The 243793-nt window shown below is 41.2% G+C and overlaps 2 protein-coding genes across 13 annotated transcripts; one reads left to right on the forward strand and one right to left on the reverse strand.

Annotated features, from left to right (window-relative positions):
- The first annotated feature begins 5219 nt into the window (after window positions 1-5219).
- GALNT11 (polypeptide N-acetylgalactosaminyltransferase 11) lies at window positions 5220-47066 on the forward strand. Its single transcript, XM_085227003.1, has 12 exons — window positions 5220-5344; window positions 20016-20348; window positions 23586-23709; window positions 25076-25242; window positions 27601-27726; window positions 29944-30193; window positions 31877-31994; window positions 33503-33655; window positions 35466-35684; window positions 37533-37637; window positions 42120-42257; window positions 43723-47066. Exons 2-12 carry the CDS (start codon window positions 20054-20056, stop codon window positions 43852-43854), a joined length of 1827 nt encoding a protein of 608 aa, XP_085083129.1. The 5' UTR covers window positions 5220-5344; window positions 20016-20053; the 3' UTR covers window positions 43855-47066.
- Window positions 46217-234317, reverse strand: KMT2C (lysine methyltransferase 2C). 12 transcript variants are annotated; one of them, XM_085226991.1, is made up of 61 exons: window positions 234187-234317; window positions 233908-234081; window positions 187243-187331; window positions 173877-174015; window positions 159742-159948; window positions 156640-156776; window positions 154767-154876; window positions 134954-135116; window positions 133275-133446; window positions 132150-132264; window positions 131282-131454; window positions 130386-130546; window positions 127823-127936; window positions 125366-126093; window positions 119094-119213; window positions 116546-116662; window positions 113914-114015; window positions 113113-113217; window positions 111901-112082; window positions 110947-111111; window positions 110225-110334; window positions 103768-103833; window positions 102121-102333; window positions 98418-98546; window positions 96557-96676; window positions 93993-94123; window positions 91468-91654; window positions 86689-86793; window positions 86241-86288; window positions 84903-85040; window positions 84717-84749; window positions 84514-84633; window positions 82054-82192; window positions 81604-81818; window positions 81412-81485; window positions 78658-78840; window positions 76133-78013; window positions 74878-75203; window positions 72260-74079; window positions 71091-71202; window positions 70598-70676; window positions 70418-70481; window positions 67381-67613; window positions 62791-64503; window positions 61601-61813; window positions 60916-61080; window positions 59545-59686; window positions 58914-59061; window positions 57965-58143; window positions 57714-57868; window positions 57269-57521; window positions 56579-56718; window positions 55428-55532; window positions 53080-54199; window positions 51998-52134; window positions 51528-51670; window positions 51095-51263; window positions 49748-49864; window positions 49009-49082; window positions 48496-48604; window positions 46217-48255 (listed from the first exon to the last, which is right to left on the reverse strand). In XM_085226991.1, exons 2-61 carry the CDS (start codon window positions 234078-234080, stop codon window positions 48163-48165), a joined length of 14973 nt encoding a protein of 4990 aa, XP_085083117.1. In that variant the 5' UTR covers window position 234081; window positions 234187-234317; the 3' UTR covers window positions 46217-48162. The 12 variants fall into 12 exon arrangements, with proteins under 12 accessions (XP_085083117.1, XP_085083124.1, XP_085083119.1 ...); XM_085226998.1 differs by having other exon boundaries at window positions 82054-82120; window positions 233908-234225; XM_085226993.1 differs by having other exon boundaries at window positions 60916-61077; window positions 233908-234225.
- Window positions 234318-243793: the final 9476 nt, after the last annotated feature.

Genomic DNA, 243793 nt, shown 5'->3' on the forward strand with positions numbered 1-243793 from the left:
AGACATAGATGGTTTGTTAACAGCAGTGATGCTGAGAGGGAGTCTTGGTTATTCATTGTACTATAAAGACATCCTCTCAATAAACATCAAATGGGAACACTGCTGTAGTTGCACAGTTACCGATTTGGTTTTAAAAGCATAAATGCTCCATCATAGCTAGTTTAAAGAAATTCCAAAAAGTTTGAGTATGTTGACTTACTTGTTTCATTAAAATTTTCATGAAGAGGAGCCCTGGGCAGCTTGATCTAGTGCTTGGCAACCAGCAGGGGGTTGGAGCTTGATGATCTTTAAGGTCCCTTCCAGCCTCAGCCATTCTATGATTCTATGGCAACATAGGAGTGCTACAAGTTTTGCCTTTCCAACTAGAAAACACGAATAATTTTAAGTGCAAGAGACTGGGAAGGAAATTGATTCCAAAAGTCATCTAATTATCATTTGGCTTTTCTTCTTACTGTTCTTTCTACTTTTAAGCTTGAACGTTAGCCGAAATTCTCTTTAGGCAAGTTCTTTAACAAGATCCAACTGGTCTGATTCATAGAAGGGTGTGAAGCTGTCATCAACCAAATTCATTTTGATTTACCTTTGTGAAAAAAATTGCTTGCAGTTACAAGATCTAATGGCTTAAGAATTTGTTGTTCCAGTGGCTTCATCAGCAGCATCTGTGGCTGCCCCAGAACTCTCAGCCATCAGGCATCTTTTAGGCTTAGGGATTTATGAAGCTGCATTCAGTGTCACTATACATCGAGGCATCATTCTACAATGCACTGTGAATCTCAGCTTTCATGCAAACCTTATTATCAATCACATCTGAATGTTGTAAGAAGGTTTTTCGTATGCAATATTCTGTTTTCATCCCCTAAATCAACACCAGCTAAATCATCTCAGGTGTCTGACTAGCTAAGGAAACTTAAGGAAACAGCATAATGAAAACTAAGCAATTTTACCTTCTGGTACAGTCTGGCAAAAGCTGTACATTCTGACATCTAGCCTGAAGTGTCCCCAAGTAGATGTTTCCATGTTAGTCTACGTTTCTCCTGCAGTCAATAGAGAACTACTTGCTACAGCTAATGAAGTCAAGAGCCATTCAGCTGTCCAAAAACAGGCTGATATATCCACCTTACAGTGATCTGAATAGCTTGCTGAATCAACTATGAGCCTAGTGACAGCTACAATGGTCTGAGATATCAGGATCCCACATGAGACTGACAGATATGACAGTTCTGTGGGTTTTTGTAGGGGACTTGAATGTTCTTGGAACAGGAGCTGGAGGCCAGGTAGGAGACTCCACAATGCCTTAAATGGCATTAGATGCCTGCATTTATGTAATTAAATCCCACATTAGTTCTCTACTGAGCATAAAAGGATCTTAAACATCTTGCTCACACAGAGACACCTACACAGTTAAACCCAAGTTTAGGTGCCTTAATCTGCTAGCTGAATCCACCCCTTTACCTGGAGATTTCCTGAGCTGGCAGCTGCATTAGCATTACACTAAACATGCCTCAATGGACATTTTTTCCATTTCCACATCTAACCCACTCAGGAGCACATTCATATTTTTGACCTCCCCAAAATACTTCTAGCAATTTGCAATTATAACTCAAGAGAAAACACACTTCTCTTTCTTTCTTTTAAATTTATTGCCTGAAAATTTCACTCTAGACTCCTAAATCTTGTCTTTCGTTCCTACCCTAATATTCCCAATAAGCCTTTTGCCTTTTCACCTACCATGAATCACAGAACTGATGTTTTCAATAGACTAGCCACAACAGCTCCACAGTCTTTCCAGTGTGCTCCTAATGAACTTAGGGGTATGTGGGATAAACGTGTTCTACAGGCTTTTCCTCAGTAGTAGGAAAGCAATCTCTCTCCTATCCTGACATCTATTTTTGCAAAGCTACTCAGAATATAATCTCTTTGAGATCTCCACCCATTGTGAAATTTGTTGAAAACGGCCCAACAGTTTAAAAGCATTTGAGAAGAGAACAGATCAGATAACCCACATACATATTCCAAATAGTCATTTGACCTTTTCTTTTTTGGAAAGAGCAGGCAAAAGAAACCCTATGTGATATGCAGTAAAAATAAGTGGTAGAAAATTCTGAATAGAATGCCCAGTGCTTACAAGGGCTTGTTTACCCCATTCAAAACTGTAATCACATAGAAATTCTAACAGAGAATGTGCAGACTCTGCCTTTAGTCATGGACAGCCCCTACCCAAACTTACACAAGGAAATCACTGAAATAAATGCATTTTTTTCCTGGTTATTAAAAGAATGGTTGGAGTTTCCACCATCTCCTCTATCACAGCTGGCCAACAGCTCTACATATCAGCTGGAGAAATTTGTTCTGTATGATCTGCATTTTGAAGAATAATATCTGTTAGTTCTGTTGAGGGATATTCCTCTTCTTTTTATTGAAGAGTCAGTGTAAGAAAAAGATACAGAATTTATCTTTTGTAGCTTATTGTCTCTTTCTCTCCTGTCCTTTCTGTGAATAACATGTCAATAAATATAATTTCAGTGCTTGAATACACATGGATTCCAAATTCTGAACATAACTCATATTGGCAGAGCATTAACTTGGGTTAATATTTCTAGCCAGCACTTATATACGAATTCTTGTCCCTTGCTATGAACATATAGGAAGAGAAGCAATCAGTTAACATTAATGACTTATTATAGAGCATATTAAACAATTGGGCTGGGCAGATTATTAGGGATTTTAAGAAATGACAGATGTCTCAAAGACCATACAGTAAATGAAACTAAAAAGTAGCAGTTTATTAATTGTTAATAAAATGGTAATCCAGGCAGAAGGAAACTTTCTGCAGTAAGAACTAAAATAACTGCTTGGGTAGATTAAGTAATTGGAATTTGGCAAGAACTGGCCAAATTCGGATTACAACAATAATAAATCTGCACGAAGCAGATAGCATATGTGCTGAGGCTGCTTTTACCTAAACTGCTTCACACATACCTAAAATCCTCAAGCTAAATTATTATGAATGAGAGATCAAAGCTTCATATTAGCCATTATGAAATAGAAATTATGAAAAGCTGGCTGATTGGGGATGCTAACTACAAGGCTATCTCATTGCACACATTACTTTCATCTTGATCCCTGCTGCCTCCTTGTCATCTGCCAGCTAACCCTTCCATTCTGTCACTCTTCTCTTACTGAGGCTGCTGAGTACATGCTGCCTTTTTTGCTCTAGTATTTTAATGCTGTAATTAACGCCTTTCGACAAATTCTGCATTTTGCTCTATTTGTGTTTATTATAAAGCACCTTGTTGTAAAGTTTGGGGCAGTAATGTACCAAAGAAGGGACTCAGTGTGTCAAGCCTGTTGAATTTCCACTGAAACAAAAAGGTTTTATTTACTAAAATAAAATCCACCATCCTCAAAATGTCACTCAGCAGCTAGCTATCAGATGGTGCAGGCAGCTCAAGTTCTGTATCTGGGTATGCTCAGAAAAGCTTCCAGTCTTGACTACGCTGTGCAAGTCATCACTTAGTTTATTTCTAAACCTCACCAGGATTTACAAACCCAAAATGTCTTTCAGTTTCACACCCCAATGACATGTCAAGTTCTGCACAAATATGGATGAGTGGTGAAGCTACTCCACCACCCTTTCATCGTTGGTTAGATCATTTACTCTGGATCTGAAAGATCTGAGCATTCAGCATGCCACTCCATCTGAAAGGAGATGAACTCTTGCACATTAACTGCCAAGCTGACATTATTTCAGCATAGCTATGGCTAATTTCTCTCAGCTCTCTCTCCATTCTGCAAGTGATAATCACTGGGTCAAAAGAACAAGTGTGATAATGAACAGTTAGGGCCTGATTTCAGGTTTTTTCCCTTCTAAGGAACTAACCCACAACCCCTACAAACTTATTACATCCCGTTGCTTAATTAGTATTTAATTACACATGCAGAGCAGAACAGCTCCCAGAGGAGGTACTGAACACACTCTGCTGGGGCACATACTAAGTGTCAGGCTGGTATTTTTATTCCCCAAGGCAGGGAAAGAAGTTAGTTTTATACATGCTTGACAGCTTCACAGCAAAGCAAATAAAGATATTTAGCCCAGACGTTTCCAGTCAGCCTAACCTGCACTTGCTTCTTTTCTCCCATTCAGAGATCAATGATAAATACTTCCAAATGTCATTCAAGGACACGAAGCCCAAAGCAGGACCTCCTGAGGAGACTGGAAATGGCTTTAGTCTTCAGAGAAAACTGCAACAGAACTCCTGCGGGCCTTACTACATCCAGGTCTGGGGCTCCCAATAGAGGAAAGATGTGGAGCCGGAGGACACAGTCCAGAGGAGGGCCATGAAAATGATCAGAGGGCTGAAGCACCTCTCCTGTGAAGGCAGGCTGAGGGAGCTGGGCTTGTTTAGTCTGGAGAATAGAAGACTGCGAAAAGATCTCATTGCAGCCTTCCAGTATTTTAAAAGGGGATTGTAAAAAGAAGGGAAATGAACTTTTTACTCGGGTAGATAGTGATAGGAGAAGGGAAAATGGTTTTAAGCTCGAGGAGGGAAGGTTTAGATTGGATATCAGGAGGAAGTTCTTCACAGAGAGTGTGGTGAGGTGCTGGAACAGGCTGCCCAGAGAGGTTGTGGATGCTCCATTCCTGGAGGTGCTCAGGAAAAGGTTTTTGGGGGCCCTGGGCAGCCTGCTCTAGTATTAAATCTGGAGGTTGGTGGACCTGCCTGTGGCAGGGGGTCAGAACTTGATGACCCTTGAGGTCCCTTCCAACCCAAGCCATTCTGTTATTCTATGATTCCCAGTCTCTGACCAGATGTGCAGAGCTTTGGGCTGCACAGACTGAAGGCTGCACCTCCACCCCCAAAACCCCTCTGTGCTTCACTGCTCAGCGACAGAATCACAGAATGTCTCGAGTTGGATGGGACCCAAAGGGGCTGAGTCCAACTCCCGGTTCCGCACAGGACCAACTAAACCTGTCTCAGAGCGGTGTCCCAACGCACCGTGAGCTGCGGCACTCGGGGCTGTGCCCGCTGCCCTGAGCAGCCTGTTCCATGCCCACCGTCCTCTGGGTCACAACCTTTCCCTCACCCCCAGCTGCTCCTCCCCTCATAACTCTAGCCCAGACTGGAACAACAGTACAACCCCACATTCCGCCAGACGACCGCCCGCCATCTTCTCGGCCCCCTAGCCCCGCCCGTCATGGCGGCCGCGCCCCAGCGTGTCACATGGCAAGGGCGGCCGGGGAGGGAGAAGGAGGAGAAAAAGGAGGAGCAGAAGGAGGGGTTACGTGGAGCCGGCGCTGCCGAGGGCGCGGGGTGGTGTGAGGGGCCATGCTGCCGCCGCCGCGGTGAGTGCGGGGGAGGTGGCGGTTCTGAACCGCGTGGGACGGGGGCGGCGGGGTGAGCCGGGCAGGGCGCTTAACCCGACCGGCGGGGACGGGGCTGGGGGCTGCGCTGCGCCGGATGGATGGCGGTGTAGTTTTGTTGTTGTTCCTGTGCTTTTCGGTGCATACGTTGTACTATCGAGGCTCCCTTTCCCCCCGCGCAAATGCGAGCTGTGTTACGTGGCTTGACTCCAGCCCTTCTAGTGAGGTCTCGTGGCATTCTCCTTCCTTTTTGCGTATTGAGCTTAGAAAGGAGGCTGCGGTTGGAGGGAGTGACAGCAAACGACCCGCTTTGGGAGGCAGAAGAAGCCGCTGTCCCTTGGTTGTGCGAGGATGGGGCTCAGCAGCTCGGGCTGCGCTGGATCCTGGCCCTGCCGCGCCGTCAGAAGCCCGGGCTGCTGCCTCCGCCTGTACAGGTGTGCTGAGCCCGGCTGCGGGAGGCCCGGCAACACCCCTGCTGTAACCAGGTATAAAGCAGCCCCTGCTCTTGGGGAGAGAAAAGAAAAGATCTCGTGACCTGGCTTTGATACTGCCCTGTCGATAATCTGTGCTTTATCCCTGTTTGGAGAGTTGCTTTCTGCTTGAAGGCTTGGTAAAATCTCCTAATTCCAGTACAGCAATTATAGCAGGATCATCAGCACTGCACTAATAAGCTTGTTCTCTCTAGAACATGCATTTTAGCTAAGGTCAAATCCGTCTTCTCCTTGCTTAGAATCTGCAGCCTGTAAGAAACATGAGATATTTTGAGTACTTTCTGACCTAGCATCTGTGGTTTCTTTTTCTTTTATGGATCTCATCTGAATAGAGATGCTCCCAAGTATCTCTGGGTAGATTAAGCCAATCTGTGTGCTCAGGGAAGGACGGTAGCAATCCACCCAGCAGTGTCTCTGCTACCTGCAGCTGTGAGGAAATCCAGCTGGGATCCCTAGACCTGGTTTTAGAGTAGCGCAAAGGACCAGGTGTTTCCAGATAAGAGGCTTTTGATTAGCACGTGATTGGCCTCCCCTGGTAAAACTGTCTCTGCGGCACTGCATGCCTTCTGCATAAGCTTTGACTCATCCCTGGGTAAGATAAGCTCCTGTGGAGTTTTAGGAGCTCTTCTGCAGCAGGGAGGGAAAGTAATAGCTCTGCAGCTCTAGTGAGCCCTCATCTCTCAGCCTCGCAAGGGGAAGCCAGCAGGCTGCCTGGCCTGTTGTCAGTTAAGAGATTCTCGGGGCATATCCCAGTGCTTCTACTTTCTAAACACTTTGCTTTGGAGGACTCAAATTGATACTCTGTTATGCAAGGAAAGGAGTTCCTGATAAGTTACTGTGTGTCAGAACACAGAATGAGTGGATGTCATCATCCTCCTAGTGATGTAAAATAATAGAAAGTATGATGTGTGTTTCAAGACTTCTGGAAGGATGGAAGCCCCCAAACAGCATGGCAAGGGAAATAAAGGTGAATGATGAGTATGTAGAAAGCAATTGCTAGTGAAATAACAGTTTTAATGGCAGACAGAGAGTGTGTGTAGAGCAGGGCAAGCTGTGCATCAAATGGATGGGAAGACGAGGAGTATATGAGCAGATGTTTAAAATAAGGAATTTGGATCTTCGAGCAAGAGAATAGCTTACAGCAGGGGCAAAAAGAATAAAGGAAGGATTGGTCTTACTGAAGTTACCTTAAGATTGTGTGAAGGATTGCAGCTGTCAGGGTGTTTGGCAGCTGTGTGTTGATTACAGAAGCAGGAAAGTAAGGGGGAGACTTCCAACTGAAGAGACAAGGTCAAATTTGGGGGTTGGACCGAGTGACCTTCTGAGTTCTTTCCAACCTCGACTGTTCTGTGACTGTAGAATTTTGAAGAGTAGGAAAAGGTCATAATTCTATTCTGTGGCAGTTCAGCTTATGGACTTCCTAAGCTGATCCATCTCTCTGGCTAGGCAGCACCGGTATCACTAAATTTAAGTAATGATTTATTTTGGAGAGATTGCTGCTTTATGTTTCTGTCTGTTAAAGAGCAAAAATATGGTCATACTCTTCAAGTACAAAAGTTGCTGGGTTTTTTTTTCTCTCAAAAAAGCATTACAAAGATAAAGTCTGTTTCAATCCTTGTTAAAACAAGAAATGCAAATACTCTTTCTTATATATTCTTATATAAGGCTCCAAAACATATGGTGGCTTATGGAGATAAAATGCATCTGCTGTTGCAGCTACTATGTTAATGTATGCTATCAGTACAAAGTCTTTGGCTGTTAAAGTGGTGCTTAGCAGCATGAGAAAATGCATTTGTTTGGCTCGTTTTGTGTAAAAGTTAATAGTGTCTTCCATGTCTTTCAGCTGTGCTCCAGCATGCTTCTGGAGTGAGTTAGTATTGTCTAATAATTAGTGTAAATACTTTGAACACTGTGAACGCTGTAACAAAGTGGGGAAATTAGGAAGCTGCTGATACTCAGCCCTTTCTTTTGCAGTCTAGGGATTTTCTGCAATCAGATAGTTTGCATGTTTGAAGCTGGAATACAGTGCTCGGGGGTGAAGCAACTTTTCTGTTGTTTATACAAGCCTGGATTAGAGATTTCTAGCAAGTTCAAATTTTGTACTGAAAGCTATGTGCGTGAGCAAGGAATAGCTGTGCAGGCTCTAGGTGTTGCTTGCAGGTAGGTACTTGGATGCCTCTACCCAGCATAGGGCAGGTGAGCTGCTGTGGTTTTATTTCTTTATAGCTGTACACAATCCTGTATTTCTGATTTGCCGTGATTCATGAGCAATACCTTATTGGCTCTGCTGCAGTGGCATGCGTGCTCTGATCCCTCTGCCATAGAGCAAGCCACTGAACAGAAAGGACTTCTCTTACTGTGTGAGAGGGAAGGAGTACACAGAGAAATGTTGCAGAGCTGCTAATGTGAGGTAGCTTACCTGCAGTAAATTCCAATGTCATTCCTGTGACTTTCACTGAGACACAGCACCATTTAAGATGTCTAATTTTAAAAGGACAGACTTGCAGAGGCATGCAAGAAATAAGATACCTAGTAAGTGATGGCTACGTGCCATGCTGATTTAAACATAATGAATGTTAAGAGTGTATTCAGAGGTGGTCTATTAGTTTATATAAAGTTGTTAAAGAATTATCTGGCTAAATGGCTTAGATTTTCTTGTGCAGACAAGGATTAAATTAGATGTTGTAAACCTCAGAGGTAGCCTGAACTAAGAGAGATACTTTTCCAGGAAGAATAGAATTTTATCCCATTTTGATACACAACCCCTTATGAATAATTCTTTGTAGGTATTTTGACTATTTTGCTAGTTCCTTTAGTATAGCACTGAGAGCAGACAACTTTACGGGCTCTGCTGATACCTCTTGTGTATGTGTTAGGCAGTTTGCTTTCTAGAAGTGCATTCCTTACTTTCCTGTTTCTTGGAATACCTAGACTTTGTCAGTTGGCATCTTATCTCTTGCATCAGGAGACACTGAGACTCATCGCTTGTGAAGCCAGGAGTCTGAGTTCTGGGTTATGTGCTGAATGTTTGTGCTATCAGTGTACTGGAAGTTGGCTCCTAGTGAAGTGGGAAAATGTGCTGTTGATCCTGTTGCAACATCCATGGTTTCAACATCATAATCGTGAGAATGTTTTCACATTAAAAACATTGGCAATAGTTAAGTAGAATGAAAGTGGCTAATGGGGGATGGAGAAGTGCTCCACACTTCTCTCAAAGGAGGTTCTTTGGAAGAGTAGTAAGTGTATCTGTAACATCATGTAGAAGAAATAAAGGACGATCTATTTTTTTAGTTTAACTTGTAGAAGTTTCCTTTCCATACAGCATGAAATCTCTTTGCAAATGATTTATCACTTTAACAGTTAAAGTCCACTTTTGTTTCAGAATCATGCCAATACAAGGTCTGTTTGCTGATGTATTTGAAAAAACCCTACTCTCTTGTCAAATTCAATATTTAGCAGTGTAAGTTTTAGTTTAGATGCGTGTTTTCATTGACTCCATCCATAGATACAGTTGTAGCAGCAATGGTAGGTGACTCTTAACTGTATTTTGTTAAGAAGAGGAAAAACAGCGCCTGTGCAAGAGTTCAGTATAATTCATAAATTGGCTTGGAAGAGCTCTTGCTCTTCCACTCAAAGTTTCACTTGTTACTTGTATTATTTCTGCCTGTTGTGGCCTTGAAACCTTTGATGTATTTGCTTTAATGTGGCATTCAGGTTTAAAAAGTGACTATTGAGACAATAAATTTCTGAGGATTTCATCAAAATCCATAGCAGAGAACATCAGCCAGAACATCCCTTGGCTTTGTATACCTTAATGTGTGGTTTCCTGGCTCGCTCCATGAGCTGATGAGTTGGTTTGTATCCTTGGGCTTCCTCTCCTATGTTGATGACTGGAGACATCAGTGAGAAAATGGGAGAAGTAGAGAGAAACTGGTATGTGGAAGTTACTGTAAAACGTCTGTTGTGAAAATAGATCCAAAACAAAAACGATGATGTGTTTTGTTTTTTTTTTGTCTTCTTGGGAAAGAGTTCCCTACCAGAAAACATGAAAGTCCCTTGTTATGCTGTTCCAGATGGCACAAATACTGTGGATTCTGTGCTAAAGCTTGAAATCAAAACTTAAGTGACCTTTGTTTCTGGACATGAGGAATGCAAATAGACACTGAGTTCAGTTAAACTGTACTTTTAATATTTCTTTCAGTTCTGTGATTTACCAATGGCCAACTGTGCAGAACTCACAATGTAATACGTTAAAGATCTTTCCAAGATCGTGCCATCCCTTAACAGCATGGAGAGCCCTAACAGGAATTAGGAAATCCTAGCAGTTGAGAATTAGTTAAATATTTTCCTATCTACCAGCTTTTGTGAGTTTAAACCATAGCTTGTTTTAACCTTGCTCATGTAACTACTAGATTTTGTTACAAATAATGTGTATGTGTTGTGGTATCAGGTATTTCAGCTCCATAAAGACGTTTGGTGCAGGGCTGGATTAGCTGCCATGCAAGGGCAGAATCACAGAATCACTCAGGTTGGAAAAGACCTCTAAGATCACGTTAGTCCTACTGTCAACCCATCCCCACCATGCCTGGTGACACAGTTCTGGAACATCTCCAGGGACGGTGATCCCAGCACCTCCCTGGGCAGATCCCAGAGCTGCAGCAGTAGGCATAGCCTCGAGTTGTTGTTTCATGGCAGCTTCTGGCATATAATTGTAAGTGAATATAGCGTGTGGGGTGCAAACATAGCACTTCTGTCATGTTTTTATGTAAGTTTCTGCGTATTCAAAAGGAAACATCTAGGAAAAGAGAACTGAATCAGCCTTGTGTGGTTTGTGGGGAAACAGACTTGGAGGTCTGTGAATGAGTCCTTGTAATCTAATGCTGGAGGGCAAGATGAAACCTAACCAGTCTCATTAAGTCAGCTTCACAGAGTTTCCAGTTCTGTAATATTAGGAAATAACTTAATTGCATCAGGTTTGCATTTTGTACAAGTTCAGGTATAGTATTTTGCAGAAATTCTGGTCTCAGATTGTAGATGTTTAAAATATTTTTTTTTGTATGCAGCTGTTGATTTCAGTACAGAATTCCCCACAAGGGGATGACTGCGTAGAGTGAACTGCACCGCTGGGATTTAAGGAAAGTCTTGTGCAGAATGCAGTGTCAGTGGTTACAGGCTTAAAACTGAGCCCATCAACCCCAGTTTTCACTGTCCCACTCCAAAGTACTTCCATGAGGTCTGTTCTATTGCCAGAAATCCTGCCAGCAATTCTGGTGGGAGAACTGTACAGTTTGCGTTTATTTTTTTTTTAGACTTGGAAAACTTTGTAAAAGGCTGGCAAAAAAAAAAAGGCACTTTTGATTAAAAAAAAAAAAAGACTCATTTGAACAGAAATCATACCTGCTAAAGTTTATTAAGAATGTGGAAATCTTATACAGATACTAGTGGTTTGAATAATGAGCTGTAAAGGAGCTTTTAGAATTGAGATTTGCATGCAAGCTTAATGATGGCTTTCTCTAACATGATGAGATGCAGTCTATTGGTGTTGTAATGGAAGATTCCTTAGAAAGACGTTGATTATGCTTCTTAGCGGCAGTAAGGTGATTGCTGCCAAACATATGCATTGTGCATCACGTTTTAAGAACAAAACTAACAGTTCTTTGGAGGCTGTATGTGCAGTCAGATGAGGTGTATAGCCTCCCGGAGTTCGTGTCCTAAAGCCCATCCACGTTAGCCTGTTGTCATAGTGAAGCCTGTGTTTGTTGCCCTGCTCACAGCAATGACTTGGAAGCAGTTCTCAGCAATCAAGTGTTAAGTTTCAGGCTCAGCATTTTATTGTGTACAGGGAATGAAGACACCAACTGGGTTTGACTGTTACTGCAGTTGGTGTGTTTTCACTGTGTAACCTTGCACTGCGTCTTTAGTGCTGACTCTTCTGGAAGAGGTGGGTGCTTTTCTATTCAGCTGTTTTTGCAGAAGTATTTCTCTAATTGTTTTTCATGCATTTGTATTTTTATTCCTGTTCTTGTGAGCTCTGTGGGCATAATATGCAAGGGGCAGGTAGATAGATTTGAGATGCTGAGAAAAGGCACTAAGCAGCTTACTTAGGCATAGCTGACCTTGTAAGCTCTACTGCTGTTTGTATACAGCACTGAGGATCTTTCAGCTAATATTTAGATCTTTAATGGGAGAGAGGTGCATTAAAGAAATTGTCAGTATTGTTTTTAACCCTGCTTTTTTTTTTTAAGTTGTATATAAGAAGGAAGAACTGCATTGCAAAATGCAGGCACCTTTCCTTGGAGGCAGTACATAAATGTCTGGGATTCCTTAAAAGCTGGATTTGCAGATGAAAAGCAAATCTCACTGTTTCAGTTTGAAGAAAGCACCTATTAGCAAATAAAAGGGAGAAGGTATTTTTAGGGCTCCATGAATGGCATGGTATATGTTTATATGCCAGGTGGCTGGGAGTAACATCCAGCAGAGCAGCCCTGTAGTGCAGCACACTTGCTAGAGATCCCTCTAATTCCATGCAATTGTCCTTTGGGCAACAAGGAGCTTTAATGGGAGAGGGGAGGCAAAGGGCATTGTAGCAGAACAAAACTGACTGTTGTATGGCACTTAGTTACTCAGTACTGGGCACTGGGATTTTCTTCAGTTCATGTTTCTAAGTCCAAATGTACTTGCTGACTGTAATCACTAACTGGGCTGCTATGTTAATTATTTTGATGCACTGTTGTGCCACTGGTTGCAACCAAACCCGGTAGATTGTTAATGAGAGAGCCAGAATTTTATGAAACTTCATTCCAAACTTTGAACTGCTTTTTGCTTGAAAATTGTGTCCTCAAATGTCTATTTTGAAGCATTCCCTTTCCTTGGAGGGGGAGAAATATGTAGGGAGAAATGTATTCCTTGTCAATAAGGGGGGGGGGGAAAGTCTAGCTGAAGTGAAAGGTATTAAATTTTAAAGCATCTTCCTCAGAAAGGAAACATCTGAAATGGAGGTGGCTAAAGACAGAACTTGCAGTTGAGAAGTTCCAAAAAGCTTGATAACCAAAGCTACATCCCTAGAGGAGGTATTCAATATTTAGCCTACAGATTTAAAGACAGTAGCATGCGACATTTAGGCATCTGTGGTTAACATCCAAAACCTGAAATACAAATCAGTGCTTGTATATTGCAGGCAAACCATTTGACAGTGGTAAGATAGTGAAGAGTGGGAACACGCAGCCGTAAAGATAAACTGCAAATATTTTTATAAAACAGTGTTCTTCCAACTCGCAAACTCACAGCACAGTTGTTTAGGTTTTCAGCAGCTCATGCAGCTATTCTCTCTATGCATCTTTCTTTCATTATAAAGGATAATGAATGTTATTGGTATTTTAAGACTTTCTTTTTCTGTTAAGTGTTGATCAAAACTTGTATTCATTCCAGCAGGATTTATTTTAGATGGTGTGACGTGGATCTCTATAGCTGTGCTGAAATGACTAAACTTGGATCCTAAAGCTTCTAAAGTTGCATTTAGAAGTGATTTACAGTGGATCGTTAAAAATAGATCTCTGTATGTCATCTCTTAAAATGAGTGGGAGTAATGATGTTATACAGGAGGACAGCTTGTGGCCCATAGTGTATTTCTCTGACAGTTGCTGGAGCTAGATTAGTCTGGCTTTAGCTCTTCTGCTCTCCCACGTGCTGTAACAAAGAGCACAGCCCTCTTTGGGTGGTCCCTGAACCTGCAGATAGGAGCAGGCTGCTGTCAAGACCATCCTGGGTCCTTTCCAGCTGCCCCCAGCCAGGGAGCTCCTCAGAATCACCAGGGTTGGAAGGGACCTCAAGGATCGTGAATCTCCAACCCCCTGCCACAGGCACGTCCACCAACCTCCCTATTTAATGCTAGACCAGGCTGCCCAGGGCCCCATCCAACCTGGCCTTGAACACCTCTAGGGATGGGCATCCACAACCTCTCTGGGCAGCTGTTCCAGCACCTCATCACACTCTCTGTAAAAAACTTAACTTCTGTCCTGATGTGAAGCTATTCATGCTAATACTTCTTAGGAAGCGCAATATTGGTAGCCATTGCACTGGAACCAAGAAATATATGAAGAGTTAAGGCTATTAAAAGAGGAAAAACTGCTTTTGTCAGTAGTGTTACTTCTTGGCTTTTCCTTCCCAAAATAAAGTTTAAAAGGAAGGAATTGCGAAAGCCCACACAGGTATTTATCCAACTACTCTGTAGAAAGATAAAAATAACCTCAATTATGTTTTACTAGAATGGTCCTTAAAACTAGAATACTCCTCTAAAATATGAAGATTATCATAGAATTGCAGGGGTTGAAAGGGACCTTGAGATCATCATATCAATCTCCCTTGCAGAAGCAGGTACCCTACAACAGATTACACAGGTAGGCATGCAGATGGGTCTTGAGTATCTCTATGGGAGGCTCCGCAAACTCTCTGGGCAACCTGTTCCAGTGCTCTATCACCCTCACTGTAAAAAAATTCTTCCTCATGTTGCTGTAGAACTTCCTATGTCAAGCTTTATGCCTTCCTAGCCTTCAGATGTGTCAGCCAATCCTTACAGCTTTGTATCATCAGCAAACATGCTGATGATGGACTCTATCCCTTCATCCAGGTTGTTGATAAAGATATTGAACAAGACTGGACCCAGAACTGACCCCTGGGGTACACCACTAGTTAGAGGCCTCCAACTAGACTCTATGCCACTGACGACAACCCTCTGAGCTCTGCCAGTCATCAAGTTCTCAACCCACCTCACTGTCCACTCATCTATCCCACATTTTCTAAGTTTCATAACAAGGATGTTGTGGGAGATGGTGTCTGACACCTCACTGAAGTCGAAGTGCACGACACCTTCTGCTCTCCCCCATCTGCCCAGCCAGCAGTGATATCACAGGAGGCTATCAGTTGATCAAGAATGATTTCTCCTTGGTGAATCCATGTTGACTACTCCTGATAACCTTCTCTTCCAATTGCTTGGAGATGGTATCCAAGTTGTTGCACCACCTTTTCAGGGATGGGGAGTGAGGCTGACTGGCCTGTAATGTATCTTTTATACATATCATCTACATTATATATGTATAATTATATGTATCCACACAGACTTGCAGAAGGAAATCTGGGTAGTATGAATGTCCCTTTTCTTTTTTTTTTTTTTTAAAGTAAGGCTGTTCTTGGAAAAACTTCAAGCAGAGTTGAAGGATTTCTCAAATAATTCTGACTGCTGTTTCAAAAATCTTGAGGTTAATCTGATCCTCTGTTTGACCTCTGACAAACATGAGTTTTGGCATGGCTGTGAAACATCTAGTCATACGGTGTGTTTACTAAGTTGCTGAGGTTAATCCAAGCAGATGTGGTGTTTAAGCTGTGGCTGCTAGAGATCCTGTAGCTACTTTTTCTCTATTAGCCAAAATATTGTGAAATATGGTTGGCATTTTCTTCATTAGAAATGTAGAAGGCTCACACATTGGGCCACTGTTAGAGCTGCACAGGTTCCTAACAGCAAATTCTTCCAGGCTGCCTGGGGAAACAGAGTGCATCAGTGTTGGACAAATTGTTAAACAAATGTAAATGTTTGGAGTTGCGTGTGTGAAGTGAGTTTTGTGATGGTGCTGTCAGGAACCTACATGAAGTCAGAGCAACGTGGAAAACAGTGCTGTGCAGTGATCAGTGCAGCTGGAGTCTGGCAGGTAGGCTCCTGGAGCTTTTGGTCTCTGCTATTGGTTGACTTTCAGAGAGTTTTACTAAGTTACTTATAACTTTTATACTTGGAGAAAAAAATTAATAGTTGACTACATCTGCAAGGAAGTGAGATATCTTCAGTGGAATTTGTCAGGATTAGAGAGGAATACTTTGCTCTTGGTGTTTCTGGCATTATGTCGTGCAAACTCAGATCTTCCTGAGGCTTTGTCAAAGTGAGAAAACCATCAGGCAATAAATACGGCAGTCAGAATAGAGAGGGAGAAGGGAGAGTCTGAAAGTCAGGATATCTGGTTAGAAATATACGGAATGCTGTGGATTGCTATATAGATATATTTTGAGGAGATACTGGGGGCAGCTTCTAAAAAAAGTGCATTTTTCTCCTTCTCAATCACTCCATTTGCCTCCAGAACGGACCATAACTTCCTGATATAGGAGATGCTGCCACTTCCAACGATTTGTGTTTGTCTGGGTTATGGATTCTGTTAATCTGTTCTCACTGCTTTCTGAAGTATCCCAATGCAAGCAGCTGTAAACCCCATGTATTGCTAGGATGCTGTGTGTGTTAACAAGGGCTTGTAAAATATTTCAGGATGTGATCATAGGTCTATTTATTATTTGTTGTGAAAGCTCCTGTGTTACTGAGAGGAATTGTCTTCTGGTCATTTTGTAGCTTGACTCGCTACATTTGTTTTTTGGAGAAGAGAATTGTTTGAGGTATTTTGGAAACTCTCTTTTGACAGCTGTGTTGCTTTTCAGAGATGGAGGGGTGAAATGCTCTAAACCCCTCAAGTGTAGTCTGAGTTATCTGTGAGGTGCTGTATTATCATGAAAGCATAGAACCACCAAAGTTGGAAAAGACCTCCAAATCATCCAGTCCAAACATCCACCTTCCACCAATATTTCCTCACTAACCCATGTCCCTTAGTACAGCATCAGAATATTTTTTTGAACACCTCCAGGGATGGTGACTCCACCACCTCCCTGGACAGCCCATTCCACCACCTGCCCACTCTTCCAGAGAAGAAATTTTTCCTAATATCCATCCTGAATCTCCCCTGGCACAACTTGAGGCCATTCCTCTAGTCCTATTGCTAGTTATGTGGTAGAGAAAGAGAGAGACTGATTCATAATACGTATGATGAAGTGTTGCTCGTTATGTTTAAACTGTAGTTTTGGGGGTAACAACTTTTGCTTGCTTTTGATTTAATAGAAAGCACAGAATTGTAGGGATTGCAAGGACCTCTGCAGAGCATCTGGTCCAGCCCTCTGCCTAAGCAGATTCCCTACAGTAACTAAGTTGCAGAAGTAGTTTATATCTTTACTATTCAAATTGCAATTTAATGGTGGCTGAATTGAATGTTACTGTATTATTACATAAATAAAATGAGAAAAGTATTCTGGTGAGCATGTAGACAAGGAGAAGGCCAAGGGAAAGATGGAGGCCTGTGTGACAGTTATCCCTGTGACTACTTTTTCTCTTCTCTCTGGAGCACCTCAGAGCAGTTATTTTGGCCATGGTATTTTGAAACAAGTGAAGCTTGGCTTGTTGAGGAAGGCAGGGATGTATTGATGCAATTGTATGCATATGAGCGTAGGGCTGGAGAGGGTCTCCTGGCTCCTCAGGGCAGGACCCATGCAGAACCTGGTGTATAGTGCTTGAAAAGTTAGTAGAATTGGTTGAAATCCACAGGAAGCCAGTTGTGTAAATGCTCATGTGTTGGTAAATAAGGTAAACTACTCAACCCTGATTTTTCTTTTGCAGACAGTGTTTGTTTTTTTCCAATCTGCCTGCAAAGCTGAGTCTCTAACAGAACACTTGGAACTTAGAGGAAATAAATAATGGCTTTGTATTTTCCTGCCAAATGTATTACCAAATGTCTTGGTTGAATAGCAAGCTACTGAAAGGGCCTCATTTCTGCATTGTGGAGGTTCTGTCACTTATTTTAAATGCAATTTTTCAACCTTTGTGTCCTTTCACAAAGCTGCAAAACAGCAGAGAGGGGGAAATGAAAGTGAAGCAGTTCTGCCCTGGGAAGGAACATGTGGAATAATATCACGCTTAGGTTTGTGCTGCTTATAGTTGTAAGAGCAATCTGGCAGGTCTCCAAGTGTGACTTTCAGACTGGTCAGAGGGCTTTCTGGAGATGGAAGGGATGGACGGTGGTCTCTTCACTCTGATCATTCATTTATCCCTTTCTTTTTCATTTGAATGTCTGATCTTGGGCACAGCGAACTTTGTCTGGATTTGGTTCAGTAGCAGCACAGACTCTGAGCTGCAAAATGGATCAGAGAAGGTGAGGAGAAGCTTGTTCCATCATGAATTCTGCTGTGTCCTGTATTCCTACTGTTATCTGGGGTAGCAAGGGTGAGATCCAGTTATCCTGTCCAAACCTCAGTGTGGATATACCCTTACATAGCTCTGAAATGAAAAGGTTGTTTCTGCTGCAGGAATTGCTATCTTATTCAAACAGCTCTGTTCCACAGCATAAGTACATGTGTCAGAATGTGGGATTGTACATCTGTGTTACCATAGCAAATGGAAAAACAACTCCTGCAGGTTTTGTGGAGCAGAATTAGGCTTGGACAAGTCTTGCAGCAGATGACCTTCTTGTGGCTGTGCTAGAAAAAGCTGGCAAGTACCCAGATCTTCGAGGATAAGCATTAGTTGTCTGCAGACTGTCTGGCAAGAAGAGTAACTGTGATGCAAGGATACAGCTGTGTATGTAATCTTGCTTCTTTGCAACTCCAGTGCTTTTTCAGAGCCTGAATTTGCTTTATTGTATGGTAACTGACCACTGTGAGTGCAGGCAATAAGATACTGGAGTCTGGTGATCTGCATCTCTCTAGCTGCTAAACCCATCCTGTTAGCTAGAATGAGGTTTTTTTTGGAATCATTTATGCCCCAGAGCATTTGTTGCCTGACTAATTTCATGGCCTTCTGGTTAAGCAGTGAGATTTGTGTGTGGCAGTGTTAGAGCCTGTTTCACAGAGCATGCAATTTGTCTGCATGCACGGAATCAGTATGAGATTTAAACCCTGTTTAAGACCTTTTTAAGCTCCTTGGGTTTAACTGTTGCATAGATTTTTTTGCCTTATAGAAGTGAGGGAGTTTGACTTGGTAAGAATAACAGGTAAATTGTTTTTGAGGAGGCTTTCTGCTTTATTCTGCATTGTGGAAATGTTTTCTTTAGAATAGAGAGAATGACTTGCTGCAGTCTGTAAAAGTGGAGTTTGAATTTTTGGATGTAAGTCACTTTAGGACTCAGAATTACACTGCCAAAGTGAGTGGGATCTTTATAGATTTCTTTGGGATCATAATGCATTCTACCTCTGTTTAGCAGTTTTCCATAATAAGAAGGGAATATTCTGTTTGTGCTCGTAACTGTTGTTGAGGTTTGTTCTTTGCCAGCCTCATGTGAGGGCTTCCCTTAGTTTCCAACTTTTTGAGAAGCCTGAGAAATACATTAGCATAAACTCCTGACCCCATCCCCAGAACTTTGTTTTCTTAATACGAATGTTTTACTAATTAAATAGGTGGCTAAATGTTTTCTTGACTTATTGCTACTATGCTAATAATTCACTGTGTTTAGATAATGATGAGAGAATTCTCTTTGAGGGTTTTCGGTTTCTGAAGTTTGGGAACCAAGCCTTGTTTAGACAGGAGAGACTCCAAACAGTTTACCTGATTCTCCAGGGCTGTAAGTAAAACTTACTTTATCACCAGTTTCACATGCTTCATTCCAGGGGTTTGCTTACTTGAGTAATTGCCAATAGACTTTGGGCAAGTGGTGTTAGTGGTGGGATGCCTGCAGGCTGGTTTGCTTCCTTTCAGTTTCAGGTGGGCATCTCCAGGGAGGATGGAATCTATTCCAGAGCCTGCAGATGCCTTTAGGGAGCCAGTGGATTTCCTTGGAGGTTTTTATTCTTTTGCTATTCTCTCTCTTGTTTCTGGAGAGAGTCTGTAAATGTCATTATGTCACTGTCTTGGTACTATGTCTTAGCTACGTAGCACTCTGATTTCTGAGATGCTCATGATGGTTGGTGTTCTTAAATTTGGAATGAAATTCAATTTGGAACTGAAAGCAAGAACAAATTTTTTGTATCTGGTATGTACTTAAATACTGATTTGGTTAAATAAATGTAGGCAGATGAAGAACGTACTGTGGTGGAAAAAAAAGATAATTACGTAACTGCTCTGGGTAATTGCTTTTCCTTATGTGCTATGTGTCACTTGGCTGCTAGTGATTGTTTGCTTCATGTTTTAAAGCAGTAGTGGCCACACATGTTGATCAACTGTAGTTGTGAAGAGGCATTTCATTCTTAAAGTCTGCTGATAGTGTTACAAAAATATTTAATGGAAGAGTAATGGCTAGAATGAACTTCATTAATGTATAAACCTAAGGAGTTCGCAGGCAGTACTCTCAAAATACGTTTTTATTCTCTTTCAGGTAATTGAGAATGGGTCCTCAACGATGCTGAGTGTACAATGGGAAGTGTCACGCTTCGCTATTTCTGTTATGGGTGCCTTTTCACATCGGTGACCTGGACACTTCTGCTCTTTGTTTATTTCAACCTCAGTGAAGAGAACCAATCCTTCAAGAATGTGCCCGTCAAAGGGCTAGAACCTCAGAAGCCATTTCCAAAAAAATTCTACCCCCGTTTCACTCGGGGGCCAGTTAATATACCTGAATTGCAACAGAAAGAGAGTAAGTTTAGAAATCCTGTTGGAAATCATGTCCAGGACCCAGTAAAGGGAGAGGGAGACTTCTCTCCTGAAATGGGTGAGTGTTTCTTAGTATGGGTGACAAAAGAATAGAAATAGAAAATGAAAACTGTCTGTTTATTCACAGGATTTCAGGGTAAAACTGTGTAATAAGGTAGTTTTGGTGTTAAATGTAGGTGGTACAAGTGGCTCTCTTAATTAGGAATTATTTGAAATTTACTCTGTATAATCCAAAATATACTATTTCTAACAGTTATAATTCTGCTGTGTAAGTGTTAACAGGGAGGGGATTACAACAAGATGTCTACCCTTGATGTGGTTCTTTATTTTTTTTTTAGAAGATTCAGTGTATATGTCTTTCATGTCTTGCTTCTGTATTGATTAGGCTCAAATACATGAACTTTTATTAACCACATTACGCAGCAGTTAAAAGTAGCTTGATAGCAATAGATAATGAAGAAGAGCATTGATATGGAAAATATTTTTGGAGTGTGAAATAGCCTAAAAAATATGTGGGATGGACAAAATTACAGTGTAAGATTGAGATGATGGTCAAATCCTGCTTATTTTGTACCAACAAAAATCTGTATGTTTCAGTGGAACATATTTCATCAATGAGATTAGGTTTGTGTACACTAAAGTGCTTTGTGTACTGAACTGCTTACAGCTTAGTGTTTTCTGCTGTATTTAAATATGCATTGGCTATTAGCCAACTTGCTTTAAGTCTAGAGGTACTTACTGAGTGTTATAATATCTACTGCTTTTTGGGAATTGTGTCATAGTACCTTCCATAGTCTGGAGCTTAATACTTATATCCAACCAAACTCTTTTATTATTACTGTTTCATTAGCTGTAAAAGTCTGTAGGCCTTTAACAAACTTGCATGATAGACTTGTGCACGTATGTAGAAAAACACCTTCCAAAACAGAAATGCCAATTTGCATTGCCTTGTGGCATTACAAATATTTATCAATTCATTGCAAAAGCCAGGAGAGCCAAGTGAGGTGAAAGCCAGTCCAGAGGTGGCCATTTCTTTCCAACTATTCAGTGCTGGCCAGGAAAGAAATTGGAGCTTTTCAACTGAGAAGTCCCTTGATCTTCAAACAGAGTGACTAGTTTGGTTGGTGAAAGCCAAGGGGATTTAATTTACGGTGCCAGGATAAGCTCTACATGAATAATGAGGAGACAGCTGGCTCTCTGTTTGAATTAGATCAGGTGCTGCAGGAAGGGGCTTCGTGCCTCTCTGGGGTAGGGCAATGATAAATATGCAAAGCAAAAAAAAATAAAAAAAGAAACCAACAACGAAAGGATTGGCATGGGTGCCTTTTCATGCCAAAAGGCAAAAACACTGATCTGGTAATCTGTTTTTTCTTTGCAAACTTATGAATTCCACATAACACTGCTGAAGTCAATCCTGAGCTGATGTTTCCATTGCGAATCTTCTTTTCCAAGGACTTGTATCTGCTGTTTGGACTGAAACGTTTCAGGTCTTTTGCAGATGTTTTGGATGTTGTTCTTCATGAGGATGTTTTAAAAATTATTAGCATTTCTTCTAAGAAGATCAGAATCAAGTAGCTGGTGGTTGTGTATTGGTGGGCTGTAGAACAAAATATTAGCGTGTGTTTCTTAAGCTCATGCGTCGTATAAAGGGAATGTTTTAAGTTGACCCAGTGACACTGTGTTACTGTGGTGTATGCAGAAATGATTGAGCTGCCTACCTAAGCTCACAAGCTGGAAACATTTCTCTGAAACTGCATGTAATTCAAAGAAAGGCCAACTTACACTTTTAGGCCACTGGTGCTAGAAGAGAGGCACTGCTACTCTGACCAGACCTCATTCCTGCTCTCTGTACAATTGTCAGAGCATCAACACATCATAGAATTTCTTGAGTTGGAAGGGATTCCTAAAGGTCATCTTGTCGTTTCTCCAGCCCCTGCAATCAACAGGGAGACCTACAGCTAGATCAGGTTGCTCAGAGCCCCATCGAGGCTGACTTTCAGTGTCTCCAGGGACGGTGCACCCACCACCTCTCTGGGCCACCTAATCCAGTGCTTTACTATCCTTACTGTTTAAGGAATTGTCTTTGCTGTAGTCAGGACTAAAGGCGCCAGAGTGAGAATTGTAAGAGATGGGAATCTGGATGTCTGGATGCAGATTTTCCTCTAGAAGGTGGTCTTGCTATACCAATAGATAGACTTTGTGCTGAAAGAGCTGTGATGCAGCTGTGCTCTGAAGGCCATCCTTGTTCTTAAGCTTGAAACTTTATTTCTTTGCATTCCTTATGCTCTTTATTCTGTTTTCTAATCCACTGCATTTTCCCTGCATTTGAGTTCAGTTGGCTTTTCCACAGCTGTCAAAAACTCAATGTGAGGAATGAGAAGAGTCTGGGAGGTTTGATTTTTTTATTCTGCTTTAGAGAGAAGGCAAATGAGTGAGAGAGTGAGAGATTGCTGTCAAAAACAACTGTAAGGAAGATGATGGTGTTGTGCTCTTACCACTTTCTTCTACTTTTATTTTTTGTGTAGAAGATTCATTGAAACACCATAATAGTTTGCTTTTCTTCACCCTGGTGAGCATTTGGCTCAGTGAGAGAGGAACCCTGGCACTGAATCAAGGCAGGCATGATGGCATTTGGGATTTCACCTTGGCCTTTGGCAGTGTACTTATTTATACTAACAATTGCTGCCTCTGCTGTGCACAGCAACAGCTGATGCTTCTGCTAAAATAATCAGCAAAGGAACAGCTAGCTTTATTGCTGTTTTACTTGTTGTCAGTGTCTCAAGTGAGAAATAAGAAGTTGCCGATTCTATCATAGCTATTTTTGTTACTGCAGGCACAAGAGGACCATGTGGAATTGGAGCTGTTTTTGTGAGGACTTTTTTCCCACTGTAACTATTTTTTTTCCTTTCAAAAATCCCCCTTCTAGACCTGGACAGGTGCTGATTCATTGTGTGAGCAGTCTTTCCTGTCTTTGATGTTTGTTTGGCAGTGCTGGGATTAAGAGGCCATTTCAGAAAAGGGAATGTGTCTGTTAAGGCAATAAATACAACAAAGCCATCAGTTTGGAGGAAGATTTTGTGTTGTTGTAGCTACACAGACTGCTCAAAAGCACTACTTATCTGAGGGGTAACAAAAACAGTTGAGCAAAAATACATTCCACAAAACCAGAGAGTAAAGGAATTTCTGAAGAGCATGGTTGGTTTTGAGGAAAGTTAAAGTACACTTCTCAATCCTTGATCATTTCCAGTGGATACTTTTAATTCTTTTAACTGATGTTGGTGTGTTCCTTCTGCAGGAATGATTTTTAATGAAGAAGATCAGGAAGTCCGAGACTTGGGCTATCAGAAGCATGCTTTCAATATGCTCATCAGTAACCGGCTGGGATATCACAGGGAGGTACCTGATACAAGAGATGCAAAGTATGTATGGTTATTCAAACATGTATCATACTTATTTAATTTCTGTGAGCTGTTTTCCTAGCTGTGCTCTCAGTTACTTCAAGTATGGTACAATACTTTTTTTTTTTAGCTTTATTTTTGATGCTACAAGTACTGTAATGGTCAGAAGAGATGCTACAATTGTCTTTGGTACCTTTGAAAACTTGGATATTAAATGTTCAGGTGCCCAAGTGGATGAGTGTTCTGTGGAGAAGATGCTTTCAACTTATGTAGTGCTCAATGTTTGTTGCAAGCCCGTAGAGGATAAGTTAGATGAGAAGAGCTTTCTACTTCTGAATTTGTTTGGTATCTGCATGGTACTGCTGGATACTGCGCTTTACTATAAAGCAGAATGTTTCTTTAATCCATACAGTGCATATGGAAAAAATCATCACAGTAACAACATGATAAGAAAAAACCCACTGAATTGAAAAAATAAATAAACCTGCTTCTGTTTTTCTAGTGGTTGCTGTGGTGTGGGTCAAGGTAATGAATCGTACTTGCTGAAATCCCTCCCGAGAGCTGAATTCATTCCAAGTCAGTGAAGGCTGCTTTTGTATACCACTGTTTCCATTTATGGTTTTCCTTATTTTTATTGGATTCTCTCATGCTTGGCATCTTCAAATGGCATTAATCTGTGATACTGTAGCCTACTGGAGGTTTATAGATAAAATTTGAAAATAAGTAGAATGAACTTCTGCTTTGAGTGAGATTCAGTGAGGAACTTAAGATGCCTAATCTAGTTATCTGCATGTTAGTCAGTTGTCTCTACTGTTATTACATTTAGCAGAGATCCAGTCAATGTAGTTAATGGAGCATACAGAGCTCTTCAGCTAACAAAATGCACTTCTCTGCCTCAGGGTGAGCTGAATGCTGTCTTGACTTCACTGACAGTATTGACCAGATTTGAGTGTCTTCATCTGCAGGCTGAATTCCAGTGTTTGGTTGTCTAAACAAGTATTTAGCACTATTGGAGATACTCTGCAATATCCAACCAACTCTCCAGTGGCTGGGCAATAGATGTATTTGTCATATTTGCCATTCTTGTACATACCTGAGCCAGCTTAGAGTGCTAGGCAGCATTTTGATAGCTGCAATAAGCCTTTAGTATTTACTCTTATGTCTTAAGGATCTGTAATTCTCCTTCCTTCTACAATCCATCATATTTTGTCTTCTATCAAGTAGCAGTGCTAATTGTAAGTTTGCATTTATGTGGAGAGTAACTTACTGTGCTTAATCCTGTAGATGTTAAATAACATGGATATAAGTAGTCTACGACATTCAAAGAATGACAACAGCCCTTTGGAGATCCCAGATAACAAAATAAGTACTATATTTCTGTTTGCAGGTGTAGAGAGAAATCCTACCCTTCCGATCTGCCATTTGCCAGTGTTATCATCTGTTTCTACAACGAAGCACTTTCTGCCCTGCTTCGCACGGTGCACAGTGTCCTGGATCGCACCCCTGCACACCTTCTTCATGAAATTATTTTGGTGGATGACAACAGTGAACTGGGTGAGAACCTTTTGGAAATATTTCAGTCAGAGCTTGCACTTCTCAGCTTTCCTGTATCTTCCTGTGCTTCACTGACTATCAGACTGAATGTAGAATCTGTATGTGAAACTAGTTGTTACTGCTGTCTATACCTGAAAAGTCCTAGCCCCTACAGATGCAAGATATTCCATTATGTCCAGAATGATATCCACTTTGACATTTTCCTGATGTGCCATTTTCCTGATGATCTTTGCATTATATGGATTTCAACATTCAGAAACTGATTTTGAAGCTAATAATGAGGGGTGTCCAGGCTACTCAAGTGTTCAGAGCAGATCACACTCTCAGCAAATTTCTTGGGCCGATCCTGCCTGTGAATGCTTCTGAAAGGCATTGAATGCACAAAGTCCCTGCTGAGGTCTCACAAATAAGTGGATATGGCACTATGGAAACAACGCGTTGTTTTTTTTAATACTTGCTTGGTATTTCAGGATGATGGAGTGCTGGGATCAGAGCTCAGCCTTTGCTGGAAGGGTTCTGCATGGCTCTTGCACAGCCTCTTGTGGCCACCCTAGGGGTAGCTGTTGCTGGCTCTTTGTGGAGCAGCCATTTCCACCAGTGCTGTTCCATGCCACAGAGGGGAAGACCTTGCAGAACTGCATTACACTTGAAAGATTGGTGTCCCAGCGTTTTTCTCTTACACAAAGCAAAAAGCAAAGACAGATGTAATCCAGTGGTTTGGTATCTCAAATGTTGTATGCCAGTTGAGGAATGTGTTGATCCAGCAGGACTTGTGAGTAGGATTGTGCAAGTTGCCTGCCTCTGTATAAGTCCAAAATTTCATGCATTTTTAAAGTGATTTTTAGGCTCTTCTTTAGTACATGGAAACCAAAATATGAGGTAAAGAAAGGTCCTAAATTAAGGTCTCACTTGCTCTGTGAGACTGAGATGCATCTCTTTTAGAATTAAGTTCTCTTGTTGTGCAGCTATTTTCTGTCTGTGAGGTCAGATCAAATGTTAATACATGGACAAAAGAGATCAAACATGCTTATCCTTGCTGATAAATATGCATAATGTTTAAAAACTCTTGTCCTTTTGTTCTTTGGAAGCAGTAAGCACTCTTTGCTACAAGTCTCTTGTGCAAATTGTTGTTTTCAAGTTTAATAGCCTTCATATTCAAATCTATGCTTACATCAAAACCCTTTCTTTGGAATATGGTAATGCATTTGGTTAATGCCTGTGTTTAGGCAGTAATGCTATCACTCTTCTGGCCCGTTACCTAATTCAAAGACCAAATTAGTTTCTAAGCATTGAAGTGTTATTCTTGCCTTTCTGGCTGTAAATGAGTATGTTTTGCAGCTAAAGATGGGAGAAGATGCTATTTTTAGAGAACTACTTTTCTTATCGATGAAACAACCAATATAACACCAATGCATGCAGTATGAGGAGCAAGCAAGTCCCTGAACTACTACAACAATGGGATATGTGAATCCTGTGTCTGATGTGCCATGATGGAGTGTTCTAGGCCATTCAGAAGGGACAGGCAAAGCAGGGTGTTTATATACTTCAGTGAACTTTGCTCTCTTTTAAAAGCATGTGCTTGTCAACGATGCTCTTGATCATAAAATTATCTGAGTTGGAAGGGACCCCACGATGACATTCAGGGGTCCCTGCAATGAACAGGGACACCGACAGCTCAATCAGGTGCTCAAAAGCTGATGCAGCCTGACACTGAATGTCACCAGGGATGAGGAATCTGCTACCTCTCTGGACAACCAATTCTAGTGCTTCACAACCCTTACTGTAAAAAAAACAAACAGCTTTCCCTATATCCAATCTAAATCTCAGCTCTTTTAATTTGAAATGTTTCCCCTTCTATCACTAAGTGAAGTAGTCACTTTGAATGATTATTTTGAATTTCAGAAAAGTAACTACCTGTGAGGGGTGACTGTAATTCTGTTTACCTGCTGTTGAGTCAGAAGGTACAAATGATGAAAGGTGTTATTGTGCTTTTCAAGTGTCAGTATTTGTTTTAGTATGTGGAACATAATTTAAATCACTTTGCGTGAGTGAAAGGGCTTTCATTACTCTTACTGTTTTTGACAGTCTGCATTAAGAATTTAGGAAGAGAAATGTTATCTCCTCATACAATGATCTTAAACTTATTTTTTAGCAGTGGTAATTCCTTTTAGCATTGAATCTGTTCTTTCCCATTAACTTGAATGATACTGTAGTAAAGGCTTTGCAAAACGATAGCAATCCAATCTTTATTCAAGAAACTGCAGCTTAATGTTTAGCCCCGATTTGAACATCCTGGGGCTTGAAGCAAAACTCTCCCAAAGCATCCATCCCGTTGTTGATCTTGTATTCTCCTTCCAGCTGACTTGAAGAAAGACTTGGTTGAATATGTTAAAACTCAGCTTCCTAAAACAACAAAATTAGTAAGGAATGAGAAGCGGGAAGGCTTGATTCGAGGAAGGATGATTGGAGCCTCTCATGCTACAGGTATGCTTTCTTGCTTCTCCTTTCTTTGCATACTCCGACCTTATTTTGGTTGAGTCTTTTCTTTCTGTGATGTAGCTTTTTCAGATGCTGAGTGTTGGACATGCAGTTGCTTTACCCCACTGCAAAGGTGTCTATTATGCCAATTTCTAAGCTGCACAACTTAAGCTGGGGGGAGGGAAAGATTTGGTTGACATTATTTCAGGAGTAAAGTGTTATTAAAAATAGTTTCAGCATGTCAGTGACTCTGTTAAACTACATTACAACAGCTATATGAAGTCTGTTGGTTGATACCTGTATGATGGTGATTGGAGACCTTAACTAATGTTACCTTAACTAATATTAAATGTTTGCATGATGATATTGACAGTGTTCTACAGAAAGTCTTCTGTATTTCCTCCTACTTTTGCTGAATTACTCCTCACCTGAGGTTTTTATTACTCTCCTAATGACTTAATTAGAAGGAAACAAGAAAGATTCGTTTCTTGTTTCAATGAAAGTGTTAAAAGTAGATGTAATAAAGCCACTGTTTTTATGATTTGTAATTAACTTCAGGAAATTTCTGCTGTGTAAGAGGGGAGTAGACTTTTTTCCAAATCACTCAAACAATGACTTGGCAAATCTGGAAGCAGATTTTAATCTTTTTACTCTTGTCTAAGTATTGATTTGTTTTCTTTCTTCCTTCCTGTATAAATTCATTTTTAATAAGTGAGTAATAAAAATGAGTTGATTATTTAGAATGGATCAGTGAAATAGTAAGGTAAAAAGAATGCTTGACTTGATTTAGTAAGGCAGTGAATAACTTACCTTATTCTTGATTGAAAGGTCTGTGTTTGAGGAATGCCTCCCTCTGCCCTGGATATTGAGTTCTCAAAGTATTCTCAGCATGTTTTGTGGGGAATTATTGCCCCAAAATGACAATCTGCTTTCTTACCACAAACTGAGAGGTGCCTTCTGATTCACCATTTAACTGTAATGATTCTCACAGAAGCATTTCTGTTGTTGTAGTGAGTGTTAGTTGGGATAAACTGTATCTGGTATGTATATTTATGTATACTGTGCCATTTACCTTAATATACTTCCTTGTTAAACCTTTGTTGCATGAGGAAGAATAGGTGACTTACTCAAATAATTTTGATTGGTGGGTAAAATATTTTAATTGTTGTCTACTCATTAGCATAGTAATGGCATAATCCAGAGAGAAAATTGTGCTTACGTCTTGTAAACTGTGCTTGGACCCACTTGTGTTAGTATAATTTTAAGTCATTTTACTGCTCTTCTGAGTTTCTGGAGTCTGCTTTTCCCCTCAGTCAAAAATTGCCTGTTGTTAATAGAGACACACAGACATAACTTGTCTAAGTGGTTTTTTAAAGCTCTTTTCCATTTTTTCCACATTATGTAAATTTAATGTTATTTTAACGTTATGCAGTTGAAGTTCAGATGATTTCTTAGACTAGCTGAACCTTTCAGGAGCCAAATGATCCTCTCTGACCACAGCAGGTAATCTGATAGACCTGACAGGACTGAAGTGTTGGTTGGTCCCATACTGCTGGGTCTGGCTGTGCCACATCAGGGCATTTGCTCTCCTTTTCAAATGGTCTGGATCCACAATAACTAAAGCTAGTGAAATGTAGAGATTTTCTGCATTACTTTATATTCAGGAATTGAAGTGCTGTGATCTGTGTCTTGAATAAACGCAGATTAATTTGTCAGAATGGCTCTGCTTAAAACTCACAGATCTTAGCTACAGCAGTCAGTGCTGAAGTGTGACATGAAGGAAGCTTAAGGTGATTACAGTCAATGGACAAAAGCAGCTTTGTCACAAGGATAGTTCATCCAACCCAGTAGCTGTCATCTTTGTCTCTGTAGTCTTGTTCGTGCGTGGAAGGTGCTCCTCTTCAGAACAAGTCTATCTCCAGTCTCTGAGAGTTCTGATGTTTCTTTTACAGTACAGCAGTTCTGCTTCGTCTGAGTGTGATATCTGATGCCCATTTTAAGCAGTTCATAATGTGTGAGTAGCCAGGATCTACCTTCTGCCTTAGTGACTGAGTTAGTCCCAGTGCTGTCTAGTTTGTCCGCCCTTCTGACTGCAGATGGCATTTCCCTTCTGTTACACGGAGTTGTGAGGATACTGCTGATACTCTGCAGCTACAGTTGCACCTGTTTGTGTATTTCATGTTACCTCAAGTCTTTATATTTTGTATTTTTTGGCCTTTGTAGGAAAAGTGCTGGTATTCCTGGACAGTCACTGTGAGGTGAACGAGATGTGGCTGCAACCTCTGCTGACTCCAATCAAAGAAGACCGCAGGACTGTGGTGTGCCCTGTGATTGACATCATCAGTGCTGACACACTTACCTACAGCTCTTCCCCAGTTGTGCGTGGAGGGTTTAACTGGGGCCTGCACTTTAAGTGGGATCTTGTTCCTTTGTCAGAGCTTGAAGGACCTGAGGGAGCCACTGCTCCAATCAAGTAAGGCTCCTCTTGCATGGTGTGCAGCAGTCAGCTCAGCTCTGTGTAATGTATGGGTGATCAGGAGCACTTGTTAGGTGCTATGAAATGTATCTGGGCATGCAGCTTTAGAAGCAGATGCCCGACCTATCAACTATTTCTCTTTATTATGTTGCCCAGAAGTAGTTTTATTTTCTATTACCTATTTCACTTATGTTTCTAGTACTTAATCATGTATTAGTTGATCAAGAAGTTATCCTTCTAAGGGAGAAAAGCAGCAGCATATTTGCTAAAGACACAAGTCTTAAAGAGCTTGTGCTCTCTATTAATGTGAAATTATCTGATAGATTTAAACTACCTGTCAATGTTTATTTCCAGTTTGATGTTTTTGGCTTAATGATATGAACTTGATGTCATCTTGTCTCTAGTAGCTGCCTGGCTATTCTACTAGAGCTCATAGGCTCTGAACTTTCTGTGGTGAAATGCCAAAGAATTGCTAGTCTGGGAAAATGCTTTTTTGTGGTAATGTGAAGGTGATTTCATAACTGATGGGAGAGGATGCAGTATTTGCTTATCTTCTATGTCAATGTTTTTTTTCTACTTGGATTTTGTTTTCTCATTTGGGCAGGGAGGAAAAAGGTTTAATGCTTTGAGCATTCATTTTGTCATAAAGCTTTGTAATTGAATGCACATGGGCATGAAGGCCATCTTCAAAGCACTTCTGTCTCTTTGCACGATGTGGCAAATGTCTCAGATAGCTTTTTGGAAGTCTGTCCTTATTTCTGTGGTCTGAATTGCATGAGCATCATTCTGAAACAAAAGTCTTAGTAAGATTTAACATGGGGATGTGAGAACATCCTCCTTAGCCTTTTAACCATTTGTGGCTGTCTGACCTGTACAGAACTGGCAATATCTAGTTCTTACTGGACCTGTAACTCTTATAAATGATGTCAGGGCTGGAAAAAGTAAGGTTTCTATGAAATAGTTGACCATTCTAATAGTGCACAGGCAAGGCAGAAAACTGGGAAACTCCAAGAACATCTATGCAAGTACAGAAACTCAAATATGACTTTACCAACTGACCACAGCATTGATGATGAAACAGTGCAGCTCCTGGTACTTGAATTGTCGGAGGTAGAGTACCATGTATTCTAGCAGACTGCTTGGCTTGTATGACTTAAGTTTTGATCTTCTTTTGCTTAACTAGGATATTATTTCTTGATCTCATTTAATATGCCCTCTGGATTCTGCTCTTTTTCTGCTGTTCAGTCAAGCCCAGTCAGTATAAATCCCTCCTGTAAGAGGGAGGTGAACACACATCATTGTAACTATATGCATTTGTGATTGTAGGAAAAAGATCTATCTTTACCAGCAGCTAATTAAACATAGCTCCTAATTTTCAATTTAGAAGTCTAAATGGACTTCAGACCTGCCAGTGTTTGCTATTTTTGAATGGAGAGATGGCAGTTTGTTTCTCTTTCTCTGTCCCATACTTCTTCCTTGATTTCACTATATGAAGAAATATGTTTTATGAGTACATCAGTAGTGAAAGATCACAGGGAGAGACTATAGAACTGAAATCCTGCAGAAGCTGGAAATGATCAGTTAAAAATCATAGGTCTAAATACGAGCTTTTTTAACCAGTTCAGCTGAAATCCCTCTTCTTGTTCAAAATATTGACTAGCTTTCACTGTTCCATTTTAGATCACCCACTATGGCTGGAGGCCTGTTTGCCATGGACCGTGAGTACTTTAATGAGCTTGGACAGTATGACAGTGGCATGGACATCTGGGGAGGAGAAAATCTGGAAATATCTTTTCGGGTACTTTCATTTTGTGTGTATTGGAGTATGAATCTCAGTGTCTGGCTTCTATTTCCTCCATACGGTGTATGTAGCACTGCAGTAGCTGTTTACACACACAAACCAGTGCTTTTGTTCCTGAGGGAACAAAAGGGGGGGAGAGGAGAGATGCCTCTAGCACACTAACCTTTATAATAACTTTCAGGTCAAGTCTTAATAGGAAGATTAAAAAGAATTTTGAGCTCATACTTGAATTTTTTTCTTTGTTTGGCTAAATTTTTCACAATACTGGAAATAAATCACTAGAAATAATACTAGACATGCACAGGAAAGAGTAATCATGCATTTATGGAAATGGTTTATACAAACAATGAATTCTGCAGTTAGGTTGAAGGTATATATGGCTAACTGCAGTGTAGGCAGTATGTGAAGTTATATTTCCTTAGCTTGTGATGCTTTTCAAATTCCATTTTGAGGGCATGGGAATGTAAAATTTCTACTTTACTCTTAACTCTCAAAAAAAGCATCACCTTGGTTTGGAAAAAAAATATGAAGAAAATCATTAACAAGAGATTTGAAAGTGGTGCTTCATTGGGATTGCTTTATTTTCTCCTCTTCACTGTCACTCCCCTGATAGAAAACAGCTTTTTGTGCTCAATGCCATGTTTTTATTCTTTGCTTCTGTGGCATGGATTCATTAGCACATGTGATGAGGATCTGCTCAGAAATGAGATGCAACCGTGGGAAATACAGAAAGGGGATCAGAGGAAAGTGAAAACAAACAAAAATACCAACTCCAAAGCAAAAGCAAACAAAAAAACCACTAACCACATACTCAGAAACTTCAGAGAAATCTGATAAATCGAGTAATTAGAGAAACTGAGATCGGAATTAAAAAATAAGAACAAGCAGTTCCTAAATCTGAGTTATTTTACAGAGTTGCATGTGGAATATTTTCCATGTTTTCAGTACAGAATAGAGTATGGAGTAAGAGCAAATTAACTGAGGAGTATATGCAGTTCCAAGGCCTGGAAGCTCTGTCTCCCTTGGGAAGAGTTGGGAATAGTAAAAATTAGTCTTTATCTTATCCAGGCAGAGTTTAAGTGATTTGATTACAAACTGCTCTCTTGATGACATTGACTGACCTATTTGTATGTCATTTGTTGTGGAGGCATGGAGATGCAATTCTCATCAGTTATCTTAATCTACAAGGTAAATCCCAGACCAAATGTTTCAGAATTTTCTAATAGGTCATTAGAACATAAAATTTTGGAATAGCATACTACCTGTTCTGTGAAGACCGTGATGTTGTGAGTGGAAGAAGTGATGGCATGATTAAAATGTTTCTTTCTCTAACCCAAAGATCTAATAATTAACTTGTCAAGAAAGCCTGGCATGTAGAAAACACTGCTGACACTTAATTAAGTTATACTGCACATAAACCTACTGAAAAATCTCTTGAAGGTGAGGAAGAAGTGAGCCTGGTCAGTATGCCTATGGTAAGCTGTGCTCTGCTTTTCTGTGGACAGATTTGGATGTGTGGGGGTCGACTTCTGATCATTCCCTGCTCCAGAGTGGGACACATTTTCCGTAAAAGACGTCCCTATGGCTCTCCAGGGGGACAGGACACTATGGCTCATAATTCATTGAGGCTGGCACATGTGTGGATGGATGAATACAAGGTAAAAGACTGTTTCTAGGACATGAAATAGTTATTAGCTGGCTTACGTGTCTAAAGGCTGTGTCACAATGAAGACTCTTGGCCTTTCTAATGGGATCTTTCTTCTGTATTCTGATTTCCTAATGTTTATTTTGGTCTGAATTCCCAAACTCTGTAAGCTTGTGGTTTTGCTTTTGAGTGTTGAAATTTCACCCCTGTTGCTGCTACTGCTTGAGGGAGATTCAATATTATGTCTTTTTAATGAAGTAAAAGATGATGTGTAGGTTTCTTGTAAGCTCAGCATTGTTTTGTGTCCAAATCACTTGCATGTGGGAGCAGGATGCCTTTAGGTGGTTTCCATGTTGGTGAGATGGCAGTTTTATTGGTTATTTATTTGCTTTTTGTTACAATTAGCAGTCTGATCCTTAATCTGTCTAGCCCTGTAAGGCCAATCGGGATTGACTTTTGGATTCAAGGGCGAGAGTGTTTCTTCCCTGTATTCAGACCTGGCACTGATGCTTTTAATAGTAGATCGGGTCTATTGTGTGAAGCCCTCATCTCTGTTGTACTTGAGGGCATTTTGTCTTGTGAGGGCATAGGATTTGCTTTATTGCCAGCTCCAGTGCTCCCTATAGCTTCTGTAGAAGACATATTTTCTTAACTTTATATTCCTTGAAGTTTTATGTTTCAAAGCCCATCCTTTATCTTGATACTCTGTCACTTTGAGGAATCTATTAGGAGTCATTAATTTTTATCTTCGTTCCCCATTTTTATAATGCATTGGTAGACTTGATCTATCACTTTCACTCTTATTGGTGTCTGGGTGCAGTAGTTTGTGATTAATGATGGTTTTCTCTGCAGCTTAGAATTGATTCTTTATTTCCATCTAATAGTGCTTTGTCTAAAGAGAACATATACTGCTGATTGTAGCAGTCTCTTATGACACAGTTCTGTTCTAACCTTTTCCAGCTATGTGTAATCTAATTCCATAGTAGTTGCCAGAGTCTGTCATTATGACAGATTTATGGATGGAATGCAAGCTTGGAGATATTTTGTCTGTTGCAGTGATTGTGGAATGAATAGAACAAAGATAAGACAGAGGGCTGTTTTGCAGATATGAGCAAATGCCAACATGTAATAAATAAAACTACGTAATGGAAGGGAAACAACAATGTAAATTTTGGTTTTGATGGTTGTTAAAAAATCTGAGTGTGTATATGATGGAAATAAAAATACAGAAGAGGTAGGATGTTAAAACTTCAACCACAAAAGAGGTAGTCAGAGTAGCAGAGCTACTTTTTTTATAAGCAGACCAATTCCTGATGACAAGGTCTGGCCTATCTCCAAACTTCCTTGGTGACCAGTATTCCCTTGTTTTTAATGTTTTCTTTTTCTCTACTTTTAAAAGAGCAGTGTTGCATCCACATGCTCAAAGGTGTTGATAAGGACAGATGTGCCATCTGTTTTGAGATGAGTCTGCTGTCTCTATGCCAGAGATGGAACTAAGTAATTCAAAATGTGTTGGCAAAGTCCAGGTGTCTGAGAGTAATCCAACAGAATATTGCAGCTCAGTGCCCTGATAACTGATTTTTAAGACCTATCTAGTGAACTAGTTGATGTGCAAATATCATATCTCTTCTGTGAGCTCTGTAGATCTAGCTGAAACTAAAGACTTTGAAGGAACTTTTCTTCTCATTTTTGTAATGATATTGGTAAATGTAATTGTCTGAAATGAAACTTTGAGAGCTCTGCGAGCAGGGAGAAGTTTAAAAATCACTAATCTGTAATTGTCCTCTCTTCCCCTTCCCTCAACCTTTTCCTCCTACCTACAGGAGCAGTATTTTGCTTTGAGACCTGAGCTAAGGACAAGGAACTATGGAAATATAACTGAACGTGTAGAACTGCGAAAAAGATTGAACTGCAAGTCATTCAAGTGGTATTTAGATAACATCTATCCTGAGATGCAAGTATCCGGGCCCAATGCCAAAGCTCCGCAGCCAGTTTTTATTAATAGAGCACAAAAACGACCAAAAATAATCCAGCGTGGAAGGGTAAGAAACTTTCTTAAAAATACAGAGGTCTGTCTTGAGAGAGATTTTTTTTTTCTGAAAGATTTTCTCAAATCTGTTCACGTTGAATGTAGGTCTTGTTCTGCAACAAACTGCCTTGGAAATAATCTTTGCTGAACTATTTAGTCTGCACGTAGGTTATGGCTAGCAGATTCCTGCCTATCTCACTAATTGGAAGTATCAGGTGGAGAAGGAGCGTGCTCCATGTAGTAGTGCAGCCTGCAGTAAGTAGATATGAACAGTTGCTAGTGCTGCAAGTGAATGCAGGCTGGAGGACCAGAGCTCATGGACAGCCTATTGACATCATTGCCTTTTGGTTGGAAGCAGCTGCCTAGGAAGCCACAGCTTGTGCAGTATTCTTAGAATTGAATTCCAGTCAAGTTGTAAAGTTAATTATTAGGGTATGCATGAATGTTTTCCCCAACTGCAACTGAAAAATGCAGTTCCTCAGCTTGATGCTTTAGAGTTCCAGGGTTATACCCAGCACTGCGTGTGCGAGAGCTCTGGCTCTGATGTCTCTATGGACTGGTTCCACGTGCCTACATGGGACAGAGCTATCAGCCAATGTCACCACTGTGTGCCATGCTCTTCAGGATTCAGGGTAGAACACTCGAAATCTCAATTTATTCTCAAAAGCTAGTAGGTCCAGAGATAAATGCTGGTTTGACAGCTGGGAAGAACTGTAATGATTACAGATCCTGATGGTTCTTTACAGTGTTATTAAATACTGATCATCATGGCCAATAAAAACAAGGGGGGAAAATTATAAAAAGATCTTAAAGCTGTAATGATTTGAAAGCCTACTTGTGAGTGAGGAATGATGGAAATTAAACCACTCCTAGAAGTCTCTGGAGTGTGAGAAAATGTAACTTAGAAGCTTTTGTGTAATTTGTTTCAGATGTGTACAGGGAACAGGAGAAGCATGGTGTGCTTGGGGAGGCAGTTGATGTGTCTTGGGACAGCTATTTCCAGAAACTCTTTAGGGAAGAACATTACTCGGTCTTTGTGCTCTCTAATTATGATAGTGTGGTGGAGCAGTTTGTTCTTTTTATTACTGGAAGTGTCTTGGTTTATAAGAATCTGTGGAATCAATACAAATGCCAAAGCATCTACATCTTCATAATAAAACACAACTAGCTAATTAGCCAGCCTGGCCTCCAGTTCAGGACAGCAAATTTTTTTTACTCTATATCCAGCTCTATGATTATTTTAGTGTGCGTGGCAGGAGGTGGTAGGGTAACAGATCTACACATGCAGAGTGGGACAAAATCAGGTAGACAGTGTGTTTGAAGTGGAATGGGCATTTAAGGAGTGTTTAAACCTTTTCCTTCTTACCTCATCTGTTTTTAAAAATAGCAACTAAGACTTTTTAGTTGTGTAAATGCTCTTGAGGATCAATTTGCAAGCAGATGATGTCAGACGCATCTGTTTAAGACCTTTTCTCAATAGCTTTGTCTTGTTTCATGAAGAGGTGCTGTGGGAGGGGACTTCTTTGAAGCTAAACTGCAGTAGAATGCAGTATAGATTTGTTCAGTTGATGGGACTGTAGGCTTCTGTGGAGAGTGAGAAAGGGAAAGAAACTTGTGCTGAGCCAAGTTGTGTGTATTGCACTTCTACCACACCAAGAGAAGAATTGGAAAGCAAAATGGAACTAGAGAATGCTGGCTCTTTCTCCAGATTAATCTGAGAAACAAAATGGTATTTTAAAAGGGAGGAAGGGCTTTCTATTGCTTTTCTTTGTGAGCACATTGCTTCCAAAGCATTACCATGTGTTCTCTTTAGTATGTGGTGTTCGTTTATCCTCTTCATCAAACTGTTTTCCTTTTGTAGCTGTATCACCTTCAAACCAACAAATGCCTGGTTGCTCAGGGCCACCCAAGTCAGAAAGGAGGCCTGGTAGTGGCTCGGGAGTGCGACTACAATGATCAAAACCAGGTATGATATTTTGACTAGTGAACCATATCGATATGTCTTCCTGCTGGCAAAACGCCCTGCTAAAACATCTCGTAAGCAAGCAGACTGATTCCAGAGTATTGTTCAAAAAAAGGCTGGCAGAGAGACTGCGCAGCTCAATGTTCTACCTACTGAGTGTTGAATGTTATAATCTCCTGTCTTTGTGGTCTCTATCTCCATATGTGGCTGGAAACTGTCCTCAAGTGGCTCCTGAGGGATTCATAATCTACTGACTGACACTTCAGAACTTGTAGAAGCTCTTCCAGTCAGTTCCTCATTCTGAGATTCAAGGCAACCTTTCCCTGGCCCACTGTTCTTTATACATTCTACTACCGTAGTGTTCTGCTACTGTAGTTTGGAATGAATTAATGATTTGTTGCTTTTTCTAAATTTCCTGGAGTTCCTTCTATTTAGCAAGTTCTTTGGCTGCACATTGCGGTTCTGGAGCTTAATTGGGAATGGATGTGAACATCCAATGATAGAGGCTTCTTGTAATGATATAAAAACTGCTGTTCCACTTCTTTGACAACAGAAATTCAGGACTCAAGGTGAGGGGAAAATCTCCAGGATAGAGAGGTCCTCACCTAATGCCTTAAAGACTGTTATCTAGTTAAGAACTATATTGAGAACACTACAGTTTAGAAGCATATGGCACGCAGGTCTGAAAACTAAATCTCATCTGAAGAGAAAAGTAGTCAAAGACACAAAATAAATGGGATCATAGAATCACCAAGCTTTGAAAAGACCTCCAAGATATCTAGTCCAACTGTCTACCTACCATCAGTATTTCCCCACTGAACCATGTCCCTCAATACGTTATATGGATGGTATCCATCATAAGAACAGATAGGTTTCCATTCTGTTTCCCTTCATTCCTGTGGTATTTCCAATAGTGTACTGCCAAATAGTTGGAGAGAGCCCATTTTTTTTCTCCTTATCAAAGCCTTCTGATTTTTCTCCTGGAGACAGAAAACTTTGGTTAGCCTTTAGATTTTTCAGAGATGAACAATCTGAGCACTAAATTTATCTGGTTTTAATCTTGTTTACTAGAGATAAATTAAGCAACTAGTTCTCACAGAAGAAAACTGGCTGTGCTGTTGTCTTTTGCAATGATTTTGTTCTCCAAATATGTTAACCAACACTATGATTTTCTACTAGTATACTTGTTTTGCTCTACTAACAATTTGTCAGCTTTCTTTCATATCATCTGAATGCTCTTGCTCTAGATGCATGAGAACAACATAAAGAAAGGGCATGTAACAAGTTAAGCATATAAAACAAGAAACTTGCTCAGTATTGGAACGTTTTGGCCTTTTCCACTGGTATTGCCAAAAAATGGCAAGGACTATATTGTTCTAGAAGAATCTATCCCATCTGTTCCATCTATACCTTTAGCCTTGATAAGAAGGCCTGTGTTGGATCTGGTGAAAGTGGTCTGGGATAAGTTAACTCTGTTTCTCTTTCCAGGCTACTTTTTACAATGTGAATAGATAGCAGTCTCAGTAAGCCAAAGGAACAAAGTGAACTCTACGTGGGAAAACATGTGAAGGTCTTTCTTGAGACTCACCAAGCACAGTACTTTGGACTAGAAAATGGTCTTTTGTTTGATTTTGTAGTTAGAAATAGCACAAGTAGAAATAGTGGAAGGGTCTGTTAGAAACAAGATCAGAGGTGAGAAGCCTGAAGTAACAGAAGCTGAGAAGCAGAAATACTGGGTGTGAACTTCGCATGCAGAAGGCAAACGTGGAATTAACATTGTGTATTTGAAGAGTGGTTGTGTGGAGATGCCAAGACAGCTGAAGTGAACTCTTCTGCTCAGTCAGCAGTGTGATCTCTTTCCATAAGCAAAACTGGGAATGCACAAGGTAGTGCACAGCATGGAACTTGGGTGGTGAAGGAGGCCAGAAAGTATTTAAGGGCTTCAAAAGGTCAGACATCTCGATCTCTGTCTTTCACAATGAAATACAGAAGTAAACAAACAAAAACAAGCACCCTAAGTGTTGTGGATTCTACAAAAAATGTTGTCTAAGGTTAATCAGATGGTGATTAGACAGCAAGGGTGCTGAAATTCTTCATGATAGATGCTCCAAAGGAAAAGTAGTAGTTACTGATGAACTTGTAAGAGGAGCTTCAAAGACCCCTAATGAAGATTTTTGGAATGAAGCATAAAGGCCAGCAGAAGACATAACTAGTGGGAATCGTTGTGATCTAGATTGGCTCTCATGTATCTAATGCCTGCTTGTCTTCTACCTGACCTAAATGCTTCAAGTCAAGCTCCTTTAAAAAAAAAAAAAAAAACAAAAAAAAACTCCTAGTCTGCTGAGTAGTGTTTTTTCTATTCTTTGGTTTCACCTCTTCTCTGTTCATTTGTTTCACTTCAGTAATTTAAACTTTCTTTAACTTAGCAATATATCAGGCTTTACAGTTGTGAATGCTGCCCTTGAGGCTGGGCTTGGCTGGTGGGTGTCTGTGCTCAGCTGCATGGGGCGTGGGAAGTCACGAGCTGTTAACCTCTTGTAGCACTCCATCAGTGTAAGCATGTGTACTCCTGACTCTTGTAGGAGGATGTACTTTAAGTGCTACGGCTCTTCTGTAGGATTCTCCTCCCTAAACTTATGCCCATGATGCAGAGATTTGTTTTCCTGGTACGTTTACCTGGCGTGAGTGTGAAGAAGTGTGAGCTCTCTCTACTGCTGCATTTTCATCAGCCCATTGAAGGGCACAATCCCACAGTCCCTCTTCAAATCCTCAGCCACACACTGAGATATGAAATAGGATCACATGGACATCAGCAACGTCTTTAGGAAGACGTTGGGTCTCCTGGATAGCAATAGCTTAAAGTAATGATTGCAGATCCCGTGCTTTGCTGTTCCTGGTGACTTTCACAAGTTACTTGGTGCTGTGATGTCACTGCCACTAGAAACATGAACTGAGGGGCTACACATAGCTGTAACAATGCTGTCACTGGGCACAGCTTGTCCTCATGCTGAGGTGGCTTCTTGGTGCTCTTCAGCTCCATTTTTGTCTCTTAAAAACTGATGGAATAGTGCACCAGTGCCAATGGAAGCAATAGATGGCAGCTGCTTGGAGTGCTGGAATGCCTGTCTTGGCAGCGGAGCTCACAGCCATGATTCTGTCACACAGAGCTGGTTCTGTAATAGTTGCTGGCTTGCATTTACCGGAGTGAAGTTTTTCATTGCATTCCTCTACTCCTAATGCAGTTTACAGATGAAATGAGTGTACATCCACAGAGCTTTGCCAACTGCCCCCTGTGCCTTTTGCTACACAGCATTGCACTCTGAAAGCCAGAGTCCTTCACTTACTATAGCTTCCTTGGTTGGTTTGATTTTTCCCAGCTTGGATGTTGGGTTTTGTTTTAGTACAGCTGTCTGTATTGACCTGGACTCAAAGTCTGACATAGTCAACTCCTCTTATCCTGAGGAAGTGGCAGTGTGGGCCCTCTTTGCCTTGGGTACTGTTCCACCCCTATCCTCACTTGGATATCCCCAGAAGAAGTTCAGCTGCCTTTTATTCATTTGCACTAATCACACTGTGGGGATAATTTGATCTTTTCATCTTTTGATAGAATAAAATAAGTCAATAACACAGCTCTATGTATCTTCATTATGGCAAAATAAAAAATGAAAATGCCAAAGAAGAATCTCTGGATTTCTGCATGGTCAGCCTGTGCCAATGAGGATGATGGATGATGTTCATCATCCATCCATGTGGCAGCAGGGAAATGTTTAATAAATATCAGAGTGCCTGAAGGTTTTCAGTTATATGATAAGGGGTGGCTTTGCTTTCCTTGGGCTGGAATCTGTTAACAGTCTGCATGTTTACCGCAATACTCAAATTTGAGTTTGGAACCACAGCATCTTCAGACTTCAGGCCTCGTTTTTGTCTTTCCCTTGTTTTCTACCCCAAACACGTAATTAGTTTGAAATTAATTTGGGTTGCCTCGTGTCAGCCTTTCTGGAGAAGAATCATGGCTTCCTCTGCTGTTATGTGTTTTTCGTGCCCATAGCACAAAGTGAGGTGAACTCCTTTGTGTTTCTGGCCGAGTGCAGCTGTTTCCAGGAAGACTTGAGGTACTTCTTGGTTTTGTGTCCTGCCTGGCTGATGGCACTTGGCCCAGCTGAGGAGATCCTCAATTATGGGCTTAATGCTGGTGTGATGGTGAGCTTGGGAGAGGGGCTGCATGTTGCTGTCATCCCAACAGGACAGGAGGAGTGTGGGTGTGCTTTATTTTTTACATAGGGTCACATGTGGTCCTCTGAGCACCTTTGCATAGGATAATGCTGTTTGGTGTTGGGAAGGTGGTGGAGCACTGCAGCTGCTTTTCAGGCTCTGCTGGGGGGAAAAAAAAAACCAAAACAAAACAGCAATGCAGAAGTAGGTGTGGCAAGGCATATCTGTGCCTTGTAACTCTGCAATTGACATCTTTTCTGTCTCATCTTTCAGGTGTGGGTTTACAATGAAGATCACGAGCTGATTTTGAATAACCTCCTGTGCTTGGATGTGTCAGAAACTCGCTCGTCCGACCCTCCTCGCCTCATGAAGTGCCACGGCTCTGGCGGATCACAGCAATGGACCTTTGGGGTAAGTGTACATAGCCTGGCACACAGCATAGGGCTTGTGATCAGTGCTACCATAAGTGATGGTGGCACCTGTGGGACATAGGGTTGAGTGTAATTACGGCCAAACTTATCAAGCCCACAGCCAGCACAGCCTGTGCAAAGCTACACAGCGTTGGTGGCTGCACCTCAGCCTGAGCAGGACTTCCCTGAGCTCCAGGACCTGCAGGCCTTTTCCTTTGCAATGTTGGGAAGTTTTTGCAGTCCTATTTAGATTTTTTTTCTGCTTATCACAGCCACACACAGAACTGTGTCCTGTGGGGTGTGCCAGGTGGAAGAAACCCACCCCACAGCTCTCTGCTGGCTTTACAGCACTAGGAGACGCGAGCAGTCCTTGTCGTGGCTTCTGCTGAGTGTGGGGGGCGGAACTCAGGATCCAGAGGAGCAGTTTTGCAGCTTCTGTCCTGTAAATAGCATCTCGTTAGTTTAATGTCTTATTGCTTTAGTTCTGTGACTCTACTGTGGCCACGTGAAATCTGGCTCCTTGGTGTTAGCTCAGGGGCTGTCACCTCACACGCAGCGGTGTAGCAGTGAGCCCATAACATAAACATTGAGCAAACAGGAGTACACTGCCAGGACTGCATGCTGCACGTCCAGGTCCGTGCATGATCCTTCTCGGGTTTGTGTGTGCCACTCACTGGCAGCATTTGTTCCTAAGAGGAGTCAAATAAGGGAAGCTGCTGCAGCCCTGCCAGCAGTCATGGGATCAGAGAACCACAGAGGATGGAAGGGACCTCTGGAGATCATTGAGTTGCCCACCCTGCTGAAGCTGTTCCCTACAGCAGCTTACCTAGGAGTTACTGGGGGAGAGAAAGGCCAGCAATACTCTGTTGGTTACAAGACTTTGGACTGTCCTTTGAAGACAGCAGAGGACAAGTTCAAACTGTGGAAGCTGATGGTGTAGTGGGGGCCACAGGGTGCCTTACTGCAGGGGCCAGCAGTCGAAAAGCTTATGTAAGATCAAGGGAAATTACCATGTACTGGAGGGACAACAAGTTCCAGTTTAATTATACCCTGACTGCAACGAGCTTCAGGAATTCTGCAATAAAATGCAGCTGGAAGGGGTGAGTGATCTGGAAAAGCACTGGATGTTCTTGCTGTGTTTCTCCTCCCTCCCTCCCTCCCTGGCCATGCTAGGGAATGGCTTTTATCATTCCTCCATCTGATTAAGAGACTGGTATAGGCAGAATCCAAACTAGGTCCCTGTAAAAGCCCGTGAGCCTTTTTTCCAAGGTCTGAACGTGGTTACAGGGTGTGCTGTTGTGGCTGTGGGCCTGCTGTGTCAGGGCTGGGAACAGCTGCCCAAATGCTCATTTCTCAGCAAGGAGCAGCCCCTTCCCCAGCACTCCCCATGCGTCGGTTTCAGCTCTAGTTTGTCAGTGAAGCAGAAGAGAAATTGCAGTAAAGATCTGTTTGTCTGTCTTTCTTAGAAAAACAACCGCCTCTACCAGGTGTCGGTGGGGCAGTGCATGAAGGTGGCAGACCCGCTCAGCCACAAAGGCTACGTGGCCATGGCCATCTGCGATGGCTCCCTTCCTCAGCAGTGGCGTTTCGAGAGCTGAGGCAGTGAGCCAAGAGGAGCAAAGCCGGACCTGGCTTTCCCTGCAGCCACCGTCAGTCACTGCAGAGCGCCTTGCTGGGAGCCCTTGGCTGCTGCAGCCAGCAGGAGCACAGGGAGGACCCTTCGGATGCACTGCGGTGAGGAGCTCGGGGAGCCCGTGGGCTGCGCCGGATGCAGCACTAATGGCAGCAGATCCCTGAGTTAGCCTGGATTATTGGACTGGTTTTCAGTAAGAGAAACTATTAGAGCAATGTAATTTAAATGGTGAGATTTTAGCTTTGTGGGTCTTTCAAATGACAGAAAGGCGTTCATCTTTGAGTATTCCACGTGCAGTATCTCGGTAATTCATGTTTTTAGTATGGTTTTACTGGATGAATTATTTTACTTTACCTGGAAAGTATTTTTAATTCCCTTTTATCTTCTGGAAGTTGTCATTTGTAATATTTGTTTTAATTTACGATTCTAGAACGTTTCACATAGCTGAAATCCTTAGGTGTCATTGTCACCTCCTATTTAAAACAAAGTAACTATTACAAAGTCTATTTTGATGACTCATGACCTAGCTGCATATAAAAAATAAAGTATCTGTTTTTTATGACTCCCTCTGGCTGTACTCCTTGCAGCTGTCAGCAGGGCTGGCACTGATGTGGACCTACACCCTCACAGCATGGCTCTTCCATCCTTCCCACTCCTTTTTTTCACAGCTGCGTTCTTCCTTTCATCTCCTGCAGGGTTTGGGGGTAAGTTTTGTGTTGGGATTTTGTTTTCCTGATTCTGCTTCCCCTCCCAGGTGGTGGATTGGGTTCACTGCTTGCCGTGCTTTCAACCCCTGCTTCAGCCCCCAGGGACCTCTTCAGCACATGGAAACTGTTCTAACCTGTGTGCTTCCCCCTTTGCTGTGTTCATCAAACCAAGGCAGCTCTGCCCTTCCAATGAGGCAGAGAAACACTTTCCAGCAGCACATGTATCCCAGCACTGGGTTATTGCAAGGTGGCAGAATGAGGTGGGAACCACTACCACTGGAGTGATGACAGTCCTCAGTCTTCCACCTGTGACAGCCTGATGGGTTCTTCAGCCACAGAGGGAGAAGTGCAATAGGAGCAGCAGCTGTGAGCGGTGCCCTCAGCAGGAGCTGTGTCACAGGGCAGGGTGCAGGTAAGCAGGGGTTGATCACAAACCCCAGCAATGGGCTGCAGTGGATTGCCGTCCAGACAAAACATCACCAGCCAAGTTCCTTCCTTCTAAGACAGTCCCTGCAGCCAACCACAGCCATGGTGACAGCTGGGCCAGGCACTGGGTTTGGCTGTAGGCAGGGAGATTCATTTGGCTGTCAGACTGGCTCCTGGCTCTGTGCTCTTATTGCTCCTTTTTTTTTTTTTTTTTCCCCCCCTGTGGCACTGTCAGAAGCCAAAGCCTCCAAAGCAGGCAGAGCACAGTGCCACAGCATCCCCCACCCTTCTGCTGCACTGAGAAAAGCTGAGGCTGCACGCTGTGGGTGAGCTTCAGGCCTGCAGGAATGGAATACAGCAGTTGATGGAGCTGCAGCTGGTTGGCTCTTTGTACCATGAATACCCCCTCACATTCTACAGTTATATACTGGTGGAGCCTCTGGAGGTCCTTAGTGTACTGATGGACAGTTGGCTGAATATGAGCCAGCAGTGTGCCCAGGTGGCCAAGAAGGGCAACGACATCCTGGCTTGGATCACGAATGTTGTGGTCAGCAGGACTAAGGAGGTAATCCTGCCCTGTACTCAGCACTGGTGAGATCCCACCTTCAGTACGGTGCTCAGTTGTGGGCACCTCAGTACAGAAAGAACATTTGAGGTGCTGGAGCAGGTCCAAAGAAGGGCAAGAAGGTGAAGGGCTTGGAGAATATGGCCTAGGAGGAGAGACTGAAGGAACTGGGGCTGTTTAGCCTGGGAAAAAGGAGGCTGAGGGGAGACCTTATTGCTCTCTTCCAATACCTGAAAGGTGCTTACAGCGAGAGCGGGGTTGGTCTCTTCTCACTGGTGACAGGACGAGGGGAAATGGCCTCAAGTTGCACCAGGGGAGGTTTAGGTTGGATATCAGGAAACACTACTTTACAGAAAGGGCTGTTAAGCACTGGAATTGGCTCCCCAGGGAGGTGGTTGAGTCACCATCCCTGGATGTGTTTAAAAACCATTTGGATGTGGTGCTCAGGGACATGATTTAGCAGAGGGTTGTCAGAGTTGGGGTAGTATGGTTGGGTTGCAGATGGACTTTAAGGTCTTTTGAAACCTGAGTAATTCTATGATTCTGTGAGGTGCAGAGTGCACTGCAGTGCTGGAGATGTGTGTGGGGCCAGAAATGCAGAAACACCCCCAAAAGACAGGAGGGGACCATTATAGATGTAAAATATTTTTATTTGTAAATGCTGATCTTCTAAATCTGTTTCCACAAATTCCAAAACCCATAACACTCTGTATACTTCAAAAAATTCTTTTTTTTTTTTTGTGATGTTTTTCTTTTTTTGCCAACATTAGATACTATTATACAGAACAGAAAAAAACTGTAGGACAAATACTGGTAGGATGTCGGAATATTGTACAAGAGAAGAAAAATATTCAAGAAACAATTTCATACAGCTATTTATCAAGAGAAAAATATATACAATTGATTTATTCTGTAAGATAAAAATACATCATGCCATATACATTACAAGTTCAGAACTGTAGCACTGAATATACCAACAGTTTACAGTCCACTTTCATTGTGCACACAAAAAAAACTTCATTTTTTTTATATTTAGTCTGTGAAGTGTCAGTACCAGAATTTTAAGTACAAAATAAAAAGCTAACCTGCTTCCAAATGCTGATTAAATCTCTACAAGCAAACACAAAACAGTGTTTTATTTTTTTTTTTATTTTAAAGAAATGTAAACAAAAACAATCCATACAAACACATCTTTAAATTACATTTCCCATAACCCAATTGCCAGCGTCCTGCAGCTGCACGCGCTCCATCTCAGCTCTGTTCTCCTTTTCCTGGGTGAAGGCAGTGGACCGGAGCTCCCCCTGCGCGGTCCTACGCTGTTCTCATGTTCAGCTCCCCCTCCTCGGGCCCACTTTTGCTGAAGGAAAACCCAGTGCTCAGCGCCTCTCTCTTGATTTTGGGTGGTTTGAGCAGTTATTCACAGTTATCACCAATTTTAAGCACAAAAACAAACAAACAAACAAAAAAAAAAAACAAAAACACAACCTGACTGAAGAAATAGGGATGCGACAATATAATACAAATTGAATGAATCTACGTGACCCCCAACGTCTCCAAAAGTCAGAATTGGAACACACGGCGCAGGCTGAAGGTGTAATTAAAACATCTGCAGAGACCACAGTTGAGAGTGCTTAAAAAAAAAAAAAGAAAACCAACAAAAACCTCTCTTTAAATGGAGATTTTGGTTATTCCGTCATTGTAACCACGTCTGGTAGCACTGAGATCATATTGTAACATCCCTACTATTGACATTTGATAATGAGCACCCGAACTGCTGCGGAGTCTGATAGCATTTGGTCAATAACTATTTTTATACTGTATTTTTTTTTTTTCCTCAAAATATTTACACTTTTGTACAAAGTAACAGAGTTTGTTAGTTCTGCAGGTAACAGCAGCAGCTTGGCTTTCTTCTAACTTTCTTTTTAAAAATAGCTTCATTCACTTATTCAATAATAAATACAAAAAGGTTCTCTTATTTTACAGAAATCAAAAAACTACAATAAACTGACTCATGGAATCAAGTATTTAAACGTATTTTAGTGCAAGTTATTTTTCCCTTAGCTCTATCCCTAAGGAAGTCGTTTCAGTACATTCCTTGTTCAGTGGTGTCTACTTTTATTTAAAATTTTTTCTTTAATTAGAGGGCCTGCCCCTTTATCAAATAAGGCTGTGGCCAGCACTTTGGACTTCTCCCTTTCGCTGGTGATTTCAGTCTTACATTCATAAATGCCCACCTGCACGCCGCAGGTCAGCGCCCGGTTCTTTGCCCAAGTTAAACAGTTTCTCCTTAGTGAGCTCAAAAACAAAAGTGCTGGACCATTCTGTTAACTCAGTTTAACCTCCGTGTGGCTGGAAAGTCAGCTTCAGATTTTGCCGGCTTGCTCCTGGTGCTTGTTTTGTGGGGTTTGTTTCTTTTCTTTCGAGATCCTGGAGTAGAAATCTGGTCTTCCAGAAGTGATTTATTTATTATTTTTTTTCCCTTCAAAAAGGCAACGATTCTCTGTCGACAAAATCAAAACGTGAATCACTTCTTCTTAGGGACAAGCAACCCTCAAAAGACAGCAAGGAATGCATTCTAGTTCATCCATTTTCGGCAGTTTACAGCTCCACAGTGACATGGAATCTTGTGCTGGTCATCTTCAAAATCAAACTTATAGTCATAGCAAAGCTGGAAGAAGATTCAGGAGAACGGTTATAAGACAAGGGGATTTTACCACATCTTTCCTTGTACCTACAGTTTAGATGGTAAAATAAACCAGAATTCCTCGTAGGAACCGGCAAGTTTTAAAAAGAAAAGGGGAAGGGCAATGGCACCTCCCACCACAACACAGCCACCCTGCACTGTGGCAGTATCTAGAAATGAACAGAGGTGGCAACAGTGGGGGAAAGCCAGATGGGACGGCCGTACCTCCTCCCCTTTCTGGATTCTCCTGCTGGAGCTAATGATAATTTTGTGTCCTCTCTCGAAAGTGACCACCTCAGCCACGCAGTTGGGGGCACACGAGTGGTTGATGTACCTGCAAACACAGAACATTTGAAAAAGGTGACCTTACGGAAAATGCAATGCTGGGGCTGATCTGCACCAAACCTCGGGATGACCTCAGCTTCAGGGCTGCAATTCCAGATACAATTACATTGTTCTGCACTTGTTTCTTTACCTACAGAACGCCAACAGAATAAAATGTTTAAAAAAACAAAATTCACCTTCTCCCCAGCTGCCATGAAACACAGTGATGGATGAGTAAAGCTAATGAAAAAGACGAGACCCTTTCAGTGGGACAGGCTGCAATGCTCGGCCCACAGAACTCTGTTCCAAAAGTCACCAAGAAAGCAGAAATGCACATCCCCAACACAAAGCCCCAGCGAGGGGATGGGGAGAGCTTCTGAGGATGGGGACAGGGCTGTCCCCAGAGCCACCCACCTTGCGGGACCTCCCGTCAGAGTAGCATCGATGACGTGGTCGTTGTCAATGCGGAACATGTACACCCCGCGGTTCTGAAACAAGAATTGGAAGACAGACCTGTGTAGGTTTTCAATAGTCATCAATGTTGAAACAAAGCAGCACCGTGGGTTACCTCCAGGGTTTTTTTTCCCTTCATACCTACTGGCTCGCTAGGGAAAGGGACTCACACACGTCATCTAATGGTGGAACGCTGCCACCAGCCACTCTCTTTTATGAGTGGGTTGAGTGGGTCGGCAGTGTCTGCCTGTCCAAGTGATATTTCTCTCCCATCCAGTACTAATAGCTTGGATTTCTGTACTGCCTCGTATCAGGGATCTTTAAGTGCATTAACCATTACAAGACTGTTGAGTTACAGAAAAAAAACTGCTTTAAATTTCAAGAAGTTGCTCTTGTTAAAAAGTGCAGGTGCTGACATCCCCATGAAAGTTCTCTCTTTCTCCTCCAGGTAACAGAATACAGATTACCTGGCTCTGATGCTGTGAGATGTGCTGAACATCTAAGCACAAATAACAAGAGCCTACTGCTCTTACAGCACAGCAGCACACAGAACACAGAAGACCTGACTCCCACACTTGCTGCAGTCATGCAGAGCACTGACTGTCTTTTCATGATCCCTGAAACCAGGCAGCATTTGTCCCATTTTACAAGCATTTGAAAGGGCAAGGAGAGACTCAACAGTGAATGAACACCCCCATACCTGAGATTCATAAAGCTTCTCCTTCCTGTTTGCTACCTCATTCCGGATAATAGTTCCGATGTACTCAATGACCATAGTGTGCTTTTCAATGTCTCTAGCAGCATATAAGCCCAGGCCCTACAAAAAAATATGCTGTGAGTTAGAAATTCGTAACAAATTTACACTGACACTGCATTTCTCACCATGCCCCAAAAACAATCCTGCAGAAAATCACGAGAGAACTCAACAACCCAGAAAGAAAAAAGCATAGGAAAGTAGCTCATGTGGTAACAGCACAGAGAAGGATCCAGGTTTGCAGTAAATACTTCAAATGCAGTAAAACATACTTGGCTGCTGCCTAGGTAAGAAAGCAGGTTTCTCTTACACCTCTTACACCTTATAACTGACTGTGTGAAGATTACAGATTCACTGACATTAAAGTAGGCCTTCCTAGGGTGAAGAAACATAGTAAGAACACAACAGCACAGATAAATCCAATCTAAAGTAAATAACAGCAATGCTCGTATGCAAAAATCACAGAATCACACACGAAGTCACAGAATGGCCAGGGTTGGAAGGGACCTCAAGGATCATGAATTTCCAACCCCCTGCCACATGCAGGGCCACCAACCTCCACATTTAATACCAGACCAGGCTGCCCAGGGCCCCATCCAACTTGGCCTTGAACACCTCCAGGGATGGGGCATCCACAACCTCTCTGGGCAGCTGTTCCAGCACCTCACCACTCACTCTGTAAAGAATTTCCCCCAGATATCCATCCTAAATCTTTCCTCCCTCAACTTAAAACCATTTCCCCTTGTCCTGCTGTTGTCTTCCCCTGTAAAGAGTTGACTCCCCCTCCTGTTTGTAGGCTCCCTCTAGTACTGAAAGGCTGCAATGAGATCACCCCACAGCCTTCTTGCAACACAGTCTGGAACAAACCCGCAGTGACAACAATCCTAAGAACACACTGCTTTCTGAAAGCAATGAAGTGCTGAACCCCTCCTGAAGGCCTCATTCCACATTGCTCAGCTTGATTTGAACATCTCATACTTCCCCTGTACATTCATCTAATTATTAGTTTTCATTAACCTTTTGAGAAATACGGTAAAAGCACCTTGAAATAACGTAACTCGTTTTATCTCTAGATGACTGCAACTAATTATTTTTTAAGATATTTACAATAATTAATAAGATGTCTTGCTTGGCACTCTATGCCACGATTTCCCACACCCAAATTACCAAATTTTGGAAGAGATTTGAAGGAATTTTGCAATTGCTTCATTTCATTTCTTAACATAGAACAAATACATCAAATAGAAGTATACATTAAAATTAGCATGGGAAGTTCCTGGAATGAGGACTGACCTGAATGCGAGAGCGAGCCAGGTACACATTGGACTTCCACTCTGTTTTCATTTTCCGGTACTGGGAGGACTTGGAATGGACGAACTGCTTACTGTAAGGCGCGTTCAGCTCCCCTGTGACTGTGCTCTGAAATGACTTCGATGTGCTGGTGCTATTCAAGGTGTGAGGCCTGTAGGAGTTGGGCATGTAACAAGAAAAAATACAAGAAAAACTGAAGATTTCTCTGAAGACAGCCACAACAGCAGTGCAAAATTCTTTGAGACGTACACACACTTAAAGCCAGCTAGCAGAGACAACACAGCAAATCCTTTGATTTGGGCATGCACATACACAGCCAAGGACGACAGGGTTTGTAAGCAGCAGACGAAAGCACAAATAACCCTAAGCAGCCTATAAACCCTGGGCTGTACTATGTGAAATTAAAACAAAATACCTTAACACAAACCTCTTGACATGGGTACTCATTTTAGGCTCGGCACGGGCACAGCCCGTGGGGTTGATGGCAAGAGGAAGTTCCATTAAGGGGTTTCGGCCATAGCGGAAAGTATAGTTCTCACAGGCCTCAACCCCTGGGAGCTGCAAGAAAACACACACAAAAAAAGAAAATCCGAGTAATTATGTGTTAATGACATGTAACCAAATATTCTCTTCTCACTTTTTCATTCAGAGGGTGGTGAGGCACTGGAACAGGTTGCCCAAGGAGGCTGTGGATGCCCCATCCCTGGAGGCATTCAAGGCCAGGCTGGACGTGGCTCAGGGCAGCCTGGTCTGCTGGTTGGCGACCCTGCACATAGCAGGGGGTTGAAACTAGATGGTCATCATGGTCCTTTTCAATGTGTCTGTGTTTGTGTGTGTGTGTGACAGCCAACACATCAGAGTGCCCAGTGCCCAGGGAGGACTCACCGACTCCGCGATCCTCGCCACCGCAGACACCGTCAAACCAAAGAGGTCCTCGCCCTTCAGATAGCTGGGGAACAGCTGCAGCATTTCTGACTCCTTCCTAACTGAAGCAACGGGCTCCAGGATTTTATCCCACACACCTACACAACCACATGGGAAAGAATTACAAAGATCACAAAGAAACCTATCGTACTGGTTTTAAAACTAATGCTCAAAGATAGCTGGAACCAGAAATTGATACTGAAAAGACCTTTTGCCATTGGTTGTATAAAAGAGCAGGTCAGTGCTTCCAAAGCAAAATGGAGAATTGTTTGAGATGTGCTGTTTTGGCTTGAAAAAATTCCAATCGCAATGTTTGTGCTGCACCCTTCTTGGGAACAGAGCTGGGAAACCTTCAGTTCCATGCCAGTATTACTATACTTTTCTCTTCAGGGAACTGTGGGCTCTCTGAAGTGACAGAAGAGATTCTCCTTAGAAAACCTGCACAAGGTAGAATTTTCTAAAAGTTAACTATTACAGTCAGTACTTCACTTTATGTTGGCAATTCTGTAGGCTGTGGTTTAACTGGTTAAAACCCAAAGCAACACATGCCACATCCATACACCACGTCTCCGAGACTTGCCCCTTATGCTTATCCTCTCACATACTGTACTGTTCCTCACACCAGCAGAAGCAATGCTCCCTCTGTGAGAGGGACTTGGTCAACTCACGGTCCCCTTAGTGCCTATGACCTTCAGCACAACTGATCTGAAGAGAACTGTGTAGCAGCATCGTATCTAAGCAGTCACTCTTCATGAAGGAAAACTCGCACTAACATCCTTACAACTTACCATCAACCCTAAGAGTCCAGTGAACCTGTAACAAATGTTTTATGTGTAGCTTACATGGTTCCTTGAAAGGTGCTCTTAGTCTCTGTGAACTGTTTTTGTTAAATTAAAAAAGGACCCTGAAAGCTCACTACAACCACTGCACTGCAATTTCTGAAGCAGTGTCTGCCTATTTTGTCTGAAACATTTATCAGGCGTGTGTATCAGTACAAACAAACAGCAAACCAAAAAGTCATCACTTGAGCAGATAAAATTTACCTTTTGGCGTTGTGTCAGTAAGAACTAGATCTTCATGGCCTTGCTCCACAACCTTGATGACAAACAACGGGAGCCCATCCTTCTCCTCAATGGAACAGAGATAGCGACAGCGCCTGTTGGCGTACCTCATGCTCCAGTACAGCCTGCTGGCCTCATAACCCACAGGGAAGAGCGCTTTGGAGGAGTGAAATGCCTGCATCTGCTGTGGGAGCAGCTGACCCACAGCGTGGAAAATCAGGCTCCCCACCCGGAAAGTGTGGTCGCGTTCTCCCCGCTGTACTATGCTAGCGATCTGCCGCACCTCGTCGCGCTGCACGTAGACCCTCCTGAAGACTGCAAAGTAACTGAGTTCTTGCTCGTGAGTTCCCTTTGGTTTGTGCATGGGGCAAAGCATGGTCTTGTCTTTAAAAAACATGCATTGTGCTTTAATGGCACAGGTAAAGTGATAAATATTGGTGCACCTTAACCTGTGACAACCGCTGGTGGCACCCATTTTGTGACAGAACATGCATTTCATTTGCAAGCCTCTTCGCAGGGCTAGTTCCACATTTATTAAGGCACCAGCTTGTGTCTCGTAGACTTCTGTAGACCAAAGAGCACAGTTCAAATGGACCCAAAGGTCTAAATCCAGGTTAAGAAGCCTTGCTGGTCCGTCAGTTAACCCATCGCCTTCCTCGTGACAGAAGCAACATTTTCTGTAGTCTTTAGGCACTGGGTCTGGTTTAAGGGTCGTGCCCAATTTCTTAAGAAATTCATCTATTTCTTCTTCACAAGGAGGTTTGAATGATCCTTTAGGAATCACAATCTGAATGCTCCACTTCTTCCACTTCATTCCCTTCCATTTCTTACTCGGAGGCCGACAGTCATCAAGACTACTGTGTATTGCTTTTAATTTAGGTTTGAGTTTCACCGTTACCTTAAGCTCATCCGGTTTCGCCTCTACTTTGGCTGCTTCAAATGCAGGGGGGAAAATGATTGGGGGTGAAGATGACGGAGACACTTTTTCCTGCAACTGAGGCAGACAGTGGACATCCAAAGTGGAGATGTTGTTGCTGTACTGATGGAATGCTTTAGGCGGCCTCTCCTTCATTGGTGACTGTGGCAAAGATGGAACCGACTCCTGGAAAACCAATAAAAAAACTCTCAAGACAAGAATCCCAAGGCATTAAATTGCTCTTGAAAACTTTCACATCAGAACTGAACTGAAAGAGCTACTCAGAATGCCTAAAACTGCAATTCAGCAACAGAGAAAGAAATCCCCTTTACCTGTTTTTATCACAACTTGTGTTGGGATACAGAGCACTAAAGTCCTTCCAGTCAACCCAGAGCACAGCACCCTTCAATTCTTAACACGAAATACAAATAATCCTGCATATAGGTTTTAATTGAAAAACTAACCAAATGCCCTAAGCAATGGAATTGAGAGATTTAAGGTTTTCAGCTGTTTTCTGGAAGTGTAGTTATGACTACTAAACACACTAAACAACTAAAAATATGAGTCACAGAATTAATTTAAAGAATAAGAAACGTGTTATTTGTTAGAAGGGAAAGCTGAGAATTAATTCCATGTATTTTCCTGAAAACAAGACAAGGAAATTCCTGCAGGGCTCTGGATTAGTCATATACCTCCAGGTCTTAACAATTCAGTTATAGCAAACAAGAATTAAACCTGCAGAGATTTGTTAATTAAAATAAATAAATAAAGAAAGAAAGAACAAGGAGAACAACAGCAGTTTAGATTAGAAGTGCTCAATATGGTCTTGTGTAATTAATCTTGAAAGAATAAATGAAAGGATTAAGAGGCTGTACATGACATTTAATTAACTTAATTATGTATGTGGTGATGCACTTGTGCAAGCATGTGGACGTGAACATATTTATTTTCTCATCCAGTGCTTTTTTTTTTTGCTTCTTCTGAAAAAGTAGGAAAGATGCATTTGAAGGAAGGCTGCACATCCTACAGCGAACACGTGGCTACGTGGGAAGTCATTAACTAGGTAATGCTTGAAGCACGTTGCCAACGCTGTCCACCAGTTTAGGAAAAATGTAGACTTGAACTACGAAAAGTCGAAACCAAGTTAGTTAAAAGAAGAAGCACTCTTAACACATCTATTTTGAGCATCTACTTGAAAGTCTAACTAAGCTTATAGTGGCACCTCACCTAGAGATGTTCTGTCACTCATCTCTGTTAGACAGAAGTTTCTGTAAATACAAATCCTACCTCATTCTGCTCGTTCAAAATTTCAATGTCAGAATAGAGAACAATTAATTTATAAAATCTTCAGAACAAAGTAAAGCATCCCCCTCCCCATTTCTGCTCCTAGGGCCTACCAGCATTTGATACTTACTTTGTTCTCTGAGCTTTTTGCTTGCACAGCTGCTGAATAGAGAACAAAGCAGTTGTTGCTACAGAATACGATGTCCTTCATTTTATCAGACCCGTCTTGGGAATCCTGGGGATGAAACGTGGAAGATTATCAGAAGTGCATTTTAATACCACTCTTCACATACTAATTGTAATGAAGTAAGTCTCCCAATCTGGCTTAAAAACTGCCCACCTTTTAATTTGTAGAACATTTGTGAAATAATGAGTGCTACTGCCATATAAATACTCATTTGACAGATCAAACATTAACACCACCTACAACCTTTTACTTCAGTACTTCATCACAGACATTTACTTCTCTGCCTTCGACAGAAGTTTAACAATCAAAACAAAGCTCTCTAATATCATGCACCCATCTGCTCCACGGGCACAGCTGCAAAATAAAAACCCATTTTCTTTTCTCTTTAAGATGAGAAAAGAACGCCTCGTTTCATGCTAGTCAAAGATTGTTTGTCAAGTTTTATCTATTGACTCAACTGCAAAGCATTACTGGGAATTCCATATTCTGACTACATGAGCCCATAGATTTTATATATAAATTCTGACTTATACCTTTGTTGCATTATCACCTCAATCTTACTTAAAAAAGAGCACTGGTACTCTTTAATGAATGACAGTTCTGTGCACAAACACTCTACATCTGACTGAGACCCCAAGGAGCAGCTTGGGATTCTGTTCATACAACAAACGATATAAAACACAAGGCATCAAGACTGAAATCTGCTTCTTGTTCAGAGACAGTGAAAGCATTCCAGCTCTTCTAGTAATTTCTGAAGTGGTAAAGTGGTGCTGCCGTCCACAAAGGCTCTTCTTGAATTCTTAAGGTCCCTGAAGTGGTCACAGAAAGAGAGTAACAGAGTAACTCAGGAGGTCACTATTTATGGGTCCTCTTCTATGAAGTATAGTGAAATACATTTAATGTAAATAACTACTTTGACACTTCATTTGCACTACTAGTTCACTTGAATGTCTCATCCTCAGTTAGGACTCAGAAAAGAGAGAATACAAAGAAATTAGGAGCTGGCATCAGTTGGCCTGGGAAGCAGTAGTGTTTGTTGCCCTGGTTTGGTTACTGACCATTATACACAAGAAACTCTACTTCCACTGCAGTACCTGTTTCAAGAAAGGCAGGTCTTTGAAGGACTTCCGCACACCACTGCCAAGGACAACTACTTTGCAATGTGAGCACCAGCGAGGCCTCAGTGCTGAGCTTTCTGCAATGTTCTGACTGTGATCCTTGTAGCCAGCTATACCTGCAAAATAAGTCAGTCTATTAGATAACAGAACGGATTAAAGCAAACCTATGAGAAATCACAGTACTCTTCAGTGGCTCAGAGGAGAAGAATCCTCCTGGATGGGGAGGGGAGCAAACTTTAAATTTGATCCTGATGGGGAGGTTGTTTAAATCAGGTCAAATCACCTGTGCGATTTGTGACCTGTGTGAACAACGAGGAAATAATAAATTCTTTTTATATGAAATGATTAACTATAACAGTGTAGGAATACGTGCTTAAAAACTTGTGTCATAGTAACAACCTTCCAGAACAACGTATTTAAAAACAGACTGGACAAAAATTAATAACACTGTGTAATACTGGAAGAAGTGTCTAACTGACAGTGACATGAAATCAGAGATGGACCTATGATGCTATTGTTAACATCAGGAGCAGGACTGCATGTACTGCTCACACAAGAAAACAACTGTTCAGAATGAGACTCAGCTATTTAACTTGCAACCATGAATGTATAAGGTTGGATTAATACTGACTCAATTAAAATTTAGAAGGATTAATGCCTACTTACCATTGCTGTTTGCAGCAAATGGCATATTGGGCTGCTTCAGTCCATAAGACCCTGCAATCCTGGCAGGACCCATGGATGCTGCCTGAGGCCCCTGGAGCAGTAAGTGCTGCCGGTACTCTGCAGGTGGGTTCACCCTGTGACTGCTGACTGCTGCCATGGAGGATGGGACATCTGGAGCATTGCTGACCTCGTAGCTGTTGGGAATTCGGACGTGCAGCAAATTGGAGAATGCTGCTACAACGCTGCTAATATTCTAAAAACAATAATAAAAACACACCTTCGTTTTTGTCAGGCAGGCAGGAAGGCAGAAATAACATGAATCATCAGAAGGCTACAATAGCTGTTTTTATTTTACTGTGCTATAACTTCCTTCACATCCACTAACAGAATATACTAACTTTTTTGTATTTATTTTAGGTATGAAACACAGGCTTATTTCTCTTACCTCAGCAGCTGTGGGATGTAAGGTAATTGCTACAGAAATAAGGCCAGATTTAGGACCGTTCTGGGGTGGTCCAAGCTGAGAGGCAAAGAAGGCAGAACCAGGTAACGCTCCTGAACCAGGCTCTGCCTTTATGTAATTCCTTTTGGCTTCTGAACCTGAAATTAAAATGTAATACACGAGGTTAATCCTAAAGGTAGGAGGAAAAAAAAAAAAAAGTCTGTTCCTAATTGTTCATTTTGCTGCAGTCTCACCTTTTCCAGTACTGCTAGGTAGGATGGGAATGATGGGAGATGGAACAGGTTCTGGGTTCTCCTCCTTTACAACTGACAAGTCTGGATACCTACTTATTTCCATTCCCACCACACTTTCAGGAGAGGAAGATGGAACAAAGCTGTCAGGAGTGTCCCTGTCCTCACAGTGATCTTGAGCCCTGGAACAAAACCCAAAAAAGTTGCTTTGGAAATGGCCAAAAAAACCTTTGTAAATCAGTAACATAAATAATGACAGGGAGCTATCATGCTTCTTGTTACTAGCCATGGAATGTAATTAGGTGGTAGGCTGCTAAAGCTGGCTAATTCTCCACTGCACAAGATGGGTTCCAGGGAAAGACATGTAAAGGAGAAGAGAGGCAGTAGCAACGCCCAGCTCCTTCACAGCCTCTGTTCCCCACTGCTCCATGTACCTGAGTAAAAATTAGTATTTAATACTTCAAATTCTCTGGTTTAACTGAATTCATTTGTCCATTCCTCCCTGACGCACCCAAATTTAGCTACGCTAAAGGTGAAAGGGAGGAAAAAGGCAAGATCTCTGTAGGGAGACTCTCAAAATCTAGAAAGAATTTCTCATGGCAACAGAAACTGTTAGTATGAGTATGGGAGTTTTCAGGGCTGTCTGATACTAGGACCATACTGCTGTCATCTCTGTGTTCCTTCAGGAAAAATATACTTTTCTTTCACTTTTAACAGAGATAGGTAAAAGATTCTTGGTAACTTAACAGGATACTGGGTTTAACAACAGCATTAAGTCCCCTTTTTCACTATGCTCTCTCTCACATGCTAAGAGTTCTCTGCACTGTGTGGCCATGCAGAACTGATTTTGTTTCTTCACACCTTCACGGTGTCATCTTCAGTCTCATCTCCTACTGAAAGATGGCAGAATCTGTTCCACATATGTTACTTAAAGATGTCAGGGAAAACCTACCTTAACTCCTCCTGATTGTTGTGAGGTGGTGTTGGAAGGGAAGCAGGAACATCCACAGTTTTAGGGCCCTGAGCCATTGCTCTTGCTAATAAATCATCTTGTGGTCTGAAAGGTAACTGGAACTGCTTTGGTCCCAGAGCTTTGGTAACTAAAATCAGAGAAACACAGCACAATGAAACATCTGTACAGCTCTTCTTACTGATTTTCATTCTGGGAGCCATACTAGTGGCTCCAGATACAACCAAGGCATTAACAGCAGGTGTTAACACTGCTTTTAATGCTCTTGTAGTTCAGAAATGTTTGCCTGTCATGATTTATCTCCACACTTTAAAAAGAAAAAAGCAAGAAATTTGTAGTGGACATAACAAAGTTGATTTTGAACTTTTTCATTTGTTAAGAGTGCTTCTATCGCCCAACATGTTTCCAAAAGGGAAAGGAAAAGGTTCATCATTTGACATTACACTGATATAAAACAAAACTGGGTAATATTGATGACAAGCTCAAAAAGAGGCTGGGCATACTGCCTTTATAACAGTAAACTACAGGATCTGAGAAACATCCCAGTCATCTATTCCGTAGTTTGCTACAAAGTTGACTCAGCTATAAGGCAAACAATATGCATTAGCCTTACCATCATGGCCTCCCAACATACCAGCCTTGCCAGCAAGTTCTTCAGTGGTTGCAAAGCCATTTACCAACTTCTGGCATGCCACAGGAGGTGGTGTGGGTGGAAGAGATGCTGGGGGCGTTGGAGGATTGCTCAGATTATTCTGCTGCAGGAGAGTAAAGAACTGTAAGTTAGCCATGAAGCATAGTGTGAAAACTTGCCGTGTTCTACTACTAGATATTGTGACCCACTCCCTTATTTTTACATCCAGAGGTACCACCAATAAACAGTCACAGTTAATTCTCAAATATGTGACTAAGTACATGGAATAACTTCCTGTTATAAGAGATACAATATTTTCTTTCTATCAGTGATACTATTGGAGAAATAAAGTTTACATGACAAGTATGTTTTCCTGACAGAAGGTACAGCTGAATTATTTACACAAAAGCATAAGGACCATTTTTATGAACTCTTCAGGAGCCTTGGTAAGTTCCTACAATTTAAGCAAAGATCTGATCTAAACATTGAAAGAGCAATTTCACAGTGACTCTCCATCACAACAAAGCAGTTATCCATTTTTCACTAAAAAGGAAGTTGCCTCACATTTGGACAGGACAAGCTTTTGCTGAAGTAGTTACCATGGAGAACCTCAATCTGCTAGTTCACACTCCACGCTATTTCTCACTAGCTTACTTATTTGTCCATACTTCAAACCAAAATTAAGTACAAATTTAAGTATCTACTCTTGCTGCAGTCATGCATAAAAACTAGAAAGCATTATCACTTTTAACCACAGCTACCATATCTGCCAGGCCCCATCCTCAGCCTAGGGTAACAATTCTCAAGCTGGAGTAAACACCAAGTATCACATTTTATTCTCTGTTTGCTCTCTTGCTGCTATCCCAATATTCCCATTCTGATCTCAGAGACTGAGTTTTAAATTCTGTGGATTATTTGCCCATCAACAAACATCTTTTTTTTTCCCTCCGAGTTTTTTAGTTAGAGCTTAGCGGACAAATGAGAAAAGTTTATTTCCCATTTAATTCACATTAAGAAATGCTTTAGTGCTTTCAATGACTTCGCAAAATACTGGGAATTCAGCCTTTTCTGCTCCATAAATCTGTAATTACAATTTTCACTATTTAGCATCCATTCGTAATTGGAATAGTTGCACATTTTAACCTGTTTACAACAGTTTCTAGAACTGATTTCAACTTTCAGAACAGCAAAACAATGCCTGTTTCAACACTGCTCAGTCTATCTAGTCTAACGACAGAAGATGATTCTCTTCTGGTTGCACGAAGGGTACAAAATCTAAACCAACTGGCAGCAATAACGTAATGAACTTTTCTCTCAGGGAGCCCACAATGGAAATCCAGGTTGAAGCTGTACCTTGTATATGAGCTGGGAGTAGTAATCTGAAGCCCCATCAAGGGTAGCGCTACCAAAACTTCCTACAAGTCGATTTCCAGCATTTAGCTGGCCACTGCCATAGGGAAGAAAGTGTGCAAAGCTCACTCCAATTATGGGTTCCATCAGAGGTAGGAGAGAAAGCTGCTACATTGAAAGTAAAGAAAAAAGGAGAAATTAGTCTAACTATAAAATAGAATCATCACAGACTTCCAGTTGTTAGTAGTTTCTATCGTCTTTTTTTTAAAGGGAATTTACCCACTATCAGACTATCACAAACTCAGGCCCCTCTCCTTTTTCAGCAATCAAAGTATCATAGATCACTTCAGCTTGGAAGTGACTCTAAGGACCGTTCAGTTCTAACCCCCCTGTCAGATGGCCCCCAGCCCAGGGGAGCCACCGCTCCCAGCTCTGTGGCAGCTCAGCAAGGGCAGCAGCCAAAGCAGGCAGGAATTCCATGGCTTTGAGACTGCTGAACGCATGCCATGTCAGTAAATCATCCAAACTGAAATTAAACCAAGCCTTTAAACTTTCTGCTTTTGTAGAAGTTACAATTATCTCCACCCTGTACTCAGAATTCAACACCATTATCCATTTGGTTTTCATGATAAGAAACCCACATTTTTAAGTGTCCCCTTGATGAGCTATCCAGTGTCTGCATACATACTTGTTTGAGATGGATGAATGTATCAGCATTGGGGTACACAGCCTGTTTTTCTTCCTCCTCTTTTTTCCTTTTCTTGGACCGAGGAGCTGCCTTTTCTCCTGTCCTCTGAGTTCGCTTATTTCTCTGTTTCTTGGTTTCATGTCCCACATCTGCTCTCTGAAGCTGGCTGTTACTACACCCAAATGCACCTTGCATCTGGTTTCCTGCAGTTTGCTGGCCGTAAAAGAAGGAAGTATAGCAGAATTTTTGACATTATAATAGAAAGTCCATTCAAATTTATTGCACAATAGTCTGAAAGAATACGCACAGTGTAATATATACCTCACTGATAACAAATACAGTTTGTTTACTTCACTGTATCACTGGCAACTATAACTATTGCGATGTCCCTGCACACAGAATTATGACTTACCATCAACACCACTGACATCTGAAATTATCATTAAAGCTCACAGAGCAGAAATATTTTCTTTAGAACACCCGCTAAAATAAAGTTACACAGGCATGTAGCCTTGGAGATTTTCCTGAGAGCATAATGAAAGGAAAACTTGGTTAGAGAAAAAAGGCATAAGTTAATATTATTAGTACAAACGTAGCTGGAGTTTAGAAACAGAAACAGCATTGTGAAACAGTTCTGGGCTGTATTAAATCACTGCTAGTACAAATTTGCAAAGCCCTTCTTCACATAAAAGGACAGTTGTGTAAAAACAATCAGAATGGGACTTGGCAATGCAGCAGGTGGTCTCAGCCAAAAGAAGGTCTGATTTCTTTTTCCCAATTATTATTCTAAATGGCTCTGCACAAGCCCTGACACAAGGACTCTCACAACTATTCCTGTCATACATTTACCCAAGTTACCTGCTGCTCACAATTATGTTTATCAGTTTTTGTTCATTTGAATGTATTTACACCTTATTTCAAAGATGTGTTTAGAGTTGGGAGACTAATAAAACAACAGTGTAGGCACTAAAGCCTACAATAAAATATTAAAGTATACGAAGTCTCAAGCGTACCCTACCTCCACAGAAAGCAATTTCTCTAGTTGTTTTAAAAAGTCTTGTAAATTATTAAACCATATAATGCCATTAACACAAAGAATTAATGCCTCCCTCAATTAAAAATAAGCAGAGACAAAAACCAGCCTTGGAGAGCTGGTAACCATTGCACAACAAAAGCAGGAAGAAGCTCACCATTCCTTCAGCTGGATTCTGCTTGTCCATCAACTTCTTATCTCCAGCAGCCTCCTCTTCTGTTCGACAGCTACTCTCTGATTTCTGGCTCAGAAGAGATGAGGATTTTTTGTTTTTAAGCAGGTGCTTGAGCAACTCGTTCCCTGACTCCCCTTTGGCTGCTGGAACGCCAGCTGGCTGTGCTGGACTCTGAGCTGAAGAGGGAGGCTGCGATGAGACCTTATCTTCTTCCACTTTAACAGTGCTTTGATTTTCTGTTTTTGGCTCAGTTTGATCTGAGCACTGATCGGTTTCTGCCTTTTCTAGTTTAACTTCTTGAATGCCAGTAGGTGTGTCTGGTTTAGCCTTGTCAGTCTCTGTACTCACATTTGGCTGTTTTGGTGGCAAGCTGCTGCTGGGGAGCTGACACTCCAGCTCTGGAGAGGCCTGGCTCTCTGCTGCATTAGATATTGATGGACCTGTTACCTCCACTGACTCTTGCTCATCTTGATGACGAGGCAGTTCACTGGGGGTGTTAACTGTGGGGGTAGAGGTAGAATCAGACACTGTTGGAGTTGATGGTGCAGTTATATCCGAATGTGGAGTCGATGGGGCTTTTATTGACTCAGCATCATCATCCTTCTTCTTTTTTCGTGTCCTTTTCTTTTTTCCTTTCTCTTCTGGAATTATGTCAGAATACAGCTGTATGAGGGACTGGCTCGACCCAGGGAAGTTTGCTCCCTGGGGCACACTTGTGTCCGAACCACACGGGGCACCACTGCTCAGGGCTGCAGATGAAGGAACTGTAGATGAAGGTACAGCAGGAGCAAACGGAGGCCTGACCTGGTTCTGTGTAAAGGTGGCCCCAGGAAGATTCCCATGGGTTTGTTTTACATTATGGAAATTAGAGGATCCACCTGGAACAGCAGATGCATCAGGTCCAAAAGTTGTAGGTCCTACTGGTCTCCGCTCATTGCTTGGCATGAAATTTGTGGCAGGAGGTGAGTTCACAGGACCTTGTTGCAGCAACTGTCCCATCTGCTGCTGTTGATGCTGTGGAGACTGCTGAAGAGGACGTGGAGTTTGTATGAAATCACAAGGTAGATCGGAGTTAAAGAAGGGTATCTGAGACAAGGATGCTCTGTTATTTAATTCAGACCCTATCATACCATGCTGTTCCAGTTCCATTCTCTGCTGTAAAGCCCTCTGTCGGTCCACCTCCTGCATAAGCTGAATGCGTTGCCGTTCCTGCTGTTCCCGTAAACGTTCCTTTCTTTCCCTCTCTTGGAAACTTTCACTAAAAGGGTTATTGTCATCAAACTCAACCCTTGGTGGTGGTCCTGACTGCGCAGTCGCATTTGGACCAGGCACAGGAGCTGCTGTACCAGGAGCGATTGGCAGCGGTGTCATTGGAGGCTGCATCCTTGCTGGGTTCATGGAAATGTGACCTGCAGGGGGATTTGTAGACTGCCATCCAGAAATACTGGGCATTCTGGTAGGGTTGGACTGCCCTGGGATCACCACGGGATGCTGCTGATGCTGGAGCTGTTGTGCCACCATGGGGAAGTTTTGCTGATTCATTGCTGGTGATGTTCCTGCTGGAACCATTGGTGGTTGAGCCTGGACTCCTGGCATTATAGCATGGGGTGCCATTCCACACTGCTGCTGCTGCTGCTGCTGCTTGATCCGATATTCCTCAATTAGTTCTGCGTGTTCTTTCTGTTGCTTTCGAATCTGTAAATTAAAAAAGTCATTACTTGTCTTTGACATGCACTGACAGTAAAGTATCATAAAACATGCATCTCACCAGCAGAAAATGAAGCTTATGTGAAAACACCATTTCTGTATTGTCTTATTTTCTCTCCCTTTCAAAGGTTATATGCACCAAGACTGCACTGTGCTAGACAACATACAAACCTAAAATCAAAGTGATCCTTGTAGAGATCCAATCATCTATTTAACAATAGCTGGGGACAGGTAAAACGAAGCTGTGAGATAGATGATATTCACACATCAATATACTTTTTTTTTTTTTCTCAAGATATAGCTGAAAAGAAAAAGTTTGCAGGAAAATGGTGAGGCAAAATCCCATTTACTCATAGGCAAACCACACAGCAGAGGAAAAAGCCAACTGCTGCTTGAAAAAAACTTGTTTTAGGATGAAGATAAACTGGACTTGGATGCAGGAAGTTAAGTCCAGTGACTTATTTTTAAGGCAAATCAGAGAAGCCAATGAAAGGATATGATAGAGTCAGCATGATAACAGAGAGTATTTTGGAAACACAACAGATACCCAACTATGCTGCTCTCTAAGAAGTTGAAAGGGCTTGTAATCCACTGGTTAGTAATGCATGGGCTGCGGAATCTCCCTCTTTTTTCCTTTCTCTTTGTTAGATTGTGACTTCTGCAGTTTCATTTGCTGTTTGTACTGATGTGAAAGTCCATAACAACATTAAGAATGTTTGAAAGCACTCTCCTGTATCTGGGGCACTACAAAGCTCAGGCCAGGAGAGATATTATAGGACACAATATAGAATGCAGGACAGATGAAGCCCAAAAGGCTACTTAATAGTAATCTCAGGTCCAAGATGACTTATGAGTTCTAATTTGGCACTGATACTGCCAGATAGACTGAGCCACTGCACAAAGCCACCAAGTGGATCTATCTGCACAGTCCAGTGCCCCAGGACTTTTCAGTTGGTACACTGCCATAACTGTGTCAGCTCTGCTTGATTAAACAAGGAGGCATCCAAACCACTATGCTTGGATATGCAGTGGTGACGAGCCCTGTGACTGTACTTGGAGGTAGATGAGACCTCACAGGACCAGTAGCTGTGCAGACCAACCTAGTGATTCTCCCTGAGCAGTGGAGAATGATAAATAGCTTATTAACACAGGCACTGTGCCACACTAAAGCAGTTAAGCTGCCCTCGCTATAGAAACAACACGGTTGTGTCTGCATGGCACTGTGCCTGAGCTAATAACCCTGTCAGACATAAGCTCACACTGCACTCAGTCAGCTCCAGTTTCTCTGTGCCTGCGACCAGCCTCAAAAATTCACAGGGATTTGGGAGTTTTCTCTACAGATGCAGTCTATCCTTTTCAAAAAAACAAACAACAGAAGCTTGATTCCACAAAAAGGGTTTTGATCTGATTTTGAAGAGTGATGAATTGTTTTAAATAGAAAGTCCTTGAAAATATACTTTAGTGAAAACTTACTAAATGATTTCTATCCTGGTGTATATAAAAGTGCTGCTTATGATCTGGATGATTGCTCTAAGTCAGTTATTCAGCCTGATTTACAAACAGCCTTAATGACAAGGCACTAAAGGGACCTGCCAGCAATACCATTATCAGCCATTACTCTGACATAACCCCACTATAAGAGTAGACTGAAGCACAGATGATGGAGATGGCTAAAGTCAGTATTTTTGCAGTTATTCCGCTTGTTATTCATTGCAGAAGAAAAAGATCATCCTTCTCCTGCATAGTGAAAAGACAAGCCAACACGTACTCCATCCAATGCATGCTCTGCCTTGAGGCAATACAGGGGCAAGAAATTGGGAGTCAGGCATCACCCAGGACTTCACTCCAAGCAGCCTGCTGCCAATTTTTAACCTCATATTAATAAAAGGTAAGCCTAAAGTGTTTTAGTATTTGGCAGGACTACTTGTTCCTGACTGACAATGAAAAGATTCCCCATCTGCACAGTAAGGAAACACCACACCAGATAATTTCTAAATGATGACTTGAAGTACTGTTGGCCAAACCACTGATACATCAAAGTAATTGCAGGCTTAACTTTAGTCTAATTTACTATAATTACAGTTACAAGATGCAGCAAGTGAAATTCCAACTGAATGTAAAGAAAAAAAAAACAACACAGTGAAAGTGGTTACACATTGGAACAGATGAGGCTGGGAAACCTCTGCCTTTGAAGAATTATCAAAGCTTGACTGACGTGGTCCTGAGCCATCTGATCTAACCATGAAGCTAGTTCTCCATCGATCAGGAGACTTAGCTAGATTATCTCTAGATATCCCTTTCACCTCTGCTATGCTAGGATATGGTAGCAGACCATACACTAATGGTTAGTACCTAAAAATGAGACAGATGAAAAAACCACGCTATCATTAGAAATGTAATGAAGAGAGATTTTCAAAGAGTAACATTTATCTGGCATATTTCCAAGAGGTGCTGATTACATAAAGACATCTGAAAAAGTCAGAGCTAAGAAAGTCGTTCCATCTTGAAAAAGAGCCTTACGTGCTTAGGCTTTCCTCCTTTGCAGTCTAAATCTTACACTTCTGTTTTTCACGGCTCTAGGAACTCTGTTGTAAATCATTTTGCTGAAGAAATTCTCCTCTTCCCAAACTACGACAACAGTTTTTTGTCACAGTTTTTGCTGTAGTACATTCCTACAACTCCACTGCCATTGGTGATCCACAGTAATGCAGCTACACATGACATACATGACGTATGACACAGAGCAGCTCCTTTCACATAACCTCCACTGTATTTTAATCCATGTTTTAGTAGATCTAAAGAAAAGAGTCATACCAATACAACAGCTCAGTATCAAGGAGATCAGTTTGGTTTCCCGGTGATTACCTGTTCAAGCTGTTTTTGGACCATACTTTGCTGCTCTGTAACGTGCTTAAGCTGCTCTGCATCCTCTTCTGGGAACTCACGGCCAGCTTTTTTGGCCGTACGCTGTTTTGCTGAGAGTGCTTTTTTGGATTTCCTGTGTGCTCCAATTTGCTCCTCGAGGTACTTCTGTTGCATTTGAAGAAGCTGTTGTGTTTCTTGCAGCCATTCCTCATACTGCTTTCTTTGTGAATCATCTAGGAGACAAGGGAAATAACATACGATATGATCTCGTTTTTAGAGATGAAGTTTAAAACTCACTTTCCCCTCTTATTTTATCAAACTGCTGGTCGTGTTCAGCCAAATTCGACAGAAGAGTGGAGATCTCAAGAGATATTAAGCCTTGGAGTGATCTCTGTAAAGGAGACTGCCTTTATTGAGTAAGTAGTTTTAACTTAGTCCCTGCATTTTGAGAGACGTGGCCTGCTATGTACATGTGCACATGCTGGCCAGCGAGCAAAAGCAGCTTTGAAAGCAGCTGTAGAGCCCAGTGGAACCCTGCCTGCCACTGAAAAGGGCACGAGGAAGGATTTGGGTAGAGGGAAAGAGATTAAGGAATAAGGACATAAATATCAATGAAATATGTCTAATTATTTCTGATGCTTGCAGAGGAGTTTGGTACACTTAGAAATAACAACAAAAATAGATTTAGGAAAAAAATGAACATCAAAAACATTCATCATAAATTCAAGAAATGTAAGAAAGATGGTATATGGGACTGGAAGCGTGCCAAGACCTGCTTTATACTTCAAAATTAAATCCTAATCAACCACTGATTGAAGAGGGCAAGGCAATTTGAACTAAATTGGAATAGCTAAGCACTAAGGGAGGGTTACAAGTTATTTAACCTATACCAAAAAGTGCAACAAAACCCTCCACCACAACATCCTCATCACATCATGTTCTCCTCTTCAGTTACAGCCATGTGAGCAAGTGCAGAAAGGCATTCTCCACTAGCAGAGAAAGGCACACTCCACTACAAACATAAAATAGAAAGTGGATGAAACACTACTTCCTTCCAGCTGAGACCATCTCCCAGCCACTACTGATCACAGAAACTAGAGTATGATTCCAAAGGAAATGCACAAATTTATATTCTGAAGTGTAACAGATAACTTATTTCTAATCACAGATGGCATCAGCTTCACTTCTTTTCACAGAAATTTTGAAGGATCATTAGGAATGGAAAAAGTATTGGGGTAGGCTGATTTGTTTTTAGAAATGTCTGAAAATCTGGATTACGTGACATGTATCTGACTACTCATTTATTACAAATTATAATAGAAGAAACAAAAATACATCTACCCTACAATGTAAGTTACTGCAAGAAAATGAACCAAAAAAATGTAAGGTTTTTACATCTTCTTTCCATTGTAAAAATAACTTCTTTTGACCATCAGCACAGTGCCTTCAGCATCAGTGCCTTTTCCTCCCCACAAACAACTGCGCTCTCATTTAGACTGTAACTGTGACATTACTCATTTTCCAAATGAGAAATACTGATCTGCTAGGAGCAATCCATTGCACTCATATATTTTTCTGGAGGCAAAACAATCATGTCCAATAACACACTTCATTGGCACTGAGCCCAGAAAGCGAGACGCAAGGTTTGGTGACAGTACCATTTGTCTTGGGATCACACTGTGGCAATGAACTGGATAATCAGGAACAAGGCATGGAATTTTCCTTGTGTGGAACGTTTGTTTATCTCGTATAAGGAATAAAGATATCCATACAACGGTGTGATTTCAATACAACCACCTTTTCCTTGTGCTCTAATCCCTACCACATTCCTCTTTCACAGTCGTTGCAGTAGAAGCAGTCATTGAACCTAACAGTTCAACTGAATCGATTCACAGAGCTATCTACAGCCTCAAGGGGCACTAATTCTTTCAGTGATATATTCTGTGAAACTAATCATGTAACCCGGAGGGACGGCTGAGTGGAAATGATGGAGAGTAACTGCAGATGGGAAGTACTGAAATATTAACAAGGTCCAGGTAAGAATAACTACTGCTGAAATGAAGGAGAGATTTTCTCAACTGCTCAGAACCACCACCCCCAACCTGAGCCAGGCTACTGCCGAGTGCCATTTACAATCTCACCAGAAATTAACACAGAAAAGATTACTAAAGCTTCTCGTTGCACATTTAATATTGCAGCTTCTGTTTCTGGAAAAGGTGAAGGTGTTTGCTTCTGTTTCTTATTCATAAATATCAAGTAAAGCTTTTGTAGTAACACTTCTTTGTATGCAGTCCTCCTCTCCCAGCACACGCTGTGTTTTAATTCCTGCTAATGTTTCTCCTTCTCATTACAGAGACTAAGACTTACAACTGATCTAGGGCAAGCAGAGTAAGGAAAGCAACATACTAGAGCTATATATGTCTACTTTTGGCAACTATGATTCCCAGCCAATCTCGCTTAATTAATACTTGGAAAGTTTTCATTGGTATTTTCAAAATGACAATGATGCTGCAAAAAACTTTTTTTTTTAAATAAAAAATAACCCATCGATACAGATTCTCATTCTCACTGAGCTCTGAATACTAAACCTCAATAGAAGACCAGTTGCCCCTGGAGACGCCCAAGGTCAGGCTGGATGGGGCTCTCAGCACCTGATGGAGCTGTCGGTGTCCCTGTGAACTACAGGGGAGTTGGATCAGATGGCCTTTAAGGGTCCCTTCCAACTCCAAAGATTCTATGATTCTATGACCTGATTTTTGAGGTAGCAGCCTGTCAGCAAAACACAATTATTACTCTCACACAAACACAAATAATACTAATTAACTGTTCCTCCTGGTTCCCCTTTTCATCATGGTGCTTCTCTGAGGACAGTTTTCTAGAAAAAGAATATAATTTATCATGCATTCTTTCACAAACTGATACTGTAATGATGAAATGACACAATTTTACAAGGATTAATTTTTTGAGAGAAATCAGTTTATGGATATTTTATTTAGAATAATATCATAAAACATTGAATTGGCTGATGTGTACTTACTGACAAAACCAGGACCAAAATTAGGAGGATTAGGTCTAGAAATCTGAGGTGTCAAACTTCCATCCTAGAAATTTCAGCAAAATATACAGATAAGGAAATCAAATAATGATTCAATTAAAACAAAATCTAGTTATCATTATTTAAGACTTGTGTAGTAAACTCAGTATCAAGTTGTACTACCTGTGTAATGGCCTGCTGCATGTGATTTTGGCCTTCGCTGGCCTGAGCCCCAGGCACCGGCTGACCCATGAAAGGAAACCTATTGATACACAGACACAAAATGAAACTGTAACTTTTAAAACTGGTGGGTATCTTAAGAAAGAGTCATTCTGCTCTCAGCTGGGAAACATTTTATTTTGAAAGGTGATAGAGCATGGATTTAGAGCAAAAAAAAAAAAACCCTATTTTCATTACATTGAGAAAGAGCAAGATAAACCAGTGAACATAAGCTACCCAACTAGTATCTGCACAGGTGGAAAACTCTGTTACTACAGTCACCCAGGTTAGGTTACAATAAAATTATGGAAGCTCTAATAAACAACTCAGGGTAGAGAATTATCTCACTGTGTTCAAACAGAGCTTACAAACACCTTTACTACGCCATGTTTTCTACACCTCTATGACTTCCCTTCACATTTAGCAGCCCTGAAGGTGGTATTCAAGCACTGCCTACCTGTTCATAACCATTGGTGGCATCCCCATGTTGCTCTGAGCCATGACTTTATTGATCCCCTTGAGGGCTACCATTTTTGCTTTCATTATAGGATCAGTAATTGCATCAAAGTCTAGAAAAGAAAGACAGTACAAATGAATTACATAATCAAACATTGCAAGTTATTAATTGGAACAGACTCATTTATATCTCGTTCATACATAAATCACCAGCAAAACAACTCAGCTGCATTACTATTTCAAATTACTTGTCCTCTTCATTTTGAATTTCATGGCTAATATGTTGTTTCATATACACCCCTAAGGAAAGCTAATCCAGCTGTAACTGCTCTTGTTTTCAGCCATAACAGACAAAGAAAAGCAGACTGGGTTGAGAAGGGCTCTAGAATAAATTTGGCCTATGAGCCAAGAGATTAATAAATTCTATTTATAGTTTAAAGAATCATGAAGAGCAGTTGTTCCTCAGTTCAATGGGCAAAACTGACACACACCACAATCTAACAAACCACTGTTATTATTGGTAGGACTACAGGGAGAAAAGCACGTGGCATATGCTACATTCAGCATCTGAAAAGATCCATAAGCATGTAAACCATGCTCTCTCCTGCCAACTCTCCTGTTAGTTGGCCCAGGAGAGCTGGACAAACAGGACTGACTGACAGTCCTCACAAGGGAATACAGAACTCTTGAGGTTGGAAGGGACCTTTGGAAGCCATCTAGGGTGGCTTGACTACATTCAGTGATCTCTTTGAGACAACCTGAATACTGAAAAAAAAAAAAAAAAAAAAGCAGTAAAAAAACCACGAGCAGAAAATTGGGATACTGGATATCAAAAGGTCAGCTATTGCATTTCACCATCTAATTGTTTACAAAGGGCACACTTACTCCATATCACACAGGAAGTTATAAGAGCTGGTGATGGATAAATTAGCATTAGCACGGTGTTACCCTGATCCTGGTAAACTCAATATGAGCTCCGCAAAGGTTCAGCACTTCACCTACATTTTCATTTTCCAGACTTCCATTATACCTCCCACTCGGGTTGTTTTTCTGTTATGCCATCTTCACACTCCAAATATCCACCCGCTTCATTCAGCACTATAAAATGTTTAACTATTTAATTCTGACTTTTTACATAACTGAGCAGAACACAGACAGATCACCACATACCAATATTAGGGAAAAATGGCTCTGAACGTTGGCGAATCATGGCTTGCATCTGCCGCTGCTGCTGCTGCTCCTGCCTTTCCTGATCCAACAGATCCTGCAGAAGAAGTGGCTGTTCCTCTAGCAGTAATGGTCTCTCTCGATTTTGTTGCTGAGCTAATGGCTGAGGGAGCATTATCTGTTGGGGACCGGATATGCCACTCGGGCCAGGACGGCTTGTTACAGCCACAGTTTGATTAGATGCCTGTCCTGTCCCAAAGTTATGATTAGCCGACTGACCCTGAATAAATCCTGGGTTTGGTGACCCTTGAGAAAAATTATGGTTTATTCGTGGAACCATGGTCAAATTGGAATTTAAAGTGTTTTCCAGGATCTGCCCACCAGGTGTCAGCAGTGTTTGAGGAATACCCGATGCATGGTTCAGTTGAGACGTTGGCAAAGACTGTGAGGGAGATGCTAGCGTCCTCGCCTCGGCGTTATCTGAGCTTTCATTAGCTAGCAAACTTGAGAGGACTGGTGTGGACCCAGAAATACTGCAGGAACTTACTGCTCCTTGAACAGGCACTGGAGCAGATCCCTGAGTGTCTGGACTAGGCACAGTTGTTTCTTGACTGGAAACAGCAGTAGTTTTGTCAGGGAATTCTAGGTTAGCGGGCTGCACAGGAGCCTTTTCTCCATCTTTTAACTCTGTTTCAGTAGCCTGTTGAGTACTTGTTGATTCTGCATTTCCATCATTTCTTTCATTTTTGTTCTTCTTTTCCTCATGAGTGTTTGGGGAAAGTATTTCTGTTTTAATTTCATTTTCTGTAGTAGATTTCTTTGGCGAAGACAGGGTCTCAGGATGAGCAACAGTTCTATCCCCTTGCTCCTCTTTTGTTTCTTCTGTCTTGCCCTGGATATCCAGCTTGACATCAATGGGGACACTAAGATCTAGTTCTTCATTAAACATTCCTTTCTTATCCCCCACATCAAGGTCTGGGTCTGTGTATGCAATTATATCAAATTCCCCAGATCTCAGAAGATCATCAAGGTGAGGATCATTCGTTTCCAAGTTATCTAAAGTATCCAGCTCATCTCCTTTTCCATCCTCTGTGTCTAGATTCAAATTTTCGAGATCTTCATCATCCAAATCTTTGACTTCAACCCCATCAAGGTCTTTCACATCCAAATCCTTCACAGCTGGATCATCAGGATCAAGCTTTTCTTCCAGACCATCACTTGACTGGTTGGGAATCTGCATATTTGCTGATTCATCACTCGGTGCAGATGTAGGCAAAGATGGTCCTGGGAAAGCATCAGCTACTGCTGGATTGTTTAGAGAACGTATTACAAGTGCGGATGGGTTGTCAGGGTTGATTTGATCCTGCTGGGGTTGTGACATATGCTCCAATCCTGCAGACATCTGCAACTGGTTAGGCATACCTTGAGAATTATGTCTCAGTGGTTCTGCCTGTCTTGGGCCTGGAAATTCCTGCCTGGGTATAAACCCTGCGTGTCGCTGATGCTGCACTGCTGGATCCATTATGTTTGGTGCAGAAGGATTAAAAGGCAGCCTTGGCCTCCCATCAGGAGCCCTGTGACGCAACTCGATAAATGCCTGACCCAAAATATTGTGCTGCTGAACCTGAATTCCCTGTGGAAGACAATGCTGAGAGATCCCCGATGCACTGTTTATTTGTGGATTGCTCACTGGCCGAGGCATATCAATAGACAGAGATCTTCTCAATTGTGGTGGAACTCCAGCACGTTGCATTGCCTGCTGAGGACTGAGAAAACGTTCCTGGCCTGATGGTGGACCATGGCCACCTCCTGGAAACCCAAATCTAAAATAAAGTATAAAAGATAAATTACCTCTTTTTTCAGGACAGCATAACCTGTCATACTTGACTGCAGAACTATTCACCAAAATGCTTTACACGATACATTCATTAAAATATTTAAATAAATATTTTGCTGATTATGCTTATATTTAAATGAGCTTTATGACTACAATAAAATAATTGCTTTAATTATGTTTAATAAACAACCTATTTTAAATTCCAGTCGTAATGGATAGAAAACTCTGTGATATTAAGATCTGAGCAAATGAACTACATATTAATTCAATGCAGTATGCTTAAAAAATAATGTGCAGATATACTGAAATAAATTCAAAATATTGAAAATATTTATTCCCAAGACTATAATATATGTCAATATTAGTATTCATTGTAAGAACGGCACAGACAAAAGTCAATATTGAATTATATATTCATTAGAAAGGCAAGCAGAAATATTACATTTATCTATTACTGAGAAAGCAGACCCTTCTTTTTTGAAAAGTTGCCCTACAACAATGGGTGACAGTATCATTCATTGTGATTTCCACAAGCACTGCAGTTTCTCCTTTTTTAATTTATGATAAATTCCCCATAAAATACAGTGCAGAGTAGTGCAAATGCACATCCTAATGTTACAGATACTTAAAGCTTATTATACATAACCTCAGTAAAATCACCAGCTACTGCAGACCATTCAGACGATTTTTCATCTCCAAAAAACCCAAGCCCTGTATCCAATGATTTCTGTAGATTTAGAACTACCACTTTAATAGCTTGGTTGTACAAGTCTGAAGACCTTACCTAAGACCATGAGGCCTCATCCCCATGGCGCTCATATCTCCTGGAAATTGGGGTCTACTGAACTGTCCATCACCAGGAAATGGCCCACGTTGATCCTTTGAGTACACCGTGAACCTTGGCCCACCTGGAGGCACAACAGAGGATCTAATATTCCCAGGATACGGAGGAGGAGGCCGGTTAAAAATCTGATTTAAGTTGTCTTGCTGCCAGTGCTGGAGAGGAGTTGCATGGGGAGGAGCTGCTGGATCCTGTAAGGTTTTTTCCTGACGAACTGCATTCTTCTTCTGCTGCTGTTGTTGTAGAATAATTTCACGTAATTTCTGTCGCTGATCAAAAAAAAAAAAAAACAAAAATCATTGTGCTGGACTTTGCAGATGACGTACTTTGAAGTGTTATAGTCTGCTGCTTTAAGCTTTTTGGATGAAAGAAATTCTTCAGTCATTACAGGGAAACATAATACTGCCATAATCATAGCAGAATTTAGGACTGGGATTGCACAGCGCGAGACGATGGTAACACAATTTTTATCTCCATATCTCTTGTAATTAGTGTGAAGCTACTTTGCCAACTAACAGAGAAGCAACAAATTCTTTATATTACTTTATTTACTATAGAATTTACTCTAACTTTGTGTGAGAAATATTGGCAATTTTTTCTGCTATATCTATTTCCTGTTGCCCCTTCCAAACAGAAGACCAAGCAGCCTCCCACAAGTTGAATGTAATTCTATGTCTCAGTAAGAGCTGCTTGCCAAACATTCATTGATAAAAGCCTGGAGCAACAGTTCCTGCAGAAGAGCAGTGACCAACAGCAGAAATAACCTCAGCATGTTTGCTAGCCATCTGAGAAGTTTGATGTCTAATCTAAGATGACTGCCCACACCCTCCTCAATCTGTGAACAAGTCACTGACGATCAGTTCTACAACTCCTCTATTATAGGATTAATTGCCTATATAGAATTAATTGTCCTTTCAAGGTGTTGCATTCTCATATTGTAGATAAAATCTTCAATGGCTTCGGCAATGGCTTCGCTTCTTTTTTGGATTTGTCCAAACTTCTTAAAAATTACCAGTGTTTTTATATTTCACATATGCATTATCCAGAGAACCGAATGAACATAAAAAGTGAACAGAGAATTCTACATTACACACCTGTGTTTAATGTCAAAAAAGCCAACCCTTCAAATATTTAACAAAAATGGGGGAAATACTACTTCTGAAAGTTGGAAGCTGTTAATATTAAGTATTAGTCTCACCTGTCGTAATTTCTCAGTGTCTGCCTGAGACATATTCATGGTATTCTGTGTATCCGTTACTCCTGTAGTGGGTGCTGGGCCAGGACCTTGTGAAACTTTGGGGAACTGCTGTCCTTGAGAACTCATTGGAGAATTTGCAGATACACTGAAGTTGCCCTCAGCTCCAGGCCGTGACTGTTCAGCAGCATCGTGGGCTAGTTGACCAGTTCCAAAAGATTCTGGCTGAGGTCTTGGAGTCATCGGTGCTTGATCATAAAGATCACGAGCTGGAGCAGAAGGACCATGGTTAAATGAATCTGTTATTGCAGGTCCTGCTGATCTGGGAGTTTGAGAACACGGGTCTGACGGCCTGACAAAAGTGCCCTGCAACCTGTTCTGTGATGTCTGGAGGAAAGGATCTCTATTTGGTATTAGACCTGGTCTTGTCATCGCAGATCTGTTAAAACTCTCCGGTATTCCTGGTCTTGGAGTTGCTGGTTGCTGAGAATAAGGATCGTTCAGAACTGGCCTTGGTGTTCCAGGAGGTTGAGCGTATGGATCAGAATGTCTCTGATTTGTTGGGGACTGAACAAACAAATCTGCTGGCTGTGCAGGTCTTGGTGTGGGCGGTTGCTGCATATACGGATCAACTGTGGCAGGCCGAGGAGTTCCTGGAGGTTGGGCATAAGGATCAGCAACTGGCCGAGGAGTACCTGGAGGCTGGGAATAAGGGTCCTGAGAAGCTGGCCTTGAAATGGGTCCAGACTGAGGGAAAGACTCACTCTGTTGCCGCACGATCCGGGGTGGATGGGCAAAAGATTCCTTTATTGCTGGATGGGGAGTAAGAGGAGGCTGGCTGTACGGATCGTTAGACTGATTATGGGAAAAGTTATCCACTGGCCTTGGTGTCAGTGCAGGCCTTTCATATGGATCAACAGCAACGCGCCTTGGTGTAGCTGGCATTGATGCATAGGGATCCTGTGGGGACTGAGGTGGGCGCATGGGAGTTTTAAAGTGACCAGGGCTCCCATCAACAGGGGTAGGAGTAGGAGTCAATGGTGGCCGCGCATATGCATCGGCAGAAGTTACTCTCTGTCTCTGAAATGTATCAGTTCTAGGAGCTGGCTTAGTGAACGGATCACTGCTTCCAGCTGCTAAAGGAACTTTCCCTGACTGATCCATAACCATAGGTGATCTTGGGACCCCCAATGGTTTGGAGAACTGATCTGAGGTCATAACAGGCCTGGGTGTGTCTGGTGGCTTTGCATAGGGATCGCTGCTACTTGGAGATGAAGAACATGAATCCCTGACTGGTGAAGGCCTGCTTCCTGATGGTTCAGTTACCTGAACAGGCCTGGATATAGATGACTGTGGTGCACAGGTATCCAACGGTGCAATACTACCTCTTCTAACAAAGTTCTGATTACTAGGTGCTGGTCTAGGTGTTCCTACCATTTTAGCATATGGATCCATTGGGGAAGGTGGTCTTGTGTTTGTGGAACCTGGAGAAAACATCTGTTGTGATGATGTTTGAGGAGTCTGAGACTGAGACAGTGAATCATGTACCGGGATTCGGGTTGGAGTAGGGGGTGGTGCTTGTGGTTTGAGGAACACATCATCTGATGATGCTGAAGTAGGTGTAGCAGGTAGCTGCTGCTTTGCAAATAGATCCTTATGGAATGTTTGCTGTGCAGGAGACATGCTGCCACTGCCAGCCTGAGGTGTTAGGGGGCTCTGGATCCCACTGCTGGGTGTGTCTGAGCCAGACTGGCTCAGAAGCTGTTGTGAACCAAACTGCTGCTGTTGCTGCTGCTGCTGCTGTTGCTGCTGCTCATTTTTCACTTGTTCAAGCTTCTGTGTGGCTTCTATTTTGGCTTGCTGCTTACTTTTTTGACGCATTTGCTGTTTAAAAATCATAAGGAAAAGGGTTATACTTTTACATAAATATATATATATATAAACGAAATCTTTGATGAGTAAAATGAATCAGGAATTAAAACTTCTGAATACACTAAAGATCAATTATGAATAACCGTAAATTGTAAATGCAAGAGAGCAGAGAGCATAGCTATTTGTTAAGTTCAAATATCTTGACAAGTACCTTGATTGCCTGGGAAGAAAATTTCCCAGATTGCCTAAAGAGCAGCACGGCTTTCCAACCTTATACTACGAAGATGAGTACCAACAGATGCAGCACTGATGGAGGTAAATGGGTTCCAGGAGACAAGCAGCCTAACTAGAAGCAGCAAGCTGCACAAGGTTACTGCTATACAGGGTATATAAAAACAAACCACTGCACCAGCTAGCCATACGAAGGAAGAATAACCTATTTCCACAGTAGGTTAAGATTTAAGAGTCAAAGCTTTCCAACAAAATTTTCCAGCATTTACAAGCAGCTTCCCTTCTGATAACACCAATTTTCTTCCACAACACCTGAATTTATACTTTCTACAAAGAAAGATTGAAATTGATTTTATTAAAACAAGATTCCAACAATGCAATAAAAGCAGGAAGAAAAATGACAAAAAGCCCTAAATGCAACACACCTGTCTAAATTTCCACTCCTGTTCATGTTCTGATTCCCTCTGTTTTAATGGATCTTTAAAGAGGTCGGAGTCAATACGTGAGCTGGGATCAATGCTATCCTGTTGCTGTTGCCTTTTCATGGAGTCATTTGACATCTGTACTTTATTGATGCGCAAAGCAGCTCTATTATCTCTGGCTTTTTGCTGAAAAAAGAGAAAAAGGACATGTGGTTAGTCTCATTTTCTTTTGCTAGGTGTGAAAACAGCATCTGTTATGCCTACAAAACCTAAAATGAAATTAGTTGTACAACTTTTTTTTGTTTGTTTTTTAAATACACACATGCTTGTGAAAACTACATTATTGTTATTATTATTACATTATTATTATTACAACAAACTCCAAACTGAAAATACTTCATTATCTTTAGAAATCTTACATTTAAACTAACACACAAAGAGAGAACTAAGGAGTTATCAGCAGTAGACGTTTTCTATGAGTCTCTGTTCAGGTACTGCGCTGTGCCAAAAAAGCATGAATCTCACCAATACACTTTTCAAATTGCACACTGTGGTGGTCTGAAACCCGAAGATGTGAGTACAGCAGATGATGTTTGGATCAATAAAGACCAATAACGTGAAGAACTTCAATGACAAGAAAAATACAGTCTACTCCATTAAACAGACTCTATAGATCTCAATCTCTGTTAAGTCAGTAGTATAAACATAGGATATGGGCTTGTGCATCAGGAAAAATTGGATGAAAGAACAGCAATTCCTCTTCAATGAGGCATTTCACAGCTATCCTGACACTTTAAAACATCTAATGGAAATTTCAAAGGGTCTGTTTTACCGCCAATCTAGGATGTGACTCCTTTGCTGAATCAAATCCTCTTATCTTTTCTACCTTTTTACCTTTTTTTTTTTTTTTTTTGCAGTTTTCGAGTGGTGACTGTCTGGTAGAAAAAGCTTAAACTCTTCCCTCCAACAAGAAACGAGATGCAGTAACACAGATGAGAGCAACAGTGCAGCAGTAATATTCGTGTCATTTCCTCTCTAAGTGTTAAGATTATGCAAGTAAGGAAAGTAAAAAGCCTACAGTGAAAATGTAACCACACATTTCTTAGTTTTATTTCTAAGGTAGCTTTCACTCCTTCTCAGCTGAAAGTTCCTCAGTTCAAGGCACTCAAGCAGCTTCTTGTGTGCACAATGCTACGTACACCAGAAACAGCTGCAATGTAAGAGTGCATGAACTGTAACATCTGTGAGAAAACAACTACTTTCTACTACGCAAACACTCATGCACATGTCTGTGCAACTGAGTGTTCCCATTCTGCAGATAGAGAGGAAATAATTTTTGCATCTATTTCTTGGGTATCCACTAGGAGAATAGGACTGTATTTTTCCAGAGCAATGAAGAAGGAGCATTCAGTAATAGCAATAATAGTAAATTGATAAATGCCTGGATAAAAGCCTACCCTTTTATGTCAATAGCTTCTTGTAAATACTATATGGAAGGGATTTTCAAGATTAAATACATGAAATGTAAGTAGAAAAGTCCAAAGTTGCTGAAGTTACAGGTCTGAATAAAAAATAAAATAAAGACAATAACTAAATGATACAGACAGAGAAGGATTGTTCCAAGGGTTTCAGAAAGACCAAGACCCTTGGTCTGGGTATGCATTTCTCACACTGATTTTGGAGTAATAACTCATCCCCTAAAAGTTGTCAGCAAGTTTATTTTTATTTGTTTTTTAATTTGGACTGGAAGACATCATGTTGGTATTGCTAATCTGTGCGCCATCAACGTACAAACATACATGGGGATCAGATTTGTTTATTAACAAGACCATGTTGGAATAACATTGGGCCTGGGGAAAGAAAAAGTCTGAAAATAATCCTGCAAAATCCACAGAAATTTACACAGTGAAAATGAGAACAATCATCCAGTTGCTGTTGTGATGAAAGAAAGAAAAGAACCAGGACAGGATGAAGATTAACAGCATATTAAAGGAAAGCACATTCACCAACAACAGTTCTCTAGGTCAAGAACAATGAAACTAATACAGGTTCTGAGGTTTAGATGAAAAGAGGCTTTAACAACAGGTGTCTATAATAGAGTACAAGGGTCACCAATTCAGTGGCAGTTCTACAGAATCAGGAATCAGCATTCATGTACTCCAGGCAGCTGCTTCAAGTATCTGAGATTGCTTGGCCCAAACGTGAAGAAAGTGAATGGTTCTGGTGAGAACAGAGTTGCTTGTACTCTCCACAACATCGAAGGTATCAAAAGAGTTTCCATTCCAGACATAAGAAAGGGGAACAGTAAGGCAAGAGCAGAGGAATAAAAGAAAATGAGCCAAGTAGAGATATGAAGCACTGCTACCTCTGGAATTGGTAGTTCAACATGTGAACGACTTCAGCAACTCAAATGGGGCCAAAATGAAAACATAATGAGAGAGGAAGATAAAAGAGAGGAAGGTCACATAATAATTTTTTATTATCCTTATGAAGAAACTGGTGAGGTCCTATGCAGAAGGATACAAGGCATGTAAGGCCTGAGGCATGAATCAAATGCAGCAAAGAGGCAGTGAGAACAAATATTCTCATCTCATTTAACGCCTTTATCTTGTACAGTACTACTGTAGTTTATTTCAAGGCTGAAAGGTAAGTGAACTTCCAGTAACCCTAAACTAATTTAAAAAAACAAATGAAAATCCCAAAAATGAAATACATTTTTGCTGAAAGCATGCAAATGAAGGAGGTGATTTTTCTTACCACATACGGAGCTCTCTCCTGTGAGCTTGCTTTCCTCCACAATTTAGCAATCTGCTTCACTCTTGTAGCCCAGTCTGCAATAATAAAAAAAAAAAGTGTTAGTATGAAAGGCACTAATAAGTTTATTTCATATTATTTCAAATAAAGATGTATAAATTCCCACATACTATTTAACTTTGCTAATTCACTCACCTGGGAATTCTTCCTTTAGATTAGGGAAGTTAATATTTGTATAGAGAACAGGTGCTACTGTCGCCATTTCACCCAATGCTTCTTCTTTTTCCCACTTAAGAGTGCTTCTTTGAGCATTGGACATTGTATCACCTTCACCTTCCAAAGGTGGAGCAGATGGTGCCCATGAGCTGTTTGGATCACTTACCATTGGATTGTACGCTGGATTCTTATCCCTGACAAATCAAAAAGGAGTTTTATTTTGTAAATAGATTTCTCTCAATATATAAAAACAATTAGCACAGTACTTATTCTGCTTGCTATCTTATTACCCAGCAGACTGCAAGAACACAGTTTTTATAGTAGCTCTCAATAACCAATTAGTTAAACACTAACAGTATCACAGTACTAATATCATCCAGGTGATAAATGCTAAGCAGTGGCTGTTTTTGACTTCCAATTTTAACGTACCTGGTATCAGTATATGGTTGTTGTGTTATGGGAGAGAAAGTGCCCAGGCCACCTCCAGGAGTCAGAGCTGTATGAGGGAGATGAGGGTTAGGGCCAATCAGACCATTCATAAGTGGCACTCTTGGAAACACACTCTCTCCTAGAATGAGAATTTTAAATTATTATTTTAAAGTGTGAATACTTCTTAAAGTAGAGGGCAAAATGTTTAGTGAAGAAGGCATGTCTCATCTAATGAAAAACTAATTGCTTTCAAGTCCTGTAGAATCACTAAATCACTAAGATAGGAAAGGACCGACAAGATCATCCAGTCCAACCGTCCACCCATCACCAATAGTTTTCACTAAACCATATCCCTTAACACAACCTCTAAACATTCCTTTAACACCTCCAGGGTCAGTGACTTCACCACCTCCCTAGGCAGCCCATTCCAGTACTGACCTTACAGTTTTGGAAAGGTATTGAAATCAATTTACATTGGTTCGCTGTAAGGTTGTGTTCTTTTCTACCAGATCACATCCCTGTACAGATCTATTTCTGTCTGAAAAATTAAGGCTTTTTTTAAAATGGGATTTCCAAAGCTATTCACTAGCCTGCACTGCAGTGTCATATCACACTTCATATTGATGTATACTCCTAAAGGCTAGCGGTCTGTACTTTTGTTGTTATACCCAGATACAGTGCCTGCAACAAAGAAGAGAAAAATCCATGCTGCTGCCAAGCATCACACATGGACCAAGTTGCTTTCAGTCTTTACAGAGTTACGATTAACCACTTGAATTAAGCACTTCCTCTTCTGAGACAGCAGCATACCAAAGTAAGCTTCATTATCTATTAACTCTGGAATTTGTAACTGATGAAAAGATACACCTAGTCAAACGAACATCATCACTGTAATTAAATGTCCAGCCTAGCGATATGAGGGCAGAATATTTTATTTATTTGATTAAAATATTAAGCAAACGTGGCATGAGCAGATTTATTCCAGCAGATGGTCTTTGCAGATGTTCCTACACAGAATTAACACTGACCTGTGAGTCCCTGTCACTTAAATGCAATCAGAACTGTGTTCTGAATATTTTCCTAAAAGCACAAAAGCAACTCAGAAATCAATATGTTCACAGAGTAACAGTGAAACATTCTCCCAGGCCGAAGGTCATTATCTTCTTATTTACAGGTGACATAAATTACACAGGAAAGTTTTTAGTTGGGATGAAAGTAATTCATCAGACAGCATTTAAGAGAATGTGCTATATCATAGCATGCTGTAACTGTGAAGACCTGGCAAGCAAGGAGGAGCCAGGCCTCTAATTCATGCAGGATGCTGATAAGTCTTGATGAGAACAGAGTCTTAATTTTATTTGAAATTGCTGAGACTTGACACAAGCTTTCCCATTACTGAAGCATTTATCTCATAGAAACATGTGGATCATTACACAGCAACTGAACAAGTTATAAATCTGAAACTTCGTAACTGTGGCAATTGCCATAGGGAGAGCGTTAAACAATCCTACAGAGTTCAAATGCTGAAGTTATCTCCAAGTAGCCAAACAACTAGGAAATTGGTACTGATACCTACATTATCTTTTGCTTTAGATCACCTCATTATTTGCTTTAAACTGTCTCCTTTCCAATAATTTTTGTGGAAATTTTTATGGAAATACAACCAACTAGGAAACCAATCATTTTTCTTCTTATTTTTTCTTAATTTGCAGGTGAAATCAATTTGCATACCACTTTTTGTAGTACCAGTATTGCAGAATGGGCACTCTTTACTTGAGCTCAAGGAAAACCCACTAATGGTGATGTCTGATGAGAAAAGAGAGCATCTAATTATGCTCAGACATACTACTAAAAACCTGCTCTACTGGTAACAACAACAAGTCAAATTAGTCTGCCTCATGCTTTCAATATAAAAGTAGCAATATGCTTTATCAATTCATAATAATCTTAATAGTAAGAAAGAGGATAAATGATACATTTCAAAACTTCTTAGCCTCCTCTTTATTATTTGGATAGGAATAGTTAGCATGCTAAACTGAATTCTTAAGCAAAATTAAGACTCCCTAAACGAAATTAAGAATTAGCAAATCACTGTCACACAGACTTTCTTATTACCCTTGAGGAGGTACTCAAAGGTAATGAAAGAGCAAATGCAGAAGAGAACACATGCTTTATTGCAGACAATTTCAAGAATATGAAAGTGCCAGCTTAAATAAAAGCTCCAACACATCACACAAATCTAAAATAACTGTCCCTTTACATTAGCAACATTTACCTGTACATGAATCACATGCTGCCTTCCAAGCAGTTTTAGAAAAATATTCCATAAATTATCAACATCAGCTGCCATGAGTTAAGAATAGCAGGAAGTAAGGCATGCCCTACTTTCATGTCAGTATTTAACAGATGCACAACTCTCCTGACTAAGCTGCTGTTTTTAGAAGTAACAAATGAACATACCCTGACTGTGCAAAGACATAAGCTGTGGTGGAGGTGGAGGCTGTGGCAAAGGAGCTGTCTGTGTGGTTGCTGGACTTAGAACAGCTGTGAACAGATCTTCAACATCTTTTCCTCCCAGCTCTGCAAAAACACTGTGCATGAGTTGGCTGGCATTGCTTATAAACTGCATCTTGTAGAAGACAACACAGATTTAGAGTACATACCTGGGATTTTGTACAATTTGCCAAGAATAGCACCTGTGCAAATTAAAAATATGGGATAAGTAATCATAAAACAATGCAATAAAATTAATTCTGCAAGCAAGAAGGTAGCAATATGTAGGTAGCAATGTGAATTCAACAACAGAAAACTTTTTCCAGAAGACTAGATCAAGAACAACAAAAAATTACCATCTGTGACCATTTTGTCTAGTTCTGGACTGAGGATTCCATCCAATTGTTCTTCACTCAGTGGCCGTGAAGTTGGGTTGACATTTGGCTGAGGCAGAGAAGAAGGATCATCAGAGATGGGTCCAATATCCAATCCAGCTAAGGAGGAAAGAATATAAAGTTAGACATGAATACCAAAATCTACTGATACAGAATAAAAGGCATAAAACATCTTTTCCCTAGATGTGAGCTATCAACTAAATGGAGACTTCCTTTAAACTTGAAAGGAAAGGAAAAAGAAAATATTCATTAGAGAAAAGTAAACAAATACCCCCAGCTATACACTTCCAGTTTACTGTATTGTTTGAGGAATGTTGATTGAACGGAATGCAACTGGAAGAATGGGAAAATTTTGTTGAAATAAGACAACTGAGTTCAGGTACAGCATCTTCTGAAGCATATAGTTCTCAGTAAAAACTTCATTGTAATTATTACTTATATTAATACTTATTAATATAAGTATTCTAAAAACAATCACGCTAGCAGTCAATATGCTTTATTGTGTACCTCCAGCTTCACTCCCAAACATTCTTATATATTACATTAAATTATCTACTGAAGTGTTCTTGAAGTGTGCTCAGTGTCAAACTCCTCACAGTAGTTTCCATTTCAAGAATAACTACTGAATATTGTATGTTACAACTAGTGATTTGTTGATCCTGACAAAACATAACTTCCTGTATAAATTTCATAGCATCCTTTACATGCCAATATAACTCTCAAAAGAGAAACATCTTTGAAAATAAAACTATACACTTCAGTATTTAAAATATATTTCTGTGTTAAACACCAAATAAAAATAAATTTTAAATAATGAAACATGCCATTCTACTTATTGTCAAATTGTGTATTACATAAACCGATGAACCATCATCTAGTAGAAAAAAAGATATCCAGTGGAAAAAAGATATCAATCTGACTACTTTATTCATGCTTTAATATATTCACATTGTTAAAATGCTTGTAATTTACTAAAGATACCACTACGATAAAAACAATACACTACTACTGTAAGTAATATACAGCGACAGCAAGAAAACACATGGCTTTGTATCATGAAAAACAAAACCTCAGGAAGGTTTCCAAATACTGGCAGCAAAATTTTATGCAGTACTTTACTAAATGCAGCGTGCAGAGGTCACATTAGACTCAAACAATACAGAAAGAGTGGAAAATAGAAGCATGAATTAGTGACACAGTAAAGGAATGCTAGTTTCTACACATGCAGTTCTTTCAGCTAAAACCACTAGGAAAGGTGACTACTTCTAACCATGGATCATCCATTGTTTAGTTTCTTACCAAATGGGGAGGGTGAGTTCTCAACCTGGAAAGTGCATAAATCAAGACCTACAGGACCCAAACCAGATAAAATGGATGATTATAACATGAAAACAAAACAAAACAAAAGTAAAGAAAAAGCTTCATGCTGAAAAAGCTACGCAGGTATGACAGACAACAGCAGCTACTTTTTATTCTCTCTTAAGCAGCAAAGCAAAGAGACAGGTAAAACAAAATGTTGAAGAGGCTGTATGGTTTTTTTGTTGGCTTTTCTGTTTTCAGGTTTGGTTTTGTTTTTTTTTTTTTTGGTGGAGGCCAACAAAATAATCTCAAACCAAGGTGTTTTTAAAATATGAAAACTGTATCTGAAATAACCTGGAGCATAACCCATAGGTATAAAACAACCACGTCTATAATGTAGAGAAGAAAAAGAAAGCAAATACCAGAGAGACCTCATAAACCTACATACCTGAATGATCTCCAGACTTTACCAAATCATCAGAAAGGATTCCAAGAATATCATCATCGGTATTTAAGACTTCAGAAAGATCAGCTAAGGGGTCATCGGTGCTCCCTGTAAGAGAAACAAAATAAAATCAACCAATTGTGGCAATTTCATGTTTAAATGTGACTCTGGTGATAAATGATAGCTTGAGCTCTAAATTCAAATACAGATTTAGCAAGTTAAAAGGGCCCTTCTAGTGTGCCATGCTCTGCAGGTTGCTCTGAAGTGAGAAACAAGTCTCACTTGTTTGTACTGCAGCCGTGTCCAGAAGCCTAAATTCTTCAGTATTTCTGAGTATAGTAAAATCGATAATGTGAATCAGTCATGTGGAAGGGAGAGTGGATGGACTTAAGGGAAAAAAAGCACCACAGGATCAAATGAGAACTCAGTATTTAAGATACAAAAGCCTATGAAGGCAAAGGGCCAAAAAAAGTGTTTTGTAAAGGAGACAGCTAGCAGCAACAGAACGCAGATCATAGAATCATAGAATGGCCTGGGTTGAAAAGGACCAGAATGCTCATCTACTTTCACCCCCTCTGCTGTGTGCAGGATTACCAACCACCAGACCAGGCTGCCCAGAGCCACATCCAGCCTGGCCTTGAATGCCTCCAGGGATGGGGCATCCACAACCTCCTTGGACAACCTGTTCCAGTGCGTCACCACCCTCTGTGTGAAAAACTTCCTCCTAATATCCAACCTAAACCTCCCATCTCAATTTAAAACCATTCCTCCTTGTCCTATCACTATCAATCCATGTAAGCAGCCATTCCCTCTCCTGTTCATACACTCCTTTCAAGTACTGGAAGGCCACAATGAGGTCTCCCTGGAGTCTTCTCTTCTTCAAGCTAAACAAGCCCAGTTCCCTCAACCTTTCCTCATAGGAGAGGTGCTCCTGCCCTCTGATCATCTTAGTGCCCTCCTCTGGACCTGCTCCAAGAGCTCAGCATCTTTCTTGTACTGGGGTCCCCAGGCCCGGACACAGTACTCCAGATGGGGCCTCAAGAGAGCTGAGTAGAGGAGGACGATCACCTCCCTGTCCCTGCTGACCAACCCTTTTTTAGTGCAGCCCAGAACTCAGTTGGCCTTCCAGGCTGGAAGTACACACTGCTGGCTCATGTCCAGCTTCTCCTTCACCAGGACCTGCAATTCCTTCTCCACATGGCTGCTGTGTTTGGTTCAACTTCATCACGCAGGCTGGTATCTAACACCAAGTACACACAGTTAATATCTTCACTTGGCTGGCAGGCAAAGGACTGACTTCATCTGTCTTTTAACTGAATTCCTGTCTGAAGACAAATAAATACTAAAGAGAAAAAAGCCTTCACGAAGGAAGCACCAAGACAGTATCAGTAGCCTTCAGTTCTTCTGCAGTATTGGATGCTATGGTGTTTTTCTCCACAGCTTGAAAACCGTTCCTAATAATTCAACTTCTAATTTGAATATAAATACACTGAGTAAGTAGCCAGAAAGGACTAAGGTGAAAAAATGTAACTGAAGTGTTTACCATCCATTGTTACAAACTGACTGAATAAATTCAGGCTTTAAGTTAAAAGGCTTCTAACTATTAAGGCAATCAGATTCTGTAATGGCCTTCCAATGAGTTTAGTAGGTTGTAAAAAAGCTAACTGCTATCACAATGGAGCTGGTTAAGACTATAAAAATAGTGAGGGTCAGTGAAAGAGGACGCTAGGCTCCATGATCCATAAGTTTCATACTATACATATCATCTAAAACATTTTTTTTTTCTTTTGCCAGTTTTAATTCAGCGAGTGCTAATTATCTTGGAAATAACTAAATCCCTTTAGTCAGCTGCTTCAGATCACAATCAATAGCTGGTTGACATCTGGTGCCAAATAAATAGCTCAATACTGCTCATTAATTTGACTCTTCAGAATTGAGATGTAAGCTAAGACAAGGCTAAAAGGAGAATAAGTTGCTTGTAATGCAGGATCTCTAACAGAGCACTGTGCTACTGCTAATCTCATGATGCTGACTCCTCTTATATATTTACTTTAAATGTTAAAGAATAAAAATGCCTCTCCCAAGGCTGAACCCACCCTAACGTGTTTAATCAAATGCTATCTACTTAGTTACAAAATATCCCAGCAGCACTAGAATCAGTTGTGCAGACCCCTCTCTTTTTGTCCAGGAAGAATTCCCTTAGCATTCCTTCTTATTTGCAGAACCTTCACAGAATAGATCTTGCCAAGAGATATTTTATATTTTTAATGAGACACAGCCAGGTAAAGAATCCCAAGAGTGACACAGGGAGTCCCCAGAGCACTCAGATCATCATCTGCATCTTTACCAATGAGCCAGGCACTCTGGAGATCTGGTGCTCCCAGCAAGTAAGCCTTTGCACTCTGCTCCAGTGCTCTCTTTTAAAAGAATTTAAGGCTTGGGACCATGTAAAATACACCACATTGGTGTGCCATTCGTGTTACGGGAGAGATGAGTCTTATAACTGAAGATTCAAATTGCAGCCTCTTTACCAGACAAAAATCTGAGCTTCAAACACAGTAACCAGTAATTAGTAAAGCAGTGAAGAAAAGACTCCACAAACACTCTTCTGGCTGGCTCTGCCAACTGCCATGACTACTGGCCAAAGCTTTGGCTACCCTTAATGAAGCTCTAAGAATAAATAGTCACAGAATGAAATACACTGTAAATTCATTAGGAAGCTGAACACATCACTGTTAACTCCCTAGCAGCCATGTATACATGCTGAAAAGCAAAGCAGATCCAGTAACTTCTTCAGATGCTTGAGAGCTCTTTGGAAGATGAACTTTATCTAACCCTTATCTCTGGATTCAATCAATTAGAGTTTCCCAGAGAAGAACAGCTTCCTTGTGGGAAAGATCTATCCAGTTAAGCATGGACTCTCACCGAGTTAGCAATCATTGTGACAAAAAGCACTGCAGGAAAATAACACAGCAACAACATGCTCCTACCACCTCCTGGTGCAGTGAACAAAGCAGGTCTGTGTCAAACTGATGAAAATAGCACAGGTGCTCTTTTACTGTTCTCACCACCAGCTCCTCTGCAATGCTAGCCAGAAGGGACAACGTGACTGTTGCTAGCTCAATAATTAGCAAATTTACGAGGGTCTCCATCACTCTAATTGCATCTGGCTCTTCCAGACACGTGGATCTTGTTGTGGAAATGACTGTCTTCCACATAGTCACAGCAGAAGAGTTACGAAAAATTGCACTGGAGCCGATCAAAATTGGCAGATGACTTCACCCGCTGGCTCTCCAACTGCAACAAACAGCTTTGTCTGGACACAGTTTTGGCCTGAAATCCTAACGCTGGAGATACCATTGCTGAGAACGTTCCTATGGCCAGAAAATACTGTCCTTTGAGCCTCTCATATACAATGGGAAAGACAGTAGGTTATCCACTTTGGTGGTTGCCAGTAATTTATTTATTTTCTAATAACCACATCCTTGTAATTTATTTCTATATAAAAATAAGATGAATTTATGAAGTTTTACAACTTTGTTTATTCAAAGAACACGTTTTAAAAAATTCTCCCTTTTTAATCTCCTTTTTGTTGGAAAAACAGAACATTACATAAGCATCAAGTTTGTACAATTCTAACTCTTCATACTATCATACTACATGAACATTAATGACTTTAATCATGCAGTTTGATATGCAGACAAAGACCTTTGAATCTGTGCTTCTTCAAAGAATGCCGAGGTGAAAAAATGTAAATACATTTTCTTGCAGAGTTGGAACCAATGAAATACAGGCTTTGAAATACTTCTTTTTCAGTGGTTTCCCCTTAAGGAGAATTTAACCTTTGTATTCTCTATTACTCACAATTTCCAGTGTATAACAACCAATGCTTAATTATAATATAGCCTTTTGCTTTTCATTTAGCAGGCTTTCGCTATGTAACAATCACAGATAAATGATCTCTCTGCAAAACACTGCTGGGTGTTGGAAACTTTAGATGGAAAAAGATATGAGGATAAACTGAAACAAGTGTGACAAATTAACCCACGTAAAGAAGAACCAGTAACAGTTAAAAAAAATACAGAATGGTAAGACACCTCTAGCACAGAGCATATACTAAAAGCCATCGAGAAAAAAAAGTATGTGGAGAAAACAGTAAAGTTTTTAATTGTTCCTTTCCATGACACTGTCCTTTCAGCAGTACTTATAACCCTCTGGCTCTCTGCAGATCTCTCAATAACATCTCCAGCAAAGTTTTGCAAGAGAAAGCAAAACCAAAAGATTGGCCAGGGGCTATAAACTGTACCTTGAAAGGGTTTTCATGTTCAGAAAGGACAGGAGGAAGAGAGGAGACTGGCAGCCTAAAAGAATCTAAAACCTTAAATAAGACAAAAGGTGGATGATGCTTACCTGACTAATCATCAGTACACTTCTAGAAATGTTTTTTTTAATTAGAGTATTCTTGTATTCTCTTATAATGCATTTGTACATTTATTCCTGGATGGAATTCATTTTCATGAATTTTACAGATGTGAATGTTACTGTCAAACACTTTCAGATTTGTATCAAGATCAAGTTCTGATTATTCCATCCACTGCTCCTTTTGAAACAAGCAACGTGCTGGAGCTGGGTATAACTCATTATAAATGTTACTTTGCAAGGACAGTTAACATACAGAATGCTGAAAAAGATGACAGTTGCACTTAGAAAGAAAATCACGGACGAATTTGAGCTGTAACAAAAACAAATTAGCAGGTTATCACTAACTTCAGCTTTGTATACCTTGAGGTCCCAATTTCGCCTGAGCTGGAGTGGAGGTTGAGCTAAGAAGAGGGTCAGATGAAGGATCCAGGAAACTGGTGGCCAAATTTGCTTTACATGAGAGTGGAAGTGATTCTTCAGGTAAATTATCAAGGCTCATCTTGTTTTGTCTACTAGTATCTAGTAGGTCTTTGCCAAAGAAAGCTTCCTGCAAGGAGGACAAAATGATTCAAAACACTGTATCTACTGAAAAAGTTAGACAAACAGCAAAGTTAAAATGAAAACATCAATGATTTTGATCTAAGTTCCACACTCCATCCTGTATGGCAGTCCTTTTTCCAGGCTATGAGGTGTGGATACGCTGCTTACCACTTACCTAAAGTAGTCACATAACTACCTCAATTTCACACCTTAAATTATACAGCAAAACTTCTAAGCCTTCTTACATTTGCATGGCACAGACACTGTAACAATACAGTGTTATTACAAACATACAAAAATGTATGCAGCAATACATAATGAATCTCAAAAAGGCTTTCAGCACTTGGAGTATTTCTTCTGGCAGAAAAATGACAGCTGAAGAATACTACTGAACAACTTGATCATGACCAAACAAAATGTTCATGACAAACATACACCAGAACAGTGAAAAGCTGGATTTCAACTAATACAAAATCATCCAACCAGAGATGAAGGAACAAAACACTGAATGTTGTTAAACATATATTTCGTTTGAAATACTGTGCAACAGCTACCACTCACCTAAACCTGAGTACACGGGTAATCTGACAATAATCAGCCTAGTAAATTTTCAAGTCAATTTTTACATAACAACTTCTCCTGTTTTCGTGCAGTCTTTAAAATCTTGATTTAGGACACAACGGCTAGAATTAAAGCCATAGACTCATTTTTAGTATCGATTTTTTCCCACAAGTGAAAAAAGAAACAAATATTTATTCTGAATAAATGGTGCATTAAGTATAAAATATGAGTTCTTATTGATAGCAAGGAAATGTTGCTGAAGTACTTTCTTTCCAGCTCACTTCCAGCTTATGAAAAACAAATTATTTTTACAGAGACTGTGCTGCCTCCTGCCAGTTCTTTCCTTTCAAACTTGATTTAGTTTGAAGTTTGGTAAATATCTAGAAGCCAATAAGGATTTCACTAAAAAGGTGGCTGAGAAGAACAAGCCATATAATGTTCTCAGTGGAAGATATAAAGCAATTTGTTTATAAACCAGTTGAGGGCAGCTAAGTTGGTCAATTGACATTAACATCTCAGTATTTATCCACACTCATAAGGATCAACAAATATTACGACTTACCTCTGGGGATATCACATTAGAAACGGGTGGGTAAAAGAGTGGGGATCGTTGTGGGGGCGAGATGCAGAGCACATGAAAACACAAATCTATAGATAGATTTCCCCTATAAAATCAGGTTCTATAATATGTCAGAAAAAGTACTATCTAGAGTAAATGTCATGATCAGACTAAGATATCTGACATAGATGAGTGCAGTACATGAGAAGACAAGCTGAAAATGCCTTGTGTCAGCTTAGAGAGAAAATAAAAGTGGTTTTTTTTTTTCTGTCTCAGAACAAACAGAAGCCTATGCAATGAGAAATGACACCAGAGATGATTTAACATCATACACTGCTTTCTTGACAAACATATAAACATTCCTAATAGAAAACCCAAGTCACACAATCAGAATCAGGGAATGGCCTCAAGGATCATCAAATTCCAACCCCCCTGCAGGGCCACCAAGCTCCCAGTTTAATACTAGACCAGGCTGCCCAGGGCCCCATCCAATCTGGCCTTGAACACCTCTAGGGATGGGGCATCCACAGCCTCTCTGCACAGCCTGTGACAGTGCTTCATCACTCTCATAGTAAAGAACTTTCCCCTGACATCCAACCTAAATCTTTCCTCCTTCAACTTAAAATCATTTCCCCTTATCCTGCTGTTATCTACCCTTCCAAAGTGTTGACTCTCCTCCTGTTTATAGGATCCCTTCAGATACTGCCTGAAGGCTGCCCCACTGCCCTCTTTTCTCCAGGCTGAACAAGCCCAACTCCCTCAGCCTGTCTTCATAGGTCCCCTGATCATCTTTCTGGCTCTCCTCTGGACCCTCTCCAACAGCTCTCTGTCTCTCTTGTACTGGGGGCTCCAGACCTGGACACGGTACTGCAGATGGGGCCTCACAAGAGCAGAGTAGAGGGGGGACAATCACCTCCTTGTCCCTGCTGGCCACCCCTCTTCTGATGGCGCCCAGGATACCATTTGCTTTCCGAGCTGCAAGAGCACACTGCTGGCTCATGCTAAGTTCTTCATCCATTTGGACTCCCACGTCCTTCTTTGCAGGGCTACTCTCAAGGACTGCTCCTTCCAGTCTGAATATATACCTGGGATTCCTCTGGCCCAAGTGCAAAACCATTTGAATTGGTAGTCAGAAAAGAAATATGGTTTGAATGACCTATGACTCAACAAACACAAAGATCTTGTATGTAAATGTTTATAACACAAAGCACAGCGAAAGTTTTACCTGCAAGTAGGCAGGAAAAGTTTCTTCAAGTTTATTCTTCTTTTTCCTGTAACGTTTTTTTATTTTCTCAGTACTTTCAGAAGCTGGAGTAGACTCCTCAACTGGAGTGTCAGGCAACTGCTCTGTCCAGCCTGTAAAAGTAACATTCAGGAACAAATAAACAAAACACTCTGGGGCTTTCTCAAAAGGTAGAGTGGTAGCAAATCTTGCTATCTAATTGAGGGCCTGAGTTATCTGAATTAATCTGAATATCTCTCCAGGTATCTTCTAAAAGTGACTTTCATCTAGACAGCTGTGAACCTGACCATCTGCCTAGGTTCAAGAAGTCAGAAATGTCATCTGTGACAGAAGCCACATCATGACCTTATCATACTTTATCACCTGTAGGTAAACCTTCAATTTTTCTGTCTCTAACCCAACCTAAAGATGTGGTCATTTGAGAAAATTATAGGTACCATCCAACCAGCTTGAAAGAGAATTCTACTGAAGCAGCATCTCTAAAATCTACACTGCTGAATTACGTGTTGATCACCTTTGTGCTTATAAACCAATCTTTCTCAAATTAGAAGTACAAACCACTTTTTAAAACCTGTAATATGGCTTGTAGAAATAATGTACAGATCAAAAAAAAGGAATCTATAAAGAAGTCCTTCAATAAAAATTACATGTTTATTCAGCTACCAAATACAAAGCTGCACTGCATTTTTTCCTAATGAACACAAAAGAACAGTGCCTTGATCAATCATTCAATGCTTTAATCCAACACATCAGTGAAAACACTAGGGGAAAAACAACTTTTTAAGTCCTCCACTTCTCCCTTGCAAAAGCTAAGTACAAGGAGTTAATGATCCTGGGAAGTTATTTTAAAAAAGTACATGTAGTCAAATCTGCCACAGTTTGTCCTACAGTCATCTCTTGTACCATATACAGAGGACAGTAGGTAAACTGAGGCTCACCAACACTGTGACCTCTGCGTTGTTCAAGAGAGAGCTTTTGCAGCAAAAGGAAGTGGGACATGGCAAGATTACCAACAGCTTTGTAAGGCTGATGAGGAAGCTCTCAGCAAGCTACGATGATTTAAAACATACAAAGATTTTCTGAGTTATTTTTTTCTTAACAAGCAATTGTGCCTGAGCAAGAAGCTTAATTGTTTAACTGAAAAATATTGCTTTTTAACAATAAGCACTGTACTGTTACTGAGAATGAGTAATTAACTTTTCAACCTTTTAAGTTTTTAAACTCAAAGGAGAAAATACCTATGTATGAATTGAAAGTTTTTAATGCAAAATTTTTCTGCAATACCTCAAACAACTTAGCATATCATAGTTTTTACAAAGCAGGAAAACATATCTTTAACATTAATAGTGAAGAGAAAGCAAATCCTTTTTCTGAACTGGATATCTAGCTACTACATTGGATTGCAATGATTTGCTGACTTCATAAAGTAGTTCTACTAAAGCAAATAAGGAAAAAAAATCTATTAGGCTTTAATACTGACTACATACTGCAGTAAATACAGGTCTCCACCATGTTTCAAACTGAATAGCTCAGCAAACAGGAAGGAATAACAGCAGAAATTGAAGGCCAGAGTCCTCTAAGATAGTGTCAGTCAATTTCCAGAAGCAGCTGCCTCTTTCTACTGATAATAACAAACAGACTGAACCAAATACATTTCACACCTCACCTCAACGATACCTAAATATCATATATGCTATGTAGTGCACAAAAAACCAGATGGATGAAATAATTAGTCTAATTACACATAGCAAGCACGAGAATAAGTCCTAGGAGCAACACCTGACTTCTTGTTTGATGCCCAATCCACTGAATATTAAAATATCAGATGCACCAGAGTGGTTTCACAGTGAGAAAAGAGACCTAAGTAGGATTCTTCAGCCCTGGCAAAAAAGATGATAACTGAAGAGGGGGACATATGACACATCTAGAGAATCTTAGAGTATTACAAATTAATACTGATTTTTTTAAACATAACAAAACTGTGAGATTATCTTAGGAAACTCTCACATATTCAGTTTAAAATGAACGAAGGCAATTACTTCTTCATACAACAATAAAAATATCATTGAGCTCACTAGTACAGGATTCACAGAGCATAAACAGATGCATAAAAAAGCTCTAACATCTTTGTGTAACATGCAACATTGGTGAATATTAAAACTTACGATTCAGAAGATAACTCTAGATTTAATTGATGTCTGAAGGAAGGCTTATCAGAAGAATTGTTCTCATCATTCCTCATTTCTTACACTTTTTTCTACCTTCTACTTGTCTAAGCTAGAGCTCTGACACAACTACAATTCACACTGTTTAGCTTTAACAACAGCCTGCAATTGTTTCAATTTCTTTGTAAATCATGGGCTCTGCCAAAACTGTATGTGCGTAGGAAGGAGTATTTTCAGTTCATAAAAAAAAGTCATCAGAACAAACACTAAAACCTGCTTCCTTCACATTACATCTCCAGAAAGTACCATACATTTTAAGTTGTACTACTTTTTACTTTACTACACATGAACAAAAAATTAAAAGCAAATTTCTGCACTTACCCTCATCTCTGCCAGGCAACTGCTCAGAAACGGATCCAGAAGAATCTTTCCTAGAGAGAGATCTTTTAGTCTTCCCCTGCCCTGTACGACTTCTTTGACGTACCATAAATCCACCAATACCTAAAAAGGAAGCAAAATTTTCAATATACTGATTAAAACTGTATTTCACAGCAAGAATGAAAGCCAAGATTATTCTGCAGGTAAAAGGGACAACTGCATCTAGTGACGAACTAATCCTACGTACCTGAGGAGTTCTCATTTCTTAATTTTTATCTCTCAGTGGGTATATACGTAATTATCAGAAAGGATCAGAATTTTAGGAGTTTAATACATCTGCAAGAAGATTAAATCACCAAACCTGGTGACTTTCAGACGCTGGTTCTCTCCTCCCTTGGCAAGCTGATGAATTGCTAAAATTAGTCAATCTACTAAATGAAACCTATTAAAGAACATTAAGGGGTCATAAGAAAATTCAAATTGCTCTGGAGAGCTCACCACTCCAAATGATAGTATTAGAAGGATGTATCACATAATGAAAAGATAATTAACCAACATGATACTGGCTGAAACTCCAGAACCCTTCACTAATGATTGACTGTAGTGCTCCTGGTCCTTTACAGTTGGTCTATAGGTATGTACATGCATCAAACTCAGGTTTGTTAAATTTTTCAGAGAAATTGTTGGCTGCAGAAAACTAACAGATGGCTGCTTAACAACTCATGATCCAAAATCACTCTGAGCAAATGAAGCTCTCTTCTCTTGAGAACGAGTCAGTGGAAATAAATGGCTTATTGAGATATATTACTTGTAGAGAAACAGGAGCTCTCTGTTAAGAGCTGTGGGTTTGCACCACCATCTCCATATGGTGCCCCCATCATGGAAGGCAGAATGCACATGGGCCTGACCTGCTGAGACACGGCTCTTGCACAGCACTGGGGAGGGAAAATGGTGGTAGAAAGCTGTTTAAGTACTGATAAAAAATCAAGTGAAACTGGACCGTGTTCTAACTCCTGCTTCCTTTCTCTATTCTCTTCCTCTGCTATGTTCATAATCAGAGGATATGGCCATCACAGTAAGAAGGATGGGTGTGTCTGCTGAAAAGAGTATTTGTGATTGCAACGACTATAATCTGCTTATCATCCCACAGCAGTGAGAGGTTGCATTATGAAAAACAAAAGTAGCACTAGCACAGACACTGAGGAGTGTGATGTAGGTACTCTTCAAAAAGGCAGCCTTTGTCTAAGGACACCTTATTTATTATCTTGGGTTCAGAATGAGACCTAAAAGAATCAGAGCTACCTTCTACACAGTCACTTAGGTATCTTCTGTCAAGAGACAGCTCAAGGGGTTCTGCATTCAAGACACAAGTTATTCCACAGAATAATTAACAGTTGATGGCACTGATTAATTAAAATAAATGAATTCCATCCAATAAATGCATTCATTAAAGTTAATTGCCAGAAGTACTCCACAAATGTTTAGCACGTTACTCTTATCAGTGATTTCAGAAAGTAAGATACCAGTGGAAAGTTCTCTGAAACTCAGATACTTCTAGATGTATGTATACACACAAACTGTTCTCCATTGATGATAAAAATGGAGTACATTTTCCTATTGAGTTAAGAATCAGTAACAAGATATAGATTCAAACTACAAATCAGTAATTGACAACATATTATTGCAGCTGTACTGCTATGCAGCAACCTTTGGAAAAGTATTTGGTAAAAAACTTTGAAACAGTAAGATCACCAGTTAGCAAGAGAACACTTCATAATTTCACATTTTTTTCCTATTCTTTTTTTAAGGATACAGAAAAAAAGAGCTAAACAAGTGACACAATTATGTAAATTGTGTGTCCTACCAGGTCTGTACGGTTTTCGCTTTCTTTTTTTAATCCCATCAGCTCCTTCTGCCACTTTGGTATCATCATCCACAGCTTCCCGTTCTGGGCTGGAATCAGATTTCCCGTCGCAATCCATAAGATCACCCTCTGCAGAAAAGATGCAATGCTAAGTTCAACTGGAAAGGGGGAGGAAGACATTTTCCCAAAATGCATACATCTCAATGTTTTCTTAGCAATTATTGAGAATAACAGTTTTTTTCAGGAGGATGACAAATAGCCATGCTTTTTTCACACTTGTGAGAAAGTCACCTGACTACACAAAGACTCAGTATATACCTTAATTTCCTGTGAGGTTATGCCAACACAATACCAGTGACTAAACACTATCATTATTACATGCGAATCTTGAGATTTATCACTTTAGGCACCTCTTTCAGTACCCTGTGCTGCATTTTCCAAGTGTTTAAGCAATTTCTAACAATACACTGAGGAATACGAATACCATCGAACTTGCAAGATATATTTTGTTTACCTGCCACTTAAGTTATGTTTGGTTGAGTTTGTTTTCATTGCAAAGACAGACTGAAAAAATACAGCCTACAGATGGAAGATAATATATAATGACTCTTAGTTTGAAGGGTTCTTGACTTGAAGCTGTGTTACTGACTGAAAGCAGACTTACTTATGCAGAGGAGTTTGACTTATAGAACAGAAAATTCAACCTGACAGAAATATTCAGCCTTTAAGACAAAGATCACAATTTTGAGTTTATATTCTACAAGACTGCAGGTCAAAAACAGATAAGAGCACTAATAAGCCTCTGGTGTTAAAGTGAAACTCAGTTAATTCTGTTTCTGGCATTCCTAAAGTGTGATTATAATAATGACCTTACATCTTCATTAAGTTGTAAAGCTTTTGAAATATCTAGGGTTAATATACAATCATCCCTGGAAAAAATATCAAAATACAAATTTTCTGCTTTGTATTTATGCATACATTTGTGAATAGGAGAAATATAGTTCAAGAAATATAGTCCTGTAGTCTACTCAGTCCTACTGCAGACAGAAGTGGACTATTATACCATGTCAGCTGTGGTACAACTACAATTCTTGCTCTTTCAAAGGCTCGGTCACTGACCTGACTTTTCATAGAATCACAGAATGGTTTGAGTGGGAAGGGACCTTAAAAACCACACATTTCCAACCCCCTGCCATGGGCAAGGAACACCGCCCCATAAGATCAGGCTGTGCATGGCCCCATCTAACCTAGCCTCCATCTGCAACCACTGCTTCTGCAGGCAACCTGTTCCAGTGTCTCACCACCCTCACAGTGAAAAAAATTCTTATTTGTATCTAATCCAAACCTAGACTGCTGCTCTCCATCCATTTGACCCCCAGTCTGTACCAATGTTTGGGATTGCCCTGGCCCAAGCACTGCACCTTGCACTTAGTCTTGTTAAACTTCATGAGGTTCATGTGGGCCCACTCCTCAAGCCTGTCCTAGCCCCTCTGGATAGCCTTCCTTCCTTCCACTTTATCGACTGTACCACTCAGCTTGGTGACATCCACACCATTTGTATTTACCTGAAATTACTGTACCACGTTGCTTCAACCAAAGCAGCAGCATGGCCTTATTCAGCTTGATGCCCACACAAAAACTTCAGCCTTTCAGAGAACAGGGACTGATCCACTCTACAGACTACATGTAGTACTGACTAGAGATTCCAGGAAACCCAGCCAGTCTACCATTCACATACAGTTACAGCCACATGTGAACATGCTTTCATTCTCAGTGCATAAAAAAAATCATCTATGGAACAGGCACATATATTTTTGTTCGCTATTTCCCAGCAGAAGAGAAAAACAAAAACAAAACAATAAAATCAAAACAAAACCAACAACAACAAACAAAAAAACCAACACAGTAGAAGAAATCCAGAACTGAAATTAAAGTCTGTGGAAGCTTTGATTCTACCATCATACTCTGCTATTACATTTAAGTATCTCGGTATCTAGTAGAAAAGGGTTTATATAAAAGTCAACAAGCAGTAAGAAAGTTATCATTGTTAAATAGAATACAAGCACACAGTTGTAGAAGTAAAGATGATCAATCACTGTGAAAGAACAAGGGAAGTGGTCAATTCTCTGTCTTGATGCCTTCAAACCAAAACTGAAAGCATTTTCCCTTTCAACAACCCACTTGGACTGCATGAAGCCATGAGATGAATAAGAGTCACAGTAATGGTATGATAATATATCAAACACTGTGAATTCCAAAGAAAACAAAAGAAAAACAATTACTTAACTGTTTTAAGGGCTATAAACAAAGGGAACCTATTACTTTAAAAAAACTATAGTCAGTAGCAGAAGGTTAAGAATGTGCTAATCAAACAACAGGAACAATACTTATATCAACATGTTAAGATGGAAACTATGTTGATGGTTCAACTACCCAGTTATCTCAAGCACACACTCTGTATCTAAAAAAAGCTTCTTATGACATTTAATCTGATTAACAACAAGGCAATGTTGCATAAACAGAGGCACTTTAGATTGTGGTGATGTGGGGTGCCCATGTTCCACTCGTAACAGACACCTGCATGACTAATGTAATAACTTTCACACCTGCTGTTCCAGTAAGCCTTTCCTCAGGCCACGGATTAACACCAATCCTACCAACATACTTATCAGAATATACAGCCAGACTATGGCAAAGAGGATGGGAGAACAGTATTGCACCATGCTGGCTGCTGTTTCTACTGCTTAAGAGTGAAGATTTAAAGTAAAAAGAAGGTTGCTTACTCCTATGGGCTTCTTTTCCTTCCCTCAACTCCCACCTTCTAGCTGCTGTGCTCATGGCTCTTTGAGGGAAGGAGATGAGAATGAGTACTGCTGGCCCCCGTGGCACAAGTGTGCTCCGTGCTCAAACACACAGTTGAAGGAGCTCTCCTAAAGGCTTCTACAATTTACCAAAATCTCATTCCCATACACAGAATGAGGTGGTTGGATAGGCAAGTGCTAGCCCAGACATCTTCATCCCTCGCCAATCTGAGATATTGTGCAAGCACTGTTAACTTGCCTCTTAACTCCACGTTAAACAGATACTCTAGCCTGGAAACTGAAACTATTTGGCAGGTCTCTACGTACTGTGTCATCAACCTGAACAAGAGCAACATCTCAGAACTCACTTCCAAACTTAAATTCTGTCTTAAATTCTACTTCGGAGATAAGGACAAACAAAAAGTATTTTTCTCTCCTCAGTTCAGCCCATATGAAACCTTATAAAAGAAATACTTCAAGTGAAGAGCTATTTCACTTTCTCCTTGGTTTCAAATATAGGTCTTACAGGAATCTACTGCTGAGCCAACGGTACCATTTTTCAAATAGTGTTTGCACTGTTGAGAGCCTCAAAATGCACTTGTACTCAGTAAATGCACAGTATTCCCTAAAGTAATCCAACGATCAAAGAGGCAATTCCTATTTCCAGTGTTGCCAGCCTCAGAAAAGTGTTTTGCGTGGCATGGATGACAAAAACAGAACAACAGTAAGAAAATCCCTGGACTGTTCAACAACGAATCGTAACTACTGTCCAAGCAATTCCCACAGATCATTCAGTACAGAATTTACAAAAATGAGTGTTACAAATTCTCCTAGGGATGTATGCAACGTACACATGTAGTGCAGCACTCAACATACAAGACAGGCCAAAAGAACATTGCTACCTCTACTGTCATCCATCTCGCCATCTCTTGAGTGTTCTGACTGGGCATCTGGGGGTGTCTGAAGCACAGCCACACTGTTCTGATTTATAATCTTCAATTTAAGCTTTGGTTTCGTCCGTTTTCTTCTAGGTACTGTGACAGTTAGGCTCTGTAACTGAGACATGCCGGATTCTGTCAAGCAGACTCCATCCTGTGTGTATGTCTTCGGTGGGTCTATAAAAGTTAAATGAATCATAACAGCAATATAAAACTCTTTAATTTACAAGTCTTAGATCTTTAGGAACAGCACTTTTAAGAGTTAATAATTCACATGTATGGAACTGATTCATGAGTGAGGAAGTCAGTATAAATAAAACAGAGAGATATGATACTGTCTTACACGTTACAGTTACAGCTTTATAATTCGGTCTGATGTCAAATCCAGCAACCATCCATTACATTGCTACAGAACAACTTACATCCAGAATTCATTAGACAGAACTAATTGATTATGGAAACTGGTGCTTTACAGGGTATTTGCATATCCCTGACACAGAAAAATCTGTGCAAGTCTTAGTTTGGGTCCCTGCTGCTTAACAGCCAAAACCCTCAGCAGTACAGCTTCGTGTTGTAATTCAGCTTTACTCTTGTAGAACTCTTGGTGAATCAAGCAAATAATTAACCCTCTTTTATAGGTAGACAAAAAATAAACTATATCAAGTGAATGGCTCAAGATTGATTTGTAAACTGAGTAGAACTCAAGTCTCCCAAGACCTGCAAGACTTCTACCTCCTGAAGCTGTTGCATGACAACTGAGCCTGATAAATTTTTTACATGATTCCTTACTTCACAATATAGAAAGACACTGCTGTCTCAGTCATCTGCTCCAGCAACTGCAACTAGAAGTTTGGGAACTTTCTGGGTGTGCGCAATAATGAAGAGGCTGCAATGATGCTTCTGCTCTTTGAGCACAATTTCATAATGGACTGGATAATGTAATTTTTGAAAACATCTGAACATCACAACTTCTGCTCTCTTCAACAAAAAATATTTTCTTATGTAGCATCCTGCACCCCAAAACACAGCTGGTTCTGAATGCAACTCTTCATAGATGATTGCTTTCTTAAGTTGAACTAAAAAAGAGTGCATAAAAAAACTGCATATGTTTTTTCAGATATTGGAGGGGACAAGCTTCTTGCAGAACTACACTTAGCAGGATCAAGCGGAATAAAATCCTGACATGATGGAAGCTATCCTAACATGATGAAAGTGTTAGGCACTACGATAAAAAATGACTTGTCAGTAGGCTTGTCAAGATTGTAAATTCCTAGCATACACTAGACAAATACAGAAAAGTTGTGTCCTCCTACAATTTCATCCTTTATGTATTTTTAACTCAGCCAAACTGTGCTATCTTTTACTGCTAATATTAAGGCAAGCAACTAAGTCTGCAGAATCAAAGCACAATCTCAGATTATTATTATAGCACGCGTATGGCAAGCAAAAGAGAAGAAAGAAGATAGAAAAAAAAATGAAAAGCATGCTGTGATAATTGTAAGGATAGTTAATGCCATGTGTTATAAAAACAAAAAGGTATTTCTGCCTGATGTAAAAGTATACCCTTACAATATGCTAAATGATCAAAGATTAAGTATTTACATTCTTTACCTAGTTCTTTTGATTTTGAAATAATCTGAGCTCCAACTGATGAATCACAACAGTCCAAAGAAGGCACTGAAAAATATAAGGAAAATCATTTCAACTTTTAAAAAGCGTGACTTGATTTAAACTGAAACTCTCAAGTAGTTTTCCTTTGAACTGTTCTGTTAAGCTCCCTAATAAATGCTGTTGGCAACTTTCACTAGCACCTTTAAAAAAAGGCTTTTCAGCGTCCCAGAAGATGTGACTACAAAACAAAGCTGAAGTTCTCCAATTCGCCTGAGCCAAGAAAGGCACTGGGGAAGCACTGAACGTGATGACAAATTATCTCCGCCTACTGGACCACAGGCAAACACATGCACTGGATCTAGCGGATTTTAAGGTAACCCCTACACTACTCACATTGTCCAGGTTTTGCTGAACTACATGCTAATAACAGGAGGACTTTATGAACAAGTATCATTTGCTGTCTTATCTTCCCAGAAGTGGTAGATGACTCCAACAGCCAGTTGTACACTGACTTCTAGCTGTGTCTATGCTGTCAGATGTCTCATATACCAGAAACAAAGTAAGGCTGATATAGCATCCTAGAGCAGATGAGACATGACTTGTTCATGTTAGAAAGGGTCATTCTTATTCAAAATTAAAATACTGACCAATGGAACAGTAGAAGCTCAATTTCAAAATTGTGCCTTGTATGCTTCAGAGAACAAATGATGATCAAAATGTCCTCTGGTGCTAGCATTACTGCTGCAGGTAGAAATGTTTCTCCCATCTGCGTTAATTACAATAACTGTAATCACGCTTCGCTAACCTGTAATATGTACATTAGATTTTTAATATTAGTAGTAACTTTATAGAGATTACGTAGACAGTAAGTACAGGGAAAATTAGAAGCTTTTATCTCACACTGAGAATAAAAACAAAAAAAAAAACCAGTTAGTTTGACATGGTTAGCATTACTATACATTCAATGTTTATTCACTTTCTTCTTTTTTTTTCCCTAGAAATCTTAGCTAGGCTGAGTTTAACTCTTGGGTAAACATCCAGTGTTTTACTTTTGCATCTACTACACAAGCCCAGACCAGTGAGGGAAAGCATGTGAGAAGGCTCATGTTTCTCAGACCAGTTGCATGTGTGCTACAATCTCACACACCAATCTGGGAGACAAAGGCAAGACTAGGAAAAGAACAAGCTTCCAAATAACGTTAACACTTTATTAAATACAAAGCAAGGATGTAGTTGATATAAAATCTAGAGAATGTTTTTCTACGCATGCATGAGAAATAAGGAAACAAAATATGTCTTCAAGAATTTTTATGGAAATTGTATGGAAAGTTTTATAGAAAGTGTAACTACAGAAAAGTAGAAAATGTAAGGAGCCCGTGAACATTACTGAGAAACTGATACACACAGAAGGAAAAAGCACGGAAGAAACAAAAGTGAAAATGACATTTTGAAGGAGATACTAAGCTGGAGGGGAGCAAAAAAACGCATGGGACGAGCTGCAGGATGGAAGACACTCACAAACTCTGAACCGGAGAAGAAAAAGGTTGATTCTAAGAGATAATCAAAGGCAAAAGTGATATCATCTGATTTTTCCGTTGTTTACAGGTTGGTTTAAGTCAGAGTTAACAACTGTTGAATTGGACTCTAAGGTAAGCAAAAAATTCATAAAGACCACTGTGAACAGAAATTTGGTGTCCTAATACAAAAGCTGTACAACATGGAGTCTTCATCCACATCAGACTGAACAAATTCAGTGCTGGAGACTGAATAGACTTGAAATAGACAAATAAGCTGACAGCAACCAAAGTGAGGGCTTCAGAGACTGGCCCAAAGAAGATGCACAATGTTTGAAGACAATGTTGAGCAAATTTCCATAGAAGGAGCTAATTAGAGTGCAGATAAAATGGATAATAGAAAAAAAATAATTCCAAGTCAGACTAAGACAGTTCAATGGAAAAAAATATTCCTTAAAAAACAGAACAAAGAAAAGACAGTGCTTTCTGATCAACTCAGACGTTCAACCAAAATTTATGGTTATTTTCCAAAGGGTCTAAAACCTGCTGAATGATATGCAGCATCCAGCAGCCTCAGTTAAAAAAAAAGAAAAAAAAAAGAAGTGCACAAAATCCAATATGTCAAGAATAATCACAGTTCAAAATGAAAGGTGGCTGCAATTTAAAGGCTGCAATGGAAAGAAATAATTCTAGGAAAAAAATGAAATCAGCATAGGGGACAGTACAAAATGGTCGATGTGGAGACACAACACCTGAGTAATATTAGATGTCTGCATAACTACAAGTGCAATGCGGGGATTTATTTGCAAATACTATGGCATACAAGAACCTAACAGCTGAAATAATATGCATGCCAAATGATTAAAATTCAAAACTTTAGCTCCTAATATTATAAATACAAGATACAAAAGCAATGTAAAGCACACACAGTAAGTCTTATATTACCACATGAGCTGTAACTAGCTGTTACATGCATTTGCATTCAGATCTCCTTAGCTGTTCCCACTAAAGAAAACCAGGCAGAGCTGAAGGGATGGAATTTATGGATGGGGTTTCCATAAGGGGAGCCATGTTGTACAATGGTAAATGACAGGCAGAAATGATGGCTAGATGGTTTAGAGTTGCTTGTCTGGGAGAGAGTATGATTGCGGGGGTGAGAAATGCACATCTCTATCCAGAATGTGCAGGTACTACAGCACAAAGGCTGCTGCTATCTAGACCAGCTGCCAGTACTTCAATCATGATAACATTAAAAATAATCCTGATAACTTTCAAAGTTCTTATTAATTAAAAAGTTATTATTAATTCAAAAAGTACCAGGAAAGGGGGAGCAGATCTTGGATGTCATTTCACAGCACATATGGTCCTGCCTGACAAAACTAATCTCCTCCAAGATGACTTGCTTAGTAGACGAGGGAGAGGCTGTGGATGTTTCTTACCTGGATTTTAGCTAAGTTTTTAATGTTGTTTCCAAGAGTATTCTCCCCTCAAAAATTGGCTTGTGGCTTAGATGAGTGTACTGTTTTGTTGGGTGAAGAACTGGCTAGTTGGCAGGGTGCAAAGAGTCCTGGTGAACAGAGTTTAGTCCAATTGGCAGCTGGTCACCAGTAGTGCATCCCAGTACTCAGTCTTGGAGCCAGTTTTGCTCTACATTTTTATCAGTAATCTGGATGAGGGGATTGAGTTCACACTCATAAACTCACAGATGTTAGGCAGGAAGGATCTGTAGAGGATCTGGATAGGCTGGATACAGGGGCTGAGCTCAACTGCATGACAGTGATAAAAACCTGATGCAACAGTATGGGCTTGGACAAGACCAGCTGGAAAGTTGCCTGGAAGAGGACCTAGGGGTGTTGGTCAACAGCTGGCTGAAAATGAGCCAAGAGTGTGCCCAAGTGGCCAAGAAGGCCAATGGCATCGTGGCCTGCATCAGAAAAAGTGTGGCTGGTAGGACTAGAGAAATTACTGTCTTCTTGAACACAACATTGGTGAGACCATGCCTCAAATATTGTGTTCATTTTTGAGCTCCTCACTATAATGATATTGAGTTACTTGAGCATGTTCAGAGAAAATCAACAAAGTTAGTGAAGGTACTAGAAAACCAAACTGAGGTTGTTTAGTCTGGAGGAAAGGAGGCTGAGAGGGAACCACATTGCTCTCTACCACTATCTCAAAGGAGGCTGCAGTGCTTTTCTCAGGTGATTAAGTGATAGGATGTGACAAAACGGTCTCAAGTTGAGCCAAGGGAGGCTTAGATTGTGTATCAGGAAGAATTTCTTCATGGAAAGAGTGGCCAAGCATTGGAACAGGCTTGTGGGGGGAAGTGGTTGAGTCCTCATCCCTGGATATATTAAAGAGATGTGTGAACATGGCAGTAATGGACACATCTTAGTGATGGGAATCAGCAGATGAGGCTGATGGTCACATCTGGTGATCTTGAAGGTCTTTTTCAACCTAGACAATTCCACGATTCTTTATTTTAACATGAGACCATATTAAAAACAACCTGATGGAATACTGATCAAAGATGTGTATTTCAAAATAATATATAAATTAAGACTTATGGCACATTACTTTGAAACAAATTTTACCATCTGCTGGCTGCGGATATTTATGTATGCTCAAAAAGAAGAACTATTTATATTTTATTCCTATTTCATGAAGAAGATGACTTTAAGATTATCGTATCAGATACATATCTGATATTCTTAAGATGAGATAGGCAAGAACTCTTAAGGTTCTTGTTTTCTAAAGAGAGAAAACTGGAAGCCCTTTCTCAATACGTACATTCTAGAAGATATTTACTTACTACCAACAAATACACCTACTTTTCAGCTGCTATGTAGTGATAAGTTACTAGGTTGAGGGGCTCTTGATTCGTTTTCAAATAAAGTAGTAGAGAAAACTGTAATAATATTTGCAACACATTAATATCCTCTGTGGTAGATCAGATGGAAAGAGAAAGAACCATCTCAATAAAATTACCATATGGTATACTCTAAGAAACTTTATATTATTAGCATATGTTTCTCTCATCTTGAAACAAAAAATTACACAGAATTTTCAAACGTAGAAAAATTAACAAAACACTGAAACATTTCATATAAAAGTACATGCAAATATTTCTAGAACATGCATCAAATGATATATTTAGACATGCAACTGTTCAAATGTACACACGTTAGAGTTATTACACATACTGAGTCAAAACGACAAAGAAAAAGCAGAGAGACTTGTCTCATAAAAGAGTCGAGCAGAAATTGCAAAGAAGGGTGGGGAACTTTCTAACAGGTCTTGATGGACTGGTTCCTATTTCTCAGAAGATGAACCTACACAATTCCATGGTGGTTTCAGAAAGGACTCTCTCAGGAGCCAGTTTATACTTGGAAGTTAATCATCTGATACCACCTTCTGAAGTTGTTCCACCTACCAAATTATGAACCTTATTATCACCAAAACACTAGTTCTGCAAGCTTGCAAGTAAAAGCAAAAGGCAGTATTCCTTACTTGGACATGCGCGTTTTAAGCGTCCAAACATTATCACCAAAAGAAACTGAAAATTGTTATATTTACAAGTTTCTTGGTTTTCCCACTTAGAAAACTAATTTCGTTTTCAATTTGAGAAAGTAGAGCTCACACGTGAAGCAAGTTGTAGAAATACGTAAGTATATGTAATCTTCACTTCCAACAGTGACGCAAGTGTGATACTTAGAAGTGTTCCACAACCACACACATATAGTTGTCAACTTATGCAAGCGAATATAGAACTTTCCAAAGCCACATCATTAAGTTACAATTGTTGCCACACTGCTATGAGGACAGGAGGTATAAAGGAACTTCAGATCTCTGCTGAACTTTTCTTGGCAGACCTCTCAAACACAAGCCTTGTGGTGTAGTCAACCCTTTACCTCAATCTTACTCCTGCTGTTCTGTTCTTTGAACATCTGCTTGGTTCTTGTTCCCTCCTTCTACCATGTTCTCAAAATCTGATGAAACTCTCAATAAAGGGTTAACATGAACACTTTACCGTACTATTATTCTGAAAATGTGCAGAGGTGTCAGTGCTCTGTTAAGGCAACAGACTGAAGCAGACACTCCTGTGTGTTGACACGCAGAGAAAACAGACCCCGGATGCTATTCTTGTAGCAAGACCATAAATCATCTAATAGGCCACTCTAATTGCCGACAAGCCACTCACTATAAAATTAACCAGCACCATCCCACAGAACCAGATGGTGTAGCTGTGCTCAAAGAGAAAAACCACAGTAAGCTCAGCTCCTGAAGTACCAATGCTGTGAAACTGCATCCTACAGACAAGGAAGTCGGTATGTTTCCTGAAAACATGTCCAGAGGAGACAAAAATTCCTTAGAAATATGTATTTTAACTAACAAAAACATGGAGAATCTCAAGCAGGGAAACATGGAGGCATTTTTAAATATCACATCTATAGGTCTTAAATACTGGGAGAGCTGAGGGAGTGGCACTAATAAACTATAAGACTGGAGGGAAAAAATGCCTATATGGACTGTTACAGCTATTGCTGCTTCAGAAGGCTTCAAACCATTGATATATGGAATGTTTTTCTGCACAGAATTTATTTCGATATTCTTCAATTAAGATCGTTCTTCCTTCCTCTTGACAAAGTGAGATGCATTTATCCCTTTCAATATCAGACGTTTTTAGTCCTTTGCCCAAATTATCTTCACTAAATCTGTCAAGAATTCTCCCTGACAGGTTGTCTCTGGCTGCAGAGATGGCTTTGCAGCCAATTAATAGAGGGTGAGAAAGAGCTGAGGAAACTTCCAGGATGCCCTTAAAATAAAAATAAAGATCTTGCTTCTACAACAATCCAACTCTCCATCACAGAAAAGAACCATAACCCATTCCCAAACCTATTTATTGCAGTGTGCAGTCCTGCCATTGGTTTCAATTATCTTCTTACCGTTTGTTGGTGGTATGTATGGCCTACAAATGGTACAGTCAAAACCCATATCAGCTATGTTTTCCACTTCCTCCTCTGTGTTTAAGTTCTGACAGATTGCATGCATCCATCTAGAAATTAAGTGGGGGAAAAAATACAATTTAAAGGAAATATGTGGTGTTTTAGGAGACCTAAATATCAGTATAAGGTCCAAGTAACTGTGAAATACTTGTTTAATTAAAATTCTAACAGGGAGAAAGGATGAAATAGGTTCTCCATACACAACATTCTTCTACAGTGGTGTGTGTTAAATATATATAGAGTATCAGATTATCTATTTCCCTTCACAGGAAGGAAAACTTTATAAAGCAATGTACCAGAAGCAAATATATCTTGGTATTATAATTTCTCCCTATATTTGAAATCATTTTAACTACTCATTTGATACAACATAATCTAGATCTAGCCTCACCACAACAGTCTTATGAGGTAAATTAGTTATATTTTATTTTTACAGAGGGGGAAGATGAGGCACAAAGTGATTAATTAATTTGCCCAGAGCCATATAATAAAATCCGTAGTACAACTAGGAATTAAATAAAAAAAACACTTCTGAGATTCAGTCCAGTGTTCTTTACCACAAGACCATTCCCTTCATCTTTATGCTTTTATATTGGGAGCAAAAATAAAAAATGAAATGAGCTTTAACCAGAAAAAGCCTGCAGAACAGCAGTGGTCCTTACCGATCGCATTGTCTACACTGAATTATAAGCTCTTCATCCCTGTAAGTGCGATAACAGATCGGGCAGGTAGACAAACTTGCACAGGGAGCGCACTGCGTGTAATTGTTTTGCCATTCGCATCTTAAACCTGGTGAAGTTGCTCCACAGTGTCTGCACCAAACACACCTGCAGAAAAGACAGAATGACCTGTTACTTTCAGTTCACAAGACCACTGTTTTGTGGCTTTAAAGCTCTCCTACCTTAGAACTGGGTAAATAATTCAGTTTTAGGTCACAAACTAGTTCCATGGGAGGAAATAAGCTTATTTCAGGTCACAATATTTTATTTGAATGAAGAATTATTATTTAGATTTTGAACATTACTGTATTTTTTATATTTTTTTTAAGCATTTCTAAGTAAGAAGTCCTTTCAATCTGCAAAAACAGACAGATGGGTGTATGTAACAGTTTAACGAGGTCAAAGGAGTGCCTGCTTCCAGTTGCCATTCACCATCAGACACTTAGCCACACAGATGTCTATTTGGTTTGTGTTTCACCCAAATAACATGAATGGTTTTCAGAGGGTTTTATCTTTAGAGGAATTTGTTGTAATGCCAATTAATTTATCTTTTTGTTTCAGTGAATGTAGATTAGTGGGGTTTTTTTTGTCTAGAAGTTTCAAAATAAATACTGTCCACCTCTACTTATGTGGCTTCTGGTACGAAGAAAGGTTATTAAGAGAAGATAACAACAATTTCCATAGAATCATAGAATCACTCAGGTTGGAAAAGACCTTCAAGAGCATCAAGTCCAACCACAACCTAATCTAACCATACTGAATTGATAACTGAATGAAACAAAGCAAATGTACTTTGTTTGCTTTAAAGCATTACTACAGTTAAACTGACACTGCAAATATAAAGTGACAAAGTGGAACAAAAAAGGCCAGCATTTCTGACACCAGAACCAAACACACCATTTGCACTTCCAGCCTCCTTTCGGAACAGTCTGCAGGGGTGGATCTAAGCAGTAAGTGTGGTAACTGATGTCGCAGTCATCACAGAGAAGCAGCCTTCCTGGGTCTGTAGCTTTCCCACAGGCTTCACATACCGTGCACTCCAGGCACCTCCAGCCTTTACTAAGCACCACTTTAGTAATCTGCAAACAGCAAGGTGAAAATTATTTGAACTCTGCTCTGTGAAGTACAATTAGTGCATAAATTAAGGCCTGGCTACGCAGCACAGGGTGCTGTACCACTCACACTAACCATATCACAAGTAGCCATTTCTCAATTAGACTTTGTGGAGTTCCACTAAGTGGGAATGGAACAAACAGAAAGGAACTGTGTGGAGTTGCTGAGACTCTTCAGGAATATAAATTCAGAATGTCAGAGAATACAAACTGTGCTAGGTCTACACTTAGGGCAGTATCACCCTATGATAGCCAATGCTGAGTTTTCAGTCACCTGAAGCAAATAATTTACTGAGGTCCAATAATGTAAAAGTAGCATACAAATGTAAAACCAGACTACAGCTGCATGAAAAATGCATGATGATGATATGGTGTTTTGTAAAGTACATTTTAAATAATGTTCTGTGATGTGTTTGAAGAAATCCCAGTTTTACATACATGTACTTGTATAGTAAGTAGCATATAGCTTATGTATTGGAGTAAATAGCTTATTATCTGCTTACTAAGTCAACTCATACCATTCAAATTTAATTTTCACACATTCTCTCTTAGACTAATGAAAGAAAAATGTATTAATTAACCACTCCAACTGCTGTCAATTCTGACAGCCAACAGACAAATTGAATCAACCAAACCTTATGCTCCTAGTAAATGAAGATGCATTACGTTTTTTTTCTTTGTTTTTAATTTCGTTTGTATTTAGCTTTTAAGCTGATATCTCAAACTGTTATTTTAACCAACTGCTGGATAATCAGTACTATTTATGGTTGTGAAATTACAAAAAGGTTAATTTCTCTTGAGGCAATGCATACTATAAAATGGCATTTAATTAAAGTCTTTCACAAGTTGCATACAAATAATGGTCACATTAGCTGAAGAATATCTAGCAAGTTAATGACTCCCTTAATTACCACAAAACCAAAGGCAGCATAGTGCTATTAAAGTACAATATGAAAACAGTGTAATTAAGTAATCTCTTAAATAACAAAGCACTCACCTTAATACTGACACAGTATGGATGGTAACACTGACCGCATTGAGAACAGGCAAGCAATCTGCCCTCAGCACCTTGGCCAAAACTCCCACAAACTACACACATATCCTGAAATTATAGAAAAGCGTAGATTTTCAACACATTAGAAAGTAAATTCAGAAAATATTTAATAGTAAAGCCCAGCTGGGTTGCTTTAGGATGAAATTCTTAACAATGAGATTTACTTTTTTTTTTAAATTAAAAGCACTGGTGTCAAGTACAGTGTGCAGTTTTGGGCTACTGACTACAAGAAAGATATCGAAGCCCTGGAGCACATCCTCAGAAGATCAACGAAGCTGGTGAAGAGTCTGGAGCTCAAATCTTAAGAGGAGCAGTTGAGGGAAATGGGATTGTTCAGTCTGGAAAAGAGGAGGCTCAAGGGAGACCTTAGTGTCTCTATGAGGCACTCATACTCTTTGAAAGGAGGTTGACTCTATGAGTCTATGAAAAGAGGTGGAGGTCGCCACTGCTGCCAGGTAACAGCAATAGAATGAGAGGTGTTGACCTCAAGCTGTACCAGTGGAGATTCAGCTGGATATTTGGAAAAATTTATTCTCAGAAAGAGTGGTCAGGCATTAGAACAGGCTGCCCAGGGAGGTGGTGAAGTCACCAAGAAAAGGGTGTTCAGCAAAAGGGTACATGTGTCACTGAGGGACATGGTCAGTGGGCATGAGGGGATGGGTTGATGGTTGGACTAGATAGTCTGAGTGGTCTTTTCCAACTTTAATGACTCTATGAAACATAATGAAAGCTTAATAGTCTAACCTGATGGAGAGTGAACTTGTCACTGTTAGAGAAGAGGACAACTGTATTATGCATCGAGTTTTCTTCTTCATCTTTGTTAGATGAAATATCCATAGTCGTGACCTACCAAAACAAGCAAGGTAATTAGCAAGCACATCACATTTTGTAAGACGTGAGACAACACGAAACCTGTAAGTATGTATGCTGATTTTTAATCTCAGACAATACAAGGCTATCAGAATGTGCATATGTCTTTCACAGAAAGCTACCTTCATGAGAAACTGTTTTACTAATTCACCTCTGGTTTGATCTTGATAAGTAAAACCTGACTGTAGGCTGTCATTCTCCTTCTGACTAAGAACATCATTACCCTCAATTGCCTTTACAAACTCACTGTATGCATGTATATATATAGCTCCTCAGGAAGAAAAAGAAGAAAGGAAGACGTAGTGATTTTGGGAGAGTCACAAAAAAACATAAAAGAATGCTCTGTGCTCTGACTTCTATGCAAATCTTGCTGTGCAGAATTTGCCACCCATGACTCTGCATTAACAGACGACTTAGGCTGTTTACTCTCCAAATCAGCAGTGAGTATGAAAATTTGGAAGATAGGAGTACAGTTCTATGAGGAAAAAAAAAAAGGGATAAATGCATGCTAGGGAAACGTAACTTTGTCTTGCCAGCTGTTCTAGTTTTATAAATGTGGATTATTTTAAAAACACAATTCAAAACTTACACACCTAGTTTTGTTTAAATAATATTCTAAATATTTCACAAATTCAAACATCACTAGAGACAAATATAAATGCTGTTACAACAGCTACAGGAATCTTTCTGATAAACTGTTGCTGAAAATCAGCATTTACTGAGAAATAGCTAGAAAGGGAATATAAGTGTACAGTTAATATGGTTTAAGTACTGTACTGTGGAAGGCTCTGCAGCTGTAACTAATTAACCCAAAGAAACTAATTAACCCAAAGAACTCCTGAAACACCTCTCAAGATGTTCAGGGAGACTTTTTCCCATGCATGTATTTCCACAGATTCCACAAAGTTCTCAGAGTTGCTTACACATACAAAAGAGCAGGAGGTGAAGAACTGAATTAGTGCAACTTTGATGCTACTTTAACACCAGACATGAGCCAATGAGAGTTAACCTGTAGCCACACTTTCTCCCCCATTTCCTAAATGTAATGATTTCCAAATTCATGTAGTTGATCAATGGTCACCATCCCATGAGTATGAACAAGTTCAGCAAAGGGGCTGAAAATACTTCTATTTCAACCACTAATCTGGAGAAGGCTGATCTCTTTGTATCGCTACCTTCATCTCCTTTATTACACGACAGCCACATTGTTGCTCTCAATTCTGATGTAGAAAAGCTGCTGTTCACTTTAAAAGTCACAGAGTCAAATTTCTATGGGAAATTGAGAATAGCAATGGTCACTTTTGTTACAATACTTAACCTCACTGAATATTCTCTGCTGTGTTACAATTTCCTTTAAGCATTTGTTCTATAAAACCTGGCTTATCTTGAAGTACAAACCTATGGTTTCTAATATCAAAAAAACCATGTGAATGATTCAATTTCAATAATAACATCAGTTATCTTTTTAATTTTTCAAGGGTGAATATCCTGACAGGGATGACTGCTAACAGGCCATGGTGTTGAACATGTACAACTTGGAATATGGAGCAAGGTGATAAAATTTACCACCAATATTAAGATGTTCAGAGTAATAAAAAATGAATGACAAATACAAAGAACTGCACTAAGAACCTCATAAGACTGAGTTCTGAGATATAAAATGGCAGACCAAAGTCAACACAGGAAAACACACCAAAATGTCTGAAAAGGACAGCAACTGTATGGACAGTTTTCATACAAGGAACATCAAATAATACTGGGTTTCTCCAGATTAGCAATGAAGAAGTGGAAGGAAAACAAAGATGAGCAACAGATGCCTCTAAAAATGAGTGGCAGGAAGATAATAAAATACACTTCTCAACCACCTTTTCTCTAAGGGCTCTCAGTAGCAGGCAGCAATGTAAAGCAAAGGAGGTGTGCCTGTATTCAACAGGCTCATGAGCAGAACTGAAAGAGTCACTAGCAGTTTTTAGAAGTACATACACAAATTTATGACAGAAACTTTCAACAGAAGCTGTCCAAGGCAATGACACCACCTTCTACTCAGCAAGGCCCCAGCCCAGACAGAACAGAAGTATCCCGTTGTCTGTGGCTCTTCTGTTCTGTGCTCTTCCCTCAGCAGTCAGGTTTGGTTCCCAGGGTAGAACAACCTCTGGGCTGATCTGCTAAGGCTACTGACTACATGCCTTGGTCTCCCTACTCTGTTGTTCAGTGAACGTTGTACTTATTTGGCATTTTTTCCACTTGAGAAGTAGAAGCAGTATGCCAAGATGCCCAGCAGTTGTCTCTTTAAGTGGCAACAGCTGCATAAAATTGCTTCAGGTTTATTTTGCTTTAGTGCTGTAGTTCATAATCATACATATATAACAATAACCAGATTTCATCATAAACCTCTACTTTTTAGTGTTCTTTGGCTTTAAACAGCACTTTAATGAAAGAATTATAGTTGAATTAGGTTACGTTACATTCACAGACTACAACATGACTTAAAAATAAGTGTTCTTACCCCTGGAATGACTACAGCCCCAACTCCATTTTTCAGTTTTGATCTGCCTCTGCCGCCTCGTCCTGACAGACCTGCACCACGTGGCCTCCTCTTCCCTGGGAATCCTGATCCACGACCCTATTCAACGTAAGATAACAAGTTAAATTCAGTCTGCAGTCCTTTTGTTTTGAGGGATTCAAACTTGTTCAATACATCTAGAGAAAATGTAAGTAAAATAAAACACCCTATGATTTCAAGTGCATATGGGCACCCTAGGCCACGGTCAACAAATTACTACATAGATTGTTATGAAATAACTCTAACTCCTATAATTAATTACATGAATTAATATGATCACCATTATCACCAGTGAGAAAACAGACAAAACCAGAAACATTTCTTTTCTCTTCAAGAATAATTGGAAATATGGGATTTTTATTTTTTTTCCCCAAAGTTGCAAAGTATCCGAAGTAAATACCCTCCATTACATGATTCATTTTTCTTTTTAAACACTCGGCTCATGTGAATTCTGCATATGGCCCGGACCCTTGATTAGTTGCAATCACAGACACATTTCTTTCACTATGAATAATCAAGCAAACACTGGAATTTGTTAGGACTCAATCCTACTCCCAGAGAGAAGCAGGAGTTGGCTCCACTGAACCCTTTTAATTCAGCACATACAGAGAGAGCATTTTATATTAATTATATCAATTAAACTCAAATCAACACTCTCCATAATAGTCTGCTTCTCTCAGAAAATATCCACTTATTTTTAGACAGCTTCTTTTCCCTCCTTCCTTATTTTATATGCAGAGACATACAGTGCTTGTGTGCTCTTGGAGCATCCACAAAGTGTGTTCAATTACAATTTACTGTAGAAAAGCAAATATGTTTTTAAAATAATAATTACCTCACACTGCTCCTGTGACTCAGTTTGAATTTCATGATTATTTTTTTTCTTGTTATTTCAAAATCAGCTGAATACAAACTGTAAGAGGAACACCCTAATTGCTTCCAGAAAGAAAACGAACATCCTGACAACGTCCCTTACCCAGTTCTGGCCAACGTGTCACATACCTTTACAGAGCACGTTTATAGAGAGGCTCTGAAACATAACAGTAATTGTGGGATGTACCTAAGCAAATGTATTTCATACTACAAAATAAGCAATGAGATTACTGATTGATTTTGAGTATGTGAATAGTCTCTGCTTCTAAGATAGCTCAACTCTGTCCACAGATTACTTACAGAGGTACCATGCATGGGTCCAGACATTTGCTAGAAGTTGCTTTTAATACCAAGACAAAACATTTCTCAATAAAACAATGCTAATTGAACGTAAAGCTGCATGGGGACAGTGTCACCAACAGATATGAACAGTTTATACTGACAGAGATAGGAACTCTGGATGGAAAGTAGCATTATGGGCTCAATATTACTAACAGTACTTTTCAAATATACCAATTCCTGACGTAAAGAAGATAATAAAAGTGTATGGTCATATTTAGAAGGACATACTGAAGATTATACTTTTCCCAATATCTATCCATTAATGTAACGACAAATTAAACTGATTTATGATATAAGGAAAAGTAATGCAACACTACTTTGGAAAATGAGAGGAAGGATTCTATTGATGGCACAAGTATTTATATGCAGTAAAAGTGAAGGGATAATGTTGTCTTTACATATATGAAGTTAATGCATATGCACAGACAGAACATACAAGCATCAATTTATTTTTTAAGACGGAAACTCTTCTGACACATTTCTTATCTGTATGTTTCAGATTTCGTATCAGTATTGTTATTTTTCCAGAGCTAGTAATAGGAATAAGCACGTACTTGTATCAATGTTAATGCTGAATAGTAAGCTGAAAATTAATGCTTGAAGCAGCAAAAGCTAATGTCAAAATAAAAACAGCATGAGTGTTAAAGTGAAATGAAAATAAATTATTGGTAACCTACAACTGTTTGTTAGTATTTCACCACTTACAATTTTTTTGTCATTTAAAAAAAGTGCTCTAAGTTTTTTAATTTTAAGTGTTTTGAACAGTAACTGTCACAGTGGATAAAAGCTTTGGTCCATCTAATCGGGTGAGGTAGCTGGGTTTTTTTATTCCCCCACAAGCTAAAAAGGCTGTCACTCTGAATCTGCTCTGCAGGGTTTCTCTACAGCAACAAACTCAAGCCCCGGCTCAGAGTTCTGCTCCTTTCTTTGCCTGGCCTACCTTACTGCCAGACTTAAGGACATTTTCCTTCTCATGTAACTTATTTTGATGGCTATGCAAAGCCAACCACAAAAAGTGAAGTGCTAAGCACACAAGAAATGGCTAATATAAACTAGCCTTTGTTCCCTAATAGCAGGGCAATGCCATCATATTGTGCACTCTGGAAAGCACACTTTTTCTTCTAACCTGAAAGCTCCAGAGTTTTAATAGTTTCTAAACGTGTTAAGCAGTACTAGAATGGAAGATTAATTCAATTGTGATAGACAGAATTTCATCAGTAGTCTCTACAGCAGAAAGATAGCAACGGATATACAAAAATAAATTCAAATTATTTACCACTTTGATGCTCCAAATGGCACTGCCAGGAAGCTGTCTGGATTTAAAAATGTCCCGACCTTCTGAAATGTCTGGGGACCAGGAAGGTGGGCTGACTGTATTATTGGTACTCCAAGCCCCCTAGGATATGGTAGGTGAGAAAATAGATGTATAAAACTTTGCAAAAAAAAAAAAAAAAAAAAAAAAAAAAGAAAAAAAAAAGAAAAAGCAAGCAACAAAAAAAAATCTGAAAAGCAAAGCACATGCAGGCATAGGCATTTCTACATTAACTAGTAAATTAGTTCACTGAGCAAGAGGAAGGAGGGAAGATTTTAGGCTGTCATTGAATCTTGCACTGAAACAAATATAACAAACCTCAAAGTGATGGTTAAGAACAACAAAATGAGCTTTATAAACAAAACAATACAAATATAGCAATCGATCGTAACAACAGTAAATCACAGCCCTATGTTGTACCTCATGAAGCTGAGGAGTCAGCACTGTAAGATGACAGGATACCTTTTTTTCCCTTCAAACCCCATTTTGAAAGAATAGATGTTCATCGTTTGAGTCTGAACTACTGACAAGCATGGCTACAGCTAGTCTTAGAAGTGCATGAAACATAAGGAATGTAAGCAAACAGTAGAAAAAAAGAAAAATAGCCATGATAATTAACAAAGCATCTCTCTCCTGCAAGTCTGCCACCAAAAAAAAAAAAACCAAAAACATTATCAATTCCCACTACTAAGGCTTTTTCACCCTGTTGTCCTCATGTTAGACTGTGATCTCAAATAACAATGTGTTTCTATATACATGTAATACACATACATACATTGTATCTATAGACTCTTTTCAACTAATTATTTTATTATCTCTACTGCCACAGCTCCCACCATGGTGATATGTTCTGTACTTCCTCTGAAGAAACGTGGCAAAACAAGAAGAATGTGTGAAGATGTACACGAAATGATGCTGAAGTTCATCATACACACTGAAACCTGAGAAAGACTTTCTTGAACTCTGAGACTGTGGGACAGCTTCCTTCAGTCTGAATTTACAACTGGGCATACTTGAAGGATAATACATTTCCCGAATTCTAAGTTTGAGGAAGAGATACATGGGCCCCTCGAAGTGAATCTCACTCTTCACCCAAAGCAAGCTCCACCAGACAGAAATGGGAAGGCCAGACTCCGATTCTGTTCTGCCAAGAGCTCTGCAGTTTATCAATCCGCCCTATTTCTGCCAAAACGTCTCAGTCCTAGCAAGCACTGCCATGCTACTCAGCATCAGCAGATCTGTGGCAATATGGAGATTAGCCTTACTGTGCTAGCCTTAGTTTCCATATCAAGGGCCTTCTGGTTCTAGCAGGATAAAGCTAGAATCTTAGTTACAGTTTCCTTGTATTATCCAAACTCATCTTCAGTTAAAGGCGGGAAGATTGAGGTTGGATATCAGGGGAAAGTTCTTCACAGAGACAGTGGGGAGGTGCTGGCACAGGCTGCCCAGAGAGGCTGTGGATGCCCCGTCCCTGGAGGTGTTCAAGGCCAGGTTGGATGGGGACCTGGGCAGCCTGGGCTAGCAAAAATACAGAGCTTCAGGGCCCTGCATGAGGTAGGGGGGTTGGAGCACTTGATGACCCTTGAGGTCCCTTCCAACCCAAACCATTCTATGACTCTATGATTATGTGTAATAAGTAATTGTTCTTATAATGTGGGAACTCAAGTGAAATCTGTACAGTAGCACAAAGGAAATGTGTATATCATAGAAGCAATGTCTACGTCAATCCATAAGGGAGGGGACATGCCAGCAAAGGGTCAAAACCCATCGGCTCAAACACGCTGAAAACTCTTCACCAGCAGCTGAATTACCTTCTCTCATTTGGGACACACAAAATTATTTTCCCTTCTAATAAGATACACTTCTCTAATGATTAAGTATAATGAAAAGATTAAAAAGCAAATAAAATATTAAGTCTGAATATGAAATACTCCCTCTTTCAAAAAACAATGAACTGTATTTGAATCATATTGTTAAGAATTAAATTGGAAATTTAATCCCAGTTTTATTGTAGATCAGAAACATTTGAATTCTTGGTCAGATAAACTTAATTAAAAACACTCACTTCCACAATACTTTGAACAAATGAATTACATCAAAGAGATTCATTAATTATATTTTGGCTTTTAATTAATGCCCATTACCACACAACACTGAAGAAAGTTCTATTCACAGCAATAATTATGTGCTTTGACAGAAACAGGAAGTTTCATTCTCCATCATATTCCTGAGTACTCAAAACTGCTGCAAGTAAATTAGAACAGAACGAAACACAATGTCATCAAGGGTCAGGAGATCTCACTAAATTACCACTGACTGTGTTCTGCAGCTGAACTCTTTATGAAATACACTGTAATTGCAGCTATACAGACCTGTACTTTCATTATAACATCCAATGTGATTTTAGGGCTGTGAACAACATTTCATATGTTCGGACTACAGCCTCCCTCATAAAAACAAAGAAAAAAACAAAAAACAACAGAACCCTACAAAAAAACAAACCTTCAAACAGACCCTTTCTGAGCTTTTCTGAACACCAACCACTGTAGTAACAAGCTAACAAGTACCATGGGATGGAAGACAGTTGAAAGGCCACAGTACCCAAAAAAGAACATGCATCTGAACCCAGTTCTTTCATTTTTCAGTGTCATTTTAGAAAAATCTCTTCATATAATTAGAACAAGCAAGCCACCTAATACGGATCATCAGTATCTTCATGATGAGAAGGAAGCCCTTCATTTCACCTAACTGGAACTTCCCACAGAATGCATTCTAAAAGAATGCATACAGTAAAACAAAATCAGTAAAAGCTTATTTCCTACTCAACATAATCTCACCAATCATTCTTAAACCTTATCTACCAGTCATTCCTTGACTTCATTATGGTTAACATTATGGTTATCGACACAGGGCACTGCTGCAAAAAAACCTGATGACTTCCAATTTATTCCATTCAGACACATAAAGTATCCCCAGCACTACTAAAAACATGCAGATGTTGAAAAAACGACCCGTTTTTCATGTGAAGATTTATTTCAAACTAGATAAATGTCAGATTAGTAATCACCTAACTTATGTGATCATTCTTTTTGAGACTGCTCCTACAGGAGAAAAATAATGAAAAAGATGAAAGCAGAGGTGCTGCTCCCTGGTATAAATCTGACAATTACTTACAGGCACAGGGGGACAACCTGTGTATTCCATGGGCAAACACTGCACAGATACAACTCTGAGGTCAGCACTGTAACAGCTTTGTCGTGCTGGCAGCTACAAGCAAATGTCTCTGATCTGTGAACTGCACTCAGGAGACACTGAAAAGACGATTTGTCCCATAATGGAATAGGGTAACAAGCAGATGGGAGACAGCCCACGAAATAAAAATCATAGGAAGCCACTGAGATGCCACGCTAGGTGGACAGAGGGCTCTCATTGGGTTGCTTATGTGCAGCTAGTTTTCTTTTTATCACAGATGTACTTGTAGAATCCCCTCTTGTTGTCCCCATCCAGATTTATAAAATACTTGGCATTTCATACTGGAATTGAATAATTATTCAAATATATTAGTAATTTTATAAATAGATTTTGAAGAAAGAGACAATCAGTCATCCTAATGCACAGAACAATAATTAAAAGAAAACAAATCCAAAATGAGAAAACTGTTCATTTGTACAGATTTCTCTGTCTCTGGTGAAGGCCAAAATTATCTTACAAAACTGAGGCAAAATCTATTCACGGAGTGCAGAGACCCTTTTCACGCTCTTTAAATGAAGGTCCATAAATCCATTAGAGTGATTTTTTTCTTCTTCTTAAAAGAGAAACAGAACAATCCAAGAAGGTAGATTACAAACTAAGGAGAAAGTGGGGAATGTTGCCACCTGTGGGAACTGGCTAACGTTGGCACATCCACAGAGTAACCACACACTTCACAAAGCATCTAATTTAAAGCAGTGCAGTCCTGCAGAAGCAAGCACTGCTGCAATAAAGGAAAGCCACTGTGGCTCCAACATTAGTTTTACCAAGGATAGGAGCCACAATCCCTAATCCATGAAAATAACCCAGCCATTTAGCTTTGCTATACTTAGATCACTGGTAGAAAGTTGGGAAAGCATCCACTTTCACAGATCACGTACCCAGGGGGTCTTCATTTTCATACTACCCTTATTCAGGACAATTTTCACTGATTTCCACAAGGTGCTGATCTGTGCCTGAACTGAATAATCAATGGAAAGTAAGAAAGCAAATTGGGCCTTAAAACAAAATGTGCACGTGATTTCCTTACCAGAAAATTACTATTCACTTCACAGAACTTCAGTTCCAGCTTAACGCGTGTTTAAAGCACGAGGCAAAGATTATCAAAGTCAAAGCAAACCTTTACAGACTCCATGTATTTTTTGAAGACAGATCATTAACTTTACAAGTAACTTGTCCAATTCTATTACAGGCACTAGAAAGATGTCAAGTACCTTTTCATTTTAAAATATAATCTCCAAACCTGTGAACAAAGTATATTAAGTTAGCATCACAGCTTGGACTTTGCATTACTCCTCATTCCTAAATTGTAGTTTAGCTCACTTCTATTTGCATTACTCACACCATGTACTGAGATGTTCATGGCTCTATCTATCTTCCACACAGAACATACAAAACTGCTACTACTTCTAAAGCTGTTCTGTTTTTGTTTTTCAAGAGGATACATGTCTATTCTAATACAGGCATTTACAGTTGGGGATCAGCCTTCATGTTTTCCTAAATGGGCCTGTTCCAGTGCTCTGCCATTCTTACAGTAAAGAAGTTTTCCTAATGTTTACATGGGCCTCCCATTGTTCCTTGTCTTGTCACTGTGCACCATGAAAGAAGTCTGGCTACATCCACTTGACTCTCATCCTTTAGATATGGATAAGCACTGATAAGGTTCCCGTCAGTCTTTTCCTCGTCTCCAGATGGAACAGCCCCAGGTATCTCAGACATCCCCCATAAGGGAGATGCTCCAGGCCTCCATCATCTCTGCAGCTCTCTGCTGGGCTCTCTCTTGATACTCCCTGTCTTTCTGAGAAGCCCAGAACTGGAGCAGAGGGGGAGGATTCCCCTTTCCCCCCTTCCCTTAACCTACCACCTACGCTCTTTTAAATGCACCTCATTTTAGACTGCAAATGAACTCCACTTTTAAAAATTTCATGATAAACTATGGTAAATTGTTAACTGAGAAAATAAATTTAATTCTCAAGACAGCACACAGTATGAGGAAAACGATTCTTTTTAAGGGATTGTGTTTCTTTACTTCAAGATAACAGAGAAGAAATAATCAAACACTTTCTTCATGGTAGCTCAATGGTCCATTTTTTGTTCACCTGTATTTCTCCAAGATCTGCCATGCCTACATAGAGAGCTACCTAAATAACTAAATAAGTGACTAAGAGACACTCAGAAACCTTCCAATTTGAATGTCTTATAGTTTCTTGCTTTTATTATATTTTAGTCTCTTCAGAACAAGAAAGAACCAATTTGACTATATTTTTGAACCCCTAGCTATTGTATGAAAACACAAAGAAATGTGCAAAGTTAAGAAAAATATTAAATGATCAGCCTAAAAATTCCAAAAACTAAAATTAGGAATAGAAATGAAACACTAATTTGTCACACTGACATACTTTTTGATGAACCATTTCTCCCACAACCACACGACTGGAATAGAGAGCAGGATGGGATGGAGCAGAACTCTATAGACTTGAACATACTTTTCAATGATCAGATTTAATCTTAATCAAACCATAACAACTTGCATCAGATAGTACTTGCTCATAGAAGAAAACCATTAAATTATTTGCAACATCATTAAAATACTGACCATGAAAAAATTTGGAAGCATGATGGAAACAGCTGTTGCATGTTTTTCTATGCAGTCAGCTTAAGATGTTAACATACTTTAAAAGTATTAGCCAAAATACTAGAATATACAAAAAAAAGGGAGAAGTTGGAAGACATATTGTTTATATCAGCATTTGTTGATGTTTGTTAAAAATATAAGAAAAATTTTATTTTTCTCTAAGCGTAATCCAAAAGAAACTGTAATTCAAACTACAGACTCTTTTGATTAATTAATATGATATTACTTTCCTGAAGAAATTAACTAAACACTCACTTGGAAGTATAAATGCATACTTTATTCTAAGGATTATACTAAAATTCTAACTAATAATTGCTTCATAAATATATAACGAAACGTTCTGCATGCTTACCTGTCTTGACCTGGGTCTTCCAGGAGAAAATTTCCTTTTGGTGATGGCTGGTTTCCCCATGCCAATTTTTGGAGTGACTGATATGTAAGTCGTTGGGAGAGCACTTCCAGCAGTGGAAGGCAGTGCTGGTGGCTGAGCGTGCTGTACTTCTCGTGCAGAATGCAAGTCCAGTGAGGAAGATACATTTGCCTTGCTCATGTTAACTGATGGGGGAAGCGAGGGGTAAGTCTCAGCTGGTGATTTTATGGGTTTGTCTGCAACTGGTGAACTGTTTGTAACACCTTCATTTACAGAAGCAGTTTCTGCTCCTAGAAGAGCTGGTGTTTCTGACTTTTCAAGGGTTTCTCCTTTTTCTACCTCTTTTTGCACTTCTGTTATTTCCAGTTGTTGCTCTGCATGGATACAAACACCTCCTTTGCTTTCAGCCCCTTCTATTTCTGGCAGCACAGTTGTGGTCTCAGGTACTGAAGACAGAGACCGAGAGTCTACCATGGCTACTTCTGATACCTCAGCACTACTCTGTGGTAGCTGTGTCTCTTCCACTTGTTTGTCTAACTCCTGCTGTGCTACTGCTTGAACACCTTCCATCACTTCCATCATTTTCTCAGTATGACTGTCACCAGATGCTGGTGTCTTTTTAGGAGACATTTCCATTTCAGCAGAATTAACTTCATTAGAGACTTCCGTTCCCAGTTCTGTGGTCTTTTCTTCTGGTGATATGCCTGTAACTAAGTACAAACATATTAAATGCTCAGTATGATGATGAACAACATACATAGTGTACTGGTCAACAAGCGTAGCCGGTACACATCACATACAGCAGTATTACCTTTTTGTGAATTTTATATGTACCTTAGAACATATTCTATAAATATCTTTCATTGCACCTATGTTTGAACAGTGAGAACGTATGCTAGAAACACAGAATAGTACAATTTCTTTTTTTCTCTTCTACATCATAGCAGAGTAATTCACAGATATGCCATTTTCAGGAATAAACTCAAGCTTTTCCCTACACATGTTTCCTACAAAAAGGTGCTGAGGCAAAACAAGATTATATTAAGGTACCATAGGCAGCTCCTCAGCTACTAACAACATACAGAAAAAATTCCCAAATGCAAATACCAGGAAAGCTCCCATCGCTTTACTGCTGTGAGTCAAGTTGACAGATGAATGAAAGTTACAGTAAGCAACGAGTAACATTGCTTTAAAATAAAAGGGCATTCAGTAGACCCTAGATTAACTTTTGAAGCAAACATTTCCAAGTAGCCAGCTAAAATGGCCCCTCCTTTTTCATTTCTGCTTATTAAAGATATATGCTGGTATAAATTTATTTACTTCAATAATCTCTCTCAACTCTTCCAAAAAGCAAACAGCTGATAAGAGGAACACTACATATATGAATAAAAAACATTTCCCATTTCCTTCCTAGAGCTCTTCCAGACTTCAGGAAATCTCTTGAAATAAAAACAGTTTACATGGTAATGTCCTAAAGATTTCTTTCACCAGTATTTCTCTGGCTTTCTATGCAACCAAACACCTTTCATTCACAACTTTCGTTGTGCAGGAGTGGCATGGAGGAGTCTTGTATCTATTCCACAGAGGACCACATTGTTTTTCTCTGAATTTGGCTTCTAATATCTTCTTTCAATGGACTTCAATTCCCTTACCTGTTCACTTACCTTCAACTGCCCTTGCACTCCCAGATTCACATTGCTACACAAACTCCTCAGCCACTACATTTCAAAGTCTAGCATTTCATCATGAATGTGTCCTCCATTACAAAGTTTTCAGTCATGGCTTTTGTACCTACTACAAGCTATGATACATAACGTGGTGATCATAGCTAACCTGGGAGATAATTTTTTTTCTTTGGCTCTACATTTAGGTTTCTTGATTTCCCTTAGAGCAACCCACTTCAAACACTGAGCTTGGCTGGATGAGACACACTTGAATGTTCTTCACCATTCCCATCAATCTCTAACACGTTCAGATGACTTGACCCAGAACCCATCCCAACTGTACTTCTTCTTATGGCTGGTACTGGCTGTGTGACTGTAAGATCCATTTCTTCCCAGAGTATAAGTGATCACCTACTGCAGCACACCCTATCTGGACGTCCTTTACCAAACACATTCTTTAACTATAAGACTCCAGTGTACAAAAACATTCTTCCCACTTAAGGAGAAAGCCACTCCTGCCAAACAATTACACTGATATTCTCTTACACAAATTTTCTGAGGACTATCTTTGTCTTGAATAGGATACTATTTCAACAAAAAAGTTAACGCTGTTGCTTAAGAGTTCAGACAGCGGAACATAAACAATTTGTTTCCAACTGCTTTCCAGGCATTTTTTCTCTTTACTTCATAATTCAATTACCAGAAACTTTCTTGAATGAAAAAGGGCTCTGAGCACAGCGGTGGTATTTTCTCAGACTGGAAAACTCTTTCTTACCATCTGTGACACATCCAACAGCTGATTCTTGACCAGAGCCATTACCAATGACGAGTTGTTCCTGAAATGCCACATCCTCTCCACCACTTTCCATTTCCATTTCATTTGTACAAGCTTAAGAGTGAAAGAAAATAGTCAAAATCAATATGGTGTTTATTCCATTACTTTGGCATTGGTAGTTTCTGTCATAGCATGATCTTCTGGCTAAATAGAATGATACTTAACTATACGATTGGAGCTAGGGCACATCAGCTCAATGAGAAAGATAGGGAGGATACATAGTACCCTACAAGATGAAGCCTTCTTCTCATTAACATGAAACTGTTTAATGTCTTTCAGACAGTGGAAAAGGGCTATGGAGCAGTTATATATGTCTAACACAGAAAATATAATTTAGATATTGTCATAGACTCTGCCACATTATCTAAGCAATACAAAAGGTCTTTTATCAAAAAGATTTTGCAAAATTCAACAGACCCTGTGGGATGAAGGCTTCACACTTTTTTTTTTTTTGTAAATACTGTCATGGCTCATGGCAGAGACATGATGTTCCATCTACTATCAGCACGCAGAACACCAATTCCCAAACCATTTTCTGAACTCCAACTACACGATAGTAGATTTTACCACTTTAGAATAAACACACTTTTTTCTGTGAGTTCCCCATATTAAAATATGAAACTGCATGGGAAAAGGCACTGCTGAGTGCTGCTTCACTTGACAGCATTGTTAGAGAGCATAAACAGGAAGCACATACTTTTTTCTCATGTAAAAGCTTTTTCAGTGAAGGAAATTCATTAAAATGCACTAGACAAAGCAAGAGCAGGAGAGACAAATATGCAGTAAGTGCTAGCTCAAGAGGGACTGATCTTTCATGGACATTAGCATGAAAAGGGTAAATGAATATAGCTTTCTGTTCAGGAAGCCAGGAACTACAAGGTGATGCTACTTTTAGTACCCAAGAACTATTTGCAGACTCTGCCAACTCTAAAGTGATATTTTAACCTTAAGGAAATGATCATTTAGATTGGCTCCAAAACCCAATTCCAATGTACAAAAGTGCTCTCCTGGGCATAAACTAAGCATGACTGCACTGATATAGTTGCCACAGGATTACTCCTAGTACTTGAGATAACAATCCTAGTCTTCTTCTAGGGGTAGAAAAGTATGCTTGACAGTGTTTCTGTAGACCTAAAAACCATAAAAGAAATATTACTTTAAAACTTCAGCCTTTTAACTAAACCTTTAACTTACTCTAAAGTGTTTGCAGTAGAAGACTGAGAGTTCAGATACAATGCAGGCTTCCTCCTAAATCATCTAAATACCATCTGAGAGTCCAAGAGTTTCTAGTAACCTTGGACATGTTCACTGACAGAGCTCTTCCATCCATTTGCATGCATGTACCCACAGTCACTGCCTGGGATCATTATCTCTTTCATCATTTCTTTACTGCTCACCAAAGGTGTACACTTACACAAACTGGCTAACGTCAAAGATAATGACCTGCTTATGCAAAACTTCAGTCTGAATGCATAAAAAGCCACAGCTCTTCTGAAGTCTAAGAGTTTACCACTGCAGTGAAAAATTACTGGGCTTTCAAAAACAGATAATTATGCAACAGAGCTACTGATTTAACAAAAGATCAGTGCACAAGCGTTGATCTTTATGCATCAGAAATGCACAAGGCAATGCAGTTCATCTGTCACATTTTACCTTGCTTCCACATTACAGTGCAATTGCACTTCTCTTAGGAAACTCAGCTTGTGTGAGTAGGTGCTATCCAGCAGAGCACATGATATGAAATAAAGGAGGGCTTTCAGTTAAGATTTCATTACACAGGTTTTGTGGATAACTCACTACCACTCAGGATCAAGAGATTCAAACTCTCTCTGTATTTCCTTACTGTCACAGAGTACTTGTAAAAAATACTTTATACTTTTCAGCAACTTCCTTTCCCACCTTTTGTTTGCCTTGTCTGTGTAGACAAGAAGCTCTCAGAAGGCAATTAATAATCACATACTGTTTTGAAAGAGGACCCCAATTAAAAGCTGCACAATTAAATGCACCTGGCCCTTGAACACAGTCCAGTTCCCACTCCTGCTTCCTCCCTGGACATACTGAAGCAAATGGGCAGTACGAAACAGTTGAGTATCTGTGTAGAGTGACACAGATAAACTGCATGTCACCAGAAACATCTGTCAGAAGTTGGTTTATGCCTGGTAGACAGGAGTGTCTCGAAAGACTTGTCAAATGAGTCAATTTGTGAACTGTAACAACATGAAAAAAAAAGCTAAAGAAGTTTACAGCTACGAGTTGTGATAGCTGGAAGTAACCATAATGCTTGTTTGCTTGTGCATCAAATACAGGATCCTGAAGCCAAAGGGCCAGAAAGCACACTGAGAAGACAGAATGGCTTACATGGGTTACATGAGAAGCTATTGCTTAGTAAAGGAAAGGATGAAGTCTACAGAATCTGAGTGGCTGGTTCACAGAAGACCTAGTGAAGCATCTGCTAATGCTTCTGACATTTGTATTTTGTAAATGTAAGACTGCATTTGATTACCTGCTACGCTGTCAGGTTCAGGAATGAGTTCAGAAGTATCCATTACATCACAGGACTGAGTCTGATCCCCTTCTCCTTGTTTACAAAGAGTACAGATGTAGTCTTTCAGCTGAGACTCCAATTCAATACCTGGAGATCTGTCACATTCTATGTGAATCCACCTGGGGAGATTAATTCAGTTTGTTATTTTTGTAATAACAATATAAAATATTTCAGCACTGTTTTCCATTTCTCTAGGGAAATAAAAAATTTGAACCAATACCAGGAAGAATTCTGTAGAAATAAAAATGATGTATCAGTCTGTCAAATCATTGAACAAGCACAAACATGAAGACCTACACTGCTGCTAAAGCCATTAACACACTACAATATGTAAAGCAGTGTGACAATGCTGTACAGTAAGGAAAAATGCACTGAATATGTAATGGTCCACACTCTTAAAGTTTCTCAACAGCTTACTATTAAAGTTATAAAAAATTACTGCTGCTGTAGAAAAACAGACAAAATGTAACAGAGCACACATACTTGAAAATTTTACAAGAAACCATGAATACTAACTTGTTTACAAAAGCTTATACAATGAATAAACATGTAAAAATTAAAACACTGTGCTTATAAAAGTTAGGATGATGATCCTTCTTTTCTGTAAAAAGCAGTGTATGTTTCTCTGCACACTTTATTATCTGTCCTTTCTTGGTAACAGCCAATTAGATCTTGAAATAAGACTAATTTGTCTGTTGCATTTAGGGTGGGAATATCAAGATGTTACATAAGATACAACAGCAGTGTGCATCACACAAAGTCTGCACCTTCCACAAAAATACATCAGTGTCATCCAGCTCACTATAAGCTTTAGGCATTTTAGTACAATTTAATGAAAACTATAGAACTCTTACCTTTTGCACATGTGACAGTGCAACATATCTTTCTGGAAGTCTTGGAGGCACAGTTTGTCACAGAAAGGACATGACAAGTTGTCTTGTTGCTGGTAACAACTGTCACATACCAAACAATTATGGTGCCACTGACAACTTGTTCGTGTTCCACACTCAGCACATACTCTACAGTTCTAAAGATCACAAGAATTTAGTTCATTATATGTTTCACAATGTGCATTAACTGACATTTTCCTCTTCTGAATTAAATAAGCTTTCTATCTTTAATAACACTAATAAATTAACTGTGATCAGATAACAAATTATGGACACTTTTGCAACTGCAAGAAGAATTTTCTTGCACTACTGCCTTACCTGAGAGGAATATTTCTTATCTCTGTCTTCTTATAACTACCATAAATTGACTATGAAATTACATTTATCTCATGTACAGGGATTTGCCTTGTTACTTTGAAACTATTGTTATTATTTGTGCTTACTCACAAAGTCACTGACTCCAATTTCACCTCGCTCTCCCCAAACCCAAAGGAACTCTGAACTACAGAAGAATTGCTCTTCTCAAAAGCAAGGAGTGGTCGAATATAACCAGTCTCTAAGGATAGATTACATACAATACTTTAAACAGCTTTCAGTTTACATATAGTTTATTTTATATCACGAGAGCAGGTATCATTAAGCAGAGGTTATTCACTCCTCCTGGATCCTTCTCTTTCCCTTTTCCCTCTGGAGCTATATAATTGAGATTCCTTCAGAAATTGCAAGGTACATTACATGGTAACAGCCATCTGCAATACATCTAGTACAATATGTGTAGCAAAATCTGGTTCCTTGAAAAGACACAGAATTATTCTGAAAGCTTTCAACTTACTTTACATTTCCAACCATTTGTTGGTACAGAATCCATAACTGGTTGTAGACAGAAAGTATGGTACCCTTTGTCACATGTATCGCACACCAGCATCTTGTTGTCTTCCCCAGAATGTCTAATAACAAAAACAGAGGTATTTTAAATACTATTGAGACAAGCAGTAAGAAAAGATCTGTTTGATAAAAAGTCTAAACAGAAAGGTAGATAGCTGAAAGCATGATAATATAGGAACATCACTTACAAATGGCTCTGTTAAAGCATGAATTAAGTATACCATGCTTACTGCAGAAAGCACTGAGCCATTTATACACATGTAGGAAGATTTATTGGCTTTTCCGTGCTGCTATCAGTTCAAAATCTAAACACATACTTTATTTCTGAAAAAAAACCAACATACATTTCTATTTGTTCCTACAATCAGTCTAAATACATCTTCCCCCTCCCCCCCCCCCCAAAAGAAAAAGATCTCTGACTGGCAAAGCTTCTATGTCAATTCATATAGATTTTCTTCTACTTTTTCAGTAGAGAGTTTGCTAGTAAATACTGGTACAACAGTTTTAGAGATACATTTTAGAACATGCATAATCCTACCCTCATTGCTGGCATTTGCTGTCTAGCTGTGTGTGATTAGGGAAAGACCTTTAAAGTAAGGGAACCAGAACGCAGGCAAATAGTGAGTGTTCTGCTTGTTAACCAAGCACTGCCTTATCAGGTCTATGAGGTAGTAATGAAGTGGCCTTTTTCCAGGTTTCCAAATTGTTAAAGGCATTACATTAAACAAATTTTTAATTTGGTAAATTGGAAAAAAATCCTTCTATATAAAAGACGATGAAATTACACGCTTTGGTAGATCTCTAAAAAACCTGCCACAATGATGAAAACTCTGGGAGTATAACATGTAGGAAATGCAGCTCAGTTCTCCTCTTAAGAAAACAGATCCCAAGACAGGGATTTGACTAGTTAAAATTAATATATAATGACAGATCTTTCAGAACAAATAATTACATCTTTGGAAGAAAAAATAAAGAAGGGATAATAAAATAGATGTTTTAGCATCAAAGCACATCTAAGAAGTCTCTAAGATCTAAGAACTTCCTCCCCTCACACCCTTCAAGTCTTACTTACTTGCAGTTCTGGCACACCTTGCAATCAGGACACTGCCAACCTGCTCGTTTTAAAGGTGTAACTTGTATGTCTAGGCACATCCCATGGTAGTGCTGGCCACAGGTCGTACAAAAAAGTTGATCTAAGAGGTCTCCAGGGCTGTCACACACTGCACAATTTGCTTCTTCTTTTGCTACAAATAAATCATTTCCCCAATTATAATTTAATTTAAAATTATTAACAATTCTATGAACCTAACGAAGCCAAGAAAATCTTCAGTAGTTCTTATGCTTACAAAATTTGATCATTCTTACAAAATTCAAATTTAATTAATTTACTTAATAACTACTCCTTTCATTTGTTCTTCCAATATATTCAACTAAACTTCTCAGAACAAAAGTACATTCATTTTAAACCTTAATAAGTCTTAACAAAAGAAACAGGCTTACTCCATTTCCCTTAATGTAAAACAGAGCTTGAGGACCAATTCTTAGGCAGAATGAGTACAAAATAAAACTCCTAGGAGATGTGAAACTATTATCTATCTGAAATGCTTGCAATACACATGCTCTAATTTGAGGTAGGGCAAGTAGGCATGCCTTGTCCTTCCTGTAAGCATGTGGCCTCCACAAATATATCTCATTGACACCTGTCAAGTAGCAATATAGCAGTTCCACTGCTAAATCTCTGGCAATTACAGCTGCATTAAGCACGCTCATCTTCAGCTCAGCTGCTAAAAACAGAGGTGGTTCACCAGAGCTATCTTGTGGAGTGCCTGAACGCGTCCTGCTGGAGCACTTCAGGTCACGGTAGCTATGCCTGGCAGACCACAAGTCTCCCTCCTGTGCTCCCAACGCTCCCCCTGCTGGTCTCAGTTACAAACCAGGAGGGAAATCTGCATTGAAGGCAGCGTGAGCAGCAGTGAGGATGAAGAGGTCTGCGATAAGAATGAGTGGCAAAACTACACTTACATTCTCTTCCCTTCTGCTGTTTGAATAAATAATATTAAAAGGCAAAAAGCAAAGTTCAAAAACACTTGAATGAATTATATTTCAGAGTCTGAATGGAACAGCACCAAACAAATCTTCCCTTAGAACGAGCACAGAAAATGGAACTAGAATATGCTCCCATACACTGTGATCAGCAGAGCCAAGTGCCCTGTCTGCAGTGGAGATTCTTTAATCCCATGAAAACCTGTGAAGCACAGCGTAAGCTGGTTTGCAAACAAGCTTTTAGGAAGCACAGCAATGCTAATACAAATAATTTTTTAACATCACCACACAATACATCCTAACAGTCTTTTTCAGGAAATATCAGCCTGCTAGGAATCTTCACAACTACACTTCTGTTTCTAAGACAAACGTATAGTCGGAATATATTTTTGCAATAAGCATGTAGGAAGGCTTTTAAAAATAAAGTAGACTTAATTTAATTACAGAAACCCCACAAGTCTCAAACATATATTACAATCTCAGTCCTGCATGTCAAGAACACTTCGATGCAATGTTAGCTGCCAGCAGAGTCTATTAATAAAATCACATGCTGAAATTAAGCTTACTCAAGCAGATTCAGGCACCTTACAGGATACCCTACTCTTCTGAAGTAGGATATCAGTTAAGGAAAAGCTACTACAGCTAAAAGATGGAATTACTAAATCTTCAGCTGAGGCTAACTGTGGAATTTGAATAGAGTGTACTTACATCTTTCAGGAGCCTGATCAATATGGTCTGGACAAAGGAGGGACAAGTTACTGAAATCCTGAAATGTGCCTGCTCCAGCAGCACAGGGGTAATGGTACGTCTGGGTACATTTCTCTTCACAGCATTTGATAGTGGCTCCAAGGTGCTTACAATATGCACATCGCTGAAAAACAAACAATGATCACTCAAAATCTATTTTTTCTTGCATTTTTTTTCAGACAAACTAAGAACTAAAGATTAAGGCTGGTAGGAAGGAGCAAGCCCTGAGGAATCATAGAATGACTTGGGTTGGGAGGAACCTCAAGGATCATCAAACTATAACCACCCTATCTCATGCAGGACCCCCAAGCTCCATACCTAATACTGGGCCCCATCCAACCTGGCCTTGAACACCTCCAGGGATGGGGCATCCACAACCTCTCTGGGCAGCTGTTCCAGCACCTCACCACTCTCTCTGTAAAGAACTTCCCAGACATCCAACCTAAATCTTCCCTCCCTCAACTTAAAATCATTTCCCCTTCTCCTGCTATTATCTACCCTTTCAAAGAGTTGATTCCCCTCCTGTTTGTAGGCTCCCTTTAGATCCTGGAAGGCTGCAATGAGGTCACCCTGCAGCCTTCTTTTCTCCAGGCTGAACAAGCCCAGCTCCCTCAGCCTGTCTTCATAGGGGATGTGCTCCAGTCCCCTGATCATCTTCGTGGCTCTCCTCTGGACCCTCTCCAACAGCTCCCTGTCTTTCTTGTACTGGGGGCTCCACACTTGCACACAGTACTCAGATGGGGCCTCACAAGAGCAGAGCAGAGGGGAGCAATCACCTCCCTGTCCCTGCTGGCCATCCTTCTTCTGATGGAGCCCAGGAAGACCAAACAGTGGCTGGGATAGTGCCTTTCAGTGGCATTCTCAGATCATTCAGCAAATGCACTCTAAATTGCTCTGATAACTGAGATTCTTCTTATCACTGAAGAAAAATGCTCTTCTATTTGTTAACTGACTTTAGCTATATCTTCAGTAAAAAAGGCCTAGAAGCTTACACTGAGTAATAAAGGCAGACCTGTTAGAGGTTGTACCTAAAACGCATATTGCTCTGTATGCTGTAATGTAGAACTGTAGATATTGTAATCAGAAATGTGAATTACAATGACATACTGAAAATGTACATGACATCATACAACTATTCCCATGGGGATGATAAGGCATTAAATAACCCAGTACTTTCCTTTCATCTCTTATTTCAATGCTACACAAATAGCACCAACAACCTTCAACAAGTCATGAAGAAGCATGATTATTACTACAGGCCACAGTCACATCTGCAAAGAAATAACTTCTCATACAGAACTACCCAATAACCTTCCTGCTCCTTAGTCAAGAGGGAACAGAGTCCATCAGCCTGCTTATAAAACATCACCCACACCTTTCAGACTCAGTTAATCAGTCTCTTTGCTTTCTTGGATTCATTAGAGTCCCTGAAGCACTGTAACAAGCTTTTGCACTTTTTCACCAAGGCAACAGTATCTGAAGACTAGAGCAGAGTGCTATAAGGTTTGAAGAAAACTTAGGAAAAAGCAGGTCAGTGGCTCATGGGAAGGCATACATAATGTAAAGCACCAGCTGAGCTCAGGGATGCTTATCTTTCATAATAAACCTACATGCCTTAATAACAACACTGGCACATTTGATTGCTAGCTCAAGCACCTAGTAACATCAAATCTGAACGTACACCAAAACAAGAAGTTATACACTGCATCTGCCTGATTCTCAGAGTACAGAAAATATTTATTACCATAATTCTTCTGTGTTTCAAAGTCTAGCATGAAATTAGGCATGAAACAGTACTATTACAAGCCCACAGATATCAAAACCAACCCACATGAAAGCACAAATCACAAAGTTGACTGTGTTAAGTGCTAAGCTGACATTCTTGAAACATCACATCTTTAGCAAAAAATCTGCCTGCAGTACAAATCACAGGCAAGAAAAAGAAAGTACTAGTTTATGCCAGACAAATACAACTGCTGTGTAAAAAGATTGACTGGTTATAAATGAAAGTGGGTCACTAAGGATCACTTCTGCCAAGTTCTCCGCGCTTCAACGCTCAGTTTGCAGGCCTGAGATCCACAACTCTTCTCACCTCTGTCCATCTAACACCTGGTACAAGCCTGAAAAAGATGTATGCTGTTATTCAAATAGCCAAAAAGCAGAGCAGAGGGCAGAGGACAAGATATGCAACTGGCTACATGGAGTTCTTGAAGCAGGTGAAGAAGTTAATGATAGAATTATGTTCAAGGACTGCCAGCAAAATCAATGCAATGCAAGAAAACTCATCTTAGGAAACCATACAATCACTGAACTCTCGTGGAAGATGCTGTCTGAGGTACATCATACAACTCAGCTGTGAAGTCATGAAAATACAGCCCAAAGCCTTCAACTTCATGACAAAGAGTCTATACCCCATGGCGTTACTTTGTCCTAGACATTTCTGCATTCTGTTGAGATGGCCCATGTTAAGCCAAGTCCTCATTCTTACAAGCAGGCTACAATGTTTTCAAAGGTATTATTCAATGATAAACATTAGAAACCAGGAGGGGCTCAAGTCCCAGCAAAGGTCCCCCAAGAAAGCATTCAACAATGTTCAAACAATGAACGACATCTCAAGTCTTCACCAGATCATATCATTAATTCCTTAAAAATCTATCTGATGGAAGACAAAACTACAGAGAACTGCAAGCGCTCAAACAATCAAATGCTCTAAAAACTGGAAATAATGAAGATGGATTAAATAGCAATATTAATAACATTTTAAAATGTCACATCTGTTTTGCGAAACTACCAATCAACAATGGTACATAACAGTGTAATATCAGAGCTGCCTTCTTCCAAATGCTGTACGACTGCATGATGAAATTATTAGAAATGAGCAAAATATAGGATGAATGCAAAGCCTCGAAAAATGTTGATGTTGATTTAAAGAATCATGAAAGATGCTGGAAGATAAATGGAAGCCCAAATTACATTTAATTGAACCCTTCAAACCCATCTGCTAAACTGCACTGGCAATGAAAAGCATTTGGCAGCTAAGTAAAACACACACTTTAAAAACAATGTGGTGTATATCATCTGAAGCAAATAAAAAGCACAGAATATCAACATTTGCTGAATTTATAAGACATATAAAGCAGTCTGACGAAATAAATGCCCAAAGGGATTTTTTTTGGCAACAGCTGTTGATGAGAAGTTACTTTTCCAGCAGTAGAAGCCAATGTTTTGCTGAAAATAGGCCCCACACTATGACCCTAGGAGAGCAAGCATGCAGCCAGCTCGACTGCTTGTAAAGACAAAAGCAAGCATGTGAACAGCAAAAGTATAATAATTTTAAAAATATAAAAGCTTTGCTAAATAAAACTCAGTAAGTACTACTTTACTACTCTCGTACTAAAATATGGTATTAAGATAGCCAGAGATGAAAGGGAGGCATAAATCCCACTTCTGATAAAATACAGCATGTGCCTTCTACGTGCTGAGCCCAGGAAGAGAGGAAAAGCCAGCATGGAGCCTTCCACTTCACTGGTATGAGCACAAAACACAGTGCTCTGTCAAAGGGGTGGAAGCTGAAGCCAAGCTTTCTAAGGGGATGAAGCAAGATGGACGCTGTCTGTTCATGGATCAAATAATTTTACAGCTCCGTTCTACTGAAAAAAAAAAAAAAAAAAAAAAAAAACCAAGAACACCAAAAATGTGACGAGGTGTCACAAAGCTAAAGCAACACTCTGTTATTCATTCGGAGTATAGTGAATAAAATAAATGTCATTGAAGCAGCAGCAACTGATTACTTCCTGTTGAAAATGTCCCTCATTTGTTACCAATCGTTTTCTCCAGTAAGCTCCTAAGGCATTCATCCATGACAAGAAAGCTCTCATCCTACCCATACTTCTGCTACCTCCCATTTTCAGTAGCATATTCCAAAATTTCGAGCAAGGTAAAATGAAGAAAAGTTGTCTATTTTCAGCATAATGGCAGACTAGATCCATACAGTAGTATGAAGAAATTACGAGGTCACATTTTATCACTTTATTACTTCACAGCATTACTGCCTCAGCAAATGGACAAGTAACAACCCTCAGGAGGCACAGACACTAAATAAAGGCTAAAATAAGAACTTTGAATAAAAGCTCACTTGCAACCTGATTAGTACAATGAAGTTAAATGTTAGCATTAGGTCTTGCAAAATGTTTTTCAACAAAAAGACAAAATATTTGCATTTATTATAGATTTAGTTTTAAAAGGGTAAGCTGACAAAACCTGTGCTAACAAGAAGTGTTTTTAATTGTAATTAAAATATATAGCATATTCAAAACTATGCACAAGCCATCTGTTCTTAATGAAACAATATAAGGTACTACCAGTAAGAACAAACTTCCAACTTGGCTCCCAAAATATATACTGATAGCTCAGACATTAACAATTTTCATTAATTGTCATTAATTTGACCTCAGCAAAATTCTAGAGTAAACAGAGATTAAGAAGATATGTTTTCGGGTAGCTCCAGTCATCTTCATTAATGACCATGATCCAGCAAAAAAGCTGATAGTGCTTAAAGATACCAACGACCATTAGCATGTTGAATGTCAAATGGACCATTTTAAGCACCACGGTGCATTTAGGAGAACAGTGCAATAAATGGTAACAGAAATAACCACAATTTAACATTGCTGTTAACAAGGAAAGCCTGTATTAAAGGATTACTCTAAGGCTTACTATACCCTGACATTTTTTAGAAAAATTGTAAATGTAGAAACCAACAATTTTTGCTCTAAAACTGTGAAAAACCACGGACAAGCAGGAATAGCTGCAATCTGGCCAAACTTGACACAAACTGAGAAATGAAGAAAAGCAGTTTCTTAATGCACATCCTTGCTTTCTACAAGATTTAGGATAACGTAAACGTTTTGAGTGAGTCTGAACTTCCAATGCCTTACAACCACTCCCTCAATTCTCATCTAATACCGCTGTGAAAGAAGGGCACGTGAGCTTGTTGTTTATTTAGCATGTCAACAATGAGAAGATCAGTAACATTTAACATAGTTTAAATTGTGATAATTAGGCTCCAGGATCAACAACTTCAGGATAAACAAGGCAGAAACAGAAATCCTCAGTTTTGGTTAAGACTGCTTTTTGGCAGGCTCAGGAAGCAGACTATTGTACCAGTTCCATTTGTTTCATGTGTGGAAGGTCTTAAGAAGTACATGTAGAAATTTCTTTTTGCTGGCAGAGCATGGTCTAAGCCACAAACTGTTGGAGGCTTTACAAAAAATAACTGGGGGAAATATTGCTACATACTTGCTGTTTAATGATTGTCTTCTCAAAACATCTGACACTGGTCATCATCAAAGACACTGAGTTGAAGTCAACTTTCTGTCTGATCCAGCACAGCTCCTGTGATGCTCAATCACATGCAGGGACACAAAGTGGTATGTGCAATCTGTAGGTTATGTCTTCATCTCTACAGCTAGGCTGGCATCATTCTATGTGCAGTTATTTCATAGGAAGTTACTTAATAGCATCATGGACAGTATCTCCTGATAGCCTTGCATCGTGTTTCTGAATGGCACAAAGCCTGAGATGAAGACATCTCAGTATCTAAATTGTGTGCCTATAATAAGAACTGTTTCATTTCCCATTACATTTAACAGAAACATGGTAATTTTATGGAGTATACCTCACTGCAGTTCAGCTGACCAACCAATAGGTGTCTATTTTCAGGCCCCATTGACAATACCCACTAGATCTCCAATGACTGGAACTGGAATATAAGCACAGCTCCCAGGAGGGCATGCCCACACATAGGCTGAAATTCAGATGTCAGCCTTGAGCTGAAGCTTGCCTGAAACATGCTGACAAAAGCCCTCTTTGGTAACACTCACAATCCACCCCAAGGGTTTTGTCAGCATGGCAATAAGCAATGGGCCATCCAAATAAATATATATACTTAATTTAAAATTAAAAAAAACAAAACAAAACAAAACAGTTTTCTCTTGACAAGATTGGAAAACAAGACATGGAAAAAGTCCTCATACGGAAAAATACATATGGATGTACTTCATGTGCTTGTTATAACACAAGCATCATAAAAAATGACAAGGAAAAAAATAAATGTTTCTTTTTACTATTATTTAAAAAGTCTACATAGCTAAACACTGAAAAACAACACCAAAAAAGTAATACCAAAGAGACAATAACATCCTTCTTTGGAGTGAATCGGGCACTCACTGTTCTGCATGTGATCATACAGCCAAGGTCCACATAATCAGGCATGTACACAAAGGACATGAATTGTGCGCAGGCAACCTGTCTGCTGGCACGTCTTAACTTTGTGTATTTGATTTGAGAGTCTTAATAACACGTTCTTCTGTAGATTTTGTAGATATATTAACTTGGCTTAACATTTACTGTCAGCAAATCCACTACATATACACTCAATGATCCACCTAATTTACAAGGTAATAGTGGGGATATGGCGACAAGGAACTCTGGATTGTGCTCACACACACACAAAAATACAAGAATTTCCTGCTTTTAATACTTCCCTCATTAGTGAGCACCTCCTTAGTATTCCTTCCCCACTGACTGCAATCAGTACCTTATTGTTCATAATTCCTATTTCCTTGGCTGTTTCTAAATTGCATTCTCCAAATGGCACAGAGTCATCGTAAACAAAATCCTACATCTTCAGTTCGCTAATTTTTGTAAATTGAGCTCAAATAAAGCAATTAGATGGCATACTTTGAAAATACCAGCTTGAAACATTAATATAATTTCTTTTCTAATAAAAGCTTCACATGTTTCATCTGGCTTGAGCTTTTAGGTTGTTTTTTTTTCCCCCATTTGACTGAATGAGTCAATTGCACATATTCCTCCCATCTTTCATTTCCAGGCATGGTGACCCTTTGGTTTTTATATGTATACACACACACACACACATACACACACACACACAATATATATATATATATATATATATATATGTGTGTGTGTGTGTATATATGTATGTATATTTTTAGTTCATTAGCTACCAAAAAAAAAAAACTCACACAAATAGGCAACTTGTTTTTCTCATCACTTACTCTATGACATCACTGACATTCCTTGGGCAAACATTTTAAAGCATGGATTTAAAATTCTTAAGCCACAGGCCAAGTATTTTGCAGGTAATTCAGCTGCTGTTCTGGGGATCCAGGATGCGGGGACAAGAAGAAGCTGCTTGTTTCGTTTTGCAGCACGTTGCCTCAGTAGCTTACAAAGAAAAAAGCTGCCAAATTTTGTAATGAATTCCACAGAACATTAGGTCTGATGCTTAGCAGAAGCCATAACTGTTAAGCAAATGATATCCTTTTGATGAATGCCCTTATTTGAAAGCAACGTTGATTCTTCTAACCCTTTAGCAGTGTCCCAAAACAGATGTGCACAACTGCAAATTCTGTTTGCTTTCAGGTTTACGAAGTGTGATGACATTTTTACAATCACGCATGAGTCCTTTTACCCAGGAGTGAAATAAAACACAATAATTCTTCACCATCTGTTTGTTAATTTTGCATTCATTTAACTTTGCATTTTAAACTAATAATCATTTTCTTATAATATAGTTTGTTCCATTGGTAGAAATTACAGCTGTTCAATTAAAAAAGGAATGGTTTGTAACAGTACACAGTTTTTCTCTAAATGCTTCCATTGCTCTTAATTATAGAGATATTAGTGCCATCAAATGGAAAAAACTGCCAAGAAATAGTGTTATGTTTTATACATCACAGATTCCCTTAGTAAATGTACATATTTACTTCTGTTTCAGCACCAATTCCCACCTGGTCTCTTCTACATTAAAATCCTTCTCCCCACTACAAGACTCAGCACAGCTTTTATTGCTGCTGTGGATGACAGGCTTCTTACACTCCTGAAGGAATAAGGCACAAACAATTAGATGATGTCTCCATTCCATTTGTAGCAAATAGTTACATGAAGCACAGTCCTATATATCTTCATAATGCTTTTCCTTAATCTCCAGTGACAGGCCACAGAGTTTTTGATGTTTTTATTCTTATCTGGTTACAGCTAAACTAGGACTACAACAACACCATAAAAGCTTTTTCTCACATTTACAGTAAAATTGAGGAAATTCCATTCCTTTATCAAAATAAAACCACATTGAAACCACATGAATAATACATCAGAATCAGTGGAAGGAGATAACTCGGATCAACAAAAGATATGGGTCTGGGGAAAGAATGGGAGCCCATGTGAGATTCCAAGCCTCACGATTTGGGGTTCTGCTTTTCCCATTGCTGGGCACAGCAATGCTGGGCACTGCTGCCAGTTCACATCACAGTTACACTCCAGCCCCTGAACACGGCAGAAATTCTCTTGTGTTGTGGTTTCTAGGCTTAGCAATGATCACCATCTACAAATATACTCTTCAGGAGATGCAGTCTGCTTACTGTGAGTGTACCATTAATATCAGAGTGACTGTTCAGATGGCTAAAAGCATACAGATTCAATCACTGTTCTCTAAAACCAATTTTATTTGATGGCATGGAAGCCTTAGCATCAGACGTTGGCTCTCGTTCTGCACAGAGCTGTAACAACAACGGTGCCCCAGTACTGGGCTGAGCAGCTCACTAAAAACACCCATACAGCAACAAAGAGTTCATCACTCCATGGGTGCACTTCAATTAATGAAGTTCAGGGAAAGCTGAAGAACACCAAACTGGTGCACAACAAGACAACAGAAATGAACACACAGCAAGTCCATCATGCTCACATGAAATTAAGAGTGGGAGTACAACCACGTGGTGATGCTCAGCTTCTGGTCTTACCAGAGCCTTAACTACTCTGACCTTTTGGTTTCTCAGATGAGTGAGCACTGCTGCCAGGTCCGACCTTTACTGGCAGATTGATCCATCACAATATTTTAAGTCTGACAGAAAGCAAACATTCGGGAGGTGCCTGAGGCACATTGAGAAGTGATGGATGCACAGCTCTAAAAGTCTTCCCAGCAATTCATCATCTATTTCAAGTTACATTAAAAAAGACCTCACCTAGTATGACATTTGGAAAACCTGAAACTCTTCCCCATTCTAGGTAGCAAATCCGTTTACATTGTAGAAAATGAGTGTTTTCCTCTCAAAGCTCAGAGAAATGATTGCAACTTAACTGTCTTTTTGTCTCCTTTCTTTACAAGTCTCCATTCACTTTTAAAGGTTGATGATTTGTCAACACATCTCCCTGGAAATACCATACAGATACCAGCTAATATTGCCATAACAACCTGCAGTCACTGAAAGGAAGAAAATCAACACAGCAGCACGTGTGTGGATATCTGACAGCACTGTGTGTGTCAGATTCACTATTTACTCTGCAGAATCTGCAACTCTGCCCACTTCTTCAGGAGGCAATTTCATACAGAAACTGAATGGAAAAATATTTTTGAATGGAAGAAAACAGTATTTTACCAATTAAAAATTGAAACGGAGAAGGCTGTATGTGTAATAAAAAACTGCCTAGAGTGCAGGTTGAATGCATGTATCCACGCTGTACATGATGTGAGGCTATGTTGCAGCAATCTATTTAAGGTCTAGCAGTTGTTGTACCAATGTTAGACACTCTAGGAAACAAATCTTCATTTATTTCACAAAAGCCTTTTTTCCCCCAGTGTACTGAAGAGAAATGCAGCATCTTTAAAGGAATACATGAACATCACTGAAGTAAAAACACATCTTATGAGAAGCCTCATTTGAATTTCATTAGTTCTTCCAATCGATACTATTGAATAGGATTATTAATATTAATTGTGACTGATGCACGGGTCGGCTACAAGTTCATTAGTGGCAGCTGACCCATCATCACCTGCCTGCTTTTTATTCCCATCTAAGATCTGCAAAATGGACAATTACAGAGATGAAAATGAATAATACCAAGTTGTTCACTTAGAGAGATGGCTACCAGTAGAAGCTAAGATCATCAGGAAAAAGAGCTCCACTGCAAGCAATGGTTGCACTTATCATCAAGTGTTGCAGACTTGCACATGAAGGGCAGTTGGTCCCCGTTTGGGAACATCATAATTCATAACATGTCCCTCACGCATGACTTTTTCCATGTTATTAAAATGAAAAAACAACGAGAAACAACACTCAAGGACACCTGCATTAATGGGACTGCCTTGTACTGATGCCTGTAACGTATACACTCAATCTGCAATTCTGGAACATAACTTACACTAGTGGAAGTCAATAACAAAATCTTCAGGGAATTCCAAACTATTTTTTGCTAATGCTTTGGTTTTGCAAGCTGCTGAGTACACCAATCTCAGCAGCAGTTTTTGAGCTACTGCTTAAAAAGCGAACTGATGCCAACAGAGTAGGATGTGTACTCCTGAGTTTCCAACTAAAATATGCTCGTGAGATTTTTTGAGGATAGGTGGAAGCCCTAAATGAAGATCCATAGCACAAAATAATCTACAATTAGCAGGAAAAAAGCTATTACTAAGACTCTTTTGACTGGAATAACCAAATACATTTTAGAACTCTAACTTCAGTACTGAGTTTGAGCTTTAGAATTCTTGTTACAAAAAACAATGTGACCAATGTCCATTAAAAAAAAAAAAAAGATATATAATTGAATAATACATTATTTATAAGGGAAACAGCTACAAAACCAGGCTCAGATTCTAGTTGTCTATCAATGCTACACCTCAGCTATGTACCATTGGGGTGTTTTTCCTTTCGTCCAAGTGCTATCTTTGAAAGAATAAACTTCCGAAGGCAGAAGAGATGCCTTATTTCTATAATGCTCACAGCATCATGAGCACGCACTTTTAACTAAAACTAACCAACATTAACTAAAAAAGATCTATCAGTCGTTTTTAAAAAGACTGAATATGAAATATTTAAATAAACAGGAGCCACAAGAGATGGGAGATGGGAGTAAAGCAGGAAAATGAGGTTTGCATTCAACTATCTACAAAAGGTAGGAACTGGTTGGTACTGCTACACTGTCTTATTCAAGTTTTGATAGGTATACTTGCTATGAGATGTGTAAGGTTTTCTGCTTATATATATACATACATATATATATCTACACACATATACACACACACACACACACATATATATAGATATATACACATATATATACACACACGTATCTGCTGAAAATATTCATGGGATAAATAGGCTAAATATTTAAGAGCAGCAGCAGCCACCTCCCTGTGTCCTACAGCTAAGCACCACCATGGGTTACCTGCACAGCACACAGGGGCACTCTGTGAGGAAGAGCCCAGTCTCGACTGAAAACGATGTCTCCCTTTAGGGGACTTTCTTTACTCCTCAGAGATCAGGTTCTGTCCTTTTTTAACACGCTGTACGTAAGGCCCCAAAATAACCTGGTAGAGATAGAAACTCCTGAAATCAAATGCCCAGCAGGAGTGCTGCCTCAACACAAACCAGTGTCATCGCCCCGGTGCTTGGAGTAACATTTAAGAAAGGCACCAGGATGAGAGGAGGAGGAGAAGGTGCAGATATTCTTTGGGCGTATTATGGAAGAAGTGTTTTCTACTCAAGTCATGCAAAAAGGAAGAAAAGGCCTTTGTGAAACTCACTTCACCAGTTTGGAACTCACACTAAACAATTTTACTTCAGAGCTTTCAGTAAATTATTTCAGTGAATGTTACCGAATAAAGGAAACCTGCACTGGAAATTCCTTCAGGAACATAAGCCCTTTCATGTTTCTCAGCCAGGCTTTTTGGCTTTCATTTCTTTGCTACTGCTGCTTCTTTTCTGGTGCCCCCAGCCCATTTTCCTGCTTCCTACACTCCACAGACTGCCCCCCACATCTGCAGTACCCGATTCTGTTCGGCATCAAAACCCCCTCAGAAATGTCTGTGTGGTAACTGTCTTCCTTCCCTGATGCAAGGACCCACATATTCAAAACCCAGGATTCAAGAGAGGTGCATATTTCTAAGGATTCACCTTGAAAACCCCACACAGTGAAGACTGTAAGGCTGACCCTGTTATCCTGGTGCTACAGCAGGACCAACACCAGCACTCCACAGGGAGAACAAAGGAATATGTGAGGCAGTAAAATAAAACACTTCCTTCAGATGAAGCCATACAAACTGTCTTCAGGAGGCCTGTGCACCCTGAGGAATAACAGTGTTTGCCCTCCCTGCTGGCTCCCACGTTCCAGAAGTGCAGTGGGAGAGACAGCATCTGCACAGACCCACCTCCCCGAAGTGACACTGTGCCTTGTTCAGACCTGGAGAACCACAAGGGGAACCAGACAATGAAGTCACAGGAATTGTATTAATGCACTGAAAAAAACTGACTGTTTATGGAAAGGTCTCTCTTATTCTAAATAAAGCTTATTAGATAAACTAAAATGCATTTTCCTTTGCAAAGGTGGCAGGAGTGAAGCTTTAGCACGAACTTGGTCTGCACCAAAGAGCAAGATACACTTTCACTATCATCAGTGAGTTATAATGTGCACTGACAACAGCACTGCCCATGTTAATAAACTCACTGTTTTTTTCCCCATATATTTGGAAGCAAAAAGGTAGGGATGAAAACACAGCTGTTACTTCACAGAAGGCACACAACAAAGTGAATCAATAGAAAAACCTAAAAAAAAAACCAAAACCCAAACATAGCCAAAATCCAAATCTAAACATGCATCTTTTCCACTGCTTCATCTCAGGAATCAAATACTCCTCCAAACCATGGCTCATAAACTAATGCCTTCCCTTCTTTTGTCAACAGAATCAACTAATTAAAAGACACGATAAAAATTAGCCATAGCTAAATTAGTCTCACATTATCACGTGCTCCTTTTTCTCATCAACAGGACCAAATTATAATGACAGCAAGTTACAAGCTAGCAACTACTAGGAAGACTGAAAAGTGACATCAATGTGCTTGTTATGAACCCAACCACCCAGCAAGTTCTGAAATCTCTAAACATTCATCAACATACACTGAGTGTACAGTGCTTAGCTATCAGAACATTCGCAAGTGAGCAACAATTACATCAAAAATGCAAGGAAAATAAATGAAGTTTTCTGCCTCTGTAAATGGAAAAGTCAAACTGAAAATCTATTTCAGAGTCCATCTTTCACCAAAGTTGCCTGAACTTTTTATTACCCCATTTCTTCCCCATGTTGCTGCCTCTCACTCTGTAACCATACCACTGGGACAGACCATTTTACATGACAGGAGTCCCCTCCAACTTTTAAATACATTGCTCAGGATGGATGCTCAAGTGTGGAGACTCATTACATTCTAAGGCAGCCATATCTAACATGCTTAAATAATTACAAAGACACATTAAAAGCATAAAACAGTTCTTGATTCACGTTATTCAGTTCCAACTACTACTAAATTTTCTTAAGTACCAGCAGGGATATAGAAAAATCTATATAAATATAAAATATATAATTTCATTTTGTACCAGGAAATGTGGTTTGTAAGACAACTGAGGAAATTGAGCCCTACAGTTTGTAGATTTAAAAAGAGTGTGTTCTGATAGGAAGCAAAATCCTTCACGTGTGAGAACAACACATTTTTCTTCTGTGTTACATCACAGAAGAAAAAATGGGATGCACAGAATCCCACTGGATAATTTAAAAACAATAATAAAAATTTGGCAAAAGTGACTGTAGGGACAAAACCAACTACTAGGTAAAAAGCTGGTTTTCTTTTTGTATCAAATATATTAAATTTTACTTTTTTGCTTGATTCCTAGAACGAGATTATAGAAAAAAACAGGAGAGGGTGATTTTTTCAATAATCTAGTAATTTTAAATGTCAGCCTTCCTTCTTCTTGTCTGCTTGTTCTCACTCCTGCCCTATGCCCTGCTCCTCTATTTTCAAGCATGCCTTGCAAAGCAGCTGCTATGGGACAGTGTCATTCGATAAACAACAGCCTGTCATGGCACAGCTTATTTTAATTCCAAGGGAAGAATACTTAAATCATTGCTCATGAGGCAGTATTAATGAGAACTAAGTTTTAAAACCTTGCTGAAGAGGAAAATATTTGTTCTCAGCTGCAGGATCTGCAAAAAACTGAACACATTCTAGTTCCCACAGCAGCTCCTAAACCTCAACGGATTTGCCAAAGCCATGTTGGCATCATTTATGGTATACAAGGGTATTCCAGAAGAATTATGCAGAGTAAAACAAAAACAACTATGATCATTTTAAGATGCCATGGCTGCTCTGCGGAGCTTGGAAAATACAGTTATAAATTCATTGGCATAGCATTCCTGGTGGCATTTAACAAGCTGTGAGAACTGACTGATTCATATTCTCCACAACACAGACGATCTGACTTTAGGTGACCAAAATGCAAACTGTTCTGGAACAGATTAGGTCACAGAAGACAATTTACATTATTAAAACATTAGGTACCAAAACCGTACCTGTAGTCACTATGTCTTTCCTTGAAGTACAAGATTTGCCTTCAATAGCAGGAAAATGCCTACAAATCTCTAGAGGAATTCCTGAGGCTAAGAGGTGAGGTTATATTCCAATTGTGGGCAAACACTTCAAACAAACAAACAACAAACCAATCCAAACCTGTGTGCTTTAACTGATTTTCAACTTTCTCCTCAATTTTTTCTTCCTTACAGTTTAGTCTCATAAGAATCATGCTCAAACTGAGTCTTAAGCAAAGAACTAAAAAACACTGTAGGTACAAAGGATTATAAGAAAAAAAAAAAACAATTGAGAATTTAATGCATCTGCCTTGTTACACTGCTCCAAGTTGGAAGCATCCACAAACAACCTCCTGCCTTTGGTAGCAGAAATCAAGGGAAACTGCTTTAAATAAAAGTAAAGACTGTGTTACCATGAAAAAAGGGCATATAGGAGAGAAGAGTGTCAAGACAGCAGAGCGTTTTATAGTTTGGAACAAGGCAAGATGCTATTGATTAGCTTGCCTCGATGCAAAGCAACAAGTCCTCCAGTTCTCAGCAGTGATAACACGCCAAACAGCCTTCAGAAACTCAGCAGGAGCTGAAAACAGCTGCCTGCTCCTGAGAGGAGATACTGCCCTGATTAACTAAAAAAAAATGGATGAGTGGGAGAAGACGAGAGCAATTTCTCAGTTGCCTGGTTGTGAGAGCCTTGGTCCTGAAAAAACACTTGTGGCTGTTGCTGGAAAAATGAAAGCTCTCAAGTGGATAAATACACAAGGAGTCATACAGAATCTCAGAGTTAAGAGAAATGTTGCAAAATGAAAACAGGATAATACTGTATTTTGGGAAGACTCCTTTAGATGCTTCATCTGTACTATGTTGCCCTTACTCAGTCTTTAAGCAGATAGGAACCTCCTCAGTTTCCACTAATATTGTTTTCTTTGACTCTGCTATCCTTGGTAAGCTCTCCCAAACTTGTAAACTGTTCTCTGCATCTTATCAGAAGAGAGAGCTGGCTGGGAAAGTTGACATTACATTGCTTTCTTGTCAACAGAAGCTGTTCAAACATTATCTACTGAGTCCTCCTTAAATTCACTCCTTTAATTGGGTTACTTGGATATTCAAAAATAAAATAAACAACAAAAAAACCCCTACCTTATTACGTTCTGATTTGCACAACTTCCTTAAACCATTACCACAAATCATTTTTCCTTCCTAGGCAAGCCATGTAACTCCTATTGCTAAAATCTGCCCGGCCCACCAGGGTCCTTCAAGGCAATTTACTGTAATTTTGGTGTACACTGTTGTAGTTTAGAGTGCAAGATGCTCGAGACAGGAGCAGAGAGCTTTCAGCAATTAGGAGATAATGCAGAGATGTGGGACTTTGCAGCATGGAGAAGAATTATGCCTAGACAATGTAAGGCAGATGAGTAGTAAACTTTATTTTTCCTGAGCAGACTGTAAAGCAACAGCCACCTACTCAATATATGTAAAACGAATAAGGAAATTATAAAGTAGTATTTAAAAAGACTTGAAAATACTTCAGAAACCACTCTCGCTAAGAGCTGAGCAGACATAAGCCCTAAGGGCCTCCATTTTAAATGGCAGTGCCAGTAAGCTCATCCTGTATCATTCATCCAAGCATCAAAAGCCAGAGTCATTAAGAAAATACAACACCGAAGCCAGAAATACAAAGAAAAGCAGAACCCTCTGTTTATCCACATCTACTATTGTTTGGTGTTTGTGTTTTTTAGCAAATCCTCTGATTTCTGTCCAGTCATTTTCCTTCGCTTTATTTCACGTCTCCATTTTAGTATCATCTCTGCATCTTAGCACAAATATCTCTAAGAAAAACCAACTCTTCATAACACTGGCAATATGACAACTTTTTACTGTGGAATGTTTTTTTTACGTACTGAGAAGAGCACTTATAAACTATAAGCAATGAAGATCAGTTTTGGATCAAGTAAGTCAGGGAGCTTTCTCCTCTATATCATCAATTTTTCTTTCAAAACTTGAAACAAAATGACTCCAGAGCCCCATGAAAGCATATTCAAACACTATTCAAGCTCCAGAGCTAAAGATCTGAACTCTTACGAAGGATCCTGAATGAAGGTCTGAGAGTTACACTCACCACCTGTATCACCAGCTCTGCCTTAGGGCTTTTTTAGTTCGAAAAGTGGTTCTGAGAAAGTGAACTCTTCAGTTGCCGGTAAGCAATTAAGCAATGAGATTAAATGAATCAACTTAGCATCCATAAGGGCTACAGCAATATGGAAGGAAAGTTTACAAAGAGCCCACCTATGACTTGATGCAAAGACATGCAAGACATCGGTCAGGTGCCTGAGTAAATAAACTGCCAGGCCTTCAAAATGAGTGAGTGAAAAGAACCAACTGAAGAAAGAAACACTAAGCAGGCCATTTTGTGAAATGCAGACACTGACATCTCTGCAGTATTGTTTTTAAAGCCTTCAGAAAACAAAGGCCAAGAGGAGAATCCAAAAGGAATTAACATAATTCCTTGACCTATTCCAGAGTATGTATATCTACACGAGCTTTATTAATGCAATCACAAGTTCAGTGAAGCCAAATGGACATCTCAACTGGTAAACAGAGTAATAAGAAACAATGTCATATCCAGTTAGAACAGATTTGCAAACAATAGACACCCTAACAAATGAGAAACATCAATGTAACACACAACTGAGAGACACTCTCAAAGGTAAGAAAAGCAACAAATTGCTCTCCACAGCTTGCATTACCTAAACCCAAGGACTTCACTATCAAGAAAAAGGTTATTGCATGTCAAAAATTAATCTCTGTGCGAAGATAAGGAAAAGAAAAAGTACTTTCCAAGCTAAAGGAAGATGTCAATGCTACAAACCACATCAGAAACCCACGGGATGCCAGGGGGACTTCCAAGAAGACAGAAATCCCCAAACAACAACAACATAAAAAGCAAATTTGGTGGCAAGCAGGGGAAATAACATACAGCCTGTTTTTATTTAAATTATTTTTCTGTAAGCCCTGAGCACATACTTGCATCTGCGCTGCCAACAGTGCTCAGAACATTCAAGCAGATACTTTGCTCTTAAAATGCAGTAACATCACACTAGAAAGAAGCCCAAAATGTTAGCAAATGCAAAAACGCAAGCAGCTGTAAATGGTAAAAAGTACACTAAATGAATTGCTATACCACTCATTCAATACCTTCAGAAAAGCCTTGCACAAAGAAAAGTTTTTCTCTTAAACTGTCTTTTCTCTTGCAGCAGAATATGATGAGCATCTTCTACTTCTTTGTGCCTTCTTTAGCTGTGACAAGTTTTGAAGCGCTGAGGACAGTGAAAAATGACGACCAAGCACTTCAGGCACAACAAAGCAGTTGCATACAACTCTATGCAGCCCCCACAGTGCTGCTCCACACTCAGGAACAGAGAACTACAGAGGAGTTTGTAGCTTATTTCTTAAAAAAATAGAAGCAAATCCATCTCTGGAGACAGTGGGATGAAGATGACCCGTTCAGTCCAGCTGCTCCTCTACAATCAATCTCCCTTACGCTCTCACTCTTGCTCTCTCCCCAGGGACTTGATAAGAAGGACAAAACAGAATGACCAAAACAACTGCTTCCTTTGTTGGCTGGCTGCTGTGTTGAAGGGAAAAAAGTTTCTCAAGATATTCAGCAAGGCCTGAATAGAAAAGGAAATGCCTGCAATGGCACTTGATTCAAAGCTCTATGCAGTGCACTGAAAACATTTGCGACAGACTAACCTAAAAAAATTACTTGCAGAATTTGAGATGATGAGTAGAGAAGCTACACAATGGCTTAAGGAAAGACAAGACTGAAACAGAAATTGTATTGCACCAGAGAGATGTGGAACTCTTCAAAAATAGTTAAATATTTGCATTATAAACACCTACATCCAACTGAAAGTGTGCTAATGGCATCAGGCTGAGGTACCACCAATAGCAGGGAGGAGCAAAGTACCATACAGAAAGAAGCAGAACTGAAATAATGCAACCAGGATGAAATCCAACAAAGCAAAGTACAAGCTTTAACACTATGAGGAGCCTGTCATAAACCAGCTTATTATTTGGAAAAAGGCCACGGATGGCAATGAGAGGATAACAAAATGACTACAAACCACCACCACAGCTACTTAAGAAAGAAAGGTAACCAAAACCTACAGTGAGATATAAAAATGATGGATAGATGGATGGATAGATAGATAGAAACCTAACCTTGTTCTTTCCATTCTTTTTATACATGCACACACATATGAATGTTTTAACATCTTCAAACTCATTTAGAACTCAGTTCTGTCAGGTTCATTCACTCTGAGTAGTCTTCTACATTGAAAGCAGACGCACAGAAATCAATTATATTATTCAAAGTAAAGCATTTATTCAATATGAGTGCATGTAAAAGCAGATGGCACAAGGAAAACTGTATTATACAGCTCATATTGAAAGACTGATTTAAAACAGCTTTTTACTCCACACAATGGAGAACATTTACTGGCATCTTCCACATTGTTTTGTTATTTTAACATAATGCATCAAGAACTTTAAGAAGCAACTAAAAAATAAGCCTAAGCATGATCATTGGGAAGACAGCAAAACTGTGCAGACTTGCTGATACCACAACTGATTAACAGAGAAGATAAAATTATTAAAATAATCCATTAAATATGACTGAGAAAAATACAGCCACAAATAGTAAAGACTATGTGAAATAGGTCTCCTCATCACTCCAACGCAATGCCAAAAGGAGACCATCCCTCTCAAAGGTGTCTGCTTTTTCAGAAGTCCCTGCCATTTCATAGTGAAACACTAAGTATCTATCTGGGTTGTTCCAAAAGTAATATCTCCTATTACTTTCAGAGCAACATCTTTCCATCAGTATTTACAATAACAACACAGGCTTGGCAGTAAAACACTAGTTTTCCTGTATCAACCTTCTAGCTTGAGAATTTTTGTATTATATGAGTTATAATATTTCAGAATATAAACCAGCAAACAAAAACTTTCCTCCATTGAGCAGGGAATTTACTAATTTGAACTCAGCTTTTTTTTCTATCTGTATATTGCTCAGCTGTGTACTTTCTACATTCTACTTACCCTAGAAGAGGACTTGCAGCGAGAATTAAAGGAATTGCATGGAATCTATCATTAAGTCTCTTGAATAAATTGCAAAAGTAGATTTTATCACGAAGACTTTACTTAAAAACACTATTATGAACATAAGCTCAGAGATCTGTACGTGGATATTGTTGGCAATATTTTGCGTGGCACTTGTTTCCTGCTTGTTTTTCAGCCCCGCCCCACCACCTATTCAAGCACTCTCATCATTTTACTCACTTCTGTGCTCCCTGAGACAACAGCTTTGTCCACGTTCACCGATAGCTGCTCTTCAATCTGGCAGACTCCCAGTGACCACTCTGCACAGCGTTGATGAGCCCAGCAATGACCTAATGCATTGGGAGAGAGCAGCTTCAGTTTTACAACTCTATAAAGCATTTCCTGTAAGCACAAAACTCAGTTCTAGTAGTAAACACTTGCCAGACAAACAGTCTCTCCTCTTGCTCTTCCCATTGCAATATTTAGTGGTGTTATTACCATACATTAAATGTACTGCAGATACTATCAAATGCTAAACACACTGCAACCTTTTGACACATAAAAAAATCTTTCACTTCATCGTGGTATACTCTGTGCATCTGTTTCTAGTTTTCAGATGCCTGACCATAGAATCATAACAGGGGTGTATACACAATGTCAGTGCATGAGACACTCACAGAGTTATATCAAATCCTGGGTTTTACTGCAGATAACATTCATCTACATATATACTATTAACTTACATTTCCCAGTGACTGCATGCAGACCTGTGTGTTTATGTAGAATGCACTCAAACGATGCTTCAGAATTCTACATACAACTTTTTCAAGTCCAAAATGCACCACAGCACAGAAGACTGTGCCAATACAACAAATGCATTGAACAGAGATAAGCAGAAATGTTTTATTGATAACTCAGTATCTGCACAAGGAGAATGTGCAGAACTTAATGGGAATATTTTAAAAGACGTTTCTAATTCAATCATGGGAAAAACAGCTGCAAATAAAGAATATTTCTGAAGGAACTCTGAGACAGCTTTTTAGTACAGTTGAAACATTGCTTGACACTAGCTGCTGAAATTAGGTATTGCAGTTGGCCAACTTAATCCTTCAGCCACAAAAACAAAACAAAACAAACTCCCCAAGAAGTTCTGTAAGGGCCTGGGAAGATTCATGGACAAATAATAATGACAACTTAAAATAATTTAGATTGATCACCCTCCCCGCCCCACACACTACAGTAGAACAATTTAAAACAAAACCTTATTTTTTTCTAATTAAACTTCAAAATCAGTTTCTACACTCACAAAAGAATGACATTTTTGCCGCTGTTTTTTTTTGTTTTCCTCCCTTCCTTCCCATTTTGTGGGCTGGGGAGGGGAGGGCAGGGGCCTACCGCCCCCTGTCACGGGTGTAGATTGATCTCGTTAACTCCGTGACAGTATACTTGCACTGGGTTAAGAAGAAATATATTTGCATTTTTGAGGTAAAATATGTGAATGGACTCTTGGCATCAAAGCATGAGGACATAAACGCTTTCCACAAAAGTAATTTATAACTGATTAAAAAGAGAAGCTCCATTAAAATGAAAGAACAGATGACAAAGCATACAGTTTTTTTGACAGAAAATCTGCAGATTCTGGAAACATGTGAGCGTGCTGTAAATCTGTTGTTCTTCTGATATCTTCTCTTTTAAATCTTTCCTTCCTTTATTTTAGATCTCCTAGCCTCACGCTGCCATTGTGGAGGGTTAAGCTATAGAATTCAGACTTTAAGAATTATATTAAGCTGTGTCACACTTCTTTTTTTCCTCCCAAAAATACAATCAGGATGTTGAAGATATTACTGCCTGAACAACTGAAAAGATCTTCAAGATCATCGAGTCTGACAATCCACCTGAGCAACCAAGTCCCATCACAAGGACTGTCTGTCTGGTACATGAATTGGAAACTACACAGAAACACCACATAACACAGGCAAAAGTCAGGAAAGCAAAATTCAATACCTGACAAACACTAGAGCACAAAAAATCAGCAGAAAAATTTCATTCATTGTCAATATAGTCACTGTATCCACACAGATGGATGAGAAACAAGGAGAGAAATGTATCTTACCTGTTGGCTCAAATAAGGCTTGAACATCAATGTCATCTGGTAAGCCAACTAAACTGAGTTCATCCCAGAATTTGACAACCTGATCGTCAGAAGCAGTTTGGGTGCTGACACTCATACATGACGTACTTAATCGAGGTCTGTACCAGGAAGCAGAAGAGAAAAAAAAATAAACTTAGAAGTGACCACATTCTTTGTTCAATTAGCCAGGCACTTATAAGTGATCCAAAATTCAGCAAAAAATATTTTATTTTCAAGCATAAGAAATATAATCAACATCACCAAACACCTGACTTCCTCACACATAACCCAACATTCTGAGGGTTAACCAAGTCTTCAGTTACAGCTACTTTTCAACAGACAAAAAAAGTACTTGACGATTTTCCCCTTCCTGGAGGTTGCTCTCCTGCCATTGTTCAGGATACACATGCTGACTCTTTTAAAAAAAAAAGTCCAGTCCTGTTTAATATTAAGACTTGCCCAACCCTAGGGATGGAAAATTATGTAACAGTCTGTGCTACCCTGGGGAAGAAGAGATGTAAAAGGAAAAAAAGAATGTGGTGAAGGTGGAGAGGAGCATTGGCAGCTTCTCACATGGCCCTCCTCTTAGCATCCCAACAGCTGGTCCTCGGTACAGCATTGACAGCACCCTTGCATACTTTCACTGCCTGGGGACATCACAGCAACTGTGCAGGATGTGAGCAAAACAAAGAAGGAAAAAAAAAAAGTGAAAAAGCTCCTGGAAATAAACATACTTATCCAATGCAACCAAGATAGTCTGAACAAAACGGGGGGAAGATACAGGAATGAATGTGAGGGAATTCAGAAATGTAGTAGCTACTACCAAGTGCAGACTACTCTACTGTGCTGATATGGGAGGAGCTAGTTCATAACCTTATTAACTTGCCCCCCAAATTCTAATCTCAGTGGAAAGCAATTAACAAAACTCAGATCAGTCCCGCGAACTAAAGGAAGTGATGATTCTTCCTCCTTTCTTTCTTACAGGCAAAAAATTATCTTGGGCATCTAAAGACCTACATTAAGCTTATTTACTACGTTCTGACTTCATCTAATGCTTTTGTGATTGTTAGGAAAGATGTTGTGGTTTTTTTTTAACTTCATTTTTCTGCCTCATTAGTAACTCAGACTTGAGCATTTGCTGCTAATTTTGAGTTTATAGAGTTGAAACAGCATAAAAATGCCTTCAGTCCTGACTGCTCTCCTTCTGGGTCATTGAAAAGGACACTGAGAAGCCACCCAGTGCCACTATGCCAAGAGCTCCTGCAAACAACAGGCTGTTATACTGCAGCAACTGTGCCTTTATGACTGGTGGTAAGAAGGAAGGGGAAGGGGAAGGGGAAGGGGAACAGGAAGGGGAAAGGGAAGAGAAAGGGGAAGGGGAAGAGGAAGGGGAAGGGGAGTCATTATATCCTCATGAGTCATGCCATGACAGATCCCCGCTTCCCCCCACCAACTCCAGCACTGTCAGCACTGAGGGGCACCAACATCAGGCTCAGAGCACAGGGGCTGAGAACGTTTGTAAAAAGTTTGACCCCAAGTGATGTGGTGTTCTCAGTAGTATAGTGGATTTCTGACAAGATCACCTTCAGAGAACATCCTCATTTACTCTGCAATTCCATCCTGAACACCAACATACTTCAGCCCAGCCTGAACTTTGTTCTTAGTCTCTTTTCAGGCCACTACTTGAAATGCATAAGGAGTGAGGAGGGCGGGGAGGGGGGCTGCAGCACACGGCTTTCTCTCTGCTGGCATTACACAACGCCCATTTTTACACTGTTGACATAATTATTTGGCAGCATGCTGCAACCTGAACATCAGCAAGTACAAAGCCACACCGAGCCACCTCCAGTCACAGCCGAACACAAACAGCGCCGAAACGTGAAATCAGTGCTTCGGGAGGGTCGTTTCAGAGGGCTGTGACAGACCCAGACCGAACTCCTGCATTAAGAGGCGCTGGGCGACGCGCGGACCCGGCGCTGCTCGGCGGCCCCGCGGCCGTTCCACCTTAAGGCGGGCGCTGCCGTCCCTCAGCCGGGCCCCGCGGGCTGGCGGCGGCCCCGAGCCCGCAGCCAATCCCCGGCCTCCAGCGCGGCCCCGGCCCCGCGCTGCCCCGGCCCCGGCCCCGCGCTGCAGCGGGCGGCACCGCGGCGAGGGCGGCCCCGGAGGGAGGCCGTGGAGCGAAAGCCCAGGGGCTCCGAGCCCTCCTCCTTCCTGCATTTATTTTTTGTCAGAATTACTGGATTCGGTAATTCAGGCGCTGCAGCAACTCTCCTGTGAGGAGAGAGCTGAGAGTGCTGGGGGCTGTGCAGCCTGGGTCTCATCGGTGACAGGCTGCTGTCAGCGCTGCCCGGCGCCAGGACCGAGGCAGCGGGCACAAAGTGGAGCACAGGAGGTGCTCCTGAACACCAGGCAGCACCGCGGTGCCATCCTGGCACGGGGACTCTCCTTGCTCCAACGAGATGACAGTCGTCACCCGTAGTTTGGAACACAGGCAGCTTCAGAAGCCTCCTGCTCCTATCCTGCATCTGCCTTCAGTTTACTTCAATCTCAAAACAGACCTGTGCATGGATAGTAAATACTTTCCTATGGTCTTCTATTCAAGATTCTCACTTAAGGGCAGAAACCAACCTTTAGAAGCGAGGCAAACATTTCTGTACTGCTTGCAGGCTTAAAAAAACCACGACCCAAAGCTACTGAACCATTTGGGAGAATGATTTTAAACTAAAAGAGGGGGGATTCAGATTAGATGACGGGGAAATTTGTCACTGAGAATGCAGTGAGCGCTGCAAGAGGCTGCCCAGAGAGCTGTGGAACACCTTAAGGGATGGGGCATGAGAGCTGGGCTGGACAGGCTCTGGGCAGCCTGATGAAGTGGCTGATCTGGTGCTTTGCAGCCCTGCCTATGGCAAAGGAGTTGAATAATCTTTGAGGTCCCTTCCAACCTAAGCCATTCAATGACTCTTATTAACCACATCCATTTGATAATTTTCACAAATGCAACACTACGGTACCTGTAACACATTTCCAAAGCTGCGTACAAACAAACCCATAAGGCCATAGATAGTTATGGCGAAACACACTTACTTCTTCTGCCCTCTCTGTTTGCGCGGCACTGAGTTCTGCTTTGGAGTCCTCTCACAAGCTCCATCGGCGCTGTCGCTGGCGTCGCTCTTGTTTAAAGGCTGGTTCTTCCATGGGATGATGTACCCAGGAGTTGGGCTGAATTGTTTTAAGTCTCCTTGTCCTAATGAGCTTCGTTCACCACAGTAACAAAAGGCGCAGAGTTGTTCGCTGTGGGAGGGAAGATGATTATTTGGGAGGGGGAAAACAGCAGAAACTGTTCCATCCAGAATCAACTCTGTGCCAGTTTAACCCTTCATATCAAAACAATGGCAGTTCCCGAGTGCTGCCAGAACCCAACATTATGGAAGTCCATTTCCAACTACTTACGTAAAAGAACTTTTGCACTCACAGAAGTGCACGATTCCAACAAGCAAACAGAAACCACCAGGAAATATCCAAATGATTAATATAACCTTTCTACTCAAAACTTCTCAGCGTGTGACAGTTTGTTACATCCCGGCTGTAAGGGGATGGGAGGGGTGAGCACTGTATCTTGAGGCACGCATTAGGTAAAAGGTGGCAGAAAACACGGTAGAGTAGAGCAGAACAGAGTAGGGTAGGATAAACATAATTAACAACCACCCCCATTATAAGTCCTCAGCATTGCCACCACAAAAAAGGGAAAGCCTTCTGTACATGATGCACGTGTACTACACATCTACCTTTCTACAAGCACATACACAGTGTGCTTATATGGTACGTCAAAAGATTTATTAAACATGGAAACAACAGAATGGGAATAGTCACAGCCATGACTGCAGTCACTCTGAGCATGGTATGCACGAATCCAAGAGTCCTCATTTCACATATAAAAACACCACCTTGAAGCTTTACTAGAGGAGATGTCTATTTACAGAACTGTGACCATTAAGCTCTCCCTGTACCATTTGCAATTATGTTTTAGCATGCATAACATAGCAGCAGCACTGAAATGACAGCTCTGACAGCCCTCCTTGTGTCACATCATATGGAATCTACTGAAAAATATTTCTATAATAAACATATCCACAAACTTAAAATGTGAACTTCTGCAACTAATGCAGTTTGCATTGGTTTCAAGGGAGGCCATTTAACACATTTTTATGCTTAAATGAGCAATTCTGTTTTCTTCATATTTACGCCCTGAAGACCCCATAAAGATGCCTCAGGGAATCAGGCACTTGGCTGGAGGCCTCGTTTTGACTGGATCCCATTTAAATAGATGTAAGCGCATCTGCAACCTGCAGATTTGGGTTTTGGTCTGTGCTGGCTGGGTGGATGGAGAAAGGTAATGTGGGAAGAAGAGGAAATCTTAAAGCTAAGCTCGTGCATAATATTTACTGAATTTTGAAAGGAGAATATAGTGCCCATGCCTTTCCAGCCAGGTGAGGCATGAGCTGCAACAGAAGAATAAAGTAAAAAAGTTCCAACTCAGCACAGAAGACACTGAGAATCCAGGAAACCCCCTCTGACTTGATTTTGCACACTCTGAGACAGGTCCTTTGCCCTCACCATAAAACAACACTAGGAGAAAGAAAAATAAAAAAAAGAAGAAAGCAAATACAAGTACATGAACTGCTATTACAGTACTGGTAATACCAGACAGAGTCTAATGAAGACAGCAGTGTATCATGAATTCTTAGCCCCAGTTAAGGTCCCACACTTTCACTTGCACCTTGTAGGCAGCACTGAACTCTCTCCAGGGCACACATACTCCTGGGGACATGCAGCTCAGCTGCACATAATAGTGGTCCCATTCCTGGTACTCAGATGAACAACCTGCCATAGTACTGGTGGGGAATGTTCATCCTCGTATTTCTGACGTCAGTCACACATCTCACATGGTTCCACCCAAGCTGATGGCAAACATCTGCCACTTTCCAGAAATCTTTAGGAAAAAGTACCCAAAGGTAAAATGATGTAAAGAAAAATGACAATAAACGTAGCATGAGAACGGGGAGGAAAATGTGTGGTTACAGCTGAAAGGTAGGTATGTCTTGTTTACAAGCTGGTTTTCAGGATGGCATAAGCAAGCCATAACTGCTATTTGTATGTCAGTGAGCATAACCTATCAGACCAGTAGCAAAACCTGACCTGACCTCGCAGGCAGAGTTTGTAAGAGGGTAAAGCAAAGCTCTTTGGGCTAGCTGAGACTGGAGAGACTTGTGAGGGGACTTAAGGGATTTACGCAGGCAGCACAATGGCCTATAAATTACAGTAGTTACAAACACGAGATTATCCACAGCGGAATAAATAATTATTCACACATCCTGTCAGGACAGACTGTCGCTACTCACTAACAGACTTGAGGATAATTACGACTGAAGGAACAAAGCTCCTTCAAATGCAGTCGTAGCAAACACGCAATAGTGTTAAGACTTAGAAAAGAATATGAAAGAGTAATTTTGAAAAACACTAACTTTTTAAGCCGTAGTACCTTCCAAAGGCATGCAGGGGTAAAGCAGACGTTTCTGGAGGCTGCCTGGATCACAGCTTTCTGCGGGCGGAGCGAACAGCAGAGCTGGGAGATTCACAGCTCCGCCGTGGAGCGGTGCGGACAGCTGTGCTGCTGTCAGGAATCAGATGGTTTGTGCTGCTGCTGCTCCAGCAAAGCTGTGGACGCGGCTGAAGGAAGCGCTCCCAGCAAGGAGGGGGGTGGGGGAATCCTTTGCTAAAGGCTCGTAGGTGCATAAGTAAAAGAAAGGGGAAGCGGAACGTGGTCAGACCGCTGTCAAGAGGAAAAAGAGAAAGGGGGGGCGGAGGGAGGGAGAGATTATCAAAGTCACAAAAAAAAAAAAAAAAAAAAAGGTTCTGATGCTTTCAAGGGAGAATGAACAGAAATGCATCGAGCTCTCGCTCTCGGGGAGCTAGCAGCAAGCAGAGCCAGCGTGCTCCCTGCCCAGTAAAAAGCAACAGTGCTCTGCTCCTCGACTCACCACGCTGCTGTTCTGTCATGCAATACAAAGTGGCCAGTTCCACCGCGTGAGCCTTTTAGGTGTGAGTGCTCAGTAAATATTTTAAGTTATGTCTGTATGGGCAGAAGGTAGAGTTTTTTTATTCATATCATCTGAAGATAGCAGAAAGTACTTACAAATCTACTTTCCATATGTCAATATGCAATTAGAGAATCTAAATCTGTGGTGCAAGAAGAGCTCTCATATTGAAGATAACAAAATTGAGATACTGGCAACTCTTAAGATCAAACTCAAGATCTGTTATCATAATTAGCATATTTTCAGAACAGCCTAATTCAAAATGGGATAACAAGCAAGAGATGGTGTGTTACATATCTTTTTATAAGCTTCTAAGGAAAAAAAGAAACTTAAGCTCACCAATACTGCACTGAAGACACACTTATGAAGCTCCAAAGGAAAATTTAAATTCATCATTATTGTTAACTTCAATGCAACTCTAAATTTTCCTAGAACAGATGCTACCTTACACACATAAAGTTTAAACTTCCACAGGTGGTTCATTGCCAGGAAGTGCTGGCAGCTCACCCCATCCTAAAGGACTTCATACATTTGTATGCCCACAAATCTTAATAGATGATGGAAAGAAAAACATTTTCAGAACAAAACAGATGTACAGCTGGATTTAGGAGATGCAGTAAAAGGCGATGAGGTTAACACCTGAGCTAACGCCTGGTCCCACCAAACCTTGAGAGGAAGTCCAACTTTCCTAAGAAGCTCAAAGAGATGCCCTGTCTGACAAAATCATGTCTGACAATCTCAGCACTCTGCTGCAGCCATCATCTCCTGCAAGCCTCTTCCACAAGCAGAGCCCTCTGACAAGAATCTCAGATGCTACAGTTCTCCACAGTCTGCATCCCAGCAAAAGAAAAGAAAATGCCCTACAGACAGTTAATCCTGCAGGAAGGGGGAACAGTCACAATTTACTTAAGCGATGACATATGGACATTTAGGACTCATCCTAAAATACAAACTTTCCTGTTCAAAGGATTTTGTTTCGACACAGCGTTGGGCAACCAGTTGCACAATATTAAATTATAACCAGAGAGGAAAAACATCTTCTGGCTGGCTTGCAAATATTCCGTTAGGAAATTAAGGTAAAACTGATGGTCCCCAAAACTTTGTTAACAGAACTAAGGCTGACCATCAGACTTAACAACACTTGAAGAGCATCGAGTGCCACTACAATTAAATCTCCAAGAGCAAACAGAAGCCCCTCCAGGATCCTTCTGTGTTGGCAAATGGCACCAGGGTATCCTGTGTCAGCCAAGGCTCTGTGACAGTGAGCAGATGTGCAGACTGAATGCCTTGTTTACAAGGTCTCCCTTATCTCACAGATCTACGCTCGTGTCTGCCTGGGTGTTGCTGTGCTGCAGACAGAAATGACTTCACATTGGTCTCTGAGTTACTATGACCCTCGATGGGATCAGCAGTGACCCCTCACTCTCCTGCTCTTCATACCTGGGTGGAACTCGGGACAGTTTGCAGCCATGTGGGGCACTGCTGTTCATCCACAAGCTGAAGAACACACCTCTGCCTCCTTTCTTCATGAGAATCCTTCCCTACAAGCACACCTCTGCAGTTCCCTTCACATCCCCAGGAGACCTGCACATTCCATTGCCAAGGCAGAAAGCAAGTGGCTTGTGCTGATCACATCTACAGGTGTGGTGCTTTAAGGTACGCACCGCTTCTAATACTAAATGATGAAGGAGAAGGCCTGGAGAAAATCCCTCAGCCTCTTGTTCTGCATAGAGGTGCTAAGGATCCCCTTCTTTCAGAGGAACCCAAAAATCCCACAGAGATGAACAGAAGCTCTTAACAGCAGGAGAAATACGAACTCATGAATTCAACTCAACAGATGCTCTTCTCTTACATCTTCTCAGACTACATCTTCTTACATCTCAAACTTACATCTTCTCCTCCCAGACTACAATGGAACAACAACTGTCAAATAATTCTACTTTGCATCTCATCTTTTCAAGCACTCTGATTATTAAGAGCAGAGGTTGTCACTGCTGTTGACACAGGAAAGCCCAGGGTATGGCAGTTCTGTTATGGTCTGCCAGCCATAACCATTGCCTTAACGTGATGACCACTGACATGGCCTTAACAGGTGATCACTAATGCAATGACTGCATTAAAGTTTTTCATTTAAAAAGTAAAAAGAAAGCAAAGAGGATATCATTTGATTTTTGCCATGAGTTTCCTTTTAAATGAATTATGTAATCATTTTTGTAACTGTCCAGAAATGTCTTTGGGATGCCTTTTTCACACACACCTTAGCATTTTTGAAAGGTGAAGCTGAGAGGATTTATGCCTATTTTGCACGATATAAGCAAAGTTGTTACAGATTTAAAATGTTTTTAGCGTGCATTTTTCACAATTACAAACAAGCTCAACACAATGAAATGGAATACTTAGGAGCAGAACAGAACTTATCATAGAATGGTTTGAGCTGGACTCGATGACCTTTGAAGTCCCTTCCAACTCCTCTCCAAAGAGCAGGGAGTCGACAGAACAGACTGATGTGTACAGTTTATCAAAGCAGACTGATGAGAATTGGCCTTGAGAATTAGTTTCCCAGCTAACCCTTTTAGTTGTTTTACCGTATGTTAAAAGGCAAAATTAAACACTACGGGGGATCTGCTATTTACTTAGCTGTGCCAAGTTGTGATAATGCACTCTTTGCCTTCGCCCTCATTTTATGTTGTGTTATTTACAGAGTAAATTGTTTTTCTCCTTAGTGAAGATGTAGCATTGTATCACTTCTGAAAATTCAAATCAAGACCTGCAAGCTGCGTTTTAACAGAAAACAGATTCCTGACTTCAAACGATTCCAGTGGTCTGCATCAGTGTGTGTTCTAATATGTGAGATACTCACAGAGGTGAAGTTATTATAACACTTTGGGAAGCGTGGAATATTGCCTTTTCATCATCTCAATATCATGTCAGTATCTGAGCTTTGATAATAAAGAAGCTTGAAGGAAAACTACTAATGCAAACTTTGGAGCAGTGCCATTACAAGAGACTTCATCTCATGACACCCTCATCCCAATGACTTCCCATCGATAGAGCACAGCAACCCAATCCATTGTCCTGTTGAATTAATGAGGCCTGAGAAACATGAAAAGTGCAAAATAGAGATGTTACAAAGATGCAGAATTTCTCAGATGTAAGCTATATTTAAATGTTTTACATGCGATGTTCTCCTTCCAAAAGGAAACTGAATCACAAGACAACTTGAAATTTTGAAGTCACTCTGTACAGAGGCGGTTTTGAAAGCAGCATTTAACTACACAGCACAACTCCTTTAAAAAAAGAAGGGTGGGGGCAGTTTGTATGAACTTCAGAACTTCCAGTGAAGAATTTTCAAACTTCTAAGTTTGCACAAAGCAATTAAACAACATTAGACAGTAATTGCTTTCCAATTTCTTCCAACTGGCACAGTTGGAGTTCTACAGCCATATAATCTACTTAATGATACTCTTGCAATTTGAAAGAAAGCATTACCCCCCTCCAGCATTACCAGCAAAACAACACTTTTTTCCTGAGTTTTTAAGATTTAAAAAGTACAAATATGTACCACATCTGCCAGCTTTAATCTAAACAAATGTTTAAAGTTCAATTAGAACTTCACATGCCATAAATACAGGGGGAGTTATTAAAATGCCAGTGTTAACTAAAGTGAATGCTGGTCTGTTCTACGGCCAAAATCTTTCTTCTGTGTCCAGCTCAATTGACTCTTGGTCTCAAACAAAAGATCCCACATAGAATACAACTGTCAGCAGACATGGAAGGTGGTACTTCACATAAACATCTCCCTCGAAAAAAAGAAGCAGTGTGGCCTGTATCTTCACTGAGCCTTGGCACCCAGGAAGTATTATCTGTTCAACACAGATTCCCTCTCCTGGCAAATCAATATATATCATGCCAAAAATGCACTGCCCTTGCAGAGGTGGCAGCACCTTTTAGGAGGTTTGTCATAGGTAGCTTTGTACGAATGCTAAATAACATCTTATTGCCTGAAAAATGCTGACATTTAATACATACCAAGTTGGCTGTTTTTTCAAGAAAGTCCCATCAGAACTGTTCAGTCACATTAGGGAACAGCAAAGTGTGCTGATCTGCATAATTCAAGCCTCACATCTTTGAACACTTGCTTACAGCAGACATGAAATACAGCAGTGGGGCTCTTCAGTCAGAAGGGCGCTGGGTCAGGTTAAAGGTCCATCCACCCAGTATGGCCAGCGTTGGAAATACGATAAGCAGATGCATGGGTGGTGTTAAAGAACAGAGCAAACATCTGATACTTTCCATGCCCCTAAGTATTTTCAGTTCAGAGCTTTCCTGAATCAGGTACTACTCCTAAGCGTTCAGCAATTCTCAGTTTCACTCCCATGAACTCGCCAAGTTTGCTCTTCAATTCACTTTTCTTTTTTTTTTTTTTTTTTTGCAATCCATAACATCCTTTGGCAAGGATTTCTGTGCCACTCCAGACAACTGCCTGCTGTGTAAAGAACCACCTCTCTTCATTCTGCATCTGGCCCTGAGATTTTCATTTGACAATTCCTTAGTTTCTTGTATGGAACAGTCGATACACAGCGACCCTCCTGAGGCCACCTACCATTCTGTAAGCCTGTTCTCCTCCTCCTCCAGTCTCTTTTACAGACTGAATGGTCCCAGCTCATTCACCTGCTTTGCATATAAAAGTTACTCCTTACTTCTCATCAACCTTTTTGATGCTGTGACTCACCTCCAGTTTTCCATCTTCCTTTAAAGAGGTACAGATATACTTTCTATAACCCCACCAAAGTTAACCCAGACTTCTTTTTCTGAATGTTTCTGATTTCATTAAGCACACCACACGTGCTCACGCAAAGCTTTGGCACATCAAAGCTACGAGCTCAGAAACTCTCAGCACTAAGCACGCCCCAGTCTCGCAGCATCTCACAGACTCCAGATGCACCATCCTTTCCCCATGTATGCGTAAAGCTTCTGGCAAAGGTTAGAAATGCTCAAAGGGACCATCTCTGCCACAAAAGCTTATGGCTGCTCTGAATCCAGATTTTGTCGTTTAAATTGCCTGTACTTGCAGTCAGCCCTCTGTATGCCTCCATGAAGAGCAGCACAGATATGAAGAGGAGAAACTCTCAGCTGGAATGCACAGCAGTGGATCAGGAGGGAAAGGAAACTACGGCTTCAGACTTGAACTGAATATGAAGGGAGGCATGATGAATGAAAGGGCAGGGTGAGTCCGAACACTTATTGTGCAAGGGACATGGAAGGTGATGGGGAAACAGGACAATCATAGAATTATAGAATGGCTTGGGTTGGAAGAGACCTCAAGGATCATGAATCTCCAACCCCCTGCTGCAGGTGGAGCCGCCAGCCTCCACATTTAATACTAGGCTGCCCAGGACCCCATCCAACCTGGCCTTGAACACCTCCAGGGACGGCGCATCCACAGCCTCTCTGGGCAGCTATTCCAGCACCTCACTACTCTCATAGTAAAAAATTTCCTCCTGATATCCAACCTCAATCTTTCCTCCTTCAACTTAAAACCACTTCCCTTTGTAATAGCACAATAGCACAAATGATACAGGAGCCAAAGGAAGCAGGAAGAGAACAAGAAAAACAAATATGAAAATGGAGGAACATGAGAGAAGAAATGTCACGTCACAAACAGATGCAGTGGTAAGGGAAATGCAAACCTGTTGAGGAGCCAAGAAAGAATGCCCTAGAGCAGACTGTACACAAACTGATGAGCAGAAAGTAGGGTTAGAAATGTAAAGAGAATGGGAATATGATGATGAATCACCAGTATGAAAAGGAGTCTAACAGATAATGCTGGAGGGGAAAAAAAACGGACAAGTTGACATTTGGAAGAAATGAGAGCAGACACTGCATTCACTGAACACTGGAACTGAACTGGATGCCAGCTTCCTACCATCATTTGTGGCCAAAAAGTACCCATGTAATCCTCAGACAAAGCAGGCATCCCATCCGCTTCTGCGCTTGGTCTGCATGAGGCTGCCTACAAGTACTGCTGTCTGTACTTCAGCACGGTCTGACAGACTGCCAGCCATGGAATCCAGCTCACGGGATGCTCCTGTCTACCTGCCATCTCTCAGAGGGAAGAAAATCTGTCCGAACAGTGAACGGATCTGGCCTGCCAGAAGTAGGCTGGCTGCCCACAAGCGGCAGGACAGCTGTACATAAGCAACAGGGCAAAACCAGGTGGAGAGAGGCAGCTTAGCAGCCTGGCTGAGACAGAAAAGCTGCCGAGGAGCCTTTGTCTGTGAGAGGAAAGCTGTGACAGAAAGCAGGGCTCCACAAATCTGGGGAACCTGCTCACATAGCACAGGAGGCATTTCTAAATACTGTTTCAGTGGTTGGATCATCTCTACATAGATGGACTGCGGAGAGCTGTGCAACTTAAAGGCATGGTTATGCATGCCAACCAGGCAAAAGTTCCACACAACAGCACTAAAAACATTAAGGCCACAATGCCAATTGTGCAACTCAAGTATATGGCAGGATGAAAGCTACACGTGAAACCTTTCTTCGCCCCTCTCTGTGCATTACCCACGTTGTGCTTCAGGAGGGATGTGGACCATTTGAAGAGAAATCAAAACAAGGAAAAGAATCAGAGCTCAAGAAAATGTGTTCTACAAAGAAAATGAAAATAGGAAAGAAATTTGGGATTTTTGTTATAACATGCTGGGTAAATAAACTAACAGCCTTTTGCAGAGATGAATGAAATCTATCTTTCATTATCTCTGCCAGATGGTACATGAAGTAATGGGATAAACCCAGAAAGAAGAAAATCTGAGTTAGACCTCACAAAAATCTTTTCAACGTTAAAAACACTGGAAGATACTGTTTGAGGAAGAGCTAAAATTATTGTTACTGGAAGAATATTTAACAGCAATTTATATCAAGTTCTGTCCAGAATGACAGCTGTAGTTACCAGCCTTGATGACTAGGTGACTTCCAAAGGCCCCTTACAGCCCCGTAAATCTGAGACAGAACTGCTTTAACAACTATCAGTCTAAAGGCAAAACCATGCAATGATTTCAAGTACATTGATTTCAGTTGCCCTGTTCCATTCACTGGGTCCGCACTCTGCAAGCAGAATTCTTACAGAGAAGCATTCAAGTAAAACTACAAACCATGTAAGAACGCATGGGCACAAAGGAAGGTGATCGATGTTTCAAAATTAATCTTAATTCTGGTATCTCCTAAAGTAAGTGCTTGACTTTGCAACTTAAATTTTAAACATATTTGATATTAAATGTTTTATCTATCTCCCTCCTGCCCAAAGAGATGCAGCTTCTCCTGCCATCGCTGCAGTGCTGTTCTATCTGGATTATCTAATCTCTATTCCACTCCACAATTTCTTTTTCCACTGAGTGTTGCAAGTTTTGTAATGCTCTTTCCTTGGAGATTAAAAAAGAAAGAAAAAGATAAGGAACGAAGATAATGAAGTTCGCTGCTGTTTTTTCACCAGACATTATCTTTGTTCACACAATCAACAAATGTTCGTCAACTCCTTTCTGATGGAAGAAAGCGCCCCATCTCTCCATCTCCAGCCTCCAAATCTGATCTTAACAGCAGTGACAAAATGAAAATGCTGTGGTTTGACCAACTGCAAAGCGAAGCAGAAAGGGAGATTGCCAAAATCAGGAATGCTCTATGAAAATCTCAGCTTCTGCTTGGTGATGTTAGGACTGTTCTTTCTTCGTAGTTCCAGCAAAAGGACAAGTTGATGGAAAATAAAATGAACCAAAAGGTGCTTTGTTCTCCTCTGAAACTGCGCTTCCAGGTCATTCTTGTTAGCTTTCAGTGCTTGGAGGCGAAATGTGGGAAATAGAGGAGGAAGGTAGAAGTGGGCTCTGCTGCAAGTCCCAGCGGCTCCTGGCTCTACTCCTACAGGCATCACAGCCTCCTTCCCAAGAGTCTGGATTGCACTCAGCCCTAAGTCCTGTGCTGACACAGGCTTCTCAAAGGGCTTATGAAAAGAAAAATGGAACAGCCCAAGGAAAAGGCTCCAAGTCCCATGGCACTCCTGATACATAAGTGCTGGCAGCACTACTTCCACCACTGCCAGGCTCGATAGTTTATCTTCTCTTGACGTTGCTGCCCCTCCCCACTTGCGGTCAATAATTCACTCATTGCTTCTCAGCACACACACAGGCCTCACCCCTTGCAGCCTGCCCTACCCCTATGGCTCACATGCTATTTATTTCAACGGCTTCAGCATGTTGCCTTCTGAGCAGCTCTCCTCAACCCATTGTTAAATCCCCACCCCCAAGCCCGGCCGCAGGGAACAGCTCTCTGGGAGTCCCAGGCACACACACCCTACCCTACACAGGGCAGAAAGGCTCCAAAACCGGAGGCCTTCTCCATCTCCTGTCTCTTGGATATTCTTATTTAGCCTCAGGAAGGATCAGAAGAAAGATACCACACTAGGCAAGCTTTGGGGAAATTCTCAGCTTGTGAATATCCTATCCTGGTTCTGATGCATCTTACTATCTCCAGTTCAGTATTTTTCTACAGCAGTTATTTGAAAAAGGCTTTGTTTTATGCCCCATGTCCTATGCTCCTCTAACATCCTTCTTTACCACCAAAGACAGAAATGCAGAATTTACTCACATTCAACTCTGCTTATTGAAAAAGAATGTTTACTCAGAGGGCGGTGAGGCACTGGCACTGCTGCCCAGAGAGCTGTGGGTGCTCCATCCCTGGAGGTTCTGGCTGGACTGATGGGGCCCTGAGCCCTGTTCTGGTGAGCTCTGCCCATGGCAGGGGGTTGGAACTGGATGATCTTTGAGTCCCTTCCAACTGAAACCATTCTATGAATCTATGAAAAAGTGATGTATTGCTTACCACTGGTGCTTTTCTATGTTTTGGCAAATTTCTTCACAGTCTGTTAAAAAATATTCCCGTAACTCTCACATACCTAAACTTATATCTTAATTTATACCCATTTCCACTGGATTAAGTTAATCACACTATAAATGAAATAGCAAAACTTATACACAAAGAAATGAAGCTGGTGAGAATGTCTAATTTGGAAACCAACGTCTAAACTGTATTCTCAACTTACAGATTTCAAATCTTTATGGAGTCCCACTTTATACTGAATCTCAATACATTTCCTTCCACCATTATGTGAGAAAACCAGAAATCATTGCTGTGTTGCATTTTGTCCTAAGAAAACAGAAACAAGCCATCCAGCATCCAGTCTTTCCAACCTGCAAGGCACAGTGCCTGTGTGAACACCTCCCAGACAGTAATACAAATGATTGATCAAGGAGTCACAGCTCAGAATAGGCTTTCTTCTGGTAGGTTTTCAAGACACAGTGCCAATAAAACCTGGCGTTCTATTTTTTTTTCCACTGTTATGAGGATATCAACAATTTCTCCAACTAACATGACACCAATTCGGCATCCAGATCCTGAACCGACTGGGAGCAGAGAAACCTCAGACTCCCAGTTACTGTTGCACATCTCTTGAATGCATTTTCTTCTAAAACATCAGAGATGGGGTATGACCATCGTTAATTATCAATTAATAACATTTAGCTTTTTAATGCTTTGATCAGCCAAAGCAATCGGTCCACAATATCCTTTCAATATTGACTAATCAACCTCAGCACTGCAAGCTGGCAGAACAAGTAAGTTGAGAACAAATAAGGGCTGGTTCAGAACTAAGCTGGGCTTTTTTTTTTTTTTTTTGGCTGACTGTTGTCCAGCTTTTAAGAAAAAGTTTATGGGTAAGGAAAGTGCTGTAATCAACTATTCGCTATAACAGCCAGAAAGCAACCTTGACAAGAACAGAAAGCGGATGAAACAGCATTCAGAACAATTTCTGCAAAGGATCCAAAACAGGATGAAATGAAGAATAGAAATAGCTGTTCAGTTCAAGTCGGTTTACTTACTGACCACAGTTTAGCATTAGCATAGGAAAATGCCATTAAAAGCAGTTTTTGTGTATTTCCTTCAGGTATACATACCACGTCTATTTAAGCAGAACTCTCTGTAAGGAGGGAAGTACCTATTGGAGCACAGCAAGTTTGCAGGCATGTAAAATGTGAAAATGATACATGCAGAAAACGAATTAATTTTTTGTGCATGGGAAACATGCTGTGTATCTGACATGGATGAATTAAAATGACTACAGTACTGTCTCCAAGTCTATCAAAACAGAAATGCACCTGTAACTGCCTGCTAACAGACTGGTAACAAACTGCAGCAAAAGAGAACTGTTCACAGTAGCTCTCATACTCTGATACTGCTTCAACAGTGATCACAGGCAGCATGGTTTAGTTTTTGCCAAACAATATCATTAAACCTAACTAATACTTTCACTGATTTGGGGGCAACTTATATTCATAGCATCACAGAATGGCCTGGGTTGAAAAGGACCACAATGACCATCTAGTTCCAACCCCCTGCTATGTGCAGGGTCGCCAACCAGCAGACCAGGCTGCCCAGAGCCACATCCAGCCTGGCCTTGAATGCCTCCAGGGATGGGGCATCCACAGCCTCCTTGAGCAACCTGTTCCAGTGCCTCACCACCCTCTGAGTGAAAAACTTCCTCCTAATATCTAACCTAAATCTCCTATGCTGACAAAAACAAGGAAAAAAAAATCAGAAATATTGATTTTCCAGTATTACAAATTCTTAAATAACGAAAAATACAGTAAAACTGACAAGATGGATATATATAAACAACTGTTTTGTTGTTTTTGTTCCTGAAAACACAGAAATGCAACCTGAAAGTTCAGAAATACTTTTATATGAATTTGCTTATACACCACTTCTCAGGAGGAATGCTTCAGTAATCACAATGCATCTCAATCTCACTTATATCTGCTTGAATTCAAACAGCTAATACGCTGTAATTTGAGAGTTTACCCATGTAATCTGAGGACAACATTTAAGAAGTGTGCTTTTCACCTCAATCTCCCTGTACACTAATTAAGCCATCGGTCTCATATACAGCAGCTGCCAACACAGACTGTTATTACTGATGCTTCAGAGCACCAGGAGTGTGCCCTGAGCCTGTGCTCCAAGCACTCTGTGCCCCATTCCTCAGCTCCAAGCCCTGTTCCAGCACCCGTCTCTTTGCCCACTCACCTGGTTTTAGCTTCGACACCAACGGAGGCAGTGGAGCTTGCAGACTCCTCGGATACTGAGCGCTGAAGGACTGGTGTTAGCTGCTTGGTGCTGTCCACTTCCACCTGGGCATCCTCTTCTGCAGATTGCTCTTTGACTTCTGTTTGAAAAATACAGATAATGATTATTTATTTTGACTACTAAAACCAGACCTGTAAGCAGACGATGCAAATATCTACTTATAGACAAATTAACTTATATATCATCAAATGCAACAGAATAGTAGAGTGAGAAAACACCATCTTTATGCACCTAACTAAAACATGAAACTGAATGCTTGTGAAGATTTTTACATAACACAGCATATGATGGTGAGCTGGAGATGTTCCATAAGCCATGAGGCAGGGGAGTGGTGCTCAGTGACAACCTTCTCCTGGGAGGCAGCAGGTTTACATGCATTTCCAGCTGCTAGAAGCTGAGCTCTCCTTCTCCCCTCGCCTCCTTTTCTGCCCTTTCAGCTCAGAAGAAATATTGAGGTGACAACACTAACTTGGGCTATAATACAGTGCTTTTCTCCCAGATTAGCTTTAACTTCAATCAAGTCCCTGCACTAGTTCATTCCTGGTCACACTGATTCTATGCTGGCACAGTTGCTAGACAGAAAAATAAACATCTACAGCTGACAAAGCTTCTGTTTGTCTAGAAAGTTTGTTTCTGAGCAGAAACATGAAACAAAGGGCCAGTGAGTGTGCAGCTTTAACTCCAATCCTGTTAGGTTGTTCCTCCGTACCACCTGAGTCAGATGTTTGTCAGCAGAGCGCTGCAGGGCATCACTCTGGGTGCTCCAGCATGTAGGGACACAAGGGAGCTGCCTAGGGCTGCAGAGCAGTAAAATGCAGTATTTCTGCTCTCCCCCATACCTTTATTTCTAAACCTAAGTAGCAAAAAATCATAGGGGTCTGGCTGATGCTCTTTGCCACATGCAGCTTAAGATACTTTTGCCTTCTGTCAGTGGAGAAATGGTGGAGAGAATCATGGAATCAGAAAATGTTTTGGTTGGGAGGGACCCATCCAGATCCAACCCCTGCCATGGGCTGGCTGCCTCTCTCTCCACCCTCAGCTCAGGCTGCCCAGGACCCCCATCCAGTCTGGCCCTGAGCAGCTCTGGGATGGGGCACCCACAGCTCTCTGGGCAGCAGTGCCAGTGCCTCACCGCCCCCTGAATGAAGCATCTTCTCCTAACATTGAACCTGAGCATCTCCTCTCTCAGTCTAAAACCATTCCCCCACGTCCTATTAATATCAGACTGTGACAGAAGAATCTGTGACATAGGTGGGCATGCCAAAAAAAAAAAAAAAAAAAAGCTGCTACAAGCTTTCATCTTTTAAATAAGAAAAATAAAAGAGGAAAATCTTTAGAACATAAAATTGCAACGTTAGGAGAGCATATCTCAGTCTGCAATACTGAAATTATACACCCACCAGAGCAGATCAAGAAGGGGAAATCTTTCATACAGAGAGACTGAAGGAAAATTATTCCTTAACCTGGAGTGAACTCATTTAGGGAGGCACTGCATAATGTTTAAAGCTCTCAAAGAAGGCATAAAAAAAAATACTTCAGAGAACCACAATGCTGAGAAAAAAGAATAAGAAATTCCTGTACAGGACTGGGTGTGCCAGATATCTGAGCTGGTGTAAGCTGGAATTGCTTCATCTATTTCAGTGAAGCTACCCAGTAATGTACATCTGAGATGCTGCTGGACATGTGAAACACTCCAAAAGGACTGCCTGTCACAAGGCCATATGGTTCACTTGAAAAGCAGCCCACCAGCCTGTCCTGAGGGGAAAAAAAAAAAAAAAAAAGGCAAAAAAGAGCTCGACAGACGTTTGACACTAAATCAACACCCTGCTGGGAATACATTCTTTGTAATAGTAAACAGCCCCATTAAAAAACAACAACAACAACAACAAAACGAACAAAAATCCCACACAAACACATCTGAACGAACAATCCCTACAACCGTGCTGGGACTGCTGAAACAGGCCGTGCTCTGCAGAGCCCTTTGGAACAATCTGCAGTTAGTTTCCAAAGCATGTTGGATCTGAAGAACAATTTTGGGCAAGTAGCCCCAAAATTTCTATGTGCAACCTTAATTAAGAGCAAAAATTCCTTTGTATTAGCCAGATGAGCATCACTGTGTGTCCTGAAATGTGCACCACTGTTCCTATAGAGTTCATAGGTTCTGCATCACTACAGCCAAAACCTCCGCACAGCCCAGCACAACCATGCATGAAGTGCTGGAGGAAGATCACCAGAACTGTGGCCTGGCCGTGATGCCAGCACCAGCGCCTCATCCGTTTGTTTCACCTACTTAAGCTTTGAGAAAGGAACCTTGCTGTGCTTTGCACCTGCACAAACGTTCCAGTGAACAAAAATCATTTACTGTTCACCATCTTTCATCCCATTACACATGAATGGACACCCATTACAGTCGAAAGGCAAAGTTCAGGAGAGTTGAGTCATTCTCAAGAACTCAACACAGATTGTTTCCCTACTCACTACATGTGCTCACACCAGTATGGTGCCTTCTTCCTGCTGTTTGCTGCTCCAGCAAGGAAGGGCCCTAAATTACACTAAAAGAGATGAAGAGCATCTCAAGGGCTGTCTCTGTAATAACCAAACTGTGTCTCAATACGTGCCGCTGGAAGAGCGAAAATGTGGTGCTCACTGAACCGACTGAGAATGCTTATGTTAGCTTTGTGTGCCACATTTCATCTTTGTGAAAGTTTTCCAACAGAAGATTAAGGAAGAACAGATGTAACGAGCATCATGAGTCAAACTCCTAAGATGTGGGGGTCCAGCACTGGCATGGGAAAGGTGCTGCTGATATCCTTATCACTGCTTCAGAGATGTTCCTCCAGCATCTGGTCTGAGACATTATCTGCTTTTCTGTGTATTTAATGAACACTCATCAGATTTGGCTAGGGCATCCCCCTTTGAAGTTTTTGGGAATGAAGGAACCATGAATAATTAATAAATATGAAGTTCATTTGCAAACTCATATAGAAGGCTTTATTTTGCATCCCATTTTCATGACCGCTTCTGTCAAACTTAAGGTTGTGCCCATATGCAATGAGTTGAGGGGGGCTGAGAATTGAAAAAAAACTCATTATGCAATTCCCAACTCTTTGTAAGTTTATTTCCTCAACAATTATTTTTAATCTCCTTTCTAGAGGAAAACACAGCAAACACTCAAAGACAATAACTAACAGCATATGCCATTCTCAATAGAATACATAGGTCACCCACTTTTCTAATATGAGCTGGTTTCCTTATTTGCTTTGCTTGTACACAGAGATACAACAGACACAGGGAGGGTTGCTGAGGCTGATGGAACACGGGCTCACATGTGGGAGCCCTGGGTTTGTGAGCCCACCTGAGGCACTGGTTCCCTTCTAGACTGTCACATGAATGCCAGTGGGAAAGAGAAGTCTGGTGATGGCTGGAACGTCATTACATGGCCACAGTTTTCTTTGGGGACATGGTGAAGCAATAGTGATGAAGCAACGCTGACCAGAGTCTAAATTGCCCCTTTTCTGTTTCCTAGTAATCACAAGATGCTATTCTTCAGGTCACTTGGGTAAACCCACAGCTAGATAAGGAGATATGTGTGCAGGCTCTGCTATGGCAATAGGGCAAAGATACCAGCATATCCCAAAGTTTTGTTACTGTTGTTGTTTTTTGAAGGGGGAGGCTGGGTGTTATTCAGTTAGGGACTATTTTCCAAGGCAAAAACTGAAAGAAAAAAAAAAAAGTAAGAAGTTCTGTCATCACAAAAATCTCCTTTAAAATCTTACAAGATACTCTTTAGTATGCAGTACCTCTGGTGGGAAAAAATAAATAAAAATTAAAATAAAAGCAGTGGCAATAAACGTAACATAAAAACCCTACTGCTGTTCTGATGCACCGAGTTGGCTGTTCAGCCCATTCACCGGCTGGGACTCCGCTGTCAGACCTACTTCCAGTTTGGCAGACAGCAAAGCAAACGTTAGGAGCTTCCAGCACTCTCAATAAGAACAGAAAGCATTACAGGCTGGAAAGTGCCAGTACCAGGAAGTGCAGCAGGGGCATCACGGGGGTCTCAGCTGCTGCTTACTGATGTGTCTTCTGCAAAAGGGAATCGTAAGTTTTTAAACTTGCAGCCACAGTTGTTATTTTGCACAAAAAGGGGCACTGCTGCTGCAGACAAAGCCTAACGTGACCAAGTGTTTCATATGGCCTTCTAGGGCTCTACAAAAGCAAGACCAAAATGCTCCACTTTCTAGAGGAAAGTATTTCCCTTTCCCACCTCACCAACAAAGCAAGTATCTGTTCACCAGAGTTCAGGACACAGAATCACAGAATCGCCAGGGTTGGAAGGGACCTCGAGGATCATGAATCTCCAACCCCTGCCACATGCAGAGCCACCAACCTCCACGTTTAATACCAGAGCAGGCTGCCCAGGGCCCCATCCAACCTGGCCTTGAACACCTCCAGGGATGGGGCATCCACAGCCTCTCTGGGCAGCTGTTCCAGCACCTCACCACTCTCTCTGTAAAGAACTTCCCCCCGAACATCCAACCTAAATCTTCCCTCCTTCAACTTAAAGCCATTTCCCCTTCTCCTGCTGTTATCTACTCTTTCAAAGAGTTGACTCCCCTCTTGTTTATAGGCTTCTTTAGGTACTGAAAGGCTGCAATGAGGTCACCCCGCAGCCACCTTTTCTCCAGGCTGAACAAGCCCAGCTCCCTCATCGTCACCACCTCCTTGTCCCTGTGGCCACCCCTCTTCTGATGGAGCCCAGGATACCATTTGCTTTCCGAGCTGCAAGAGCACACTGCTGGCTCATGTTAAGTTTTTCATCCATCAGGACCCCCAGGTCCTTCTCTGCAGAGTTAGAAGACACAAAACACAGAACAGAACCGTTGCCTCAACATCACCATTGCCTCAACATCACCTTTGTAGGCGCCTTACAAATTGTCACCTACAGCACCCACTGAAGTGCGGCAATCTTCCATACCCTGGCTTTTTATGAATAGGTTTTAACAGTCAAAAATGGGGAAACAAACTGACACACTGTGGCTAACCAGCCCCATACACACCACCAGGACACCACAGAGCCAAACCAGGGATATTTAAAGACACGCAGAAATGGTTGCTAATAGCTACTGCCTTTACATGGCCTTCAGTAAGTTTGTAGCCACACAGTTCTCCTGCTGAACACAGAACGTGGGGAGAGGGAACAAAGCAGACAGAAGTTGAAGCATGACAGCAGTGACCGAACGCACAAACTCCTTTGGCATAAACAGAGACAAAGTCTTCATGTTAAGTCAACAGTGCAAAATTCCACTCCCAAAAGTAAGATGCATGACCACATCAGAAGTTGTTGGTTGGTTTTTCTATTGCAAGTGATGCACACCTTGCATTTACAGACATCTCCATAGCCTTCTTTCACCTGCTGAAGGCCAGCACAGTGATTTACCTACTTTGAACCTCATCACAAATGGAGACAAGGAGAGAGCCTTTTATTGCCTTTTGGACATTTCAGTGTGTATACAACACTTCATCCAAACAGATGCATTTGATACAAAAAATAATTTTGTACTCATTATAAAATAAAAATATGGCTTTTGGTGTACAGCCATCTAAACCAATTTATGTCATTATAAACAACGTATTCTGGATAACCAGCTACAAGTGATCAGACACCACAAGCTGGAGGTGGTGTTCCATTGCATTCATCTGCTTACTTTTCCATCATTTGTTTTTCAGGTCTTTTTGAAACACGCCTTTATTTTTCATGCCTACAACATTCAGTAGCAATGAATATAAGTACATGATGAGTGCAAGCATACCTACCTTTATGCTCTGACCATGACCTGATGTCTCCTTATTTTTGTGTTATAAAACAAAATGAATCATCACTCCTTGTTCATTTTCTCCCTGTCACTCATCATTCTGAAGGATCCTATTAAATTCCTCCTCAGTCATATAATTTCAAGTTGAAGTCTTTTACCTTAACTGTTCCCTGCACAGAAGCTATTTTTCCTTTACAATACTTGCTGGCCTTCCCTGTATTTTCCCTATTATAGTTTGTCCTATTAAAGAAGGGGAAGCAGAACTGCATACAGCATTTAATATGCTGTCATGTCACAGATTTATAAAGCAATGGGGAAAAAAAAAGAGACACCCACAACATCGGCGCAGTTTTCCCCTTATTCCTTTGTCAGTTGTTCTTAAAACGTGTTTCTTAACTCACCAAAGTCCTGTCAATCTGAAGAACAACAGTATCACTTTCTCAGGTAGCAAAGGATATTTGAGAGCCAACTTTTGTTTCTACAAAATACAGAAGGTTATTTTTCCCTGCACAATGTTTTACAGACACTGTATCGGTTTTCTGTGGTCCTTCTTCAGCGCTTTGCAAATGGGTATTTCTTCTCTATAGAAGAAGACCTGATAGCAGCCTTCCAGGAGCTGAAGGGGCCAACAGGAAAGCTGGGGAGGGACTTTTTATAAGGGCAGGTAGCGACAGGACGAGGGGAAATTGTTTTAAACTAGAAGAGGGTAGGTTTAGCCTAGATATTGGGAAGAAATTCTTTACTGTGAGGGTGGTGAGACACTGAACTGGTTGCCCAGTCAGGCTGTGGATGCCCCTCCCTGGAAGCATTCAAGGCCAGGCTGGATGGGGCTGTGAGCAATGTGGTCTAGAGGGAGGTGTCCCTGCCTACAGCAGAGGGACTGGAACTAGATGATCTTTGAGGTCCCTTCCAACCCAAACCATTCTATGATTCTACTTTCCTAATGTTTATATCATCAGCTACTTTTGTTCACTTTTTGTATCTGATGTGGAGAATGGTTACCAGGGCAGATCCTCACAGGACTCCAAAGCCAATCCATTCCTAACAATGATTTCAATTAGGCAGGACTGAGATCCAAACTTCCTCAGCAGCTGTTCTACCAAACTGGTGAGTCAGCTTCAACGCAGTTTTACTAAAAAGTGAGACAGACCCATAGAACTGAAATCTACCCCAAACAGTACCGTATCCAGCCATTCTATGAGAAGACTGCATGATAAAAAAGATCCATGCTACTATTTCAATATATTTGACTGGTCACATCAACACCAATTCCCCTACCATCACTGTGGTATCCCTATTCATTGCAGGGGAGTTGGACTAGATGGCCTTCAGAGGTCCCTTCCAACTCTAAGGTCTCTATGATTCTATGACTAACAAAACAGCAGCAGTAGCACTAGGCTGCAGGAAAAGAGAAGGCTGCATGAGCAAGGACCTTGAGAATTCAAAAACCTGTTGGTTATGTTTCACAAAGCATAGTTTTGTATGTAAACTGCAAAACCAGCACTGAAGAAAATCAATTTTAAAAGGTTGCATTTCAGAAAGAACCTCCACAGTGAAAAACTGAGTGAGAATAGAGTTAATTTTGAAGCAAAGAGACTCTGCGACAAAACAGTGCCACGAACTCCTGAGGTATCAGTCAGAAGGAAAAAATATTAACATTTTCTAAACGGCCCATCAAGTGTGGATGATGATGATAATGTTATTATCAACTGAGACTAATGATTTAAAGGAAAATGTACAATAACTTCGTGCGGCATGCAATTTCCTTATTACAAGCAAATTACCGGAATAGGAAGAGAAATAGTAAGATGCTTATAGTAATAAAGGCCCAATAAAGGCCCCTCAGTTCTGACAGTTCTTCCAGTGTCTGGACAAGTAGCAGACAGCTACGTAGTTAAGAGGGAACTACTCATTTATTAATGAGTACACATATCACTAATGGCCTCCAAACATACTTACGTGTGTTTCTGAGCACACACTCGTTCCAAATATTTATGGATAAATTTAACCTATAGGCAATGCCCTCAGTGGTGTCAGCTCTTCCCTTCATTAATTTCAGAAGCACTAAGTAGTACGTCAATGAGGCCTGAGCAGCTGGCTGGAAAGCACAAAATAGATTTCACAAGGTTGTTGGCGTCAACAAATTGGAGCTTTTTCCATCAATTTACTCAAAGGAGGACTTTCTCAGGTGTCTTTTGCTTTGTCCTAGTTGAAGGTTCTGGTCAGCATGGTTCATATGCTTATAGAGGACAGGCAAGATACTGATTTTGGGTTGCTTCAGATTTCATGAGGTTCTGAATTTGCCCAGAGTTTTCAGGCAGCTTCTACATGGCTAACTTTCCTGCACTGAGAAATGTCTGTTTCTGATTCCTGTGTCCTTTGCCCAGGGACAAAAGACAAGGAAACTTTATCTCCAGAAAATTGATATTAAGTCCAACAAGAAATCAACTGGCCAGGCAACATCCCTGCAGCAGATGATAAGGTAACTGGGGATGATAATGCAGGCATTGACAAAATCATCCCGAATCTATGTTCTATGTATTATCACTTCTGAAATCTCCAAACACCACAGGGAAGTAAGGGTTTGTTATTAAGTATAATTTACTTTAAGATGTGCTGTATGGAGTACAGATAGTAAACAGAATACCCAGTGGATTTACTATGAGCTTCCCAAGGGACTTAGCAGTTAAAATTCTTATCCCACTGTGCTTCTCCCTGATCAGTCTGAATCCCAACATTTTTATGTGACACAAAGACAGGAAGAATTACAGAATCTGTGAAGAGATGAATGCTTTATAAGTGTTCTCAAAATGGAGAGAGAATAATCAAGGAATTCAGTTCCTGTGAATTTAAATGCAGAACCAAGAAAACATCAAGTGCAGAAATTTGCTGAAACTAATGGAAGATGTCAAAAAAACAGAAAGCCAAGCATTCATGAATATCAAAGGGCCACAAAGCCTATGGAATACTTACCAGGACACACTTGTTATACTATCTCTTTAGATTAGCAGTTTTATGTTTGTACCTGCATGTGCACAGACAGGCACAATGCTTGCCAGGGCCTTTTTGTGTTTTTCAGGGGGCATGACAGAGACTTAATCATCAAAAGTAAAATATTGCTATGGAGAGGAGCAGAGCAAGAAGACATACAGTAAAACACAGTATTCTCTAAACACACCTTCAGTGAGTTGAAGGTGTTGACAGGACAAAGGCAATTGGCACAAGCTCGGAGGAGTTTCCCTCAAGCACAGAGAAGTCCTCTATTTGTACCTAACTGTGCAGGTGACTGCAGAGCACTGGAACAGGCTGTCCAGAGAGGCTGTCAAGTCCATCTCATTGGAGAGCTTCAGAAGACACATGGACATGGCCCTGGGCAACTTATTCTAGGGAGCCTGCTAGAGCAGGGTTAGGACCAGATGGACCACAAAGTGCTTTCAAAACTCAGTATGTCTGTGATGCCATGAGTTACAAAATATAGTAAGAGGGATGGGTTAGCTCAGTATTGGTTGGATGGACAAATACCACTGGGAAAGTTGCTAGTGAGAACCATGGTGAAGAAAAATGAAGCAAGGAACAGGCAAAAGAAACCCGAAACAGTTGGAAAGAGAATGTGAAGTCACAAAATAAATGTTGGCAAGGTAGAAGCCAAGAAATCTACCAGAAAGATAAATCTAGTAGGTAAAGAAAAAGAATCTACCCTGAGGTTGACAGGAACCTGAAAGTCTATTGATTCAACACAAGTAGCTTTTGTCCTGTTTGCTTCATATTAGGAAAAAGTTGGAGTAAGCTCCAAGAAGATCTTCTCCCAAATTTCCCTTCTCTTTCATAATAAACTCACAGCTGATCCTGAACTTGTGCAGCATCTCCTGCTCCAGCGGGAGCAGTAAGTCTATGAGGCCCAATGGGATGCATTCCAGGGTACTTGATGTCATCTCAAGACCTCTCATAATTCTTTTTTCAATGATCTGAGAATATGGAAAGGTCTCAGTCAACTGAAAGCCGGCAAACATAGTCCCCATTTTCCAGAGGGGCAAGAAAGAAGAGTCTAGTGTAATCACAGGTCTGTCTATCTCACTTTGGCGCCCAGTGAAACTGTAGAAAACATCACTCTGGGAGTTACTGTAGAACACTTGAAAGACAATGAAGTCAATGGTAACAGCCAACACAAGTTCACAAGGAGAAAGTCCCGTTTAACCAACTTTATCTCATTTTATGACAATGTTACCCACCTAGCCAACTGGAAACCATGTCTAATCTTTCTGAATTTCAGAAAAGCTTTTGATACTGTTTCTCACAGTACTCATACACACAGAGCATCTAATATACAGCTAGATAAAAACATAATGCAGAGGGTGAACGGTTGATGCATTGGGCTGAAAGGCTTATAGTAAATTGGATTACATCATTCTGGAGAAGCCATGGGGGTTCTGCAGGGCCCCATTTTAGGGCCATTTGTCTTTAAAGTTTGCATGAGTGATTTGGACACAGGACTTGAAGGTGTAAGTTTGTGGACAATCGCAAATTGAGAGGACCTGTTGGCTTCCTTCAGGGAATAGAGGCACTGTAGAGAGGTCTTGACAGACAAGAGGGCTGGGCATTCACCAACCACAAGTACTGGATTCTGCACCTGGAACAGGGCAGCCCTGGCCCTATACACAGACTTGGTTCTAACTGAGCTTCTTTCAACACATTATATCACAAAATTTTCAGCATTGCAACTTGTTTCCTTGAATGCAATTAAAATGGCTGTGCCTTAGAATTACTGTAGAGTCACTTCAGGAAGATTTCTACAGTTTTTTCTTTTGAACAAAGATTTCTGTCAACATTATGAAAGGAAATGACAACTCCAGTGCTCATAGCATCCCCCCACACCCCTTGAAATGATTCAACAGCTAAAATGTATCCTTTATTCCAGGTGTGAGTAATTTTAATGCCTTATTAAAATAATGCTTCACAAGAAAAAAAAGTCAAGAATGCTTTTTTTTCCTTTCTTTTTTTCTTTTTTTTTAACTATTTTCTACACACACACACACACACACACACACACACACACACACACACAAAACAATGAAAAGGAAACTAGAAATGTGGAGACTTGAAATACATCAGAAGTTGCATATCAAGAGTCTGTACATTCAAGCAATCTCATTCTGAGTTTCATAATATTTCTGTATCATGTTTCGGTTTGTCAACTACTACAATAAATTGTTGGCAACTCTACCACTTTCGTGAAAACAAAAATAAAAGACCTTTTCAGCCAAAGAAGACATTCACAAACTGGACCATGAGTACACTTCAATTTGAGTACCATGTGGAGTAACAAACTGCGGTTCCTCTTTCTCCCACACTTTTCTATTACCACTGATGAGCACTTAGCAGAGTTTCAGAAGCAGCAGCCTTTTCAGTCAGTACAATTAAAACTCTACCAAACCACACCGTGTTCAACTTTTAAAATAATTGCTACTGTGTCTCTATCAAAATGTCCAGTATGACAACAGCATTTTAGACCTACATCTTTCTGTGAGCCTTCTTTTCTCTTAATAGACAGTTTGTAAAAAGGATCCTGAACTCAATGCTGAAGTGATGGTGCTTCACTTCCAGCAGCACACAGAAAGGAGTCTATGGCTTTCAGGGAATTCCAGCACAGTGCTCCACTGCTGCAGCACCTTTAGTACGAGCTGCAGCCCTTCGTGACAGCAAGGATGAATTTGATAAAGGATAACAGAGAAATTTATCTTCAGTCGCTCCTGGAGATTCAGAAATAATTCTTCGTGTCTCTCCTCCAAAGTAAAACATGCTCTCTGTTCTCTATAGAGAATCTTTGCTAATAATGACATGTAAGGACAGAAGATATATACCCATCAGTAAAATCCCTAAACAACAGTGTATCAGCAGTTGTTTAACTGGAGGAAGGGGCAGGTAGAATCACAATTTCTGTCTTCTTCCCTGATTTTCAGGAAAATGTTTCTACCACATGGGATGGGAGGAGTTATGAATGGAATACACAGAATACACACATTTAGAACAAGTTTTTCTTTACCCTGCTGTTTTTCTACAGAAAAATACCTGTTATAACTTTTTAAATTTGAACTTTACTAAGTAGTTCGCTACTACCAGCAGCTTATTACCAGAGGAAGAAAAAAACCAGGCAGAAGTAAATAATGAAACACTCTTGTATTCAGCTTTAATATAGCCTCTCACCACAAACCACTAACAACACTTAAATTCAACAGAGGTTGTGACTAAACACTCATGACACTCCCAAAAGAACGTGATCCTGAGTAAAAAGCCTTCTTAAACCTGATGACAACATCTACAAGTAAGAAGCAAGAGACCAGCATACACAGTCAAAGCTGACTCTCCGTCCATTAGCAATTTCAGTCCCCACTTTCACAGCTTTAACCACTGCAACCATATTGCTGTATGGCCTATATAAAACCTTGCAGCAAACACCTTGCTCTTCTGAGGTCCTCTGCTTGTTCTCCCTATATATGTACTCTAGGCACAGATTCTTGTATTCAGATTTAAAGACTTCACAACTCTACCTCTTTACTTAACAGCTACAAGCATAACTAACAAGTCCCCTAACTCAGCTGGCATTTTCATCCATCTGCCCCCCTGACCATCAGCTTCTCCTGTTATGTGTCTGTGCTTTCTTCCACTTTGCTCATTATGCATATAGGGCTACCTAATTAAATTTATAATCCCTTATGTCTCAATGCATTTTTAAGGTTTTTATTTCCATCAAATCTAAAACCTTCCACCAACTGGCCCTGGCTTAATCCTTCCTGGCAAAGTTCATCCTTCTACATATATTCAGTTCCTGGTTAAAAACAGGCAAATGGCTACAGACATGTGCCTGGCAAAGAGATGACAGGTTCTTCAGCACAGCTTTTATCTTGTGTGTTAGCTCATCTGTTTGTCTCTTTAGACTCTTAACCTGCCAGAACAGAACTCACAAACTGTTGCAACAACACTTAGTCCAGTACAATGCGATCTCTCTGGTAACTGAAGCATTTGGGTACTATCATAACAAATATTTACAAAAGCAAGAACGCTCTTGTTTCCCAAGCAGCAGCAGGAGGCATTAACGTGAGGTTATCCTGGCCACCCCTTTGGTATATCATCTGCTTTAGTTAGCTGAGGATACAAGTCAGCTAGTAATATTGTATTTCCACAGGTATCCTAAAAATAGCAGCTTCTGCTTCAGAGGTTTTAATTTTGTTAGCTACTACCTTAAAATAAACAAACAAAAAGAGCCACTACCTAACTATAATAAGAAGATCATCTTCATTAGACTACTTAAAATAAATAAGTTCAAAGAGCATTAATTGATATAGATTTAAATAACATATTTCTAAATACGTGCCCAAATGCATGTGTCATACTACCAAATTAAATACTTCTTCCTTGCCAAAGTTCTGTGTAATAAAATGAATTTCCAAGGAAGAAGCAACAACCAGATAGCATCAATGCCATACTCTCATTACCTGTTTCCACAGTGTTTTCTGTTTCTGCTGCCTCCAGACCATCCATACTGTCTTCATCCTCCACTGCAGTTTTTCCTCTACTCCGAGGCCTGCAAACATAGAAGAGAAAACTGTTCATAAACTGAAAGCATTTTAATTGTTTTTTATTATAAGCTTTATTTTCAACTTAAATAATTTCATTTTGGAGGGATAATTATCAGCATTAAATTGTACGACATCCAAGCTAACCAGTGATTTGAGTGCTCTGCAAATCAAAAGTTTCCTCCCCTCTCTTCCTGTTTTAGGTAACAAACAACGTGTGGCTTCAGTCAGGCCCTTAAATTTTCTGGCTATTATTAAAAGAAAAATTCAATCAAACTTATCCTGATTTAAAAAATACACCAAAAACATCAAATCAGTACATTATATGAGTATTCTATTTGCTATACATCTTTTCAATACAAAGGAGATAATTTCTGATATGTCAGAGAGCACCAAAATCTGGCCAGTAGTTCCACATGCAATAAGACAGACACTAAACCATTTAAAGCACCAAGCACTCTTGAAAGAAATTTCTATCAAATAATACCAATATTAAAGCAATTCAGTCAAAACACGTATTATTTTCAGTGAAATATTCTGACACTTAAAACAGAACATTATGAGAGATGGCTAGATGCTACCACCTTAAAAAAGACTTAATGTCAGGACAGCAAGTTCAAAATTAAGATACCTAACGGATCTAGCTCCGTTTCAACCAAGGTCTGACAGAAAGCAGAGAGCCTTGTATCACAAATTTCACCCTTTTTTCCCTCTGCCTGGCTTTTCAGCAACGAGCACGGTGGGCTGTTGAGAAGCCTTAGCATCCAGATTCCCAGCTGTTCAGCAGCCCATTTGAAAGGGAGCCAAGAGCTTGGCACTTCGCCTCCCAAATTTTCAGGCTACTTGGCAACTTGCCTGGCGTGCTGACAGAAAGCCTGAGAGACCCTGGGAGCTTCTGATTACAAGTACACAAATTCTGAGCAGTTCGGGGCATCTCAGTGTTTCCAAAGTCCCAGAGCTCCAAGGCAACCATTCACCCAACCAGCCCGCCTTGGATCAGGATGTCACCCAGGCAGCTCCCTCAACAGAAACCCCTTCCTCTTTCATAGAGAATTCTGAATCGTTTGGGTTTAGTTCCATGTTGGGAGAAGCTTTGTTGGTTTCTTTTCTCTCTTCTTCTTCTTTTTAAGTGATGAAATAATTCCTAAAATCAACATTTCCTTATTTTTTTTTCAACTGTTAAAATACTGAGATCTAGCAGTAGCATTACCTCAAACTAGATCTGCTATATCAGCTAAAAAATACACACTATCGTGCAATGCTTTTGGTTCTCAATGATCAAAGACGACCACATGCACAGAGCTGGGACAGACCATCACCTTCTGAGCCTACATGTGGTGTTCTCCAGGAAAGCAAGGAGGGCCTGCCTGGTCCCACCTAACCAGACCCCTTCTAATTGAGTTTGGGAGCGGTTTTGTCACTGCAAAGGAGGAAAGGAACAACTATAACACAGCTAATACCAAAGGCTGAAAAACCACTCATTTACAAAGGAGCAAAGGGGAAAGAGCAAAGCAGGAAGAGATCAAGGATAGAAGGACTTTCACCTTCTTGGCATTCTTGTAAGATTTGTTCAGACAAAGCTGAAAAATGTGGGAGTAACCATAACCCTATAGATAGGATACCATTCTGCTAGCCTGCTGATATGTGAGCAGTGACAGCATACACAAAATAAATGGCAGTCTTCTGAGACCAGAAAAGAAAACAGCAACCCCTCCAATTATCCACTGTTCTACAAGCTTCCAGTACAGCTCCTTAAAACCAAATGTTATATATATTTAAACCAGAACAAACTGCACAGTGCCATCTGAAGAAGCTGCCATACATGGCACCAGATATCCACGCCATTACATTTCTTGTGGTTCTACAAAACAGCCCCACATCAGCCAGCACCAAATGGATGTGGGGCTATGCAGGTAAACAAAGCCATTTGCTGCAGGAATGCTCGAAGGCTTCACAGTGTTCCCCAACAAATTTCTTCAGGCAAAGGTCTCTGGGCAGAGGAAACGACTGTTCCGTGTTTATCTAATAATTTGCACATGGTTTGGGGTTTTCTCTCACAGCTACATTTTGTATATTAGGCACTGAAGTACTCACAAGGCCCTTCCAAGCACTGTGTTTAAACAAGAGCAGTACTCACTCCCTGAACTCCCTGCCATACTTTAGCAACCTATTTAACACTGAAGAAAATCAGAGGTTTTAATTAATTAAAAGTAATTGCTTCTTTTCAGCAGAAGATATAACCACATCTGGTGTTATTTGCCACCCCCCCTCCCAGGATCCCACTAAAAGCCTTCGTAATGTCAGGCAGGTTGGAAATGAGGTACTGAAGGAGTTGGAAAAAAGTGCTAGATTATATCATTAACTTATTTTCGTTCATTACTTCCCTTTCACAGTTGTAAGAGATGTTGGAGCCAGCAAATTTGTTTTTGGCTTTGAGAAAAATAATTCAAGTCACAAAACAGTGAAATGCATTCCGTGCTGACAGCTGTAATTTAACTTTTCCACAGAAAATACCATTTGAAAAGTCTGTAACGTATAGCTAATTGCTTTGATCAATATTTGCACTAAGAACAGAATCACAGAATATCCCAAGTTGGAAGGGATCAGTAAGGATCGCCAAGTCCATCCTGGCTCCACGCAGCAGCACCCAAACCCAGCCCTGTTCTCAGAGCGGTGTCCCAATGCTCCATGAGCTGCAGCACTGGGGCCGTGCCCCCGTTCCATGCCCACCACTCTGGGGCACAGTCTTTCCCTCAGCCCAGCTGCCCTCCCCTGACAGCTCCATGACGTTCCCTCAGGCCCTGTGGTTGCCCTCCGCTCCCTGAGAGAAGCCGTATGGCCCTGATGCCTCCCTTCAGCCCACTCTGCTCTGCGCACAACAAACCCTGGGCCCTCAGCCACCCCTCACACCCCTTGCCCTCCAGACCCCTCCCCATCCTCCTTGGTTTGTCTATGCCTGGATTTTTCCTAACAAACCACGTCACTTTATTTTTTTTTTTTAATTATTTTTCTATTTGCTTTCTCTATTCCTCTTTAAATAAATTTGAAAAAGCACTTTAAAAATTGAAACGGCACTTTATTCTGCTCTCAGGACTTGAGTCTTAGTTACTAACCAGGCTAAAACTTAAGCCTCTTCTCCTTGGAAGGTTTTCTAGAAAGCTGTATCCTTTGGACTCCAAATAGGTCAAAAGCAGGCGAATTCATAAGAGCAATGCATCTCATCACCCAGCATCCAGTAACACCCAGCACTTCCCCACAGCAGACTAGTTCCCAAGCAGCTCATCTCAAATGCCACTGTAAGGGAAGCAGTGACACACCAAATTTCAGTCACTTTGTTGTTGTTTTTCTAGCATATACTTTCTCAAACTGGAAGCAACAAATAGTGCATTACTCCAGATGAGTATAATTACTGTCTACAATAGTTTCACTCATATTCACAAAACATTGAGTCATTTATCAAAATCCTTTGTGACCTACTCCAAAATTTGCTATCAATTAGCTTTCTTGGCTAATGCCTTCATTAATCTCCCTCTTTAAATACATCCTAATAAATAAAATTATTGCAAGCAACAAATCAAATTCAGCCCATAGGAAAAAAAAAAAAAAAAAGAAAAAAAAAAACCAGGAAAACCTGTCACAGAGCTCAGCAGATCATCAGCTATTCCATTTGCAGTGGGTTAAAAACCTCACTTTCCCAGCTTCGACAGCTTCACAGTACGATCACCAAGCATCTGAATGATTCTGCTGAATTGCAATTGAAGAGCAGGGCGAATGTACAAGACTAGGATAAAATGGAAAAGTGTATTTTTGTGGCATTTGTTTTGTTGTCAGTATTTATTTTTACTCTAAATGCATGTTTTCTTCAAGATAACCCCCCCACCCCCCACCTCCATGACCTTATGAGTACGATATTAAAAAAATAAATAAAATACGTCAACAGGACACCTTGATCTTATTCTTTCCTCAAGGTCATCAGTAACAAGGCTATATGGGTCAGTATCTTCTGGAACCACGTGAAATAACTGAAGCAGCAACAAGCCTTAGATGCTTGTCACTCCCAGTTTCCGATCAGCCACAAGTTACAGTCAGACGAGTTTTTCTGTAAGTTGCTACCACCAAAATCAGATGCTGATTTGTTCAGAGCATCCTGAGAAGCCACCTTCCTAATCTGGTGTATCTTGTGTCAGTCTTACCACCCTGTCTTCATAGGAAGCATCCCACAGCTTCATCCTCTTTCTCAAATGCCATAACTTTTAAAATGTTTGCCCTCCTTTCTATGTGAAACGCTGAGCACAACGATGGTACTAAATATATAAAACCAAGCCAATAACCTTAAAAAGCGGTGTAACATCTGGGATACAGTAACGTCCTAAACCAGTACAGATGTCTTGTTAAATGAACATCTGTCCACAGCCGTACCCTGGAAGACGGTAGAGCAATGATTTATAAAGAGGCTCAATTAGTGCTGCAGTCAGCAGGGCTCGCACCAAATTGATGTTCACATGACAGTTTCACAAGTGAAAGCTGTTACCGTCTTCTCGATAATCTTCTTAGCAGGTGTGCAAAAGTGCATGCTCTTGGGATTTTCCAAAAGCAAGCTGTAAGTACAGCTGTAACATAACAGCTCAACGGTGCTCAAGCACACACTGGAAGCACTACGGTTCAGCTACGAGCCCCAGGTGAAGGAAATCACAGCGAGCAAGCAAGAATCAATTGATGGAAATATCTTTACGCAAACGTGTTCCCCCCTCTCTGAATGCTAATTGTCAGTGCAAAGTCTTTACTACTCTTAAGAGTTGAAAAAATTCTCCATACATCTCCTCCTGTATAAAAGGAACAACATGGCTTCAGAAGCAAGGCAGTGCCAACTAGCTAGGATTTATTTCAATAGCTCCAAACGCTAACAAGCCTAAAATAGGATACTTGCTATTACATCGACTCCAGCTTCAAAGTGATCTCTTTGGAAGTTTCTTACAAGGATTTTTCAAATTGTACAACCAATAAATCAGGTGAAAATGTCTTTTCTATTTGCTCTCCACAATGTTTTCTTTCTTAAGTTATAAAAAAGAGCTTGGTATTTAGCTTTCATCTGTTTACTTCTTACACTAGAGATGCATACACAGAGGGCAGAAGGACCCTGAGGTATGGACAAGAGGTACAACTGAAACATGACAAATGATGCAAAGGTGAGAAGGCTGAACTTTTGGAAATAAAAGAAGTGAAGAATTTTAGGAAAGAGTTTTTTATGTAACATCTGTGGAAACAGACTTACTATCATCTCAATACAGAACTTACTCAGGCTTCTATTTAATTATTAAGAGACCTTAAAAATATACTCGGTATTTCCTATTAGTCTCCTGGTACAATCAAAGAAGAAGCGTGTATCATAATACTTCCAATTTTATAAAGCATAATAATATTTCCAGAATTCCCACATCAAAGAAAACTGACACATTCAAAACCAAAACACTGCAGCTTCGTACACACTGTACGTCTCCTTTAACCAGTAACAATATTGAAGATATTCATTCACTTCGCATTCTTCATTCATCCAGGCTGTAACATGCTCAGAGCTGGAACTTTTTTCACATCTCTACTTCATGCAGTTCACATCTGAAATTATTGCAGCCTTTGAGATTAGGGCTGCCTGAGAAAATGCATAAAAAGAGCCTGGACTCCACTCCACTACTGCTGATTCTTAACTAAAGGTTTCCAGTACTCACCTGTGAAACACAAATTTACCGAAGATTTCCTACACAGAGAAATGCAAATGGCAGTCTGTACTGATAGTCACGGTTGCATCTTTACAACAGTCACAGTTTACCAAAGTAAGCTGAAATAAGGCCAAGTGACCAATGAACGCAGAGCTCAGAGAAACCTGGACAGGCTTGGAGTAAAATGCTGCATGTGGGGAAATTTGCACTGCACAGTTCTAACAATAATGTAAAGGCCAAATGAATTAGGACTTTTAACTACAAGTCTGGTTTATCAGCGTTTTCATGTCAACTGCTCTTGCATCTACCTGTGCTGCACGGGCTCTCCGGAGCTTCACGCTCTCTGGCTTCGAGTAAAACTACTTTCCACAGGAGGCAGAAAGGCAAACAGGAGGTCCTGCCAGCAGGCACCTGTCAAAACTCAACTCATATCGACAAGGCACAATTAGTGCAACAGGAATGGCCTCTCACTTTCAGAAAACCATTTATCTCAAATATCTCTGGTCATCCGAACGTGATTTTGCAAATGGCCAGCAGAGCCTTAAGTGAAACTCCACCATGAGCCACTGTCAGCAGTGTGTCTCTGCTTGTCCCTGATGGTAGTGCAGTTTGGGTCTGGAACTGTTCTTTTAGAAGATAAAGCAGATGAAGACCATCCTACCCCAGCTGAAACAGTCTCACCTACTAGACCGTGAAATCTTCTTCCCAGTTGACAACCTGTACAGGAGCTTCCCCAGTGAAGCAGGGAAGGGCTGAACTAGGAATGTTCCTTACTGGGAACGGTTGCAGGTACATAAAATAGTGAACTTTTCACATGAGCCCATAAAACATCTATGGAGCCACAGATCTGGTGCAGCCAGTGACAGAAATATTGAGTTTAGGACTATTACAGTGCACTTGAGCTTCTGCATGTCTCTTTCTGGTGTCATCACACGAGAAGCGGAGTTTGATGCTGACCCATGTCTACAGCTTATCCAGATTTGGAGACATTTGGAATAACAGGGTGAGAAACCACATAAGAGGCTTTTAGGTCCTTCTTTCTAATTTTCAAATTGACTGTTTAAACATCTATGAATTCTGTAACCTAAAATTACTTTTAGTCAAATATTTGCCCTACTGACTCAGTAACATACAGCATCAAGAACTGCTACACATTTTTATTTGTCCAAAGCTACCTTCCCACTGACTGCTGCTCTCATTGGCTCCCATGCAGTTTTACAGCTGTAGTTCTCTAATGTTAACCAGCCCTTAGCCATTGGACCTATTTCAGGAATAATTACAACGCAAAAAAGAACCTGATGCAGTTATGCATCAGTACATTATATATGTGCTTTTTTTGGTACAAAGTGCCATCCTTTACACATTTGTTACCAAAGCACTACAAAATAGCACAAAACAACACACCAGGAATTCAGCACACATGCTGTTCTTTAAAACCTAGAATGAAATTTGCCAAGTATTCAGGAGTACCAACAGCTACAGGGAAAGCTCCCTGCATCCTCCCAACCCCATTCTGCTTTGGCGTATCCACCTACATCTAGAGGTGGATGGAAATGGCTGTCATCTGGAGAAATAACATGAGCACAGTCAGTGGGACAATCTGCAATGAACTGTATCAAAACCACTGACTGTTTTCACTTGTTGTTTTGGTGGTGTTTTTTTGTTTGTTTGTTTGTTTGTTTAATTCTTGCTTTATCAGAAAAAAGAATGAAAAGAAATGGCAACCGTAACAGCTGAGTGATGTCAAAACCACAAATCTACTCTCTGCAAAAGTTTGATGGTGCACCAGTAAAAGCACGGTATTTCTCCACACTTCTCCTTCCTTTGTCTTAAGTCAACAAAACTGCACCAAAACAAGCTACCACATCAAACACTGTCACTTCTTGACTGGCAGCATACGCCTTGCACTCGCACCAGAACATACGATGCATTTCTCCATGATGACAGCTATGGCAAGTTTAAACATCACCAATCTTCTGACAGATGTGATGCCAAAAATGTTTATCCACAACAGAGCCAAACTCTTGTCTTCACTTAGAATGAAGAACTCGCCACCTGCTTGCTGCTTCCTATGCTGCAGGGCTTTGCCTGCTGCCCTGTCCTGAACAACTGTGGCAAAACAACACTAAGGACTGTAGTTCCCATATTTGGTGGTTTCAAGATTTCGTACATTAAATTCAACAGATCTGACTCACTATGCATGAGAAACAGCTGCCAAGCATTTGGAACTTCAGGGAAGTTTTGGTCTCCTTGAACAGATTTTTGTAATTTTAGCTCCATTAATTAAGAGTCGTTTTCAAAGATTTCCTTTGGAGGCTGCAGTTTGCCTGAGTCTTACCCCAGGAACACTGTGAAGGTTCTTTCAAAATGCATTTTGCCTGTTTGTGTTAAACATTCCCACTGGATCTAGAGGAAGCAGAGGTGCAGATGGCGGCTGTTCAGCCTGGAGAAGAGAAGGCTCTTAGGGGACCTTATAGCAGCCTTCCAGGACCTGAAGGGGCCAACAGGAAAGCTGGGGAGGGACTTTTTATAAGGGCAGGCAGCAGCAGGATGAAGGGAAATGGTTTTAAACTAGAAGAGGGTAGGTTTAGCCTAGATATTGGGAAGAAATTCTTTACTGTGAGGGTGGTGAGACACTGAACTGGTTGCCCAGTCAGGCTGTGGATGCCCCTCCCTGGAAGCATTCAAGGCCACTCTGGATGGGGCTGTGAGCAATGTGGTCTAGAGGGAGGTGTCCCTGCCTACAGCAGAGGGACTGGAACTAGATGATCTTTGAGGTCCCTTCCAACCCAAACCATTCTATGATTCTATGACTGCACTGCTATTAGCAGCATTCAGACACACACAGCGCATGCATGCAAACGAATGACCCAGTACTCACACCAGACAATTATTTTGAATAGTTTTTACTCAGACTCTTACTTTTATACTATATATTTTTTTAGACTCTGCATACAATGACCATAAAAAACTCTGACCACTGCTTTCATTCACTGTTAGTTTGAATGGGATACTCCAAAAATGGATGCAAATATTGATCTCTTACCTATTATTTCAATCTCCGTAAGAGAAACTAAACGCCCTTCACACATCATCACTCTGAATCTATCAAACTGCATCACTCAGCTCAGAACATCTCATATTGTTGCCTCAAATGAAGCTTGGCATCTTTTGTCTCAAACTGATTTTACCAACATTCTAAGACATGGTGCTTCTCCCACCACATCCTAAAGCTTCATCTGGATCACAGCACAAAAGGCCTGGCAGAATCACAGAATCGCCAGGGTTGGAAGAGACCTCAAGGATCATGAATCTCCAACCCCTGCCACATGCACGTCCACCAACCTCCACGTTTAATACCAGACCAGGCTGCCCAGGGCCCCATCCAACCTGGCCTTGAACACCTCCAGGGATGGGGCATCCACAGCCTCTCTGGGCAGCTGTTCCAGCACCTCACCACTCGCTCTGTAAAGAACTTCCCCTCGACATGCAACCTAAATCTTCCCTCCCTTAACTTAACACCATTTCCCCTTCTGCTGTTATCTACCCTTTCAAAGAGTTGATTCCCCTCCTGTTTGTAGGTTCCCTTTAGGTATTGAAAGTACCTCACAGTACCCAAAGTGATAACAATCGGCTCTTATGCAGATGCTGACTTAAAACACATTAAGCAGAATTTTCTTAATACTATCCAAATTCATTGAGAGAATGTTTGAACAGTAGTTCTTGCATGTTAACTAGTTTGTCATTACCAATCTGAAATAGATTTAAACAGAAAAAAAAAAAAACAACAGAAATGAATGTCATATCACCACATACTTTATCCATCTGTTAGCACCCTTAGTGCTCCTTATAAAGAAATGCATTTTTATTTCAGATAATGTCAACAAGTTATGAAATATTTCTCTTTCAGGAAGACTGCTAAACCTAGGGAAGCCAAAGGGAAAAATAACACGAGATCCACTCGCTAATTAAAATTCCATTAAGCCTTATGCAGAAGCCTTGGAAAACCTCAGAATATTAAAAATAAACCTAACATGAAAATGGATAATGTAATCAGATGGGTGTCAGTGCAAATTTATTATTCACGTGAAGTGTTTTAACAAAATTGTTTTCCAACCACAAGTAAATCCTGAAAGTCAGATTATGGAAGTTGTTTTAATCCCAGAATAAATAAAACGCTGGAAATACCATTGTGAAAAATAAACAGCAAGACAAAAAGCATAGTAAACATGCACAGCCACTGCTAATACAAGTCCTTAAAAATGTTTAAAAGATTCTGTATAAACAGACATATCAGTCTCTGGGGGAGCAGATAAGGCAGAAACAAAACTGCCTTCCACTTTATTCCATAAATATCACTGAAAAAGATTCATCTGACCTGGAGACCTAAATTTGCCTGCTGACAGTCAGAGAGTAACCTCAAATAACTGTAACAGAGAACTTCTTCTGTTCAGGGGACTCCTAATCATCATCTCATTTGGGACAACACTGTGCCCAGCAAAGTTCTCAGAACTTCACCCCTTCAACTGTGAGGCCACAAGGACCCACATCAAGCTTTCTTGTTTTTCCCCATGCTAGTCTTCTGCCAATTAAGAAAATATTAACTCACAGTATTCAAACTGCCAACAGTATAAAGGTTATTCTCTAATTTATCTAAGAGAAAAACAGGGTGAAAAGGTAAGGAAATAAGTAAACGTGTTTTCCAGCACCTGATGCTACAGAAGGTCTATGATCTGCCATCTCTTTCCCAATGCCCAGTATCAGGTGAGATCAGGCTGGAACAGAAGTGGTAGCACAAGAATGATCCACTGCTCTCCTACGTCACCCGATACAGGTCAGAGTCATAAACAAAATTGTATCTGTGTCACACGATAGCAGCATGTATCCAGCAAAGATTGTTACAGCTACTACTACAATGGAAGTCATCCAAGAGGACCAATTGATATCTGCAGGTCAAGTTCCCCTGAGGCCACCATCCAAGGGCAGGCAAGAGGAAAGCTTGCTCCATTTACAGCACTACACATCGCAAGTCCTCAAATGCTGCAACTTATCTCCTCAGTTTAAACCAGCAAAGAAATGCAGAGCTGAGACAATACAAAATTAGTTACTAACATTTGTGTATGGAGAAAATGCCAAAATACCTGAGATTCAAACGCGCTGACCTGAAGATACAGGAATAAAAAGGAAGTTTATGAACTAACACAGGAAAACACGGCTAATTTCCACGCAGATCAGTTACTTCATTTCATTCATTGGAGGTTCAGGAAGCAGTGGGAGGGAAGAGTAGTGATAGCAGACGAGCCAGAGAAAGAGGAGAGAGCAACAAAGCCAATGACAGCTCCCTCTGAACACACAGGGCAAGCTGTGCTGTCTGAAAGCAGCTGGACATCACAGTCACTCAATTCCCAACTTTTTGCAAGAGCCACCAGAAAAATGATCTAAAAAAGTAATCAAAAACGACTTGTATTTTTGATTGTTTGTATATTTATGTTATTTAATCTTTTCTGAGCATAGACCTTCTGGAATGACAGCTTCCTAGATATTTATACTTTTACTTCAACTTGCGTTTTACGTATACACATATGCTTCTAATTAACATTTACAGCATGAAAGTTTGATTCTACTCACACAGCCCCAAAAACTTCCTGAAGCCCTTCAAAAGGGCTCCAGATCCCAAAAACTGGCCCAGCAGCAGCTCTGTTTGCAACCACTTGGGAAGATGACATAGCCAAGGGAAGTACATGTGGGCTGGTTTAACTTCCAGCACCCCACAGCCCCTCAGATTTACCGAAGTACAACTCAGTGTCCTGACTGAACAGGTAGGATCACAGCTTGGCCAACCAGAGTGTTGTTCTTTTTTCTTTATCTTTGCACACACTGAAAATTTTCCTTGAAGTACCTAAGAGCCCACATATGACAGATGAATTACATTTGAGGTGCTTATCATCCATAGAAGCTTTAAAATCATGTGAACTTTGTAATCGACTTATTAAAGGCTACATTTTAAAAGCATCTTCAGTCGTGTTCAACATTTAATACACCAGCCACGAAGTCTTACTGCTCACAGAGCCACTGATGATGTGAGAAAGCATCATTATCCATGTGAGTCTGATATCCATAAAAAAATCCTGTAATTGCTTGACACCTGCCTTCCACAAAGGCACCCACGTTGCCATACCCTTTGTAGTTTGTTGCCTTGGAAAGAATTCACGCTTACTTTCTACATAAACTTCTCTGTTTTCAGTTTTCAGCTTCTGCCTCTTGGTGTACCTTTTCTGCTACACCTGGGAAGCTTCAAGCACTCAGCATTCTCTCTGCTGGAGATATTATGCACTGCCATCACGTTTCAATACGGAGCTGCAAACACCCTGCACACAATTCCTTGCACAAAATGCTGCTTCCTGGCCTCAGCCCCTCTGTGCACTTCCACTTGCTGACAGCACTTCCTTATTTTGAAGCATGTTTTGTTTAATCACACTTCAGCAATCCAAATCCCACTTCTACCTCTTCCCTTCACCCATCCTCATTGTTCCATACAGAGTTCACTAGCAATATTATTTCCAGACCACAGCTCAAAATATTCCAAACACTGGATTTCATTGCTGAAGGACCATCCAACCAACCCAAAGCTATGCAGTTCCCAAAGACAACAGCACCTTTTAAAGAAATCCATACACTTTCCAACTACATAAAAAACTATGCATAAAAGATTCCATCAGAAAACCCAACACAACCTAAGAATTCACACCTCTAAAGACTGTTTATGAAATGTATAGATGTGGCACCGAGGGACCTGGTCAGTGGGTATGGTGGGGATGGGCTGACGGTTGGACTTGATCTTAGAGGTCTTTCCAACCTTAACAATTCTCTGACTCTATGACCGTATATAATAACCAAGAAGTTAGAAGCCAGACATTCTCTACAGTTCTCCATTTTGCATAGCACACCACCAAGGCACACACCGCAGCCACCACGACATCAAGAGGCTTCCCTTCTCAGACAGTTGAGTCCTCCAAATCCTATTTATTTCATTGAGGGATTTCACCATTGCACAGGAATCATAGAATCGCTCAGGTTGGAAAGGACCTTAAAGGTCATCAAGTCCATCTGCAGCCCAACCATACTACCCTAACTCTAACAACCCTCTGCTAAATCATGTCCCTGAGCACCACATCCAAATGGTTTTTAAACACATCCAGGGATGGTGACTCAACCACCTCCCTGGGGAGCCAATTCCAGTGCTTAACAGCCCTTTCTGTAAAGTAGTGTTTCCTGATATCCAACCTAAACCTCCCCTGGTGCTACTTGAGGCCATTTCCCCTCGTCCTGTCACCAGTGAGAAGAGACCAACCCCGCTCTCGCTGTAAGCATCTTTCAGGTACTGGAAGAGAGCAATAAGGTCTCCCCTCAGCCTCCTTTTTCCCAGACTAAACAGCCCCAGTTCCTTCATTCACTCCTCATGGGCCACATTCTCCAAGCCCTGCACCAGCCTTGTAGCCCTTCTCTGGACCTGCTCAAAGGAGCGAGCACTCTGTACTTCAATATACTTGGTAGAATAATAAAATATTCTACTGAAATGACAAGATCAAAACCGATGACTTTATTGCTTCTTACAACTTTTGCACCGTAAAATTTGACACCAAGGTAGTAATTGGCAGGGACAAAATTATGTAGCAATTAGGGCATGACAGCAAAAGCAAACAAGAACTGAAAATGGGTTCGACACTTCTGGTAACAAGCAGGTAATTATCACAGCAGCTTGAAAGGGGCATAATCAACCAAACTGACATCATCCCTCCCACATAATAAAACGCGAAATCCCCTCACATGCAATGTAGCTTACACAGAGCTGGTAAATGCTGCTCGTCTGGTCTCAGTGTCTGCAGGGCAGCCGAGGTTACGTTTGGGGTAGCTTGGCAGTGGGCAGCATTTATTTATTTACTTAGACTGACAGCAACTCTCACATTTTCATCTGCTCTGGAATACCAAGATAATTAACAGCAAACAGTATTTCATGCAAATACCTTTGTTTCTTCTCTCAATGTAACTTTGTTTTCAAAGTTCCTAGAATACAGAGAATCTGTGCCTAAAGGAAAAGTTACCGTTACACCACTGCCTGCAAGATAGAATAGGCTGAATGGCTTTACTTTAAAAACAGAAAGTTACTGGTTTTAATTATGGTTAATTCCTACCTTCCAGACTTCAGCAACAATTCAGTTTTACCACTTTTTTCACAACACACATCACTTAAACTGAGGTGTGAACACGATCCCTTGTCCCCAAGCTTCATTATCTCATGGACATTTCTGCTGGCCACCTTAACACACAGCCCGGCCTCATCACAAATGGCAGTGGTTCCTCATAACGTATTTGAAGTCATTAAACTGCAATCTGTAAAAACCCATTCATTTATCTGCTGTCCACTTCGAACACTATTTTATCACAAGATTCCCACTCTATCAGTGAAGTGTTTCGAGAAGCTGTCAGCCCTGCCTCGACAGCAGCACTGCCAGAAGAGGGGGAAGACGGCTCGCTCTCCTTTTTGTGTATTTTATATATTCCCAAGCTATGTTCCTTTCCATTTTCTCTCTCGGTGTGTTGACAAATCCATTTACCTCAATACTGTCTGTCAATATCATTAGCTTGCTGTTTCTGCCTTCTTCCAGCTCATTAACAGCAGTAAGGCTGAATCCAACACTAATCCTACAGGCTGCCATTAACCATTTCCAGCCAGCGCCACGCTCTTAGCTGGGTTTCACTCCTTGTTCCCTGGATACAAGTGATTTCCAACGCACTGCAACAGTGGCTCAATTTGCATTGATTTTTCAAGTGAGAATTCCACAAAACATTTACAGAGTGCCCACACCTATCACTTTGTAAACCGTGCTGCACGTACTGTAAGTAAAACACACACGTTATTAACATTTACACCCTAGCTTTAATGCTAACCAGACAACAGAGTAAGGCAAACAGAAGCTCCTTGATTGCTGACTGCATGGTACTGATGGGATAAAGACGCTGAGATAGCTCCAAACCTCACCTTTTTTATGCACGTTGAGAATCATTAAGGTTGCAAAAAAAACCCACCAACGTGATCCAGTCCAAGCAAACCATTCGAACCAATTTAAATCTGAAACTACACACAAAGGTTAAAACTCTATCAAGTAACCTGTTGACTAAGAAAAAAATGATAAAAGAGTGAGTTTATCAGTTTAAAGCTACACCATGTGAGTTTACAAGGGAGGTGACGTGTTCCCAGCCCAGCTCCCCAAGCAGGCGCACTGAGAGGTGCCCTGGCAGAGGAACAGAAAAGAGCAGCTGCAATAAAAGGTGACTGCTGAAGTCAGTGCTGCCAGCAGGAAAAATCTCTGGCACCGTGGCCTTAAATGCCCTGCAAATCTCAAGCTCACTAGAAAATTTCCATTACTACCAACAGATAAGTAAATTGCCAGGAAACAGTTCAACGGATGTTATTTCATAATGAGAAGAAATGAGGTGGGAAACCTTCAGTAACTCAATCACCACCGTTTCTTCCCCATGCATCTTCCTTCTGTTTTAAGCACAGATCACTCTCAAAATATTGTTTTTCTTCGAGGTTGGGAAAACTATGGCAGCACACAAGAGCCTCAGTGCTCTGAATAGCAGAGAATGGATGTGTGAGGGTACTTTAGTCCTCAACACTCAAAGAGAAGCACCTAAGGCACACAGAAATTTCAGGTGCCAATATTCCAGCCTGCAAGCCACAAAACAAGCAGCTAAAATCATCTTGGGGGAACAGAAAATGCCTTTCTTTGCTTGTAGATCCTAGAATAAAGGAAATGTGGTTGGCTCAGAACCTGAGAGAAACTTTCTCCACCTGAACAGTTGGGAACAGCACTGTGTTGAAGACAGTACTTTAGAGTACAGCTTTGACAGGATCCGAGGCAAAGAGAGTGCTTTTGGTGTTGCTCTTCATTTCAACTCCTCTAAACACAAAGGCACACCCAATTTTTTATACCTCATGCAATGGCCTCATGTGCAGATGTGTTGAGAATTTACCTCTTCCAAGACTGAAATCACAAGCTGAAGTTTAGCTTACCTTGGAAACAAAAGCAAAGCAGGCAGGCACACCCAGCACCAGCACGGCCCAGCACTGATGTGCAGAATAACCCTACGTTGGTAGCTCAGAGCATAAAAACTTCAACTTAATAATAATAAGTAAAAAACAAACAAACAAACAGAAGAAGTGAGCTTTCATTCAATTGCAGTGAAAGAACTCTCTACTGTTTCTCCTTGGATGTGGACAGGAATACAAACATTCCAGCACAGCAAAGCTGAGAGCCTGACCCAAGGCCATCCCACACAGGTACAGCTCTTGATTATTAACCCATGTACCTTTCCAAGGACTTGCTCAAAGCCCCCCATCTCTGCTTTCTGTTAGCACTATTATGCTGGGAATGGGGATCAAATTCTGAATCATTACGCAAACCATTTTATTTCCTGGATCAAAACCTACATATTCCATACTCCTCCATGAGATTTTCTTCTGAAGAATTTTGTTCTTTTCTTCAAGGTTTGCTGGTCATTAAATTCAATGAAACAAATATCACAAAAAGCCATCACAGAAATTAACATTGTCAAATTTGATATATCACCACTACTACACAGCCAAGAGGGATCACAATCGATGCCTTCGATTTCTACAAGTAAAAATGCACTGATGAACAAGGAATGGAGGGGGAAAGGAGGGACACAAGCAACTTCATATCCTCCCAGAAGTCTCAGATTTAAAAAAAAAAAAAAAAAAAAAATTGCTGCTCTATTTCACCAGCTGCAAAATGTGATCCCTGCACATGTGTTATTCAAACAAGGTTTCGCATCATTAGGAGAAATTAGGAGCATATAAACAGGAGAGGGAATGACTGCTTACATGGATTGATAGTGATAGGACAAGGGGGAATGGTTTTAAACTGAGACAGGGGAGGTTTAGGTGAGATATTAGGAGGAATTTTTTCACTCAGAGGGTGGTGAGGCACTGGAACAGGTTGCCCAAGGAGGTTGTGGATGCCCCATCCCTGGAGGCATTCAAGGCCAGGCTGGATGTGGCTCTGGGCAGCCTGGTCTGGTGGTTGGCCACCCTGCACATAGCAGGGGGTTGAAACTGGATGATCATTGTGGTCCTTTTCAACCCAAGCCATTCTGTGATTCTATGAAATCATGTGCAAAATACAGTGGTGGTTGGATGCGTTACTTACGAACATCTTAAACCTGAAGCAAGCTTTCTGCTGCTTTTTATCAAGCAGTTGCTCTAAGGGAGGATAGCAACTATGGATGTTCTTAACACAAAAATCCAGGAGTTTTTACTATGTGCAAGATACTCATGTTTTAGGAGACACAACAGAAAGCACCAAAGCCATAGTTCTACGGACAACTGGTATCAAAGGAAAACATACTCAAAAGTAGTTGCTACCACAGGTTTAGAACTGTGATCTTGGTTCAGTACAGCAAAATGAGTTCCAGTGCTCTCCTATAACATTATTGTTAATAACTGCATTAAAGCAAAGGACTCATTCCTGCAGATGTAGGGAAACAGTCAAGCTCTTATTACACGCTTTTGAAAGGAAATTCATAAACATATATAAAAGTATGTCTGAAGTCACAAATATAATTTTAAAAAATTAATGGCCCCCAAAAAAAAACAACAAAAAAAAAACCTACTTAGAAACTGTCAACTTATTATTTAAGGAGATCTAAGAATACCAAAATATTTTAATACAATCATATAAAGTGAAGAATTAAGCCACATTAGAAAGCCTTCCCCTAAAGCCTCGAGTTAGTTCAGTGCTTCTTAGCACGGTTCCATGACAAAAATGCTTTTTTGTGTAGCAGAGACATACAAAAGGGTTCTTAGGGATGCCAAACACTTTCAGAACTCTCCAATGATGACTCATCCTGTTATGTATACAAAGCTTTCATTAAAAAAATAGTCAGTTGGCATCAGTACAGCTCCTCAGTTAGCAATCTTCAACTTACTGTTATTTCTTGCATAAAGTATTCTAAACACACTGCAATGAAGAATTCTGGTATGCTAATTCTGGGGAGGGGAACGTGCAAATTAACTTGAATGGCCTTTCTCATACAAAGAGCTTCTACTCCACAAAGTGCTCCAGGATGGAGATGGCCACTACCACCGTTTCTAGCTAAACAGAAATTCTTTGTTGCTCCATGTAGTTCCTTGCCAGCCGCACTGATCAACTATTTTGTCAGAACAAGAAAAATCTGTCTTTCAAAATAAGTCTCAATGAGTGCAACAAAAAGAATCACATCTTCAAAAAAAAACAACACAAACAACCACATCTCCCCAGTGATGCTGACAACTCAGATAACATTTTTTTCTGGCCATATCCTTAGAAACCTTGCTTGAATTCTCCCAGTAATGAACTTCTGTACTTGGGTATTCTGTTGAACTTCCAACAAAATTGCAGTAAGTTGAAAACATCCACGTAGGTACAAATAATTGCAAAACCACATTCACAGAATCACAGAATCACCAAGGTTGGAAAAGACCTACTTCATGATCATCCAGTCCAACCATCCACCTGCCACCAATAGTAATCACTAAACCATGTCCCTCATCTCAAAATCCAAACGTTCCTTGAACACCTCCAGGGTCGGTGACTCCACCACCTTCCTGGGCAGCCCATTCCAGTGCTGACCACTCTTTCAGAAAAGTAGTATTTCCTAACGTCCAGCCTAAATCTCCCCTGGTGCAGCTTGAAGCCATTCCCTCTAGTTCTATCACTAGTTACACGAGAGAAGAGGCTGAGCCCCAGCTCACTACAACCTCCCTTCAGGTAGTTACAGAAATGAAATGAAATGAATAGCACCTTGATGGGCTCATCTGCACAAACTGGCACATAATGACCAGGGAACGGTGTACAGAGCTGAATATCTACTCAGTGCATTGGAAATGATGGTGGCAAAGTTGGAATAGCACAAAGTTGGTGCTGGGTGGGTCCACACACTCACGCGGGAACAGAAAGAACACCTTATGCAAGTTTGCTACGACCTACTGAACCAATACAAGGCCGAAGGCGACAGTTTTGTGGATCACAACATTATCAGTGATGAGATGTGGTGTCACCATTACAAGCCAGAGTCAAAGCAGTGGTCCATAGAGGGGTAACATATGAATTCCCTGTTGAAGAAAAAGTTCAAGATGCAGCTCTCAGTAGTAAGAGGATGCACACTGTTTTCTGGGACAGGAAATACATGATCCTTCTGGATTTCCCTGACCTCAGATAAGCCAACAGCTGTGACCTCTGCATCACAGTGTTAACTATGCTGAAGGCAGGTGTGAAACACCTCTGCTGATGTAGATTTTATGAGTGTGGCATGAAGTTTTTGTTCATCACTAGTGAAAATACATAGCTAATGGGGGTACCTATGTTGAAAAATAGTGTTTTGTAGCTGAGAATTTGCTCTATCGAATGGTGTTATTGTGCTCTTTGGATCTGCTGTAGTCAGCAGCATTACTTACAGAGAAACCTATGTACAGACTCAGGTCACACCAACTGCAGATCTTCAGGTTAAAATAACATTTACCTTTTGACGTTCATCTCAAGATTTGTTTCACATAGGCAGCTCATCTAGAGCAACCCACCCACACAATGATCTTGCCAAATTCAAATGAACAAGCTAGGTAAAAGCCATTCCCTTTACTTCCAATCCTAGCCACTCACTTTCCTAGTAATTCAACTCCTACTGTTGATGCTTTTATAAACATGGCCACACATGCATAAGGAGCCAGCCTCAGTGCCAGCTATGCAATTTCTCTTGCCCCTGGAGACACTTCCCAGCACCTCAGATGTTTTCAGAACAGACATCTCCCCTGCTGCTGCCACACATACAATTTATTTTTTTTATAAACACCTCTTATCCATAGCAGTTACATGCACCAAATAACCTGACTTCAGAGTATCAAAAGAGAAACCAGATTTAAGAACTTCTACAGTATTTTCTACCCTTCTTCTTCTACAACGCATTCATTTGGAAACAGTGCTCCTCATCTGCCCAAATTCCAACAGCACAAGAACTCATCAGTCCCTCGCCAGTTATTTATGCTGCCCATAGGTTGAACCAACCTGTGCTACCAATAAGTTTATGCTTTTCATACTTTCTGCCAAAGCTACCTGCCTGATCCCAGATACAAATTAAGGGGATTCATGCTACCAATCTGAGCTTGAAGCACACCGATTTCCACCTTGTACAAAAAATAACCCTGAAGAACTACTCTTCTACTTCCAGACAAGATAACAGGGCTTGGTTCAGAAAGCATAGCTAAATCCTTTTGATTTTGTTAATTTAGATGTGGGGTTTTGTTATTTTCTCATAATTTATGCAGTACCATAGGTGGTCATGGCAAATTACCAGCATAATTTAGGCTGGCTCTCTACTGCAAGATTAGCTTATTAATTAAATGCAACAAAAAAAGACAACAGTTTTTGGGTAGTTAAAAAGCAAGAGCTATAGGAAAACATGAGACTCCCCATTAACACCAGTATTTCATATTTGTCTTTAGAAGGCTAGAGCTCCAATGCAAGCAGACTCCATTTACATACAGTATGTAATCTCCCACTGAGGGAAGGGATTAATAACGGCAGGTGCACTGAATGGAGCACATCTTCTGCAGAGGCTTGAATGAGGCTGGGGTTTGGCTGGGGACAGTCTTACAAACAGGACAGACGTTTCAAAACAGAGCAAATGTTAACAGAGGGTCTGACACAAAGCATGGGCTGGGCTCCCTTTAATGAGCAATTGATTTAATGAGGGACACTTCAATCATATTTTAATGAGCGTTTGCTTGTAACCTGGTCCCCCGGATACTGAAATGCTGGGGCAGCTCCCATACAGCTTCCTTGGCATTTGGTGACAGGCTCAGACTGGCCACTGCTTTACCCTTGAGGAATGGAGAATAAATGAATGCTGATGCAGCAGCTTTGGCTGATAACATGGATCTATCACTACATTGAGTTTTGGTCTTTTAAAGATCCGTAAATCCACAGACATCAGCATGATCAAGAGTGAAATCTAAACTCACCAACATCCAATTCTATCTGGAAACATAATAAGCAGAATAATTAAGCCCATCTATACCAGATTCATCATCCAGATCCAAACACTACATGAAAAAAAGAACAAAGCAAACCCCAAGCTATGATTGCTCTAGGCCACAAACAGTCAAAAAATACACCACCTCAAGGACCACAAGAAAATTTGCTCATATCCTTCTTTTCAAGCCCAGATTTTTTGTCACAACACCTTCAAATACAGCCCCATTTTCCACCACACACACACACACACACAAAGTTCTCACCTCCTTCCAGCATTATTCTTTCAGTTTTAGAGTTTCACTGACCTAATCCAGCGCCCTCATGGTGTTTGTGCACCTAATATTAGATGGACTGCTTTTTCTACACGAGCATTTTCATGCACCTTGATAATTAAAATCACAGTTCATAAACAAATGACAAAAAGGTGAATGCTGACTCTCCCAATAAATATTAAATGGTGCTACAAGGAGCTCAAAAAGACCCCTAGTAGAAGGTGATGGCTCTTGAGAAATGCACAGTTAAACTCTGGTTCTCCACATTCAGTGTGGCCAAGGTGAAGCTGGTTGCATTAAAGGGAAATGCTAACGCTTAGCAGATCTAACAGAGATGCATTCCTCAACTCCAGAAATCCCACAGTCCTTTCCCAACCTTCAGTAATTAGGAGTTCAGGGAAGCATCATTACAAAATTTCCTCATTTTTCTTCCTAGGCATCTGCTATTCACCCCTGCAGGAAACACGATGACAGGACATTTAGATCTCTGATCTGGCCCAGCACAGCCATTGTGACAGATCATTTCTGCATGTTATCTTACAGACTCTGAACCAAGAGCTGGCAAGGCAAAGGTCATCGTGCTGCCCAAATTACTTTGGCATCTAGAAACTGGTCTTCTTCACCAACACTGATTTTCATTTCCAAGCCTCCAGTGGTTTTTAAAAGTTTCATTCCTCTGAAAGATTTGCTCATGATTTCCATTGCCCACAGATCCTAACACAGTGTAACAGAGAACCAGTTCTGCACAGTGGTTGCAGAAGGGAAAGAAAAGCAACAGAGATGTCTGAGCATCCTCCCAAACACCTTCACGTTCTGCAGAGAGCTTTGTTCAGACTGCACCAAGTAAGTTACTGTGAGTGCCATTTACACCTTGTCCCTTAGTCAGATGGTCACTAACACTGGGGAAAAAAACAAAAAACAAACAAACAAACAAAAAAAAAAAAACCACAAACAACCACACAGAAAAAGAAAGCATTACATTGTGCTTTCCAACAACATGCTTTCGGTGTCAAAAACCATTGTTTTAAATACAATTCTTCTATTAAAGCAACACTAAGCTCTCCTGGCAGCTCAGTGGGTTCTCCCAGTACACACACACAATTCTTTGCACAGCCTCAGAAATAACCAAAATACCACTTTCCACATCAGATGACATTTTGCTGCAATCAACTAATTTGAAATAAAGCCCAATTCCAGAACATCAGCATTCCAACCTTAATCTTTGTAGAGAATTAATTTTTTTGCTGCTTGTAATCAGTTAAAAGACAGCACAGAGGTATTTGTAGGAGTTCATTTTGTTCTCCATCCTACAATATCAAGTATTATGGGTAGGTAACAAACAAGCTACCAGATACCAAAGCTCCTAATTGAATACTATGCATTCATATTCATAATCTTCAACACAAAAGGTGTGAACTCGTCTGAGAAGACAAGTAGACAATCCTTGCACGGGGGGATGAGGGAAAGCTCACAAAATGGTTGCCTGCAGGGCAAGAGGCAATGTATTACCTGGGGAAGACAAAGGGGTGAGTTTCAGGGCAGGGCTGAGAGGAAGACTTTCATCATGTGGTTCTATTTTGACACCAGTATATTAGACTCATGACAAGTTTGGGTTAACCTTTTTGATATTTGTCACAACCTGGTAAAGGAAAAAAGTGTATTTCACTGATCCTGCTGGTTCTGTCTCAGAATGCATTTGCTGGGGTAGCCACGGAGCTCTGCTGGCAAATCTCACTTCTGCTCACCAAGAACTTCAAGCTCTGACCATTCGTGCCATACAACAGTCAGAAAAGATAATGCTTACAGGTTGCTGAAGAGACCACAACCACCACTGCCTTTTCTACTACAAAAGGGATCTTCAAAACAGCCTTCCTCAGAACAGGTCTCCTATCCCTGACCTACAAATACACCTAACTCACAGCAAGAGCCAACTGAGCAGCTCTTCTTTATCTACCTTCTGGACTGAAAACTGTGCCACAGAATATGGAGAAAAGTTCCTCGTGGGTCCCTTCCAACTTGAGATATTCTGTGATTCTGTGATAAGGTGCGGAATCCTCCATGCACAATAATCACCTTTACAGCACTCTGGTTAAACTTAACACACACTATACTATCAGTTGTGAGCTGGATGAAACTGCATACCAGCTGTATGCAGGTTCCAAGGGCAGGACAGCCCCTGTGGGCTCCCAAAAAATCCAACCAACCAGCTGCAGATCTCAATGAGAGTCCTGGACTGCCCTCCAGTTTTCCCTCTACACACCCCAGACCTGTGATTCTCATCAGTATCTGGAAGCAGCTGGATTAAAAACTTACCAACTAGCCACTAGAAGGATGATGCAGAAATCAAGTGCAAATTTGTACAATTTAATACACAGTTTTGATGATTTCAGTTTGTTGTTGCTGTTTCACGGAATCTAAACGGACAAAAAAAAAATCAGCCTCATATTTTCCTGAAATCTGAAGAATTAAAAACTATGCTGCAATGTCCTGTTTACTTTTTATATAGCATTCTTTTCTCTAGCTTTTTTTTTGTCACACTTAGGAGCAGTCACTGGGAATTACTCAAAGCAGCAGCTACAGAAGGGACGAGGCGATCGGATTCTCGCTCATACTGATGAGCATTTATCTCTCATGATTATTTTATTCCAGTAGAAAACTTTCTATTGACTTCAGTTGTCTCTGAAACAGAATTCTGTACCTCAGAGAATACCCTATCATCCTGATTAATAATTAAATGAATCCATACTGTACTTATTCACTGATAGTTCTCTATTTAGAGGTCCACAGGCATCAATAATGAAAACTCCTACATAGTTTTGTGAAGCTGCCAGCAGCCAGACGATGAAGATTAGGCTGCCAAAAGAAAAGAAGCAAACATAGAGCATTGTTTACATACGTACCTGTTCATTGCGGGGGTTGGACTGGATGACCTTTAAAGGTCTCTTCCAACCCTAAGGATTCTATGATTCTATCAACAGCCATGAGAACCACCTCCCCCTGAGCTCCACTGCACACAGTTACCACTACAGAAAACCATCTTCATCAGCAGCAGTGACAGCAGTGGATGTCACAACTAGAAACAGCAATTTCTGGCAACCCACCGCACAACAGAAATTCTGACTTTCTGGTAATCAGAAGTCAACTGATTTCAAAATATTCCCAAGAGAGGCAGCAGAAACGCCTAAAATAGCAGCTATTCACCGATTCAGAGCTGGGATTCCAAAGCTTTCTATGGAAAAGCCACACGACCACCCAGAGTACACAAACAACTCCCATCAAGAAAAACAGCTACGTGCATTTCTGAAAAATGAAAGAGAAATTGATTAGCTGACAAACTCCTGCTTGTCATTCTACATCATTCTAGGTGAATTTTACAACCTGAAAACAAATATATAGGAAAAAAAATATTTTACATTTTGCAGAATTGTACAATAAGCTGAAGAAAATATACAGGCCACACTTCCCAGCTTAGCTTTAAGAATGTCCATTCAAGACTGCACTCAGGTCCACTATTCCAGGCTTCCTCAACACCACGCTCTTCTGCCAAGAACCAGACTTCAGATTGCCCAGTTGCTGTTGCTGGAGCTACATAACACTGCCTGCACATCATTCTCTATCAAGCCCGTCACTATCAAGTGGAGAACAAAAATCTCCACTCCCTTCAACAGGGATAAAACAGAAGATGACAAGAGACAAACAGAGGAAAAACCTGACTAAATGCACTTGAAAAGAAAGCCTGCTCACAAACAAGTACTTGCCCAGGATGGATTGAGATGAAAACAGAAGACAGAAAGCTGTGCTCCTCATCCTCAGGCCTCCCCCTGCCCTTTAGATTGCACACCTGGACACCTCTCTGGATATCCCTTATGTGCTCACCACAAATCCCAGATTCTTCCAAAAGCACTTTCCCCTGCTCTGGTACTCACTCCTATGTATAATTAGCCACCTATGAAAATATTACAAAGCCAAAGTCAAACCTCTCAGAGGAGAAAAAAAATCTGTCAGAAGTTTAAACCAGTGCTCCGACTGGTCAACCCAGCCCTTCTTCATAGGATAGTTCTGAACATCCAGTGCATGACAACTCCTGCCATGCCTGCAGCTGGTCCTTCTGTACACAATGACTGACATGGCAGTGACAACACCAGGCACACCTACTGCTTGGCCCAGATCAAATAACCTTTGAAACTATTATGAAATACCCTGATGCATCATTCTCCTTGACCACTGTCCATATCTTCCTGTTTAACTCATCCGTGCCTTCATTCTCAATGGTGTTCCACAACTATGTTGCCACAACCACCCGACCCACAAAGCACAAGAGGACTGAAGTAAAGCTCCAACCTTTAGTCCTCCTGGTTCCAGATACTCAGTGCTTGCACAGTCCCATCCTACACAGCCCTTCCCTCCCATGCTCCCTGTTTTGCCAGTAGTTTCATTGTTTCACAGTTTCCCAAGCGTGGAAGAAGCTTTCAGATTCTGTCAAATCTGAGATCCTTACATGGATCCTTGATTCAAAGAAGGCAGATTTCTTTAGATCTGTGAACATAAATCAGAATTCCACACGAGGTTTTCTGAATTCTGGGACAAAACATCGCTCTCATTCCACCTGGCATAATCCCATCTCAAACTGATCCCATACAGAATGATTACTCCAGAGCTGCCCACTGCAGAGTTTGCTGTGTTTTCTCTGTGGCATCCGATATTAGGCACCACCAGGGGCAACAGGATAACTCAGACCTGAAGCTGAAGCAGAAGCCTAACTATAGAACATGCCGTAATAAGCTGCTCTCACATGCAATTCTTGCTAATAGTCCTACAAAAGCCAGCTGCACTGCCTGTGGTTGGGGCACAGAAATTAACAATAAGGATAATGGAATAAGGAAAGGGAGACCTGGAGTAACAAGAGTGTGGAAATGCTCATGTTTAGGGTGAATGTCCCCAGCTCCATCTAAAAGAAAGCAATGCTGAAATTGAATTCCACCCAAGAACTGCAAGTTCTGATGAAAAAAAAATGAACACAATGCACAATGTCTCTAAATCACAGAATGGCCTGGGCCAGAAGGGACCTCAAGGATCATGAAGCCCCAACCTCCTCCCCACCACATGCAGGGCCACCAACCTCCCCATTTAATACCAGACCAGGCTGCCCAGGGCCCCATCCAATCTGGCCTTGAACACCTCTAGGGATGGGACATCCACAGCCTCTCTGGGCAGCCTGTTCCAGCACCTCATCACTCTTTCTGTGAAGAACTTAAATCATTGACACTTGGGCCTGGCACTGCATCACAACTTTGGGATGAAAATAAATCATAGCAAGACAACATATAAAAACTCTACCATAATGCTTCGTTGCCCATTCTGATAAATATTCATTATTTAGGGTGTTCAGTATTTGGAAAGCAATCTCTGACATTCCCTCTGTTAAAGACTCATTTGTTTGCTGAGTGCATTCCATATCAGATGACCAAATCCCAAGATGTGAACACCCCCAGATGTTCATCTATCCTTAATAAAATCTCCCTATTGCACCTCTTCCTCTGCTGAATTCCTCTGACATGTATTTCCCAGTTCATCAAAGCTATCTGAGGGCACAGAGCCAAGACCCAGTGAGCATCACAAGCCACAGACAGATGTTGGATATCTGTGCCATCACAACCGAGGACATTGCCCATGAACCAAAAGATGCCAAAAGGATTTTACAGAGGAATCACAAAATCACAGAACAGCTTGGGTTGGAAGGGACCTCAAAGATTATCAAGCTCCAACCCCCCTGTTGCAGGCAGGGCCACCAACCAAGACCCCAGGAAAAAACTAGCTGAGGGCCATTGAGAACTCTTCTTTAATGCTTCTCTTTTGGAACACATTACATATTAAAGTTTCCAGAAGCTTCAGTAATTACACAAATTGGAAGAATATAAATACAACAAAAAGTATTTCTTTCAGCTCTTAAAGTGCTCAGTGTGCTTCAGACAGCACTCCAGAGCCCGATTCCCTTCATTCTGGGCTGAGCATTCTATACTGCATTGCATACCAAGCACATGCTGCTCTGCACAACGTTTTCCATCCGCACATAAAGAAGAGAGGCACAGTTGCACAGTCATAAGAACTGAGCCCGGTGATGATAGCAGAATATTTCTGACATTATTTTAAGGAGCTGACTACATTTCAGGCTGGAAATGCAGGTGCCAAATGGCCCTTAGAACAAAATCAGAAATGAATACATGGCTTGCTTTCACTTTTGCTCAGCTGTTTACCTTTAAGAGATCACTTTCTGGCTACTCCAATGAACAGTCACATGAAGAAAGCTCAGGTGATACAACTCATTTCTATGGGCAAAACACGTAAAGGACAGCAATGCCCATCCTCCCCCCCAAAAAAAAACCTTTCAAAGAGCAGTTTTGCCAAAACTCTGTCTGAGGGAAAAGGGAAAAAAAAGGATATAAGTCACCCGAACACAGAGCCCGACAAAACAATGGAATAATGATACCAAAATTAATTATCCCTACCAACAAACAAACAAACACAATGATCTGGATGTCACATAGGCAGAACACTTGCACAGAACAAATGCAGTGCAAGAGAAGAAGAGCCATAAAACAGCTTGCAAAGACCTGCAAGCGGGGGAAGCAATTAAGTACAGATACTCAAGCTCCAAACATATTACTAAGTGAAAGGATATCTACAATAAGGCAGTAAAGGAAGTGTACACCAAATACTTTTAAATTAAACGTAGAGTGGTCATTAGCAAAATTAACAGCCAGCACAGACGCAGCTCATCTCATCAGCACGAGTAAAAGTGTATCTTTTCTCCTATCCCTGTTGTCTTGCCAATAATCAGCTAAAATATTTGCAGCTAAAATAATCTGAAAGCTGCAGTGTTCTCCAAAGCAAGTGTATTTGGCTGTGCAGGAATACCAAACTCAGCCTAGCACATCACAATGATGTAAAGAAAAACTTGTATCTGAGCTACAGCTGAGCAGCATCGCTTACTTCAATGCACAGCATTTTACACAAGCAGAGGATGTGGCTCTCGGCAGCCTGGTCTGCTGGATGGTGACCCTGCACAAAGCAGGGGGGTTGAAACTAGAGGATCATTGTGGTCCTTTTCAACCCAGGCCATTCTATCATTCTATGATCTCCACACGTGCTTCCGTTTTGTGATGGGAATACAGACCTGTGACAGCTTCTCTTCTTCAGAGGAAAAAGGAATGAAGTCACTTTCATACTTAATCTTCAGTTCCTTTAAGAACTGGAATTGCACCAAACAGTGCTCTTCAGAAGAATGGTAAGGCTCATTTTTCAATTATGTAATGAATCTGGTTACAGTATTAACTAATGACTCGCTGGTGCGTACCCAATACTTTGTATCAGAATCGTATCCACGATTGGAAATAGTTTCTTAGGGAAAAAAAAAACAACAAAAAAAAAACAAAAAAACCAACCCACACAAATAACTGCTCACAGCCTTCAAGTAGAACCACATTTGTTTTGAAAATCAGCCTGCTACTAAGTAATCTCACTGGGAAAAGGGGCCATCACGCTCCTCCATCCTTATCAAAAGACAGAAACAAAATACTTTCCCTTCCCAGATGGCACAAGTTTGCCAAAGCAGTGGTTACATAATCCTGGCTGTGCCTCAGACCCATTTGCTCACTTCTCCCACGGCAGCCAGCGCGGCACAACGCTCCGCACATCCATTTTGTGCGGGGAGCACCGCGGGTCCGAAGCAGCGGGGTTGGGGTTTATGTCCCAACGAAGGCAGCTGGGAAAGCGATGCCAACAGCCCAGAGGAACGCTTGGGAATGAGGCGGGCTGAGATGGCACTCAGCTCACAACTAGAACGTATGGAGTGCTGCGAAATAGCGGGGAGAGATTAATCCCATCGCTCCGCAATTCACAGCAGGAAATGAAACTGCTCAAAAAAAAAAAATAAAAAAAAAAAATAAGAAAGAGTTGTGCTATAGCTAACTAAATAAAGTCACGAATCTCAAAGAATACCTGTGTGTACACGCACACGTGCGGGTATGGGTGTGAACACGCACCCGGGGCCAATGGCCGGGACCAGCCCTGGGCTTTTTGTTGTTGTTTCCCCTCGCTCTCCCCACCCCCCTCTATTTTTATGGCTGGGGACGATCAGTTGGACACAGAACTTGGCCGGGCTGAGCGCCGGGCTGAGCGCCGGGCTGAGCGCCGGGCTGAGCGCCGGGCTGAGCGCCGGGCTGAGCGCCGGGCTGAGCGCCGGGCTGAGCGCCGGGCTGAGCGCCGGGCTGAGCGCCGGGCTGAGCGCCGGGCTGAGCGCCGGGCTGAGCGCCGGGCTGAGCGCCGGGCTGAGCGCCGGGCTGAGCGCCGGGCTGAGCGCCGGGCTGAGCGCCGGGCTGAGCGCCGGGCTGAGCGCCGGGCTGAGCGCCGGGCGGCGGCGTCCCCCCGCCCCCCCCGTGTGCCACCCCCGGCACTACGGATCGCCATATATAGCGCGGCGCCTCCTGTCACATTTTGCCCTTTAATACAAAGAAGTTAGCCGCCAGCCGCACTCACCCTCTGCGAATCGGTTGTGCGCAACATAACCCGGCCCTCCGGAACCGCTCACAAATCCCCTTCGGAAAATGGAGGGGCTGGCATCGGTGCCCACGCGTACGATCCGGAGGAAAACGAAGTTCTTTACATGGTGCCCTCCGCCGAGCGCTCAGCACTCCCGCGGATCAGCCATATTCCCCCCGGCTCGGCGCTGCCCCAGAGGCTGCGGGTGCGGCTCCGCGGGGCGGCCCTACGCGCTGCCCATGGCGGCGGCGAGCCGCGAGAGAGCCGATGGCCTCGGAACTTCGGCTCCGGGATCCTCCCCGAACCAGGCTGGAGCCGGAGGAGGAGGAGGAGGAGGGGAGAGGAGGAGGGGGAGGGGTGCGGAGGAGAAGGGGTGGGGAGAAAAGGGAGGAGGGGAGGAAAAAAAAAAAAAAAAGCGGAGGGGAAAAAAAAAAAAAAAAAAAAAGCCGAGCTAGAGAAAGTAGATCCGACGCAGCCGGGCGCCGCCAAAGCGCGGCCCGGACTCGCCCACAGGAGCGGGGCTGTGCGAGCGAGGCGCGGCGCGGAGCGGCGGAGCGCCCCCGGCGGAGGCCCGCAGCTCCCGCCCGGCCCGCAGCACGGCCGCAGGGCTGAGCTCGGCGCGGACGCTCGGGCGGGACGCGCTGCCCGAGGCCGCTCCGGGGGAGCAGCGAAGCGCGGGTCCGACAGGCGGCCCGCGGCCCCCCGCTACGAGAGACTCTCCACGGCCCAGCGGCACCGGCGCTGCCCCGTTCGCTTCTCCTTCCCTTCCCCCACCGACCTGGCGTTCCCATTGAACAAAGCGGCACCGAAAAGTTACGACACGTCCCGCGGGATCCCGCCGCGGGCACGGCACGGCCGCTCGGGGCCGTTCGAGGCGAAGCGTGGTTTCGACGTTCCACGTTAAGGTGGCTTTTATTTTTCTTCCCCTTTCAACATTCGTCTGACTTTTCCATCCTTCTCCCAGTCTGGCCTGAAAGCAGATAAGGACTCGTGCGTGAGGAGCGTCCGGCTGCAGCCGGCCCTTCCCAACCCTCCTCACGGCCCTGCCATCTTTTTTCTTCTGCAGACATCGGAGGAAAACGAGTCAAGAAATCGTTACGCAGCTCTCCGTTCCACAGCCACAGAAAGCCACGGATCTGCCAATTCCAGCTGTGCCTCCCTTGCCTTTGTTCAGCTTCTCCCACACCCGAGGGGAGCGGCTGTTGGGTGCTGCTTTGCTTGCGCCTCCCTCCTGAAGTTTTGGGACGAGTTGGTGAAACAGCGGCCATCTGCAGGACGTGGGCTGACATGCTGCTAACAGCACTCGGACCTATCTGAGCAACAAAAATAACGCTGAGCTGTGCCTAGTTTTTAACTGATCCCAGTTGTTTTGGTTTTGATCACATTAGGAGCTCAGAGACCATTTCACCTCTGAAGGAAACCAACCCAGCACCGGGAGCTCCTTCCCCCACCCAGCGCTGTCTATCGCTGCATTCCCAATGCAAACGCTCTCCAGGGCCTACAGGAAAGTTTTATCAAACCAATTCACCAGAGATTAAGATAAACGTTTTTAAAAGGAAAGCACTCACACAAAAAACCACCTCCGTGTGTTTGCTCTAACACAAGTAACTATTGTGTAAGAGCCACTGTGCCATGTTTGTACACGGGATCGTACCTCGCTGGGAAGAGCAACCGAGCTGCCCCTATCAGCACATCTCCAGTAACCACGGCACTGCCACACTGCAGGGAGAAGGTTAAGTGTCAGTCTGTTGGTCTGGATGGAGAGCTCCAGGACTCGGTTTTGCAGAGCAGCCATGTCACCCATCCCATACCTACTTCCACAGACTTCCCCTGGGACACCTTCTTCCAAAAGAAGAGGGGTGGCCAGCAGGGACAGGGAGGTGATTGTCCCCCTCTACTCTGCTCTTGTGAGGCCCCATCTGCAGTACTGTGTCCAGGTCTGGGGCCCCCAGTACAAGAGAGACAGAGAGCTGTTGGAGAGGGTCCAGAGGAGAGCCAGAAAGACGATTAGGGGACCTATGAAGACAGGCTGAGGGAGCTGGGTTTGTTCAGCCTGGAGAAAAGAAGGCTGTGAGATTGCAGCCTTCCAGGATCTAAAGGGAGCCTACAAACAGAAGGGGAATCAACTCTTTGAAAGGGTAGATAACTGCAGGACAAGGGGAAATGGTTTTAAGTTGAGGGAGGGAAGATTTAGGTTGGATGTCAGAGGAAAGTTCTTTACAGAGAGAGTGGTGAGGAGCTGGAACAACTGCCCAGAGAGGCTGTAGATGCCCCATCCCTGGAGGTGTTCAAGGCTGGATTGGATGGGGCCCAGGGCAGCCTGGTCTGGTATTAAATGTGGAGGTTGGTGGCCCTGCACGTGGCAGGGGGGTTGGAGCTTCATGATCCTTGAGGTCCCTTCCAACCCTGGCCATTCTGCGATTTAAAGACACAAATGCAGTGCTCATGTACCCCCTGCCACCGCCCCAGATTAACATGCAGAGCTGTTCGTGCTGCTGTACCTTACATCTAGAGGCATTTTTCAACATGTTATGGGCTAAAAACACACATGTTTTAACATACCAACTAATGGTAAGCTGCCTGACAAGTTAAAGTACATTAGCACAAACAAGGTGAGATGCAATTTAATAAGAGATGGTTAAAATAATAACAACAAATTACACTCGGGACTTTTCCCCACTGTTCTGCAGCCCAAGATGCTGGCTAACAGGAATGAAGTCACGTTAGCTGGCCTTGCTCTTTCTGAGAGCTCCAAACACAAAGCTGCCGTTTCTTTTAGATTAAAGATGTGAGATTTAGTTCGTTCTCAGAACAAAAACAGTCATTTCTTCCAGAGCAACAGAATTAGACACGACCCTACACCAGCCGTGCTGACGGCGTACTACCAGGCCAAACAACCTGCCTTCAATAGGACCACACAACGAGCTACAGAACAACGTGGGTTTGGGTTTCCCATCTGGCAGCACTTCTAACTGAAGCTGATCCCACCCCATGCCCCTTTACTCCCAGCCTCCAGCCCGCACCGGCTCAGCTGTGCGCTGGGTCACACCGTGAGCCAGGTGACAGATTGGTGTGGCCGTGGGCAGGAAGCAGTAGGGCAGGACGCTGGGAAAAGGCAAAGCAATTCTGTCTGCATCAATTCCCTGCCCTGATTCACACGTCTCCACAAGCGTGTGTCACTGTGATGGCGAGGCTGAAACTGTTTCAGCCAACACTTCTGCCAAGAAAATGTACATGGAAAAAATGGGATCAGTCATCTCTCCAAAGACAGACTTTTTTTTTTTTTTAAGGAACAGAAGCTATGGATTTAATGATTAAGATAAAAACTTATGTCTATACATATGTCAGGCTGTTTTCTTCCAAACTCAAACTGATTAGCGGAGGATGCAACTCTCTAGAGTTAATCAAGACATATTTAGCAGGCATGTCTTATCTGTTTATTACAGGCCCTATTTACAACGTCTAACTTTTGGAGAATGATATTTCACAGCAACCAGGAGAAATTCACACGCCATATCAGGTCCCACATCCAATATATTCCCACCTAAATTTCAAATCCAGTAGGAGAAAGGGAGATGGGCCCCACAACAGTTTTTTATTTGGTTACAACAGCTAGGTCACACATCTCATTTGGTACCTCCCTGACTTGAGAAGACAGTGATGAATAGATTAAGGAACACAAAAATGTGTTTGTCTTTAAAAAAAAAAAAAAAAAAAATTCTGCTGCTGCCCTGCTATTTCTAGATCTGACATCAATGGGTTTCTAGCAATAACACAATAAAATCGTAATAACAACTTGAGATTAAGCCATAAGAGCAGAGCTAGAAAAAGACAACAAGCAGAAAAGGAAACTCAAATATTTGCCTCAGCACAGCAGTTCTACTGGAAGCTAAAGGCCAATTACCTCCTAGCACCATTTTATACCTTCGTGCTACAAACCAACTTGAACCAACCTCTCTCATGAATACAGTCTCCCTGTTACTTCCACTTTTCAAACAAAGCATAGATTAGATAGTATTTTTTTTTTTTCCTGCATTTGAAGGGTTTTCAAAGTTCTCAGTTTCTAGTATGTACTAAGGCAGACTGAATGGAGATAGATTTCATTTCTAAAGGGCAAAAAAGTGGGCAGGAAAAGGTGCTAAGCTATATTCTTTTCTCTTCCCTGCTCCATCTTCTCATGAGCACCAACCAGGCCATACCTCACCTAAAGCAAGTAAACAGCACGATATTCTGTCCAGGAACATGTCATGTGTTAACTACAGTCAACCATAACGCATTATTATATATTTGATTTGATTTTAAGCCATTACATCTAAGATGTCATATAAAATTTGAATGGTAACATAGGTTAGGTAATTGAAATTTCTAAATAGAAAGCATCAAATTCAGTCTGTCCTTAGGGCTTTGACAGACAAGTTTTGACAAACACTGCTGAGAAGGCTCAAGGTGTTTTTCTCCTGTTGTCTTCCTGTGCTTCAGCCAAAGGTCCCTACTTCTGTAGCAACGACAGCAGAACAGCACACAGTGCACAGCCACCAGCACACCAACAGATGTGAATGTGAGGTAAGAGCAGAACAGTAAGTGCACCCTTCCACCTCTATGGCCAATACCTTCCAAAAGACCATCACCATTATACAGCTCAGCGTAACTTGAGCTCAGCAAGCATCACTGGATCTTGTCCACAAGTAAATAGTGATTTCAATGGATAAGCAGACTAGATCTGGTCAAAAGCATCTCTGAAGAACTACCTGAAATAAAAATACAAGTCTTCAAATCTCATATTACCTCCAGAAATCTCAAATTTCCTTACTTGCTGCTTCTCTTTCCTCTCAGAACTCTACTGCCTGTGATTGAAGTAGCACACCATGTGGTGCTTTCTCATAGAACCAATGCAGAAGAAACACAAATGTTGTGATGAGTGTCATTGTACATCACTACGAAGTGCTGTATGGCCAAACTCTGCTTCTGACTGAAATCATAATGTAGTACTGCTTACTGGAAACAAACATAAAGGTGCGAGCAAATGAGTTTGGAAAGAACTGAAAATCGATACAGACAAACGGAACACAAGTTGAAAGGAAAACACAAAAAGAGGTGGAGAAGAAGCCATATCTTAACAGGCACAGGCTATGAGTCAGAAAATGGCTCACTGCTGGTAACACGAGTTGTTAATTTCTAGCACAAGCAGGACAAAACTGTACGCCAGAATACAAAAATCTGACAAACACTTTAGTCAAAATAGCCTTCCCCTCTTCAACCACATACTTGTCCAAATGCACTTTAAGAAGAAAATCTGGAATGCCAGGTGACACTGTTTGTGAAAACCTGTTGGGAAGCAATCATTTATCTACTGTGACAGGGGGATGTAGCTGGATGTAGAACTGGATCATGGGATAACTCAGGCTGGAAAAGACCTCTGGAGGTCATCTCACCCAACCTCCTGCTCAAAGCAGGTGAAACATCGTCAGCTACCAAAGTGGACTGCAAATACTTTTGAAGTTCAATTAGTTGTTTACACAGCTCTGTAATTACACACAGTGCTACAACATGGTGGTAGGACCTCATAGGAAATAACTTATTCCCCAACCAGAGCAAGTTCAGACAGCAGCAATCAGGACATTCAGGTGATGTTCAGATGGCCAACATCACATGCACATCTCTTGGTCTTGGATTGCCCATTAGGCTCCAACACAGTGCCTGCTCAGACCTTCCTCAGCCCTACTGCACTGCATTTTTAGAGGTGTCTACTTCTCTCTTCTAACCAAGCACGCAGATTTCAGCAGAATTCAAGTACACTTCCTACCATGCATTAGTAAGCTCCTTTAGGATAGTAAAATAAATACCACTATTCTTTCAAGAGTTGAAAAGAAAACAGCTAGAAAGCAGACCATCACAATGCTGCTGAATAAGAAACTGAGGTGGCATGACTATAGGAGCTAGAATTCTGCCTCTGCCCTGTCCCCAAGGCCCATTACTAATAGCTGCAGTGGAATACACTGCTGCACCACGTGACAGGGTCACATCCACACAGCTGCCTATTCCCCAGGTTCAGTTTAGGCTACAGCTCAAAAAACAAAACAACTCCATCTAACAGCCCTTACAGTCATAGACAAAAACCAGAGAACAAAAATCTATCACCACATTTTTCAAAATTCTGATAAATGTGGAAAACTGCACCATGGAAGATACAGCCTGAGCTTCAACTCAGCATGTTTGTACATGTTCAAGACAGTTATGGTTTGACTTTTTTAAAGTGTGGGCAAGCTAAGTAAGTGTGGACAAGAAACACTTGCATATAACATGAACCTTTGGTCTAAAAAAGCTTTTAAAGCAGCAAGATATCAAAAAACAGATTATCGAGACCAAGTCTGAAGCAAAAAAAGGAAAAAAATAAGACACATTCATTGAAAAAAAAGTGAACTGAAAGTATTCTTAAAAGAACATCTATTTACATTGCCAGTAATGTAACCCCTCCCCCCAATAACTGCGTTGATAATGAGCCTTGAGATCAAGATTCCCTTCCTGTCTGTAAAGCAGGTACACAACCAACAGCACCTTCCCTATTCCATGCTACCACCGTGTACTTAGCTGAGAAGACCATATGTAAAGTACACAAAATATCTGCATCACTTTTTTCATGATTATTTATTCTTTACCAACAAACATATTTTAAAAATACATGATTTTATCTCCAAGCTGTACACAGCACATGACAAAGAATATCTTCCTCTCCATTAGAAAAAAGAGGCTACAGAATAGCCAGCCAGGAGCCAGCCCTCGCTGCTACCGCTCTATGGAAGACCGTAGGGAAATAATTTCTTTAAATAATCTTCCTTACAGATCACTTATTTCCTGAGTCCCTTCCCCCTCCCTCTCTCCTGCCTCATTTCTGGGCCCAGTTCTCTCCTAAAGGGTTTCTCGAAGACACGGGCAGAAAAATAAATTAGAATTCCCGCTGAATCTGTTTTGCACTTGCCTTTGTATAAATCTCTATCAGGATGCCTGATGCAAGGTTAATTACGCAAAATATGAACCAGGAAAAATTGTGTGTCAGAAGACTAAAGAAGCACCGAAAGCCAACATTTCTCAGAGCCTTATGCCATATACACCCCACCTCCTCTGCTCCCTCTGCTGTGAGCTGTTCTCCCCAAACTTATGTCCCTGTGGGTTAGAGAACATTAACTGTGGCAGCGTTTGCCCAGGAGGCTGGAAGTAAAACTGATGAGAATTGTGTCAGTTTCATTGAACTCCTAGAAAAACACCGGTTTTCATTATTCTGGTGAATTAAACACAGTTGGTAACGTTGGCCTTCAGACCAACTAGCACAGGACAGCCTACATCTGCATGGCCAGATTCTCAGCTTCCAAAACAAAGCAGCCACAGGTAAACAGCATCCAAAATGGTGCACGGCCCACACAGGCTCCTGGCCCTCAGAACTGTTTGGGGAAGTGCTGGCAGCCTGCAGCAACCACAGCAATAAGCCAGCAATGGCAGCCAGTGACTGCAAGCTTTCCCGCCATCCGCAGCCACAGCCTGAAGAACCTGGGCGCTGCAGGGGCCAGGGCACTGCTGCTCATCAGCACAACAAACACAGCTGAGAATTGGCCAAACGTAGAAATGGCCAGATTTGAAGAACGGTCCTTTTGTCCTTATTCTCAATTTTATTTCAAAATTCCCCTTTTCAAGCCTTTCTTCACAATGAAAAGCATCTGGTCCATTTCTAAGTCGTACTCGCATGCAGCTCAGTGTGCTGCGGTAAGAAGAAAAAACCAAAACCACCACAATCACTCACTTTTATTAGAAGGGGGAAAAAAAGAAAAAAAGAAAAAAAGAAAAAAAAGAAAAAAAAAAAAGAAAGCAAACCGAACAAACAGAAGGGGAAAAAGGCAGGAGCAGAAGCAAACAAAACCATAAGCAGCAGAGAATGGAACTGAGGAGGAAAGCACTGAAAAGACTGGGGACAAAAACGTCCCACCACCCAAAGGAGACAGGAACTTCTTCAGCAGCTAACAGGAGCTTTCAAAGCTTTTTGTAACTTGAGGTTAAGAGGAGGCCTTCATCATCCAAATATTGAATAGAAACCAAAATAACTGAACAAACAGCCGCGCAAGTTTCTGAAGAAGGTTGAGGACAACTGTTTCACAAAGCTGAGGATGCCAGAAGAGCAGTTCTTTCACACTTTGCTCTATTAGGGCCGGCTCCATTTTAAAAATCTAAACGTGTACAGAGATTTGGCTGCAAGTGGTAAAGAGAAACACTCACGGTGCCAAGGAAAGGGAAAAATGAGAGCAGTAGAAGAAGGAGAAAAAAAATTATCTTCAATTAAATGAAAGAAGAAAAGCAAATTTCAACCAACTCTTTGAACTTGTTGCTAGAATCTCTTGAGAATGTGATTTAAAGGAGGACTGGCAGTTATTGTACTGGAATACACATAATGGCAAAGTATTCCAACACAGGGGAAAGATAGGAAATGTACTATGAATACAGACTGCATAAAAAGCAGCCAGTAATAAGGGTCTGAAACTAAAAAGAATCATATTAGGAATGGAAACAAGGGCATTTTAATGAGTACACAGAACGGCATAAACCGTCAGGGATAAAAATCGGAAGAGATAAAAGCACAGCATGCATTATTACCACTGTGCCATATAAAAGGCACACAAAGTTTCAGAAATATTTTAGAAGTAAGAATAAAGACAAAAAAGTCAGTACATAACATCATTGAAGAACAAACGGATAACAAAACCAAACCAAATGCTGTTCTGTGCGTTTCAGTCTTCATAAAATAGACTTCTCATAGCTAATAGTAAAAATTGATTTTGTTATTAGGCTAAATAATCAGGGAAATTTCAGTCAGCAGGACTAGAAGAAATTCACCGTCTGCTTCAGAAACAAATTCATCTCTAAGCCATCAGCGATCATCTTCGATGACAGCGCCCTAAGACAGGTGGGCAGCATTGAACTACAGCATTCACAGGGCATTTATTTGCAAACTATTTTCAGACATGGTGGGAGAACATTACAAGGCAGTCCTTCCTTCAGGGGCTGCGTGAAGAAACAGAAGAGCTGTGTATGCCACATGGCTGAGGCAGGGGTTATAAACGTTTTAGAGGAGGAGATCTTATTAAATTATTATTCTGACAAATGGAAAAGTGGTTCATATTGGCCAAGTGAAACTTAATAGGATGAGCAAACTTTGTAAAGATAAAGCAAGCAAGTCAACATTACGATGCCGTTATCAGTGAAGGTGAATCTTATCCTGAAATACATTAATGGAGGTTAGGCTTAACATAGGAGACAACCTCCTAACAAATAAATGTTTATTATAAAAACTGTTCTCCTTATCGACTCCGGAAAGCCCTAACTCTGAGCAGTGCAAGCCAAAACTGGCTTAATCCATGGTAAAGAACATTTATTCTGGAAAATTAGTTACTAAAACTAATTGCCTAGGGATGGACTGGAACTGCGTTCAACAAATACTTTGAAAACAATTTGTCAGAAATTGTACCAGCACACAGCACAGAAGGATGAGCAAGATCAGCCTGAAGTCTTTTCTGGCCATACTGCTTCATTCATGTATGGCAATACAGCACAACTAAATAACCATTTTATTTAAAAGAATTCCATTTTGCTTCTGAACTCCACACTTGGGAAAATGCCTGAATAGATCACACTTACCAATGAGGTCACTTACCAATCAAATCTACCAACCTTTAACATAATATAGCTCTTGTCTATGGAGCCACCACATCACTGGGATGAGAAACCTTTGGCCAAGATCACCACATAGCCAAGACTGTCAGCAGCAGACAGGAGGGCTGGTGCTGTTACTACTCAAGCAATCCAGGTCCCACAAACCTTGGCATGTTCCAGAAGTCATTTGGGATTAGCTGGGACTTCCAAACGGAACTCTGACACAGCCCTACAAGCTGACACTGCTTCACAGCAGAGACTGTGCATTTGGACCACTTCTTCACTAACAAACATCCTTTTACTTTACTGTACCACACAGACAATTCAACTGCACATCTCTGAGGACAAAAGAAAAAACTGGAATTTATTGTCTGTAGTGATAGAGAAGAAGAGAAAAAAGCCCTCAGTTTGAAGGGGAATATCCTGATTTGACAATGTTGATAAATACAGCATTGCAAATTTGTACTTATATATTTCTATTGGAATGGCTGCCAATAAGATTTGGTACTCAAGTGATTTAATACTTCCAAATAAGATAAAGGAAAGAATACTTTGGAAGGAGCAACATGCAGTGCTATTTTATTATAATGCTCACATATTGAAGTACTTCAGGAAAGAGCTTCCAGAATATCAGAAATTGCTTACTAACATAAAATACTGCACGTATAGTATTAATTTAGGGTACTGTAAATATGTAGTTTAGGGATATTTCAGTGGACCAAAGTGACTTGATTGATTGATTTAATCAGTGCCTACAGGTACATGTATTTGGGGGCAAACATGAGGTAGATCAGATTCACATGTTTAAGTGTTACAAAGAACCCTCTTGACAGTGTTTCTTTAAAGGACCAACTAGCACACATAACATGTTTACAGGCCGTGAGAGATTCTTACAATCTCCTGTATTGAAGAATTTATTGGAGGAAGCCAAAAGAAAACTATCCACACCCTCAAATTACAGACAACCAAGGCTTTAGCTTCACAGCCACTTGAAGCTGGCAGTGTTACCACAGGACATCAAGCTCTGCCTCTCTGCACCCTGGCTCCTTTTGCTCTGGCCTCCTCCCTTATGCTATCACAAACACATTTCTTTGCCAGGTTAGTTTCAACCCAGATCAATTTCCAATGCAGTTCACCACATGGCTACACGAACGCCTGGGTCAGCACAAGGGAGAGAACAAACAGCTGGCAGCACAGGGAGGGAGCAGCACTGCTGCTTTTTGCCACCAGAACCAGCTTAAGATTTACAGTGTTTGGAGAAAATAACCACCTGATGCACTCCATGCACTCACTGCAATAAATATTGTAGATTTTAAGGGCTTTTCCCTACTTTATCTCATTTACTTTGAATGAAAGAAAACACCAGTGCTACTGGAAGAGGTTTCTGAACGCAGTTCTTAAAGTCAAGTGCCCAAACTCATTTTGAACATCCCAGCTGAGAAACTGAGATATGGCTAGAATGGGAATGTTTAGTGCCATGCTTCTAGTATAAAACAGTGTAAAAAAAGAAATTAAATACAGGTTATTTCTATAGTAAACCAGATTTGCTACCATAAAACCCTGGTTATCTGTATTTATCCTGACAATAGGAATCATGCAAATTGTATGATTTGATAATCAAATACATTGAACAGAGAAAAGCTTTCAATGCTTCTTGAAATTGCTAATAGTTTAACTTCTCCACTTCCTGGCATTTTAGTGTACATATGATAACATTTGTTAAAATGTTAAACCCACAGCATTAGTGTTTAAATAACATAGGGGTGTAATCCTCTGTGCTAGATAAAGAACATCTATTTTTCCCAAGTTATACGTGACCCTGCCATCCCTCCAACGCTTGCTGTGGGACAGCCAAGCCTACGAGTTAGAAATGTCCATTTCCAATTATCTTACTAAAGAATAACAGCATGAAGTTAGTAGGAGTTGAACACACTAATAAGGAGAAAAAAAAAAAAAAAAAGAATGTCCATAAGCAAAGCTAAAAAAATAATGACTTATTTTTGAAGCTGGGAAAAGTTGCCTCTGTCACTGAATATAGGATGAAATGATGTCTGGTGGGTGGTTGGATAAGAGGGTGGAAAGCAAGAGGTTGGGTTCCTCTTCCTACCTCTGCAAAGACATTGCTTATGACCAATACATGCCACATGCTGATATTTCCCAAATGGTCACGATGCTTGATCTGTCACGATCCTGTCGTGATTTTGTCTGATAGCTCTTGGGGGTCCTTTCATGAGAAGTACTACAGAAATTTAATGGGTTATCAAACACAAACAGTAACAAACTAACAGTTGGAATGGAAAACTGTCCAAAAAAGTCTCAAAGCAATCTCTGTTTGTAAGCATGGTCTGGTTTAAATTGAGAAAACTATAGGTGAAGCTTATTGAAAAATATCCATGTCCAACAGTGAGCCTAAGCTCACCCTTAATACACAACTGAAGACATCAATTCACATTAATCAACATTTTAACAACTCTGACAATGCTGCAAAACAATTCTATAAAACCCACTGTCGTCTATCACAGAAGTCCCACCAGGAACTGCAAATCAAAAGATAAATGCTGACATCGTTTACCAGAAGCTCCCGAGCAAAACAGAACCGTGATCCGTTTAAGCCAGGCTCCAATGCAACAGCAACACGTGACAGTATGGCAACTGCTTGGTAACGGAATTCCTCAGGTGAAGGTGGATGTAAAGCAATGGGGGCAGCGGGAGAAGATGGCCATGAGTTGCCCTGGGACCCTATTGCATGTAGCTCACTGCTGTTCCACAACAGACCGGACAGACCTTCCAAGGGCCCATGTCATGTGCTGATAACTAAGTCTTATTCCAACACCTCCCCTCTTCGCACTGTGAGATCTAACACACACCTTCTGGCTTTTGGCCCAGGCCTTTTGTTAGGTGGTAGGTAGAGGCAGAAGCACAGCCCCCTGTTTGCTTTGGTACTTTAACCCCTATCCATCACACAACAGTTGTACAAAACCTATCCATCCAAAGACTTGTCTTTCAACGACAGGTAGCAGTGACTTTCCCCAACTATGAACACTGTAATTGTTTAAGACAACACAAATTTGACATTTGCAAATGTTACATTTTTAAGTGAGAACACGGCAGGAAAGTAAAGACAAGCATCACAGGAAAGGTGTGTGACGAATTAAAGAAACACAACTGAGCTATAAAGCAAAGAGATCCAACACATTAAGTTCTTTTGAAATGAGCATAGGTATCTTTAAATACTGACCTACTCTATTGCAAATCCAGCTAAACTGATGATAAAAATCCTTAAATAATCATTTCCTGGCAATAACACTATGCTTACGTGTCCTCAAAACTATCTGCACGTATGAAATCTATGGCCTTTAAAATCCTACTGCAGCTTATACTGGTCAACGCAAGCAAGCAATAACTATGATGAAAATAACTCAGAGATACTTAAAAATAAACACCAAAGGTCTTCAACTGACAAATTCCAAGCTTTTTGAAATCATTTTCCTATTCTGTTTTAAACTACACGCACATTTGCAAAATTTGTAACAGATGAGCAGCCTGACAGATGCCGAATATAACATTTAAAGTGAACTTAGACACTAACTTAAAAGGCAACTAACTTATCACCATTACAATCAATGAGACTTCTGCTACTACATTTTTGTTAAGAAGAACAATGTTGGTGTTGCTTATACTCTGTATAGATTAACAAAGCTCTAGTACTTATAACAGATTACAAAACACTATTCTGATACATTCTGACGAATAACCAGCTGCTCACGCAACGACAGCAATCAGAACAGACCATACACTCTTCCCCTGCAACTTCTTTTCTATCACATTCCTACCATTCAGGTACACAGCACGGAAGTTGAGGAGTAATTATCCAAACACAGGAGCTAATTTTCCAGGATTTCAGATTATGAGATAAGAAGGTCCCTAATTATATCCATTTTCTATGAACAATACCCACAAGATTCAGATTTTTTATTTTTTTGTCTCCTACGTCTTTTTGTACCTTCAGTAATGCAACTTCCTTCTGGTGTTTTTTTTTTTTTTTTCCTCCCTTTGGTAAATGCAATCTTGCCACTTAAATTCATTTGAAAGCTGGTATTTCAAAAACATTTTTCTCATTCATCACTATGATTACGGTTCTTTGCGTTCTTCCTTATGAACTATGTCAAGAAGAACCTACTTGCTCTCAATGCCAAGGCTGTGCACGGCCTTTTTGAGCTCCACCTCTTGAATTTGTATCTCAGCTCTATACAGATAGCCTGTTGTCAGAAAGTAAAGAAGAAAATATGAGTGTTTGTCTTGCACTTGAGGCAGGAAACAAGTTATCTGCGATAACCCTTCTGGTGACAGTGCTACCTTCCTTTAAATATATCCTCCAAGTCTGATACCTATGAATCATTCAGTGATGCTGAGATAGTCAGGGTACTCAAACTTCTGCACATTCTTTTGCTCACAGCTTTCTCACAGCTCCCTCATGCTTTCCCAGCACCCTTCTTACGTTTATGTGCCACCTTATCTTCCCATTTAAATTAATAAATTGTTTGTGCAGAAGCAATATTTGCTTATGCATCTGTACTGTATGTAGCATAATGGTTCCCTGGCCTCTAGGCACGATTACAATATAAATAACAAAAATGAACTGTTCACCCGAGATTAAGTCTCCTGACAATGCTATTCACAAAGCAGTATCCTTCAAATGGTGATGGTCAGCCCCCCTAACTCCACGTTCTGTCACCATTAACTCCAGTACCGGCACCACCACAAAACTGACAGGTTCCCCATCTAAAGGAAACCTCCTCAGTTTCCTACACATACCTGTGCTCCCAGCACCACTGGAATTATACTGATAACCAGGTAAGACATGGGACAACAGAGATCTGCACAGAGCTCCCCTACTGGAAGAACCCTATCATCCCTTACCACAAGCCTACTGAGAATATTTGGCATCTCACAGAAGCAGATTCAAGGCAGTTTTCCATCTGTCCTCTTAAACTTTCATCAAATTTGTGTAAGAATGGCGTCTTCAAGAAAGTTAAAAACCAACAAGCAGCATTCTCAGATATAGTATCATTTTTCCAATGCAGGCTCCTGTAGCTTAGGAAATACTCTTTTTAGGTTATTCTGTCTTAACGCAGAGCTCTCCGTTTTACCACTACTTAGACTGAACATTCAGTGCAACATTTCCTATAATGGGATTAAGCAGTTGAACAGTTTGACTGGCTAATAGTGATTCAGATGTGAGATTATGGCACAGAAAATGGTCTGACATACGTGGTTTACACGAGGCACACCAACACAACTGGGAAACACAGAAGTGAAAAGGGAGACAAGCCCAAGCAGCCCTATTGAAAAGAAGAGGAATCACTTCTACTTGTTTTACTTCTGCATTCACTTAGCTGGTTAATCAGTATTCTGCAAATAATAAAAGATATGAAATAAAATTATTTTTCTACCAAACTGATACAACTGAAGACTAATCTCCACATGGAAAAGGTGGGCAAAAAAAAAAAAAAAAAAAAAATCGCTATTTTAATAAAACTCATTTCAAAAGCATTCATGGCTGATAGCAGCTGTACTCACATAAAAGCTTTCCATACAGATACAGGACACCAGCCACGCTCACCAGGCAGGCATAGCCACAATGGGAAGAAAAAGAGTAGTGATGAGCTCTAATTTTCCTCGCAGCTCATCTCATCTCTGGATCTGACACAACGCTTGGCCTCACCTTCACATAAGCACATATTTTTACAGGAAAATCTCATTTCCTCCTAAAGCAAGCTGAAAACATCCCCAGAATTCAACCGAAAGGAAGGAGCTGCCTCTTTAGCACCCACTTTTTGCTCAGCCTCGAGCTGGCATGCAGGGTCTCTTGTCAGTTCTCACACGTCACACCGCTTTGCTCTTTGTACAGACCGATATGTTTCTTAAGTATTTCCATTTTTCTTCCTAAAACTTTCTCATAAAACCAGACGCTCCCAAGTTTCTCGCCTAAGGTTTGGCTTCTACACACGGAAATCAACCCGAAGCGTGCGGAACTAACGATTTCGTGTACGTTTGGCAATTCCTTTCAGCTCCGGCCATATGAAAATTTGCAGCAGAGGAAAATCCTGCCCTCGGTGCGCGTCTGCCGTCCAGCAGAGCGGCTGTGGGGCGCGGGCAGCTCCCGCAGCGCGGGGCGGGCGCGGAGCGAGGCGCCTCGGGTTAAATGCGCGCAGCTGACGTCAGAGCGAGAGCGGCCCTTTAACACAAAGGGAAACCAACTCGCAGTCCCCGCGACTCCACCAAACTCTCCACGCGGACTTCCTATTTCGCTCACAATTGTATCTCTTCACACACACACAAACGCGCAGAAAAAAAAAAAAAAAAAAAAAAAAAAAAAAAAAACGCGCTCGGCCGGCTTTGTCCTGCTGCCGCTGCCTCCAGCTCAAGCTCCGTCCCCTCACAAACAACCGCAGCCGAGCGCAGCCAGTCCCCAAGCGGCTCCCCGAGAGGGGCGGGCGCCGTGCCGTGCCCCGACACCTCACGTAGCAGCGGCAGCACGGCGGCCCCGAGCGCTGCTCCCCCGCATCCCCGCGCCGAGTTGCCCGCTCGGAGCCCGTCGGGCGCCCGCACCCCGTCCTCCGCCCTCCCCCCACGCAGGGGAAGGGCGCTCTGTCACGGGGAGGAGGAGGCGGCCCCCGCCCCCGCTCTCTCCCCACAGCCCGGGGCCGCCGCTTGACAGCTCCCCGAGCGCCGTCAGCCTCTCGGCCAAGGAAACTCTGCCTCAACTTTGCGTGTTCGGGGGGAGTGGGGGGAGGGGGGGAAGCGTGAGCGTGAAGGGAAGAACCGTCTTTTCTTCCTCAAAGAGAGGAAGGGGTTGGGATAGGGATAAGCGAGGAGCAGGGAGCGATATTCCATATCCAGGCAGCGTCCTGGAGCAGAGAGCCGAGGAACGGGGAGAGCGACGAGCAAGCAGAGGGAACGGCATCGGTATCCAGGAGGGCCGGAGAGAGGGGAAGAAGACGGGAAGGGGAAGGAGAGCAACTCCGAAGAAAGAGGCGAAAGGAATAGGGACGGGAGAAGAAAAGTGTGCAGAGAAAACAGGCGGAGGGAGACAAAGGTGAAAAAGGAGGAGGAGGAGAAAGTGCAAAGGGGAGAGGAGGAGGAGAAGGAAGAAAGAAAGAAGAGCCCCTCTGAAAATGGCATTGAGCGGCGGGCACGGGGGGGGGGGGTGGCGGGGCTCCGTGACAGCTCTGTCCGCGCCCGGCCCCTCGCACACAGCAGCGCCCAACTTACTTCTTTCTGGCTCTCTGGAAAGGGGAAGCGCCATCTTTGCGAGGCCGGCCCCTTGGTCTTTTGTCTGTGGTTGCTGCCGCTGCTGCTGGGGGGGGAGCTGCAGGCTCGGGGGGTTGCTGCTGCTGAGGCGGCTCCGCCACCGCCACCACCAGGCTCTTGTCCTCCGTTGACATCCTAGTCAGCAGGACGAGAGAGACACATGGATGATGGTGATGAAGATGAAGATGGTGATGGGGATCCCGATGCTCCTCCTGCTCCCGCGGCTCCTCTCCTCCTCACCTCCGCCTCCTCCACCTCCGCCTCGCATCGCTGGCCTCAGCCGCCGCCGACCAGCGCAGGTAGCAGGGGGAGCAGCATGGGGAGAGCGGGAGGAGGAGGAGGGGAGGGAGGAACCGGGGGAGGGGGGGGGGAGGGGGGGTGCGAAGAGAAGAGCGCGGAGGCACGAAGGGTCTCGCACACAATAACACCCCGTCTTCAGCTCCGGCTCGGCGGGGTCCGGGGGGAGGCGGCAGGCGAGGCGCGGCTGTGGGCTTCCCCCTCTCAGAGGCCCCGGGAGCTGTTGGCGGCTCCGGTGCTGCCCGGCTGCGGCGGCCGCCGCTTCATTGTACGCTGCCCCCGCGCCCTCCCCCCGCGCTGAGCCCCCGGGGGCGGAGGAGGAGCAGGCGGCGGCGGCGGCGGAGGAGGCGGCGGGGGCCGAGGCCGAGCGGAGGAAGTTTTGACAGCTCCAGCTGTTATGCGTGTCGAGGGCTGAGTCCGGCCGGGCTGCGCGTCCCCTTCCCAGCCGGGCCGGGAGCAGGAAGTTTAACTTTGGGGAAAGAAGGAGGAGGAGGAAGGGTGAAAAAAGGGGAGGAGGAAGGAGGAGGAGAACGCTCTTCCCCCCCCCGCCCCCCTTCTCCCTTCTCTCTCCCCTCCCCGCGGGCTCGCGGGGTGGAGAAGGGATCCCGGCTCTGCCCTGGTGCGTAACCCCCCGCCTTCCCTTCCCTTCCCCCTGCCAGTGCGACGCAGACACAGCGCCCGCCCGCCGCCCTCCCCCTGCCGCGGCCCCACACTGCGCCTGCCCGCCCCGCCCGTCCCAGGCGCAGACACCCACCGCCGCGCCACGCTCACCCGCGGGCTGCGGGGAAAGCGTGGAGCGGGGCCGGGACGGAACGGGAGGGGACGGGCGCTCGGCGCTCCGCGCTCTCTCCCCACCCGCTCCCCGCCCTCAACCTTATTCTTTTTTGTTCTATGTATTTTATTTTCCCCGGGGGTTGAGAGCGGGTGGCCCCGGCTCCGCGCGCGCCGCCCAGCCCCGAGCCGCGGGGGCACGGCCGTCCCCAGCCCCCCCTTTCGTCCCCCCGCCGCCGCTCGGAGGAGCCGCGGCCGCCCCCGGGGAGGGGAGGAGAGGAGAGAGCAGAGTTCAGCGCTGCGCGCGGGGGAGACAAAGTCTGGGGAGCCGTGGCCGCTTTCCAGCAACTCCGGCTGGAACAGCTGCGGCCGCTCGGGGCGGCGGGGGGAGCTCCCCGGGCAGGGGCCTCGCTGGCTGCCTGCCCGACCGGCCGCGCCGCGCCTCGGGGCGGGGTTAAGCCTCATTACACGGGATTTAACGTGGCCCGGAGGCCGGGAGGGACTCCGGCTCCGAAGGGGAGCGGGGGGAGAGGCGGAGGCGCGGCCGTGAGGCCGAAATAAAGTCCGGCCCCGGGCTTTCCCCCCGGGCACCGCCCTGAGGGCAGCCCTCGAGGCGCCCTGCCCGTTAACCCCCCGCCCTCTTTCCGCCCGCAGCCAACGCGGGGCCCCCGGCCGGGCCTCCCCGCTCCGGTCCTCCTTCGGGCCACTTTGTCCCACGCGTGCGGAGAGCGGCGGGCAGAGCGCGACTGCTGGGGTCGTGAGGTGGGGCGTGCGGGCAGAGCTGAGCTCCGCTCGGGTAACAAGTTCGGCGGACTCCGGAAATGGTGGGGAAGGATAGCGGCAGGGCTGTAGGGAACGCGCATGAAGCTGCGAGAGCCCTTCCCTGGGTTTTTCGACCCTCTGTCGTGTCGGGTTTGCTCTCTGTGTGATACCCCGGTTGATAGCACAGCGTAAGGAAGCACGCAGGTACAGCAGCAAAGGAGGAGATGACTTTAAGTCATGCTTTTTTGACGTAAAACCAAACACACGGCAATCCAGACCTTATTCTGTGCTTCCTCACCAAAATTCTCACTTGTCGGCTTCAGGAATACCAAATGAAAAATGACGTGCTGTGGCAAACACAGCTTTTGCTGGCCTGTTTTCCTGGGAACTGTTTCATAACAAAAAGTCTTTGTTGTTTCAATCCCTGGGTAATTAAATGAGATCTTTGTGATACTGTCATGCATATGTGTGGAGATAAAGGTGGTAGAGTTATCTTGGTCTATATGTAGATGCACATATGAAACCATCCCATTTCTCAGCTGGGCTGTTGCTGTGACTCCTTGGCCCTGTTGCTGAAAATGGGTTACTTTCTGCCAACTGAAAAAATACGCTCTGAGCTCAGCGTCTGTATGACAAAGTCTTTAAATTACACAGAGGTGTGCCTCTCATTGGCTTCAGATACGGGAGCATAAGAAAGTACCTCTGAATTTTGGTAATTTAGGTAAGTTAGCCTAATGTAGCTGAAAACATTTAATTCTACACCAGCCCACGCCTGGCTGGAAGGGAAGGGTTGGGAGCAAGAAGGAAAGGGCCACAGTCTCTGCACAGCAGGAGCATCGGTGTGGCATTTGCAGGAGTCACCAGGTTGCCATCTGCTCTGGTAAAAAAAAAATGGCCATCCCCTGAAGTGGTGTCTGTGCCTGTGCGGATCTGCTGCACATGCGCGGCGGCTCCAATGAGTCCAGGATGTGTCAGAGCTGCTATGCATGTGCAAATTGATTTGAGCTTGGACACGTGAGCGTGCTGTGGGCTCACATCCACTGCTAGGTGTGTGAGGAATGACTGCCACAGCCCGCAGCTGAAATACGTGCAGTCGCCACATACACTTGGTTCATCTATTGCTGCCACGCAGATGTTGTTTAGGGCCTGTAGATCAACGTGAGCGGTTGAGCTTTGGACAGCTTTTTTTTTGTTTTTTTTTTCTTTTTTTGCAACAGCAGATGTATGTTTAACAGTGTTGACCTTTTTCTCCATTGTTTCTTATATTAATTATGTTTCTACGTAGCTGTCACAACACCAAATCCTTGTGGAGGCAGGACCAAGCCAGCTTTGGCGTTGCCTGGTCTGGGACGAGAGTACCTTAAGGGGCTGCTGTCCATTAGTTACACTCCATTATCTCGTGGCGTGTCAGGACAAAGCTGGGCAGGTCTGCTCTGTGAGCTGCTGCTGCCATTGCTGTGGCAATCTAAGGTGTGAAGGAGTGAAAGAGCGCTGAGAGCGGGAGCCGGAGGTGGAATTGTAGCTCTGTGTTTGCAGCATTATTTATGGCAGGGGGACAGGCTGGGAGAAGTGGTGTCACCAAACGTAAATCCATGATAGGAGTGCTTTGTTGATTAAGGACATTTGAACGGCTTTGTCAGGAAAAATGTTAAGTTTATATCACGCTACCAGCTATAATAAATTATCTCTGCCTGGAAAATAGACATCTTTATAACAAAGGCATAATACTAAATGAACGTGTCCTCTGATTTACTGAATGCAAAGAGATCTTCCAGCTCACTGTGAACTAACTCAGATGAAACTGACATTTCTTTTCTCTTTTTTTTTCTTTTAAGGGCAGGCAGCTTCAAAACTTTCAACTGCAATTTTACCTTCTGTTCTTCCTGAAATAAGCATTTCTGTGTTCGTGGCATTGTTCCTAAAATATAAGTGAGACCCTGGCGGTACTGATTAAACGAGGCATGTTTGCAGTTCTGACTGCAGGGCATCTTCAGTTGTCCCAGTGTGCTCAATGAGAAACAGTGATGTTTTCATTTGTAATAATAGAACAAGTTGAAGACGGCACATTGCATTAAACCATCTAGTTAAGGAGAAGGATCTTGGTTTGGAAATCACTGAAGGAAAGTGACAACTGCCATGTAAATATGCTTGTTATGTAAATACCAGACACACTACTGTACAACTAAAAGAGTCTATGTATCAAGTAGTGAGAAATAAGATCACTCTGGATTCTATCTGGAATGGGATCCAGACACTTTTATGTCATTAATTCCAAATTCTGACAGTTTAATGATTGTTCAGTTGTGCACCATAGTCAACATCAGCTGACTGCAAGGTACTGCTCGGAAAGCTGGTGAGTCTGCTGCCAGATCCATGGTGTGACAGTGGAAAGGTGCAGTGTGTAAAGCCATGTTAAAGTGTAAGCTCCCCATCCCTTGCCTGCTTTAACATGATTAGTTTAGTGTGTGTTAAAGGCAGGCAGCCTTGCCTGCGCTGTGATGCATGTGCTATCATCACACCTTTACACCTTAGTCTCGCCAAAGCCTGAGGCTTTTTCATCATATTAAGCTACTTTGACTGGGCTAAACGTAACTGAGAAACACACCCATTTCATCCATTAAGATGGGGCCAAAAATGCTAAGTGCTTAAGATGCAAGCCCTCAGGGCTTGCCTATATATCGAGTTATTACACGTGGAGACTTTTATCTTCATTAGAAAATGTTCTTTTTGTGCATGCCAAAGTGTGAGTTTAAAAGTGGTGGTTATTCTCTAACCCTCGTGCAGGGCTCACTCATTCTGCAACTTCTGGCTTTTTTCAGATTAACTTCTTCCAAGTAATTTAAATTAAGTCAAAAAAGGTGCTCATATCAGATGAAGTTTGCATACAAGGAGTCACACTTGCCTACGCTGCAGTGGTAGTAGCTGACTGCATAAATAACTTCACTGAAGACCACTGCGTCCTGATGAAAGTTTGTTCTGTGCTTAAGGGTTTGCAGAAATGTGTAAATTTTTCCTGAACTTGCAGTTTCTATCATTTGTTTTTGTAATGTAACGATGGACTGTGCCACGTTATGTGGCATTTTGTTATTTGGAGTTTCTTAATCATCCACAAGTTACTTACGAACTTCAGTCTGTTCCATCTTTGCTGTTTGTCTGATTGGTGGCAACGCATGCGTTGCTTACAACTTCATTAAACTAAAATTTTATAACCATTAATGCTCTGAATTTTAGTTTTGTCATATCTATGGTGGTGGGCGGTCAAGAGGGAAACTTGTGGGAAATATTACTCGTTGTATGAGTCTGGTTTTTTAATCCAGAAGTGCAGATTGCCAATGGTTTGAGTAAAATCCAATTAGCAGCTGAAAGCAGGACATCCCTTGGGTTGAATGCTGGCAGCATCACAGGTACGTGCAGGCCAGGAAAAGCTCGTAGCCAGTAGCAAGCACACAGGGCAGGAGCACAGTGTGTGCACCTGTGAGGAAAGGCACAGAGCGATCGGTGTGAGGGCAGCATTTTGCCATGCAGAAGATTAAATAAATATCTGAGCAGTTTGCTGTTTGCTGCTTTACACTCAGGTTACTTAACAGAAACAAGAACCTGGCCACGAAACAGGGGAAATGATTTGTTTTTGTGACTAGAGCTGTCTCTGTTCTGTTTCACGCAAGCCCAAGTGCCTGCAGTCGTGGTTCCTGATATGAGATCTGGAGTGCTGGGACATTAGGAATTTGGATGTTGATAGTAGGGCCAACCTCGTCCTATATCACCAGTTTTGTTGGGAAATAATCTCCGTCCCTTACCTTTAAAGGAACTATAATGTGGGAGGGACAGGTGCCTAGAATTGAATATGAGAGAATGCTGGGAGCCCAGTCCCATTTGCAGCTGTTTACTTTGAGAAAGCTGTGTGTCTGAGTAAGACCAGCAGAATTTGGCCTTTGATTTTTGGAGTTAATTGCAACCAGTTTATGGGAACATGTCACCTACGTGAGGTCGAGCCAGAATTCATTCATCTACTTCCTTTAATATCTAATGTTTTAAACTAGCTGCCTACATACCAATATAGAAACAACAGCAGAATCTCCCCCATCAAAACTACACTGAGGTTCTAAATTACATATATAATAAAGACACTGCATGCATTTTCTGGCTGAGAACAAAGTTGTTATGTTTCAGCCCGTAGCAAAAATTTTCCCCAAGCCATAGCCCCTCCACAAAAACACACATTTTAATGAAAGTCCCGACACCACCTTAATTACAGTGCAGCAAACGTTACCACCATAATCCATTTCCTCCTTAGGCAAAGAGAGCATCCCTAGGGGCCTGGCTGCCTTTCTTTACTAGTGACCAGTTTTTCAGAAACTGCCTTTTCCCGAGTGCTTTGTTTTGTTTTGTTCTTATTTATTTAACCTCTAATGCACTGCTGTGAGGGAGATGAGTGGGGGAGTGCTAATGCTTGTCTTCTCATGCTCCTTGCAGCCCTCCTGGTGCTCCCTGCAGCTCTGGGCCTGGAGAAGGGGAAGATGTCCCCCGCACAGCCTGGTTTTCAGCATCCCCATATCCTCTTTCCCTTTTTGAAGCCAGAACTTCAGGGTCAGACCCTTTGTACATCATCAATTTCATCCTTACTCTTTCCAGCAGCCCCTGAGCTCGCTGCTTTGTATATGCTAGTGTCCAGAAACAACTCCTGCTTTCCTGGTCTGCTGAACTTCTAAGCGAGCCTTGTTTTGGATCCAGTAATACAAGGGGAAGCTGCTCTGCCAGTGGCAGCCCTAATCCAAGTGGGTAAAAAAGGCTCTTTAAAAACAAAAAGGGCTGTAGGCTTGCTTGAGCAGCCTGCAGCATGCCCAGCAGTAATGCCTTCGTTTAGAGCAGCCTTGCAGTGTCTCCAGGCTTTCACAGTATTTGAGTGGGTAAGTAAAATGTGATTAGTTTCTCAGTAATGTATTGATTCAGTGAGTAGATTTTGTATGTGGGCTTGGTTATTGATTGGGCAAATTTGCAAGGATGTTTGAAGCCTGAATCTTTTCCTACCAGAAATATGGTGAGATAGACATATATATATGTATATATGCATATATATATATAGGTAAACAAGGGGATACTAGTGGTTCTTTATTTCTCCTGCCTTCCTTAAGTCAAAGTAACAAATCAGTATGATCAAAAGAGCTAGAATAATCAATCTGTCCTTACAAAATTGATCTGAGAGCCCTAATTAAAACTATAGAGAAATTAAATGTAAGGTTTCTTGTTCTCTCTGCAACATTGTCAAGCACAGTACAGTCTTGTATTATGGAACTCATACAGTTCTGATGTACAGAGTAAAATTTTGAAGGTGAAATCCTTTACCTACAAATGTACCAAGGCCACGTATCTGCTGGGAGGACATTTCTGTTATTCTGTTCCCTTCTCACATGGCGTTAATCACCATGGTATCTTACAGCTTTAGAAAAATATAGTGCACCATATGTGATAAATCATTAATATCTTTAAGAATGAAGATGCTAGATAAAAATATTCGTCACAAATCTAATGCTGAAGATGTGCATCTATGGCCATACCCATACATGCAGCCTGAGTGAAATAAGTGAATGTACTGAATACCAGAGTTGGGGTCAAAGTCTTTCTTTGGGTGCATGCAGTCACTCAATGTATAGAGTTTAAATGGCATATTCACTCCTTTCTTCTCTAACCCATGCTATAGTTCACTAAAGCAAAGGGAGTATGTGCAAACCACATCCCTGTACCCTATGCTGCACCACAGAGGAGTGCCTGCTTTGCAGTGGCCAAGGTCAGCAGTCAAAAGAAAAGAACTTGCTGATAAATGCAGAGGAAGCTTTTGCATTTATTGTGTAATGCTCACGTAGTTAAAATCCAAACATTATGCAAAATGAGGGGCTGTACTTCAGTTGGAAGGAATGCACTAGAGTGGTTATCCTCTCAAATGGTAATCTCACACATTTTTGCATGTTTTTCATTTTCCACTTAGTTTCATTCAGATCTGTTTCCTATTTATACTGTAAGTGTCAACACATAAATAATTTTCTCTGTTATATCCCTTGCTACTAAATTATTTTTCTTGATGGAACAGCAAAAGTAATTATATTTATAAATGGAATGTCTGTTTTGCCTAAGTACCACATCTAATTCCCTTCTGTAAGAGGGATTTCTATAATTCCTCCAAAAATGTCTTGGCAAAGACCAACCCACCAGTCGGTAGCACGGACCCAGCCTTTATGGACAGAACTCAGGGTTCCCATTCCTTTGGCCAGCAGGCAGGAGGGCACCGTAGAAAAGAATGCCCTGGTTTGCCTGAGAGAATGGTGCTGATGTTAACTATGTGCAGTTATTAAGCAGCCTAGCACTGAGAGTTGCTTGCCACCTGTGGGTTTCGCTGTTCAGCACAGGATTATTTTGGCAACTGAAGCATTCTTCATTGTGGATGGCTGTGGGAAGATATTAATCCTGCTCTTTGAGTAAGATACACTCACTGATCTAATAGATCTGTCCCACTTCTACTGTATGATATTGTGAAAGGAAATCAAACAAGTCCCAAGTAAAAGGATGAGTAATCTCGCGTCCTTATCTGCTTTCTGCATTCTTTTTCAGCTCTTTTCTGCAGACAAGCTGAGATGTCCCTTGCTTTACAGGAGTAGAATGGAGGGAGATCTGTTGTGAATTCTGCATTAAGAACAGTTCCGTTTTATATCTCTGGGTGCTCCTTTAGAAAACCTGAGTCAGAATCATTGTATGGGGATGGTGAATCCTGGCCATGAGTAGTTCACAGCCTGCTCACTGGTGGAACAGAGACAGGCCTCACAGAACTTATCTGCATTGCAGGAGAATAAAAGCATCATTTTCTTACTGGGTTCTCCAAATCTAGTGAATATTCCTGTACATTGTTTTCTTTATTATTATCTCAGAATGCGCTTTCAGTAAGGGTGTGTCCAGGGTATTTATCAAGCAGTCAGACGTGCTGTTCCTACAGATGTGGCAAACTTGAAGAAGGTTTTACTGGAGGGCTGAAAACCAGTGCCTTGTGTGGTTTGGGAGCTGCAAATGCAGGGATCTCTGTGACATGCCTGATGTGAGGTAGGAGGTCCTTGGATGGTGGAAAGAGTGCCTAAACCTCTCATCTTGTGGACCCTGCAGCAGGGCTGGCATTTCCATGGGTACCAGTTCCTCATCTGCCAGAGCTTCCAGCACCCAGCTCTCACTAAAACCACAGTGCGATCAGAAGATGGCACATGCTGCTCCTGAAGCTCAGCAACTCCTGGGTTGGTATCTTTGACATACAGCAGTTCAAACTAGCAGGGTAGGTGCTTTGAACCAGCTAGCAGCATCGTCCCAGCAGTGTGAGCCCAGATCCATCAGGCTGGGTGTGCTGCTGGTGCTTTGCCCCAGTGCTCCGTGGCCATGCTGCTGCCCTCCCCCTGTGTCTGGCTTTGCTGCTCCGAAGCTGTGTGTGAGTGAGTTGCAGGCTCTGAAGGGCAGAGAAACCGAGGTCCCTTTCCCACTTGATGGTACATTTAATCAGAGGCATCTCACAAGATTTGGACTGTAGTATTTCCTCCTCCCTGTGTACTCTTGCTAAGTGTTCATGTTTATTCAAGATGTAACTTTATGAGTGGTTTTCCTTTATCTCAGTAATTCACATACGCAGTACAAATTCTGTCTGTCTCCTCAGCTTTTGCATTCAGCTGCTTTGACTGATCTAGCACTGCTGATTTACCAGCTTGTCTGAAAAGAAGGAAGATTGATGTTGGCTCAAGTAAAATACTGAGATGCCTATGGAGTTTTCTTGCCCTAGATTTTTGGATTGCTATTTATTTTAAATGTAGGCAGAACTCTGACTTTAGATTTTCAGGAATGTTTGCCTTATGTCAGTGTTTCTAATTCTTTGAGTCAAGTCATTGTGGTTAGCCAATCTTGTTTTCTGTCTCTGTGGTAAGATTTTAAATCCAGAGGGCTAACCTCAATGCTCCCCCAAGAAAGGAGTCGTGATGACGATGCATTTCCTTCT

The sequence above is a fragment of the Meleagris gallopavo genome, chromosome 6 (assembly GCF_905368555.1).
Source record: "Meleagris gallopavo chromosome 6, MGAL_WU_HG_1.1, whole genome shotgun sequence".
Taxonomy (NCBI): Eukaryota; Metazoa; Chordata; class Aves; order Galliformes; family Phasianidae; genus Meleagris; species Meleagris gallopavo.

Coding starts and splice junctions, on each gene's coding strand:
- GALNT11 (XM_085227003.1), top strand. CDS start 20,054: ATGGGAAGTGTCACGCTTCGCTATTTCTGTTATGGGTGCCTTTTCACA. Junction 31,995..33,502: donor ATCTGGAAATATCTTTTCGG/GTACTTTCATTT, acceptor TTCTGTGGACAG/ATTTGGATGTGTGGGGGTCG. Junction 33,656..35,465: donor TGTGGATGGATGAATACAAG/GTAAAAGACTGT, acceptor TCCTACCTACAG/GAGCAGTATTTTGCTTTGAG.
- KMT2C (XM_085226991.1), bottom strand. CDS start 234,080: ATGTCAACGGAGGACAAGAGCCTGGTGGTGGCGGTGGCGGAGCCGCCT. Junction 187,332..233,907: donor TTCCAGAGAGCCAGAAAGAA/GTAAGTTGGGCG, acceptor CTATGTTTGCAG/GCCTCGGAGTAGAGGAAAAA. Junction 132,265..133,274: donor AAGGTGTGCCAGAACTGCAA/GTAAGTAAGACT, acceptor TTTTGTTATTAG/ACATTCTGGGGAAGACAACA.